This window comes from Platalea leucorodia (assembly GCF_965183815.1).
Source record: "Platalea leucorodia genome assembly, chromosome: W".
Classification (NCBI taxonomy): domain Eukaryota; kingdom Metazoa; phylum Chordata; class Aves; order Pelecaniformes; family Threskiornithidae; genus Platalea; species Platalea leucorodia.
This window is the reverse complement of record NC_138859.1, coordinates 19,760,825-20,049,182: the sequence shown is the minus strand read 5'-3', so window position 1 is coordinate 20,049,182 and position 288,358 is coordinate 19,760,825. Positions and strand designations below refer to the sequence as shown.

General features: G+C 46.2%; 2 protein-coding genes across 2 annotated transcripts; one reads left to right on the top strand and one right to left on the bottom strand.

Moving 5' to 3' along the window:
- Positions 1 to 7,299: 7,299 nt before the first annotated feature.
- Positions 7,300 to 9,321, top strand: LOC309601601 (zinc finger and BTB domain-containing protein 5-like; the record flags this gene model as incomplete). Its single annotated transcript, XM_082334706.1, has 1 exon — positions 7,300 to 9,321. One exon carries the CDS (start codon positions 7,300 to 7,302, stop codon positions 9,319 to 9,321), a length of 2,022 nt encoding a protein of 673 aa, XP_082190832.1.
- A 105,604-nt stretch (positions 9,322 to 114,925) lies between these two features.
- LOC309601911 (E3 ubiquitin-protein ligase RNF38-like) lies at positions 114,926 to 276,198 on the bottom strand (the record flags this gene model as incomplete). Its single annotated transcript, XM_082335173.1, has 8 exons — positions 114,926 to 115,540; positions 245,025 to 245,124; positions 246,259 to 246,380; positions 247,865 to 247,949; positions 252,705 to 252,811; positions 253,964 to 254,125; positions 258,055 to 258,225; positions 276,106 to 276,198. The coding sequence occupies 8 exons, from the start codon at positions 276,196 to 276,198 to the stop codon at positions 114,926 to 114,928; spliced, it is 1,455 nt and encodes a 484-aa protein (XP_082191299.1).
- Between the last annotated feature and the right edge of the window lie 12,160 nt (positions 276,199 to 288,358).

The following is a 288,358-nucleotide window of genomic DNA, read 5'->3' as shown; positions in this document are numbered from 1 at the left end:
GTAAGTTAGAGCTGCCCCAGTGCGCCAGAGATTCCCGAGCCACTCCACCCAGCCTTCCCCTGTAGGGTTGGGAAGGGGGTCAGGGTCTGGTCTGTGGCCAAAAATGTCCCTGTCCCAATTATCATCCTTATCGTCCTGGTAGATAGTGGCCCTAACTTGGGTCATTGTACTGGGATGATTTCTCCAGGCCTCAAGGGCCTGCTGAGCCAAGGAGGCTAACTTTTGCTCATCCCTCTTGGCCCCTTGTTTAGCTTCTCCCGCCTGTTTGAGGGCACCATGCAGCCCAGTAACTTCAGCCCAGGCAATGTTGAGGGCACAACTCAGGAGGCCGATTAAGGCTCCCTTGCCCTTTCCTTGTTTGCAATGACTGGCCTTATGCCACAATTCAAATTCATCCCTCATAGCCTGGGGATCTGTTCAATTATCTTGCACCCAATCGTCCTCCCATTGGGGGGAGCTCCAAACTTGCTCCTTTCCTAAAGCCTCCAGTAGTTGTCAGAAAGACTCTTATCCTGTTTGTGATGCCAATAATGTGGTCCAAACACTGAGTCTGACAACATGTTCTAAAACAAAGCTTTATTGAGACAGTAGGAAAGATGAGCAACAACGTGCCCATACAGCAACTCACCAATAGCAAACACAGGATCATAAGCAATGCCATAGCTCTGGTGGACTGCCAGGGACACTTGGTGTACAGGTCATCTGGCAGCAACAGCCAACTGCGCAAATGCCTTTTGAATGCAGGTGAGAGTCGTGCTGCCCCTTGGCTCCACCAATGGCAGAGTGATTTGAGAGAATCATACCTTACATGGATAATATGGGCGGCAACCTGCCTATGCTGCTGCCGATGTCGGTTGGGGGAAGGGTGTTGGCAGTCTGTCTACCCTGCCGATATTGGTAACAGGGCAGGGTGTCAATCCATTATGTGGATCTAGTTTGGATCTTAAAACCCGTGTTGAAAACTGATGTAGTCTCTGTGCAGGTGGCACAACTGACATTTGTTATCATAATCTAAATTTTTCTGGGAAAAGACCCCTCCCCCCATATGGAGTTAAACTCTAGTTTCATCCAAGCGGTGTTTTAAAAGTGTAGGGAAAGGCATCTTCAGAATCAAGGAGGGCTGAGAGAGGAGTTAAGATTCTTGAGCTTTCAGTAAACAATTAAGTTTAACTGTTACATTTAGAAATTAATGCTGTATTGAGGCAGGCATCATGCTGAGATGTCTATGGTTGCTCTTTCCCTTTGGATGCTTACATGCAGACCTTTAGCTTCACACATCATTTGTGATTTCATTCATGAACAGAGGATTGTTCTGAGACAGGAAAAGCTGGCAATTGAGTTTTCTTTTTTAAAGTCGGATCCCCTCCTGTGGGGAAGATGGCTAATAGCAAAGACTACCAGAATACCATGAACCCCAAAGGACAGTTTCCTGGGCTGATAATGTGGAAACTGTAAATTCAGATTAATGCTCATTGGTAGCAGCTTATGCTTTTATGCCCTTCTTTGGCTTTATTGCCAGTTCTGTGTGGCAATCAATAGACAATACCCTGCTTTTTCTCCTTCTAAAATAAGTGTTACTACCTAACTGAATTTCTTCTTTTATGTCCCTCTGTCTTATCAAACAAGATATCCTGCTCTTGTGAATAGCTAGTTTCTTGTATCCAGGTATGTTTTGCTATCTTCCTAAATTCAAGAATGGAATCTAATGACTTCATTTCCAGTTTTCTATTGACACCTAACAAACATTGTGCTTTCATATAACAGACTAGAAAAGCTTATGTCGGGTCTTTCTAGAGACTGACTCATATAAAGGTTATAGTACTGACTTTGAAGCTCAAGTGATAAAGGCATTGGAAAAGAATTAGCAAGCACCAGTGTTCAGCATCACAGTCTGTGAGACTGTTTCATGTTCTAGTTATAATTATAACAGGAAACACCTTAACTGGCAAGGCACATCAAAATGCAGGAGTTGAAAGCAAGACATACGGTAAGAGACTGAAATATTCAAGTGTGATACTATGAACGAGGTGCATGATAGGGTTGGAGATAAGTGATCTAGAAGACAAAGAGCATAAGGAGATGGGCATGCACCTTGCCATCGCAGATGGCTTTGGTTGCCTCGGACAGCCAAGTGTGTCCTTTTTTTTTTTTTTTAAAAAAAAAAAAGCTTTTTGTGAATACCCTCTCAACATGCTTTCTGTGGCTAACAGACTGTACTGTTGTTTTTTACTAGCAAGTTGGTCTCACAGCAGGTTGGAGTATCTATTTGCAGTACTTTTCAGATGGTGATAAAACATTGGACACTTTCTGAGCCACATGGAAAACTCTTGTCCTTCATTGGAGGGTTGCTGCAACCCAGGAGCAGCTTCAGCAGCGCAGTTTATCTGTCTCCTCTGATTCTTAAGCAAGTGGTAATTCATCCTCTCCAATACAGGAGAAAACTTGTACATGTTGAACTATGCATAAAACCACACTAAGCAAACACTGCAAGTGTAGTGTGCAAACTTGAATGTCAGGCACTAAAGCCACTAGCTGTTGCTTTGCTATATTTCTCAGACATGAAATAAAAGTCCTGTAATGCCTGTCACTTAGTATTGTAGGCAAAATGAAGTTGTCACATTCATGCACTGAGGTTTTGGTTGGATGGAGCAAATCAGTTAAATGGTGGTTAAAATTATCTCTAGAAGTTCTGGTTCATGTTCAGTCTGAGTACACCCTTAGAGCCGTTGATATATCTAGCTCCTTATTTTGAAGTGATGTAACTTACTGAAAATGCCAAAAAAAACCCCAGCAAACCCAAACCACAAACCTTAAGGTTCACTCTCCTCTCCCACCTGCTTGCTTATTAAAAAAAAAAAAAATCCCCAAAACAATTGGAAGGATATTTTTAAATAGTGCTTTTATCACTGACTATTATCTGGATTTAACCATCTGCTTCAGACTTGACGGGAACTTTCTTTTGAGCTGTGTTATTTCTAGCATAAACTTTAAGCACAGTAGAAGAGTGTTCTAATAATTTTGTAAAATGTAACTTAAGCTGAGAAGCCAAAAGTTAATATTGACATGTATCCAAGTATTGGCTATTTGCCAGGGATGTCTGTGGTGGGTTGACCTTGGCTGGCTGCAAGGTGCCCACCAAGCTGTTCTATCACTCTCTCTCTATCAACAGGATGGGGAGAAAATACAATTAAAAGCTCATGGGTCGAGATAAAGGCAGGGAGATTGCTTACCAATTACCGTCACGTACAAAACAGACTTGACTTGGGGAAATTAATTTAATGTCAATTGTAACAGAGCAGGACAATGAGAAATAAGAACAAATCTAAAACCACCTTCCCCCTGCCCCTTCTTCCCAGGCTCAGATTCATTCCTGGCTCTTCTACCTCCTCCTCTCCCCGAGCGGCCCAGGGTGATAGGGAACAGGGGTTGCGGTCAGTTCATAACATTTTGTCTCTGGCTCTTTCCTCCTCACACTCTCACATCGAGATTGGTTCCCTTTCAGAGGGGGAAGTTTCCATTGCCAGACATAATTATTCCAAACATACTAGTAATGCATTTGCCCTGGGAACTGTTCATCCAATTCGAGCTGCAAAAAATGCAGCCTATCATAATCAAAACTGCTCACCTCAGGCCACCGTTGGTTTGCAATTCCAGGGGTGGTCAATGTGGGCCAGGTATCCTGATGCAATTCCAGTGCCCTTTTCTTAGATAACCCCTGGCTTCCATCTATTTTCCACCAATTGGTTAGCAATTCACCTAAAGGTGTTCCTTTCACTATACTGTGTCTGGTCCCCATTATTATTAACTCTCACCTCACTGCAAATAAATGATTCGTCCAACTGCTACCCCTTGCACTCAAGTTCCCCGGGTGAACTCGCCTTTTGCCATCAGTGGGTTGTTGACTTGCAGGGGATCATAGCGGCTGGTGGATTCAAGCGAGTCGGCAAAGTCCCTTCTGGGGTGCCAAAACTGTAGCAGGATTCTTTATTGCCGACCAAGGAAGGAGATGCAGACACCCTTAAGTATAGAATTCCAAAGGGAAATTCTTTACTGCAATGCGCATGTGGTGCCCCAGCCTAGTTCTGAGGGACCCTAATTGTAAGTAACACACAGGTTATATAGAATATACAGGTGGGCTATCTCCCAATTACAGTCCTAAGCTTATATATAGTTGGCCGATCCTTCACATGGCTGTGTGATCAGAGACAGTGGTCTGGGCTGGTTTTCATCCTTTGTCTGCTACATGCTCAGAACCAGTTTTCACGGGTTTGTTATCGGGCAAGGTTGTCGTAACTAGCTGAGCTTTCATGCTTCAGTGTCTTCCCTCCTTGAGTTCTTGGAAAGCTCACTGAAACTAGGGTAAGGTTAATCCTATTAAGTGATCTAAGTTTGTATTTTTCTTCACAGTGGGCCCATTGCTCAGTGGGGCAGGGGACCTAGTGATCAAGGACATCATAAAAGTCAAGTTACTCAATGCTTTTTTTGCTTCACTTTTTACTGGTAAGGTCTGCTCTTGGGTCCCTGAACCAGCTAGCACGGTTTGGGGGAGTGAAACAGTAGCACAGTACAGGAAGAAAGAGTTAGGGAGCACTTAAGCCAATTGGACATATATGAGTCCATGAGACCAGATGGGATGCATCCAAGCGTGCTGAAGGAGCTGGCCAATATCATTGGGAGGCCGCTGTCTATCATCTTTGAACAGTTATGATGGCAATTGGGGAAGGTTCCTGATGGCTGGAACAGGGAAAACATCACTCCCATTTTCAAGAAGGACAAGAAGGAGTATCCAGGGAACTACAGGCTGGTCAGCCTTACCCTCTTTTCCCAGGAAGATTATGGAGCAAATCCTCTTAGAAGCCATTTCTAAAGAGATGATTGAAAGACAAGAAGGTGATTGGGAGCAGCCAACATGGCTTTAGCAAGGGCAAATCATGCCTGACCAATCTCATTGCTTTCTGTAATGAGGTGACTGGTGCTGTGGAAGAGCAGAAGGCAGTGGATGTTGTATACCTTGACTTTAGCAAGGCCTTTGACATAGTCTCCTATAGTCTTTTTATCTCCAAATTGTTAGGATATGGGCTTGATAAGTGGATAATAAGGTGGATGGAAAATTAACTGGACTGCTGAGCTCAAAAAGAGTTGTGATCAGTGGTACAAAGCCCAGCTGGGGGCCAGTAACTAGTGGGGTCCCTCAGGGATTGGTACTGGGACCAATACTGGTATTTAATGACTTCATTAATGATCTGGACGATGGGATGGAGTGCACTCTCAGCAAGTTTGTGGATGACACCAAATTGGGGGGAGTGGTCAGTATGCTGGAGGTCAGGGCTGCCATTCAGAGGGGACCTGGACAGGTTGGAGAAATGGGATGACCAGAACTTCATGAAGGTCAACACGAGCAGATCCGAAGTCCTGCATCTGGAATGAAATAACACTATGCAACAATACAAGCCAGAGGCCAACTGTGTGGGAAGCAGCTCCACAGAAAAGGATCTGGGGGTCCTGGTGGACAACAAGTTGATGATGAGTCAGCAGTGTGCCCTTGCAGCAAAGACGACCAACTGCATCTTGAGCTGTATTAGCAAAAGCACAGCCAGCAGGTCCAGGGAAGCGATCCTTCCCCTTTATTCGGCACTTTTGAGACTGCATCTGCAGTATTGTGTCCAGTTTTGGGCTCCCCAGTACAAGAAGGATAGTGACACACTGGAACAAGTCTAGCAGAGGGCCACCAAGCTGGTTGGGGGCTGGAGAACATGACATCCAAGGAGAGGCTGAGAGAACTGGGCCTGTTCAGCCTGGAGAAGAGAGAGAACTAAGGACAGGGAGATTATTTGCCAATTACCATCACAGGCAAAACAGACTCAACTTGGGAAAATTAAGTAAATTAAAAATTAAGTAAATAAAAATTAAGTAGCTGGGCTTAGACACTCGATCTACCCAGTAGCTGGCCCCTGGATCCCCCCAGTTGCCTCCCACAGAAACACATACACACACATAAATGAGTCTTTATTCCACCCCCCAGACCCCATGGTCTCTTCTGCAGTTGGCTTGGACCCTCTGGTCCCTCCGGTAGCCAATTCCTCCAGGTGCCTCACCCTTAGAGACACATGCATACCTGGCTCCCAAGCCACGACCTTCTCCAATGTGGGTCCTTCTCATGGGCTACAGTTCTTCACAAATTGCTCCGTGTGGGTCCTTTCCATGGGGTGCAATCCTTCAGGATCAGACTGCTCCAGCGTGGATCCCCCACGGGGTCACAAGTCCTGCCAGCAAACCTGCTCCTGCATGGGCTCCTCTCCATGGGGCCGCAGTTCCTGCTAGGAGCCTGCTCCTGCGTTGGCCCTCCACGGGCTGCATCTTCCTTCAGGGCACATCCACCTGCTCCAGCGTGGAGTCCTCCCCGGGCTGCAGGGCAGATATCTGCTCCACCGTGGACCTCCATGGGCTGCAGGGGGACAGCCTGCCTCACCATGCTCTTCACCATGGGCTGCAGGGGAATCTCTGCTCTGGTGCCTGGAGCACCTCCTCCCCCTCCTTCTTCGCTGCCCTTGGTGTCTGCAGAGTTGTTCCTCTCACATATTCTTACTCCTCTCTCCTGGCTGCTGTTGCGCAGTGGTTTTTTTTACCCGTTCTTAAATGTGTTATCACAGAGGAGCTACCAAAGTCACTGATTGGCTCAGCTTTGGCCATCAGCGGGTCCATCTTGGAGCCAGCTGAAACTGGCTCTGTCCGACATGGGGGCAGCTTCTGGCATCTTCTCACAGAAGCCACCCCTGTAGCCCCCCCGCTACCAAAATCTTCCACATAAACCCAATACAAGGTTATATGTCTATCTGGAGTTCTGTATGCAAATTATGTTTGTAGTTCATGGCTGTAAACATATGGAAATAATTGCTCTATTTTTAAAGTTCCTATGCAGAAGGCAGATACTTGAATGAAGTTTTTTTGTGGTGTCACAGACAAATAGCAATTGGCTCCTTGTATACTCCTGAAGATGAAGGTAGACCAATTCAGACTAGAGTTAAAGCTCAAATTTTTCAATATGAGGAACAATTTATCAAAGACTGTGTTGGCTTCTTCATAAGTAGAAATTTTTACATCAGGATTGGATGGTTTACTGAAGAGGTGTTTTAGTTTGAACAGGAATTAACAGGAACCACTTACCAAAGGTAAGTTTTTGGTCATCTGTCTCAGCCATCATCTTTTTTTTTTTTTTTTTTAAACTGTTCTCACTGTGATCTATGTCAAACTTCATCCATTTTTAACATTATAGCTTCTTCTGCTTTATTTTATAGAATCATGGATTTTCCAGGACACTTTGAGCAAGTCTTTCAGCAACTAAACTACCAGAGGCTTCATGGCCAACTTTGTGATTGTGTCATTGTGGTGGGAAACAGACATTTCAAAGCCCATCGCTCTGTTCTAGCAGCGTGTAGCACACACTTCCGAGCTCTCTTTACTGTAGCAGAGGGTGATCAAACTATGAACATGATTCAGCTGGACAGTGAAGTGGTGACAGCAGAAGCTTTTGCTGCCCTGATTGATATGATGTACACTTCTACACTAATGCTTGGGGAGAGCAATGTAATGGATGTCTTGCTGGCTGCTTCTCACCTACATTTGAACTCTGTTGTTAAAGCCTGTAAACACTACCTTACTACCAGGACACTACCAATGTCTCCACCTAGTGACAGAGTTCAGGAGCAAAATGCACACATCCAAAGATCTTTCATGCTTCAGCAGCTTGGGCTGAGCATTGTGAGCTCTGCATTAAATTCCACTCAGAGCACAGAGGAACAACTAAATACCATGAGCTCATCGATGAGAAGTAACATAGAACAACGTACTACCTTTCCTATCCGGCGTCTCCACAAGCGTAAACAGTCTTCTGATGATCGGGCCAGACAGCGAATCAGACCTACCATAGATGAGTCCATTTCAGATGTTACTCCAGAGAGTGGGCAGTCAGTAGTTCATTCACGAGAAGATTTTTTTTCACCAAATTCACTGAAGAATGTGGACAATTCTAAGGCTGATGCTGTTATTGATAAACAAGAGGATAATACTATTATGTTTGATCAGTCTTTTGGTGCTCAAGAAGATGCTCAAGTGCCCAGCCAGTCAGACAACAGTGGAGGAAACATTTCACAGATATCCATCTCATCTCAGATAATACAAGTGGAAACCAGTTTTGATCAGGAAGCTACTTCTGAAAAAAAAAACTTCCCATGCGAAAATCCAGAGGTCAGTCTAAATGAAAAAGAACACACGGGGGTGGTGGTTAAATCTGAGCCTTTGAGTTCCCCAGAGCCTCAAGATGAAGTGAGCGATGTCACTTCTCAAGCAGAAGGCAGTGAGTCTGTTGAAGTGGAAGGAGGAGTGGTGAGCACAGAGAAGATAGAACTGAGTCCTGAAAGCAGTGATCGTAGCTTTTCTGACCCACAGTCTAGTACTGATAGGGTGGGAGACATCCATATTATGGAAGTGTCAAATAACCTGGAACACAAGTCCACCTTCAGTATCTCAAATTTTCTGAATAAAAGCAGAGGTGGTAACTTTGGTGCAAGTCAAAATAGCAATGATAACATTCCGAATACAACAAGGGACTGCAGAATGGATGGTGATGCCTCTTACTTATTGAGTCCAGAGTCTGGGCCTGCTAGGAGTCATTCCTCTGTTACAGTTTGTCATGTAGAGAATCCATTCAGTGAGTCTGCAGACTCTCATTTTGTTAGACCAATGCAGGATGCAATGGCTCTTCCATGTATACAGACTTCCGGGTACAGGGCTGCAGAACAATTTGGTATGGATTTTCCAAGGTCAGGCTTGGGCCTGCATTCTTCATCAAGGACGGTGATGGGATCTGTAAGAGGTGGAGCTGGTAGCTTTCCTGGCTATCGTCGCATAGCCCCCAAAATGCCTGTTGTGACCTCTGTCAGGAGCTCCCAGCTACAAGATAACACTTCCAGTTCCCAGCTGTTAATCAATGGGACCACTTTTGAAAATGGACATCCTACACAACCTGGTCCACCACAGTTGACAAGGGCATCTGCAGATGTTCTTTCAAAATGTAAGAAGGCCTTATCTGAACATAATGTCTTGGTTGTTGAAGGTGCTCGTAAATATGCCTGTAAAATCTGCTGCAAGACTTTTTTGACCCTAACAGACTGTAAGAAGCACATTCGTGTGCATACAGGAGAAAAGCCTTATGCCTGTTTAAAGTGTGGCAAACGGTTCAGCCAGTCCAGCCATCTATATAAACATTCCAAAACAACCTGTCTGAGGTGGCAGAGCAGCAATCTACCTAGCACTTTGCTTTAATCTCCCCCCCCTCCAGCCCCATGGGAATGCTAATACAAACTTTTAAGACTGGAGTATTTCAGGAACACTAATGTTCTTTTGTTCAAGGCTGAAGGTAAAGAAGCTGCCCTTGTAGATTAGTGAATGCTTGCATGTGATTGTGCTGCATTCACAAAAGTCTTGGTTCTGTAAATTGGTGATGTATTTACCTCACAGGGGTGTTGTGAGACTTACTTAAACAACTGTTAATGGCCTGCTTTGAGATCTGCAGAAGGAGGCACTGTAGACAGGTTAAGAGTTATTGTTAAATACGTGCAGGTCTTGGGTCCACAGGGATGTAATCCCTAAAACCAAGTAGTTCCACTGTAGGGCAGACAGGTGGGGGTTGAGTGAGAATGTAGTTAACTCCTAATTATGTTGGAGTAGCATGTTTCAAGAATGAAAAACTGAAGGGCAAATAATTGGGGGGGGGGAATTTTGTAAAATTCTGAAAGCATTAAAATAAATGACCCATAACATAAGTTGGTAAGTTGTGTATGAACAGTAATGCAAAGAGATCTTTACAGTAACTAATACAGATTGCATATTCTTAAAAGAAAACCAACTTTGGATGCACTTGTCTGCCATAAAATGCTTTAAAGTGTTAATTATGAAAGTAGTTTTAGGGTTCTGAATGCATTTTTGGCTGTTTTGCAGTAAAGGACAGTGTTTAATGAAGGTACTTAAAATAAGTCCACAAGTAACTTCTGGACTGTTAGATGTGTATATAAATACTTTGAATACAGCAAGATCTGGTTGTTTCACCATTTTTTCTGTAAAAACTTGTATTGAGTAATAAGTGAAATACTGTTTCTTGTTTGTGCTGTTCTTAGCAATAGTTTAACCAACTTGTATTTCATATGTTTAAATTTCATAGACATGGAAGCCTGAAACAAGCTTGTCTATATCTATCTATCTACTTTGTTTTTTTAAAATGAGAGATGATTTGTGGTGGCTCTTTTTACTGGGTAAAGTAGTTTCTTATTCCAGATGCAGATAGTCAATCTGATTCACATTATTGTGTAAGCATATTATTGTTTCCTCATTTTATCTTCAGGCTTTGATTTCTTCCTCCATATACTTACTGTCCTTCCTAACTATAGATTGTTCCTCAGTTCAATGTCAGGAATGAGCCTCACTTGCCATATTTATGGATGTCTCTGTATAAAACGTAGCTATCAACACCAATCCGTCAGTTTAGAGTAGTATCATAAATGTACTTTTTCAAGTAAGTAAAAATCTAGCATTAATTTCATTACAACTATAGCATTATGCACTTTGTAAAGCAGAAGTTCAGTGATCTTTATTCTTCAGGTGAATCTCATAGATTGTGTTTTAATTTCCTCTTCTTAGAAACCACTGTAACTAATAATGTTTGCAGGGGTTTTTTGGTTTGGTTTTTGGGTTTTGTTTTTTGTTACAGATGCCCATAAACTAACTACTGCCTTTCAATATATTAGGTTTCTAAATAAATTTTGGAGTACTTATACTGATAAATGTTACTCTGCTACATGGAAGCTGGGTCAGTGCTTCAGCATGTCAGTTCTACCTAGAACAGACAGATATTTAACATTTTCTATATCTAAGTCACACAGCAGATGCTGCTTTTAATATGAAAACGTATTTGCGAACTTCCCCTCTTTGTTCTGTATAGCAAATATATCCTGTGTGATGTTATTGACCAATTTTGAGGAACTTGTGCTATCCAATAGACAGGTTAACCTTCTGAATGATCTTGGTTTTATAGTTAGGTAAACAGAAAAGAAAATTCTAATTCACAGTGCTCTAACTAATTTTAACTGGATGAAAAATCCAAAGTATTGAAGCACCAAAACAAAATGTGCATTGTCGGACCAAAGGAAATATGGAACTCTCTCTACATGTGTTTATATGAAACAGTAGTTCACTAATAAAGAAATACAGCTTCATCTCCTCTAACCACACTTCTCCACATTGGAAAAACTGCCTAATGTCTGTCAATACTTTATTTGCAGCTTGAGCATCCAAAGTAAATAAGAATGTGGAACTATGGTGAACGGCATGATTAAATCCTTTAGTATGTTAAAATCTCACTATAGGTTTTATTTAATGGTCACATTTCTGGATCTTTATTTTTAAAGCATTAAAGAAATTTGTCATACTTACAGAAAGCAGTAGGAAAGAGCACTTTTTGTTTGATAATCATATTGATATCAGGGTCTAATGACACTGAGCCTCACTCACTCTCACTGGATCAACAATAAGATACAGTATTTTCTACTTAATTATCTTGCTTGTGTGTTGCCATATTAGTGACATTCTGCCTATTTTTTCCATCTTCCTTGCCTTTCTAGTGTTTCCCTTAAAATTAGTTTTATCTATATTTTCTATCTGCTTTCATATGCTACGTTGCACCTGAAACCCTACCATGTTTAACTGTACTTTTTGACTAGCCAGAGGTTGTAAGGGAGGACTTAGTTTAAAAAAAAAATAATTTTTTTTTTTGCAAATAGCAGTTTTTAATTTTCATCATTCATTGATTCTAGTGTTCCTGGAGGGGCATACTGAAAATCCAGGAACTTGTGTCTGACTGCTCTTGCTTTCTTGGTCTTTCACTGTCATAGATTCACAGAACATTTGGGTTGGAAGGGACCTCAGGAGGTCTCTAGTCCAACATCCTGCTCAAAACAGGGTCAGCTATGAGAGCAGATCAGGTTGCTCAGGCTTTGTGCAGTCAGGGCTTGAAAACTTCCAAGAACAGAACTCCCACAACCTCTCTTGGCTGTTGTTCACTGCTTGACTGTCCTCATAGTGAAAAAGTTTTTCCTCATATCCAGTCTGAACTTCTCTTGTTTCAACTTTATGCCTGTTGTTTCTCAGCCTCCCACTATGCACCACTGTGAAGAGCCTGGCTCCATCTTCTTGTTGATCTTCTTGTATGTATTGGAAGGCTGCTACTAGGTCCCCCAAAGCCTTTTTTTCTCCAAGCTGAACAAGCCCATTTCTCTCAGCCTCTCCTTATAGGGCATTTGCTCTAGCTCCCTGCACCACTTAGTGGCTGTACTGGGTCTGGCTGGGATGGAGTTAGCTTTCTTCATAGCAGCCCATATGGTGTTGTGCTTTGCATTTGTGGCTGAAACAATATTGATAACACACCAATGTTTTGGCTATTGCTGAACAAGTGCTTGCAGGGTGGATGTTTGGCTGCTGGCCAGGGTCAACCCACCCCAGTGGCCTTCCACTGAATTTGCTCCATTTTTTTGATCTCTTTCCTATACTGGGGACCCAAAACTGGATGCAATATTCTAGATGTGGTCTAATGAGTGCCAAGTAAAGGGAGATGACCACTTCCCTGGATCTATTGGCTATGTTCCTGTTAATACAGCCCAGGATGCTGTTAGTTGCCTTTGCTGCCTGGGCATACTGCTGGCTCATGTTCAGCTTGCTTTCTACCACAGTCCCCAGTCCTTTACAACAGAGCTGCTTCCCAGCCAGTCTGTCCCCAGCCTGTATAGTTGCAAGGGATTTTTCCCTCGTGAGGGCAGAGTTTGGCATTTGTCCTTGTTGAGTTTTATAAGGTTCTTCCTTTTGGCCCATTCCTCCAACCTGTCTTGGCCTCTCTGAATGGCAGCCCTGCCCTAGCATATCAACTGATGCCCTAATTTGGTGTCATTTATAAACTTGATGAGAGTGCACTCTATCACCTCCTCCAGGTCATCGAAGAAGATGTTAAACAGGAAAGTTCCCAGGATACACCCTTGCAGTACCTGACTTGTAACCAGCCTCCAGGTAAAGTAAGACCCATTAACCACTACCCTCTGAGCCCAATCATCCAAACAGGTTTTTACTCATCTAGTTGTCTACCCATCCAGAGTGTAATTTCCCAACTTGGATACAAGCATATTGTGGGAGACAGTATTGAAAGGCTTGCTGGAGTCAAGCTAAATGGCATCCAGTGCTCTCCCCTCGTCCACAAATCCAGCCATTTTATCATAGAAGACAATCAGGTTGATCAGGTGTAATTTACTCTTGGTAAATCCATGATGACTGTTATTAATCACTGTAATGATCCTGACCAGGAGACCATTGTACATTGAGGAATTAGTGATCCACATAACAGTTAACCTGAGGAGGCCAGGCCTGTGCTGTGCTGCACATACAGTGTGGCCTTCAGGCCTGTGTTTGTGCTGCACAACTTCCTTGACTGCAGGATAAACTCAGACAGCTCATTGTAACAGAGCGCCCACTTGGTACCAGCAATTATGCCAGCTGTGTGGTCTTGCCTTTATCTAACAGTACAGCAAGATGGTATCATGTGAACATCCTTTGTGAATAGAGTTGTTTTCTTGTAAGGAAATTATATAATAGCTCAAATGACCAAAAAGGAGGAACCTCTCTCCATGGACATAATCTGCACAGCATGCCATGGGAAAATCCATCTGGGGTCCTGTCTGATGCTGCACAAATGCAGGGTTCCCAGCATCTGAAGGGACGTAAGATTTATTCGCTATCTATATTCCTCCTCTTATTCTGTCTTATTAAAACAGATATTTTATTAAGCCATTTGTTGTTGGGCCTTTCTTATTGAGATCCAGAAAGAACCCTGCACTGTCGTCTCGCTCGCTTACTTTTCTCCACACCCCCCTGTCCCCTCCAGTGCAGAACAGTCACCTTTTTCTCCTTCATGTGCCCAGAAACATGTTCTAAGAAGAGTCAGTTCATGATTTTCCCAGGGACTAAAGTTAGACTGACTGGCCTGTAATTCCCTGGATCATCTTTTTGGCCTTTTTTGAAGATGGATGCAACATTTGTCCTTTTCCAGTCATCAAGGACCTCCCCTGATCTCCACAACCTTTCCAAGACAATAGAGAGCAGCCTCCCAGTGACATCAGCCAGCTCTCTCAGCACCCTTGGATGCATCCCAGCTGGTCCCATGGACTTGTATGGGTTGAGATTTCTCAAGAGATTCCTGATTTGACCCTCATCCACCACTGGCAGAGTTCTCCTTGAACCCTGTCTCTACGTACAGAGTCCTGGAAGACCTTGTTGATGAAGACCAAGACAAAGAAGGCAGTGAGTACCTCAGCCTTGTCTGTGTCTGCTATCACTAAATTACCTACCCCATTCATCAACAGATGCTCATTTTCCTTGCTCAGCCTTTTGCTATTAATGTATCAATAGAAGCTGCTCTTGTTGCCCCTGAATCCATTGCAGGTGTCAACTCTATGAAGCATTATTTCAGAAAGATATCACCATGTAAATAACCCATACTGCAAAATAAATACTGCATCTTCAAGCCTGATAATTGTCACAAAGCTATCACTGTTGGGTTTTTTTGTTTGGAAGACTTACTTTCTGAGCATTACAGTGAGATCTCACATGAAGATGTCAGTATGTTTAGTATTACAAAATACATCCAAAAATAAATACTACAGTTTTGTGCTCTTATGTCTGATTTGATTTACTTGCTTACATTGTCCTGGTTTTTTTGTTGATAGCTTGCAGTGGATGATTGACTGAACAAGTTCTGGTTGTGTGTTCAGTAAGGAGGTTGCATGTGTTATGCAGTCACTTGTCAGTGGAAGTTAATCTTGTTCAACTGTGAACACACAATTGTGTTTTTTGTTTTGTTTTTTTTTAAACCAAATTAAACAAAGTACACAGTACTGCTCATGCAAGCCTCCTGCCTTACACTGATTTTTTTTTTTTTGCCAACTACAAGGACACAGAGTACTTGATCAACATACAAATGGACAGTAGTTGAGCCATTATAAAGTCTTACAGGGTTGTGTTATGCCATCAATATTTTGTGTGCCAATTTGAACCATCAGAGTGAGATTGCAGCAGTTGTATATTGGGAAAATTTGCATAAAGTTAGAACGTATTTTCTGTTCTCTGCCAATTATGTCTGCAGATGACCACTGCATGTCACTCAGACTTAATTGGTTGTATAGATTTATGGCTAACAGGCAATGTGGGCCACTTTAAAAGTAATCTTGAAAGTGGTCACCTACTATTTATGCTAGCCTTTAAAAGAATATTGTTTTTTATCTAAAACTAATTGTAAAGGGCTCTTTTGTAGTAACAGTGCTGTTCCTTTAGGGTGTATTCTTTATATGAGCTGATTATTATGGTCATTATTGAAATAATAGTAATATCACCAGTGAGAGAGGGAGACCCATCAGCTTTTTTGGTAAGTGTTCTTGCACCTATCTTCTTTCCTGTGAGAGAAATGGAAAGGACTATATGTAGACTTTTGCTAATGCTATATCAGTTAGTCTTGTTTATCTTTACACAGCTGGAGTGCTGAGGACACTTGTGTTTTAATAAATTGTTTGGTAGGCCAGTTACTCTTATGTAAACATGCTACTAGCCATGGTCTTGAATAGCTAGCTGTCTTTGATGGCATTGTCTGAAAGGACTATAGCAGGAGAGATATGTCATAATATATAATTTGATCTCTGTGCTGTAGGAATCCAGAAGGGGGGGGGGGGAGCGTGTGGAAGAGAAAACATAAGAAATCAACTTTGCTGTAGATGGCCATGTTTGTCAGCTTAAAAAAAAATTGCCTTCTGTTTTTAAACAATGCATTTGATTGAGAAATTGAGATGCAGCAGCTGTGAAATTCATAATCCATTGTCATTTGTTGCCCTCAGAATACATTATATGTCTAAATTCTTCCCTACACACATGCAGAGAAGAATCCTGTGAGGACAGTAGCATCACTTATGCAGCCAGTCTGCTTACATCTAGAGGGAGACTGAAGCAGTGATGTAGAAGTACAATTGTTCTGCAGTGGTAGCTTTTGCAAGCTATTACACTATTTAATGATGACTAAAGCTCCTGATGATTAATAATTTTATGTAGAGGACACTCAGCATTTTTTCAGCACAAAATCCTATTGGGAGGAAGACCATCAGACCAGACCAATCACATTATTTGTGCTAGGTTCAGCTCAGAACAGTCATGCCCAACCTTTCATAAAAAGTTGTAGGCTCCTTTAAGCGAAGAGAGAGAAAGAAGGTTAATATTCTTTAGTATTTTAATAATAGATTAAAAAAAAAATCTTAGGAAACAAGTCTTGCTAGTGAGGGTGTACTCAAACCCTCCTTTGCTGAGGGAGCAGGTTGATCAAAGCTGTAGAAGGTATCATCTTGAAGAAATTCCAAAAACATATACCCTTGTCAGGACTGGCTGCTCCCTAAAGGATAGAGAACCATGAGCCAAGTGTAATAACACAGCCAACAGGGTAGGGGTCTCACCAGGCAAGATGAGCAGGGCAGACCCCGAGAGAGTAGCCAGGTTCAACCAAGGGTCCAGATCTTTAGGCAAGTTTGTGGTGATGAGGCAGGTCCAAAGTCAAGTCAAGAAAACAATCTACAGGTCAGGATGAGGTCTGGTGAGGGTAAACCAGGGTCAGACAACCCAATGATTGCCAGGCAGGTCTATACTTATAAGACAGGCCTGAGATTAAACCAGGAAATCAATCTACAGGTCAGAGTCTACAACTAAGCAGAGGTATGGCTGTAGCTGAGCTGGAGACCAATACTACTACAATATAACATAAATAGACTGAATGCCCAGGCCTTAAATGGGGATCCTAGGCCCATGAGCAGAGGGTGTGGGTGGAGGTCCCAGGTGAGGCTGATCAGGGCCATTAAGACCTATTAGTGCACTCAGGTCCTGACAGCCCTTAATAAGGGCTAAATAAGACAACCAAGGCAGTGTTATTTACAAGTTCATATGTATTTCATAATAAATTTGGGGTATCTAAATACAAGTGCTTAGACATCAATTTATTTACATTTACACTTCTGCACTTTTAATATCATTAGGGGTCACAATGACCTTACAAATATTTAATAGAAACCTTTAGCATTACAGTAATTTTATGAATATCAAAATCCTTAGTGCCAAAACCAGCCAGTCTCACAAATGCTTCATACAACCCGACAAACTAAGTTCACCCAGTTAACAAGGCAAAGGCCTTCAGTATCAAAAGCAAATCATTCTCATTTCTGTTATGCCAATCTAAAAGTTTCCAACCAGCTTGTATGCCTGGGAGCTTGCTTCCTTTCTATTTATACCGCCACAGATACTGAAAACCTATGCTTGGTCAGCAGAGGTCTCATTAGAAACTTTCCAAATACTGGCTGTTTCTGATAGCCATGTAATAATAAGCAATGCTAGTGTATCAGTAGCTATTGATTTACACGTCAGGTGTTCTGTGAGGCATGAGGCAAAGATCTGCCTTTAACTAGATAGTCTAGGTATCAATAACAGACTAATGACCATCCTCCAATAGCTATTATTGCTATCAGAGTATGGTTCATTTAACACCAACAGAAATAAAAGTACAGAGTTTTCTTCAGGGCTTCTTTTCAGTATGAAAAATAATTTCTGTGGGATGGCAAGAGAAGTATAGAACATATTAGTTAAATATAACCCCCCCACACCCACACATTTTAAAGTTCTTTACAGTGCAGGGTCCTTTTCTCTGTACATACCCTGCTCACTGCCACCCCTTTCATCTCACTCTTACAAGATATTTTGGATTATTACGCAGCACTGTTCAGTATTTATGTGAGATGAAACTTGGAGATAATAGTACACCGCAGTACTTAGACATGCACTGACACACGCAGTTAAGCTCTTTTCTTTTATCTTTGCAAGAAACCTTCCTATGTATGTTGTACAACTATGAGCAGCAAATCGAACAACTTCGGTACATTATGGTTTATTGGTACCATTACTGTCCTGGGCCTTCTTCCGAACTTTGTTTCGCTGCTCAGATGCACTGAATCTGAGCTGAATACTGCCTGCTCATTCTCTGTTATTTTTGCATAGTTCAGCCTACCTTGTGAAAGGATGGCCCTTGTTTGTCCCCAAATGCTCTCTGTGTTCTAGCACTATGGCCTCCTCATGCATTTTGCCTGAACTTGTTTACTTCAGAAGGAGGCTTGTGAAGCTGAGCCTAAAGTTCTTCACAGTCCAGAAGGGTATCCTGCAGTGCTTCAACCTTCTTGCTGAAAAAAACATTTGAGACTAATTCCCAAGGAAGTGTCAAGAGTAGCACCTAACCCCAGCAACCAGTCACTTAGTGGAGAGGAGACACTGTGAAAACTACCAAGAGCAGAGACAGTGCAAATAAATTATGGAGCTGTGAGTAAAAAACTTTCCTCCTGCATATTGAAGCCCTCTCTCTCTCCCTCCCCTTTGCACTGTGATTTTAAAAAAAATAATAATTATTATACATCCTTTCTCTCAGCAGAGAAGGCTTTATGTTGCTTTTGCTGTCTCCTTCAGCAGGATTTTGAAGGGCATGAGCTGTTTACTCACCAAGACCTGAAGTACAACTAAACTCCTTGGCATGTATGAGGAAGGCTTAATTTTCTTTCCTTGATGAGAAGGTCCTTACAAGAGAACACAGTGTATTCTGGTAGAGGCACAGCAGAAAAGTAGGAAGTGCAGCTGTGAGAGGCAAAGATGGTGAGGTGGCTAGGGAAAAAGTTTGTTACTGGTGTAACATCCCATTTGCAGCATCTTAAAAAGTTGCTTAAATCACTGTAAGAAACAGATGGTTGGCAGGTGGGGAAGGAAGGGCTCATTTTGCTTTTCAGTCCTCATCCATACTACATCCCTTTGGTTTGTATACAAAGAGATGTCTCTGGGAGGTTGCAGCTGGACCCATCGGGGAGACTATTTCTGGTATCACAGTTAATGTTAATGCTGTTTAAACTACATTCCCTCACTTCCCCCTCCCACCCCACCCCCATCCCACCTCTGGTGTGTGGTTGCATTGGGTTAGGGTATTGAGCTTGCTGGAAAATGCCCCAAGGAAAAAATAGGGGGCAAGTTTATCCCATAGAAGGGATAACACAATGACACAGGAGCAAGAACTATCATCAGCTGAGTGTGTGTGTGAGGAGTTGAGGGGCTGCTTCATCTAGTACTGCTGCCAAAAAATTGCACACAGGACCATTAAAACCCTAATGTCGAGCAAGGCCTGTCCCACAATTAACCCCAGGGGTATTTGCTAAGTTGTGAAAGTTCAGTAGTGGGGTTTTGAGCTGGGAGCCATGCTGGGCCCACTCTTAACCTCACACAACGCTGATGAGGTCTGCACTTGCATAAAAGTGTTGGCTTAGAGCTATGGGTTGGAGGAAGGAGGTGAATGAGGGCCCTGACTGGCTGTTGGCTGTCAGGAGAGGGTGCTTGCTCCCACCCATCCCCACATAATGGACAGAAATATAGGCACTTCACCTTAGGATGTAGCTTTGCCAACTCACTTTCAGGCACCTGCCTGTATTTTTAAAAAGTTTAACCCAATGCTGAAGGTGCCTAATCTGGGGCCTCAGTCCCCTGGGTTAGGCCTAAATTAAGGTATTCTGATGCTGAGCCTAAATATCTCATGTGCTGAGCCCATGGCAGCCATCTGTGTCAATGAGGCCAACAGAGCTGCTCAGATGGTAGCTTGCAGGGGCGAGGGGGAAGTGGAAGTGACCACATAAAAGCCAGATTTATTTTAATACAGACAGAGCTCTTTATGCTCAGTGACTTTGGTGTCAAACCTCATTGAAAATATATGAAATGCTTTGTGTTGCTTGATAGTGAGGATGGATTTATATGGTGTCAGACAAGCTGGAAGAATCACTTGCATCTCTCTCCTCTCCATATACCTTCCTCTGCCTTAGAAATCAAGGTGTATTCTGTTTAATATGACATTGTATTGGGTATATGTGTGATGGTGGGTTAACCTTGGCTGGCTGCCAGGTGCCTACCAAGCTGCTCTCTCACTCTCCCTCCTCAGCAGGACAGAGAGAGAAAATAAGGTGAAAAAGCTCATGGGTCAAGATAAGGACAGTGAGATCACTCATGAATTACCATCATGGGCAAAACAGACTTGACTTTGGGAAGATTAATTTAATTTCTTGCCAATTAAAAATAGAATAGGATAGTGAGAAACAAAAACAAAACTAAAAACACCTTCGCCCTACTCCCACTTCTTTCCAGGCTCAACTTAAATCCTTCATTCTGAACTCTTCTACCTCCTCCTCCCCTCCCCAAGCAGCGCAGGGCAGATGGGGAGTGGGGGTTACAGTCAGTTCATAACACTTTGTCTCTGCCGCTTCTTCCTCCTCACACTGTTCCACTGCTCCAGCGTGGAGTCCCTCCCACGGGATACAGTCCTTCATGAACTGCTCCATCATGGGTCCTTTCCACGAGGTACAGTCCATCAGGAACAGACCGCTCCAGAATGGGTCACCCATGGGGTCACAGGTCCTGCTAGAAAACCTGCTCCTGTGTGAGCTCCTATCCATGGGCTGCAGTACCTGCCAGGAGCCTGCTCCTGCGTGGGTTCTCCACAGGCTGCAGCTTCCTTCAGGGCATATCCACCTGCTCTGGCTTGGGGTCCTCCACAGGCTGCAGGTGGATATCTGCTCCACCATTAACCTCCATGGGCTGCAGGGGGACAACCTGTGTCGTCACCATGGTCTTCACAATGGGCTGCAGGGGAATCTCTGCTCTGGCGCCTGGAGCACCTCCTCCCCCTCCTTCTTCACTGACATTGGTGTCTGCATAGTTGCTTCTCTCACATTTTTCTCACTCTTCTCTCTCAGCTGCTGCACAGCAGGTTTTAGCCCTTCTTAAATATGTTATCACAGAGGTGCCACCAGCATCACGGATTGGCTCAGCTTTGGCTAGTGGCAGGTCCATCTTGGAACTGGCTGGAACTGGCTGTTTCTGACATAGGAGCAGCCCCGGTTTCTTCTCTCAGAGGCCACCCCTGCAGCTCCCCCCTCCCTGCCCCTGCTACCAAAACCTTGTCACATAAACCCAATACATGCAATAATCTGTTTTAGGTTATGTGATAAAACTCATCTGCACACCCACAAAGGAGTTGAGAGAAACAATGGAAGGAAGGGGAGCCCAAATAATTCTCTGTCCTGCTGTCGTGGTTTAACCCCTGTAGGCAGCTAAGCACCACATAGCCGTACCCCACCCCAGTGGGATGGGGGAGAGAATCAGAAGGGTAAAAGTGAGAAAAATCGTGGGTTGAGATAAAGACAGTTTAATAGGTAAAGCAAAAGCTGCATGTGCAAGCAAAGCAAGGAATTAATTTGCTACTTCCCATCGGCAGGCAGATGTTCAGCCATTTCCAAGAAAAGCAGGCTCCATCATGCGTAACGGTTACTTGGGAAGACAAATGCCATAACTCCAATTGTCCCCCCCATCCTTCTTCTTCCCCCAGCTTTTATTGCTGAGCATGACATCATATGCTACGGAATATCCCTTTGGACAGTTGGGGTCAGCTGTCCTGGCTATGCTCCCTCCCAACTTCTTGCGTACCCCCAGCCTACTTACTGACGGGGGCAGTGTGAGAAGCAGAAAAGGCCTTGACTCTGTGTAAGCACTGTTCAGCAGTAACTAAAACATTGGTGTGTTATCAACACTGTTTTCATCACAAATCCAAAACATAGCACCATACAAACTACTATGAAGAAAATTATCTCTATCCCAGCCAAAACCAATACACCCGGCTACTCCCAGGCCCATCACGCGGGCCATCAACCCATCAAAGGCCCATCTCCACAAGCCCAGAGGAGCACAGGGGCGCACTATGGCAGGCAGGAACCCAAATCAAGGACTCATGAGGAAGGGAACAGCTTGTCCCAGCCCCTCACAGGGCTGTCTCAGCAGAGCCATCAGCCCCATGGTTCAGGCATGAAACCCATTGCATGAATCATGATGAATCATCGGGAGCAGTTCTCCAGATCACTTTTCGGACTTAAGGGGGTTGCTGCCTGAGGGTGGGACATATTATGGGATGCAGGGGTAAAGCAGTATGGGATCACACAGGACTTATTACGGGATGTTTAGGGGAGGTACCAAAGGCAGGACAAGGGAGGGGTTTTGGTGGTTTGGGGAAGAACAAGAATAGAAAAATAAAGGGGTAAGGGGATAAAAAGGGCCAGTCTCATGTAAACAGTTTATGGTCAGTATGCTTGTCTGGCTATTCCCTGTGTCTAATCAGCACAGTCTGTCCTATCTGTTCTTTGCCAAGATAATACTGCGTTGAATTCACTAGTTTGATTTGTGTTTCTTCCCTTAGATAGGGTCTCATTATATTTAAATTCTAATGTTAGATTGTTTGGGGTCTGCTTATAAATACTCATAAAGTTGGTGGTCCAATTAAGTCTAGTCATCATAGTGGTGAGAAATCCTTTATGTCCACTAATATATCCTGCATATGCGGCTCTGTTATTACCTGCTCTGCTCTGGGTGCTATTCCAAGCTAAACTTAACTGGGTTGATTTATCTTTTAGGACTATTACCCAGCACATGCTTGCCCCATATATGGTAACATGTTGTCCTCATTTTGTCTGGGATAGAGTTAATTTTCTTCCTAGTAGCTGGTATAGTGCTGTGTTTTGGATTTAGGATGAGAATAATGTTGATAACACACTGATGTTTTGGTTGTTGCTAAGTAGGGCTTACACCAGTCAAGGACTTTTCAGCTTCCCATGCTCTGCCAGGTGCACAAGAAGCTGGGAGAGGACACAGCCAGGACAGCTGACCCAGACTGGCCAAAGGGCTATTCCATACCATATGACATCATGCTCAGTATATAAACTGGGGGGAGTTGGCCGGGGGGCAGGGACCACTGCTCAAGAACTGGCTGGGCATCGGTCAGCAGGTGGTGAGCAATTGCATTGTGCATCACTTATTTTGTATATTCTTTTATCATGTTAAGGGAGCAGCAGCCACCCAAGCATTCACACACCATTCAGGGAGTCGCACACACACCACCTGAGACTTTAACTGCTAGGACACACCACCCGAGACTTTAACTGCTAGGACTGGAGTCCCTTCGCAGTGGGCAGCTCCATTGAGCTGACGGGCGCCCCTTTTCGACTCCTCACTCACACACACACTCACCCTTGGGCCCTTCCTCTCCCCTCAGGCTCGACCCTAGGTTTCCCCCAAGCAGAGTCTCCGACATGACGTACGCCAGGTGAATTTATTGAGTGGTACAGCAGTGAAGAGCAGCTCAAGCCGGGTGCCTCTGGAGAGGGACCCCAAACAAAGAAATCCCATGGCAATTATAACCTTACAGTCCAAGTTCCCCTCCCTTCATGTGATGGTTCGGTCCAATAGTAAAATTTGGGTCTGGGGTCTTCTTGTTCCTCATTGGATCCTTTCCCTGTCTCCAGGCAGGACATTATTTTTCTTATCTTGAATAGTTGCAGCTTCTGCCGATGGTTTCGGCTACCTTATATTCCTGGTTTGCACCGGTTTCAGGGCCTTCCTTCATGTAGCTAGGTAGGAGTTCAGCATACGGTCAGCGTATCTAGGTGAAAGTTCACAGATTGCAGTCTAAGGCTTCAACAGGCCTTTGGATCCTTATTTGAGCTAAAAATGACTTCGACAACAATTTATTATTATTATTATTATTATTATTACTACTACTATTATTCTTGCCAAGCCACTTTCCATCATTTACCAGCAGTCCTGGTCAACCGGGGAGGTCCCAGATGACTGGAAGTTAGCAAATGTGATGCCCCTCTACAAGAAGGGTCAGAAGGAGGATCCGGGGAACTACAGGCCTGTCAGCCTGACCTCGGTGCCAGGGAAGGTCATGGAGCAGATCATCTCGAGTGCCATTATGTGGCTGTAGGAGACTGGCCACATAGGAGTGGCTGGAGAGCTGCCTGGCAGAAAAGGACCTGGGGGTGTTGGTCGACAGCCACCTGAACATGAGCCAGCAGTGTGCTCAGGTGGCCAAGAGGGCCAATGGCATCCTGGCTTGTATCAGGAATAGTGTGGCCAGCAGGACCAGGGAAGTGATAGTGCCCCTGTACTCAGCACTGGTGAGGCCGCACCTTGAATACTGTGTTTAGTTTTGGGCCCCTCACTACAAGAAGGACATCGAGGTGCTGGAGTGTGTCCAAAGAAGGGCAACAAAGTTGGTGAAGGGTCTAGAGCACAAGTCTTATGAGGAGCGGCTGAGGGAGCTGGGGTTGTTTAGCCTGGAGAAGAGGAGGCTGAGGGGAGACCTTATTGCTCTCTACAACTACCTGAAAGGAGGTTGTAGTGAGGTGGGGGTCGGTCTCTTCTCCCAAGTAACAAGCGATAGGATGAGAGGAAAGGGCCTCAAGCTGCGCCAGGGGAGGTTTAGGTTGGATATTAGGAAAAACTTCTTCACCAGGGAAGTGGTTGAGTCTCCATCCCTGGAGGTATTTAAAAGACGGGTAGACATGGTGCTCGAGGACATGGTTTAGTAGTGGACTTGGCAGTGACAGGTTAACAGTTGGACTTGATGATCTTAAGGGTCTTTTCCAACCTTAACGATTCTATGATTCTATGATTCTATGATTATTATTTCCCTTCCTTTTCTGTCCTGTTAAACTGTCTTTATCTCAATCCATGAATTCTCCTTTTTTTTCTTTTTTTTTTTCCAGTTCTCACCCCCATCCCACTGAGGAGTGGGGGGAGTGAGGGAATGGCTGTGTGGTGTTTAGCTGCCTGCCAGGCTGAACCACAACACATGTTTCCCTTCAATTTCCCAGCATATAGCTACGTCAGTTTTGACAGCCTTGTCTACCTGTTCATTGTTTCGATGTTCTTCAGTGGCGCAGCTTTTGGGCATGTGAGCATCTACATGACGTACCTTTAGAGCAGTTTTCTACCCAGGCAGCGATGTCCTGCCACAATGCAGTAGCCCAGATGGGTTTACCCCTGCGCTGCCAATTAGTCATCTTCCACTGCTGTAGCCACCCCCATAGGGCATTATCCACCATCAAGGAGTCAGTATAGAAATCGAGCACTGGCCACTTTTTTCGTTCAGCAATCTCTAGGGCTAGTTGGATGGCTTTCACTTCTGCAAACTGACTTGACTCACCTTCTCCTTCAGTGGTGTCAATGACTTGTTGTATGGGACTCCACACAGCAGCTTTTCACTTCCAATGGTTTCCTACAGCACAACAGGATCCCTTGCTAAACAAAGCATAACGCTTTTCATATTCTGATAACTTATTATGTGGTGGTGCCTCTTGGGCACGAGCCACTTCCTCAGGCAATGCTCCAAAATCTCTGCCTTCTGGCCAGTCCATGATCTCTTCCAGGATTCCTGGGCAGTTGGGTTTCCCCAACTGAGTTCATTGCATGATCAATGCTACCCATTTACACCATGTAGCGCTGGTTGCATTACGCATAGAGGGGATGTTTCCTTTGAACATCCAGTGTAGCACAGGCAATCGCGGTGCCAAGAGGAGCTGTGCTTCTGTACCAAAAACTTCTGAAGCGACTCGAACCCCTTCATATGCTGCTAGTATCTCTCTTTCAGTTGGAGTATAGTGGGCCTCAGATCCTTGATACCCCCAGCTCCAAAACCCTAATGGTCAACCTTGGGTTTCTCCTGATGTTTTCTGCCAGAGGCTCCAGGTGAGACCGTGCTCCCCGGCTGCAGTGTAGAGTATATTTTGCACAGCTGGTCCTGTATGGACAGGCCCAAGGGCTACCGCCATGAGCTATCTCCTGTATGATCCTCTCAAAGGCTTGCTGTTGCTCAGGGCCCCACTCAAAATAGTTCTTTTTTTGGCTTACTCGACAGAGAGGGCTCACAAGCTGACTGTCACCTGGAATATGCATTCTCCAGAATCACACAAGGCCTAGAATTATAGAATCATAGAATCACAGAATGTCCTGAGTTGGAAGGGATCCACAAGGATCATCGAGTCCAACTCCTGTCCCTGCATAGGACAACCCCAAAATTCACACCATATGTCTGAGGGTGTTGTCCAAATGCTTCTTGAATATTGTCAGGCTTGGCGCCATGACTACCTCCCGGGGGAGCTTGTTCCAGTGCTCCACCACCCTCTGGGTGAAGAACCTTTTCCTAATGTCCAACCTAAACCTCCCCTGGCATATCTTCCTGCTGTTCCCTCGGGTCCTATCCTTGGTCGCCAGGGAGAAGAGATCAGCACCTGCCCCTCCTCCTTCCCCTTGTGAGGAAGCTGTAGACCTCGATGAGGTCTCCCCTCAGTCTCCTCTTCTCCAGGCTGAACAGACCAAGTGACTTCAGCCGCTCCTCGTACGGCTTCCCCTCTAAACTCTTCACCATCTTCGTGGCTCTCCTCTGGACACTCTCTAGTAGCTTAGTATCCTTTTTGTACTGTGGCACCCAAAACTGCACACAGTACTCAAGAAGAGGCCGCACCAGCGCAGAGTAGAGCGGGACAATCACCTCCCTCGATCAGCTAGCAACACAGTGCTTGATGCACCCCAGGACATGGTTGGCCCTCCTGGCTGCCAGGGCACACTGTTGGTTCATGTTCAGCTTGCCGTCGACCAGAACCCCCAGATCCCTCTCCACGGGGCTGCTCTCCAGCCTCTTGTTCCCCAGTCTGTATGTACATCCAGGGTTGCCATGTCCCAGGTGCAAAATCCGGCACTTGCCCTTGTTAAACTTCATACGGTTGGTGATTGCCCAGCTCTCTAATTTGTCCAGATCTCTCTGCAGGGCCTCTCTGCCCTCGAGAGTGTCAACGGCTCCTCCCAGTTTTGTGTCATCGGCAAACTTAGATAGCAAACCTTCAAGTCCTGCATCCAAGTCATTTATGAAGATATTGAAGACCACTGGCCCCAAGACGGATCCCTGCAGAACCCTGCTAGTGACTGGTCGCCAGCCTGATGTAACCCCATTTACTATAACCCTTTGAGCCCGACCCATCAGCCAATTGCTCACCCATTGCATTCTGAGTTCATCCAGCTGTATGCTGGACATTTTGTCCAGGAGGATACTGTGAGAGACAGTCTCGAAGGCTTTACTGAAGTCCAAAAAGATTACATCGACTGGCTTGCCTTGGTCAACTAGGTGGGTAACCTTGTCGTAGAAGGAAATCAAGTTAGTCAAGCAGGACTTTCCCCTTATGAACCTGTGCTGGCTGGGACCAATGACTGCGTTGTCTTTCAGGTGTTTTTCAATAACTCTCAGAATAATCTTCTCCGTGATTTTGCCAGGCACAGAGGTGAGACTGACAGGCCTGTAGTTACCGGGGTCATCCCTGTTGCCCTTCTTGAAGATTGGGACAACGTTTGCCAGCTTCCAGTCAACTGGGACCTCCCCAGATTCCCAAGAGCATTGAAAAATCATTGAGAGAGGTCTCGCTATGACATCAGCCAGCTCTTTAAGTACCCTCGGAAAGCCTAGGAAAGCTTGGGTTTCCTTCTTGTTAGCAGGTGGGGACATAGTTGCTATCTTGTTGATCACATCCATAGGGACATGACAGCATCCATCCTGCCATTCTGTTCCCAAGAACTGGATCTTCTGTACAGGTCCCTTGACTTTGCTTCTTTTTATGGCGAAACCAGCTTTCAGAAGAATCTGAATTGCTCTTTTTCCCTTCTCAAACACTTGTGCCATGTTGCCCCACACGATGATGTCATCGATGTATTGCAGGTGTTCCAGAGCCCCACCCTGTTCCAATGCAGTTTGGATTAGTCCATGACAAATGGTGGGGCTGTGCTTCCACCCCTGGGGCAGTCGATTCCAGGTGTACTGCATGCCCCTCCACGTAAAAGCAAACTGTGGCCTGCATTCTGCTGCCAAAGGAATTGAGAAAAACACATTGGCACTGTCAATTGTAGCATACCACTTGGCTGCCTTTGACTCCAGTTCATATTGGAGCTCTAACATCTGGTACAGCAGCACTCAGTGGTGGTGTCACTTTGTTCAGGCCACGATAGTCTACTGTCAACCTCCACCCTCCATCAGACTTCCACACTGGCTATATGGGACTATTAAAAGGTGAGCAAGTCTTACTGATCACTCCTTGGCTCTCCAATTGATGAATCAGCTCATGGATGGGGGCCAGGGAGTCTGAGTTGGTGTGACATTGCTGCCAGTGCACCATCCTGGTAGCAATCGGCACCTGCTGTTCTTTGATTCGCAGCAGCCTCACAACAGAGGGATCTTCCAAGAAGCCAGACAAGGTAGACAGCTGTTTAATCTTCTCTGTGTTCATGGTGGCTACACCAAAAGCCCACCGGTACCCTTTTGGGTCTTTGAAATACCCTCTCCTAAGGTAGCCTATGCCAAGGATACAAGGGGCCTCTGGGCTGGTCAGAATGGGGTGCTTTTGCCACTTGTCCTCTGTTAAGCTCACCTCAGCCTCCAGCACAGACAATTCTTGGCATCCCCCTATCACTCCAGAGACCCAGAGGGGTTCCATGCCCCTATGCCCTGATGGCACCAGTATACACTGTGCACCGCTGTCCACTAGAGCCTTATACTCCTGCGGGTCTGATGTGCCAGGCCATCAAATCCACACAGTCCAGCATACCCGGTCATCCCTTTCCTCCTCCTGGCTGAAGGCAGGGACCCTCTATTCCTGTTGCTGGTCAGAGTATTCGCTGTCTGACCCTTTCAGTGCCAGACCACAAGTCCCCTCACCAGGATCAGGGGAGGTGATCTCAATCTTTCTATGTCTGGGAGATCGCTGATTGCCTTCTTGTGTCTCTACAGCAACTAAGCTGACAGTCTATTTGGATGGCCCCTTCTTAACAGCTGTCTTCCCCCTCAGTTCGTGTACACGGGCTTCCAGCTTAAAGGTGGGTTCACCATCCCACTTCCTCATGTCCTCCCCCTGGTCACGCAGGAAGAACCAGAGTGCGCCACGCAGCATGCGCCTGGGGCTCCCTTTCCCTCTGACCGGGGCAGGAGGGGACTGACTTCCTAGGGTGCCACTGACAGCCAAGGCGCTGGCCTGTAGGGATGAGGAGGGAGAGATTTTCTTCAAAGTTTTGGAGCCAAGAAGACACTCTCCCCACAATTGGTGTGTCCATATCCGGGCAATACATCACTGCCAAGCTGTTAGAATATGACGCTGGGGCACTTTGAATCACCTTCCTCCACACGGCCCATGAGCATAGGACATCTTCTGGATCTTTGGAGACCTTGTCATCATCTAGATCACTGTAGATGACTTCCAGCACCGCTAATTCTCTCAGGTACTGGATGCCTTCGTCTGCGGTAGTCTACTTTCCCAGGGAGTTCACAAGATCTTCCTTGAATGGATATCTTGCCCTCACACTTGAGAGGAGCCATCTCCGGAGACTTCAAATTGCTGCCTTTTTTCCAATTCCTCTCCCAATTCCCTGGTTTCTAGCAAGGGATCCCAGCTGTTGGGCTTCCCTACCTTCCAATTGCTGACTGTCAGCCCTGTTATCCCAGCATTGGAGCAGCCAGGCAGCAATCCACTCACCTGGCTGGCGGCTGTAATCTTTCTGCATGTCTCGAAGTTCTGATGAGGACAGGGACTGGGTAGTTTCTGTTTCCTGTTTGAATTCTCTCTCCTTCCTCCAGTTTCTGTGTCAAAGGACCAGCTTCTTAATCAAACCCTTCCTCCAGTTCTGTTTAATATCTTTATCAACGATCTTGATGAGGGAATCGAGTGCACCCTCAGGAAGTTTGCAGATGACACCAAGTTGGGCGGGAGTGTTGATCTGCTGGAGGGTAGGAAGGTTCTACAAAGGGACCTGGACAGGCTGGATCGATGGGCTGAGGCCAACTGTATGAGATTCAACAAGGCTAAGTGCCGGGTCCTGCACTTGGGTCACAACAACCCCATGCAACGCTACAGGCTAGGGGAGGAGTGGCTGGAGAGCTGCCTGGCAGAAAAGGACCTGGGGGTGTTGGTTGACAGCTGCCTGAACATGAGCCAGCAATGTGCTCAGGTGGCCAAGAGGGCCAATGGCATCCTGGCTTGTATCAGGAATAGTGTGGCCAGCAGGACCAGGGAGGTGATAGTGCCCCTGTACTCGGCACTGGTGAGGCCGCACCTCGAGTACTGTGTTCAGTTTTGGGCCCCTCACTACAAGAAGGACATCGAGGTGCTGGAGTGTGTCCAAAGAAGGGCAACAAAGTTGGTGAAGGGTCTAGAGAACAAGTCTTATGAGGAGCGGCTGAGGGAACTGGGGTTGTTTAGCCTGGAGAAGAGGAGGCTGAGGGGAGACCTTATTGCTCTCTACAACTACCTGAAAGGAGGTTGTAGTGAGGTGGGGGTCAGTCTCTTCTCCCTAGTAACAAGCGATAGGACGAGAGGAAATGCACCAGGAGAGGTTTAGACTGGATATTAGGAAAAGCTTCTTCACCGAAAGAGTAGTCAAGCATTGGAACAGGCTGCCCAGGGAAGCGGTTGAGTCCCCATCCCTGGAGGTATTTAAAAGATGGGTAGACGTGGTGCTTGAGGACATGGTTTAGTGGTGGACTTGGCAGTGCTAGGTTAATGGTTGGACTCGATGATTTTAAGGGTCTTTTCCAACCTAAACAATTCTTTGTTTCTATGATTCTCTTTTTCCTCCTCCCTTTCTAATCGATGATATGGACCTGTTGACCTCCTTGTCCACTGTTTCGTTTTCAGTACTGAGGCAATTACTATAGTTGTTGTTTGGGTCCCTATCTCAACCATGGTGTCTTCAGATGCAGTTTGGGTCCCTATCTATCTCTACTGTCATGTCCTCAGATGTATTTTGCACCCTGGTCTCAGTCAAGGTATTCTTAGAGGTGGTTTGGGTCCCTGTCTTAACCACAGTCCTCTTCTTATATTACTGAACTGTGGCTCGGTAGGCACAGGCCAAGGCCCAGTACAGTGCTAGAATCTGCTGTTTTTCACTGGGGTAGGCAAGGCACCCTTCTATCAGGTGGCACGTCAGTTTGCTGGGGTTACTTGCCTGTTCAGGTGTAAATTCGCAGGTTATGGAAGGTGATAATTGCCCTAGGCACCTGCCCAAATCCTTCCACACACTGGCCGCCTCAGGACACATTTCAATATCGCCTCACCCCAAAGTTGTCTTCTCTTACACCAGGTTCCACAAAACCCATAATATGCCAACAGTGCTAATTAGTAGTATTAAACAGCTCACGTAAGGGTGAAAAAGGACCTCGGGAGCTTGCGTAATAAAACCACCCACATCAGTCCTGGGTGGGAAGAGACAGGTGTATTCCCTCATCCTCTCCACAAGACAGCTCCCCCAGCACAGCAAGGCCATCAGTGTCAGGGAAAAGCGCATAGCCATTGTTTGTATTAACATGTTCCCAAGCTCAGCAAAATAAAGAGATAAGCAGTGCAGCCAACAAACTCCGTGACCCGCACAGAAGCTTGCCACTTAATAACTACTATAGCTATAGCACGCTTAATACAAAACTGTCATTGTCTTGTGCCCCATGTTGGGCACCAAACAAGGACTGTAGTGGGTCCAAACTGCTCTGTCACTCCCTCTCCTCAGCAGGATAGGGAGGGGAGAAAATAAGATGGAAAAGAACTCGCGGGTCAAGATAAAAGCAGTTTAATAAAAGCAAAAGCAAAGGCCGCGCATGGAAGCAAAGGAAAACAAAAGATTTATTCTCTACTTCCCATCAGCAGGCGATGTCCAGCCACTTCCTAGGAAGTAGGGCTTCAGTACATGTATCAGTTGCTCCAGAAGACAAATGTAATAACACATGTCCCCCCCCTTCCTCCTCCTTTCTCTTAGCTTTTATTGCTGAGCGGACATCATATGGTATACAATATCCCTTTGGTCAATTTGGGTCAGATGTCCTGGCTATGTCCCCTCCCAAGATCTTACCCACCCCCAGCCTACTGGCCTTTGGAGGTGTGTGGGGGGGAATGTTGGAGAGACAGCCTTCATGCTGTGTGAGCACTGCTCAGCAGTAGCCAAAACACTGGTGTGTTATCAATACCTTTCTAGCTACCAATATAAAGCACAGCACTATGAGGGAAAATTAACTCCATCCAGTCAGACCCAATACAACCTGTCACAACAGGAACCTTTTAACCTTTTCTCCATCTAGTATTCTAAAAGATCTAGCCTGGGTCAGGCCTTGTCAGGATGATGCCTCTCAAGTGTTCACAAGCCATATGGCTTCTGCCAAATTAACATCCCATTTTCTCACATCCGCTTTTCCCAGGGCTCATAGCATGTTTTTCAGGAGTCCATTATATAGTTCTACCTTTCCTGAGGCCAGGGAATAATAGGGGATATTGTATATCCTGTCAATTCCATGTTCATCTCTCTGTAACTTTATCATTTCCTTTCTGAAATAAGAGACACTGTCAGACTCAATTCTTTCAGGTTTTACTGGGTCTGGCTGTTAATTTTCTTCATAGCAGCCTGTATGGTTCTGTGTTTTGGATCTGTGACTAAAACAGTGTTGATAACACATCAATGGTTTTGCAATTGGTGAACAGTGCTTGCGATGCATCAAGACTTTCTCTGTTTCTCACTCTGCCCCCCCCAGCTAGCAGGCTGGGGGTGGGCAAGAGGTTGAAGAGACACAGCCAGATCAGCTGACTCAAATTGACCAAAGGGATATTCCATACTGTATAATGTCATCCTCAGCAATAAAACTGGGGAGGGGTTTTTCCAAGGTAGCTGTTTCTCGGAGACTGGCTGGGCTGGTGGGAGGTGGTGAGTGATAGCTTTTGCATCATTTGTCTTTTTTCCTTTTTTTTTCCCCCTTCACTTATTAAACTGTCTTTATCTTGACCCATGAGTTTTTCTTGCTTTTGCCCTTCTTATTCTCTGCCCCATCACACTGTAGGGGAATGAGTGAGCCACTGGGTGGGGTCTTAGCTGCCTGCCAGGGTCAACCCACCACACACGTGTATCAAGTCTCCACAAAACATGTTTTTAGAGAGATACTATCATGTTTTTAGCAGTGGCATGGGCTATTAGATAAGTCTCCAGCCAGCCTGTAGTCATTTCTGCCATTGTTAGGACATATCAATGCCCCCTACTAGTCCTGCACAAAGCTCTAATGTAGTTTACTTGCTATGTATCTCCAGATTGGTAGTTTAAATGTTGTCTTTCATGCTTCAATATTTTTCATTGTTCAGCTTTTTTCACTAATGCACAAATTTCACAGTCCTTTTTGTTATTTGTATAATGAGATCTTGAAACAAGTCCACCCCTCAGTCTCTCACCCAGTGATAGGTGGCATCTCATCCTGACGTTCCATAAGACCATCAAGCTACAAATAGTTCCCCTCTATGTTCCCAGTACAGTTTTTTGTTGATTGTGGCAATCTGAGCAGCTTGATCTGCTTAATGGTTGTTGGTTTGTTCTTCGGAGGCCCTTCCCTTTGGGATATGGGCATTGACATGTCATACTCGCAAACTGAGTTTTTCCAAATCCTGTATGATGTTTTTCCACGTGTTACCATTCAAATAGGCTTTTGTCATCTCTGCCAATTCCTGTTTCCACTGTGTGAGCCAGCCCCAGAGGGCACTGGCCACCATCCAAGAATCAGTATGCAGGTATAACCTGGGCCATTTCCTCTATAATTGCTACATCGATGGCCAGTCTTATGGCTTGGACCTGCGCAAATTGACTTAATTGTCCTTCGCCTTCATCTGTTTTTATCATCTGTTGGACAGGGTTCGAAATGGCAGCCTTCCATTTTCCCTGATTGCCAATAATTCAACAAGAACTGTCAGTGAACAGGGCATGTTGTCGCTCTTTTTCATAGTTTGTCTTATTCTGGGGCTTCTTGAGCACATGGTAATGTGAGGTCCCTAAATCACAATTTTCAGGCCATTCCATCAGCTCTTCTAACAGACCTGGATGTCCCTGTTTCCCCATCTGAGCCTGCTGGGTAATCAATCAGGACTATCCATTTACTCCAGGTAGCACTTGTCATGTGATTAGTCAAGGGCATTTCTTCTTTCAGCATCCAGTGAAATACCGGCAGCCGAGGGGCCAGCAGCAGTTGTGATTCCATCCTCATCACTTCAGATGCTGCCCGGATTCCCTCATAGGCAGCTAATATTTCTTTTTCTGTTGGGATATAGTTTTCCTCACATCCTCAGTAGCCTCAGCTCCAGAATCCAATGGGTCTTCCTCTGGTCTCTCCTGGTGCTTTCTACCATAAACTCCACTGGATTGCTTGGTCCCTTGCTGATGTGTATAGTACGTTTCAGACATTTGGACTGGTTCTGATGGGGTCTAGGGCAACTGCATGTACTACTACTTGTTTTACCTAGTCAAAGGCTTGTTGTTGCTTGGGTCCCCACTCGAAGGAATTTTCCTCTTGTCACAGGCAAAACAGTCTCACCTTGGGTAATTTAACTTAATTTATTGCAAATTAACATAAATTTTTAATTTCTAATAGGGGTATTGAGAAAAAAAAAGACAATTAAACAAACACTTAGGGAAACACCTTTTCTCCCTCTTCTCCAGGCTCAGCTTCAGTGAAAAACCTTGTATTGGCAGCCTTGGGGAAGACATTGTATTCGAGGAGTTTGTGATCTTGAACAGGACATGTCTTGTATTAAGGCTTGAGAAGCGCGTAGGTAAGCTTGAGTAGCTGCTGCATGGGAACCTGCTGGAATGCCCCGTGCTGGCCTATGCTGTGTGCTGGTGGATGTTATGACAGAGATAACATTCCAACCTGTCAGGAAACTTTCTACTAGCTGAACATCTTACTAATGTAATCTTTAACTTATAATGTCTTTAAGAAAGTTAAAACGTATGTGGATCAAGGGGTGCAATGTAGTGATCCTGACCGGAACACCATTGTACATCAAGGAGTGATCCACATAACAGTTAACCTGAGTAGGCCCAAGCCTGTCTTGTGCTGCACAAATTCCTTGGCCTCAGGATAAACGTAACCAGCTCATTGTAACAGAGGAGCCTGCAGGAAGCTCCTACTTGGTACCTGTGATTACACCACCTGCGTGGCCTTGCTTTATATCAAAAGGTGCAGGAAGGTGTTCTTATGCGAACATCCTTTCTGTTTGACAGTAGAAAAGAAGAATAGAGTTGTTTTCTTGTAAGGAAATCATATAATACATCAAATAATAACCAAAAAGGAGGAACCTCTCTCCACAGACAGAATCTGTGCAGCATGCCATGGGAAAATCCATTCGGGCTCTGTCCGATGCTTCATAAACACAGGGTTTGATCTGAAAGGACATAAGATTTACTCACTGTCTATATTTGTCTTTGTATGCTATCCTATTAAAACAGCTGTTTTATTAAGCTATTTGTTGTCAGGTCTTTCTTACTGAGATCTAGAAAGAGCCCTGCACCATCTCTTCCTCTCTTAATCTCTCATACTGCCCCTCCCCCAGTGCAGAACACACCTCTCTTCCCCTCTTTCTAGTGTCACCTTCCGTGTTTTTGCTGTGCATTATACTCAGTCCCTCCCAATTCCTTTGGTGAGGTGATGGGAGATGCGGGAGGTTGGGATCAGCACATAATGGTTTCTTTCTGTCACTCTTTGCTTCTTAGTTGTTTTCCTCCACTGATCCTTGCTTCTTACTGCTCCTCTGTGCCAGGATAGTTTCCTGCACAGGCTGCAGTCCCTTCAGGGCTGTACCTGCTCTGGCATGGATCCTTGTGTGAGCCAGCACAGGCAGGATGCAGGAACAACCACAAAACCACATATGAAATGCAAAGAGTAAATTTATTTCCGCTACTTCGCCAACCGGGGGATCCCCAAAGCAGCACCCTGGCAGAGGCACACAAGCAGGGACGCAGGCACCGCGGAGCTCGGTCCATGCTAGAGGATCACCGAACCTGCTGTTTTTGCCTGTTTTTCAGGGATTTGCACAGGTGTAGTTTACCACTGTGCTTTGATCTTTCTCGTAGCAGGGCAGGAATCTCAAGCATGTTTGATAGGGTGCCTCTAAGTCTATCACAGGCCTATGTTATCTGAACACAGATGTTCTACTTATCAAACACACAAGGCTAAACAATAATTAGTATGATATATGTGTTTTTCTACACCTCGGCTGCAGGTCACTTCAGCGTGTTTATAATCCTCCTCGCCAATCTTCCGTTATTTTCCCACAAACCTCCATGGGCTACATTCTCCTCAGAGTTGTACCTCCTCTGGCATGGAGTTCCTCCTTCCAAAAGTGCATCTCCAGCTGTGTCCCTGACAATGTCTTCTTCTACATGTATCCTGTGCTTCGTCCTCTGTTTTCTCCTCACCTGTTTCTTCACATATCTCCTTTCTGTGTGTCATCTCACATATCTCCTTTTGTGTGTCCTGCCCCTGGTGGCTACTACTCTTTCTTAAAAACGTTTGAGCAGAGGCACCATATGCTCCTCTGACTAGTTCAAGTTTTGTTTTGCAGTGGATTGTTTCCATCAGTTTCAGAGCCATCTGGAACCAGTTGTGACTGGTACAGGGCAGTTCGTAGCCTCCTCCCACAAGAGGTCACCTGTGCAACCTTCTGCTACCAAAACACTGCAATTTATGCCCAATGCACCTGTTGACTTGGTACAGTGGGTTCATGAGCTGACTGTACCTGGGCATGTGCATTTGCCAAAATCCCACCATTAAAAAAAAACCTTATGTTTCCTTTTTATTGGTTAGTGGTGCCATTGCCACGATCTTGTCAGTCATGTGAGTAGGAATGTGATGGCGCCCATCTTGCCATTTGACACCCAGAAACTGTATTTCTTATGCAGATTCCTTCACTTTATCCCTCTTGATTGCAAATCCTGCATTTAGTAAAATTCCAGTTTGCCTTTGTCGTACTTGCACACTTGCAAACTGTTTCCAATTTGCCTTTGTTATGCACCACTTGGGTGATGTTTCCCCATACTACGTCATCAATGTACTGTAAGTGATCTGGGGCACTGGCCTCCTCCAAAACCTTTTGTATAAGTCTGTGACAGATGGTGGGGCTGTGCTTCCATCCTTGTGGCAGATGGTTCCAGGAGTACTGTACTCCTCTCCAGGTAAAGGCAAACTGTGGTTTACACTCAGGTATCAGGGGAATTGAGAAAAACGGAACTGGCTATGTCACTGGTTGTATACCAGGCAGCATTCTTTGCTTGAATTCAATACTGTAGCTCTAGCCTATATGGTACTGCTGTGCTCAAAGGTGGTGTTACCTCATTCACACCTCGATAGTTTGCGGTTAATCTCCAGTTCCCCATTGGGTTTTTGCACTGGCCAGATGGAGCTGTTGAAGTGTTCAAGTAACCACCCCTTGACTTTCCAGCTCTTTGATATGACTGTGTATGGAACCAAGGGAATCTCTGCTGGTTCAAAGCTGTCATTGGTGTGCTGTTCCAGGTGCAACTGGCACCGACTGAGGTGACATCTGTAGTAGTCCTACTACTGACTCTCCTTTTAAGATACTAGGTAATTGAGATATCAAAGGGGTGTCCTCATTCCCCCAGTAGTGATGCCAAATGCCCATTTATTTCCTCGTGGGTCCTTAAAATGTTCATTCCTTAAAAAGTCAATGCCCAAGATGCAAGGAGCACCCCGTCCCACTACCACTTCATGGGGTTTCCAGTGTCCTTTAGTAAGAGTGAGTTTTACTTCTACTACATGCAGTTTCCACTGGCTTCTGGTGACTCCTTTGATGATGACTGGCATCTTTCTACTGAGGGTTGAAGGGAGGAGGGTACATTGGGCTCCTGTGTCCACCAAGGCTTGATCATAGAATCATAGAATCATAGAATCATAGAATCATAGAATCATAGAATCATAGAATGGTTTGGGTTGGAAGGGACCTTAAAGATCATCTAGTTCCAATCCCCCTGCCATGGGCAGGGACACCTTCCACTAGACCAGGTTGCTCAAAGCCCCATCCAGCCTGGCCTTGAACACTTCCAGGGATGGGGCATCCACAACTTCTCTGGGCAACCTGTTCCAGTGCCTCACCATCCTCATAGTGAATAATTTCTTCCTAATATCTAATCTAAATCTACCCTCTTTCAGTTTAAAACCATTCCCCCTTGTCCTATCGCTACATGCCCTTGTAAAAAGTCCATCTCCAGCTTTCTTGTAGGCCCCCTTTAAGTACTGGAAGGCTGCTATTAGGTCTCCCCACAGCCTTCTCTTCTCCAGGCTGAACAACCCCAGCTCTCTCAGCCTTTCCTCACAGGAGAGGTGTTCCATCCCTCTGATCATCTTTGTGGCCCTCCTCTGGAACCACTCCAACAGGTCCATGTCTTTCTTGCACTGGGGGCCCCAGAGCTGAATGCAGTAATCCAGGTGGGGTCTCACCAGAGCAGAGTAGAGGGGCAGAATCACCTCCCTCGACCTGCTGGCCATGCTTCTTTTGATGCAGCCCAGGATACGGTTGGCTTTCTAGGCTGCAAGCGCACATTGCCAGGTCATGTTGAGCTTCTCATCAACCAACATCCCCAAGTCCTTCTCAGGGCTACTCTCAATCCATTCTCCACCCAGCCTGTATTTGTGCTTGGGATTTTAGAAGGAGAGACAACCTGGGTTTTAATTTTCAAATGGGAGGTATAGGGGTCTCAGTGTCTCTTTTGTCAGCCTCATTTCCTACAAGGATGTGACTCATGATGTCCTGGTGTTGTTTGCCCACTTCTGTCAGACAAATAAAACTGAAACTCCTTGTCCAGTTTTGCCCAGTCTGGCAGAAGTCCAGGTATGTCAAGTGTGGACACAGGAGAGCAACCTGAGTCAGGGCCCCTGTGAGGGAAAGGCTGGTGCCTGCGTACAGCAGTTATCCATCCCACTGGTGCTGACATTTGGCCATTCAGCAAAGCAGAGGTCAAAGCCAAATGGAGTATGAGCTGGCCCTTTCCCTGCCAGCAGTTGTGGATATAGGAGGAATCTGGGGGGAGGGGGGAGGAGTGACTAAGATTCACAAATCTTCTCAGTGTGGATTAAGGTGGGCCAACACTCAAGGTCCATACACAAACACCAGCTTTAATAGAAAGTTTCTATAGAGACAAATATTGAGTACAAATATTCATACCCGCCAACCCTCTCACGGTTATATCTACCCAAGCTATGCAGTTTTATGGAAAGTCAAGGTAGGCCATGCAGTACTTGACTTCAATTTAACAACTTTAACAACTTAATCACCTTAGGAAAAGTGAAAGAGAGAGAGAGAAGGAAAAGAGAATCACCAGTCCTGGATCCAGCGTTGGTCCTGCCAACAGGGGTATTCGGTGAGGAAGAAGGAGAAGAGCAAGGAGGAGAAATGAAGGTTCTTACAGAGATGTTGATTCTGTGCAGGGTGCTTGGTGATAATTCCACAAATCAAGCACGCACAAGCACAAGCACCCCATCATACAAACTACAGCACATTTATCAGGCTACATGATTAGTATAAACCCGTCTAAATTTACACTTATTGGTTAGTGATTAACATTTCATCCTGAATTGAGTCAGTGGTTGCGATCTCCCCTTGTCGCATTTACCTTTCACCTGGTTTCTGCAGTTTTATCTTCTCTGGCCACAGTCCAGTCTGTGGTTTAACCCCAGCCAGCAACTATGCACCACACAGCTGCTAGCTCACTCCCCCCCCAGTGGGGTAGGGGAGAAAACTGGTAGGGTGAAAGTCAGAAAAACTCGTGGGTTGAGATAAGAACAGTTTAATAATTGAAGTAAAATGAAATAGAATAGTAGTAATAATAATACTATAATACAATAATAATAATATAAAGCAAGTGATACATGACACAATTGCTCACCACCCACCGACGATGCCCAGCCCGTTCCTGAACAGCGATCGCCTTCCCCTCCGGCCAGCTCTCCTCAGTTTATATACTGAGCATGATGTCATATGGTATGGAATAGCCCTTTGGCCAGTCTGGGTCAGCTGTCCTGGCTGTGCCCCCTCCCAGCTTCTTGTGCACCGGGCAGAGCATGGGAAGCTGAAAAGTCCTTGACTGGTGTAAGCACTACTTATCAACAACCAAAACATCAGTGTGTTATCAACATTATTCTCATCCTAAATCCAAAACACAGCACTATACCAGCTACTAAGAAGAAAATTAACTCTATCCCAGCTGAAACCAGGACAGTATCCACCCCTTATTCCATACCATATACGTCATGCCCAGGTCTTACACTTTCAAATACATTCCAATTAATCACTACCACTTTTCCAGTCTTTTGATATATTTTTATATATATATATACACACACACACACATATAGATATAGTTTTCCTAGTCTATAGGCTATCCCTCCACAAATGTTTGTTGAGTTCATTTAGTCCATGACTTTGGGCTTCATCTGTCATAACAGTCTTTCAGGGCAGGAGAGATGGTGTGTGGTGTTAGATTGTTGCATGCTGAAGCCAGTTCTGGTTCCATCACCGCTGTACTTTGCTCGGTTTCCTCAGAGATCATTCTTCATTAATTTGGGTGATTCTTACTGTATACTATTGATATGGCATATAGCAACCATAGTAGTGATGACATCCAGTATTATATAGCAACTAACATTATACAATTCAGTTCATTGGCTATTCTCACCCAAAATCAAATCCCCTTGAGGTACACATAGGACTTCCCCATCCTCCCGCATCACCCACCAAGTACATCCAGGTCCTTGAGCAAAAGCAATTCCACGAATGGGCTTACCTCTGCCTGAAGCAGGAGTAACCCAGACCGTCTTCCCTGTCATATTTTTTAGGTGGATTACAGGGACTTTATCCTCCTCTACAGTATGTAAAAGTCTTGACTGGGCAGGGCCAGCTCGATTGGCAGATCCCCTAGTGTTGAACTAACCAGGTGGCCTTTGCTAAATGTGTATCCCAATGTTTGAATGTCCCACCGCCCATTGCTTTTAGTGTAGTCTTTAACAGTCCATTGTATCGTTCGATTTTCCCGGAGGCTGGTGCATGATAGGGGATGTGATATACCCACTCAATGCCATGCTCTTTGGCCCAGGTGTCTATGAGGTTGTTTCGGAAATGAGTCCCGTTATCTGACTCAATTCTTTCTGGGGTGCCATGTTGCCATAGGACTTGCTTTTCAAGGCCCAGGATAGTGTTCCGGGCAGTGGCATGGGGCACGGGATATGTTTCCAGCCATCCAGTGGTTGCTTCCACCATTGTAAGCACATGGCGCTTGCCTTGGCGGGTTTGTGGGAGTGTGATATAATCAATCTGCCAGGCCTCCCCATATTTATATTTCAGCCATCGTCCTCCATGCCAGAGGTGCTTGAACCGCTTGGCTCGCTTGATTGCAGCGCATGTTTCGCATTCATGGATAACCTGTGCAATAGCGTCCATGGTCAGGTCCACCCCTCGATCACGAGCCCATCTATATGTTGCATCTCTTCCTTGATGGCCTGAGGTGTCATGGGCCCACCAAGCTAGAAATAATTCACCCTTCTGTTGCCAGTCCAGGTCCACTTGAGCCACTTCAATCTTAGCAGCCTGATCCACCTGCTGGTTGTCTTGATGTTCTTCAGTGGCCCGACTCTTGGGTACGTGAGCATCTATGTGACGTACTTGTACAACCAGGTTCTCTACCTGGGCAGCAATATCTTGCCACAATGCAGCAGCCCAGATGGGTTTGCCTCTGCGCTGCCAGTTGCTCTGCTTCCATTTCTGTGACCACCCCCACAGGGCATTTGCCACCCTCCATGAGTCAGTATAGAGATAGAGCATTGGCCACTTTTCTCAGTCAGCAATATCTAAAGCCAGCTGGATGGCTTTCACCTCTGCAAACTGACTTGATTCACCTTCTCCTTCAGCAGTTTCTGCAACTTGTCATACAGGACTCCATATAGCAGCTTTCCACCTGCGATGCTTCCCCACAAGACGACAGGACCCATCAGTGAACAGGGCATATTGCTTCTCATTTTCTGATAGTTTATTATATGGTGGGGCCTCCTCAGCAGGCATCACCTCCTCCTCTGGTGATATTCCAAAATCTTTGCTTTTTGGCCAGTCCATGATCACTTCCAAGATTCCTGGGCGACTGGGGTTTCCTATTCGAGCCCATTGTGTAATCAGTGCGACCCACTTACTCCACGTAGCATCAGTTGCATGATGTGTACAGGGGACCCTCCCTTTGAACATCCAGCCCAGCACTGGCAGTCGGGGTGCCAAGAGGAGCTGTGCTTCAGTACCAACCACTCCTGAAGCGGCTCGAACCCCTTCATAGGCTGCCAATATCTCTTTTTCAGTTGGAGTATAGCCAGCCTCGGATCCTCTGTATCCCCAACTCCAAAACCCCAGGGGTCGACCTCGAGTCTCCCCTGGTGCTTTCTGCCAGAGGCTCCAGGTAGGACCATTCTCCCCGGCTGCAGTGTAGAGCACGTTTTTAATATCTTGTCCTGCCTGGACTGGCCCAAGGGCTACTGCATGGACTATCTCCTGTTTAATTTGTTCAAAGGCTTGTCGTTGCTCAGGGCCCCATTTGAAATCGTTCTTCTTCCGGGTCACTTGATAGAGAGGGCTTATGATGAGACTGTAATTTGGAATATGCATTCTCCAAAAACCCACAACGCCCAAGAAAGCTTGTGCTTCCTTTTTGCTGGTTGGTGGGGACATGGCTGTGATTTTGTTGATCACATCCATTGGGATCTGACGACACCCATCTTGCCATTTTATTCCTAAAAACTGGATCTCCTGTGCAGGTCCCTTGACCTTACTTTGTTTTATGGCAAAGCCGGCCTCCAGAAGGATTTGGACTATTTTCTTCCCTTTCTCAAAAACTTCTTCTGCTGTGTTGCCCCACACGATAATGTCATCAATGTATTGCAGGTGTTCCAGAGCCCCACTCTGTTCCAGTGCAGTCTGGATCAGTCCATGGCAAATGGTGGGGCTGTGTTTCCACCCCTGGGGCAGTCGATTCCAGGTGTACTGGATGCCCCTCCAAGTGAAAGCAAACTGTGGCCTGCACTCTGCTGCCAAAGGGATTCAGAAAAATGCATTAGCGATGTCAATTGTGGCATACCACTTGGCTGCCTTTGACTCCAGTTCATATTGAAGTTCTAGCATGTCCGGCACGGCAGCACTCAGCGGTGGCGTGACTTTAATCAGGCCCCGATAGTCTACTGTTAGTCTCCACTCTCCATTAGACTTTAGCACTGGCCATATGGGACTGTTAAAGGGTGAGCGAGTCTTGCTGATCACTCCTTGGCTCTCCAGTCGACGAATCAGCTTATGGATGGGAATCAGGGATTCTCGGTTGGTGCGATATTGCCGCCGGTGCACTGTTGTGGTAGCGATTGGCACTTGTTGTTCTTTGACCCTCAGCAACCCCACAACAGAAGGGTCCTTTGAGAGACCAGGCAGGGTAGACAGCTGTTAAATTTCCTCCATCTCCAAGGCAGCTATACCAAAAGCCCACCGGTACCCTTTTGGGTCTTTGAAATACCCTCTCCTGAGGTAGTCTATGCCAAGGATGCACGGGGCCTCTGGGCCAGTCACAATGGGGTGCTCCTGCCACTCCTTCCTGGTTAAGCTCACTTCAGCCTCCAATACAGTCAGCTGTTGGGATCCCCCTGTCACTCCAGAAATACAGATGGGTTCTGTCCCTTCATAGCTTGATGGCATTAGGGTACCCTGTGCACCGGTGTCCACTAGAGCCTTATACTCCTGTGGGTCTGATGTGCCAGGCCATCGAATCCACACAGTCTGGTACACCCGGTTGTCCCTTTCCTCCACCTGGCTGGAGGCAGGGCCCCTCTAGTCCTGGTCATAGCGTTCGTTACTCACTTCTTGTAAATGCGAATCAAAAACCCCTTTATTGAGATCGGAAGCAAAATCAGCCCTTCTACCCTGTCTGGGGAACTGCTCACTGGAAACTGGAGCAGCAATTTTCCTGGAAGAACCACCTTTTGTAATTGTTTTTCCTTGCAACTCACGTACTCGTGCCTCTAGGGTCGAGGTAGATTTTCCATCCCACTTCCTCATGTCCTCTCCATGGTCACGCAGAATAAACCACAGGGTGGCCCATGGTGTGTATTCACTATATCTTCTCTCTTGAAGAGAGGGATGCTTACTCCTGATGGCTGAGATACTGGTCCGTACAGGTGAGGAGTAGGACATGTCCTCTTTGAATTGCTGGAACTCCCGGGATAATTTCTCAGCTATCACATCAGGCAGTTACTCCACAGCTGAGACGCAGGCCCGCAGGGAGGAAGAGAGACTTTCTTTGTATTGTCGGAGTTGGCCAGCCAATTCTTCCACTGTTGGTCCCTCTTCATCTTTCCAGGTCATTACTGCCAAAGAGTTTGCATATGATGATGATGCGCCCCGTACAAACTTCCGCCACATGGGTCGTGTGCACTGGACTTCATCTGGATCTTTGGATAGCTGCTCATTGTTTAAGTCATTATGCATCACCTCTAGCATGGCTAATTCTCTCAGGTATTGGATACCTCTCTCCATGGTGGTCCACTTGCCTGGCTGACATATAACATCTTCCTTGAAGGGATACCTTTCCTTCACAGCTGCCAGAAGTCGCCTCCAGAGGCTGAGGACTTTTGCCCCTTTTCCAATCGCTTTGTCAATGCCCCCTTCCCTAGAAAGGCATCCCAGCTGCTTGGCTTCCCTACCCTCTAATTCCAGGCTACTGGCCCCATTATCCCAGCATCGGAGCAGCCAGATGATGATGTGCTCGCCTGGATGACGACTAAAATCTTTTCGCATATCTCGCAGCTCACTCAGGGACAGAGATCGGGTTGTTACCATCTCATTTGTGGGTTCTGCCTCTTCCTCCTCCTCTTCTCTTTATGGCCCTGGTTCATCATCAGCCCTTACTAAACGAGTTGATTTTCTTGTGTATTTTTTCTTCTGTATAGGGGTGACTGATACTGGCACAGGTTGGTTCTCTGGTGTAGCCACAGTGCCTGTTACTGGGACTGGCATAGCCACGAAGCCTGTCATGGGGTCTGGTATAGCCGCAGTGCCTGTTACCGGGACCGGTATAGCTGCAGTGCCTGTTGCCGGGGCTGGCATAGTCACAGCGCCTGTCACCGGGACTGGCATAGCCACAGCGCCCATCACGGGGGCTGGCATATCGGCAGTGCTCGTCGCTGGGGCTGGCATAACCACAGCACCCGTCGTTTTGTTGTCAGATCCAGAGACCTTCTCTTCCCCTTGAGGGTTCTGAATAGTGTTTAATATGGCTCGGTAGGCATGGGCCAGGCCCCAGCACATTGCAGTGATTTGTGTCTCCCTAGAACTGTCAGGGTGACAGCATACTTTCTCTAAATGTTCTACTAATTTTTCAGGATTCTGCACTTGTTCAGGGGTGAAATTCCAAAATACTGGAGGGGCCCACCGTCCTAGGCATTTGCCCATACTCTCCCACACCCCCTGCCACTCATAACTATCCAGCCTTGGGGCAGATCTCTGGATGATATTCTTAAAATGCTTATTAACCTTAGACAAAACCGAAACAATATTCCCAAGAACTATCAATAGATGTATCTTAACTACCCAAGGATGTTCAAGATAGATACAAAAAAGTTGTTGTAATGAAGGAGGAAACATCATAGAAGGCGGCAGCGAAGGTGCCATTCTGTATTTCCTCCATAAAAAACTTCTCAGAGGAAGAGGTATAATTGCTAATTGTCTCCATGAGGTGGTACCCGCAGTACAGTAATGGCTTCAGTACAGAACCCAAATACCAGATAGCGCTCAAGGTCAGTGTTTTAATAACAAATCTCCCAGGCAAAACACCACTAATCATGGCAGAGCACAGCAAACTGCAACACCCAGCACCAAACTTTAACACGTACTGCAAAAACAAGAGCATGGTGCAGATGATTCAATATTATGACCAGCAACTGTTAACAGATACAAATTCCTTAATACACTCTGATTAATCTGTTATTATCTCAAACCCTTCGAGCCCCTGTTCAGGCGCCAAAAAGGACTGTCATGGTTTAACCCCAGCCAGCAACTATGCACTACACAGCTGCTCGCTCACTCCCTCCCCCCGGTGGGGTAGGGGAGAAAATTGGTAGGGTGAAAGTCAGAAAAACTCGTGGGTTGAGATAAGAACAGTTTAATAATTGAAGTAAAATGAAATAGAATAGTAGTAATAATAATATTATAATACAATAATAATAATATAAAGCAAGTGATACACAACACAATTGCTCACCACCCACCGACGATGCCCAGCCCGTTCCTGAACAGCGATCGCCTTCCCCTCCGGCCAGCTCTCCTCAGTTTATATACTGAGCATGATGTCATATGGTATGGAATAGCCCTTTGGCCAGTCTGGGTCAGCTGTCCTGGCTGTGCCCCCTCCCAGCTTCTTGTGCACTGGGCAGAGCATGGGAAGCTGAAAAGTCCTTGACTAGTGTAAGCACTACTTAGCAACAACTAAAACATCAGTGTGTTATCAACATTATTCTCATACTAAATCCAAAGCACAGCACTATACCAGCTACTAAGAAGAAAATCCCAGCTGAAACCAGGACAGGTGCCAAGATGTTCCCTTTTATCGGCTTGTTAGCTCTTCTTCAAGGTTAGAGCTGTTAGTTTTTGCACAGTTTATTATCTTTTAGCTCCCTCCCAAATTCCTTTCCTAAGGCACAAGTGGTTAGTAGTTTTGCTAATTGGAAAATTACATCAGCAACCAGTCAAACCAAGAGAAGTAATACCAGGACGGTCCCCCAGGCAGTAGGTGTGTGGGGGGGGAATAAGACGCTTCACAGACCACGGGGGGAATGGGGCCGAGGCAAGGCCGTCCTGTCTGTCCTGTCTCCACAGGGCTCCCTCCCTCACCCTCACTCCAGGGTACTGTCCGGTCCTGGGTCCTAGCGACCATCGCTCTGCATTGTGGTTTTAGCACCCGGGCTGTTTGTGACATCTCGTTGTTTTGCACTAGCAGTTCTCTACAACCTGCTGCGGCGTAGACTTATCCACAGCCACAGTCACTTAGAGGTGCACCTGTTCCAGCATGGCCTTCTCCATGGGCCACAATGCCTTCAGAGATATACCTGCTCCAGTGTGGCCTTACCCACAGCCACAGTCTCTTCAGAAGTAAACTTGCTCCACCATGGCCTTACCCATGGCCACATGCTTTGAGGTGCTCCAGCATGACCTCATGCACAGCCACTGATGCTTCAAAGTGTACCTGCTGCAGCACGGACTTATCCACAGCCACAGATGCTTCGAGGTGTACCTTCTCCAGCGTGGACTTATCCTTGGGCCACAATCCCTTCAGAGGTATACCTGCTATGGCACAGACATAACCATGGCCACAGACGCTTTGAGACATACCTGCTTTGGCATGGGCTTATCCACGTCCACAGAAGCTTCGGGGTGTCCTGCTCCCGCATGGACACATCCACAGGTCACAGTCCCTTTGACTCGAGTTCACACTGGAGCTCCAGCCTGTCCAATACAGCAGCACAGAAAACAGCAGAGATGCCCTGGCCATCTGCCAGCCCAGACACATGGCCATTGCTGTTATCAAAATGTTCCCAGGCACAGCAGAGTAAGATGAGAAGCAGCACAGCAAGCAGCAAAAGCAAAAAGCAGCCACAAACGAGCACTAGACTCTAATATACAGTAAGGCAAGCAAGCCCCGTGGCAAGCACAGGAGCCTGCCGATTAATAGCTAAACAGCAATAACAGCTATAAATTCCATCTAGCACATTCCAATTAAATCTGTTGTTATCTTGGACCCTTTGTGCCCCATGTTGGGCGCCAAAAAGGACTGTCGTGGTTTAACCCCAGCCAGCAACTAAGCACTACACAGCTGCTCACTCACTCCCCCCCTCACCAGTGGGATGGGGGGGAGAATCAGAAGAGTAAAAGTGAGAAAACTCATGGGTTGAGATAAAGACAGTTTAATAGGTAAAGCAAAAGCCGCACGCGCAAGCAAAGCAAAGCAAAGCAAGGAATTCATTCACTACTTCCCATTGGCAGGCAGGTGTTCAGCCATCCCCAGGAAAGCAGGGCTCCATCACACGTAACAGTTACTTGGGAAGACAAACGCCATCACACCGAACGTCCCCCCTTTCCTTCTTCTTCCCCCAGCTTATATACTGAGCATGATGTCATATGGTATGGAATAGCCCTTTGGCCAGTCTGGGTCAGCTGTCCTGGCTGTGCCCCCTCCCAGCTTCTTGTGCACCGGGCAGAGCATGGGAAGCTGAAAAGTCCTTGACTGGTGTAAGCACTACTTATCAACAACCAAAACATCAGTGTGTTATCCACATTATTCTCATACTAAATCCAAAGCACAGCACTATACCAGCTACTAGGAAGAAAATTAACTCTATCCCAGTTGAAACCAGGACAGGTGTGCTGTCTGGTGCTGTGGAAGTATGGATGACATTGGATGTTGTATACTTTGAATTTAGTAAGGCCTTTGATGCAGTCTCCCATAGTCTTCCTTTCACCAAATGGGTGAGATATGGGCTGGACAAATGGAAGATAAGTTGAGTGGAAAATTGCTTGGATCAAGTGCAGGATTGCCTGGCAGGTACCCCCACACATCCCTGATCCCATCATTTGCATACCTTATTGTCCCTTTTCCCATTTTTTGACTCTCCTTTTCGCTGCCCTTGTACCTCCCTTTTCCATCTGGGAGCCAGGGGTGTGTGTGCATCTCTAAGGGTGATACCACAATGGGGCTGGCTCCTGGGAGGCCAGGGGAGTCCTGGCCAGTTTTGTGTATGTGTGTGCACACACATATGTGTGTGTGAGTGAGACAGTCTGTATCAGCAACTAGAGTGGGGGCTGCAGCCTTAGGGGCTCGTATGTCCAGGTGCCAGCAAATGGGGAGACTGGGATCCAGGGGCCAGCTACTGGGCAGACTGTGTCCGAGTTCAGCTGCTGGAGGGATCTCCGTTGTACATATGTATATATATATTCTCACTAGCAAACCAGAGAGGGGAGCAGGATGAGGCTATTGATGCTGTATGTGTTCACGTGAGTGCTCTGTGTGTTTGTGTGTAATCTCTGTGGCTGGGCCATATATATGTATATATATGTGGTATATATGTGTGTGATCTATGTGCATTTGCCTACTGGGAGTAAATTTTCTGCCTCGCTACTTGTTGCACCTGGCACACGGAACTGCGTCAGCCTTGCCTCTGTTGGGCTGTCAGATCCAGCCAGAAATTTTCCCCTGACATTGTGCTTGACTTTTTTTTGCTGCTCTGTGTTTAACAGTTTCTTTCTGCTATTCTATGCTTAATAGTTTTCCTGTCTCTCTCTTCCTCAGTTTACCTGCTCTGGCATGGGTTGCCCACAAGCCTCAGTCTCCTCAGGGGTGTACATTCCCCCTTTTGACACGGAGTGCCTCCCCCCAAGAGTGTGTCTGCAGCCCCTGGCAGCTGCTGGTTTCCCTAAATATGTTTCAGCAGGGGTGCCATGTGCTTCTCCTATTGGACACGGTTTTGGCACAAGATGATAGGTTTTTCCCACTGATGTTTCCATTGATTTCAGAGCTGACTGGAATGGTCTGTGACTGGCACAGGGCAGTTCATGGCCTTCTCCCATACAGATCACCCCTGCAGCCCCTTGCTGCTTGAACTTTGTCACTTATGCCTTTTACAATTGTTTAGGATGGTAACTTGTGTAAGGGTATGTGGAAGGAGACAGTATCTGCTCCTTTAATGGTGTCTGATCAAGGACATTTTCAATGCAAAAAGGGGTAATAAGAAAAGGAGGAAGCCATAAACAAGAACATAGAGACACAAACCTGACTGACAAACGGTAAGGGAGGCAGTAACGAGAACTGGTCAGTCACTCTGATAAGGATATGTGGAATGTGGGAATGTTTATTTCAGTAAGATTATGTGATCGAGGACCTTGTCAAGTGGGATACTAAGGGAAAGGGGGAAGCAATAAACAAAATAAATATACAGAGACACAAACCTGACAGGCAAACATAACAGAAACAAAGTACAAGAAACTTACCTTGTCAGTCTCACCACTTGATGGGCTAGCAAGAAACTGCAGGCAAACCAGTACTTTGCAACTGATAAGGCTTCAACCCTGAAGGGGTTCAGTGGGAATCAGGGAGGAACAAAGGAGGAATAGACAGAAAGAGGTATAAAAGGGCCTGGTTGCATGAAAAACCATGTCCATCAGTATGCTTGACTGACTGAGCCCTGCACCTGATCACTGCAGTCTGTCCTATCTTCTTGATACCAAAGACTTAAACAATTTAGTAAAAGATCAGGCCCCTTTTTGTCCTTTTGTGTTAAGTTTGTAAGGTGTAAAATTTGTAAGATAAAGGAGTCTGCATGTCAAAGGTCTCAACAGTAGTATCTCCTGGGTTGTAAAGCCTGACAGACTGAAAGCAGGATGTGATAAGGAGGAACTGAAACAATGAGATGAGGAGGGAGGAATGATTACATGTCTGAAGGAATAGTTACATGTCTGCCTAAAACCAGTTTCTGGACAGTTGAGGCTTTAGAAACCTGTCCATAATCTCATCATGCAAATTACTAACCAATCATTGTAAAGAGAATGAGCTTTGCAGTTTTTGTGTATAAATATATCGTGGAAGTCCTGTTCAGTGTGCATGTTAGGAGGAGAGATCCCCCATGCACCCAGCGCTGCAATAAACCAATGTTGGCTTTCTAAACTATCATTTGGTTTGGAGAGTTTTCTTGGTTACTATTTTCGGTAACATTCTTTTATTAAATCTTTTCTTAACTCTCTCTCTGCATAATCTCGCTCTCTATCCTGTGTCTGTGTATGCTGCAAGAACTAAGGGCCAGCTACTGGGGGGGGGGAGCAGCGTCAGTAGACTTGGTGCCAGCAACGGGACTCAGACCAGGGGTGTATGTTCCCCTGGCCTGTGGTGTCAGCTACTGGAGCGAGTGGAGGTCTTGGCTACCAGCCACTGGGGTGGAAATGTTGTGTGTCCTCACAACCAGCTACTGGGAGGGGCCGATGTGAGTGAGGCGAGTGAGGGGCTCAGCGCTGGAGGCTGGAGCAGGACCGCAGGTCACAGCCTGTGTGCCTGGTGCTAGCTGCTGGGGGGGGGGGGGGGGGGCTGAGAAATGTCTGTATCTTCCCCAAACCTGGTGTGCAGGGGGACGATGCATGTGTAAGTCTAGCAAACTTCAAGCTGGACTTTCCAGCAAGTAGGAGGACCTGGATCTGAGCAGGGATATCAGGCGGGCAGAGGGTCTGTGCTGGTATGCCCAGGAGGACTTGCGAATGTGCAGTGTGTGTGTTTGCTAGTGAGCATCAGGCTGGACTAGCTAGCGAGTAGGGGACCTGTGAAGTGGGTAAGAGGGCCTGGGATCTGGGCAGTGGCATTGGATGGACAGAGGGGCTGTGCTGGTACTCGAGGAATCCATGAATGTGTGTGTGCTTGTGAATCTGGAGAGTGTTGTGTATGTATGTGTGCCTTCACTAGTGACCTTCTACCTCTACCAGTTGAAGAGGAGGAAGGGGACTTGGCTGTCTATGTTTATGTTTTATATGGGTCCTATATGTAGGTGCTGTTGAAGGCAGTGCCATGTCTGTGGCAGTCTGTGTAGCTGGCCGTGTCGGTGTCCTGTGTGTGTATGTGTGCGCGAGACTCTGGGATACATGCTCAGCTTTGCTACTGGTTGAACCTGCAAATGGGAAAGCAGCAGCCACATCCCTCAGCCTGGGGCAGAGATCCCCAGGCCATGAGCGCACTGGGCTGTGCTCCAGCAGCTGGGCAGAAGGAATTCCTGGGCCTGGAGCTGCTGGAGGTGGTGGCTACTCCTAACATCCCTTAACAACTTGTGAATTGCAGGATGTGAGATGGCTTCTTGGACTTGTGATTTGGGGAAAATACTATGAGGTAAATTAAAGATAATTAATTTTCAAAGTTGCACTAGAGCTAAGAGGACTGGGTGCTGTGGAACTGAATATGTCATATTATTTCATAACAGTGAGGCTGAAACTTTAGGCACAAATGTCAAATGCATGCAGTTGCCAAATGCCAACTTTTTCTTGAAAGGGTCAGCTGGAAAAAAGGAGTAAACACTGTGGTGGGTTGACCTTGGCTGGTTGCCAGGTGCTCACCAAGCCGCTCTATCACTCCCTCTCCTCGGAAGAACAGGAGGGGGAGAAAATAAGTTGAAAAAGAAGTCGTGGGTCAAGATAAAGACAGCTTAATAAAGAAAAAGCAAAGGCCACACACGGAAGCAAAGGAAAGCAAAAAGATTTATTCTCTACTTCCCATCAGCAGGCGATATCCAGCCACTTCCTGGGAAGTAGGACCTCAGTACGCATAGCGGTTTCTCTGGAAGACAAATGACTTAATAATGAATGCCCCCTCTCCTCCTCCTTTCTCTTAGCTTTTTATTGCTGAGCATGATGTCATATGGTATGGAATATCTCTTTGGTCAGTTTGGGTCAGCTGTCCTGGCTACGTCCCCTCCCAACCTCTTGCCCACCCCCAGCCTACTGGCCTTTGAGTGGGGTGGGGTTTGGAGAGACAGCCTTGATGCTTTATGAGCACTGCTCAGCAGTAGCCAAAACACTGGTGTGTTATCAACACCTTTCTAGCTACAAATACAAAGCACAGCACTATGAGGGCTGCTATGGGGAAAGTTAACTCCACAGATACAGGTGGCTTAGTGCTGGGCTGGAGCATGCAGGGGTTGACAGCAACTTTTTTGACTGTGGAAAACTCCCATTTGGGTCAATTGATTGCTCAGATCTGTGTTAATTCACTGAGTTACTATGGTCAAAAACCAAAAGTCTTTAAAAAAAATCTAAACAAACCCCAAAAATTCTTGCAGAACAAAGAGAATTTTTTGGAGGGATGGGGGTGTAGGGCGTGAGAAAACTTTGTTACGGTAACCCAGGATAGTTTGCCTCTCCCATCCGAGTATGTAGAGTCCTAAGCACGTTTTATCTCGTTGTCACGGTAACCCAGGATAGTTCGTTTATCCCTGCATCTGCATATACCCCTGCACGGGCGCCACCTGCGGGTAGAGAATTCGGACAACAGCACCTGCATCACATCAGCGAGTTCGCTAATGAGCAAAACAGGACATTGCATATGTATGATATGTTAATCAGTACAAGTTTTATTATCCACCTCTGCAGTGCTTTCATTTGAGCTTCACTCCTGAGCAGGGCTCCACTGCATCAGGTCCCCATTTTGACTAGTGTTGGTGTCCCAGGGCTCCCACCATGGTAATGCTATGCTTTCATTAAAGCCAAAGCTTTCACTTGCTGAGTGTCATGCCTCGTCCCTGAGGGATCCGCACCTGCTTTTTGCTCGTAACAGGGGGGAATCGACCAAGATATTCCAGGTTTTAGCTTTGAAAAGACTTTTCAGATGTAAATTCATATTCATCTACTTGAAGCAGTGTTTTAAAAGCCAGTAGGCAGGACACTTTGCTCAGCCCAAAATGCTTTGCTGAGAATGTCCCACAAACACTCAAGTGGTAATTTTCAAAAAGTAGTGTATATTGACTCAGAAATAGTGTATTCATTATTTTTTCCAGAATGGTCAGTACCTGGAGAGGAGCTCTTCCCTCACCTTTGCTCAGAGGGAGTCCAAATTTGCAAATTTATTTGAAGTTTCAGGTTTTCATATGTTTTTTCCTCCTACACTTCTTCGTTCTGCGTGTGTCCCCACTGCGTCTCCCTGATGCTCTTCTTGGGCATCTCCTCCTCTACCTTCAGAACAATGGGAACTAGCCAAGGGCACCAGCCACAACAAATCCTTCCCCATCTTTGGATGGGTTGGTAAGTGGCAGGAACTTGTAACTTCCTCTCCTGTTCTGGCCACTGATACTCTATTACAAACGTATTAGCAAAGCAGCCTTGAGATTTACATAAGCAGTGACATGGGCTTGGCTTGAATGATGATCCACCTTGAGTTTGTGGAGGCTTATAGTTCTCATGAAGATTTTCAAACGTTCCCTTGGATCTAGCCATTCCTTTTCCTCAAGCACTTGATGAAAGTTGGGCCATCCAAAAATGTGCTGATAGGTTTTTTTTTCAAATAAAGTTACTAACCAGCAAACTCTCCTAGAAAGTTTCTGTTTTCCTCCAGCAGTTCAGAATTGTTTTTAAATCAGAGATGTGATTGATTTCTGCAGTGAGAAGCTAAAATATTCCAGACATAAAACCCCACTTCTAAACAAAGTCTAGACTTGTCTTCCTTATGAAGAAAGTTTGGGTTCTTAATGAATGTTAGGCATCCTTGAGAACCAAACTAACATTTTCATCACCTTGACTTTTTGATGTAGACTGGAAATGCCTTCTCCTTTATATCTCTTTATATATCTCACTCAGCACTGTCCACTGATGTGCCAAATTTGGCTAATTTGAGTCTCACACAAGTTCAATGACAGATCCTTGTTCTGTCCCCCTCTCCATTCTTTTTTCCACTGCTTCCAATTGCTTTGGTCAAAGCTTTTCCTGAACAAATTAACATGAATCTAAAATATTGATTTTTATATTTATATACATAGATATATTTGTAGACCTTTTTTTAATTTTCTCAACATTTTTGAGCAGTATAGAAAAAATTATATATATTTGAACTTTTGTCCCCAGATTTTGTTCACTCCAAGTCCAATCTCTCTGGCTTTCTAGTGCCCCCTTTTTCCTCTGCAGAGCTTCCAAGCTCTGTTTCTGTGCTTATGCTGTGGATTGGGCAAAGTCCCTGTGCAAAGGTGGAGTTTAGACACAATGTGTATTGGGTTTACATGGCAAGATTTTGGCAACGGGGCGGGGGGTGGGATGGGAGAGTGTTGCAGGTGTTGGAGGGATCCCACACTGGAGCAGGGGAAGAGTGTGAGGAGTCCTCCCCCTGAGGAGGAAGGAGTGGCAGAGACAATGTGTGATGAACTGACCACAACCCCCATTCCCCATTGCCCTGTGCCGCTCGCGGGGACAAGGTAGAGAATTCGGGAGTAAAGTTAAGCCCGGGAAGAAGGAAGGGGTGGGGGGAAGGTGTTTTAAGATTTGGTTTTATTTCTCATTATCCTTTTGTCCTATTTTCTCCCCCTGTCCTGTTGAGGAGGGGGAGTGATAGAGTGGCTTGGTGGGCATCTGGCAGCTAGCTAAGGTCAACCCATGACACCATGAAAACCAATGGTCTTGGACCTAGTGAGCTAGTCATTCAGCTGTTCAGCAGTTAATTCCCCTTTGGATACAGGTCTAATTAAGACTGACCACTTTCTCTACCCTCACTGCAGATGGCATCTCAAAGCCAAATATATTCTTTTAGAAAAAGCATGTTGTTCATTTCCCACTCTTGTCTCCTCAGGGATGTTTCAGGTTAAACAGGGGGGCTGCTGGACCTGTGTGTTAAACATGTATCTGGGCAGCTTATTTTACTGATGGGCCTTGTGGATAGGAACACTCTGATTTTTGTGTTAGAAAGGGTTGTTGCTGAGGAAAGCTTTGGAAATGTCTCGTCTACTTGCTGTGTTACAGGTAAAGTATTTGTATTGGGTTTGCATGGCAAGGTTTTGGTAGCGGGGGGGCTGCGGGGATGGCTTCTGTGAGAAGACACCAGAAGCTGCCCCCATGTCCAACAGAGCCAGTGCCAGCCAGCTCCAAGATGGACCCACCACTGGCCAAAGCTGAGCCAATCAATCAGCAATGTTGGTAACGCCTATGTGATAACATATTTAAGAAGGAGAAAAAAAAAGTGCTGCGCAACAGCAGCCGGAAGAGAGGACTGAGAATACGTGGGAGAGAACTCTGCAGACACCAAGGTCAGTGAAGAAGGAGGGGGAGGAGGTGCTCCAGGTGTCAGAGGAGAGATTCCCCTGCAGCCCATGGTGAAGACCATGGTGATGCAGGCTGTCCTCTTTCAGCCCATGGAGTTTAATGGTGGAGCAGATATCCACCTGCAGCCTGTGAAGGACCCCATGCTGGAGCAGGTGGATGTGCCTGAAGGAGGCTGTGACCCTGTGGAGAGCCTGCACTGGAGCAGACTCCTGGCAGGACCTGTGGCCCTGTGGAAAGGAGCCCATGCAGGAGCGGGTTTGCTGGCAGGACTTGTGACCCGTGGGGGACCCACGCTGGAGCAGTTAGTGAAGAACTGTAGCCTGTGGGAAGGACTCACATTGGAGAAGTTCGTGGAGGACCCCACGCTGGAGCAGGGGAAGACAGTGAGGAGGAAGGAGCAGCAGACACAATGTGTGATGAACTGACCGCAACCCCCATTCTCCATCCCCCTGTGCAACCCCCATTCTCCATCCCCCTGTGCTGCTCGGGGGGGGAGGAGGTAGAGAATTCTGAAGTGAAGTTGAGCCCAAGAAGAAGGGAGGGGTGGGGGGAAGGTGTTTTAAGATTTAGTTTTTATTTCTCATTATCCTACTCTGATTTTAGTGGTAATAAATTAAATTCATTTTCCCCAAGTCGAGTCTGTTTTGCCCATGATGGTAATTGCTGAGTGATCTCCCTGTCCTTATCTTGATCCATGAGCCTTTCGTTATATTTTCTCTCCCCTGTCCAGCTGAGGAGGGGAAGTGATAGAGTGGCTTTGGTGGGCACCTGGTGTCCAGCCAAGGTTAACCCACCACAGCACTGTAGTGAAAAAAAATGTGTTTTCACACTGGGTTTCTGCAAATATAACATGTCAGACATCTGAAAGATGCAGCAGGAAACCTGTTATCATAGTCTAGGGTGAGACTCCCTGGCTTTCACTGGGACCACTGGTACTAGCTTGTACCATTGCACAGGGTTTTACAGTATCTGTGAGGCTAAAGCCCCATTTTCTCTGAATGTCATGAGTCTATGTGCACTGAGCATATGCAGCAGATCACTGGAGAGACACCCAAGTGGGTGCATGATCCTTGAGCAACACAGATGCTTTATGGATGCTGAACTACCTCCCACTGGTTTCCCAGGAGCTAGGATTTCAGCCTCCACTTTGGTGAGCAGCCAGGAAGGGGATGTTACAGTCACTGCTGCCCTGAAGAGGAACAGGAAATCCAGCATATTATACTTTCCTGTAAGTTAATGATTCCCTCAATGCCACAGTCAGCATTAAACCCCGCTGGAGACTCAGTGAACATTCACATTCAATCACAGCCAGCTCTCCTCTGCTTTTTCCTTTTGCAGGAATACCCAAAGTTTCACCTGCCTCAGGATCTTGCTCTATCAGGACTCTGGGTAGCTGCTGTCCAGCTGCCTTGGATGCCTGTAAATTACAGCAGATGTGAAACGCTGACACCAGGGTCTTCTTCAACCACCTTGAACACCCAAGAGGTCCCATTGCAAAGAGGCGGCCCCCAAATGCACTGACAGGAGGACTTAAGACAGGAAGCTTCTGTGTCAGCTCAGAAATCCAATGGTTGCTTTCCTGCCAGGACAGAGGGTGGCCAATGAGGGCTGAGACAGGGCTCATTCACCTGGGCTGACCCCTCATGCAATAATACCTGTCCATCCTTCCTAATCCAACAGTCCCAGTGCAGCAAAGTTTGCTGCACAGAGCAGAGCCCAGAGCCAGTCAATGGGAAACTGCATTCATGCTAACCTTCATGTCTAGGAGGAAAACATCCACAAATGATTTTCTGCAGAGTAACTGTTTAATTAATTACAAATTTAATTAATTACAATTAACAATTGTTGAATTTCATTCTGTAGTGAGAAGCATTTCTGAGCCTCTCTCACACATTTGGAGCTGGAATCCCATATTCCTCAATGAATGATTAACTTTGGTGAACTAACAAAAAGATTCGAACTCTTGGGTTACAAATATTTAGGAGACTGTGTAAAACAAAAAAATGTCCTACCTATTCCGAAATATATTGACTTGGATTCACTCCTTCAGTTTCTAGATAGGAGTTAATGTGGAAGTGGAAAACTGGATCCTGTGCTATGGCTTGTGGGGGAAAGAAGGTATTACAGCTTTGGATGTGCATCTGGGAAGTGTCTCACTGGACTTGACAGTGGTGGGTACATAGCTGTTTGGAAGCCTTGTTCAGTGGAAATTGCTGGCACACTCCTGGAGGTTGCCTGAGTGAGGAAGTGTGGGGTGTGGCCTTCTCTCCAGAGCTTGTTCCTGCTTTGCTGTGCTTTGCTGTTTGGTTTGGATTTTTTTTTTGTCTGGTCAAACATTTCCTTTGTAAGCAGAGAAAGAGCTGTTTCAGTTCAGTAGATTTCTTGGGGGGGGGGGCAGTTACTAACATATTGTTTATTGTTTTCAGAATCAAAATCAAAAAACTTTAATCCAAATCCTGCAAGAAACAAAGACTGATTTCCCAGCTGATATTTTTAGACTCCAAAAACATAATATGCAGTGTTATCTGACTATAATGCACTGTCTACAGCAGAGTGCTAGCCAGGCATAATTTGTACTGCAGTCAGTGGAGCTATGCTGCTTTATGCCAGATATGGTGGAAACCCAACAAGCCACCTGCCCCAGTTCATTGCTAACACCAGGGTGGGCTGCTCCCATTGATGCCAGGGGCTAGTATAAAGATTAAGGGATATTATAAGCAGCTACTGCCTCCAGCAGCTTTGAGGCCTGGGAATTCCTCCTTCCCAGATGCTGGAGCGCAGCCCAGTGTGCCCAGACACCTGGGGGGGTCTCCTTCCCAGGACGATGGACGTAGCTGCTGCTTTCCCATTTGCAGGTTCAATCAGTAGCAAGGCTGAGTGTTTATCCCAGAGGTACACATAGAGAGGACACTGATGCAGCTGGCTACACAGACTGCTACAGAGAAGGCCCTGCCTTCAACAGCACCCATATATAACACTACTAGGACTCACATAAACATTAGTATAGATAGTCAAGTCCCCTTCTTCCTGTTCAGCTGGTAAGGACTGAAGTTCACTAGTGAAAGCACACATGCCCTTACTGTAAGTTCCCAAGCACGCGCACATTCGCAGATCCCTCAAGTATCAGAAAAGCCCCTCTGTCTTGATACCTCTGCCCAGATTCTGAGCCCTCTTACTCACTCCACAGGTGTTGTGGTTTATCCCCAGCCAGCAACTAAGCACCACACAGCTGCTTGCTCACTCCCCCCAGCGGGATGGGGGAAGAGAATTGGAAGGGTAAAAGTGAGAAAACTTGTGGGTTGAGATAAAAACAGTTTAATAATTGAAGTAAAATATAATAATAATAATAATAATAATAAATTGTAATGAAAAGGAAAAAAACAAAGATAAATAAGCCCCAAGAAAGACAAGTGATGCAAATGAAAACAATTGCTTACCACCAACCGACCGATGCCCAGCCAGTCCTCACACAGTGGCCCCCCTGCCAACCTCCCCCTAGTTTTATTGCTGAGCATGATGTCATATGGCATGGAATATGCCTTTGGTCAGTTGGGGTCAGCTGTCCTGGCTGTGTCCCCTCCCAACTTCTTGTGCACCCTCAGCCTACTCGTTGATGGGGCACTGTGAGGAGCAGAAAAGGCCTTGACTCTGTGTAAGCACTACTCAGCAATAATGAAAGCATCCCTGTATTATCAACACTGTTTCCAGCACAAATCCAAAACATAGCCCCATACTAGCTACTATGAAGAAAATTAACTCTATCCCAGCCAAAACCAGCTCATTCTCCACCCCTTATTCCATACCATTTACGTCATGCTCAGGTCTCACACTATCCGATACATCCTCATTAACTACCACCCCCCTTCCCATCCTTTGATTGGGGATGCCCAGTGTTGTGACGGTGAGCATATTACAGAAACCAGTAATGAAAGTCACATTTGTATTTTAACACAGAGCTTCCAGCTTGTGCCCAAGGAATCCACTGACCTACAGCCATGCTGGCTGAAGCAGGAGGTCAGATCTGAAACTGCAAGGATTAAACAGTAAGGTTTGCCCAGCCATACCTAAGCATGAGACAGGCAGGATCTGTTAGCAATGAAGAGGAGTAAATGAGCTTGATTGGCAGTCAATATCAAAGGCTTCTGAATCAAGTGGACCCTCTCTTGAGCCAGCTCAGGGTTAGCAATACCTATGATGGACATGGAATGGGAATGCATGATCATGCAATTCTTCTTACAGGCATGATAGTACAGTCTCCTTTGGACAACTCCTAGTACCTAGAGAGAGCTAGGAAGGGCTGGCAGCTCTTGATGCTGCTGCTCTGGGTAGGATTTCCAAGGTAATGGCTCTCTGTAATCTCTCTTTTCTTCCCAGGAAAAGAAACCATCTACCACTTGAAGGGAAAATTCAGATTGTAACTGCTCAGCAATGTTGATTCATGACCAAGTGTCGTGGTTTAACCCCAGCCAGCAACTAAGCCCCACACAGCCGCTCGCTCACTCCCCCCACAACAGGATGGGGGAGAGAATTGGAAGAGTAAAAGTGAGAAAACTCATGGGTTGAGATAAAGACAGTTTAATGGGTAAAGCAAAAGCCGCGCATGCAAGCAAAGCAAAGCAAAGCAAGGAATTCATTCACTACTTCCCATTGGCAGGCAGGTGTTCAGCCATCTCCAGGAAAGCAGGGCTCCATCACACGTAATGGTTACTTGGGAAGACAAACGCCATCACTCCAAACGTCCCCCCCTTCCTTCTTCTTCCCCCAGCTTATATACTGAGCATGATGTCATATGGTATGGAATAGCCCTTTGGCCAGTCTGGGTCAGCTGTCCTAGCTATGCTCCCTCCCAGCTTCTTGTGCACCTGGCAGAGCATGGGAAGCTGAAAAGTCCTTGACTGGTGTAAGCACTACTTATCAAAAACCAAAACATCAGTGTGTTATCCACATTATTCTCATACTAAATCCAAAGCACAGCACTATACCATCTACTAGGAAGAAAATTAACTCTATCCCAGCCGAAACCAGGACACCAAGGAATGATCTGGCATGGAGGGCAAGAAGGCCTAACCGCAGAAGAGGTTAAACTGACTAGAAGCAGGAATGCCAGAGACAAAGGGCTCCCCATAAGGGAGTGAGGTTTCCCTTGGTGATGAGATAGGAAAGGCCGCAGCACTGTCTTGTAGCCATCTTGGAATGCGTGTGCTCAGGGGGCCATCTTTGGTCAGCAGACTTGGCACTGGGCAGTTCGCGCAGGCAGAGCGAGCAGGCAGCTGGCGAGCTCTCCTTGTGGACTACGCCCCCCGGAAGAGACTTAGCCATGGTTTCCACTCGGACAAGAGCCAGCGCCAGAAGGGATGTGGCAACGCAGATGGAGCTCCCACTAAAACATGCAGCCACCCAGGTCTCTGGCTGCAGGGAGTGCCAGAGCCTTGCTCTGGTGATGGAGGGCAGCTGAGACAACACCTGCGTGAGATGTGACCAGGTGGAGGATCTGCTCAGCATGGTGGCAGAGCTGAAAGAAGAAGTAGCAAGACTGAGGAGTATCAGGGAGTGTGAGAGTGAGATAGACTGGTGGAGCCACTCCCTACCATCCCTGAGACGAGCACGCCAGATGGAAGCATCAAGAGAAGGAGAGGCTCCCTCACCCTCTTGCCACCAGGCAGAAGGAGGGGACCTAAGAGATGGAGGGGGATGGAAACAGATCCCTGCTTGATACAGCAGGCAAATCCTCTCCCGGCCTACCTCACCCTCCCAGGTGCCCTTACACAATAGGTATGAGGCTCTGGAACTCGAGGGCCAGGAGGATGAAGATACGGACAGTGATCCATCCAAGGGGTTGACTAGGGGGAACCAGTCAGCCCCACGCATTACAACGGCCACTGGTAAGAAAAAAAGAAGGATAATTGTCATAGGCGACTCCCTTCTGAGGGGAACGGAGGGCCCGATATGCCAACCGGACCCATTCCATAGGGAAGTCTGCTGCCTCCCTGGGTCAGAGACATTACTAGGAAGCTCCCTAGGCTGGTAAAATCGTCTGATTATTATCCACTATTGGTTATTCAGGTTGGCAGTGATGAGGTAGCTGATAGAGGCACAAAGACAATCAAAAGGGATTTTAGAGAACTAGGGCGATTACTTGAAGGATCAGGAGTGCAGGCAGTGTTTTCCTCCATCCCTTCAGTAGCTGGGAGGCATATGGAAAGGAACAGGATGACCCATCTCATTAACACATGGCTCAGAGGCTGGTGCCAGCTGTGGAATTTTGGGCTTTTCAGTCATGGGGCAGTTTACATGGCACCAGGCCTGCTGGAGACAGATGGGGTTCACCTGTCGCAAAGGGGGAAAAGGATTCTGGCTCAGGAGTTAGCAGGCCTCATTGAGAGAGCTTTAAACTGGAAAAGTTTAGGGGATAAGGCGAAGGGGGGAGGGGATAAAACCAGGCTTGCTAGGGATGAGCCTAGGGGTAGCATGCCTGTGTTGGAGACGAGATCAATAGCCCAACTGAAGTGCATTTACACCAATGCACGCAGCATGGGCAATAAACAGGAGGAGCTGGAAGCCATTGCGTGGCAGGAAAACTATGATGTGGTCGCCATCACGGAAACATGGTGGGATGACTCACACAACTGGAGTGCTGCAATGGACAGCTACAAGCTCTTTAGAAGGGACAGGCTAGGAAGGAGAGGTGGCGGGGTAGCCTTGTACGTTAGAAAGTGTTTTGACTGTCTAGAGCTCAACGAAGGTAATGATAAGATTGAGTGCTTATGGGTAAAGATCAGGGGGAAGGCCAGCAAGGCAGACATCCTGGTGGGAGTCTGTTACAGACCACCCAACCAGGACGAGGAAACAGATGAAGTATTCTACAAGCGGCTGGCTGAAGTCTCACAATCCCTAGCCCTTGTTCTCGTGGGGGACTTCAACTTACCAGATATCTGCTGGAAATACAACACAGCAGAGAGAAAGCAGCCTAGGAGGTTCCTGGAGTGTGTGGAAGGTAATTTCCTGACGCAGCTGGTAAGCGAGCCAACCAGGGGAGGTGCCCCGCTGAACCTGCTGTTTACGAACAGAGAAGGCCTGGTGGGTGATGTGGTGGTTGGAGGCTGTCTTGGGCTCAGTGACCGTGAAATGATAGAGTTTTCAATTCTAGGAGAAGTAAGGAAGGGGGTCAGCAAAACCGCTACCCTGAACTTCAGAAGGGCAGACTTTGGATTGTTTAGGAGTCTGGTTAACAGAGTTCCTTGGGAGGCAGTCCTGAAGGGCAAAGGAGTCCAGGAAGGCTGGATGTTATTCAAGAAGGAAATCTTAAAGGCACAGGAGCAGGCCGTCCCCATGTGCCGCAAGTTGAGCAGGCGGGGGAGAAGACCGTCTAGCTTAACAGAGAGCTTTGGCTGGAACGCAGGAAAAAAAGGAGAGTTTACCACCTTTGCAAGAAGGGGCAGGTGACTCAGGAGGACTACAAGGATGTTGTGAGGTTATGCAGGGTGAAAATTAGAAAGGCAAAGGCCCAGATAGAACTTAAACTGGCCACTGCAGTTAAAGATAAATCGTGGAGCAAGTCCTCTTGGAACACATTTCTGGGAACATGAAGGAAGAGGTGACTGGGAAGAGCCAGCACAGATTTATCAGGAGTAAAACACGCTTGAACAACCTGATGCCTTCTATGATGAGATGACTGGCTCTGGGGACAAGGGGAGAGCAGTGGATGTTGCCTACCTTGACTTTAGCAAGGCTTTTGACACTGTCTCCCACAGCATCCTCATATCCGAGTTGGGATGTTGTGGTCTAGATGAGTGGGCTACTAGATGGGTGAGAAAGTGGCTGGATCATTGGGCTCAAAGGTTAAGGGTTCGTGCTCTACCTGGAGGTTGGTTACAAGTGGAGTCTATTCTGGAACAGCTCCTGCTTAATATCTTTATCAATGTCCTGGAGGAGGAGACGTAATGCACCTCATCAACTTTGTGGACAACACCAAACTGCGGGGCACAGTTTCAAGACCTGACCGGATAAAGCCCTGAGCAACCTGGTCTGAATTCAGTGCTGACCCTGCTTTGAGACGGGGGTTGGACTAGGGACCTCCCAAGGTCCCTTCCAACCTGAATGGTTCTAGGAGTCTGCGAATCAAATCTTCACAGGAACAGGCCTGAGCAGAGAGTAAATGCAACAATTCTATGATTCTAATTGAGACACCTGTCAACATCCAGACAAGAACTGGCCATCCTGTTTGAGCGATTCCCCAAATGAGCATTACCATATGCAGAAGACCACAATAAATCAATTTCTTTAAGTAACACTCAGGGTGTGAGTATGCAGCAGCACACAGTGACTGTACAACTGAATCCTGATCACAGAATCTTCAACTCTAATACTTTTCTCTCTTCCACATTTCCACCATCTGTTCCACACTTCTGATGTATCACCCAGAAGTGACCTTCAACCCTGTCATGTTTCCAAGACTGGCAGCAAAGGCTTCCTATTGAAGAAGCCCATTACATAAGGCAAAGCTACAACATAATCCCTAACTTTCCTTGAAAATAGATCCGACACTTGTGGGATATCTGAAAAGCCAAGGACATGTAGTGAGCATCCCAGACTCAGACTATGTGGACTTAATCTGCATTTAACGCAAGAGGAATTCAAGGATGCTGCGAAGGTCGACTGCGGTTTGGAAGACATGAAACAAGCAGATTAAGAGGAAGTAACTATTGGCTTGCAATGTTGAAAACAAGATATGGGAGAAGCGGGCGGTGCGTGTGAACTATTGTTATGAACGAATCAGAATATTGCTAGTAGCACATGAACAGTATATTGCCAAACATAGTTAACCAATTAGCGATAAGTTTATGCATGATTAGGAAGGCAAGAAACTATATTAACTAAGCTGTGTATGTAATAAACCGACATTTTGCTTGATCATATTGATCGTGTGCTGTGTCCGTGACTTCCGCGTCAGCAGGTGGCGCCCGAACAGGGACCCTCAGATCGGAGTTGGATTTTCTGACGAAACCGAGAACGGAGGGGGCGGAAGCCGGCCGAAGGTGAGTGCTGCCCCGGCACTCGGGAAACGCTAGCACGAAAGGTAGAATCTCACCCTGATCAGGTGAGCGGCCGGGGAGGAGGTGGGGGCTACCATGACAAAAGAAGAGTCAGCGGTGGTTAAGCTCCTCCAACATATCCTCTCAACGAGAGGTATAAGTTATGACTCGTCTACTCTGAAAGCATTATTGCTCTGGGCAAAAGGAAAGGATTTGATCCCCACGGTTGGAGCCGCCTTTGATGCTATGACATGGGAGAAAATAGGGGCAGAACTGTGGGAAGAAATAAGTAAAGGATCCAAAGAGGCGAGCAAATTCCCCACTGTGTGGAGACTGATTCATGAAACTTTAAAAAGCATGGGGGAGGAGCGGCAAGTCGCTGCATCGGCATTCGCGGCTTTGACTCCAGGTGACGGGCCCACCTCTGCAACCAGTATGTTGTTTTCGGGTCCGACAATCCCTGCAGCGACCCTGGCCCGCGTTGCAGGAGGGGTCCAGATCCTAGCAGGGACTGCAACTGCAGCTCCCACCACCACCGAAGTGCAGTCACCAGAAAAAAACGCTGCGGAGGCTACTCCACCATCGCCCGATGTACCACAGTCGGATCGCCCTCCGAGTTATGATGAGGCCGATCCACCAAATCGACCTCCCTCACCGGTGGCGACCACCTCACTTTACCCTCCTTTGCCACCAGGTGGCGAAGAGGAGGAGGAAAACAATGGTGTTCTAGAGGAGAAAGCTGAATTACAGGAATTGATAAAAAGACTAGAGACTTTAGAAGCGCGATTGGCGGCCCCGCCAGAAAACCCACCAACGTCACTGTCTGCGTTATACCCAGGACGGTCAGCACCCAACGTTTTTGCTCCAACTAGGACACCAGTGGAAACTGGTGCTTTTCTGTCTTTGCCACCACAACAACCATCGGGGGGGGGGGGGGGTGTATTCGGGCAAGGGATGTTGGTGGGAGGAGTTGGGGATCCGTCAATGCGATGGAAAGGTGTTATCCGAGATGCCATGAGAGAGGGACAGTTTTTACCCATGGCTTTTCCTGTTGTAGTTGGTAATAACGGGAGAGGTGTATGGGAAGCACTGGACTGGAAAACATTGAAAGAACCGAAAAGCGCTGTTACTCAATATGGTTTAAAATCACCATATACTCAATCTATATTACAGCACATTTTTTCAGCACAGTTATTAACTTCTTATGATTCTAGAATGATTGTCCAGATGCTATTACCACCATCGCAACAATTACAATTTTTCCAACATTGGCAAACTGCCTGTGATAGGGCAGCTTCAATACCTCGACAAGGCAATCCGTTATTCGGAATCCAGGCTCAAATGTTAATGGGCGCAGGGCCTTTTACGCGACCTGATTGGCAAGCGCAGTTTGCTACCGAGGCATTGCAGTTGAGTCAGGAGTTAGCTTATAAAGCTCTTATTAACGTGCATGATGAGAAAATTAGACCTGCTTTTACCGCTGTAAGGCAGGGACCCACTGAATCGTACGGCAAGTTTATTGATCGTTTGCACGCTGCAATTATGGCTCATCCAGATATGGATGAGGGAATGAAAGTAAAGTTCTTAGATATGCTTGCTTTTGATAACGCTAATGAAAAAACAAAAAGAGCACTCAGTGTGTTGCCAAGAGGATCCAGCACAGGACAGTTGCTAGAGGCTGCTGAGCGAATGTTAGAACAAGAAAAGGCTACGGTAATGGCCGCAGCTGTAGGTGCAGCAGTGAAGCCGTTGGTATCAAAAAAGCAAGGGGGAAAAAAGGACAAGAAGTGCTTTAATTGTGGAAAACTAGGCCATTTTAAAAAAGAATGTAGGAGTCCAATTAATACTGAGGGTTGGAAAGAAAAATGGTGTACGAATTGTAAAAAAGATAATCACAACACCCAAGAGTGTCGAAAATCGGGAAACACGGCGCGGAGCGCGCCACACCCACGCGTGAAGACACAAGTGCAGGGTGCTTGGACCGCTGCGCAGCCGCCACAGCCGGTAGCGCCGGAGTGGACCTGGCAACAGCAGTAGACATAACCTTAACAACGTCTGAGGTTAAATTAATTGATTCAGATCAACAAGGACCTCTAGGGCATGGGTTGAGTGCATTGCTCATAGGCCGTTCTTCAAGATCACGAAAAGGTATATTTATAGTACCAGGACTCATCGACAACTTTGTGGACAACACCAAACTGCGGGGCGCAGTTTCAAGACCTGACTGGATAAAGCCCTGAGCAACCTGGTCTGAATTCAGTGCTGACCCTGCTTTGAGACGGGGGTTGGACTAGGGACCTCCCAAGGTCCCTTCCAACCTGAATGGTTCTAGGAGTCTGCGAATCAAATCTTCACAGGAACAGGCCTGAGCAGAGAGTAAATGCAAACCTCAGAAGTTTCCCTTTGCAACCTAAATAATATCCCAGGTACATAGTGCAGAAACATTAAGAGGGATAAGTTCTACCTATGCTTATAACACGCAGCAAACATTTTCAAATTCTGCATTGCAACTTCTTGGTGCAGGTACATCATACAGCATTCATGTGGCGTTCCTTGTTTTCTCCAACACAGACTCAACACTTTCATCTTTTCAGTGAATGTTACTAGCCAGACTTAGTTGCATAATCATTCCCCAGCTTCTCACACAAATACATAACATGCAAACAGATACTCTCTATGGCATTTACCATTTTCTAGAATATTGTAGGGTACTCCTTTAAGAGGAAACTTTCAAATTATGCAGATTATGAAGTTATATTTTAATAATATCTACAGAATTCAGATTTAAACTTTTCTTCTACATATGTATTGGCAGGGAATGATCTTATATATCTTGTAAGAAACATTTCACACTCATGCAAACTCTGTTACCAGTTTGGAGCACTTGGAGCACTAACTGACCTGTTAAAAATCCCTTATGCTGCTCACAATTTTGAATGTATTCATTTAATTTTAAATGCATTTTAAATTAAAAATAATCATTTATGTCATGTCATTAAATAAGAAAAAATTCGAATTCTCTGTGAGAATCTCACATGCAATATAGTTATTAGGGTTCTTAATGTGATCTAGCTTTTTAATTCGTGTTATTAGAAACATCATTTTATTAAGAATTAAACTCGACCAAGCCTGCTCAATGCCCAAGGAATCTCTTAAATCCCATGATAACAGCTGACGTACTGCTTAAGGTCTCGTGTAAGCTAGACTGCAACGGGATAAATTTCACCCTGAATACTTTGTTGTCTCTGTTTTATCCTCCTTGGTGCTGTTGAAAGGCTTCTCATTGCCTGGCTGAGAGCGGGACATGTAGGAAAGGTTCAGTCCAAATAAGACTGAAGTGATGCTGGCAAATTAAAGGAAATGATTAACCAGAAGGTCGTATTGTTTACAAAAAAACCTCACAAAAAAGCAAGAAAAAGTGTTCATTAGCCATCCCCTCTCAACAGAAACCTGAAATACATGCTTTAACTTCACAGGCAAATAAATATGCTCATCTGCAAATTCCTTGTAGGGTAAATGCGCATCCAGCTTCCTGTCCCCGTTAATTTCACATTTAAATAGTTAAGACATATGAAATGAGAAAGAGTTAAAAACAGCAGCTCTGATTTATATTGTTAAATGCAAGGCATACAGCTGTCACCTCCCCTACAAGATACTTACAGTGGAGCTAACCCCGTGTTCCATTCCTGCAGACATCTCTTGCTTTCTGCAGGGGCAGCCTGAGCTGTCATTGATCAGTTAGACTCCGGTCCCACTGGGTGCTGTCTTTGAGAATCACATTCAACTCTAGGTCAAAGAGCAATGAATTTACTAAGCAAGCAGCAGTATTAGACCTACAGGGGGTGTGTGTGGATGTGTCCTCTAGGCCTCCACTGGAGTATTGCTAGCCTCGGTGCAGAACAAGAAATGCAAAAGGCAGAAGACGAGACCTCTCCCAGGAAAGAAATATCAATATCTGTAATGCACGCAAGCATATTCAGATTTTGGATTCCTCCAATTAGATGGCATTTCCCTAATGTGGCTTAACACTGTCCTGGTTTCGGCTGGGATAGAGTTAATTTTCTTCCTAGTAGCGGGTATAGTGCTGTGTTTTGGATTTAGTATGAGAATAATGTGGATAACACACTGATGCTTTAGTTGTTGCTAAGTAGTGCTTACACCAGTCAAGGACTTTTCAGCTTCCCATGCTCTGCCAGGTGCACAAGAAGCTGGGAGGGGGCACAGCCAGGACAGCTGACCCAGACTGGCCAAAGGGCTATTCCATACCATATGACGTCATGCTCAGTCATGCTCAACTGGGGGAGTCGGCCGGGGGGCAGCGGTCGCTGCTCAGGGACGTGCTGGGCATCAGTCGGCAGGTGGTGAGCAATTGTATCATGTATCACTTGCTTTGTATATTATTATTGTATTATATTATTATTATTACTATCACTATTACTACTATTCTATTTTATTTTATTTTATTTTATTTCAATTATTAAACTGTTCTTATCTCAACCCACGAGTTTTCTCACTTTCGCCCTTCCAATTCTCTCCCCCATCCCACTGGGGGTGGGAGGGGAGTGAGCGAGCGGCTGTGTGGTGCTTGGTTATTGGCTGGGGTTAAACCACAACACAGGCTCAACCCACCACACCTACACTGTTGGCAGTGATGGCTTCTGTCCTTCAAAACAGTTCCTAAAACATCTGATTTTTTTATTTTTCCATGAAGCCTCAGCCTGCAAAAGGAACAATTACTTCATTATGCATCTGATGTAAATGCACACACCTCAAATGTGAAGGATAAAGACAGACAATAAACTCTATTACTTGGAGAAAATATAGCAATAACATCCTGCCAATGCTATAGATGAAAATGTATTAATCTAGCTTGCTCTCTTCTCTCACTGTAACTATCTTTCAGTCACTGTGATTGATGGTCCCTCTGTTCCTAATCAAACAACCATTTTTTTACTAGCCTCCATCCTTTCCCTGTTAATTCCCTGTCCTTTTGGGAACATATATCAGTATGTTCACCCAGATGAACATAAGTAAATGGTAGGAGGATTCAATTGCTGTGGTGAAACCTGTTGCAGGGAAAAAGTGCTCAGTTCACATAGTTTAAATCAAATCAGTACAGAAGCAGTTTACTTATTTATTAACAGCACATAATTAACCGGCAATCAGTGAACTGTACATTCAGGATCAATATCAGTAACACAACAGATAAAGCATAATACTATGCGCAAAATGTTGATATACACCTACAAAGTTCTAAACACCTTTCTAAAACTAGCCCCAAGAAGTTCTAATCCCCCAACACCCACACACATTCACACTGTTACACGCACAGACCCCTCTCATGGGATGTGGTTTATAAGCACCCTGCCTTCTGGGAGTGGGAGTTCTCCTACTTGCATACACCTGCTGTGGGAGATGTGGTGCTCCAACTTTATGGTAACCCATGTGATTCCCTACAATTTTGTAATGCACACACCAGTGAGAAAGCACCCTACAAGGTCACATAGGCACATGCAAGGTTTGGGTCCCTACTTGCTGCACCATATACTGTCAGCACAGGTGTGGGGGAACTGTTTGCAGGGCAACATAGGTTGCGCACTCTCCATCCTTGGAGGTTTTAAAGACTAGACTGGATAAACCCCGAATAACCTGGTTTAAACTCATAGCTAACCCTGTTATGAGAAGGAGGGGTTTGACTAGAGATCTCCTGAGGTCCCTTCTAAATTATCCTATGATCCTGTGATTTCTGGCAGTATCAAACCAGGTTTTGACTATTGCTGTTTCCTCTCCAAGTTCCCTCCCCAGTGCTACAAATTTTCATGCTTCTTTTATACTTATTTTCAGGCTGACTCCTTCTTTGTTTCAAAAGTCTCCTGTTAATTGTCCAGTTACTTTTTAATCTAGCTGATGGTTGTCTTCCTCTTTAACACGATCAGTTTTGGGCAAACACCTGTCACAACCTATAAAAGTTACCCGGCCTGCGAGTGTGCAAAGATCACAATGGTGGGCTTGTAGGATTCCATAATACACAAGGACACAGAGGGTTTTGTTTCTTTTGAGATAATATCTATTGCAAGTTTTTACAAATTACTACTAGTAAACCAAGTATACACCTATGATTATTTACTTATATGCACACCTATAATATATATATAAACTTTCTAAGTATTACCGGTACAGAACTTACAAAACTGCTCCCAGGAGTGGGGCTAATCGACAACAGAAGGTCTCTCTTCATAGATGAACCACTTAACAGAGTTCGGAGTCAGTCAGGCATCTCCAGCGAGGGTCCAGTCTGTCCAGGAGATATTGCATAGAGCAGTTCTCGCAGGAGGAGATCTCAGAGAGAAGCTCCATTTTGGGTAGATAGAGAGTTATTTTTATATCGTTAGAGACATAAGGGGGTGTAAGTGTTGTGGTTTAACCCTGGCCGGTAACTAAGCACCACACAGCCGCTCACTCACTCCCTCCACAGTGTGATGGGGGAGAGAATCAGAAGGGTAAAAGTGAGAAAACTCGTGGGTTGAGATAAAGACAGTTTAATAGGTAAAGCAAAAGCTGCGCATGCAAGCAAAGCAAAATCAGGAATTCATTTACTACTTCCCATCAGCAGGCAGGTGTTTAACTGTCTCCAGGAAAGCAGGGCTCCATCACACATAACGGTTACTTGGGAAGATAAATGCCATAACTCCGAACGTGTCACCCCCCTTTCTTCTTCTTCCCCCAGCTTTTATTGCTGAGCATGACATCATATGCTACGGAATACCCACTTGGTCCGTTGGGGTCAGCTGTCCCAGCTGTGTCCCCTCCCAACTTCTTGTGTGCCCCCAACCTACTCGCTGGCAGGGCAGTATGAGAAGCAGAAAAGGCCTTGACGCTGTTCAGCAATAACGAAAACATTAGTGTATTATCACCACTATTTTCAGCACAAATCCAAATCCAAAACATAGCCCCATACCAGCTACTACAAAGAAAATTAACTCTGTCCCAGTCAAAACCAGTACAGTAGGACACCAGCACTTGGAGTAGCCAATAGCTGTTGCTGACTTCCATTTTTCCACCTGGAACAGCCAATAGATGTTGTTGTTTTCTATTTTCTCAGACCATTTTTTGCTTTCCCAGACTGATTTTTACTTTTCCCAGACGAATTTCCATTTTTCCAGATGATAATTTGTTATTGCAGTTTCTTTGTTTTGTGCTTATCAAGGATATCTCAGGATGTCTCAGGTACCCAGATACTCTTCAAGGATGCCAGTTGCGCTTCTCAAGGATACTCTGGGTTCCCAGGCTAGCAGACATCTTCCTTTGTCAGTACTTTAGCAGACATCTTTCTCTGTCAGTATTTTTCCCAATATAACCGGGTCACTTTTATGGCTGCTCTGACAACACCCTCCAGATAGTATTATATATTCAGTACACACACACACACACACACACACAAAATTTGTACTCACATTCTTAGCTTAATAGGTGTTGTTATCCAGGCCATTTGCCAAGGGTAGACCAGGCAAGCATTCCCATAAAATGGAAACTCTTGCTTAGCGGGCTGTGCATCACTGAGCACATTCAGGGAATCTCACTGGAGACCTTAAGAGAAATGAAAGCCCCTTTTTATTAGGGGTGATGACCTAGTTGCATGGATTTACCAAGGGCAAATTGTGCCTGACCAACCCGATTGCCTTCTACAATGAAAAGACTGGCTTTGCGGGTGAGGGCACAGCAGTGGATGTGGTTTACCTCGACTTCAGCAAGGCCTTTGTCATGGTCTCCCATAGAATACTTATAGTCAAAAACTGGTGAAATATGGACTGGATAAGTGGACTACAAGATGGTGCAGCTGATTTTCTGTCTGCTAGGCTCAAAGGGTTGCATTGCACAATACAAAATCCAACCGTCAGCTGGTTACTACTGGCATTCCTTGGGGTCAACACTGTCAGGTAGCAGCAAGGGCCAGCTGCTCCCTAAGGGACAGGGAGCCAGGAGCCAAGCACAATAACACATCTGGCAAGGCAGGACCCTGGCCAGTCAGGGCCCAGTCCCACGGTACTGGGGCAAGGCAAGCAGGGGTACAATAGCCAGGTTCAACCAAGAGTTCAAACCATCAGGCAAGTTCATGGTGACAAGTCCAAGGTTAAGCCAGGAAGTCAGTCCTCAGGTCAGATCCAGCAACAGTAACCAGGGGCAGAAATAGCCCGGGCAAATCCACAGTGACAAGACAGGTCCAAGATCAAACCAGGAAAACAGACTGCAGATCAGGGTCCAGATCAACAAGGTCCATGACCAAACACAGGCATAGTTGTGACAGCACCACAGACAAATGCACCTACAACATAGCTTAGAAACTAGAAGCCCAGGCCTGAGCTTAAACGGAGCCCCTGGGCCCCTGGGCAGAAAGCGGGGGTGGAGGCTCCAGGGGAGGCTGGTCAGAGCAATTCAGGCCTATTAATGCCCTCAGGGCACTGACAGCAGCCTCCCCTCCCAGCAAGGCGTGTCCTCACACCTTACAGAGATCTGGGTTCAGAAGGGACTTGATGTAGAGTGATTTAATTGCTATGGGTTGTCATGGGACTATTTCAGGGGACACAGAGCTAGGGCAGGGATAGGAAACTGGAAAAGGACATGGCATGGGAGATGCCCCTTGGGAGCCCTGGAGGCCAGGCAGGCTTGGGGGCCAGGAGTGGTGAGGGGCTTCACCTTGGATTTAGCTTGTTCCCTTTATCTGATGCTCGCTGGGCTGCTAGCAGGACTGGTTGCTATCACCACCTTGCTCTGCTCATCTGCCTCTGGTGCTATGGGACTGCACCCTGTTGGTGAGGTGGTTGCCTGGCTGGTATTGTGGCCACCCTTAACTTCCTGCTCACCTTCCCTTAGGAAACAGCCCCATTCTTGCTGCTCCCTTGCAATTAGCTCAGGCCATCTCAAGCCCTGAACTAAGTACTGGTAGAGCCTGGCCCTCAGGCTGTGCTGGAACTTACCTTCACAGCCCCCATTTGACCTCCAAACCCTGCAGGAGGCTGTGGTCACTATGCAGAGGCAGATTACAGCCCTTGCAGACTGCTTTAGCATCCTCTGCACCCAGCGCACCCCCTGCTCCCCAGCTCCCTAAACCCTTCCGTGAGATTTGAGCAAGGGTATGGGAGTTTGTTAGTCAGATGTGGCCAATGCTGCTTATCCAGGGGCCTACCAAACAGGTATTAGCTGCTCAGCAGTTATTATCTCCCAGCTTTCAGGAATGGCCCTAGACTGGGTCACCCCCTATACGGAGCACAGTGACCCCCATGCTCCAGAACCCTGATGACCTAGTTGCTCTTCTGGAGTGGTTTTTTTTTCAGAGATAGCAATTGTGCAGCTGTGACTGAGGCTGCCTTACTGGAGCTCTGGCAGGGGAGCCAGCCGACTACACAATTTGTGAAGTTGGCCGTGGAAATCGTGTGGGAAGAGTGAGCCCTTACGGCTCGCTGTAGGTTAGGGCTGACTGAGGCCCTCAAAGATGAGATGGCCAGGGTGGACCCACCCCAGAGGCTGGGGCAGCTCTCAGACCTGGCTATCACCCTGGAGAGGTGCCAGATGGTGTGCCAGAGAGAGGATGCCCAGATCCTTGGGGGAGCTCAGCCATGCTTTTCTCTACCTCCCTTACCACCCTGTCATAGCTTAAGTTGTGAATGCTAACAGGCGGCAGATAATTGGGTGTATGTGTTGGTGAATGTCTGAAATCGAACTTTTGAACTCTCAAGTGGAAGCCTGCTACTTGCTAGCTGCAACTGGTATAGGCTGGTTGGAAACTTTGATAACACCTGGACTGAACAAAAGTGGCATATCCTGCATCCTCCAATTAATAAAGAGACACGAGACAGAGCCACCGATTAGGAGGCTGATCACACATTGTGCTTCTGCACATAGACTATTTAGATTGGGAAGAACAGGGCCTTGGGGTTCAGGAAAGACAAGCCGGTGCCAAAAAGAAGAGTTCTCGAAAAGAAGAAGTAGTCTCGAGGGGGAGGGAGGGGTGTGTGTGGGGGGAGGTGAGTGAAGATCCTGGAAGTGGGGAAAGATCCTGGAGGTCAGGGTGATGTGTGGAGACAAATGCTGGGGGGATCACAGAATGGTTGAGGTTGGAAGGGACCTCTGGAGGTCTTCTGGTCCAACCCCCCTGCTCAAGCAGGGCCACCAAGAGCCAGTTGCCCAGGACTATGTCCAGATGACTTTTGCATTGTCTCCAAGGAGGGAGACTCCACAACCTCTCTGGGCAACCTGTCCCAGTGCTCGGTCACCCTCACAGTAAAGAAGTGTTTCCTGATGTTCAGGCTGAACCTCCTGTGTTTCACTTTGTGCCCATTGCCTCTTGTCCTGTCACTGGGCACCACTGAAAAGAGCCTGGCTCTGTCTTCTTTGCACCCTCCCTTCAGATATTTGTATACATTGATGAGATCCCCCCGAGCTTTCTCTTCTCTAGGCTGAACAGCCCCAGCTCTCTCGGCCTTTCCTCATATGTGAGATGCTCCAGTCCTTAAATGCCCAGGGACCTTGGCCAGTAATGCCTGAGACCGGTAACTGCGAGTAGCGGCACAGCAAGAATTGATCCAACTTTTCGCTCAGTCTTCCTGGACCAATCTCCCTGATGGGAAGGGAAGTTAAGACCTGACCTAGTGAATGTAACACTGCGGGGAGGAAGCGAGCGAATGAGTGAGTGTGTGAGATAATCAAGTAGGGTAAAAGCTCTAATCTTGTTGGTTCTTAAACCCCAGTATCCAGATCCACTATGGGTTGTCGTTTACTCTGTCTCACCCGTGACACCCTGCCAGAGGATGAGCCCATGGAAGTAGGTGCCATCCAGCCACGCCCCTCATCCCAAGAGCAAGAACACAGATGGAGGGAAGGGGTATGCTTTTACTGTGTTGAAAAAGGCCACCATGTTGTCATTTACCCCAACAAACCTCCTACCCTGACCACCGCAAAGGCCTTTTATCTTCTTAGTTTTATTAGAATTGGTCAAAACGTTAGAGGTAAAGACAACCCCTGTAAAAAAATATTCCATGTTTTCTTCTTTCCCCTCATACCCCACTGCTGTCTGGCATCCAGGTTGCCACGAAACACAGCAGAACAGGCAATCTTTGGGGAGGTTTCTTTTTTTCTCCCCTCTCTCTCGCTTTTTTCTTTTTTCGGGGGGGAGGGGGGAGGGAGACAGACAACGACAAAAGTTTCTCAAGTTATATTTTTTCCTTTTTCCAATGTGGCACTCTTAAAAGTCTTCCTCAGTTTTGGAACCATCACTGAGTGACAAAAGAAGAATGGAAAATAAACCCAGATCTCGCAAATGGTCAGAGGCTGAGAGAGCCCTTGAGAAAGTGTCACATACGCTTGCTCTGTTCTTATCCCCTTCTTTCAACATCCACTTCTGGTCACTGTCAGTGAAAGGATACTAGGTGGACCTTAGGTCTGACCCAGTATGGCTGTTATTATGTTTTCAATCAGTGGAATAAATGGGGAAAGGGAAAAAGGGAGACCGGAAGAGGGGAAAAATGTAAAAAGCATTTTTTGTAATTAATTTTGTAATCACTTTTATTTATAAAACAAAAAACCCTTCCATTTCAAAACCCATGGAACTCAAAAGCTTTGAGCATTTTCAAGGATTTTCTTTTTAATTCTGACTTGTTCTATCCTAATTCTACTCGATTTATATAGTCATCAAAAATATGCTTAGCAGTCTGAAAATTTTCCTCTGTGGAAAAATAATTGACTTTGCATCAAAAAAGACAGGAAAAAAAGCTTTTCCGATGAAAATGTGCTTGGTTGTTTCTTCTGTTTTGTTGTGCTTGGTGCTGCGCACGGAAAGAGTGAGCATGTCAATATCCTACGGTTCGTTATCTCCACATTACAGTTGGAGACCCGTTGAAATTCAGTGGGTGTACAGGGTAGGAATCACCTGTCCTATTTACACAATAAAATGTGGGATATCTAGTCACCCCAAGCTCCTTTTCCAAGTCAATAGCACCCCCAGAGGGTGATGCATGACACAAGATGATTATCTAAGGTAGATTAGATGGCTCACCCTGTGGAGCAGCCCATTTCTCTCCAAGATGGCTAGCTCAGTGTTAGGGCTGCAGGCGAATGACTACACCACCGACTAGTCCCTGGCCTGAGGTTAATCTAACTGAACAAGACGTGGAAAACTACTGGCCATGACATGAGAAATTGCTGGACATGACAGATAACTGTCAAAGCGCTGAGTGCAATAACAGGCCTTCATTGCCTTGACCAACCTTACCTGAGACTCCCACTCACATGCCCTCTGCTCACTGGTCCAGAAGCTCCATTTAAGCTCAGGCCCAGACTACGTGTCCTTGCCTGAGCTATGCTGTTGGTATATTTGTCTCCAGTCCTGTCCCTTGTCATTCCTGACATGTTGCTCGGACTTCCCAGATTGACCCCAGACCTGACTTGTTACCTCACCTGTGTCTGATGATTGTTGGACTGTTGATGGAACCTGCTGCTATCACCACCCCTGCTCTGCTCACCCTGCTCAGATACTGTGGTGTTGTGTCCTTTTTGGTTAGGTCACTGCCCCTGCCTGTGCTGTGGTTGCCCTTGTGTCAGAGTCCAGTACTCTCTGACCAGGTTCTTTTAGTTATTCCACATGAGGAGGGTTTAATGTTTAATATCAGATTTACTTATTTGTAGGTATTTGACGTTACATGGGATTTTTGATTTAGCAGAGTGATACAGCAACATACTGAAATCACAACACAAACACACTATAGCAATTGCAACATATAGTTGGATCACAATACAAACATGATTCCCATTACCGATATCTATATGTTCACCATCACGACACTGAGCATCCCCAGTTGCCAGGAGGGAATACGTGGGTTGAAGCCAGCTCAAGCCTGTTGCTCTCTTCAAAGTTCACCTTGCTGGTTGTCCAGTTTTTATGTTCTATGTTGAGCTGAGCCACATATACACTTCCCCCATGTTGGTCTGTCTGGCTTAGGAAGATAATACTCTCTAGTGATTATTTTAGGGAAGGCCATTTACATAACCAGTTGACCCACTCAACTGATACAGCTGTTTAGCTAAAACAGTCCCCTTTGTGTTAAGTTCAGCTTCCTTTACGATAGGCATGGTCACTTCCTACATTCTTTTCTGAGCTTCACCAGCACATCACCCTTGCCTATCTTCTCTGAGCCTTCTTCCGTTGTAGGGGTTCGTTGATCGGTCACACCTTGGTTCTCAGCTCACCTTCCTTCATGGAGCAGTTCTCCTCTTGCTGCTCCTTGACAGTTAGCTCAGGCCTTGTTGAGCCCTGAGCTGAGTGCCACGGAGTCTGGCTCTCAGGCTGGACAGGGACTTGCCCCCATGGCTCCCCCACAGCTCCAGGCTGACCTCCAAACCCTGCAGGAAGCTGTAATCAGCATGCAGAGGCAGGTCACAGCCTGCCCCTGCCCCCCACCTCCCCAAACCCTTCAATGGGCATCAGGTGAGGGTATGGGGATTTATTAGTGAGATACAGCTAATCTGTGCTGCTTATCCAACAGAAATTAGCCACACAGCATTAATAATATCCTGGCTCTCAGGGATGGCCCTAGACTGCGTCACCCCCTATACGGAGTGCAACGACACAGTGCTCCAGGACCCTGATTATTTATTCATTGCTCTGGAACAGTTTGGGGGGAGACTGCAATCGTGCAGCTGAGGCTGCCTTGCTGGAGCTCTGGCAAGGGAGTCAGTCAGGCACTAACTACACAATTGGCCCCTGAGCTGGGAGATGGAGATAGGATGCAGAATGAAGCCCCAGTTGTCGAAGAGGTGGCAGTCACCGACCTGCTCCTCCACCTGGATGCTCACAAGTCTATGGGGCCAGACGGGATCCACCCGAGGATACTGAGGGAGCTGGCAGAGGAGCTTGCCAAGCCACTTTCCATCATTTATCAGCAGTCCTGGTCAACCGGGGAGGTCCCAGATGACTGGAAGTTAGCAAATGTGATGCCCCTCTACAAGAAGGGTCAGAAGGAGGATCCGGGGAACTACAGGCCTGTCAGCCTGACCTCGGTGCCGGGAAAGGTCATGGAGCAGATCATCTTGAGTGCCGTTATGCGGCATGTGCGGGACAACCCGGGGATCAGGCTCAGCCAGCATGGGTTTATGAAAGGGAGGTCCTGCTTCACTAACCTGATCTCAGCTAAATACAGCTAAATAGTGCTGTATGAGAACTCCAGTGAAACTTGCAGAATTTAACTGACTGGAGCACCAAATTCAGGGAGACCATTTTCCCCTCCTTAGAAAAACCTAAATTTAGAGAAAGAAAGATTCTTTTTCACCTTTCACTGGTCTTCTTTCAACTGTATACGTCATCGGGAAGAGCAGTATTTCTCTTTGAATATTTCAGTAATTTCATTTGAAGAAATGAGTTGCTTGCCAAAAAATGACAGTACAAACAATATTTTCTAGTGCATGTGCTTGTAATCAGCCTGTATTTCATACTGTGAACTTCTCCCAATCCTTTTCCCAATCCTATACTTGAATTTCTAAACATCACCACCTTGTTTGAAACAAAACTAGGGAGTCACCAAAGATTTTCTTGCTTAGCCTAAGGAACAATCAATTGCCATGTTATTGTTACAAGTCTTACTTGATAAGCAGGGACAATATCTGAACATCAGAATCAGTTTATGTAAATCAGTTGGGATAACTGTTCTGATAACTTTAAGCTCTATTTTGCAAGGAAAAACAATTGCAATTTTGAAAAACAGGAAACAAAACCCACCCCCAGAATACCATACATGAATATCAACAGCTCTCAGGAGGAAAAAAAAAATGCTAAAATATAATTATCTAGCTTTTTACCATTACTACCACATCCCAAACCCTCACCTTAACCATACTAGCCAAATATCTCACAATCATAAGAGTGTTAATCATCGCAACAGCCTTTGTTATGGAATGGCAAGACTGAGTCCAGCATACAGAACGAGAACCAAGATGCACGCTGGTCATGTGATTTGCCCAACATCCACAGTGGAACATGAGACTTGAAACTGATAGGGAAGCTATCTACTTGATCTTCCTTCCTTCCATAGCAAGACCTATCTTTAGCTAAAAATGGAACACACACACACACACACACATATATAAAAAATCTAGGTTAGTGGACTGGAATCCATTGTCTCATGCTACATAACAGCTCTTCATTACAATCAGACTTAATCCTATTCCAATCATTCTGATACAGAACAACCATAGTATTTTGAAGTGTTGAGGCAGAATCACCAGGCAGTTTCCCCAGTACTGGGGATAGCTTGATCCTCAACTTAGGGATAGAACAGGTTATTTAAGGAACAGGCAAAGGAATTAAGAACAACCGTTTTATCGTTCATGCAAATAAGGATTTTTACTCTGCTGTGTATTCTAGCTTTATCTTCAGATAAGATGTTCAGTGTTCTTTTTAGCTCTATGAACAGAAGACACAAAAGCTATATATATTTAAAAAGATCATAATTTTTTGTGATTCACTGATGTTCAAAGAGAAACTTATTTTCCAAAATGTGCTTCTACTTCATTGATATTATTTAGAATTACTGAACGTGTTAGACAAAAAATAGCTTAAATTGTGAATGCTGACAGGTATGCTGCAAATAATTGTGCGTACGTGTGCAGGGGTGAACGTGTAAAACCGAACTTCTGAACTCTCAAGCAGAAGCCTGCTAATTGCTAGCTACAGGCTGGTTGTAAATTTTCATAACACCAGTGCTAAACAAAAGTGACATGTCCTGAATCCTTCGATTAACAGAGACATGAGACAAAATCACCAATTAGGAGAGAGATCAGGCGTTGTGCTTCTGCACATAGACTGTTTAGAATGGGAAAATCGGAAAGAAGGTGGTGAATGTCCTGGCTGGAGGAAACATCGGAAACATCCTGGAAGTGGGGGAAGATCCTGGAGATGGGAGAGATGTGGGAAGACAAATGCCAGGGGATGCCCAGGGACCTTGGCTGGTAATGCCCCAAACTGGTAACTGTGAGCAGCTGCATGGCACAGAACCAACATGACTCTCTGCTTGACCTTCCTGAACCAGCAGCGACCTCCTCGATGGAAAGGGAAGTCAAGACCAAATGAACATGACACTTTGGGGGGAGTAAATGAGTAAGTATGTGAAATGATCAAGTAGGGTAAAAGCTCTAATCTCATTGGTTCTTAAATAAACCCCAGTATCCAGATCCATTACAGGTTATTGCTTACTCTGTCTTCCCATGACACTGAAGCAGCTTTTATTTGTAATAAGACTTACTTTAGCTATTTGGAATAGTACAGACATCAAGTGGATCAAGACACCTGCCTAATGCTTTCAGTAGTACATATGAACAGACAATGAGCAGGTATTCCTTCAGTAGCAGGCCAGATTCCTAACTACGGCTGTTATTCAAGAGGCCTTTCTCTGGCCATGGCAAATGAGGCATCAATATCAACTTGGGTTCACGCAGGTGCTCTACCAACACAGCTGCTCCAAGAACAAAAAGACACTGCCTGGGAGAAGGCTGCTCATTGAACCAAGAACAGGGTAGAAACCTTGAGTCATAGAATGTCTGTATTACATTTTCATCTGAGAACAAGAGGTAGTTTCTACTCAGAAAAGAGATATAACTAGTTGACTCAACATTTTTATACTTCACCAGCTTACATACCAATAGGACTCCAGCATGCTTACAATGTTTTGTGTTAGAGGAAAATATATCATACTACACTACACTTCCTGGAGAAGAGGAGACTGAGGGGAGACCTCATAGCAGTCTACAGCTTCCTCACAAGGGGAAGGAGGAGGGGCAGGTGCTGATCTCTTCTCCCTGACGACCAAGGATAGGACCCGAGGGAACAGCAGGAAGATATGCCAGGGGAGGTTTAGGTTGGACATTAGGAAAAGGTTCTTCACCCAAAGGGTAGTGGAGTATTGGAACAAGCTCCCCCGGGAGGCAGTCATGGCACCAAGCCTGACAACATTCAAGAAGCAATTGGACAATGCCCTCAGACATATGGTGTGAATTTTGGGGTTGTCCTATGCAGGGACAGGAGTTGGACTCGATGATCCTTGTGGGTCACCTCCAACTCAGGATATTCTATGATTCCATGAAATATAGATCTGCTTGGTCATGGAGCAGATCATCTTGAGTGCCATCACAAGCACATACAGGACAACAGGCGATCAGGCCCCATCAGCATGGGTTTATGAAAGGGAGGTCCTGCTTCACTAACCTGATCTCCTTCTATGACAAGGTGGCCCGCTTTGTGGATGAGGGGAAGGCTGTGGATGTTGTCTACCTGGACTTTAGTAAGGCCTTTGACACTGTCTCCCAGAGCATTCTCCAGCCCTGACCCACCCCAAGCACAGTCATTGCTATAAGATGGGAGGAGAACCCGAGACGGGGGGGGGGGGGATCACTCATGAGACTTTTCCCCTTTGGGTAACCATGGCACCTGGACACTGAGATTTTTGCCCTTCCTCATCCTGCACACACCCCTCTTTCTAGTCATCCTCAGGCTGCCCTGGTTATGGAAGCAGAACCTATTGTTAACTGACAAATGGTCTTCTTGGGCTTTCCTGTGGAAAGGGGATATTCAGAGTCTGAGGACAAGATCTGGCCCTGGGATCCTCTTGGGGCTGTCTCCCCCACCACAGCACCCTCTGTGACTTGACCAAGAGACTCCCATGTTTCTGGCTCTACATCATGTGAGCAGTTGTCCAGGTTGAACATACCTCTGCCTCAGTCACTGGATCCCTCACTCCCAACAATGTTCCTAGATGAGTACAGTGACTTTGCAGATGTCTTTGAGAAGAAGGGGGTGGAAACACTACTGCCCTATTGCCCGTATGACTGTCCCATTGACCTGATCCTAGGAAAGGAGGAGCCTTTCAGATGCATCTATGCCTGGAATTAGCAGCTCTTGACGACAATCTGGCATGCGGGTTCATCTGTCCCCTCCATCTCCCCCACCGGGGCCCCCATATTTTTCAGCAAAAAGAATGATGGAGGTTTCTGCCCCTGCATAGAATACAGGAGGTTGAATGATACAATGGTTAAAAACCGTCACCCTCTTCCTCTCATCCTGAAGCTCTTGGTACGTCTGCAGGAGGCTCGTTGGTTCACAAAGCTGGACCTGAGAGGGTCCTACAACTTCCTCGAAATCCAGCAGGGGGACAAGTGGAAACCTGCTTTCCACACCAGGTACAGCCACTACGAGTATCTTGTGATGCCATTTGGTCGCTGCAATGTTCCAACCACCTTCCAACATTTTATAAATGATGTCCTGAGGGACTTGCTTGATAATTCTGTCGTGGCATACCTGGATGACATCTTGACTTTTTCAGCCACTCAAGAGGCTCACGTAGACTACATGCAGGAAGTCTCAAGTGACTTGCGACAGAAGCATCTCTATGCCAAACTCAAGAAATGCTCCTTTAAGAAATTGAAACGGGCATTCACTACAGCTGCATTCTTAGATGTGGATGCCTTAGACGGAGCCGTAGGGGTCATCCTCTCTCAGAAGGTCAGCCCTAAGTGGGAGCTCCACCCCTGTGCCTTTTTCTCTCAGCAGCTCGCTCCCACTGACTCAAATTACATCTGGGACAAGTTGCTCCTGGCAATCAACGCTGCCTTTCACCTCCTCAAGGGGGCAAAAGACCCAACAGTGTTGCTGACCGACCACCATAGCCTGGAATACTACTGAGGGATGACGTGTCTCTCTCCCAGCCTTGCCCTCTAGGCCTCTTTCTTTTTGCACTTCCACTTCATTTTCACCTAGTGTCCAGGGCAGCAGAATGGCAAGGCCAATGCCTTGCCATGGAAGGGGGACTCAGACGCTTTGTCACCATCACAGCAGAGGATGAGCTCACTGCAGTGGTTAGAGAAACCACTGCAAACGGCGCACTTCTAGCAAAGCATCACGCTGGCACAGCCTAACTTAGCCTGCAAAAACAGGACAGCTGCCTGTATCGGGGGAAGAAGCTGTACATCCTGCAGAGACTGCACAAAGCACAGGTCCTCCATCAATGCTACCATGTACCTGCAGCCAGATGCATGGGCTGATGGAAGATACAACACCTGATTACCTGGACCTACTGGTGGCCCACAGTACAGGCCACAGTCCATGGACTTCACAGTAGACCTGCCCGCCCCCCCCCCCCCCCCCCCCGGGCAACACAGCCATCCTAGTGAACACCTGTATTCATACCAAAAGGCCTCTGCAAAGACCACAGGGTTTCTTGCAGACCCTCAGTCCTGATCAGCCTTGGCAGTTGGTGTCCATGGACTTCATAGTAGACCTTGCCCCCCACACAGCTGTCCTAGCAACCATGGACCTCTTCACTAAGATGGCTCACTTTGTCTCCCTCAGGAAATTGCCCACAGACTGCCCAACTTCCTACAGCACATTTTCTGATGCCATAGCCTTTCCCAGACAGCATCATTACCGACTTGGGGAAGGGGGTGTGGGGGGCAGCAGTTTACAGCCAGATTTTGGAAGGAGCTTGTGGGGCTCTTCCCCATACAAACTTGCCTCTCGCCCTCTCACCACCCCCAGACCAATGAGCAGACAGAGAGAGCGAATCCGATCCTGGAACAATCTCTCTGGCATATTTTCTCCAAGATGACTGGGTCACCATCCTTCCATTGGCAGAGTTTGCTTACAACAATAACATCCTTGCATCTGCAGAGCAGACCCCATTCTTTGCTAACTTTGATTTCCACCCCCAGAGTCATCCAACCACAGCCAAAAGTGCCTACAAGAGGCAAGCAGGCAGATGGTGTTGCCTGGCCACAGCCTTCTCCATTGGTCACTGGGTTTGGCTTTCCAGCAAGCACATCCAGACTGCCTGACCATCTGCCAAGCTGGACCATCGTTATTTGGGGCCTTTCACTGTGGCTGACCAAATCAACCCAGTTACCTACTGCCTGGAGCTCCCATGATCCCGGAAGATTCACCCAGTTGTTCACGTCTCCCTCCTGAAGCCTCATCACACAGACCCTTTCCGCTGCCAGCCCGTGATAGAACCTGTTGTTATCGCCACTCCTGCTGTGCTCACCCTCCTCATATACTGTGGGGATGTATCCTGCTTGGTTAGGTCATTTCCCCTGCCTTTTCTGTAATTGCCCTTTGTTTTTAACTCTTTTTTTCCCTCATAGAGCAGTTCTGCTCTTGCTTCTCCTCGTCAATAATAGTGTGAGAAGTTACAGGCAGTGCCGTGAGGGATGGCTGGATTTCATATGGGGTTAAGGAGGAGACACCTAAGGGGAGCATCGGGGGCCTTTTGGGGAGCGGAATCTTGCAAGGCCAGCAGTGCTTGGGTAACTGTATCAGTAATAACAATATGGCCATGAATGCCTTGGAACTGGTATCAGAAATACCAAATTTGGGTACAGATGTAGTAAAAGTTGGGCCAACGGGGAAAACATGATTAGGGGTGATTGTTTATATGGGAGGAGAGGGGCATTAAGTGGGGGAATCCGCATGGCCATCTCTTGGAAAAATGGCTTGGATGCCAACAGCTGATAAGAGAGGAATGTGAGTGCAAATAGTGCGCATGAATATAATACCCAAAACTGTTTGAGAGAGTGTTTGCCCAAAAGCTGATGAGGCTGAAGAGGAAGTTTGCTTTAGATGACCATGAGCCAATTTAACAGTCATTGCTATAAGATGGGAAGAGAACCCGAGACTGGGGTGGGCCATCTCTCATGAGACTTTTCCCCTTTGGGTAACCATAGCACCTGGACATTGAGATTTTGCCCTTCCTCATCCTGCACACACCCCTCTTTCTTGTCATCCCCAATGCCCTCCTGAATTGCGTCTGTTCCAACCATCCATCTTAACTATCTCTCTGGGTAATCTCACTCTCTATCCTGTGTGTATGCATGCTGCAAGGGCTAGGTGCCAGCTACTGGGGAGACCTGTGTGAGTGGAATTGCTGTAGCTAGTGGAGTCAGACCGGGGGTGTAGGTGCCCCAGGCCTGTGGTGTCAGCTATTCGAGCAAGTGGGGGTCTCAGCATCAGTAGTTGGAGGGGCCACAGCTCTCTGGATCTAGGGAGGGTCCTACAGACTTTGTTCTTGGAGTGCCAGCTACTGGGGAGACTGGCATGAGCAGATACTGGGCCAGCATACATTCATGCATACATGTTCGCTTGCTACAAACATACCTATAGAAGCCTTTCTTGTCATTCTTGATATCTCTTGCCACTTTGAGCTCCAACTGAGCTTTTGTCTTCCTAACTGCATCTCTGCATGCCCAAGCAATATTTATATATTCTTTGGGAGTTTGTCCCCTTTTCCATCTCTCATATGCTTCCTTTTTTGCATTTGAGCTCTCTCAGTAGCTCACTGTTTAACAAGGCTGGTCTCTTGTTACGTCTACTCCTTTTCCTGCTTAGGAGGATGGCCTGCTCTTGTGCTTTGAGGAGGCTGTCTCTGAAAATCTCCCAAGACTCCTGAGCTCCTTTGCCCTCCAAAGCAGACTTCCATGGGATCCCTCATAACAGTTCCCTAAACAAGTTGGAATCAGGTCTTCTGAAGTCCGAGGTCTTTATTCTGCTACTTGTCTTCCTCATGCCCCTTAGGATCTCAAACTCTGTGATCTTATGGTCACTGCAGACAAGGCTGCCATTGACAGTCACATCTCCAAACATATCTTCCTTATTTGTAAGCAGTAGGTCCAGAAGAGCACCACTCCTAGTTGGCACGTCTAGCAATTGCATTAGGAAGTTGTCCTCAATGCACTCAAGAAATCTCTTAGAATGCCTGTTCACCACTGTGTTGCTTTCCCAACAAATATCAGGGTAGTTGAAGTCCTCCATAACCAGGGCCTGCAGACCTGAGGCTTCTTTAAGTTGCCTGAAGTTGTTATTCTGTTTGCGTGTATCTCCCTGTATGCACATACATCTCCTGTGTTCATGTGCAACTCTCCCTGTGTTTGTGTGCACAAGTGTCTCCCTGGGTGAGCACATGAGCATTTCCCTCCATGTGTCCAATTTCTAAACAGCAGAATTGAAATGTACTTTCGTCAAATAAAACCTCCCTTCCTGAGATCACTTATATCTGGAGAAGAGGTTTTTTTCTGTTAAATATCATTTTTTGTGAAAGGCCCACATAACTGGGGAGGAGAGACAGCTATGTAAGAAGTGATCTCCAATATACATACACAGATATTTCTGCAATATATAAACCAATTCAAATGCAAAAACTAAAATTCTTTCTGAATTTTTAACATGATATTCCTTTAAAACATTTCCAATCACAAATTCCAAGAGAAAGTGGTGAACCCTGTTGTGTATAAAATATATCTAATTTTAGAGTAAGATTTCTAACGGTGTAAACATCCATACTACAGACTTCCATAAGTCATCTAAGTAACTCCCCAAGACATAAGCACAGTTACAAATATACTCTAGGAAAGGACTAATTAGTCTATTTCTCCACACTCCAATCCCAAAGAATGATCTCTCATTGTTTGCTGTGCTCCTTGCACCAATGCATAATTACTGACTTCATATATATAAAACCTATGTTATAGATATGGTTATTATATGTAGTTATATAGTTATAGATATAGTTTTTTAATATATTACATATATAATAGTTCTTATTGCCATATGCAAACAATGGTAAAAAAACATCTAAGACCCCAATCCTGAAAGCACAGTTGTGTTTAAAATTTAATCATGTGGGAAATCCCAATGCAGTCTAGAAGTTAACTCCCATGTTTAAAAATAAACATATAAACTTAAGTGTTAGGGTCTCAGTCTTGAAAACATCATAGCTCCAAAATAAAAGTGAATTGAGTGGTCAAAAGCTGTTCCTCAGAGGGATATCGTCATGTAACCATTTTTAACAGGAAATGGACCTGACACTTAAAAAGTCAGGTGTCAAATGGCCAATATAAAGAGATTATTAGGAAGAAAGATAGGGTTTCCATAAAATGATGTTTTCCTAGCACTTTGGAGTTACCAACATATACAAGAATTTAAGAAGCCATATCAGTCTTAATAGTTTCAAAAGACACTGACAGTAAAGGAAAAAAGTAGTCAACCAGCTAGGGGCTGTTTTGGATTTATATACGCATGTAATTTTGGAACTGAATGCCACTCCTGAAGGACTGCAAGCTTCCCCACAAAATAAATATTCTAAAAATCAAACACTTGATGCTTACAAAAGTGTGTCAGTTCACTTTCCAATACCAATAAAGCCAAAGGACAGTAAGAAGGCAAGCAGCCAGCTACTCATTAAGGAAATTAAGTAAGAGTACATCACCCATACACTTATGCTATCTACTACATTTATCAACAGTTTAGCTGTATTAGGGGGCTGTTTCTTTACCAAAGAGATCAGAGCTAACCATAGACAATCACTGAATCTCACATAATATTTTGGAGGATCAGCTAAACAGAGTAACTACAATCAAAGTTACACAGCCCTGGTATTATTCAGAATACAACAAAATTTTATATGATAGTACAGACATATTTAAAGGCATGGTAAAAAAAACCAGTAATCTCAAATTAGAAAAAAACCAACATTATACCAACAGGCTAGGAAATACGAAGACAGCATAGATACTATATTAACAATGATTATACTAAGAACAAATGTGCCCTCTCGAATTTAATTAAAGCATTTCTTCTCCAACAGCATAATTTATAATGCCACATCCGATGCTAAGAAAAAATATATCTGAAAGGTCTCAAAGGATGGAATAACTTTAAATGCTTCTATCCTAACACCCCTTTGAGCCACATGGAACAAGAGAGTTCAGAAACTTTCTCCAGCAGTCCAGTCCACTCAACGATTCCAACACCAGAAATACAAGGAGAAAATACGCAGAGAAGGAAATGGCTTCTCAACACAGTCCTGAAGACTCCACAAACCCCCGGTCTTGGTGAGTCTGTTTCTCTTCCCCCCCGATACACTCCAGTTTCAGCTGTTTGCCAGGAGGTACAAAACTTGATCAAGAACCCCAACAAGTTTATTTGTTTTGGTATAATCCTAGCAGAGTTTTTGCTCAGTCCCTTTTCCGGGAGCCCCGACGTCTCCCCCGTGTGCGCTGCTGCTCTCATGTCACCCTCGGGTACTCAGCACCCTCCGGGCCGCGAGGCGACCACTCAAGAAGGTCACAAGCTCTGAGGGCAGAGACACCCCAAAGGAGATGGAGGGCGATACCACGACTCTGGTCTCTCCCCCATCCCCGCGTGTTTTACCGCCTGACGTCCAGACACCCGTCGTGTCTCCCGTGGGGACACATACCCAGTGGGGCGGGCATAACTCCACTGAAGTGTTGAGGAGGGTGTCAACTTCTGGGACCTTTGGGGGAGAAGATGAACAAAGGGGTAGTCCGGGGGGGGGGGGAAGCCTTCCCCGCCCCAAAATACTTCCCCGCCTCACACGCACCGCTTACCTGACACAGGGGCTCTGGTGCCCGGGGCGGCGATGTGTCTGCCTCTGCTTTGGCTCTGAGTTCCTTGCTCCGGGAGGCTCGGCCTGTGTAGGGGTGGCGGCAGCTGCTGGCAGAGGGTGGGGGGAGGCGGCTGCTGGAAATGAGCGGCGCCCCTGTTCATGGCGAAGCTGAGGAAGCTGGAGTGGATTCGGGGGGGCTCCAGGAGGAGGAAGGGAGCTGGCGGGGAGGCGACGGCTGCGGCAGCGATGGGGGAGGGGGAGGAGGAGAAGAAGGCGGGGGGCGACAGCGCAGAAGGAGGGGGGAGGGAGACGGCGGAAGAAGCCACCAATCTTCTGGTGAGCCCAACTCCCCTACCCGCTTCTCCCACCTGGCGATCCGATCGATCTTCAACGCCGTCCTCCCCGGACTTTGCGGATTCCCGGTCGTGGTTCCGCAGGCAGGCGGAAGGAAAGAGGCGGGAGTCGAGCTGTACAGCGCAAGGTTGCGAGTTGGCGGCGATCGGCATCACTTCCCCCCGCCCGCCCCCAAGCAGTTGGCAGCAGACGGGGTCCCAACTGCCCAGACAGCGCACGAGGGGTGGTGGGCACGGCAACAAACTTCCTTTCGGTCTCCCCTCTCCTGCGAAGTAGCAGCGGTGGGGCAAGGGGGCTGCCACCGCTCGTTGTCCCCCGGTACGGGCTCAGGGGCACTGGGCGGGGGCTGAGCCTTGCTAGCTCGGCAGGGGAGGCGATTAGCTGTGCCTCACGACTCAAAGGGCTAGGGCTCAGTGCAAGAGAGAAAACAAAGGCAGCATGGAAGGCTATTATACCTCTCCCTCCCCCGCCTCCGCCCTGGAAACAATAACAGCACTACGCCAGGGGAGCGAAAGAAAAGGGTATCCGAATCAGTGAAGTCCGTCCCCCCTCGCCCTTCCGTCTCGGGGACTTCCTCTGCCGTCTTGGCCCCCCTCGTACAAGACGGCAAGGTCCACTTCTCAATCCCGGCCCTGACCGGAAGAGGGGGATGATTCCCCGCGGGTGCCTGTTCATGTATTAGATCCGCCTTTGTGTGTGTGTGCGCTTTCCCCTTTCCCTATGTAGGGAAGGGGCAAGTCCTCTATTACCTAACGCTGGTCTGGCTGCTCTCAGGGAAAAAGTTACTTCCTTCCTCCTCTGCCATCGGCCTCACCAGCCCAGCATAAATTATGCACGGTGAGAAAGAAGAGTGCTCAGCTCACAGCCAGCCCTGCATCTTCCCGCTTCCATACCAACTCTGTCCACTCGGATCCCAAGGCAGCAGAAGGGGCCAGTGCCTTTCTGGAACACCAGCTCCCGCACAGGACAGAACGTGACAGCCAGGGGAGGGCCTCATCCCCACCAGACACACAAACTTTTCTCCCCTTGTTTTGTTCTCCCCTCTCCTTCCTTTCTCCACTTCTTTTCCTTCCATCCCACTCCCATTGCCAGCATTCAGCTGCACCAGCAGGTCTCAGCCCAACCACCTTGGGTAACCCTTGGCCATGCTGGAAGGGGAAAGCTGTCCTGCATCATACAGCACTTGAGATGCTAGGGCACATCCCTCTCCCAGGCCTTACTCCCTTCTTTCCCCAGACTCTACTTGCCCCCACTCCCAGCAGTGGCAGTGATAGATGTCTCAGCAGTCAAGAGCCTGGTGCTGAGCTCAGGCAGAGCTCCGCTCATCTTTATCTTTTTTTCCCTTCTCCTTTAAAAAACTTATGACCAAAGCATACAAGCAACAGAGGGAGAGCAGCCGCACATGAATTGCCACACGTGCACACAGAAAACAGAAAGCCACTGGCTAGCAGTACTGCCTGTACTGCTCGGCATATACTGGAGCATCTCAATAAGAGGAAAGGCCGAGAGAGCTGGGGCTGTTCAGCCTAGAGAAGAGAAAGCTCGGGGGGATCTCATCAATGTATACAAATATCTGAAGGGAGGGTGCAAAGAAGACAGAGCCAGGCTCTTTTCAGTGGTGCCCAGTGACAGGACAAGAGGCAATGGGCACAAAGTGAAACACAGGAGGTTCAGCCTGAACATCAGGAAACACTTCTTTACTGTGAGGGTGACCGAGCACTGGGACAGGTTGCCCAGAGAGGTTGTGGAGTCTCCCTCCTTGGAGACAATGCAAAAGTCATCTGGACATAGTCCTGGGCAACTGGCTCTTGGTGGCCCTGCTTGAGCAGGGGGGTTGGACCAGAAGACCTCCAGAGGTCCCTTCCAACCTCAACCATTCTGTGATTCTGTGTGTGTGTGTGCGCGTACATGGCTATAAACTCAACAGGGAAGGCTTGAAAGGGTTTGGTAGACTTTTCCAGCCCTGGCTCCTTGCCATCCATGCACTTTCGATTAAATGAGCCTTTGCCTTACCAGGGTGGCCCTGGTTCCTGGGAGATCTGCACAAAGCCAGGGAGTCTCTGCCTGCAATAAATATGCAGCAATCAATTGTGTTGGAAAGCCCTGAACAGACCAGACACACCGAACCTGCAATTGTCATTTTCCCCTTTGCGCTGCTTTAATGATTAGGACTCAAGCATGTCCTTTATGCTCCAGCTACCCCTAGCTTCTCCCATTGCTCCAATTCAGAAGCACCTACAAGCTTCTCCCCACACCTTCCCCCCCCCCCCCCCGCATGCAGTGAGTTAGCAGGGAGCTGCAGGGAATGTCTGTAATTGCAAAGGCCTCTCCAGCAACAGGGCTGCCTTTGCAGTGACGTATTTCTCTCCCTTTCAGCCAAATGCTTTGCGGGCGGGGCAAATCCTGGAGAAGAGGTTTTTTTCTGTTAAATATCTGTGGGATATCTGAAAAACCAAGGACATGTAGTGAGCAACCCAGACTCAGACTATGTAGACTTAATCTGCATTTAACGCAAGAGGAATTCAAGGATGCTGCGAAGGTCGACTGCGGTTTGGAAGACATGAAACAAGCAGAGTAAGAGGAAGAAACTATTGGCTTGCAATGTTGAAAACAAGATATGGGAGAAGCGGGCGGTGCGTGTGAACTATTGTTATGAACGAATCAGAATATTGCTAGTAGCACATGAACAGTATATTGCCAAACATAGTTAACCAATTAGCGATAAGTTTATGCATGATTAGGAAGGCAAGAAACTATATTAACTAATCTGTGTATGTAATAAACCGACATTTTGCTTGATCATATTGATCGTGTGCTGTGTCCGTGACTTCCGCGTCAGCAGGTGGCGCCCGAACAGGGACCCTCAGATCGGAGTTGGATTTTCTGACGAAACCGAGAACGGAGGGGGCGGAAGCCGGCCGAAGGTGAGTGCTGCCCCGGCACTCGGGAAACGCTAGCGCGAAAGGTGGAATCTCACCCTGATCAGGTGAGCGGCCGGGGAGGAGGTGGGGGCTACCATGACAAAAGAAGAGTCAGCGGTGGTTAAGCTCCTCCAACATATCCTCTCAACGAGAGGTATAAGTTATGACTCGTCTACTCTGAAAGCATTATTGCTCTGGGCAAAAGGAAAGGATTTGATCCCCACGGTTGGAGCCGCCTTTGATGCTATGACATGGGAGAAAATAGGGGCAGAACTGTGGGAAGAAATAAGTAAAGGATCCAAAGAGGCGAGCAAATTCCCCACTGTGTGGAGACTGATTCATGAAACTTTAAAAAGCATGGGGGAGGAGCGGCAAGTCGCTGCATCGGCATTCGCGGCTTTGACTCCAGGTGACGGGCCCACCTCTGCAACCAGTATGTTGTTTTCGGGTCCGACAATCCCTGCAGCGACCCTGGCCCGCGTTGCAGGAGGGGTCCAGATCCTAGCAGGGACTGCAACTGCAGCTCCCACCACCACCGAAGTGCAGTCACCAGAAAAAAACGCTGCGGAGGCTACTCCACCATCGCCCGATGTACCACAGTCGGATCGCCCTCCGAGTTATGATGAGGCCGATCCACCAAATCGACCTCCCTCACCGGTGGCGACCACCTCACTTTACCCTCCTTTGCCACCAGGTGGCGAAGAGGAGGAGGAAAACAATGGTGTTCTAGAGGAGAAAGCTGAATTACAGGAATTGATAAAAAGACTAGAGACTTTAGAAGCGCGATTGGCGGCCCCGCCAGAAAACCCACCAACGTCACTGTCCGCGTTATACCCAGGACGGTCAGCACCCAACGTTTTTGCTCCAACTAGGACACCAGTGGAAACTGGTGCTTTTCCGTCTTTGCCACAACAACAACCATCGGGGGGGGTGGGGGGGGGGTGGTGTATTCGGGCAAGGGATGTTGGTGGGAGGAGTTGGGGATCCGTCAATGCGATGAAAAGGTGTTATCCGAGATGCCATGATAGAGGGACAGTTTTTACCCATGGCTTTTCCTGTTGTAGTTGGTAATAACGGGAGATGTGTATGGGAAGCACTGGACTGGAAAACATTGAAAGAAGCGAAAAGCGCTGTTACTCAATATGGTTTAAAATCACCATATACTCAATCTATATTACAGCACATTTTTTCAGCACAGTTATTAACTTCTTATGATTCTAGAATGATTGTCCAGATGCTATTACCACCATCGCAACAATTACAATTTTTCCAGCATTGGCAAACTGCCTGTGATAGGGCAGCTTCAATACCTCGACAACAAGGCGATCCATTATTCGGAATCCAGGCTCAAATGTTAATGGGCGCAGGGCCTTTTACGCGACCTGATTGGCAAGCGCAGTTTGCTACCGAGGCATTGCAGTTGAGTCAGGAGTTAGCTTATAAAGCTCTTATTAACGTGCATGATGAGAAAATTAGACCTGCTTTTACCGCTGTAAGGCAGGGACCCACTGAATCGTACGGCAAGTTTATTGATCGTTTGCACGCTGCAATTATGGCTCATCCAGATATGGATGAGGGAATGAAAGTAAAGTTCTTAGATATGCTTGCTTTTGATAACGCTAATGAAAAAACAAAAAGAGCACTCAGTGTGTTGCCAAGAGGATCCAGCACAGGACAGTTGCTAGAGGCTGCTGAGCGAATGTTAGAACAAGAAAAGGCTACGGTAATGGCCGCAGCTGTAGGTGCAGCAGTGAAGCCGTTGGTATCAAAAAAGCAAGGGGGAAAAAAGGACAAGAAGTGCTTTAATTGTGGAAAACTAGGCCATTTTAAAAAAGAATGTAGGAGTCCAATTAATACTGAGGGTTGGAAAGAAAAATGGTGTACGAATTGTAAAAAAGATAATCACAACACCCAAGAGTGTCGAAAATCGGGAAACACGGCGCGGAGCGCGCCACACCCACGCGTGAAGACACAAGTGCAGGGTGCTTGGACCGCTGCGCAGCCGCCACAGCCGGTAGCGCCGGAGTGGACCTGGCAACAGCAGTAGACATAACCTTAACAACGTCTGAGGTTAAATTAATTGATTCAGATCAACAAGGACCTCTAGGGCATGGGTTGAGTGCATTGCTCATAGGCCGTTCTTCAATATCACGAAAAGGTATATTTATAGTACCAGGACTCATCGATGCGGATTTCTGTGGAACCATAAAGATTATGGTATATACCTTAACGCCACCACTTACAATACCAGCACAGTCTAAAATAGCTCAATTAATACCATTTCATGCGTGTGTCCCTAAAGCGCATTCAATTGTACGTGGGCACGGAGGTTTTGGATCCACAGGAGTACCAAATGTGTTATTAGCACTAGATATTGCCAAGGGAAAACCTGAAGAAAGGGTAACATTAAGACATCCTAATGGACAATCTTTAGTACTGTCAATGTTAATTGAAACGGGGGCAGATGTAACTATTGTCCCTATCACAAAATGGCCTCGTCATTGGCCACTGGTACCTGCAGCTACCAGTGTTGTGGGAGTCGGGGGGGCACAATGCATGATGATTAGCAAATTACTGACAGCATTCAATTTTGAAGACGGTGCCACTGTTACCACAAGGCCATATGTAATGCACTTGCCTGTAGCTCTTATAGGTCGGGATATATTATCCCAAATGCGAGCCAAACTTGTAACCCAGCATTTTTAGGAGCGGCCATGGTTGAGCAGCCCATCTTAAAACTCACCTGGACTACGACAACGCCAGTGTGGGTAGACCAGTGGCCGCTGAAACAGGAGAGGCTGCATATTTTACAAAATTTAGTTAAAGAACAACTAGAAGCAGGTCACATTGTGCCTTCCACAAGCCCTTGGAACACACCCGTTTTTACCATCCCGAAAAAATCTGGAAAATGGCGATTGTTGCATGATTTACGAGCGGTGAATGCTGTAATGCAAAATATGGGGGCATTACAGCCAGGATTACCCTCCCCTGTGATGATCCCAGAAAATTGGGACTTACTCATCATTGATTTGAAGGATTGTTTTTTTACTATTCCTTTGCATCCTGAAGATGCAGAAAAATTTGCATTTACAGTACCATCAATCAATAAACAGGAACCAGCAAAAAGATACCATTGGGTGGTACTACCTCAAGGAATGAAAAACTCACCTACTCTGTGTCAAAATTTTGTAGCATGGGCCTTACAACCATTCCGAATGAAACATCCATTTTTACTAGTTTTTCACTATATGGATGATATCTTAATTGCTGGAGAAAAAATGGATGTGGAAGGAACTTTACAAAGGTTAATAGAAACCTTAGAACCAAAAGGTCTTAAAATTGCTCCAGAAAAGGTACAACGACAAAATCCATGGCAATATTTAGGATGGACAATTACTGGGAGCGCAGTCAGACCACAAAAGATCATACTCAAAACAGACATTAAGACGCTCTCAGATGTTCAAAAACTAATGGGAGATTTACAGTGGGTAAGGTCAGTTAGTGGAATAACTAATGATGATCTAGCTCCCTTGATGCCTCTGTTGGGAACCTCAACCAGAGCTGATGAACGACGAAGCCTGACGAAGGAACAAGAGCAGGCATTGGATCACATTATAAAAAAGGTTTTGACAACAGTTGTACAAAGAAAAATTAGTGATTTGCCTTTGCAATTTTTAATTGTTAACTCATCACCCAACCGAAAACACTTAATAGGACTGATAATCCAAATAGATAGCCCACGCATCAACATTTTAGAGTGGGTATTTTTATCCTATCAGCCAAAAAATACCATCTGTACACGGACTGAACTATTAGCTAATATGATCATCAAAGGTAGAAGAAGGATTTGTGATCTGACAGGACAAGAACCTGAAACCCTGTTTGTACCTATAGCACAGAATTATTTAGATTGGCTTTTAGCAACATCAGAAATGTTTCAAATCGCTTTAGCCGAATATCCAGGTACTGTAACCAATAACTATCCTTCCACGAAAATTTTGCCGCTTTTACAAAATCAGGACTTTGAAGACATCCCTTATAGATCAGAAGTACCAGTTGAAGGGCTTACAGTATTTACTGATGCTGGTAGAAAATCGAAACGAGCTGCTATTGCTTGGTATGACAATAATCAATGGAATCATCAACTTCTTACAGGTCATACCGCCGACTCTTTACAAACCCTCGAGCTGAGAGCGGTATTATGGGCCTTTCAACGCTGGCCCGACAAACCTCTAAATGTAATTTCAGATTCGCTCTACGTAGTAGGAACGGTACAGCGCCTGGAACGCGCTATGATCAAATCACTGAAGAATAACACCTTATATATGTTATTAATGCAACTTTTATTTTTATTGAATCAACGCACTAAACACTATTTTGTGACACATATTCGTAGCCATCAATTTGATCAAGGCTTGTCGATTGGAAACAACATAGCCGACAAGTTGGTTGCTACCATCTGGAAAAATCAAAATATTAACCTGTTTGAGCAGGCCCGTTTATCTCATGAATTTTTACATCAATCTGCAAAAGTATTGGCGAAACAATTTGATTTAAAACTGTCAGATGCCCGAGGCATCGTCCAATCCTGTCCTGCCTGCCAAAAATCAGGATTCGGTTTAGGTCTTGGGGTCAACCCTCGAGGTCTGGGAGCCCTACAGTTATGGCAAATGGATGTCACCCACATCACAGAGTTTGGACGGCAAAAATATGTACACGTTAGCATTGATACTTATTCGCATGCAATCTGGGCCACTGCTCAAACAGGGGAAACAGCCAAACATGTTGTAAAACATCTGTGTGCAGCCATCGCTGCTTTGGGGATTCCTCAAGAGATAAAAACAGATAATGGTCCTGCATATATCTCTAAAACATTCGAACATTTCTGCCGCTTGTGGGGCATTCGCAGAATCACAGGCATACCACACTCTCCTACAGGACAGGCGATCGTAGAACGCGCACATGCTACGTTAAAATCGCTGTTGCAAAAACAAAAGGGGGGAGAAATAGCCCCTGCTGAACGTCTTGCAAAAGCGATTTACGTTTTAAATTATTTACGGTTAACAGGGGACCGTGAATCTCCTCCAATTGTTATACACCATATGTCTTTTCAATCGGGAATACCGAAGATCGATTCAGTATCGGTAAAAGTACGATATCGTGACTTAAAAACTGGAGAATGGAAGGGTCCTGCAGAAATTAAGATGACAGGTCGAGGATATGTTTGTGTTTTGACAGACGAAGGTCCGAGGTGGGTGCCTAGCCGCTGGGTGAAACCACGGAGAGAAGAGTCGGGACCACAACAGGAGTTACCATGATATGTTTTCTCATGTCATTCCTCTCCATCATTGGTAGTGGTCACTCATGGATTTCAGTACAACCATGTACAAATGTTTGGGTAACTCTAGCTAATAAAACAGGGCAAGATTCAATCTGTTTAGCGGCAGCAAATGCAGGCAACCCATTTATGACATGTTTAGTGGGGACTCCGATTGGCGGTAAAGAGTGGGAGTATGTTTGTAACTCCTACACCATCAGGCATGCATGCAGCGATATAGCTAACGACGTCAATGATTTTGAATATTAAAAAACAAACCCACAGATCTTGAAGAAGTATTGAAAAATATTCAAAGGATTGTAAGTCAGATTTAGATTTCTGGACAGCAGATAAAACAATTGTAGAAAGACTAGCTCTTTAGGTTTCAATTCATGGTTAGCTGGGTTAGGCACTTCAGGTTGGGGAAAAGATCTAATTATCCATGGGTTTATATTATTATTGGGATTATTATTATTAACTATACTTATATTAAGATGTGTTTTTAAATATTGCATGAAAGCCGTGGAGCGTATGATGAATGGAGTCTGGATTGCTCAAAAACAAAAAGGGGGATTTGTGGGATATCTGAAAAGCCAAGGACATGTAGTGAGCAACCCAGACTCAGACTATGTGGACTTAATCTGCATTTAACGCAAGAGGAATTCAAGGATGCTGCGAAGGTCGACTGCGGTTTGGAAGACATGAAACAAGCAGAGTAAGAGGAAGAAACTATTGGCTTGCAATGTTGAAAACAAGATATGGGAGAAGCGGGCGGTGCGTGTGAACTATTGTTATGAACGAATCAGAATATCGCTAGTAGCGCATGAACAGCATATTGCCAAACATAGTTAACCAATTAGCGATAAGTTTATGCATGATTAGGAAGGCAAGAAACTATATTAACTAAGCTGTGTATGTAATAAACTGACATTCTGCTTGATCATATTGATCGTGTGCTGTGTCCGTGACTTCCGCGTCAGCAAATATCATGTTTTGTGAAAGGCCCACATAACTGGGGAGGAGAGACAGCTATGTAAGAAGTGATCTCCAATATACATACACAGATATTTCTGCAATATATAAACCAATTCAAATGCAAAAACTAAAATTCTTTCTGAATTTTTAACATGATATTCCTTTAAAACATTTCCAATCACAAATTCCAAGAGAAAGTGGTGAACCCTGTTGTGTATAAAATATATCTAATTTTAGAGTAAGATTTCTAACGGTGTAAACATCCATACTACAGACTTCCATAAGTCATCTAAGTAACTCCCCAAGACATAAGCACAGTTACAAATATATTCTAGGAAAGGACTAATTAGTCTATTTCTCCACACTCCAATCCCAAAGAATGATCTCTCATTGTTTGCTGTGCTCCTTGCACCAATGCATAATTACTGACTTCATATATATAAAACCTATGTTATAGATATGGTTATTATATGTAGTTATATAGTTATAGATATAGTTTTTTAATATATTACATATATAATAGTTCTTATTGCCATATGCAAACAATGGTAAAAAAACATCTAAGACCCCAATCCTGAAAGCACAGTTGTGTTTAAAATTTAATCATGTGGGAAATCCCAATGCAGTCTAGAAGTTAACTCCCATGTTTAAAAATAAACATATAAACTTAAGTGTTAGGGTCTCAGTCTTGAAAACATCATAGCTCCAAAATAAAAGTGAATTGAGTGGTCAAAAGCTGTTCCTCAGAGGGATTTTCTTACAAGAAAACAACTCTATTAATCATTTCTACTGTCAAGCAAAGAAGATGTTCACATGAGAACATGCTGCTTTACTTTAAGATAAAGACAAGGACATGCAGGTGCTGTTATGTCTGGTGCCAAGCGGGAGCTGCCTACAAGCTCCTCCATTACAATTAGCTGGCTAAGTTTACCCTGTGGCCAAGGAATATGTACAGCACAACACAGGCTACACTAAGCTATAAGTGCACACTTATAGTACAGCACATTAAGCTATAAGTGCAGCACAGCACAGGCCTGGGCCTGGGTCTATTCGGGTTAACTGTTATGTAGATTGCCAACTCTTCAATGTACAGTAGTCTCCCGGTTAGGATCACTACAAGCGATCCCAGAGTTAATCCCAGTATAGTGGTTTTGTATTTCATATTACTCTGATTATACTATAGTTGATGCATGACATGTGTGGACATTGCAGATGTTTCACCCCTTATCTATACATATGAGAAAAATTGCACATACATTTTTCCACAAGGGTTTCAGTTTTCTGAAACCCTACCAAACTGGATACAGGGAAACAACACATATACATCAATTTCCAGTAGCATATATGTGAGAATCATTAACTGGTGCCATGTGCAAGTAATTATTGCCTCATTATCCTATTCCATTTCCATGACTGGAATTTAAACCAATCTGGACATTGATTTTCACACTCTATGTGTTCAGGTGATTGCTATTTTTATAACAAGAAACCATTACTTTGGTTGTTTGCTATCTTGTTAGTCTCAACTCCTAACAGTTGCATTTGGATACGAGCTCTATCAGTGCTAGTAACATTTCTCCAGTCTTAATACTTTTCCTTTACTTATGTTAAATATTTTCATTGCTTTTGTTCATATTTTGCTCCCAATATGATATGATTAAAGCTTGATTTGAAAGAATCTCACAATTTGATATTTCCTCTCAATTACTCTCTTGGTTACATTGACTTTCAATCAGCTGTTCATTTCAGGCTAGTATCATTTTCAATCCACAAATAATATATTCCCTTGAAATCAGAAACTTGTTAGCAAGACAGCATTATTCTTAGCATCTTAAAACACAAACAGTATTACTGGTTTATTGTAATAATTTCTTATATACCTCAATGGTGGAAGCAGAGACACTTCTTATTTTCATGATCAGGGTTTCTCTTGTTTGGAAAAGGAGATGCCTTGAAATTTGATCCATTTTTCTTCCCTCAGTTTGTCCCTAATTTTCTCATGTTTTTGTGAGACGTGAGAAAATTTTTTTTGTGAGACTTTTTTTTAAGTTCAGCCCTTAGCCATGGCGATTAATCTCTAAAGAAAGGTACCTATACCTTCTTTTTCATACATGCACATATAATGATAAAATCAAAACAACTGTACTGAAGCCAAGCAACAATTAACAATAGCCATAGGGTTGAAATGGATGACTTACTCCTCTGTCAAAAATAGCAAAAAGTTTGTTATTAAGAGTCATTTAAGTTACCCAAGCTAGCACATCTCCCTCTGTAGGTGTTTCTGGTGATACTAAGTGTCTAATTAGCTGCATTTCTTTGTTTCCTTAATTTATCAACTTTATTAGCTAATATTTTTAAACAGCTGTTCACTACTCTTACTTCCACACCTGTTATCCACTGCTTCCATTTCTTCTTTATAACAAATAAACTTTATTTTTAAAGTTAAATTAACAGTCATTGCATTTATGCATTAATTTTTACTATTATATTTTTCCCCCCTACTCGTGAAAGAAATGCTGGTTTTAACACATCAATTACAGTCAAGCATTACAGGGTTAACTTTTGTTTGTTTTTCCAAGTTTATCCCAATTCAATAACAGTATTTTATTATTCATTATCCCCTCAAACCTTCACATACACATGCTTAACCCACCATTCAACTTTTAAGTACTGGTTCTTCTGTTTCAAACCTCTTCTTTCCTTCCTTGTTTGATACCCTTCCTAGGTTTCTTTTATGAATATGCTCACATACACTTACTTGGAAACATTTCTGAATTGTATCTTTCTCTGTTGATAGCCCTTGGAGGATCACTCTGCAAAATAAAATGTAAATATTTACCCAATCATTAGGTTATATGATGTTTGTGATTCACTTTTATAGAGCCTGAAGTCGGATTGGTGAATAAAACTTCTTCAAAGGCTGATCTGATCTTTATATGCACTTGCTAAACTATTGGGCTGGGGGGTGTTCATGAACAAACAAAATTATTATGGGCAAATAATTTGATTGTTGTTAGTGCCAATAACTTAAATCAGTAAAAGGAATGGCATATGCGATATGCTGCAAGCTTGTTGTCATTCTCCTGTTGGAGGAAAATGGAGCACGTGAACTCCAGAAGTAAATAATTCATAATACAATGGAACCTTCAAGGTATCTGTCTGAAAAGCTACAGACCCACATTTTACAGACACAACCTCCCTGAACTCTCAGAGGGCCTGTAGTCTGGAATGCACATTAGATTAATGGCCCAAGTAGCTTCATAATGCAGAACTATCCTTCCTTTGCTTATTTGTGGAAAAGATCTGTGGAGCAAAGTTAGAAATCTTATTTTAGTTGAATGAATGATCTTGCTTTCAGACCTTGTCCTTCAACCAGAAATTCTCTAAAATTGAACTGTACAAAGGACTCAGGAAAAGGTGAATCTGTGCCATGACTCAATGTTAAGCAATATCATAGAATCATAGAATAGTTTGGGTTGAAGGGACCTTTAAAGGTCATCTAGTCCACGTCCACCCCCTGCAATGAGCAGGGACATCTTCAGCTAGATCAGGTTGCTCAGAGCCCCATCCAACCTGACCTTGAATGTTTCCAAGGATGGGGCATCTACCACCTCTCTGAGCAACCCATTCCAGTGTTTCACCACCCTCATCGTGAAAAATTTCTTCCTTATATCCAATCTAAATCTACCTTCTTTTAGTTTAAAACCATTACACCTTTTCCTATCACTACAGGCTCTGCTTAAAAGTCTGTCCCCATCTTTCTTGTAGGCCCCCTTTAAGTACTGAAAGGCTGCAATAAGGTCTCCCCACAGCCTTCTCTTCTCCAGGCTGAACAACCCCAGCTCTTTCAGCCTTTCCTCATAGCAGAGGTGTTCCATCCCTCTGATCATCTTTGTGGCCCTCCTCTGGACCCTCTCCAACAGGTTCATGTCTTTCCTGTACTGAGGACAATATTGTCAGTACAGGAAGAGTTTTAAAGAAACTTACACACAGGAACTGAATGAAGGTTGAATCACCATAAAGCAATGGTGGTTTTCTATATCCTCCTGTTTCTGTCATTTCTGTATGAAATTTCTTTATGAAAAGAGCTGTGTGGTTACCATATAGTGGTGATAGGGACTATGAAAAGTTGTGAGTACCTCACAAAGGCAAAGCACAGGATGGCAAGAAAAAGTGCTTTTGACCCTTATATTCTACAAGGTGGCTAGCTAGAAGTTGTTACTTGCAATCATCTGTGGGGTGTTTAGGTTTGTGAAATTTAGCAAACTAACCTAGAAAGACCTCAAATGGCCTTAGATAATCGCTGGAAGACATTCCATGATTTTCAGCACAAGGCTGCAAGGCCCAGTGGTATCACCTCTCTGGAGGTGGCGTGGTGACCTCTTCTTACATTAGATGAAAACCCAAACCAATCCACATGTAGGAATGAGGAAAAGGGGTGATGCAGGTAGGTGACATTGAAAGTCTCATGAAGTCTGGAAAGCTTTCTGTAGTGAAGGACTGTCTTTGGGGATGGGCATTAACTATTACAGTTGTAAAAGAATAAACAGAAGAAACCTTTCCTGTCAATTAAGTTGTATTTGGGGTTGTGCGGAGAACATGGCACTGCTGTAATATTTAGAAGTAAATGAATTTTCCATCTATACATTAAAGCTGACATAATTCTTCTTCAACAAGTGACACTACATGTCACCTTTTAGGTAGTAAATTTTGTTGAGTAAAGACTTTTTCTTTGCTTATGTACATGTCAATTTTCACATTATCTACTCTTCCTGAAAACTAAAACTCAATTTATTTTAACAAATGTAGGTATTTAAATACACAAACATTTTTAATTCTTGTGAGAAAATGTCCTAGCTGCATTCTTAGTATCTTTTAATGTAAAATGGTTGAAATTAAAAATGCTTACGAGATATGTTACCAAAGTAATATGCTGTAGCCATTGTGTCAAATTTAAGTTTACTTATATATCAAACTCTATATAAAATGGTAAGGTCAGTGTAATTGCTTGCACCAAGAAACTGCAAGCTACAGGTCTAGAAAATGTTACCCCTTCAAATACTAACTGAAGTATTTTTGAAGCAAATCGAAGTAACTGAAAAGTCTGTCACCCTGCCACACCTGTCCATTTCTTGTTCCTAATTAAAATTAACTGTTTATCTTTCCAGACACCTCTTCTGATTGATCTTGACAGTAGAGCTGGGCATCACTACAATAATCAAATATCTGGAATTTTTAAATGATAATTAATCTTCATGCAAGGGGCCATCATTGGTTGCATGTAACCCTGGGAGGCCATGAAGGTCCCAGTGGATTCTCCAAGGATTAGAGCTTGCCCCTTTCTTTGAAGGGAAGTAATTTGTCTGTCAGGCAATATGGACACATATTACTAACCAATTATGCCCATAGCATCCCTGCTTCACTGTCTCAGGAGGGGAAATAAAGCCCAGGGAAAAGTTTCTAAAGGTGCCAGGCTGAGGAATGCACACATCTGCCTTGCACCATGGCCACTGTAATGCCTAATTCCCAACCCTATGCCATCAATATGACTGACTTTTCAGCACGTGCTATGCTATGGGGAAGCTGAAGATACAGATTTCAGCGTTTACTCCCTGTGATGGGTCTGATATCCCACAGAACGCAAAATTTTCCACTGAGCAAAACTATGAACCACCTGTGCTCTGCAAAGAGAATCTGGCAATAAGGAGAAGGAGCTAAAAGATAAGAAAGTATTTGTTTTATTAATGAACCGTGAGAAACTAACTACTATACCCTTGAAGAGGAGCTAACAGACTGATAAAAGGGAATATCCTGGCACCAAAGGCTGGGTGATTGCCAAAAAAACCACGAAGTCAGATAAAACTGCAGCAACTAGGTGAAAGGTAAAAGTGATGAGGGGAGATCACGACCACTCAATTCAGGACTGGAAAGACCTGCCCCCCCCCCCCCCCCAAGGAGCATGCGTGCTAATTTGCATAGCAAGTGAGGCTAATTTAAATATAGTAAACCAATAGTGCATGAAATGTTAATCACTAAACAATAAGTGTAAATTTGGGCGGGTTTATACTAATCATGTAGCAGGATAAATATGCTGTAGTTTCGTACGAAAGTTTGCTAGATTTGTGGAACTGCCACCTAGCACCCATCTTTGCACAAATATGAAGGAAATAAAATACCTCTGCTCTGTGTGTTAATTGGCATCCGCACACTGGGCTAATGACCCCGCTCTTGGGACAACAGGCCTGTGAAATACAGGGAGAACTGGGGAAAATGGCTGGAAGGAAAGTGAAGGGGGGATTGAGCACTGGGGAAAGAAACCTGTGCACACAAGGGGTGTATGAGAGGGAGGCTGATGGAGCTGCAGGAGGTGAAAAAGCACATGCTTGACAAAAGGTGATGTGGTGGGTTGATCTTGGCTGGCCACCAGCTGCCCACCAAGCCACTATATCACTCCTCCTCAATCAACAAGAGAGGGGGAGAAAATGTGATGAAAAGCTTGTGAGTCGAGATAAGGACAAGGAGATTACTTACCAATTACTGTCACGGGCAAAACAGACTCGACTTGGGAAAATTATTTTAATTTACTGTCAATTAATTGTAACAGAGTAGGATAGTGAGAAATAAAACAAAACTTAAAACACCTTCTCCCACCCCTCCCTTCTTCTCTAGACTCAACTTCACTCCCAACTCTTCTACCTCCTCCTGCCAAGCGGTGCAGGGGGATGGGGAATGGGGTTGCAAACAGTTCATAATGCTTAGTCTCTGCCATTCCTTCTTTCTCACACTCTTCCCCTGCTCCAATGTGGGGTCCCACCCATGAGAGACAGTCCTTCCTGAACTTCTCCAACGTGGGTCCTTCCCATGGGCTGCAGTTCTTCACGAACTTCTCCAGCGTGGGTCCTTTCCACGGGGTACAGTCCTTCAGGAATGGACTGCTCCAGCGTGGGTCCCCCAAGTGCCACAGGTCCTGCCAGAAAACTTGCTCCTGCATGGGCTCCTCTCCACGGGCTGCAGCTTCCTTCAGGGTATATCCACCTGCTCTGGCTTGGGGTCCTCCACAGGCTGCAGGTGGATATCTCCACCATTAACCTCCATGGGCTGCAGGGGGACAGCCTGCCTCACCATGGTCTTGAACCACGGGCTGCAGGGGAATCTCTGCTCCTGCGCCTAGAGCACCTCCTCCCCCTCCTTCTTCATTGACCTTGGTGTTTGCAGAGTTGTTTCTCTCACATAGTCTCACTCCTCTCTCCCAGCTGCTGTTGCGCAGCGTTTTTTACCCTTTCTTAAATGTATTATCACAGAGGCGCTCCCAACATCACTTATTGTCTCATCTTTGGCCAGCGGTGTGTCCATCTTGGAGCCGGCTGAAACTGGCTCCATCCGACATGGGGGCAGCTTCTGATGTCTTCTCATAGGAGCCACCTCTGCAGCGCTCTCTCCCCCCCTCCCCCCCCGCTACAAAAACCTTTCCACGAGCCCAAGGTACCTTTGTTTTTTGTAAATAATTGATTCCTGTCCCCGCCACCGTGCCCTGCTCTTTCCGATTGCTCAACTCTTCTCCCCAAACAGCAGCAAGCGCTTGCATGTAATGGATGAAGAGTCAGCCCTGCATCCGGCGCGCAGCCTCGTGCAATAGCCCGGCCGCCCAATCGAACGATCGTAGCAGTTCCCTCTTCTCCCACCCCGCTCCTCGCCCCGCCCGCAAAGCATTTGGCTGAAAGGGAGAGAAATACGTCACTGCAAAGGCAGCCCTGTTGCTGGAGAGGCCTTTGCAATTACAGACATTCCCTGCAGCTCCCTGCTAACTCACTGCATGCGGGGGGGGGGGGGGGAAGGTGTGGGGAGAAGCTTGTAGGTGCTTCTGAATTGGAGCAATGGGAGAAGCTAGGGGTAGCTGGAGCATAAAGGACATGCTTGAGTCCTAATCATTAAAGCAGCGCAAAGGGGAAAATGACAATTGCAGGTTCGGTGTGTCTGGTCTGTTCAGGGCTTTCCAACACAATTGATTGCTGCATATTTATTGCAGGCAGAGACTCCCTGGCTTTGTGCAGATCTCCCAGGAACCAGGGCCACCCTGGTAAGGCAAAGGCTCATTTAATCGAAAGTGCATGGATGGCAAGGAGCCAGGGCTGGAAAAGTCTACCAAACCCTTTCAAGCCTTCCCTGTTGAGTTTATAGCCATGTACGCGCACACACACACACAGAATCACAGAATGGTTGAGGTTGGAAGGGACCTCTGGAGGTCTTCTGGTCCAACCCCCCTGCTCAAGCAGGGCCACCAAGAGCCAGTTGCCCAGGACTATGTCCAGATGACTTTTGCATTGTCTCCAAGGAGGGAGACTCCACAACCTCTCTGGGCAACCTGTCCCAGTGCTCGGTCACCCTCACAGTAAAGAAGTGTTTCCTGATGTTCAGGCTGAACCTCCTGTGTTTCACTTTGTGCCCATTGCCTCTTGTCCTGTCACTGGGCACCACTGAAAAGAGCCTGGCTCTGTCTTCTTTGCACCCTCCCTTCAGATATTTGTATACATTGATGAGATCCCCCCGAGCTTTCTCTTCTCTAGGCTGAACAGCCCCAGCTCTCTCGGCCTTTCCTCTTATTGAGATGCTCCAGTATATGCCGAGCAGTACAGGCAGTACTGCTAGCCAGTGGCTTTCTGTTTTCTGTGTGCACGTGTGGCAATTCATGTGCGGCTGCTCTCCCTCTGTTGCTTGTATGCTTTGGTCATAAGTTTTTTAAAGGAGAAGGGAAAAAAAGATAAAGATGAGCGGAGCTCTGCCTGAGCTCAGCACCAGGCTCTTGACTGCTGAGACATCTATCACTGCCACTGCTGGGAGTGGGGGCAAGTAGAGTCTGGGGAAAGAAGGGAGTAAGGCCTGGGAGAGGGATGTGCCCTAGCATCTCAAGTGCTGTATGATGCAGGACAGCTTTCCCCTTCCAGCATGGCCAAGGGTTACCCAAGGTGGTTGGGCTGAGACCTGCTGGTGCAGCTGAATGCTGGCAATGGGAGTGGGATGGAAGGAAAAGAAGTGGAGAAAGGAAGGAGAGGGGAGAACAAAACAAGGGGAGAAAAGTTTGTGTGTCTGGTGGGGATGAGGCCCTCCCCTGGCTGTCACGTTCTGTCCTGTGCGGGAGCTGGTGTTCCAGAAAGGCACTGGCCCCTTCTGCTGCCTTGGGATCCGAGTGGACAGAGTTGGTATGGAAGCGGGAAGATGCAGGGCTGGCTGTGAGCTGAGCACTCTTCTTTCTCACCGTGCATAATTTATGCTGGGCTGGTGAGGCCGATGGCAGAGGAGGAAGGAAGTAACTTTTTCCCTGAGAGCAGCCAGACCAGCGTTAGGTAATAGAGGACTTGCCCCTTCCCTACATAGGGAAAGGGGAAAGCGCACACACACACAAAGGCGGATCTAATACATGAACAGGCACCCGCGGGGAATCATCCCCCTCTTCCGGTCAGGGCCGGGATTGAGAAGTGGACCTTGCCGTCTTGTACGAGGGGGGCCAAGACGGCAGAGGAAGTCCCCGAGACGGAAGGGCGAGGGGGGACGGACTTCACTGATTCGGATACCCTTTTCTTTCGCTCCCCTGGCGTAGTGCTGTTATTGTTTCCAGGGCGGAGGCGGGGGAGGGAGAGGTATAATAGCCTTCCATGCTGCCTTTGTTTTCTCTCTTGCACTGAGCCCTAGCCCTTTGAGTCGTGAGGCACAGCTAATCGCCTCCCCTGCCGAGCTAGCAAGGCTCAGCCCCCGCCCAGTGCCCCTGAGCCCGTACCGGGGGACAACGAGCGGTGGCAGCCCCCTTGCCCCACCGCTGCTACTTCGCAGGAGAGGGGAGACCGAAAGGAAGTTTGTTGCCGTGCCCACCACCCCTCGTGCGCTGTCTGGGCAGTTGGGACCCCGTCTGCTGCCAACTGCTTGGGGGCGGGCGGGGGGAAGTGATGCCGATCGCCGCCAACTCGCAACCTTGCGCTGTACAGCTCGACTCCCGCCTCTTTCCTTCCGCCTGCCTGCGGAACCACGACCGGGAATCCGCAAAGTCCGGGGAGGACGGCGTTGAAGATCGATCGGATCGCCAGGTGGGAGAAGCGGGTAGGGGAGTTGGGCTCACCAGAAGATTGGTGGCTTCTTCCGCCGTCTCCCTCCCCCCTCCTTCTGCGCTGTCGCCCCCCGCCTTCTTCTCCTCCTCCCCCTCCCCCATCGCTGCCGCAGCCGTCGCCTCCCCGCCAGCTCCCTTCCTCCTCCTGGAGCCCCCCCGAATCCACTCCAGCTTCCTCAGCTTCGCCATGAACAGGGGCGCCGCTCATTTCCAGCAGCCGCCTCCCCCCACCCTCTGCCAGCAGCTGCCGCCACCCCTACACAGGCCGAGCCTCCCGGAGCAAGGAACTCAGAGCCAAAGCAGAGGCAGACACATCGCCGCCCCGGGCACCAGAGCCCCTGTGTCAGGTAAGCGGTGCGTGTGAGGCGGGGAAGTATTTTGGGGCGGGGAAGGCTTCCCCCCCCCCCCGGACTACCCCTTTGTTCATCTTCTCCCCCAAAGGTCCCAGAAGTTGACACCCTCCTCAACACTTCAGTGGAGTTATGCCCGCCCCACTGGGTATGTGTCCCCACGGGAGACACGACGGGTGTCTGGACGTCAGGCGGTAAAACACGCGGGGATGGGGGAGAGACCAGAGTCGTGGTATCGCCCTCCATCTCCTTTGGGGTGTCTCTGCCCTCAGAGCTTGTGACCTTCTTGAGTGGTCGCCTCGCGGCCCGGAGGGTGCTGAGTACCCGAGGGTGACATGAGAGCAGCAGCGCACACGGGGGAGACGTCGGGGCTCCCGGAAAAGGGACTGAGCAAAAACTCTGCTAGGATTATACCAAAACAAATAAACTTGTTGGGGTTCTTGATCAAGTTTTGTACCTCCTGGCAAACAGCTGAAACTGGAGTGTATCGGGGGGGAAGAGAAACAGACTCACCAAGACCGGGGGTTTGTGGAGTCTTCAGGACTGTGTTGAGAAGCCATTTCCTTCTCTGCGTATTTTCTCCTTGTATTTCTGGTGTTGGAATCGTTGAGTGGACTGGACTGCTGGAGAAAGTTTCTGAACTCTCTTGTTCCATGTGGCTCAAAGGGGTGTTAGGATAGAAGCATTTAAAGTTATTCCATCCTTTGAGACCTTTCAGATATATTTTTTCTTAGCATCGGATGTGGCATTATAAATTATGCTGTTGGAGAAGAAATGCTTTAATTAAATTCGAGAGGGCACATTTGTTCTTAGTATAATCATTGTTAATATAGTATCTATGCTGTCTTCGTATTTCCTAGCCTGTTGGTATAATGTTGGTTTTTTTCTAATTTGAGATTACTGGTTTTTTTTACCATGCCTTTAAATATGTCTGTACTATCATATAAAATTTTGTTGTATTCTGAATAATACCAGGGCTGTGTAACTTTGATTGTAGTTACTCTGTTTAGCTGATCCTCCAAAATATTATGTGAGATTCAGTGATTGTCTATGGTTAGCTCTGATCTCTTTGGTAAAGAAACAGCCCCCTAATACAGCTAAACTGTTGATAAATGTAGTAGATAGCATAAGTGTATGGGTGATGTACTCTTACTTAATTTCCTTAATGAGTAGCTGGCTGCTTGCCTTCTTACTGTCCTTTGGCTTTATTGGTATTGGAAAGTGAACTGACACACTTTTGTAAGCATCAAGTGTTTGATTTTTAGAATATTTATTTTGTGGGGAAGCTTGCAGTCCTTCAGGAGTGGCATTCAGTTCCAAAATTACATGCGTATATAAATCCAAAACAGCCCCTAGCTGGTTGACTACTTTTTTCCTTTACTGTCAGTGTCTTTTGAAACTATTAAGACTGATATGGCTTCTTAAATTCTTGTATATGTTGGTAACTCCAAAGTGCTAGGAAAACATCATTTTATGGAAACCCTATCTTTCTTCCTAATAATCTCTTTATATTGGCCATTTGACACCTGACTTTTTAAGTGTCAGGTCCATTTCCTGTTAAAAATGGTTACATGACGATATCCCTCTGAGGAACAGCTTTTGACCACTCAATTCACTTTTATTTTGGAGCTATGATGTTTTCAAGACTGAGACCCTAACACTTAAGTTTATATGTTTATTTTTAAACATGGGAGTTAACTTCTAGACTGCATTGGGATTTCCCACATGATTAAATTTTAAACACAACTGTGCTTTCAGGATTGGGGTCTTAGATGTTTTTTTACCATTGTTTGCATATGGCAATAAGAACTATTATATATGTAATATATTAAAAAACTATATCTATAACTATATAACTACATATAATAACCATATCTATAACATAGGTTTTATATATATGAAGTCAGTAATTATGCATTGGTGCAAGGAGCACAGCAAACAATGAGAGATCATTCTTTGGGATTGGAGTGTGGAGAAATAGACTAATTAGTCCTTTCCTAGAGTATATTTGTAACTGTGCTTATGTCTTGGGGAGTTACTTAGATGACTTATGGAAGTCTGTAGTATGGATGTTTACACCGTTAGAAATCTTACTCTAAAATTAGATATATTTTATACACAACAGGGTTCACCACTTTCTCTTGGAATTTGTGATTGGAAATGTTTTAAAGGAATATCATGTTAAAAATTCAGAAAGAATTTTAGTTTTTGCATTTGAATTGGTTTATATATTGCAGAAATATCTGTGTATGTATATTGGAGATCACTTCTTACATAGCTGTCTCTCCTCCCCAGTTATGTGGGCCTTTCACAAAAAATGATATTTAACAGAAAAAAACCTCTTCTCCAGATATAAGTGATCTCAGGAAGGGAGGTTTTATTTGACGAAAGTACATTTCAATTCTGCTGTTTAGAAATTGGACACATGGAGGGAAATGCTCATGTGCTCACCCAGGGAGACACTTGTGCACACAAACACAGGGAGAGTTGCACATGAACACAGGAGATGTATGTGCATACAGGGAGATACACGCAAACAGAATAACAACTTCAGGCAACTTAAAGAAGCCTCAGGTCTGCAGGCCCTGGTTATGGAGGACTTCAACTACCCTGATATTTGTTGGGAAAGCAACACAGTGGTGAACAGGCATTCTAAGAGATTTCTTGAGTGCATTGAGGACAACTTCCTAATGCAATTGCTAGACGTGCCAACTAGGAGTGGTGCTCTTCTGGACCTACTGCTTACAAATAAGGAAGATATGTTTGGAGATGTGACTGTCAATGGCAGCCTTGTCTGCAGTGACCATAAGATCACAGAGTTTGAGATCCTAAGGGGCATGAGGAAGACAAGTAGCAGAATAAAGACCTCGGACTTCAGAAGACCTGATTCCAACTTGTTTAGGGAACTGTTATGAGGGATCCCATGGAAGTCTGCTTTGGAGGGCAAAGGAGCTCAGGAGTCTTGGGAGATTTTCAGAGACAGCCTCCTCAAAGCACAAGAGCAGTCCATCCTCCTAAGCAGGAAAAGGAGTAGACGTAACAAGAGACCAGCCTTGTTAAACAGTGAGCTACTGAGAGAGCTCAAATGCAAAAAAGGAAGCATATGAGAGATGGAAAAGGGGACAAACTCCCAAAGAATATATAAATATTGCTTGGGCATGCAGAGATGCAGTTAGGAAGACAAAAGCTCAGTTGGAGCTCAAAGTGGCAAGAGATATCAAGAATGACAAGAAAGGCTTCTATAGGTATGTTTGTAGCAAGCGAACATGTATGCATGAATGTATGCTGGCCCAGTATCTGCTCATGCCAGTCTCCCCAGTAGCTGGCACTCCAAGAACAAAGTCTGTAGGACCCTCCCTAGATCCAGAGAGCTGTGGCCCCTCCAACTACTGATGCTGAGACCCCCACTTGCTCGAATAGCTGACACCACAGGCCTGGGGCACCTACACCCCCGGTCTGACTCCACTAGCTACAGCAATTCCACTCACACAGGTCTCCCCAGTAGCTGGCACCTAGCCCTTGCAGCATGCATACACACAGGATAGAGAGTGAGATTACCCAGAGAGATAGTTAAGATGGATGGTTGGAACAGACGCAATTCAGGAGGGCATTGGGGATGACAAGAAAGAGGGGTGTGTGCAGGATGAGGAAGGGCAAAATCTCAATGTCCAGGTGCTATGGTTACCCAAAGGGGAAAAGTCTCATGAGAGATGGCCCACCCCAGTCTCGGGTTCTCTTCCCATCTTATAGCAATGACTGTTAAATTGGCTCATGGTCATCTAAAGCAAACTTCCTCTTCAGCCTCATCAGCTTTTGGGCAAACACTCTCTCAAACAGTTTTGGGTATTATATTCATGCGCACTATTTGCACTCACATTCCTCTCTTATCAGCTGTTGGCATCCAAGCCATTTTTCCAAGAGATGGCCATGCGGATTCCCCCACTTAATGCCCCTCTCCTCCCATATAAACAATCACCCCTAATCATGTTTTCCCCGTTGGCCCAACTTTTACTACATCTGTACCCAAATTTGGTATTTCTGATACCAGTTCCAAGGCATTCATGGCCATATTGTTATTACTGATACAGTTACCCAAGCACTGCTGGCCTTGCAAGATTCCGCTCCCCAAAAGGCCCCCGATGCTCCCCTTAGGTGTCTCCTCCTTAACCCCATATGAAATCCAGCCATCCCTCACGGCACTGCCTGTAACTTCTCACACTATTATTGACGAGGAGAAGCAAGAGCAGAACTGCTCTATGAGGGAAAAAAAGAGTTAAAAACAAAGGGCAATTACAGAAAAGGCAGGGGAAATGACCTAACCAAGCAGGATACATCCCCACAGTATATGAGGAGGGTGAGCACAGCAGGAGTGGCGATAACAACAGGTTCTATCACGGGCTGGCAGCGGAAAGGGTCTGTGTGATGAGGCTTCAGGAGGGAGACGTGAACAACTGGGTGAATCTTCCGGGATCATGGGAGCTCCAGGCAGTAGGTAACTGGGTTGATTTGGTCAGCCACAGTGAAAGGCCCCAAATAACGATGGTCCAGCTTGGCAGATGGTCAGGCAGTCTGGATGTGCTTGCTGGAAAGCCAAACCCAGTGACCAATGGAGAAGGCTGTGGCCAGGCAACACCATCTGCCTGCTTGCCTCTTGTAGGCACTTTTGGCTGTGGTTGGATGACTCTGGGGGTGGAAATCAAAGTTAGCAAAGAATGGGGTCTGCTCTGCAGATGCAAGGATGTTATTGTTGTAAGCAAACTCTGCCAATGGAAGGATGGTGACCCAGTCATCTTGGAGAAAATATGCCAGAGAGATTGTTCCAGGATCGGATTCGCTCTCTCTGTCTGCTCATTGGTCTGGGGGTGGTGAGAGGGCGAGAGGCAAGTTTGTATGGGGAAGAGCCCCACAAGCTCCTTCCAAAATCTGGCTGTAAACTGCTGCCCCCCACACCCCCTTCCCCAAGTCGGTAATGATGCTGTCTGGGAAAGGCTATGGCATCAGAAAATGTGCTGTAGGAAGTTGGGCAGTCTGTGGGCAATTTCCTGAGGGAGACAAAGTGAGCCATCTTAGTGAAGAGGTCCATGGTTGCTAGGACAGCTGTGTGGGGGGCAAGGTCTACTATGAAGTCCATGGACACCAACTGCCAAGGCTGATCAGGACTGAGGGTCTGCAAGAAACCCTGTGGTCTTTGCAGAGGCCTTTTGGTATGAATACAGGTGTTCACTAGGATGGCTGTGTTGCCCGGGGGGGGGGGGGGGGGGGCGGGCAGGTCTACTGTGAAGTCCATGGACTGTGGCCTGTACTGTGGGCCACCAGTAGGTCCAGGTAATCAGGTGTTGTATCTTCCATCAGCCCATGCATCTGGCTGCAGGTACATGGTAGCATTGATGGAGGACCTGTGCTTTGTGCAGTCTCTGCAGGATGTACAGCTTCTTCCCCCGATACAGGCAGCTGTCCTGTTTTTGCAGGCTAAGTTAGGCTGTGCCAGCGTGATGCTTTGCTAGAAGTGCGCCGTTTGCAGTGGTTTCTCTAACCACTGCAGTGAGCTCATCCTCTGCTGTGATGGTGACGAAGCGTCTGAGTCCCCCTTCCATGGCAAGGCATTGGCCTTGCCATTCTGCTGCCCTGGACACTAGGTGAAAATGAAGTGGAAGTGCAAAAAGAAAGAGGCCTAGAGGGCAAGGCTGGGAGAGAGACACGTCATCCCTCAGTAGTATTCCAGGCTATGGTGGTCGGTCAGCAACACTGTTGGGTCTTTTGCCCCCTTGAGGAGGTGAAAGGCAGCGTTGATTGCCAGGAGCAACTTGTCCCAGATGTAATTTGAGTCAGTGGGAGCGAGCTGCTGAGAGAAAAAGGCACAGGGGTGGAGCTCCCACTTAGGGCTGACCTTCTGAGAGAGGATGACCCCTACGGCTCCGTCTAAGGCATCCACATCTAAGAATGCAGCTGTAGTGAATGCCCGTTTCAATTTCTTAAAGGAGCATTTCTTGAGTTTGGCATAGAGATGCTTCTGTCGCAAGTCACTTGAGACTTCCTGCATGTAGTCTACGTGAGCCTCTTGAGTGGCTGAAAAAGTCAAGATGTCATCCAGGTATGCCACGACAGAATTATCAAGCAAGTCCCTCAGGACATCATTTATAAAATGTTGGAAGGTGGTTGGAACATTGCAGCGACCAAATGGCATCACAAGATACTCGTAGTGGCTGTACCTGGTGTGGAAAGCAGGTTTCCACTTGTCCCCCTGCTGGATTTCGAGGAAGTTGTAGGACCCTCTCAGGTCCAGCTTTGTGAACCAACGAGCCTCCTGCAGACGTACCAAGAGCTTCAGGATGAGAGGAAGAGGGTGACGGTTTTTAACCATTGTATCATTCAACCTCCTGTATTCTATGCAGGGGCAGAAACCTCCATCATTCTTTTTGCTGAAAAATATGGGGGCCCCGGTGGGGGAGATGGAGGGGACAGATGAACCCGCATGCCAGATTGTCGTCAAGAGCTGCTAATTCCAGGCATAGATGCATCTGAAAGGCTCCTCCTTTCCTAGGATCAGGTCAATGGGACAGTCATACGGGCAATAGGGCAGTAGTGTTTCCACCCCCTTCTTCTCAAAGACATCTGCAAAGTCACTGTACTCATCTAGGAACATTGTTGGGAGTGAGGGATCCAGTGACTGAGGCAGAGGTATGTTCAACCTGGACAACTGCTCACATGATGTAGAGCCAGAAACATGGGAGTCTCTTGGTCAAGTCACAGAGGGTGCTGTGGTGGGGGAGACAGCCCCAAGAGGATCCCAGGGCCAGATCTTGTCCTCAGACTCTGAATATCCCCTTTCCACAGGAAAGCCCAAGAAGACCATTTGTCAGTTAACAATAGGTTCTGCTTCCATAACCAGGGCAGCCTGAGGATGACTAGAAAGAGGGGTGTGTGCAGGATGAGGAAGGGCAAAAATCTCAGTGTCCAGGTGCCATGGTTACCCAAAGGGGAAAAGTCTCATGAGTGATCCCCCCCCCCCCCCCGTCTCGGGTTCTCCTCCCATCTTATAGCAATGACTGTGCTTGGGGTGGGTCAGGGCTGGAGAATGCTCTGGGAGACAGTGTCAAAGGCCTTACTAAAGTCCAGGTAGACAACATCCACAGCCTTCCCCTCATCCACAAAGCGGGCCACCTTGTCATAGAAGGAGATCAGGTTAGTGAAGCAGGACCTCCCTTTCATAAACCCATGCTGATGGGGCCTGATCGCCTGTTGTCCTGTATGTGCTTGTGATGGCACTCAAGATGATCTGCTCCATGACCAAGCAGATCTATATTTCATGGAATCATAGAATATCCTGAGTTGGAGGTGACCCACAAGGATCATCGAGTCCAACTCCTGTCCCTGCATAGGACAACCCCAAAATTCACACCATATGTCTGAGGGCATTGTCCAATTGCTTCTTGAATGTTGTCAGGCTTGGTGCCATGACTGCCTCCCGGGGGAGCTTGTTCCAATACTCCACTACCCTTTGGGTGAAGAACCTTTTCCTAATGTCCAACCTAAACCTCCCCTGGCATATCTTCCTGCTGTTCCCTCGGGTCCTATCCTTGGTCGTCAGGGAGAAGAGATCAGCACCTGCCCCTCCTCCTTCCCCTTGTGAGGAAGCTGTAGACTGCTATGAGGTCTCCCCTCAGTCTCCTCTTCTCCAGGAAGTGTAGTGTAGTATGATATATTTTCCTCTAACACAAAACATTGTAAGCATGCTGGAGTCCTATTGGTATGTAAGCTGGTGAAGTATAAAAATGTTGAGTCAACTAGTTATATCTCTTTTCTGAGTAGAAACTACCTCTTGTTCTCAGATGAAAATGTAATACAGACATTCTATGACTCAAGGTTTCTACCCTGTTCTTGGTTCAATGAGCAGCCTTCTCCCAGGCAGTGTCTTTTTGTTCTTGGAGCAGCTGTGTTGGTAGAGCACCTGCGTGAACCCAAGTTGATATTGATGCCTCATTTGCCATGGCCAGAGAAAGGCCTCTTGAATAACAGCCGTAGTTAGGAATCTGGCCTGCTACTGAAGGAATACCTGCTCATTGTCTGTTCATATGTACTACTGAAAGCATTAGGCAGGTGTCTTGATCCACTTGATGTCTGTACTATTCCAAATAGCTAAAGTAAGTCTTATTACAAATAAAAGCTGCTTCAGTGTCATGGGAAGACAGAGTAAGCAATAACCTGTAATGGATCTGGATACTGGGGTTTATTTAAGAACCAATGAGATTAGAGCTTTTACCCTACTTGATCATTTCACATACTTACTCATTTACTCCCCCCAAAGTGTCATGTTCATTTGGTCTTGACTTCCCTTTCCATCGAGGAGGTCGCTGCTGGTTCAGGAAGGTCAAGCAGAGAGTCATGTTGGTTCTGTGCCATGCAGCTGCTCACAGTTACCAGTTTGGGGCATTACCAGCCAAGGTCCCTGGGCATCCCCTGGCATTTGTCTTCCCACATCTCTCCCATCTCCAGGATCTTCCCCCACTTCCAGGATGTTTCCGATGTTTCCTCCAGCCAGGACATTCACCACCTTCTTTCCGATTTTCCCATTCTAAACAGTCTATGTGCAGAAGCACAACGCCTGATCTCTCTCCTAATTGGTGATTTTGTCTCATGTCTCTGTTAATCGAAGGATTCAGGACATGTCACTTTTGTTTAGCACTGGTGTTATGAAAATTTACAACCAGCCTGTAGCTAGCAATTAGCAGGCTTCTGCTTGAGAGTTCAGAAGTTCGGTTTTACACGTTCACCCCTGCACACGTACGCACAATTATTTGCAGCATACCTGTCAGCATTCACAATTTAAGCTATTTTTTGTCTAACACGTTCAGTAATTCTAAATAATATCAATGAAGTAGAAGCACATTTTGGAAAATAAGTTTCTCTTTGAACATCAGTGAATCACAAAAAATTATGATCTTTTTAAATATATATAGCTTTTGTGTCTTCTGTTCATAGAGCTAAAAAGAACACTGAACATCTTATCTGAAGATAAAGCTAGAATACACAGCAGAGTAAAAATCCTTATTTGCATGAACGATAAAACGGTTGTTCTTAATTCCTTTGAGTTCCTGTTCCTTAAATAACCTGTTCTATCCCTAAGTTGAGGATCAAGCTATCCCCAGTACTGGGGAAACTGCCTGGTGATTCTGCCTCAACACTTCAAAATACTATGGTTGTTCTGTATCAGAATGATTGGAATAGGATTAAGTCTGATTGTAATGAAGAGCTGTTATGTAGCATGAGACAATGGATTCCAGTCCACTAACCTAGATTTTTTATATATGTGTGTGTGTGTGTGTGTGTTCCATTTTTAGCTAAAGATAGGTCTTGCTATGGAAGGAAGGAAGATCAAGTAGATAGCTTCCCTATCAGTTTCAAGTCTCATGTTCCACTGTGGATGTTGGGCAAATCACATGACCAGCGTGCATCTTGGTTCTCGTTCTGTATGCTGGACTCAGTCTTGCCATTCCATAACAAAGGCTGTTGCGATGATTAACACTCTTATGATTGTGAGATATTTGGCTAGTATGGTTAAGGTGAGGGTTTGGGATGTGGTAGTAATGGTAAAAAGCTAGATAATTATATTTTAGCATTTTTTTTTTCCTCCTGAGAGCTGTTGATATTCATGTATGGTATTCTGGGGGTGGGTTTTGTTTCCTGTTTTTCAAAATTGCAATTGTTTTTCCTTGCAAAATAGAGCTTAAAGTTATCAGAACAGTTATCCCAACTGATTTACATAAACTGATTCTGATGTTCAGATATTGTCCCTGCTTATCAAGTAAGACTTGTAACAATAACATGGCAATTGATTGTTCCTTAGGCTAAGCAAGAAAATCTTTGGTGACTCCCTAGTTTTGTTTCAAACAAGGTGGTGATGTTTAGAAATTCAAGTATAGGATTGGGAAAAGGATTGGGAGAAGTTCACAGTATGAAATACAGGCTGATTACAAGCACATGCACTAGAAAATATTGTTTGTACTGTCATTTTTTGGCAAGCAACTCATTTCTTCAAATGAAATTACTGAAATATTCAAAGAGAAATACTGCTCTTCCCGATGACGTATACAGTTGAAAGAAGACCAGTGAAAGGTGAAAAAGAATCTTTCTTTCTCTAAATTTAGGTTTTTCTAAGGAGGGGAAAATGGTCTCCCTGAATTTGGTGCTCCAGTCAGTTAAATTCTGCAAGTTTCACTGGAGTTCTCATACAGCACTATTTAGCTGTATTTAGCTGAGATCAGGTTAGTGAAGCAGGACCTCCCTTTCATAAACCCATGCTGGCTGAGCCTGATCCCCGGGTTGTCCCGCACATGCCGCATAACGGCACTCAAGATGATCTGCTCCATGACCTTTCCCGGCACCGAGGTCAGGCTGACAGGCCTGTAGTTCCCCGGATCCTCCTTCTGACCCTTCTTGTAGAGGGGCATCACATTTGCTAACTTCCAGTCATCTGGGACCTCCCCGGTTGACCAGGACTGCTGATAAATGATGGAAAGTGGCTTGGCAAGCTCCTCTGCCAGCTCCCTCAGTATCCTCGGGTGGATCCCGTCTGGCCCCATAGACTTGTGAGCATCCAGGTGGAGGAGCAGGTCGGTGACTGCCACCTCTTCGACAACTGGGGCTTCATTCTGCATCCTATCTCCATCTCCCAGCTCAGGGGCCAATTGTGTAGTTAGTGCCTGACTGACTCCCTTGCCAGAGCTCCAGCAAGGCAGCCTCAGCTGCACGATTGCAGTCTCCCCCCAAACTGTTCCAGAGCAATGAATAAATAATCAGGGTCCTGGAGCACTGTGTCGTTGCACTCCGTATAGGGGGTGACGCAGTCTAGGGCCATCCCTGAGAGCCAGGATATTATTAATGCTGTGTGGCTAATTTCTGTTGGATAAGCAGCACAGATTAGCTGTATCTCACTAATAAATCCCCATACCCTCACCTGATGCCCATTGAAGGGTTTGGGGAGGTGGGGGGCAGGGGCAGGCTGTGACCTGCCTCTGCATGCTGATTACAGCTTCCTGCAGGGTTTGGAGGTCAGCCTGGAGCTGTGGGGGAGCCATGGGGGCAAGTCCCTGTCCAGCCTGAGAGCCAGACTCCGTGGCACTCAGCTCAGGGCTCAACAAGGCCTGAGCTAACTGTCAAGGAGCAGCAAGAGGAGAACTGCTCCATGAAGGAAGGTGAGCTGAGAACCAAGGTGTGACCGATCAACGAACCCCTACAACGGAAGAAGGCTCAGAGAAGATAGGCAAGGGTGATGTGCTGGTGAAGCTCAGAAAAGAATGTAGGAAGTGACCATGCCTATCGTAAAGGAAGCTGAACTTAACACAAAGGGGACTGTTTTAGCTAAACAGCTGTATCAGTTGAGTGGGTCAACTGGTTATGTAAATGGCCTTCCCTAAAATAATCACTAGAGAGTATTATCTTCCTAAGCCAGACAGACCAACATGGGGGAAGTGTATATGTGGCTCAGCTCAACATAGAACATAAAAACTGGACAACCAGCAAGGTGAACTTTGAAGAGAGCAACAGGCTTGAGCTGGCTTCAACCCACGTATTCCCTCCTGGCAACTGGGGATGCTCAGTGTCGTGATGGTGAACATATAGATATCGGTAATGGGAATCATGTTTGTATTGTGATCCAACTATATGTTGCAATTGCTATAGTGTGTTTGTGTTGTGATTTCAGTATGTTGCTGTATCACTCTGCTAAATCAAAAATCCCATGTAACGTCAAATACCTACAAATAAGTAAATCTGATATTAAACATTAAACCCTCCTCATGTGGAATAACTAAAAGAACCTGGTCAGAGAGTACTGGACTCTGACACAAGGGCAACCACAGCACAGGCAGGGGCAGTGACCTAACCAAAAAGGACACAACACCACAGTATCTGAGCAGGGTGAGCAGAGCAGGGGTGGTGATAGCAGCAGGTTCCATCAACAGTCCAACAATCATCAGACACAGGTGAGGTAACAAGTCAGGTCTGGGGTCAATCTGGGAAGTCCGAGCAACATGTCAGGAATGACAAGGGACAGGACTGGAGACAAATATACCAACAGCATAGCTCAGGCAAGGACACGTAGTCTGGGCCTGAGCTTAAATGGAGCTTCTGGACCAGTGAGCAGAGGGCATGTGAGTGGGAGTCTCAGGTAAGGTTGGTCAAGGCAATGAAGGCCTGTTATTGCACTCAGCGCTTTGACAGTTATCTGTCATGTCCAGCAATTTCTCATGTCATGGCCAGTAGTTTTCCACGTCTTGTTCAGTTAGATTAACCTCAGGCCAGGGACTAGTCGGTGGTGTAGTCATTCGCCTGCAGCCCTAACACTGAGCTAGCCATCTTGGAGAGAAATGGGCTGCTCCACAGGGTGAGCCATCTAATCTACCTTAGATAATCATCTTGTGTCATGCATCACCCTCTGGGGGTGCTATTGACTTGGAAAAGGAGCTTGGGGTGACTAGATATCCCACATTTTATTGTGTAAATAGGACAGGTGATTCCTACCCTGTACACCCACTGAATTTCAACGGGTCTCCAACTGTAATGTGGAGATAACGAACCGTAGGATATTGACATGCTCACTCTTTCCGTGCGCAGCACCAAGCACAACAAAACAGAAGAAACAACCAAGCACATTTTCATCGGAAAAGCTTTTTTTCCTGTCTTTTTTGATGCAAAGTCAATTATTTTTCCACAGAGGAAAATTTTCAGACTGCTAAGCATATTTTTGATGACTATATAAATCGAGTAGAATTAGGATAGAACAAGTCAGAATTAAAAAGAAAATCCTTGAAAATGCTCAAAGCTTTTGAGTTCCATGGGTTTTGAAATGGAAGGGTTTTTTGTTTTATAAATAAAAGTGATTACAAAATTAATTACAAAAAATGCTTTTTACATTTTTCCCCTCTTCCGGTCTCCCTTTTTCCCTTTCCCCATTTATTCCACTGATTGAAAACATAATAACAGCCATACTGGGTCAGACCTAAGGTCCACCTAGTATCCTTTCACTGACAGTGACCAGAAGTGGATGTTGAAAGAAGGGGATAAGAACAGAGCAAGCGTATGTGACACTTTCTCAAGGGCTCTCTCAGCCTCTGACCATTTGCGAGATCTGGGTTTATTTTCCATTCTTCTTTTGTCACTCAGTGATGGTTCCAAAACTGAGGAAGACTTTTAAGAGTGCCACATTGGAAAAAGGAAAAAATATAACTTGAGAAACTTTTGTCGTTGTCTGTCTCCCTCCCCCCTCCCCCCCGAAAAAAGAAAAAAGCGAGAGAGAGGGGAGAAAAAAAGAAACCTCCCCAAAGATTGCCTGTTCTGCTGTGTTTCGTGGCAACCTGGATGCCAGACAGCAGTGGGGTATGAGGGGAAAGAAGAAAACATGGAATATTTTTTTACAGGGGTTGTCTTTACCTCTAACGTTTTGACCAATTCTAATAAAACTAAGAAGATAAAAGGCCTTTGCGGTGGTCAGGGTAGGAGGTTTGTTGGGGTAAATGACAACATGGTGGCCTTTTTCAACACAGTAAAAGCATACCCCTTCCCTCCATCTGTGTTCTTGCTCTTGGGATGAGGGGCGTGGCTGGATGGCACCTACTTCCATGGGCTCATCCTCTGGCAGGGTGTCACGGGTGAGACAGAGTAAACGACAACCCATAGTGGATCTGGATACTGGGGTTTAAGAACCAACAAGATTAGAGCTTTTACCCTACTTGATTATCTCACACACTCACTCATTCGCTCGCTTCCTCCCCGCAGTGTTACATTCACTAGGTCAGGTCTTAACTTCCCTTCCCATCAGGGAGATTGGTCCAGGAAGACTGAGCGAAAAGTTGGATCAATTCTTGCTGTGCCGCTACTCGCAGTTACCGGTCTCAGGCATTACTGGCCAAGGTCCCTGGGCATTTAAGGACTGGAGCATCTCACATATGAGGAAAGGCCGAGAGAGCTGGGGCTGTTCAGCCTAGAGAAGAGAAAGCTCGGGGGGATCTCATCAATGTATACAAATATCTGAAGGGAGGGTGCAAAGAAGACAGAGCCAGGCTCTTTTCAGTGGTGCCCAGTGACAGGACAAGAGGCAATGGGCACAAAGTGAAACACAGGAGGTTCAGCCTGAACATCAGGAAACACTTCTTTACTGTGAGGGTGACCGAGCACTGGGACAGGTTGCCCAGAGAGGTTGTGGAGTCTCCCTCCTTGGAGACAATGCAAAAGTCATCTGGACATAGTCCTGGGCAACTGGCTCTTGGTGGCCCTGCTTGAGCAGGGGGGTTGGACCAGAAGACCTCCAGAGGTCCCTTCCAACCTCAACCATTCTGTGATCCCCCCAGCATTTGTCTCCACACATCACCCTGACCTCCAGGATCTTTCCCCACTTCCAGGATCTTCACTCACCTCCCCCCACACACACCCCTCCCTCCCCCTCGAGACTACTTCTTCTTTTCGAGAACTCTTCTTTTTGGCACCGGCTTGTCTTTCCTGAACCCCAAGGCCCTGTTCTTCCCAATCTAAATAGTCTATGTGCAGAAGCACAATGTGTGATCAGCCTCCTAATCGGTGGCTCTGTCTCGTGTCTCTTTATTAATTGGAGGATGCAGGATATGCCACTTTTGTTCAGTCCAGGTGTTATCAAAGTTTCCAACCAGCCTATACCAGTTGCAGCTAGCAAGTAGCAGGCTTCCACTTGAGAGTTCAAAAGTTCGATTTCAGACATTCACCAACACATACACCCAATTATCTGCCGCCTGTTAGCATTCACAACTTAAGCTATGACAGGGTGGTAAGGGAGGTAGAGAAAAGCATGGCTGAGCTCCCCCAAGGATCTGGGCATCCTCTCTCTGGCACACCATCTGGCACCTCTCCAGGGTGATAGCCAGGTCTGAGAGCTGCCCCAGCCTCTGGGGTGGGTCCACCCTGGCCATCTCATCTTTGAGGGCCTCAGTCAGCCCTAACCTACAGCGAGCCGTAAGGGCTCACTCTTCCCACACGATTTCCACGGCCAACTTCACAAATTGTGTAGTCGGCTGGCTCCCCTGCCAGAGCTCCAGTAAGGCAGCCTCAGTCACAGCTGCACAATTGCTATCTCTGAAAAAAAAACCACTCCAGAAGAGCAACTAGGTCATCAGGGTTCTGGAGCATGGGGGTCACTGTGCTCCGTATAGGGGGTGACCCAGTCTAGGGCCATTCCTGAAAGCTGGGAGATAATAACTGCTGAGCAGCTAATACCTGTTTGGTAGGCCCCTGGATAAGCAGCATTGGCCACATCTGACTAACAAACTCCCATACCCTTGCTCAAATCTCACGGAAGGGTTTAGGGAGCTGGGGAGCAGGGGGTGCGCTGGGTGCAGAGGATGCTAAAGCAGTCTGCAAGGGCTGTAATCTGCCTCTGCATAGTGACCACAGCCTCCTGCAGGGTTTGGAGGTCAAATGGGGGCTGTGAAGGTAAGTTCCAGCACAGCCTGAGGGCCAGGCTCTACCAGTACTTAGTTCAGGGCTTGAGATGGCCTGAGCTAATTGCAAGGGAGCAGCAAGAATGGGGCTGTTTCCTAAGGGAAGGTGAGCAGGAAGTTAAGGGTGGCCACAATACCAGCCAGGCAACCACCTCACCAACAGGGTGCAGTCCCATAGCACCAGAGGCAGATGAGCAGAGCAAGGTGGTGATAGCAACCAGTCCTGCTAGCAGCCCAGCGAGCATCAGATAAAGGGAACAAGCTAAATCCAAGGTGAAGCCCCTCACCACTCCTGGCCCCCAAGCCTGCCTGGCCTCCAGGGCTCCCAAGGGGCATCTCCCATGCCATGTCCTTTTCCAGTTTCCTATCCCTGCCCTAGCTCTGTGTCCCCTGAAATAGTCCCATGACAACCCATAGCAATTAAATCACTCTACATCAAGTCCCTTCTGAACCCAGATCTCTGTAAGGTGTGAGGACACGCCTTGCTGGGAGGGGAGGCTGCTGTCAGTGCCCTGAGGGCATTAATAGGCCTGAATTGCTCTGACCAGCCTCCCCTGGAGCCTCCACCCCCGCTTTCTGCCCAGGGGCCCAGGGGCTCCGTTTAAGCTCAGGCCTGGGCTTCTAGTTTCTAAGCTATGTTGTAGGTGCATTTGTCTGTGGTGCTGTCACAACTATGCCTGTGTTTGGTCATGGACCTTGTTGATCTGGACCCTGATCTGCAGTCTGTTTTCCTGGTTTGATCTTGGACCTGTCTTGTCACTGTGGATTTGCCCGGGCTATTTCTGCCCCTGGTTACTGTTGCTGGATCTGACCTGAGGACTGACTTCCTGGCTTAACCTTGGACTTGTCACCATGAACTTGCCTGATGGTTTGAACTCTTGGTTGAACCTGGCTATTGTACCCCTGCTTGCCTTGCCCCAGTACCGTGGGACTGGGCCCTGACTGGCCAGGGTCCTGCCTTGCCAGATGTGTTATTGTGCTTGGCTCCTGGCTCCCTGTCCCTTAGGGAGCAGCTGGCCCTTGCTGCTACCTGACAGTGTTGACCCCAAGGAATGCCAGTAGTAACCAGCTGACGGTTGGATTTTGTATTGTGCAATGCAACCCTTTGAGCCTAGCAGACAGAAAATCGGCTGCACCATCTTGTAGTCCACTTATCCAGTCCATATTTCACCAGTTTTTGACTATAAGTATTCTATGGGAGACCATGACAAAGGCCTTGCTGAAGTCGAGGTAAACCACATCCACTGCTGTGCCCTCACCCGCAAAGCCAGTCTTTTCATTGTAGAAGGCAATCGGGTTGGTCAGGCACAATTTGCCCTTGGTAAATCCATGCAACTAGGTCATCACCCCTAATAAAAAGGGGCTTTCATTTCTCTTAAGGTCTCCAGTGAGATTCCCTGAATGTGCTCAGTGATGCACAGCCCGCTAAGCAAGAGTTTCCATTTTATGGGAATGCTTGCCTGGTCTACCCTTGGCAAATGGCCTGGATAACAACACCTATTAAGCTAAGAATGTGAGTACAAATTTTGTGTGTGTGTGTGTGTGTGTGTGTACTGAATATATAATACTATCTGGAGGGTGTTGTCAGAGCAGCCATAAAAGTGACCCGGTTATATTGGGAAAAATACTGACAGAGAAAGATGTCTGCTAAAGTACTGACAAAGGAAGATGTCTGCTAGCCTGGGAACCCAGAGTATCCTTGAGAAGCGCAACTGGCATCCTTGAAGAGTATCTGGGTACCTGAGACATCCTGAGATATCCTTGATAAGCACAAAACAAAGAAACTGCAATAACAAATTATCATCTGGAAAAATGGAAATTCGTCTGGGAAAAGTAAAAATCAGTCTGGGAAAGCAAAAAATGGTCTGAGAAAATAGAAAACAACAACATCTATTGGCTGTTCCAGGTGGAAAAATGGAAGTCAGCAACAGCTATTGGCTACTCCAAGTGCTGGTGTCCTACTGTACTGGTTTTGACTGGGACAGAGTTAATTTTCTTTGTAGTAGCTGGTATGGGGCTATGTTTTGGATTTGGATTTGTGCTGAAAATAGTGGTGATAATACACTAATGTTTTCGTTATTGCTGAACAGCGTCAAGGCCTTTTCTGCTTCTCATACTGCCCTGCCAGCGAGTAGGTTGGGGGCACACAAGAAGTTGGGAGGGGACACAGCTGGGACAGCTGACCCCAACGGACCAAGTGGGTATTCCGTAGCATATGATGTCATGCTCAGCAATAAAAGCTGGGGGAAGAAGAAGAAAGGGGGGTGACACGTTCGGAGTTATGGCATTTATCTTCCCAAGTAACCGTTATGTGTGATGGAGCCCTGCTTTCCTGGAGACAGTTAAACACCTGCCTGCTGATGGGAAGTAGTAAATGAATTCCTGATTTTGCTTTGCTTGCATGCGCAGCTTTTGCTTTACCTATTAAACTGTCTTTATCTCAACCCACGAGTTTTCTCACTTTTACCCTTCTGATTCTCTCCCCCATCACACTGTGGAGGGAGTGAGTGAGCGGCTGTGTGGTGCTTAGTTACCGGCCAGGGTTAAACCACAACACTTACACCCCCTTATGTCTCTAACGATATAAAAATAACTCTCTATCTACCCAAAATGGAGCTTCTCTCTGAGATCTCCTCCTGCGAGAACTGCTCTATGCAATATCTCCTGGACAGACTGGACCCTCGCTGGAGATGCCTGACTGACTCCGAACTCTGTTAAGTGGTTCATCTATGAAGAGAGACCTTCTGTTGTCGATTAGCCCCACTCCTGGGAGCAGTTTTGTAAGTTCTGTACCGGTAATACTTAGAAAGTTTATATATATATTATAGGTGTGCATATAAGTAAATAATCATAGGTGTATACTTGGTTTACTAGTAGTAATTTGTAAAAACTTGCAATAGATATTATCTCAAAAGAAACAAAACCCTCTGTGTCCTTGTGTATTATGGAATCCTACAAGCCCACCATTGTGATCTTTGCACACTCGCAGGCCGGGTAACTTTTATAGGTTGTGACAGGTGTTTGCCCAAAACTGATCGTGTTAAAGAGGAAGACAACCATCAGCTAGATTAAAAAGTAACTGGACAATTAACAGGAGACTTTTGAAACAAAGAAGGAGTCAGCCTGAAAATAAGTATAAAAGAAGCATGAAAATTTGTAGCACTGGGGAGGGAACTTGGAGAGGAAACAGCAATAGTCAAAACCTGGTTTGATACTGCCAGAAATCACAGGATCATAGGATAATTTAGAAGGGACCTCAGGAGATCTCTAGTCAAACCCCTCCTTCTCATAACAGGGTTAGCTATGAGTTTAAACCAGGTTATTCGGGGTTTATCCAGTCTAGTCTTTAAAACCTCCAAGGATGGAGAGTGCGCAACCTATGTTGCCCTGCAAACAGTTCCCCCACACCTGTGCTGACAGTATATGGTGCAGCAAGTAGGGACCCAAACCTTGCATGTGCCTATGTGACCTTGTAGGGTGCTTTCTCACTGGTGTGTGCATTACAAAATTGTAGGGAATCACATGGGTTACCATAAAGTTGGAGCACCACATCTCCCACAGCAGGTGTATGCAAGTAGGAGAACTCCCACTCCCAGAAGGCAGGGTGCTTATAAACCACATCCCATGAGAGGGGTCTGTGCGTGTAACAGTGTGAATGTGTGTGGGTGTTGGGGGATTAGAACTTCTTGGGGCTAGTTTTAGAAAGGTGTTTAGAACTTTGTAGGTGTATATCAACATTTTGCGCATAGTATTATGCTTTATCTGTTGTGTTACTGATATTGATCCTGAATGTACAGTTCACTGATTGCCGGTTAATTATGTGCTGTTAATAAATAAGTAAACTGCTTCTGTACTGATTTGATTTAAACTATGTGAACTGAGCACTTTTTCCCTGCAACAGGTTTCACCACAGCAATTGAATCCTCCTACCATTTACTTATGTTCATCTGGGTGAACATACTGATATATGTTCCCAAAAGGACAGGGAATTAACAGGGAAAGGATGGAGGCTAGTAAAAAAATGGTTGTTTGATTAGGAACAGAGGGACCATCAATCACAGTGACTGAAAGATAGTTACAGTGAGAGAAGAGAGCAAGCTAGATTAATACATTTTCATCTATAGCATTGGCAGGATGTTATTGCTATATTTTCTCCAAGTAATAGAGTTTATTGTCTGTCTTTATCCTTCACATTTGAGGTGTGTGCATTTACATTAGATGCATAATGAAGTAATTGTTCCTTTTGCAGGCTGAGGCTTCATGGAAAAATAAAAAAATCAGATGTTTTAGGAACTGTTTTGAAGGACAGAAGCCATCACTGCCAACAGTGTAGGTGTGGTGGGTTGAGCCTGTGTTGTGGTTTAACCCCAGCCAATAACCAAGCACCACACAGCCGCTCGCTCACTCCCCTCCCACCCCCAGTGGGATGGGGGAGAGAATTGGAAGGGCGAAAGTGAGAAAACTCGTGGGTTGAGATAAGAACAGTTTAATAATTGAAATAAAATAAAATAAAATAAAATAGAATAGTAGTAATAGTGATAGTAATAATAATAATATAATACAATAATAATATACAAAGCAAGTGATACATGATACAATTGCTCACCACCTGCCGACTGATGCCCAGCACGTCCCTGAGCAGCGACCGCTGCCCCCCGGCCGACTCCCCCAGTTGAGCATGACTGAGCATGACGTCATATGGTATGGAATAGCCCTTTGGCCAGTCTGGGTCAGCTGTCCTGGCTGTGCCCCCTCCCAGCTTCTTGTGCACCTGGCAGAGCATGGGAAGCTGAAAAGTCCTTGACTGGTGTAAGCACTACTTAGCAACAACTAAAGCATCAGTGTGTTATCCACATTATTCTCATACTAAATCCAAAACACAGCACTATACCCGCTACTAGGAAGAAAATTAACTCTATCCCAGCCGAAACCAGGACAGTGTTAAGCCACATTAGGGAAATGCCATCTAATTGGAGGAATCCAAAATCTGAATATGCTTGCGTGCATTACAGATATTGATATTTCTTTCCTGGGAGAGGTCTCGTCTTCTGCCTTTTGCATTTCTTGTTCTGCACCGAGGCTAGCAATACTCCAGTGGAGGCCTAGAGGACACATCCACACACACCCCCTGTAGGTCTAATACTGCTGCTTGCTTAGTAAATTCATTGCTCTTTGACCTAGAGTTGAATGTGATTCTCAAAGACAGCACCCAGTGGGACCGGAGTCTAACTGATCAATGACAGCTCAGGCTGCCCCTGCAGAAAGCAAGAGATGTCTGCAGGAATGGAACACGGGGTTAGCTCCACTGTAAGTATCTTGTAGGGGAGGTGACAGCTGTATGCCTTGCATTTAACAATATAAATCAGAGCTGCTGTTTTTAACTCTTTCTCATTTCATATGTCTTAACTATTTAAATGTGAAATTAACGGGGACAGGAAGCTGGATGCGCATTTACCCTACAAGGAATTTGCAGATGAGCATATTTATTTGCCTGTGAAGTTAAAGCATGTATTTCAGGTTTCTGTTGAGAGGGGATGGCTAATGAACACTTTTTCTTGCTTTTTTGTGAGGTTTTTTTGTAAACAATACGACCTTCTGGTTAATCATTTCCTTTAATTTGCCAGCATCACTTCAGTCTTATTTGGACTGAACCTTTCCTACATGTCCCGCTCTCAGCCAGGCAATGAGAAGCCTTTCAACAGCACCAAGGAGGATAAAACAGAGACAACAAAGTATTCAGGGTGAAATTTATCCCGTTGCAGTCTAGCTTACACGAGACCTTAAGCAGTACGTCAGCTGTTATCATGGGATTTAAGAGATTCCTTGGGCATTGAGCAGGCTTGGTCGAGTTTAATTCTTAATAAAATGATGTTTCTAATAACACGAATTAAAAAGCTAGATCACATTAAGAACCCTAATAACTATATTGCATGTGAGATTCTCACAGAGAATTCGAATTTTTTCTTATTTAATGACATGACATAAATGATTATTTTTAATTTAAAATGCATTTAAAATTAAATGAATACATTCAAAATTGTGAGCAGCATAAGGGATTTTTAACAGGTCAGTTAGTGCTCCAAGTGCTCCAAACTGGTAACAGAGTTTGCATGAGTGTGAAATGTTTCTTACAAGATATATAAGATCATTCCCTGCCAATACATATGTAGAAGAAAAGTTTAAATCTGAATTCTGTAGATATTATTAAAATATAACTTCATAATCTGCATAATTTGAAAGTTTCCTCTTAAAGGAGTACCCTACAATATTCTAGAAAATGGTAAATGCCATAGAGAGTATCTGTTTGCATGTTATGTATTTGTGTGAGAAGCTGGGGAATGATTATGCAACTAAGTCTGGCTAGTAACATTCACTGAAAAGATGAAAGTGTTGAGTCTGTGTTGGAGAAAACAAGGAACGCCACATGAATGCTGTATGATGTACCTGCACCAAGAAGTTGCAATGCAGAATTTGAAAATGTTTGCTGCGTGTTATAAGCATAGGTAGAACTTATCCCTCTTAATGTTTCTGCACTATGTACCTGGGATATTATTTAGGTTGCAAAGGGAAACTTCTGAGGTTTGCATTTACTCTCTGCTCAGGCCTGTTCCTGTGAAGATTTGATTCGCAGACTCCTAGAACCATTCAGGTTGGAAGGGACCTTGGGAGGTCCCTAGTCCAACCCCCGTCTCAAAGCAGGGTCAGCACTGAATTCAGACCAGGTTGCTCAGGGCTTTATCCAGTCAGGTCTTGAAACTGCGCCCCGCAGTTTGGTGTTGTCCACAAAGTTGTCGATGAGTCCTGGTACTATAAATATACCTTTTCGTGATCTTGAAGAACGGCCTATGAGCAATGCACTCAACCCATGCCCTAGAGGTCCTTGTTGATCTGAATCAATTAATTTAACCTCAGACGTTGTTAAGGTTATGTCTACTGCTGTTGCCAGGTCCACTCCGGCACTACCGGCTGTGGCGGCTGCGCAGCGGTCCAAGCACCCTGCACTTGTGTCTTCACGCGTGGGTGTGGCGCGCTCCGCGCCGTGTTTCCCGATTTTCGACACTCTTGGGTGTTGTGATTATCTTTTTTACAATTCGTACACCATTTTTCTTTCCAACCCTCAGTATTAATTGGACTCCTACATTCTTTTTTAAAATGGCCTAGTTTTCCACAATTAAAGCACTTCTTGTCCTTTTTTCCCCCTTGCTTTTTTGATACCAACGGCTTCACTGCTGCACCTACAGCTGCGGCCATTACCGTAGCCTTTTCTTGTTCTAACATTCGCTCAGCAGCCTCTAGCAACTGTCCTGTGCTGGATCCTCTTGGCAACACACTGAGTGCTCTTTTTGTTTTTTCATTAGCGTTATCAAAAGCAAGCATATCTAAGAACTTTACTTTCATTCCCTCATCCATATCTGGATGAGCCATAATTGCAGCGTGCAAACGATCAATAAACTTGCCGTACGATTCAGTGGGACCCTGCCTTACAGCGGTAAAAGCAGGTCTAATTTTCTCATCATGCACGTTAATAAGAGCTTTATAAGCTAACTCCTGACTCAACTGCAATGCCTCGGTAGCAAACTGCGCTTGCCAATCAGGTCGCGTAAAAGGCCCTGCGCCCATTAACATTTGAGCCTGGATTCCGAATAACGGATTGCCTTGTCGAGGTATTGAAGCTGCCCTATCACAGGCAGTTTGCCAATGTTGGAAAAATTGTAATTGTTGCGATGGTGGTAATAGCATCTGGACAATCATTCTAGAATCATAAGAAGTTAATAACTGTGCTGAAAAAATGTGCTGTAATATAGATTGAGTATATGGTGATTTTAAACCATATTGAGTAACAGCGCTTTTCGGTTCTTTCAATGTTTTCCAGTCCAGTGCTTCCCATACACCTCTCCCGTTATTACCAACTACAACAGGAAAAGCCATGGGTAAAAACTGTCCCTCTCTCATGGCATCTCGGATAACACCTTTCCATCGCATTGACGGATCCCCAACTCCTCCCACCAACATCCCTTGCCCGAATACACCCCCCCCCCCCCCCGATGGTTGTTGTGGTGGCAAAGACAGAAAAGCACCAGTTTCCACTGGTGTCCTAGTTGGAGCAAAAACGTTGGGTGCTGACCGTCCTGGGTATAACGCAGACAGTGACGTTGGTGGGTTTTCTGGCGGGGCCGCCAATCGCGCTTCTAAAGTCTCTAGTCTTTTTATCAATTCCTGTAATTCAGCTTTCTCCTCTAGAACACCATTGTTTTCCTCCTCCTCTTCGCCACCTGGTGGCAAAGGAGGGTAAAGTGCGGTGGTCGCCACCGGTGAGGGAGGTCGATTTGGTGGATCGGCCTCATCATAACTCGGAGGGCGATCCGACTGTGGTACATCGGGCGATGGTGGAGTAGCCTCCGCAGCGTTTTTTTCTGGTGACTGCACTTCGGTGGTGGTGGGAGCTGCAGTTGCAGTCCCTGCTAGGATCCGGACCCCTCCTGCAACGCGGGCCAGGGTCGCTGCAGGGATTGTCGGACCCGAAAACAACATACTGGTTGCAGAGGTGGGCCCGTCACCTGGAGTCAAAGCCGCGAATGCCGATGCAGCGACTTGCCGCTCCTCCCCCATGCTTTTTAAAGTTTCATGAATCAGTCTCCACACAGTGGGGAATTTGCTCGTCTCTTTGGATCCTTTACTTATTTCTTCCCACAGTTCTGCCCCTATTTTCTCCCATGTCATAGCATCAAAGGCGGCTCCAACCGTGGGGATCAAATCCTTTCCTTTTGCCCAGAGCAATAATGCTTTCAGAGTAGACGAGTCGCAACTTATACCTCTCGTTGAGAGGATATGTTGGAGGAGCTTAACCACCGCTGACTCTTCTTTTGTCATGGTAGCCCCCACCTCCTCCCCGGCCGCTCACCTGATCAGGGTGAGATTCCACCTTTCGCGCTAGCGTTTCCCGAGTGCCGGGGCAGCACTCACCTTCGGCCGGCTTCCGCCCCCTCCGTTCTCGGTTTCCTCAGAAAATCCAACTCCGATCTGAGGGTCCCTGTTCGGGCGCCACCTGCTGACGCGGAAGTCACGGACACAGCACACGATCAATATGATCAAGCAAAATGTCGGTTTATTACATACACAGCTTAGTTAATATAGTTTCTTGCCTTCCTAATCATGCATAAACTTATCGCTAATTGGTTAACTATGTTTGGCAATATACTGTTCATGCGCTACTAGCGATATTCTGATTCGTTCATAACAATAGTTCACACGCACCGCCCGCTTCTCCCATATCTTGTTTTCAACATTGCAAGCCAATAGTTACTTCCTCTTAATCTGCTTGTTTCATGTCTTCCAAACCGCAGTCGACCTTCGCAGCATCCTTGAATTCCTCTTGCGTTAAATGCAGATTAAGTCCACATAGTCTGAGTCTGGGATGCTCACTACATGTCCTTGGCTTTTCAGATATCCCACAAGTGTCGGATCTATTTTCAAGGAAAGTTAGGGATTATGTTGTAGCTTTGCCTTATGTAATGGGCTTCTTCAATAGGAAGCCTTTGCTGCCAGTCTTGGAAACATGACAGGGTTGAAGGTCACTTCTGGGTGATACATCAGAAGTGTGGAACAGATGGTGGAAATGTGGAAGAGAGAAAAGTATTAGAGTTGAAGATTCTGTGATCAGGATTCAGTTGTACAGTCACTGTGTGCTGCTGCATACTCACACCCTGAGTGTTACTTAAAGAAATTGATTTATTGTGGTCTTCTGCATATGGTAATGCTCATTTGGGGAATCGCTCAAACAGGATGGCCAGTTCTTGTCTGGATGTTGACAGGTGTCTCAATTAGAATCATAGAATTGTTTAGACCCTTAAGATCATCGAGTCCAACCGTTAACCTAGCACTGCCAAGTCCACCACTAAACCATGTCCCTAAGCACCACGTCTACACATCTTTTAATGCCTCCAGGGATGGTGACTCAACCACTTCCCTGGGCAGCCTGTTCCAATGCCTGACTACCCTTTCGGTGAAGAGAGTTTTCCTAGTATCCAACCTAAACCTCTCCTGGCGCAGCTTGAGGCCGTTTCCTCTCGTCCTATCCCTTGTTACTTGGGAGAAGAGACCGACCCCCCACCTCGCTACAACCTCCTTTCAGGTAGTTGTAGAGGGCGATAAGGTCTCCCCTCAGCCTCCTCTTCTCCAGACTAAACAACCTCAGTTCCCTCAGCCGCTCCTCATAAGACTTGTTCTCTAGACCCTTCACCAACTTTGTTGCCCTTCTTGTAGTGAGGGGCCCAAAACTGAACACAGTACTCGAGGTGCGGCCTCACCAGTGCCGAGTACAGGGGCACTATCACCTCCCTGGTCCTGCTGGCCACACTATTCCTGATACAAGCCAGGATGCCATTGGCCCTCTTGGCCACCTGGGCACACTGCCGACTCATATTCAGCCGGCTGTCGACCAACACCCCCAGGTCCTTTTCCGCCAGGCAGCTTTCCAGCCACTCCTCCCCTAGCCTGTAGCGTTGCATGGGGTTGTTGTGACCCAAGCGCAGGACCCGGCACTTAGCCTTGTTGAACCTCATATAGTTGGCCCCGGCCCATCGATCCAGCCTGTCCAGGTCCCTTTGTAGAACCTTCCTACCCTCAAGCAGATCAACACTCCTGCCCAACTTGGTGTCGTCTACAAACTTCCTGAGGGTGCACTCGATCCCCTCATCCAGATCATCGATAAAGATATTGAACAGAACTGGCCCCAGTACTGAGCCCTGGGGAACACCCCTTGTGACCGGCCGCCACCTGGATTTGACTCCATTCACCACCTCTCTCTGGGCTCGGCCGTAGAATAGACTTCACTTGTAACCAACCTCCAAATGTTTGCTGCGTGTTATAAGCATAGGTAGAACTTATCCGTCTTAATGTTTCTGCACTATGTACCTGGGATATTATTTATGTTGCAAAGGGAAACTTTTGAGGTTTGCATTTACTCTCTGCTCAGGCCTGTTCCTGTGAAGATTTGATTCGCAGACTCCTAGAACCATTCAGGTTGGAAGGGACCTTGGGAGGTCCCTAGTCCAACCCCCGTCTCAAAGCAGGGTCAGCACTGAATTCAGACCAGGTTGCTCAGGGCTTTATCCAGTCAGGTCTTGAAACTGTGCCCCGCAGTTTGGTGTTGTCCACAAAGTTGATGAGGTGCATTACGTCTCTTCCTCCAGGACATTGATAAAGATATTAAGCAGGAGCTGTTCCAGAATAGACTCCACTTGTAACCAACATCCAGGTAGAGCACGAACCATTAACCTTTGAGCCCAATGATCCAGCCACTTTCTCACCCATCTAGTAGCCCACTCATCTAGACCACAACATCCCAACTCGGATATGAGGATGCTGTGGGTGACAGTGTCAAAAGCCTTGCTAAAGTCAAGGTAGGCAACATCCACTGCTCTCCCCTTGTCCCCAGAGCCAGTCATCTCATCATAGAAGGCATCAGGTTGTTCAAGCGTGTTTTACTCCTGATAAATCTGTGCTGGCTCTTCCCAATCACCTCTTCCTTCATGTTCCCAGAAATGTGTTCCAAGAGGACTTGCTCCACGATTTCCCAGGGACTGAAGTGAGGTTGACCAGCCTGTAGTTCCCTGGATCATCCTTCTTGTCCTTTCTGAAGACAGGTGCAACGTTTGCCTTTCTCCCGTCACTGGGGATCTTCCCTGATCTCCAAGCCCTTTCAAAGATGATTGAGAGCAGCCTCATAATGAAATCAGCCAGCTCTCTCAGCCCCCTTGGCTGCATCACATCTGGTCCCATGGACTTGTGTGGGTTGAGATTTCTCAAGCGATCCCTGATGCCTGACTTGATCTTCCACTATTGGCAGTTCCTTTCATCCTTGAACTCTCTCTCTAGGCACAAAGGCCTGGGAGACCTTGTCTTAGTGGTTATTCTTACTTAAAGCAGTGAGCTTTGAACTCACCTGAAGTGAAAGGAAATCTGCAATACTGAATGCAGCAGCTTTCTGATCACTGCAATATTTTGAGTTTGTAAACTCTAAAACAAAACAAAGCCCATAACAGTGGAAAAGTCCTCACTGGATATAACTTTTCCTTAGATCTGTTTGGTGTAAGTTATCAAGGAGTTTAACACTGGACATCAGTCAGCACTGTTCTGTTCAGGAGAATGAGGTAGGGTAACAGTTACTTCTGTAAGGGCCCTGAGAGCATCCCCCCCCTCCTAGAGGTTTGGCTGCCTGGGCTCATGGCCAACTTAGAGACAGTGCAGCTGAGGGCTGCCCCCCTTCCCTTCCCTTCCCTTCCCTTCCCTTCCCTTCCCTTCCCTTCCCTTCCCTTCCCTTCCCTTCCCTTCCCTTCCCTTCCCTTCCCTTCCCTTCCCTTCCCTTCCCTTCCCTTCCCTTCCCTTCCCTTCCCTTCCCTCTGGTGACCTTGGGGAGAGCACTCCCAGACAGCTCTGCGGGGAGGCCTCAGCAAGGGCTGATCCCCCTTCCCGTGGGAGTTGCTTTTAAACTGAGCCTCCACCGTTTGGCCCCTGCCTGAGCTACAGCTCCCACTGTGTTGCAGCCAAGCCTGTGCCTGGCCATGGGACCCGTTGATCAGGACCCAGACCCTGACTCACAAACTGACTTCTTGGCCTGACTTCGGACCTGCCTTGTCACCATGGACTTGCCTGGAGATCACTGGACTGTCTGACCCTGGTTACCGTCACCGGACCTACCCTGCTTGTCTTGCTTGGGTACTGTGGGACTGGGGCCTTACTGGTGAGGCCACTGCCTCTGCTGGCCTTGTTATCACGCTTGGCTCCTGGCTCACCTTCCCTTGCAGAGCAGCCAGCCCTTGCTGCCTGACAGCTTTTATCTTTGAAGAAGGAAAACTAGGTCTTTAAATACCCTGTAGACCTCAGCCTCTCCTCACAGGGCATGTGCTCCAGCCTCCTGACCATCTTGGTGGCCTCTGTTGGACTTGCTCAAGTTTATCAACACCTTTCTTGTACTGGGGGGGGTGGGGTGGGGGTGTGTGCGCGTGCATGCACGTGTGTGCGTGCACGCGCGCGCATGCTAGAGCACACTGCTGGCTCCTGTTTAGCCTTCTGTCCCCCAGGACCCCCAGTACCGCTGCAAGGGGTTAGTCCATCCCAGGTACAAGATTTGGCATTTGTCCTTGTCGAGTTTCATAAGGTTCCTGCCAGTCCATTCCTCCAGTCTTTCTAGATCCCTCTGAATGGCAGCTCCATTCTTGAGTATATCAACTATATTCCCCGAGTTTGGTGTTGTCCACAAACTCAGTGAGGTGGATTCCGTCTCCTCCTCCAGGTCACTGGTGAAGATATCAAACAGGATAGGTTCCAGGACAGACTCCTGAGGAACGTCACTTCTTACTGGTCTTCTAAGCATGTGTGTAATTCTGCTTTCATAAAAAACATGTTTAAGTATTTGCAGGATCAGAACTGTGGTGCGTGAAACCTATCACATTGAGTCATTGGGAGCAGCTCTCCAGATCACCTTTTGGACCAAGGGTGAGACACATTATGGGATGCAGGAGAAAATCAGTTTGGGATTGCACAGGACTTATTATGGGATGTTTAGGGGAGGAACCAAAGGCAGGACAAGGGAGGGGTTTAGGTGATTTGGGGAGGAACAAGAGTGGGAAAATAGAGGGATAAGGGGATAAAAAGGGCCAGTCGCGTGTAGTTGGCTGGTCAGGATGCTTGTCTGGCTATGCTCTGTGCCTGATCAGCGCAATCTGTCCTATCTTCTTATTCAATTCCTTTCTAACTCCTGTGTGAGGGACTCCCTGTTCTGTGTGCATGTGTGTGTATGGGGGTGTGAATGCAGCAACTGGAGTCAGACCACGGGTCGGAGGGCCCATGTGTCCGTGGTGCCAGTGACTGGAGTGAGTGCGGGCGTGTGAGTGAGCGTGCGATCACTAGCGAAGATCAAGCCGGACTAGCCGGTGAATAGCTGAAGTGGCCTGGGAGCAAGAGGGTGAGTGGGTCTCTAAGGGCCATCTCTGGGTGTGAGAGTGCTTGTGTATCTCTAAGGGCAAGAGCACAGGAGGGTGACCTGGCCAGCTGTGTGCATGTGACCGTCTGTACCAGCAGCTAGAGTAGGGGTGCGGCCTCAGGTGCTTGTATGTCCAGATGCCAGCAACTAGGGAGACTGGAGTCCAAGGGGCCAGCTACTGGGCAGACTGAGTGCCTGAGCCCAACTGCTGGAGGGATCCACCTTGTACATAAGTATATATATATATTCTCACTAGTGGACTTCCATCCTGTCCAGCCAGAGAGGGGAACAGGATGAGGCCATTGGTGCTGTCTATGTTCGTGTGAGTGCTCTTAGTGTCTGTCTGTGATCTGTGTGGCCGGCCATGTATATATGTGTATAGATATACATGGATATGAGTATAGACGTGTATATGTAGTATATATGTGTGCTTTTGTGTGTGTGCCTGCTGGGAATATATCTTCAGCCTCAGTACTGGTTGGACCTGGGGACATGGAGTGGCAGCAGCCTCGCCTCTCTTGGGCTGTTGGATCGGGCATGATATAGAATCACAGAATCATAGAATCGTTAAGGTTGGAAAAGACCCTTAAGATCATCGAGTCCAACCGTTAACCTAGCACTGCCAAGTCCACCACTAAACCATGTCCCTAAGCACCACGTCTACACATCTTTTAAATGCCTCCAGGGATGGAGACTCAACCACTTCCCTGGGCAGCCTGTTCCAATGCCTGACTACCCTTTCGGTGAAGAGAGTTTTCCTAGTATCCAACCTAAACCTCCCCTGGCGCAGCTTGAGGCCGTTTCCTCTCGTCCTATCCCTTGTTACTTGGGAGAAGAGACCGACCCCCCACCTCGCTACAACCTCCTTTCAGGTAGTTGTAGAGAGCGATAAGGTCTCCCCTCAGCCTCCTCTTCTCCAGACTAAACAACCCCAGCTCCTCATAAGACTTGTTCTCTAGACCCTTCACCAACTTTGTTGCCCTTCTTTGGACACGCTCCAGCACCTCGATGTCCTTCTTGTAGTGAGGGGCCCAAAACTGAACACAGTACTCGAGGTGCGGCCTCACCAGTGCCGAGTACAGGGGCACTATCACCTCCCTGGTCCTGCTGGCCACACTATTCCTGATACAAGCCAGGATGCCATTGGCCCTCTTGGCCACCTGAGCACACTGCTGGCTCATGTTCAGCCGGCTGTCGACCAACACCCCCAGGTCCTTTTCCGCCAGGCAGCTCTCCAGCCACTCTTCCCCTAGCCTGTAGCGTTGCATGGGGTTGTTGTGACCCAAGTGCAGGACCCGGCACTTAGCCTTGTTGAACCTCATACAGTTGGCCCCGGCCCAACGATCCAGCCTGTCCAGGTCCCTCTGTAGGGCCTTCCTACCCTCCAGCAGATCAACGCTTCCGCCCAGCTTGGTGTCGTCTGCAAACTTCCTGAGGGTGCACTCGATCCCCTCATCCAGATCATCGATAAAGATATTGAACAGGACCGGCCCCAACACTGAGCCCTGGGGAACACCACTCGTGACCGGCCGCCACCTGGATTTGACTCCATTCACCACCACCCTCTGGGCTTGGCCGTCCAGCCAGTTTTTAACCCAGCGCAGAGTGCCCTTATCCAAGCCGTGAGCAGCCAGCTTCTCCAGGAGAATGCTGTGGGAGACAGTGTCAAAGGCCTTACTAAAGTCCAGGTAGACAACATCCACAGCCTTCCCCTCATCCACTAAGCGGGCCACCTTGTCATAGAAGGAGACCAGGTTAGTGAAGCAGGACCTCCCTTTCATAAACCCATGCTGGCTGGGCCTGATGCCCCGGTTGTCCCGCACGTGCCGCATAACGGCGCTCAAGATGATCTGCTCCGTGATCTTTCCCAGCACTGAGGTCAGGCTGACAGGCCTATCAATTGGTCAGATACTTTATCCGTGCAAAGCAGGAATTGCCTCTGGGTTCCTGTCAATCTATTGATTATCTTATCAACATGAAGCCAGGACTGCCTGGGATGGGGGGGTCCTTTATCAAATGGTCAATTATCTCATCTAGGCAGAAACTGCCTGGGGGGTTCCTGGGGGAGTGTTCTATTGATGACTAAGTGGGCTGAGTATGTACATAGGCACAGGCTTTATACCCAGCTGCATTAATTATAATTGCAGTTGTCCTGGTTTTGGCTGGGACAGAGTGAATTTTCTTCCTAGTAGCTGGTATAGTGCTGTGTTTTGGATTTAGTATGAGAATAAATGTTGATAACACACTGATGTTTTAGTTGTTGCTGAGTAGTGTTTATACTAGTCAAGAACTTTTTAGCTTCCCCTGCTCTGCCCGGTGCACAAGAATCTGGGAGGGAGCACAGCCAGGACAGCTGACCCAAACTGGCCAAAGGGCTACTCCATACCATATGACGTCATGCTCAGTATATAAACTGGAGGGAGTTGGCTGGGGGGCAATGATTGCTGCTCGGGGATGGGATGGGCATTGGTCAGTGGGTGGTGAGCAATTGCATCGTGCATCACTTGATTTGTATATTCTTATTATTACTAGTAGTACTACTATTTTACTTTATTTCAATTATTAAACTGTCTTTATCTCAACCCACGAGTTTTCTCACTTTTACTCTTCCAGTTCTCTCCCCATCCCACCCGGGGGGAGTGAGTGAGCGGCTGTGTGGTGCTTAGTTGCTGGCTGGGGTTAAACCACAATAGTAGCGTAAGTTTAAATTCCACAGGTTTTGCCACATTGCCACTGCATCTGTTGGTAGTAGTGTTTGTAGAAAGCAGCAAAATGAAGATTCTTTAGATCCTTTTGCATGTTGCATATTCATAAATTTCTTTTCTTCCTTGTGAGCTATATTCCAAGTGGATTCTTGAGGGAGAGGAGCAAGCAGTGGTAAATTCCTTTCAGAGATACACTAATGTAGCAACTTCCATATTGGAACTTCCTTCCTTTTTAACACTCCTCCCTTTCTGCCGTTGTGATGAACATCATCTTTTTATTAGTGGTTGGGCGAAGAGAAAATTCAGGGAAGATAATAATGTATGTTCAATTAAAAAACTGTTTTAATTTCAATTGAGAATTCCATTTTTGGCACGTCACAAAATTTTGGGAGGGTGGGGGAAAACACAGCAGGTTTAAATTCCAGAAGACTACATAACTTTTTTTGAGTTGCACGGCATATGATCTATTTCCATATTGATAGAACAAAGGCACTAGAACTTTTTTGGTTTTCATGTTTGTTGGAAGGCAGGAGGGGGGAATCCACCTTTCTTATTGGTATTGATTCTGTATCAAATTAGAACACCAAGTTGTAAAAGCTGATAAAAGTAAAACTAGTCCAAAACACGGGAAGAATGCATTTTGGTGGCATTGCAGAGATATATGTGCTTTTGTCCCCAGATGTCAGCTTTATCTTTGATTTTTCTATGAGAAAATGTGAAACCGTCTTGCACTTTATAGGAGAATCTGGTGATTCCCCCAGTAAAATGATTGCTCCTTCTCAAGGCTGTTCACAATTCTACCAAACCTGAGCTATAATACTGCTTTCTAAAAGCAGTAGGTTGCAATAGTAGGGTATAATAGCAATCACCTACCCCTTTCTCCCAATACTCCATGTGTGTCTATGTGAATAAGGATTTCCACACCAATTACTTCATTTTGTTGACTCAGCACACAAGAATCTTGAATTCATGTTCAGTGAGATCAGCAAGAAACTGAAGACTAGGATTTCTCCATGTGTGGCCTCATGGCATTAAAAAAAGAGAGTCACTGTTTGGTAATACAAAGAACCTGCTTAACCTCACAGCATCAAAAAGCAACATTTTGCAACTTATCCCTTAAAAACATGTAGTATTTCATACATATACAATACGGTTTTCCATTGCACATGGTAGTGTAAAATGATTATAAGCAAGTCTTAAATTTCTGTTTTGGAGGTGGAAACTTTCAAGTATCAATGCATGAATCAGATGGACCCTTTTTTACACCTGTAATTTCTTTGATTTTTTTTCTTTGAAGTGTAACATGCCATCTATATTTAATACCAATGGTTTTTAAATGAATAGAATAATAATATAAAGTGAGGCTGGAATTGTTATTCTTAAAGAAATGACAAAAATGGAGAAAATGCTATTGCTTAAAATATTACTTTGCTTTAAACTCCAACAGTGGCTTCCCATTAAAGGTAAATAGAGAGATATATTATTTTTCAGTGCCTTTCAACCATATTCAGTTTATTTTCTTTAAACATTTTTCCTCCATTAGTTTTTTATTTCAACACTGGTATAATTCCACAAAAAGATGTTTCCACTAGTTGAAAAGAAACATGTAGTCTACAATACGTCTCTGATTGCCAGCTGTCTTTAGATTAGTGCAAAAACAATCTGATTGGAGGTTACTTTTTTTTTCTAAGACTTTGTGTTTCACAGTGAAAAGTACTGCATAATGCAGCTTGTCATGCTATGTTTACTTACAGAAAATGCAAATTTGAAACTTCTGAAATCACTGGGTCCTTATGGTCTAAGTATTTCTACATCGTACTTGGTTAGACCTTTTCCCAGTCTTGGGCAAGACTGGGCAATCAGTTAACTGATTGCCTGCTCATGTAATTTCTCACTATTCTTATTTGTAAATAAACCTACAAAGATGCAACTTGTAACTACTTTTGGAATGTGTCTTTCAGAGACCTCATCCAGCTATCTATTTCCTTAGTTCCTATGCTAATAAAACCAAACTGACCACTCAATAGTAAAAAATAAAGCACCATAGGAGCAGTGCTGGCACTAAGACCTGCCAGATAAGGAACTAAATAAGGGACAGATTCTTCCCTTAAATTAAACCTTAAATCATTTATGTGATACAGAGTAGTGAAGTAAAATACTTAGTATGAAATATACTGAATGTGTAAAATGCCCAGATTTGCCTCTTCCTCACCTATTCAGGTTCTAGAATCAAAGCTATGTTGTTTTAGCTGCAGTGATTCAATGTTGCGTGTGCTTACACTAACACATCTTAATATTTTCTAGTGTTTTGTTTGATGATGATGTTATAAGTCCTTCATGCTTTGTCACTTTCCTTGGAAATTTTCCCTATAACTTTGTACATCTTACTGTTTGGAAGGATTATCTCTTAGAGACCACAGCTACTGCAGAAGGAGCAAGAGGAGCAGTAAGAGCCAATGGGGTGTTGCAGAGGTGAAAGACTGTGATTATTATCGGGTACAGAGGAGTGGCAGGCAAGAAGGAGGGCATAAAAGGGCTGCTGGTGCTGATAATTCTAGGGCCTTGGTTCACAGGCTAGCAAAACTGAAAACACTGTTACAAAGAAGACTACTAATTAGGAAAACTAAATTCATTTTGCATCACTTCAAGTGCCTTGTTGGCAAGGGGTTTACAGGGACTTCAGGGGCCATAAAATGTAAACTGCTTTCCTGAACCTGATGGGCCAGTGAATGTGTCCTACTAGGGCAGAAGATGACCTCCTGGAAGTGACTTCCTGGTTACTGCAGCCCCCTGCAAAGCAAGAGTTCACAATGAGGATGTCTCCCTGGAGAGACCACCAGCAACACTCCCAAGCCCCTCAGGGGGCATTTGAAAGCCCAGCTTTACCCCTGCCCTCAAATGTAGCAGGGGAGGTGGAGGCAGTCCAACTTGTGGCTTCCATAGAGCATGTGCGGCAGTGGAAATGGCTGATCCAGAGGTTTGGGGCTAGGTAATATGTGTAGAAGAATACAGTATTGTTAATTTATATCAGGTATCACTACATGAAGGTTATGAAACATTTGTTCAGGGTGTAGAGCATATTTTTGTTCATCTACTCCAGCTGTTTGAAACTGGCAATTATGCTCAGCTCTGTCTTGAAGCTGTCAGTATGCACGACTTTATATTCTCCCACTATTAATTTAAGCAATATGAATGCAGAAAATTTTTAAAGATTGGGTCAGCACTCTCCTACAAAGTAAGAGAGCTGTGTTTTGATCAGACTGTCTGCCTGGCTATCATTGTTGTAAAAGGCGTTGGGGATGGGATGCACAGAACCCTACCGTCTATCCTCCATTCTAAAACAGATAAAAAGCGCTGCTATTTAATTGATCTAAATAACAACGCCAATAATCTCTGTTTTGCTGGGAATCTTGCAGTGCTTACAGCACTGAGGGATCTAACAGATTCAGAACTGTTAATAGGTGCAAAAGAGCTACAGGACAAACTGAGTGTAAAGGTATGTGGAAGAAGAGTCCATCTGCTTCATTAAAGTTATCTGATCAAGGGCCTTTTCAATGCAAAAGGAGATAATAAGTAAAGGGGGAAGCGATTAACAAGAACACACAGAGACACAAATCTGGTAGACAAGGGATAACAGAGACAATGCCAAGGACCAAAAGTCTCTGGTCACTAATTGATGGGCCATCAAGAAACTACAGGCATAGCTTTGGAGAGGGCCACCTGGACTTTGTAACTGAAAAGAAGAGGGAAACAAGAGGCACGTGAGGATTTGGGATATTCAGGGGGGCCCTGTTCCAAAATCTATTAGGGAACATTTAGGGGAAGGGGATTGGGGAGGAACAAAGTGGGGAATAGACAGAAATGGGTATAAAAGGGGCCAGTCATATAAAATGGGGCTGTTCAGTATGCTTGTCTGACTAAGCCCTGCACCTGATTGCTGCAGTCTGTCCTATCTTCTTAGTAAGTCCTTTCTTAACTAGCTCTCTGTGTAATCTCACTCTCTACCCTGTGTGCGCGAGTGCTGTAAGGACTAGGTGCCAGCTACTGGCGAGACCGACATGAGTGGATTTGGTGCCAGCAACTGGAGTCAGACCGGGGGTGTAGGTGCCCCCTGGCCTGTGGTGTCAGCAACTGAAGTAAGTAGGGGTGTCTCAGTGCCAGTCACTGGAGCGAGGGTCTCGGCTACACTTGGATGGGACTGGTATGTGTCCTGGGCACAGCTCCTGGGGGGGGCCGGGGTGAGTGAGGGTCGCAGCACCAGTGACTGGAGTAAGACCGTGGGTCACAGGCCCATGTGCTTGGGTGTCAGCTGCTGGGGCAGTGCCCACAGTATTTGTATCTTCCCCAAACCTGGTGTGCGGGGGGGGACTGTGTGTGTAATTCGCTTGCAAACTTCAAGCTGGACTAGCCGGCGAGTAGGAGGCCCAGGGTCTGTGCAGGGATATCAGATGGGCAGAGGGTCCGTGCTGGTATTCGGGATGACCTGCGAGTGTGGAGTGCCTGTGAGACAGGTGTGGGAGTCTGTGAGCACGTACATCTGCTAGCAAGCATCAAGCTGTACTAGGCGGCAAGTAGGAGACCTGTGGAGTGGGTAAGAGGGCTCAGGATCCAGGCAGGGGTATCGAATGAACAGAAGGTCTGTGCCAGTGTGCAAGGGATCTGCAAAAGTGCATGTGCTTGTGAATCTAGAGTGAGGGAGTGTGTGCTCTCACTTGTGAACTTCAGTCTTTACCAGCCAGAGAAGAGGAAGGGGACTTGGCTGTCTATACTTATGTTTTATGTGATTCCTGGTAGTGTTATATGTAGGTGCTATTAAAGGCAGATTTTTGTCTGTAGCAGTAGTGCGTAGCCAGCTGTGTCAGTGTCCTGTGTGTGTGTGTGTCTCTGGGATACACTCTCAGCCTCACTGCTTGAACCTGCAGATGTGAAAGCAGCAGCTGCGTCCATCAGCCTGGGACGGAGACCCTCAAGTCTCCTGGCTGGGCTCCATCAGCCAGTTAGGAGGAATCACCAGGCCCTGTAGCTGCTGGATGCAGCGGCTACTTATAACGTCTCTTAACACTGGGGTGATCCGTGTACAGGAAGGTCATGCTGTGTGACATCTTGTTGGAGACTCTGCTACATGTTAATATATGTGTCAGCCTCCTATTTGAGGGAAAAAAAGGTTGGGGGATTTTTAAGCCAAACAATAGTCTTACGTATCCCAAGATCTGTTTCCTGCTTTTGCACAATGAACTTTTTAATGATGTTAAGGATGTCAGGAAGGTATTTGGGGCAAGAAACTTCTTTAAGCTTTGTCATACATTATATAATCATGGCCATAGCTGTAAATATTATTGTCAGCTCTGCCTGTTGTGCAACCGTGCACTTAACACTAGCGTGAGAATACATTGCCCTAGCTGCAAACTGCTGTGCAGGTCTGGGGAATGTTTGCAGAGGCACAAGGCCCTGACTTTTAAAAAAACAAACTGATTGTTTGGCTATGATTTTCTGTGAGAAGTGGAAGGCCTATGTGGAAAAGGCCTCACAAATGTAAAGGCTGGAAGTGCAGAATGTGCTATGAACAGGTCTATCATGTAGACCAGCACCGGTGCTTTATGCCCATGAACCCAGAAGTAGGGCAGGGCTATATTTTCTATGAAATCAAATGTATGCAGGAAACAAGGATGTCCCAAACTACATTTTTGCCATGAAGTTAGCACTGGAAGCCCCTTGGGATGAAGAAGAAGGGGTATGTATTGGGTTTATGTGGCAGGGTTTTGGTAGCGGGGGGGGCTGCAAAAGTGGCTTCTGTGAGAAGAGATCAGGAGCTGCCCCATGTTGGACAGAGCCAGTTCCAGCCAGCTCCAAGACGTACCAAAGCTGAGCCAATGAGTGATGCTGGTGACGCCTCTGTGATAACATATTTAAGAAAGGGTAAAAAATGTTGCGCAACAGCTGTGAGAGAGAGGAGTGAGAAAAATGTGAGAGAAACAACCCTGCAGACACCAAGGTCAGTGAAGAAGGAGGGGGAGGAGGTGCTCCAAGTGCCGGAGCAGAGATTCCCCTGCAGCCTGTGGTGAAGACCATGGTGAAGCATATTGTGCCCCTGCAGCCCATGGAGGACCATGGTGGAGCAGATATCCACCCTGCAGCCCGTGGAGAGGAGCCCACGCAGGAGCAGGCTCCTGGCAGGACTTGTGACCCCGTGGGGGACCCACGCTGGAGCAGTCTGCTCCTGAAGGACTGCACCCCATGAAAAGGACCCACGCTGGAGCAGTTTGTGAAGAACTGCAGCCCGTGGGAAGGGCCCACATTGGAGAAGTTTGTGAAGGACTGTATCCTGTGGGAGGGACCCCATGCTGGAGCAGAGGAACAGTGTGAGGAGGAAGGAGCAGCAGAGATGAAGCGTTATGAACAGACCGCAACCCCCATTCCCCATCCCCCTGCACCGCTCTGGGGGAAGGAGGTAGAAGAGTCGGCAGTGAAGTTGAGCCCAGGAAGAAGGGAGAGGTGGGGGGAAGGTGTTTTTATTTTTGTTTTATTTCTCATTATCCTACTCTGTTATCAGTTGGCAATAAATTAAATTAATCTTCTGTTTTGGCCATGATGGTAATTGCTGAGTGGCCTCCCTGCCCTTATCTCAGCCCACGAGCTTTTTCATCGTGTTTTCTCTCCCGTCCTGTTGAGGAGGTGGAGTGAGAGAGCAGCTTGGTGGGCACCTGGTGGCCAGCCAAGGTCAACCCACCACAGGGCAGAAAGGAAAAGTGAACGAGAATGGGAGTTTAAAGGGGACACATGCCTTGTGGACTTTGGTTGTTTATGGACACAAGGTTTCGGGCCTACACTTTCCTGGCATATAATGCCAAAGGCTTTGAAGCATACTTTGTTGTTATCCAGCTTCTGAAGGAAAGAATGGATGTGCAGTGGAGGTGGTAAACTCATGTGCATAGATGTTCCCCTGCTGAGTATATGTTTCATAGACTCTTCACATTTTTTACTCATGTAACTAAACAGCCTTCCCCATGTGTTGGGTATTGAGGGCTGCAAAGGTTATTTCTCCCATTTTTTCAATACTGCTGAAAATCAAAGTTATGTGGGCCCTCTTCCACAACTGGAATATTATGGGGCGCACAGCATGACGCTTGAGGAGAAAACGCAATTCTTGGCATGGCATAGAGCTAATCGGGAAAAGATTTCTGACTTTCAAAAAGAACTGTGTTACTATTGCCAGCAAGATGTGAAAATTTTGAGGGAGGCCTGCAAATCATACAGGAATGAGATTATGGTGATAACTTGGGCTGTCAGAGCCAAGCATTCTCTAAACCCCTGACTGCCGACACTATCCAGTGTGGCTGCTTCTTGCTGCCTGGCTGTGTCTTTGTAGAAAAGCCTCATGGAGAAAAGCGTGGACAAGGTGTCATGTCTGTAATGGAGAAGCAAGTCAATGAAGGCGCGATAGGGATAGCAGTTCCTTCTATGATCTCGGATGTACCTTCGAGAGGAGGGGCATGTTGACAACAGATGGGATGCATCTGACCAGGTGGGGTAAGAATGTTCTGGGGAGTAAGCTGGCTGGACTTATCAGCAGGGCTTTAAACTAGATTCAGCGGGGGGAGGGGATGTACTTCAGAGGAACAGGGAAGAACGAGGGAACACCTCGGAGCCAGCAGGGAAACGCCTGTAAATCATCCCAAAGGAGCTAGTGAAGGCCTCTCCCAAAAGGTGACAAGGCCGGCAGCCCAGCTGAAGTGCCTCTACGCTAATGCACGCAGCATGGGTAACAAGCAAGAAGAGTTGGAGACCATGGTGCAATCAGATAACTATGACCTGATTGCTATCACAGAAACATGGTGGGATGATTCACACAACTGGAACACGGCAATCGAAGGCTACAAGCCATTCAGAAGAGACAGACTGGGAAGGAGGGGAGGGGGTGTTGCCCTGTACGTTAAGAAATGGATAGACTCCGAAGAGCTGCCTCTGAGAACCAACCATGAGCTAGTTGAGAGCTTGTGGGTAAAAGTTAAGGATCAGACCAATAAAGGTCACCTTGTGGTTGGGGTCTACTATAGACCGCCTGATCAAGAGGAGCCTGTTGATGAGGCCTTCTTGCTTCAGATGCAGGAAGCATCGCGCTCGCCGGCCCTCATCCTGATGGGTGATTTCAACCACCCCGATATCTGCTGGGAAAGCAATACAGCAGGCTGCAAGCAATCCAGGAGACTCCTGGAGCCTGCTGAAGATAACTTTCTGGTCCAGGTATTAGACAAACCAACCAGAGAAGAAGCATTGCTGGACCTGGTGCTCGCCAACGCAGAGGAACTCATTAAAGAGGTGAAGATTGGAGGCAGTTTAGGCTGTAGCGACCACGCCCTGGTTCAGTTCGTGATCTCAAGAAACATGGGCCTGGCAAAGAGCAAAGTCAGGACCCTGAACTTTAGAAAAGCACACTTTCAACTGTTTAAAGATTTAATGGAGGAGATCCCCTGGGAAACTGTCCTTAAGGACAAAGGAACGGAACAGAGCTGGCAACTCTTTAAGGACACTTTTCTTAGAGCGCAAGAGCTCTCCATCCCCCTGTGTAAGAAATCAGGCAGGGCAAGAAGGAAACCGGTGTGGCTGAGCAAGGACCTCCTCCTCAATCTAAGGCGTAAGAAGGAAATGCACAGCCAGTAGAAGCAGGGACACGTAGCCTGGGGAGAGTACAGGGAAATGGCTAGGACATGTAGGGTTGGGATCAGGAAGGCCAAGGCACAGATGGAACAGAAATTGGCAAGGGATGTGAAGAATAAGAAGAAGGGGTTCTATAAGTACCTGAGTCGGAAAAGAAAGGCCAAGGAGAGTGTCCCCCCTCTGATAAACATGAATGGGGAACTGGTGACAACGGATATAGAGAAGGCTGAGGTGCTCAACAAGTTCTTCGTCTCGGTCTTCACTGGCAGCCAGGCTTCCTGCACCTACCAAGGACCGGAGCCTCTAGGAGAGGGCTGGGGGAGCGAAGGCCCTCCCACTGTAAGCGAAGAGCAAGTTTGAGACCACCTGATAAAACTAAACAAACAGAAGTCTATGGGACCTGATGACATACATCCCAGGGTCCTAAGGGAACTGGCTGGTGTAGTTGCAAGACCACTCGCCATCATATTTGAAAAGTCATGGTGGTCAGGTGAGGTCCCCAGTGACTGGAAAAAGGGTAACATCACCCCGATTTTTAAAAAGGGTAGGAAGGAGGACCCGGGGAATTACAGACCGGTGAGCCTCACCTCTGTGCCTGGGAAGATCATGGAACGGATCCTCATGGAAGCAATGTTAAGGCACATGCAAGACAAGGAGGTGATCCGAGTAAGCCAGCACGGATTCACCAAGGGCAAATTGTGCCTGACCAATCTGGTGGCCTTCTATGATGGAGTTACTGCAACAGTCGATAAGGGAAGACCGATTGATGTCATCTACCTAGACTTCTGTAAAGCCTTTGACACAGTCCCACACGACATCCTTATTTCTAAATTAGAGAGATATGGATTTGAAGGGTGGACTATTCGAGGATAAGAAATTGGCTGGATGGACGCATCCAGAGAGTTGCGGTCAATGGCTCTATGTCCAGGTGGAGACTGGTGACGAGTGGTGTCCCTCAGGGCTCTGTCTTGGGACCGGTGCTTTTCAATATCTTTATCAATGACATAGACAGTGGGATAGAGTGCACCCTCAGCAAGTTTGTGGATGACACGAAGCTGAGTGGTGCAGTTGACACACCTGAAGGACGGGATGCCATCCAGGGGCACCTGGACAAGCTTGAGAAGTGGGCCCATATGAAGCGAATGAGGTTCAACAAGGCCAAGTGTAAGGTCCCGCACCTGGGTCGAGGCAATCCCAGACATGAGTACAGACTGGGAGAAGAACTCATTGAGAGCAGCCACACAGAGAAGGACTTCATAGAATGCTTTGGGATGGAAGGGACCTTTAAAGGTCATCTAGTCCATTCCCCTGCAATTGGCAGGGATATCTACAACTAGATCAGGTTGCTCAGAGCCCCATCCAGCCTGTCCTTGAATGTTTCCAAGGATGGGGCATCTACCACCTCTCTGGGCAACCCGTTCCAGTGTTTCACTACCCTCATTGTAAAAAATTTCTTCCTTATATCTAGATTCTGAATCTACCCTCTTTTAGTTTAAAACCATTACCCCTTGTCCTATCGCTATTGGCCCTGCTAAAAAGTCTTTCCCCATCTTTCTTGTAGGCCCCCTTTAAGTACTGAAAGGCTGCAATAAGGTCTCCCCACAGCCTTCTCTTCTCCAGGCTGAACAACCCCAGCTCTTTCAGCCTTTCCTCATAGCAGAGGTGTTCCATCCCTCTGATCATCTTCGTGGCCCTCCTCCGGACCCTCTCCAAAAGGTCCATGTCTTTCTTGTACTGAGGACCCCAGAGCTGGACACGGTACTCCAGGTGGGGTCTCACCAGAGCAGAGTAGAGGGGCAGAATCACCTCCCTCGACCTGCTGGCCACGCTTCTTTTGATGCAGCCCAGGATACGGTTGGCACTCTGGGCCGCGAGAGCACATAGCCGGCTCATGTCCAGCTTTTCGTCTATCAGTACCCCCAAATCCTTCTCGGCAGGGCTGCACTCAATCCCTTCATCCCTCAGCCTGTATTGATACTGGGGATTGCCCCGACCCAGGTGCAGGACCCTGCACTTGTCCTTGTTGAACCTCATGAGGTTCACACAGGCCCACCTCTCCAGCCTGTCCGGGTCCCTCTCGATGGCATCCCGTCCCTCAGGCGTGTTGACTGCACCGCTCAGCTTGGTGTCATCTGCAAACTTGCTGAGGGTGCACTCGATCCCGCTGTCAATGATGTCATTGATGAAGATATTGAACAGCACTGGCCCCAGAACGGACCCCTGAGGGACACCACTCGTCACTGGTCTCCATCTGGACATCGAGCCATTGACCACTACCCTCTGGATGCGACCATCCAGCCAATTCCTTATCCACCGAAGAGTCCGCCCATCAAATCCATATCCTTCCAATTTAGAGAGGAGGATATTGCGGGGGACCGCGTCAAAAGCCTTACAGAAGTCCAGATAGATGACATCTGTAGCTCTTCTCTTGTCCACTGATGTAGTTACTCCATCATAGAAGGCCACTAGGTTGGTCAGGCAGGACTTGCCCTTGGTGAAGCCGTGCTGGCTGTCTCGAATCACCTCCCTGTCCTCCATGTGCCTTAGCATAGCTTCTAGGAGGTTCTGTTCCATGATCTTCCCAGGCACAGAGGTGAGGCTGACAGGTCGGTAGTTCCCAGGGTCCTCCTTTCTACCCTTTTTAAAAATGGGTGCAATGTTTCCCTTTTTCCAGTCCCCAGGGACTTCACCTGAGTGCCATGACTTTTCGAATATCATGGCGAGTGGCTTGGCAGCTACATCAGCCAGTTCCCTCAGCACTCTGGGATGCATCTCATCGGGACCCACAGACTTATGTACATTCAGGTTCCTCAGGTGGTCACGAACCTGATCTTCTCTTACAGTGGGAGGACCTCTGCCCCCCTGATCCCTGTCAAATGGCCCATTGACTCAGGAAGTGTGAGGAGAGAGGTTGCCAGTGAAGACTGAGGCCAAGAAGTTGTTGAGTACCTCAGCCTTCTCCTCGTCTGTTGTTAACTGCTCGCCACTGCTGCTCATCAGAGGGGGTATGCTTTCTTTAACCTTCCTTTTCTGGTTAATGTACCTATAGAAGCCCTTCTTATTATTCTTCGCATCCCTCGCCAGGTTCAGCTCCAGCCGAGCCTTGGCCTTCCTGATCCCATCCTTACACAACCGGGCAGCGTCCCTGTACTCTTCCCAAGACACCAGTCCCTTCTTCCACTGCCTGTGCATTCTCTTCTTGCCCTTTAGTTTGACCAGCAGGTCACGGCTCAGCCATGCCGGCCTCTTCCCTTCCTTGCCCGATTTCTTGTACCTGGGGATCGAGAGCTCTTGTGCCCTATGGAAAGCATCCGTGAAGACCTGCCAGCTCTGTTCTGCTCCCTTGTCCCTGAGGGCCATTTCCCAGGGGGTCCTGTTGATTAACTCCTTGAAGAGCTGGAAGTTTGCTTTCCTAAAATTCAGGGTCCTGACTATACTCTTCACCTGACCCTTACCTCTCCGGACTGTGAACTCTACTAGTGTGTGATCAGTACAGCCGAGGCTGCCTCCAATCCTGACATCACCAATGAGCTCGCTCACATTGGTGACCACCAGGTCCAGTACTGCATCCCCTCTGGTAGGGCTATCTATTACCTGGCTTAGGAAGTTGTCCTCCATGCACTCCAGGAGTCTCCTAGATTGCCTACAGCTTGCTGTGCTACTTTCCCAGCAGATGTCAGATGACTTGGGGGTCCTGGTGGACGAAAAGCTGGATATGAGCCGGCAATGTGCACTAGCAGCCCAGAAAGCCAACTGTATCCTGGCTGCATCAGAAGAGGTGTGGCCAGCAGGTCGAGGGAGGTGATTCTCCCCCTCTACTCTGCCCTCGTGGGACCCCACCTAGAGTACTGCATCCAGCTCTGGAGCCCTCAGCAGAAGAAAGATGTGGACCTTTTAGAACGGATCCAGAGGAGGGCCACAAAGATGATCAGAGGGCTGGAGCACCTCTGCTATGAAGACAGGCTGAGAGAGTTGGGGTTGTTCAGCCTGGAGAAGAGAAGGTTCTGGGGAGACCTTATTGCGGCCTTTCAGTACTTAAAGGGGGCTTACATAAAAGAGGGGGAGAGACTCTTTATAAGGGCAGATAGCGATAGGACAAGGGGGAATGGTTTCAAACTGAAAGAGGGGAGATTTAAATTGGGTGTTAGGAAAAGATTCTTTCCTCAGAGGGTGGTGAGGCACTGGAACAGGTTGCCCAGAGAGGTTGTGGACGCCCTGTTCCTGGCAGTGTTCAAGGCCAGGTTGGACGGGACCCTGAGCAACCTGGTCTAGTGGGTGGCGTCCCTGCCCATGGCAGGGGGGCTGGAGTTAGATGATCTTTAAGGTCCCTTCCAGCCCAAGCCATTCTATGATTCTATGATTCTATGATTCTGTAGCAGTTGTTGCTCTGGCTTATTAGTTGGTCCTGTGGCATAACGTCCAGCTGGCTGAAAATAGAGGCCAATGGGTAATTTGCCAATCCCATGGCCTCACCTCACCAGCACCAAAGTTGGACCCAACATCTTTTAAGAACTTGCAGCAAAGGTAGAGCAGAGTATTGTTCATATCTGTGTTCTCTTTTCCATTCCCAGGTATGAAAAAGTCCAGAGGTGTAGGCTCTATGATAGCTAGAAGTGGGGACACTTCAAACAAATCCAACTCAGATCTGATAAATTCTTCTGAGGAGCTGTGAACAAAAGGTATCCCTGTCAAAATATAGCTCCTTTTCTAGCAGTAGAATGGGCCCCCATTCTTTGGGTTTTCTATTTCTTTTGCACCGTTCAGCCTGTCTTGTTCTTTTTCTTCTTCCTGTCCTAGTCAGACTGCTGCCTGGCACCACACATCCTTTTTCTTTTAAGGGACTGGGGTCAGCCTTCCCTCTGGGGGCATGAAGCAGCTCTCTTTCTTTTAAAGCTCTTTCTTTGAATATAATCAAGCCTCAAGACCTCCTGCTTTGCCGGTGTTTCTGGCTTGTCCAGGAGGTTCTTGGAAATGCATCCAAACACATTTGTTGCAATGTCTTGAATGATGCTTTTAACATGTGGCTTAACAATTTCCAAACTCCATTTCAAAAGCAGAACAGCCTTTCTAAACAGGCTATGGAATATACCTCCAGTGTCCACCCCATACATCACAGGAACGCCTTGAAAACCAGGGAGACCATTGTTGGCCTGTGCTCTGTATTAATTCATGTACAAGGCCCGTTCCTCATAGTTCTTTACCACTGCCTATTTGGCATTGTTTCTAAAATTTCAGAGACTTCTGGGTCCACAAATGCAGCTTCACAATCACCTTCACAAAGCAAAATGAGACATACTTGTTCTGCTCACTCTTTATTTCAATGCTGATTGTGTCGATGTGCTGGCGGTTTACTGGCACAGTGCGGCTTATCATATGTCACCGTAACAGTCTCATTGTCATTACTGCTGGTTAGAACACAGAACGATAATGGAAACAAGAAGTCCCTGTGGTGAGTTGACCCTGGCTGGACACCAGGTGCCCACCAAAGCCGCTCTATCACTCCCCCTCCTCAGCTGGACAAGGGAGAGAAAATATAATGAAAGGCTCGTGGGTCAAGATAAGGGCAGGGAGAGATCACTCGCCAATAACCATCATGGGCAAAACAAACTTGACTTGGGGAAATTAGTTTAATTTATTACCACTAAAATCAGAGTAGGGTAATGAGAAATAAAAACTAAATCTTAAAACACCTTCCCCCCACCCCTCCCTTCTTCCCGGGCTTAACTTTACTCCCAATTGCTCTACCTCCTCCCCCTGAGCGGCACAGGGGTTGCGGTCAGTTCATCACATGTTTCTGCTGCTCCTTCCTCCTCAGCGGGAGGACTGCTCACACTCTTCCCCTGCTCCAGCGTGGGGTCCCTCCCACAGGAGACAGTCCTCCATGAACTTCTCCAATGTGGGTCCTTCCCACGGGCTGCAGTTCTTCACGAACTGCTCCAGCGTGGGTCCTTTCCATGGGGTGCAGTCCTTCAGGAGCACACTGCTCCAGCGTGGGTCCCCCACAGGGTCACAAGTGCTGCCAGCAAACCTGCTCCAGCGTGTGCTCCTCTCTCCACGGGTCCACAGGTCCTGCCAGGAGCCTGCTCCAGCGCGGGCTTCCCACAGGGTCACAGCCTCCTCTGGCATGGGGTCCTCCACGGGCTGCAGGTGGATATCTGCTCCACCGTTAACCTCCATGGGCTGCAGGGGGACAGCCTGCCTCACCATCGTCTTCACCACGGGCTGCAGGGGAATCTTCGCTGCGGTGCCTGGAGTACCTCCTCCCCCTCCTTCTTCACTGACCTTGGTGTCTGCATAGTTGTTCCTCTCACACATTCTCATTCCTTTCTCTGGCTGCAGTTGTGCAGGTTTTTTTTTTTTTTTTTCTGGCTGTGTCCCCTCCCAACTTCTTGCACACCCCCAGCCTACTCGCTGGCAGGGCAGCGTGTAAAGCAGAAAATGCCTTGATGCTATGTAAGCACTGTTCAGCAACAGCTGAAACACGGGTGTGTTATCAACACTCTTTTCATCACAATAGATATCTGTCATATAAGAATGTAGAAGGGCACAAGTAGAAAGGCTTATTGATGCTTTAATGCACTTTTCGCTAATGAAAATCACTAGCAATGGAAGTGGTATCTCAGCTATGTAAGAACAGAATCATCATACGATAAATTCCTTATATTTACTATTCCTATTATTAAGCTCAATATTTTGCAGTTTTTTACAATGTGAGTATTTCAGTACTAGTGTTGAACATTCCCTTAATGCCACTCAAAAATAATATCAATACTAACGCAATTTAACAAGTAAAGACAAATAGGGAAGACTGATGCTAATAAATTTGCACATTTCCATAGCAAAACTAAATTTTGCAATGCATGTGTTTGTGTATCCAACAGTAGGAAATTACAATAAACTTCCTTTTTTGTCACATATGTGCATATCAGTCTTTTAAAAAGTGGTTTGATTGCTGAAGAAAGGGCAACTTGCAGCTTTGGCATCGCTGTTTGTTTGAAAAATTCTAATCCACAACAGATCAGAAGATTTTTACAATGGCACATTCCTCTGGGCTCCCTAACATCATTACGCAGTAACAGTGAAGAGGTACTCTCACAGCCAGTCTGTCACAAGTATAGTATTGATCCCTCCCCCTCCACCCTTTTTCCTCTAGGGAGACCAGTTTTGAGGGTGTTACTCGATGTTCTCAGCAGGAAACCTGACATTTAGCACTGACAATCCTGCTTACTGGAAACAAATTAAAATTCAGTATGAAGAAAGCTATATCCCTTTCTTCTTCTTTGCTACATGAAGGAGTTTTTGCTGTTTAATTTACAGATATATGTTTGCTAGTGGATAGATCAGTCATAATGTAAAAGTGAAATTAAAGTGTTACTAAGGCTACTTACAGATACTAAAGGAATGGATCTATGTGGTTTAGGGAGGAACAAACGTAGGAAAATAGAGGGATAAAGGGAATTAAAAGGGCCAGTTGTGTGCAAACAGCTCCTGATCAGTACACTTGCCTGGCCATGCCCTGAACCTGATCAGCACTGTCTGTCTTGTCTTCTCATTAAACTCCATTTCTAGCTCTTTTCCTGAGTGAGGGACTCTCTGTCCTGTGTGCAAGTGTGTTTATGGAGATATAAGTGCCAGCAACTGGAGTGGGACCATCAGTCAGAGGGCCTGTGTGTCTGTGGTGCAAGCAACTGGAGTGAGTGTGGGTGTGTTAGTGTGTGATTGCTAGTGAAAATCAATCCAGAGTAGCTGGCGAGTAGGTGAAGTGTCCTGGGAGCCAGGGGAGTGTGTGTGTGTGTGTCTGTAAGAGCAAGTCCACGGGGGGAGTTGGCTACCAGAGGGATCAGGGGAGTTCTGGCCAACTGCTGGAGAGCTCTCTCTTCATGTGTCTTTAAGTGAGGAGGTCTGCACCAGCAACTGGAGTGGGGCTGCAGCCTAGGGGGCTCTTATGTCCAGGTGCCAGCAACTGGGGAGACTGGGATCCAGGGACCAGCTACTGGGTGGACCGAGTGAGCCCAGCTCCTGGAAGAATCCACATTGTACATATGTATATATACATTTCCCACTAATGGACCTTCATCCTGATTAGCCAGAGAGGGGAACAGGATGAAGTTGCTGCTGTTTGTGTTTGTGTGAGTACTGAGTGTTTCTGTCTGTGTTGAGCTGTGTGGCCAGCAATGTGTGTGTATATATATGTACATACATGTTGTATACGTGTGTGTGCGTGCGCGTGCGCCTCCTGGGAATACATTCTCAGTGTTGCTATTGATTGGACCTGGTGACACACAGCTGTAGCAGCCTCACCTCTGTCGGGCTATTGTATTCAGCTCTCCCTAATGTTGCTGGAAGGTAATTATGGCCTTCATTTAAGGAACAGACAGCAGGAGTAGATGAACTACTGAGAAACAGTCTGCTTTCAAACAAGTGTCCTTAGTTATAAAAGAATCCTGAAAATTAGGAGACTTGACTGAGACTTGACATTAGGAAGCATTTCTTTACTGAGAGGGTGGTCAAACACTGGAACAGGCTTCCTAGAGAGGAGGTCGATGCCCCATGCCTGTCAGTGTTTAAGAGGCATTTGGACAATGCCCTTAATACTATGCTTTAACTTTTGGTCAGCCCTGAAGTGGTCAGGCAGTTGGACTAGATGATCCTTGTAGGTTCCTTCCAACTGAACTATTCTATTCTATTCTATTCTATTCTATTCTATTCTATTCTATTCTATTCTATTCTATTCTATTCCAGAAAATGTGATATGCAAGAAGAATTTTCTCCAGAGTTCCATTACTTATGACTTACAGATCTGCCCAGATATAGCACACTCTGACAGAAGTCTCCGCTCAAAATAGTTTATAGTTTGTGTTAAAACGTGAGACTTGCAAAAAACCTTAGGTGAAGAGAATAGCATAAGACAACAATACTTTAGTTAACTAGTTTTTTAATTTTAGTCTCATTCTAAGTATATGAAACTGCTGTTCATAAATAATATGAATAATAATATGAATAAGCAAGTTTTGAAAAATGTGGCTCAGCAGCACTGGAAGGCTTGCAATTAAATTTTTAAACATCCCAAGCTCACACTCACAGGTTTTTCTTTTATACTTGTGGTGGATCCTCCGCAGCCAGCAGTCAAGCACCCAACACAGCCACTTGCTCACTTCCCCCCCTCCCCACCCAGTACATTACTAAAAATTTAAGATGTGATTGCCTTGTTTCTCTTATCTCTATGAACTACTGCAGAACTTTCAGGATGACTGAGATTCTGTGAGTGAAATATGACTGAGATGGGAATTGATTTTTATTCAAAATTCTTCGGTTTAAAAAACATATTGTAGATGAGCACACATGCATCCCTACCTCAATCCCCTAGCAAGTCCAAGTGAAACCCAAAATAACACCTGACAGCTACACAGTCATTAAAAATACCACACATTGAGCCTTTTGTGTTTTTAAAATTTATCTGTAGGTCACAAAGCAGCAAAACCAAGAATGCATTTTGAGAAGGCACAGGTCACCCTAAGGTTGCAAAGAAAATTTAAGAAATAATGCATAGCTGAGAGAAAGAGACCATGAACTGTCTCTGGAGAAGAAAAAAATCAACAACACATAGCCAGAGGAATTTCTATGACTGTAATACAACCCACTAGATGCAAGAAACTCATAATTAAGACAAACATGACAATTCCCTTTGTTCTCTTCAGTAAAAGAAAAAAATCTTGATCCTGACACCAAAAGTTTTTCTTAAGAAAAGGGTCATATTTTTCAGATTTCTTCATCAGCTTGCAGTCCAAAATGCAACCAAGGTTTTTGTCTTTAAGTTACACAACCAGTGCCTTTAAGATCTGCTGTTTATGTTTGTATCCGTGTTCACATAAACAGAATCACAGAATAACTGAGATTGGAAGGGACCTCTGGAAGTCTCTGGCCCAACCCCTTATTCAAAGCAGGGCCAACTTAAAGCAAGTTGTCAGGGCCTTGTCCAGTCACAGTTTAAACATCTCTAAGAATGATCCCACAGCCTCTCCGTGCCGCTGCTCTACTGTTTGACCACACTCATGGTAATATATAAATAAATAAATAAATCCTAAAATCTAATCAGTATTTCCCTTGTTGCAACTTGAGTCCATTGCCTCTCATCCAAAGACTGCACCTGCAACAGTAGTCTTGCTCCATCTTCTCTGTATCCTCTGATCAGGTAGTTGTAGACAGCGATAAGGTCTCCCCTTAGCCTTCTCTTCTTAAGGCCGAACAAGCTCAATTCTCTCAGCCCCCTAATCATCTTGGTGGCCTCTGATGGACTCAGTCCAGCATGTCAATATCTTTCTTGTACTGGAGAGCCCAGAACCGGACACAGTACTGCAGATGTGATCTCACAAGTGCCAACTACAGGGGAGTAGTTACTTCCCTCATTCTGCAAGCTAATACAGCCTAGTATGTGGATGGCCTTCTTTGCTGCAAGGACACGCTGCTGACTCATGGTCAACTTGACTACCAGTTCTGCAAAAATACTTTCTAGCCAGTCAGACCCCAGCCTGTCCTGCTGCATGGGGTTTTTCCAGCCCAGGGACAGGACTTCGAATTTTCCTTTGCTGAGCTTCACAAAGTTCCTCTCAACCCGTTTCTCCAGTCTGTAGAGATCCCTCTGAATAGCAGCCCTGCCCTCCAGCATATCAACCACGAGCTTTCTGAGAGCACATTCTGTCCCATTGTCCAGGTTGTTAATAAAGACATTAAATAGTATTGGCTCCACTATTGGCACCCCTGTAACACCACTAGTAACTGGCTGCCAGTTGGACATGGTACCACTGGTCACAAGCCTCTGAGCCTGACAGTCCAGCCAGATTTCCATCCACCATATAGTCCACTTATCCAGTTCATATCTCACCGACTTGAGTATAAGGGTACTATGAGAGACTGTGTCAAAGGCCTTTTCTAAAGTCAAGGTAAACTACGCCAACTGCATTCTCTCATCCACACTGCCAGTCATCTAACTGTAGATGGCAATCAGGTTGAACAAGCATAATTTGGTAATGCCATGCTGGCTGTTCCCAGTCACCTCCCTGTCTGGCACATGTTTGAAAACGGTTTCCAGGGAGATTTTTATAACCATGAAAGTCTTTGAAACACAAGGTATGCTGGGGCCTAATGGGATCCACCTGTCCCAATGGGGGAAACACATCTTTGCTCGTAAGCTCACAGGACTGATTGAGAGGCCTATAAACTAGAATCGAAGGGGGGAGGGGATACCATCAAGAGAGCTGAAGGTAAACCAAGGGTTGGCATGGCATCGCCTGAGGGTGGCAATGCTGGTGGGAACATTTACACTGCTTTCCTGCAGTTGTAGGAAAAGTGTCAAGGATTTTCATTCATTTTAAGCTTTGTTTTCCTTAGGACAGGATGGTAGACCAGTGTCCTGGGTCTGGCTGGGATGGAGTTAATTATTTTCATAGTAGCTCGTATGGTGCTATGTTTTGGATTTGTGATGAAGAGTGTTGATAACGCACCCGTGTTTCAGCTATTGCTGAACAGTGCTTACACAGCATCAAGGCATTTTCTGCTTTACACGCTGCCCTGCCAGCGAGTAAGCTGGGGGCGTGCAAGAAGTTGGGAGGGGACACAGCCAGGCTGGTGGTGAGCAATTGTTGGTTTTTTTGCATCACTTGTTTTTCTTGGGTTTGTTTTTCTTTGTTGTATTCCTTTTTGGGTTTTGGTTTTTTACTTATTAAATGGTCTTTATCTCAACTCATGAGTTTTTGCACTTTTACCCTTCCAATTCTTACCCCATCCCACTGTGGGGGGGGGGGGGAGTGAGCGAGTGGCTGTGTGGTGCTTAGCTGCCTACCGGGGTTAAACCACAACAACCAGGCCTATGGCTGGAGAGTCAATGGCTGAAGCTTTGTTGTGGAGGTTAAGAAGATTGTTCATAATAAGACTGATCTCCATCAACATGGAGAGGGCTGGATAATAGCCTTTCTGCAAAGTATACAGCCATGTCTTGCCCTGTGGTGCTATTTTAAAGATGGTGTCTTTGTCAATGCTATTCCAGATGTGTGGGTACTGTATTTCCGCAAGCCCCACCTCCCACTTGCCTGAGAGCTCCAGGGGTCTTACCAGCTGTGAGGTGAAGTTCGAGCTGGTGTTTTGTGGGAAATTTCTGTCACGGGCATTGCTGGGCAGCGTGATGTAAAAACAATTGTCTGCAATCCTTCTTTTTCCCCCACTTCTATCCCAGTCACTAGACATCCTGGACTTGGGAGGCTTCTATCCAGCTGTTAAATTTCTGGGGCAAGCCATGCCTCTTCACGAGCAGCTGTTTCTTTCTTCCTTTCCCTTTTGCAGCGATGATCTCAATTTTGTAGATTCTGTCCTCATCAGGATTCACTTTTTGAAGGTTTTCAGGGTAAAATATCCCCTTGATTGCTTCATGATGTTGTTATGCATTTAACTCATTGTTAACATTCCCTCCTTTTGTTTTAGCTGCATTTTTGCAGCTAACTATATTTAAATGTAGCGCATGTAATTTTGCTTATGATTTTAGTGCATAGGCTTATGATACATTGTAAAATCACAAACAAGCAAACAAAAATTATAATAATTGCAAAGATAATAAGTAAAGCTTTTTTCAGCCAAGTTGCTAGATTTGGAAACCATGAGGTTAACCATGAGAAAGTATCTGAAAAGCTCCAGGAGGTATCATCCTTCTGAACTTGTTGTAATAATGAGCTAACTTCCCAAATTTTATGTACATCAGTTATTAATTTGCCTGATCTGTCTGTATACATACAGCAGCTGACATTTAGAACAGTACAAACTCCTCCTTGGGAAGCCTAAATCATATCTAATGCCATTCGGTTTTGAATAGTTAATTTTGACAATTCTGTGACTTCTTTTTGTAAGGTGAGCAACCCATGGGCTGTAGAATTGGCTAATTTTTCAATTTCTCCTGATATATTTAGAATGGCTTTTTCTAATTCACTAACTCCTAATGAAGGAATAAACCATCGTAGAAAAGAATGAAATCCAGTTGGTCTTTCTATTAATGGGTTCAATCCTCTTGTATTCCGTACCAAGTATGTGCAATGCCAAGTTTGTTGAGGGGGAATCTTAGGATGCATTTCTAAATCCCAGGATAAAACCCCGAGGGTGCATCTTCCTCCCCAAGTAGGTGGTAGTGCTTTATAGGCTTTTCTTCCACAGAGCCAAAATATCCCCTAAATTTTCTGGTGCTTTCCAGCTCAATTTTAACCCTGAATTAATAGTAGTAATATTTTTGCACTTGGTCCAATTTCCAACAAAAGTATGATTTCGGCATAAGAAACGGTGATTTCTCCCTGGAGGGAAACATCGTTGTACACCGTGCACCTGTGAGAAATTTCCTTGTTTTGGCAAAATAATGTCCCATTTCTGTTCGTCATATTATTCAGAAAAAGTGCTATTGTACCAATATTTTCTCCAATTAATGGTTTTTGGCAAGGGAATGCCACCAAGTTGAAATCCTTGAGTCACTGTTTTTGGAAGTGCCACACAAATCCAACATTCACTTAAATTTAAATTTCTTGCTAAAGACTTAAGCAAGGATACGTGTACATTATTTTGCCAATCATCATTTTCATCAACCATTGCAACAGTATTTATACTGCGTGGTTTTCTGTTTAACAAAGGTTTCATGTTATTATAAGGTCAGGGACCAGCAAGAGTGGCTGCTCCACAAGAGCAGGTGAGCTGGGAGCTGTGAGTGACAGGAAGGCAGACAGAGACAGTGGCTTCAACAACAAGGGGTGCAGTCTCGTAGCACCTGAATAAGGAGAGCGGAGCAGGTCTGGTGACAGTGACCAGGGTCAGTTATGTTCCAGTGATAAGCAAGGCCATAGTGATAAGGCAGGTCCAAGGTCAAGCCAGGAAATCAAGTCAGCAAGGCAAGGACAGGATCAACAAGGTACATGGCCAGGTACAAGCGTGCATAGCATACCTACAGTGTAGCTCAGGCAAGGACCAAGGTCCTGAGTGAAAGGGATAGCCCCTGCACTGAGGCTTTTCCCAGCAGTCTGATCCCAGATTACACAACTGTGCTATGTCAGAGCTGGCCTTGAGTGCAGGCAGACAAACCCTTGGTGGGGAGGGGGGAAGAGGTTGCAGAGTCTGTTGGTGCAATCTGGGCCCTGGCAGTCATACATCATGGTAGAGTAAGACCATTACTTTCCCTTATGGTGTTTCCAAGGTCTGAAAAGCTTCTTTCTAAATATAAAAGGAGGAAAAAAATAGTCCAATTACTCTAAACTATTTTCTTTTTCTACAGTGTCGGATCTATTTTCAAGGAAAGTTAGGGATTATGTTGCAGCTTTGCCTTATGTAATGGGCTTCTTCAATAGGAAGCCTTTGCTGCCAGTCTTGGAAACATGACAGGGTTGAAGGTCACTTCTGGGTGATACATCAGAAGTGTGGAACAGATGGTGGAAATGTGGAAGAGAGAAAAGTATTAGAGTTGAAGATTCTGTGATCAGGATTCAGTTGTACAGTCACTGTGTGCTGCTGCATACTCACACCCTGAGTGTTACTTAAAGAAATTGATTTATTGTGGTCTTCTGCATATGGTAATGCTCATTTGGGGAATCGCTCAAACAGGATGGCCAGTTCTTGTCTGGATGTTGACAGGTGTCTCAATTAGAATCATAGAATTGTTTAGACCCTTAAGATCATCGAGTCCAACCGTTAACCTAGCACTGCCAAGTCCACCACTAAACCATGTCCCTAAGCACCACGTCTACACATCTTTTAAATGCCTCCAGGGATGGTGACTCAACCGCTTCCCTGGGCAGCCTGTTCCAATGCCTGACTACCCTTTCGGTGAAGAGAGTTTTCCTAGTATCCAACCTAAACCTCTCCTGGCGCAGCTTGAGGCCGTTTCCTCTTGTCCTATCGCTTGCTACTTGGGAGAAGAGACCAACCCCCACCTCGCTACAACCTCCTTTCAGGTAGTTGTAGAGGGCGATAAGGTCTCCCCTCAGCCTCCTCTTCTCCAGGCTAAACAACCTCAGTTCCCTCAGCCGCTCCTCATAAGACTTGTGCTCTAGACCCTTCACCAGCTTCGTTGCTCTTCTTTGGACGCGCTCCAGCACCTCAATGTCCTTCTTGTAGTGAGGGGCCCAAAACTGAACAAAGCATTCAAGGTGCAGCCTCCACAGCGCTGAGTACAAAGGGACGATCACTTCCCTAGTCCTGCCGGCCACACTGTTCCTGATACAACCCAGGATGCTATTGGCCTTCTTGGCCACCTGGGCACACTGCCGACTCATATTCAGCCGGCTGTCGACCAACACCCCCAGGTCCTTTTCCGCCAGGCAGCTTTCCAGCCACTCCTCCCCTAGCCTGTAGCGTTGCATGGGGTTGTTGTGACCCAAGCGCAGGACCCGGCACTTAGCCTTGTTGAACCTCATATAGTTGGCCCCGGCCCATCGATCCAGCCTGTCCAGATCCCTCTGCAGAGCCTTCCTACCCTCAAGCAGATCAACACTCCTGCCCAACTTGGTGTCGTCTACAAACTTCCTGAGGGTGCACTCGATCCCCTCGTCCAGATCATCGATAAAGATATTGAACAGAACTGGCCCCAATACTGGGCCCTGGGGAACACCCCTTGTGACCGGCTGCCAACCGGATTTAACTCCATTCACCACAACTCTTTGGGCCCGGCCATCCAGCCAGTTGTTTTACCCAGCAAAGAGTATGCCTGTCCAAGCCATGAGCAGCCAGTTTCTCCAGGAGGATGCTGTGGGAAACGGTGTGAAAGGCCTTACTAAAGTCCAGATAGACAGCATCCACAGCCTCTCCCTCATCCACTAAGCGGGTCACCTTGTCATAGAAGGAGATCAGGTTAGTCAAGCAGGACCTGCCTTTCCTAAACCCATGCTGACTGGGCCTGATCGCCAGTTGTCCTGTATGTGCTGTGTGATGGCACTCAAGATGATCTGCTCTGTAACCTTCCCCGGCACCGAGGTCAGGCTGACAGGCCTGTAGGTCCCCAGATTCTCCTTCCGGCCCTTCTTGTAGGTGGGCGTCACATTTGCTAACCTCCAGTCGACTGGGACCTCCCCGGTTAGCCAGGACTGCTGATAAATGATGGAAAGTGGCTCGGTGAGCACTTCCGCCAGCTCCCTCAGTACCCTTGGGTGGATCCCATCCAGCCCCATAGACTTGTGTATGTCTAAGTGGTGTAGCAGGTCGCTAACCATTTCCCCTTGGATTATGGGGGCTTCATTCTGCTTCCCGTCCCTGTCTTCCAGTTCAGGGGGCTGGGTACCCCAAGAACAACTGGTCTGGCTATTAAAGTCTGAGGCAAAGAAGGCATTAAGTACCTCAGCTTTTTCCTCGTCCTTTGTCTCTATGTTTCCCCCCACATCCAATAATGGATGGAGATTCTCCTTAGCCCTCTGTTGTGGTTTAACCCCAGTTGGCAACTAAGCACCACACAGGCGCTCGCTCACCCTCCCCCACTCCCCGGTGGGATGGGGGAGAGAATCGGGAAAAAAAAGCAATACCCCTGGGTTGAGATAAAGACAGTTTAATAGGACAGCAGAGGGAGAGAAAATAATAGTAATAATGATAATGAGAAAAGAATATACAAAACAAGTGATGCACAATGCAATTGCTCACCACCCGCTGACTGATGCCCAGCCCGTCCCCGAGCAGCGATCGCTGCCCCCCGGCCAAGTCCCCCCAGTTTATATACTGAGTATGATGTCATATGGTATGGAATAGCCCTTTGGCCAGTCTGGGTCAGCTGTCCTGGCTGTGCCCCCTCCCAGCTTCTTGTGCACCGGGCAGAGCATGGGAAGCTGAAAAGTCCTTGACTGGTGTGAGCACTACTCAGCAACAACTAAAACATCAGTGTGTTATCAACATTATTCTCATACTACATCCAAAACACAGCACTATACCCGCTACTAGGAAGAAAATTAACTCTATCCCAGCTGAAACCAGGACACCCTCCTTTTGTTGTGAATATATTTATAGAAACATTTTTATTGTCTTTTACGGCAGTAGCCAGATTAAGTTCTAGTTGGGCTTTGGCCCTTCTAATCTTCTCCCTGCATAACCTCACGACATCTTTGTAGTCCTCCTGAGTTGCCTGCCCCTTCTTCCAAAGGTCATAAACTCTCCTTTTGTTCCGGAGTTCCAGCAAAAGCTCTCTGTTCAGACAGGCCGGTCTTCTTCCCCACCAGCTTGTCTTTCGGCACATGGGGACAGCCTGCTCCTGCGCCTTTAAGATTTCCTTCTTGAAGAATGTCCAGCCTTCCTGGACTCCTTTGCCCTTTCAGGACTGCCTCCCAAGGGACTCTGCTAAACAGGCCAAAGTCTGCCCTCCGGAAGTCCAAGGTGGCAGTTCTGCTAACCCCCCTCCTTACTTCTCTGAGTATCAAAAACTCTATCATTTCATGATCGCTATGCCCAAGATGGCCTCCAACCATCACATCACCCACAAGTCCTTCTCTGTTCGCAAACAACAGGTCCAGCAGGGCGCCTTCCCAGGTTGGCTCCCTCACCAGCTGTGTCAGGAAGTTACCTTCCACACACTCCAGGAACCTCCTAGGCTGTTTCCTCTCCACTGTATTGTATTTCCAGCAGGCATCTGGTAAGTTGAAGTCCCCCATGAGAACAAGGGCTAGCGATCGTGAGACTTCTCCCAGCTGCTTACAGAATATTTCTTCTGCCTCTTCATCCCGGTTGGGTGGTCTATAACAGACTCCCACCATGATATCTGCCTTGTTGGCCTTCCCCCTGATTCTTACCCATAAACCCTCGACCCTTTCATCACCATCGTCAAGCTCTAGACAGTCAAAACACTCCCTAACATACAGGGCTACCCCACCGCCTCTCTTTCCTTGCCTATCCCTTCTGAAGAGCTTATAGCCATCCATTGCAGCACTCCAGTTGTGTGAGTCATCCCACCGTGTTTCCGTGATTGCAACTATGTCATAGCTTTCCAGCTGCACAACGTCTTCCAACTCCACCTGTTTGTTGTCCATGCTGCGTGCATTGGTGTAGATGCACTTCAGTTGGGCTATTGATCCCACCACCTTTTTGGGGGGAGAAGCCCTAATTCCTACGTGACCGTTCTCAGGCGCTTCTGTGGTTTCTGACACATCAATAAGCCTTGTGTCTTTGCTGCCACATGGCTCTCCATCCCCTGCCTCCACTGAGATTGAAGACCGAAGGACCTCGCTAGCACACCGTCCCTCAAACATTGGTGTGCCGCCTGCAGGCTTATCTCTAGCGAGCCTGGTTTTATCCCTTTCCCCCTTCCAATCTAGTTTAAAGCTCTTTCAATGATCCCTGCTAACTCCTGTGCTAGGATCCTTTTCCCCCTTTGAGACAGGTGTACCCCATCTGTCGCCAGCAGGCCTGGTGTTGTGTAGACCGACCCATGGTCAAAAATCCCGAAATCTTGCTGGTGACACCAGGCTCGGAGCCAGGTATTGATCTGCTGGCTCTTCCTGTGTCTTCCCTCATCATTCCCTGTGACTGGAGGAGAACACTACTTGTGCTCCTGATCCCTTAACCAGTCGTCCCAAGGCCCTGAAGTCTCGCTTGATTGCCCTCGGACTTCTTGTTGCAACTTCATCGCTGCCTACCTGAAAAAGCAATAATGGATAATAATCTGAGGGCCGTACCAGGGTGGGAAGCTTTATCTTTAACCCGGGCCCCAGGGAGGCAGCAGACTTCCCTAAGAAGTGGGTCCCATCTGCATATTGGGCCTTCTGTTCCACTCAGGAGAGAGTCTCCTATGACAATGACCTGTCTTTTTTTCTTTATGGAAGTGGTTTTGACGCAGGGCGTAGGCCGACTTAACCTTGGCAACACCTCCAAGCTAGATGAACCATCGTCCGCGTCATTGTTCGGTTCCACTTGCAGAGCCTCGTACCTATTATGCAAGGGCACCAGGGAAGGTGGGGTAGTCATGGAGGAGACGTGCCTGCTGCGCCGGGCAGGAACTTGTCGCCATTGCCCCCTATCCCTTAAGTCACCATGTTCAGCCAGACGGAGAGAGGATAGGGAATCCTCCGTATCATGCGTCCTGTTTCTGTATGATGCTGTATGATGGAAGCTTTTACTTTATTATTAGTAACAAAGTGGTGCACGTTATACTGCTTTAGCAGTTTGTTTAAAGGCTGGTTTAAAAATCCTTTTCCCCAGTCAGTCTGCAATTTACAAGGCATGTGCCCCCTGGTAAAAATGCTTTTAAAAGCCTAAGCTATTTCATAATCTGTTTTGCCTTTTAGACCAAAAGCCCGGGCGTATTTTGGTAATATGTCTATCAGTGTTAGATGTACTTAACACCATCCTTGTGCTTAGAAAACTGTTGCATATCCACCAAATCTGCCTGCCATTGTGCATCCACCTCTGCCACAATCACCTTCTTTTAAAATGCTTTCTTGCCACCTTGTGTAAGCTGTAAGCCGGGTTACTACTTGGCTTTTGTTCTGATCAACAGTTCACCTTTTAGTGGCTTCAAAAAGGGGATTTATACCCCCAAAGCTTCCCATCTCCCCAACAGCATAGTAAATGCTCCCTGTCCCGATGGGGAAAACACGTCTTTGGATGTAAGCTGGAGGGACTGATCGGGAGGGCTTTAAACTAGAATCAGTGGGGGAAGGGGATACCATCAGGAGAGCTGAAGGTAAACCAAGGGTTGGCATGGCATCGCTGGAGGGTGGCAATGCTAGTGGGAACATTTACGCTGCTCCTGGGAGCACGGAGGGCTCAGGAGCATATCTGAAATGCTTGTACACCAATGCACGCAGTATGAGAAACAAACGGGATGAACTGGAAGCGTTGGTTAGTTCCCAGAACTATGATATCATTGGTATTAGTGAGACTTGGTGGAATGAGTCCCATGATTGGAGTGCTGGGATGGAGGGCTACAGGCTGTTCAGGAGGGATAGGCAGGGCAGGCGAGGTGGAAGTGTCGCACTCTGTATGTAAGGGAGAGGTTTGATTGTACAGCCCTTACAGTTAGCGGTGATGTGGTTGAGAGCCTCTGGGTGAGGATTAGGGGGATGGAAAACAAAGGAGATGTCGTAGTGGGTGTCTACTACCGATCGCCCAGCCAGGATGATAGCACTGATGAGTTATTCTATAGGCAATTAGGAGAAATCTCTGGATCGGTAGCCCTTGTCCTTATGGGAGATTTCAACTTCCCAGACATCAACTGGGAATATCATACTGCTGTGACGAGCAAGTCTGGGAAATTCCTGAAGTTTGTGGAAGATATAGATAATTTCTTGTCACAAGTACTCAGTGAGCCAACTAGGAAAGATGACCTCCTAGACTTGTTGTTTGTGACTAGAGAAGGACTCGTGGGAGATGTGATGGTAGGTGGCTGTCTTGGCCACGGTGATCATGAAACGGTTGCATTTAAAATTTTCAGTGTAATGAGAAAAAAGGACTGCAGAGTTGCTACCCTGGACTTCAAGAGAGCAAACTTTAAGCTACTCAGGGAGCTACGTAGCAGTGTCCCCTGGGAATCTGCTTTTGAGGGCTTAGGAGTCCATGAGTGCTGGTCAGTTTTCAAGAACCACCTTTCAGAAGCACAGGAGCAGGCAATTCCAGTGTGTCGAAAGTCAAGCAAGCGGGGCAGAAGACGAGCTTGGCTGAACAAGGAACTCCTCGTGGAGCTCAAGAGGAAAAAGAAACTGTATGATCTCTGGAAGATCAGGCTTTGCAGGAAGATTACAGAGCCGTGGTTCGCACATGCAAGGAGAAGACACAAAAGGCCAAAGCTCAATTAGAGTTGAAACTGGCCAGTGTTGTGTCAGACAACAGAAAAAGGCTTTTTTAAGTATGTTAATAGCAAGAGGAGGTCTAAAGAAAACATTGGACCGATACTTGTTGAAGATGGTCACCTGACTAATAGAGATGAAGAAAAAGCAGAGGCATTCAATGCTTTTTTTGCCTCGGTCTTTAATAATACTGATGGACCTTGGGCTGCCTGGTCCCCTGAGTCGGAGGACAGCGAGTGCAGGAACAGTGACTTTCCGTTTGTGGACGCTGAAATTGTAAGGGGCCAGCTGTATCAGCTGAATGTTCACAAGTCCATGGGGCCTGAAGGGATTCATCCCAGAGTACTGAAGGAGCTAGCGGATGTTATGGCAGGACTCTCTCAATCATCTACCCAAGGTCTTGGGAGTCTGGGGAGGTCCCTGCTGACTGGAAGCTAGCCAACGTTATTCCAATTTACAAGAAGGGCATGAGGGAAGACCCAGGAAACTACAGACCTGTTAGTCTAACCTCAGTACCTGGAAAAATTATGGAGAAGATCATGCTGGGTGCTATTGAAAGGCATTTAAAGGACAATGCAATCATCAGGCACAGCCAACATGGGTTCACAAAGGGAAAGTCCTGTCTAGCTAATTTGATGTCCTTCTACGATAAGGTCACCCGCCTGGTGGATGAAGGGAAGGCAGTGGATGTAGTTTTTCTGGATTTTAGTAAGGCTTTTGATACTGTCCCTCACAGCATCCTTCTGGACAGGTTGTCCAACTGTGGGATGAGAAGGTACACAGTGTGCTGGGTGAAGAACTGGCTGATCGACAGGGCTCAGAGGGTTGTAGTGAATGGGGCTACATCTGGCTGGGGACCGGTCACCAGCGGTGTTCCTCAGGGTTCAAGGCCATTTCCGTTCGATATTTTTATCAGTGATCTGGATGCAGGAGTTGAATGCACCCTTAGCAAGTTTGCTGATGATACCAAACTGGGAGGTGCTGTTGACTCTCTCAAGGGACAAGAGGCCTTGCAGAGGGATCTAGATAGATTGACGTGAAATTTAACAAGAACAAATGCCAGATTCTGCACCTGGGACGGAGTAACGCTGGACACAAGTATAAACTGAGAGAGGAGTGGCTGGAGAGCAGCCCTGCAGAAAGGGATCTGGGGGTGCTGGTCGACAGCAGGCTCAATAGGAGTCAGCAGTGTGCCCTGGCAGCCATGAGGGCAGTCAGCATTCTGGGGTGCATTAAACACAGTATAACCAGCCGGTCAAAAGTGGTGATTATCCCTCTGTATCTAGCGTTAGTGAGGCCTCACCTTGAGTACTGTGTGCAGTTCTGGGTGCCACAATTTAAGAAGGATGTTAAGGTCCTTGAATGCGTCCAGAAGAGGGCAGCAAAGCTGGTGACAGGGCTGGAAGGCATGTCCTATGAGGAGCGGCTGAGGACTCTGGGTTTGTCTACTTTGGAGAGAAGGAGGCTGAGGGGCGACCTCATTGCTCTCTACAGCTTCCTGAGGAGGGGAAGTGGAGAGGGAGCTGCTGATCTCTTCTCCCTGGTATCCAGTGACAGGACGCGTGGGAATGGTTCAAAGCTGCGTCAGAGAAGGTTTAGACTTGACATTAGGAAACATTTCTTTACTGAGAGGGTGGTCAAACACTGGAACAGGCTTCCTAGAGAGGAGGTTGATGCCCCATGCCTGTCAGCGTTTAAGAGGCATTTGGACAATGCCCTTAATACTATGCTTTAAGTTTTGGTCAGCCCTGAAGTGGTCAGGCAGTTGGACTAGGTCGCTTCCAGCTGAAATATTCTTTTCTGTTCTGTTCTGTTCTGTTCTGTCATCAGCAACTTTCCCTGATTGCCATGACTTTTTGAAGATGATAGAGACCAGCCTTGCAGTGACAGCAGCCAGCTACCTCAGCACCCTTAGATGCATCCCATCTGGTCCCATGGACTTGAGTATGCCTGTCCTGGCCTACAGAGCTGACATCACTCGAGTAATTAGGTCACGTTCCTCTCCTGTGTGACCCCAGCAAGCCAACGGAATTTATCAAGGATTTCATTTTGCCTCTGATCACACCTCAGTTCTGTTCCTGTCTAAACATCTGAGGAAAATTTCTTCCCAATGAGAGACTTCAAGAGCTTGATCTGTTCAGCTTTAGAAAAAAAGAAGGTTGAGAAGTGACTTCATAAATGTACAAAGACTTTCACTGCACTGGAGAAAATACTGGGTACTAGGGAGCTCTTTACTTTGGTAGAAAAAAGCTGAAAAAGACCCAGAAAATGTAAAAACCAAATGACACAAACAAGAGTGAGGCACCACATTTTTTAACAGACAGAGCATGTTCACTTTTGGAACAAGCTTTCAAAGGATATGGTGGGATTTTTCGATGTCTTCCACATCACATCAGATGACTTTCTCTGAAATAACTGTTAAACAAAAGCCAGTCTAAGGGTCTATTACTGAGGTATCTGATAGTCAAACAGGAGGTGAGACTTGTGGTCCAGAGGGGCTTGTGAAGCTGCAAAATGGCTTAGCTCCATGGTGAGGCAAGGGGCAAGTGTCCTGGCCTACAGAGCTGGCATCACTCCAGAAATTAGGGTGATATCAGAGGCCCACAGTTTGACCTTCAGTATGTTGCTATGTAGTTGTTAGGGATGTAACTTTTGTTAGATAAAGCACAATTAGACAGGTGTTATGAAAAAAAAAAGTGTAATTGGCAGAAATAGCAGAACCAAACTTATACAAGAATGTTCGCCCGGCGACTCGCTACATCAATCAGCAAGCAACGGCTCAGAGTGGTCCACCAACCAGTAAAGATAAAACAACCTGGAAGAGTCTCTCCACCTCATAAAACTCATCCACCTCAGCCCAAAGGGGAGTGGCACAACTCTACCTTTAGGGATGCCCGACCCTGGAGAACCTCCAGGGATGCCTGAGACCAAGCTTGTGTGGACGGAACCATCATGCTCAGCACCCTGACTACTGGCAACTGCCATTCCTGTCAGCAAGGAACGGAGAAGTAGAGATATAACCAGTTTTCTGTAACTTTGTAGTGTTCTTTGCATTGTTAATCATTCTTTCACAGAGTCAATATCTAAACTCCGTCACACAGATCCAATTATTGCATAGTAATTAATACGTACATTTAGTCTGTGCTGACCTAAACCACGACATTAATAAAAATGGTGTCATAAGTGGGATCCGAAGGAGGTTTTGGACAGAGAAAAGAGGATTGTACAGCTGTAGTACCGTCCAACGAACATCCGCAAGGCTGAGACTACCTACAGCCGCCAAGCTAGTTTGCCCAGGTGTAATTTTGCAGAACCTGAGAGTGGGCGCTCGGGGTAGGAGTCTGGTGGGAAACGCACTTAGTACTCCTTCTCGAGGTAGTGTTTTAATGGTGCATATAGGATAACACTAAGTTATATATGAGATAACACTAACTTCTACTTGATATAATGTGTCAATACTGTATATAAGATACCACTACCTCCTACTCTATATAGCATGTTAATAGCGTATATAAGATAGCACTAACATTTTGAAACATGTTCAAGCATAAAACAGTAACAAATGTAATGTAGCTCTTTCCCCTTCCTGGTATGTCTTCTGTAATCACTCAGCAACTCCCAGCATATATAGTCCAGCAAATCCTTTCTGTGCTGTTCGAAACATCCTTGGTATGAAACTGTACTTGTTGGAAGGTGGAGGGGCCGAGACACTGTGTACTCCTTGAAGAGCAGTGGGAGGAAACGGGAGTCAAGGTTGTGTAGCTGTGCTCTGAGCAGCGTATCTTAACACTTCCTCTCCTGGCATGCATGTGAAGAGGTGGTTTCTTGCAATGGTTTCTGCCAGGCTGGAAGAGGGGCTGAGAACAGTCACACAAAACACTGATGATGTAAGAAACTGAAACCACACAACCCTTAAATAGGGACCTAAAAACTGATTTTAAATGAGTAGAGGAAAACCTACTAGCCTATTACGATGCTGGGGTGTGTTAGCCACCTGGGTACATGAACTCAAGGAACAAGAAGGACATTTCTGCCTTTGTCAGGCCCCTGAGTGCACTAATAGGCCTTACTGGCCCTGACCAGCCTCACCTGGGGCCTCCACCCACACCCTCTGCCCATGGGCCCAGGGGATCCATTTCAATTGAAGGGGAAATTCAAATTGTAACTGCTCAGCAATGGTAATTTGTGACAGAGGCATGATATGGTATGGAGGGCAAGAAGGCCTAACTGCAGAACTGGTTAAACTGCCTAGAAGCAGGAGTGCCACAGACTGAAGGACTCCTTGCAAGGAAGCATAGATTCCCTTGCTGATAAGATAAGAAATGCTGTCTTGTAAGGATCCTGGAAATCAAGTGCTCAGGGGGACACTTCTGGTCAGCAGAACTGGCGCTGGGGGATTGCCCTGGTTTCAGCTGGGATAGAGTTAATTTTCTTCTTGGTAGCTGGTATGGGGCTGTGTTTTGGGTTTAGGATGAGAACAATGTCGAGGATACACTGAGGTTTTGTTCTTGCTAAGTAGTTGCTAAGTGGCGCTCACAGTGGTAAAGGACTTTTCAACTGCCCATGCTCTGCCCGGTGCACAAGAAGCTGGGAGGGGGCACAGCCAGGACAGCTGACCCAGACTGGCCAAGGGGCTATTCCGTACCATGTAACTTCATGCTCAGTATATATAAACTGGGGGAGTTCGCCGGGGGAGGGGGCAACGATTGCTGCTTGGGGGACGGGCTGGCCATCGGTCGGAGGGTGGCGAGCAATTGTAGAGTGTATCGTTTGCTTTGTATTACTATTGTACTATTATTACTTGTTATTATTATTATTGTTATTATTACTACTATTCTATTTTTATTTTACTTCAGTTATTAAACTGTTCTTATCTCAACCCACGAGTTTTCTCCCTTTTACCCTTCTGATTCTCTCCCCCATCCCACTGGTGGGGAGTGAGCGAGCGGCTGCGTGGTGCTTAATTGCTGGCTGGGGTTAAACCACGACAGTCCTTTTTGGCGCCCAACGTGGGGCTCGAAGGGTTTGAGATAATAACAGATTAACTAGAGTGTATTAAGGAATTTCATTTTGTTAACAGTTATCGGTTGTAATATTGATTCATCCGTTCTCGGTACTAGTCTACCTGATGTGCACCATGCTCTTGTTTTTGCTGTGCTTTGCCATAATGAGTGATGTGTTGCCTGGAAGACTGGTTATTAAAACACTGGCCTTGAGTGCTATCTGGTATTTGGGTTCTGTAGTGAAGCCATTACTGTACTTCGGGTACCACCTCATGGAGAGAATTAGCAATTATACCTTCTCTTCTGAGAGTTTTTTTATGGAGGAAATACAGGATGGCACCTTTGCTACTTTCTTCTATGATGTTTTCTCCTTCATTACAACAATTTTTCATTATCTTGAGCATCCTTGGGTAGTTAAGATATATCCGTTGATAGTTCTTGGGAATTTTGTTTCAGTTTTATCTAAGGTTAATAAGCAGCTTAAGAATATCATCCAGAGATCTCCTCGAAGGCTGGATAGTTATGAGTGGCAGGGTGTGTGGGAGAGTATGGGCAAGTACCTAGGACAATGGGCACCTCCAGTGTTTTGGAACTTCACCCCCGAACAAGTGCAGAATCCTGAAAAACTAGTAAAGTATTTGGAAAATGTATGTTGTCACCCTGGCAACTCCAGAGAGACACAGATCACTGCAACGTGCTGGGGCCTGGCCCATGCCTACCGAGCCCTATTCAACACTATTCAGTACCCTCAAGGGAAAGAGAAGGTCTCTGGATCGGAGGACAAAATGACGGCCCCCATGGCTGTGCCGGCCCCTGCCACAGGCACTGCGGCTGTGCCAGCCCCTGCGCCGGCCCCCGTGGCTGTGCCAGCCCCCACGATAGGCACTGCGGCTGGACCAGAGAACCAATCCGTGCCAGTATCACTTGCCCCTATACAGAAGAAAAAATACACAAGGAAATCAGCTCGTTTAGTAAGGGCTGATGATGAGCCAGGGCCATCAAGAGAACAGGAGGAGGAAGAGGTGGAACCCATAAATGAGATGGTAACCACCCAATCCCTCTCCCTGAGTGAGCTGCGAGATATGCGAAAAGATTTCGGTCGTCGTCCAGGTGAGCACATCATCACCTGGCTGCTCCGATGCTGGGATAATGGGGCCAGTAGCCTGGAATTAGAGGGTAGGGAAGCCAAGCAGCTGGGATCCCTTTCTAGGGAAGGGGGCATTGACAAAGCAATTGGAAAAGGGGCAAAAGCCCTCAGCCTCTGGAGGCGACTCCTGTCAGGTGTGAAGGAAAGATATCCCTTCAAGGAAGATGTTATATGTCACCCAGGCAAGTGGACCACCATGGAGAGAGGTATCCAGTACCTGAGGGAATTAGCTGTGCTGGAAGTGATTTATAATGACCTGGACAATGAGCAGTTATCCAAAGATCAAGACGAAGTCCAGTGCACACGACCCATGTGGCGGAAGTTTGTATGGAGCGCACCATCATCACATGCAAACTCATTGGCAATAATGACCTGGAAAGATGAAGAGGGACCAACAGTGGACGAAATGGCTGGCCAGCTCCGACAATAAGAAGAAAGTCTCTCTTCCTCCCTACAGGCCTGCGTATCGGGTGTGGAGAAAGTGTCCCAGAAGGTCCAGCAACTCGAAGAGGATATATCCTACTCCTCACCTGTACGGAGCAGTATCTCAGCCATCAGGAGTAAGCGTCCCTCTGTTCAAGAGAGAAGATATAGTGGATACACACCACGGGGCACCCTGTGGTTTTATCTGCGTGACCACGGAGAGGACATGAGGAAGTGGGATGGAGAATCTACCTCGACCCTAGAGGCACGGGTACGTGAGTTGCAAGGAAAAACAACTACAAAAGGTGGTTCTCCCAGGAGAGTTGCGGCTCCAGTTTCCAGCGAGCAGTTCCTCAGACAGGGTAGAAGGGCTGATTCTGTTTCCGATCCTAATAAAGGGATTTTTGACTCGCATTTACAAGAAGTGAGTAACGAGTGCTATGACCAGGACTAGAGGGGCCCTGCCTCCAGCCAGGTGGAGGAAAGGGACAATCGGGTGTACTGGACTGTGTGGATTCGATGGTCTGGCACATCAGACCCACAGGAGTATAAGGCTTTAGTAGACACCGGTGCACAGTGTACCCTCATGCCATCAAGCTGTAAAGGGGCAGAACCCATCTGTATTTCTGGAGTGACAGGGGGATCCCAACAGCTGACTGTATTGGAGGCCGAAGTGAGCTTAACCAGGAAGGAGTGGCAGAAGCACCCCATTGTGACTGGCCCAGAGGCTCCGTGCATCCTTGGTATAGACTACCTCAGGAGAGGGTATTTCAAGGACCCAAAAGTGTACCGGTGGGCTTTTGGCATAGCCGCATTGGAGACAGAGGAAATTAAACAGCTGTCTACCCTGCCCGGTCTTTCGGAGGACCCCTCTGTTGTGGGGTTGCTGAGGGTCAAAGAACAACAGGTACCAACTGCTACCACAACAGTGCACCGGCGGCAATATCGCACCAACAGAGACTCCCTGATTCCCATCCATAAGCTGATTCGTCAGCTGGAGAGCCAAGGAGTGATCAGCAAGACTCGCTCACCCTTTAACAGTCCCATATGGCCCATATGCAAAAGTCTAATGGAGAGTGGAGACTAACAGTAGACTATCGGGGCCTGAATGAATTCACGCCACCGCTGAGCGCTGCCGTGCCAGACATGTTAGAACTTCAATATGAATTGGAGTCAAAGGCAGCCAAGTGGTATGCCACCATTGACATCGCTAATGCATTTTTCTGAATCCCTTTGGCAGCAGAGTGCAGGCCATAGTTTGCTTTCACTTGGAGGGGGGTCCAGTACACCTGGAATCGACTGCCCCAGGGGCAGAAACACAGCCCCACCATTTGCCATGGACTGATCCAGACTGCGTTGGAACAGGGTGGGGCTCCGGAACACCTGCAATACATTGATGACATCATCATATAGGGCAACACAGCAGAAGTTTTTGAGAAAGGGAAGCAAATAGTCCAAATTCTTCTGGAGGCTGGCTTTGCTATAAAACAAAGTAAGGTCAAGGGACCTGCACAGGAGATCCAGTTTTTAGGAATAAAATGGCAAGATGGGCGTCGTCAGATCCCAATGGATGTAATCAACAAAATAACAGCTATGTCCCCACCAACCAGCAAAAAGAAGCACAAGCTTTCTTGGGCGTTGTGGGTTTTTGGAGAATGCATATTCCACATTACAGTCTCATAGTAAGCCCTCTCTATCAAGTGACCCGCAAGAAGAACGATTTCAAATGGGGCCCTGAGCAACGACAAGCCTTTGAACAAATTAAACAGGAGATAGTCCATGCAGTAGCCCTTGGGCCTGTCTGGGCAGGACAAGATGTAAAAAATGTGCTCTACACTGCAGCTGGGGAGAACGGCCCTACCTGGAGCCTCTGGCAGAAAGCACCAGGGGAGACTCGAGGTCGACCCCTGGGGTTTTGGAGTCGGGGATACAGAGGATCTGAGGCCCGCTATACTCCAACTGAAAAAGAGATATTGGCAGCATATGAAGGAGTTCGAGCTGCTTCAGAAGTGGTTGGTACCGAAGCACAGCTCCTCCTGGCACCCCGACTGCCGGTGCTGGGCTGGATGTTCAAAGGGAGGGTCCCTTCTACCCATCATGCAACTGATGCTCCATGGAGTAAGTGGGTCGCACTAAACACACAACGGGCTCAAATAGGAAACCCCAGTCGCCCAGGAATCTTGGAAGTGATCATGGACTGGCCAGAAGGCAAAGATTTCGGAATATCGCCAGAGGAGGAGGTGACGCGTGCTGAGGAGGCCCCACTGTATAATAAACTGCCAGAAAATGAGAAGCAATATGCCCTGTTCACTGATGGATCCTGTCGTCCTGTGGGGAAGCATCGGAGGTGGAAGGCTGCTGTATGGAGTCCTGTATGAGAAGTTGCAGAAACTGCTGAAGGAGAAGGTGAATCGAGTCAGTTTGCAGAGGTGAAAGCCATCCAGCTGGCTTTAGATATTGCTGACTGAGAAAAGTGGCCAATGCTCTATCTCTATACTGACTCATGGATGGTGGCAAATGCTCTATGGGGGTGGCTGCGGCAATGGAAACAGAGCAACTGGCAGCGCAGAGGCAAACCCATCTGGGCTGCCACATTGTGGCAAGATATTGCCGGTCGGGTAGAGAACCTGGTTGTAAAAGTACGCCACGTAGATGCTCATGTACCCAAGAGTTGGGACACTGAAGAACATCAAAATAATCAGCAGGTGGATCAGGCTGCTAAGATTGAAGTGGCTCAGGTGGACCTGGACTGGCAACAGAAGGGTGAATTATTTCTAGCTTGGTGGGCCTATGACACCTCAGGCCATCAAGGAAGAGATGCAACATCTAGATGGGCTCGCGATCGAGGGGTGGACTTAACCATGGACACTATTGCACAGGTTATCCATGAATGCGAAACATGCGCTGCAATCAAGCGAGCCAAGCGGTTCAAGCCCCTCTGGCATGGAGGACGATGGCTGAAATATAAATACGGGGAGGCCTGGCAGATTGATTAGATCACACTCCCACAAACTCGCCAAGGCAAGCGCCATGTGCTTACAATGGTGGAAGCAACCACCGGATGGCTGGAAACATATCCCGTGCCCCATGCCACCGCCCGGAACACTATCCTGGGCCTTGAAAAGCAAGTCCTATGGCGACATGGCACCCCAGAAAGAATTGAGTCAGATAACGGGACTCATTTCCGAAACAGCCTCATAGACACCTGGGCCAAAGAGCATGGAATTGAGTGGGTATATCACATCCCCTATCACGCACCAGCCTCTGGGAAAATAGAACGATACAATGGACTGTTAAAGACTACACTAAAAGCAATGGGTGGTGGAACATTTAAACATTGGGATACACATTTAGCAAAGGCCACCTGGTTAGTCAACACTAGGGGATCTGCCAATCGAGCTGGCCCTGCCCAATCAAAACTTATACGTACTGTGGAAGGGGATAAAGTCCCTGTAGTGCACATAAAAAATATGATGGGGAAGAGAGTCTGGGTTAATCCCACCTTAGGCAAAGGTAAACGCATTTGTGGGATTGCTTTTGCTCAAGGACCTGGGTGCACTTGGTGGGTGATGCGGAAAGATGGGGCGGTCTGATGTGTACCTCAAGGAGATTTGATTTTGGGTGAAAATAGCCAGTGAACTGAATTGTATAATGTTAGTTGCTATATAATACTGGATGTCATCACTTCTGTGATTACTATATGACATATCAACAGTATATAGCAAGAATCGCCCAAACTAATGAAGAATGAGCTCTGAGGAAACCAAGCAAAGCGCAGAGATGGTAGAACTAGACCTGGCTTCAGCATGCTGCAATCCAACACCATGCGCTAACTCTCCTGCCCAGAAAGACTGTTATGACAGATGAATCCCAGAGTCATAAACTAAATGAACTCAACAAATGTTCTAGAGGGAATGATACTCGTGTATTGTATCAAAGGAAAGGAAGGGGGTGGTCGTTAATGAGGATATGTTGGATAATGTGGGACCTGGGCATGGTGTAAATGGTATGGAATAAGGGGTGGATACTGTCCTGGTTTCAGCTGGGATAGAGTTAATTTTCTTCTTGGTAGCTGGTATGGGGCTGTGTTTTGGGTTTAGGATGAGAACAACGTCGAGGATACACTGACGTTTTGTTCTTGCTAAGTAGTTGCTAAGTGGCGCTCACAGTGGTAAAGGACTTTTCAACTGCCCATGCTCTGCCGGGTGCACAAGAAGCTGGGGGGGGCACAGCCAGGACAGCTGACCCAGACTGGCCAAGGGGCTATTCCGTACCATGTGACGTCATGCTCAGTATATATAAACTGGGGGAGTTCGCCGGGGGAGGGGGCAACGATTGCTGCTTGGGGGACGGGCTGGCCATCGGTCGGAGGGTGGTGAGCAATTGTAGAGTGTATCGTTTGCTTTGTATTACTATTGTACTATTATTACTTGTTATTATTATTATTGTTATTATTACTACTATTCTATTTTTATTTTACTTCAGTTATTAAACTGTTCTTATCTCAACCCACGAGTTTTCTCCCTTTTACCCTTCTGATTCTCTCCCCCATCCCACTGGTGGGGAGTGAGCGAGCGGCTGTGTGGTGCTTAGTTGCTGGCTGGGGTTAAACCACGACAGGGATGAACCAAACGCCAGGTTAAGGCTCCCGATGCCGACGCTCCTATGATTGGTGCTGGCGCAAGTGTATATAAGGAATCGGCTTGTGCTGCATCTTTGCAGACTCTTTGTAGAACCCCTTATGGCAGTAGGACTCTGTCCAATGCATTGTCCATTAAATCTCTTTATATGGAAGATGGAGATTTCTGGTGGTATATGGCACCCATTTCTATTGCAGATAGGTCCCCAAAAAATTGAGCATAGATTTGTCATCTGCTCTGAGACACCATGGTTTTTGCTTATATTTAAGTGCTCATAAGAAATGGATTTGACACCGTGTGGGGTTTGAAACAGGACACCTCTGGCAAATTTATATTTATATGTTAGTACGGATGACAGTCTTGAAGCTGCAGAAGAGTTTAGCCTTGAGTTAGTTGCCTGGGAAGGTAGCTTTTGAAGGCCTCTGCTAGAGAGAGATTATGTATTCATGGTGTTGTGGTTTAACTCCAGCCAGCAACTAAGCACCACACAGCCACTCGCTCACTCCCCTCACAGTGGGATGGGTGAGAGAATCAGAAAAGTAAAAGTGAGAAAACTCATGGGTTGAGATAAAGACAGTTTAATAAGTAAAGCAAAAACCACGTGCACAAGCAAAGCAAAACAAGAAATTCATTCATTACTTCCCATCAGCAGGCAGGTGTTCAGCCATCTCCAGGGAAGCAGGGCTCCATCATGCATAACGGTTATTTGGGAAGACAAATGCCATCACGCCAAATGTCCCTCCCCTTCCTTCTTCTTCCCCCAGCTTTATATGCTGAGCATGATGTCATATGGTATGGGATATCCCTTTGGTCAGTTGAGGTCAGCTGTCCTGGCTGTGTCCCCTCCCAACTTCTTGTGCACCCCCGGCCTCTTCACTGGTGGTCTGGCGTGAGAGGCAGAAAAAGCCTTGACTCTGTGTAAGCACTGCTCAGCAATAACGAAAACATCCCTGTATTATCTGCACTGTTTCCAGCAGAAATCCCAAACATAGCCCCATACTAGCTACTGTGAAGAAAATTAACTCTATCCCAGCCAAAACCAGGACACATGGTAAAATGAATAAATAGTTATGATTTTCAAATAAATTCTAAAAAGCAACCTGAAGAGTGTTTTTTCTACTGTTCATAATTTTGTGCTTAGATGGCAATATTATATTCTTGCTGGGATGAGGAGAACTACTGGTTTAGGCTACATTACATCTGATATTTCTCAATTTCTTAGTTAGTTATTGTTTTCTCCTCTTCTAAGAATTGCTGTCTCCTAATAATATATGCTTTGGACTGTTTCTGAGCTAGTTGTGAGTTTTTAGGTGCCATGCTATGCAAACTGCCACACTGGGTTGCTGTCTTTCTTCACTACAGTCTGGGAGCTGTGATTTGGCTGTTATATAGGCCTCTCCCTAGCACCAGCTAAAAGGGTTCTTGACCTTCCCAAATCAGGGGTCATCTAGAACAAAGGCTGTAGGCACCCTTTGATGAGGACAGCTGACTGACTTTGTTAGAAGCTGCTAGAGCTGTCCTTACCTTATCCTTAGCCTTAAGGGACAGCAGCAGGCACCCTCAAATTTCTCTGAGGGTTCCCAGGAGTTTCCAGATCCCAGACAAAGTGCCCAGAAATTCAAGATCTCAAGAAGACCTCAGAGAAGCAGAGCCCAGAAACTGCTGCACAAACTGCTGCATCTGTTGGCTGCCTCTTTCTGCTGTGATCCACACTAAGCATTCTTGACAATAAAGATGTGTTGCACAGACACTCATGGACAGAGTGTTTGTTTAAAAAAACCAGCTAATTTATTGGGATATTTTGCATAGGAAAATGTTCTCATGATGAATTTTATTGGGTGTACGTGGCAAGGTTTTGGCAGGGGGGTGCTGCAGGGGTGGCCTCTGTGAGAACAGGTCAAAGGCTGCCCTGTGCCAGACACAGCCAGTTCCAGCCAGCTCCACAGTGGACCCACTGCAGGCCAAAGCTGAGACAATCAGCAAAGTTGGTGGCACCTCTGTGAAAACATATTTAAGAAAGGGCAAAAACACCAGACAGGCAGAGGGGGAGAGAAAAAAGAGTGAGAAACAGCAGAGAGAACACCAAGGTCAAAGAAGGAGGGGGAGGAGGTGTTCCAGGCGCTAGAGCAGAAATCCCCTGCAGGCCATGGAAGAGACCATGCTGGAGCAGATGTGCACACTGCAGCCAATGGAGGACCCCCTACACTGGAGCAGTTGGATATTTCCTGAAGGAGCTGCAGCCTGTGGAAAAGCCCACACTGGAACAGATTCTCCTGATAGGAATTGTGGCCCGTGGAGAACCCATGCTGGAGCAATTTTTTTCCTGAAGGACTGCAGCCCATGGAGAGGACCCAGACTGGAACAGGGGAAAAGTGTGAGAAGGAAGGAGCAGCAGAGAGGAACTGTTATGTACTGACTGTAACCCCCCCATCCCCCCAGTGCTGCTGGTGAGGGGTGGAGGTGGGCAGGTAGAAGAGCCTGGAATGAAGGAATGAATGAGGTGTTATTTTAATTTTTGTCTTTGTTTCTCAGTGCCCAAATCTCTTTTAATTGGCAATAAACTAAATTAATTTTCCCCAAGTCAAGTCTTTTTTGCCCATGACAGTAATTGGTAAGCAATCTCCCTGTATTTACGTCGACCCATGAGGTTTTTCATCCCCTGTCTTGCTGTGGAGGAGGAGTGAGAGAGTGGCTGGGTGGGCACCTGGCTGCTGGCCAAGGTTAACCCACCACATGAATCAAATCTCTCTAACAGGCGGATCAGTTGCTGTCTGGATGGCAACAGGATCCTCCATTGTAAGGCTCCTTGTAATGATGTCTTCAGTTGGATCAGTTGAGACTTCCTGAACTATTTTTCTAGTGAATTCTTATAATCCAGATGGTTCCTCCTACGTGAACACTCCAATGCATGCATGAGCTGTTGCTATTGATTATCTCCTCTTAACTATGTACAAAAGACTGTCCTACATGACCATTTCTGCATCTGCAGGAACAGTTTCTACTGACTATTTACAAGTATCTTATCTATGTACAGTCAGGTCAATTCTACAGCAGGAACTGCTTGAGGGAGTCACTCGGACTGCCAGATTCTCCACCGAGGATCTTAATCACCATACTGAAGCATATAAGTAGTGCCTATCAATTGGCCTATGCACAGCAGGGGCTGCCTGTGGGAATCTCCTGGACTGTCTGAACTTGCCACTGGGAGAGGTCCTGTAACAATTAGTCAAATGCTTTGCTGTGAAGGGGCCAGGAGTTGTCAATCACCTTGTCTCAAGTCAGTCCATTGTCTCATGTAGCAGAGACTAGCTGGGGAGCTCCTGGACTACCCAGGGAACTGATGGCTAGGCCCACTGGGTATACATACAAGCACAGCCCTGATACCCAGCTACACCACAATTATAACTATAATTTCATCCTTATATAACAATTATAAATTAAATTCCATAGAATTTACCATAGATGGCAATGGGCTGTTTTAGTGGATTTATTATGAAGCTAAATAATGACTGATGTTTGAATTAACAGTGAAGCTTTCAAAATTTAAAGCCACATTTACATGAAAAAATGTGTTCTCCTAAATAAAACTATTCTTATTTTATCCTTACCACATAGACCAAAATTGTATTGGGTTTATGTGGCAAGGTCTTGATAGGGGAAGGGGGGGGCTGCAGGGGGGGCTTCTGTGAGAAGAGATCAGGAGCTGCCCCCCATGTTGGACAGAGCCAGTTCCAGCCAGCTCCAAGACAGACCTGCCACTGGCTAAAGCTGAACCAGTGAATGAGGCTGGTGACATAAAAAATGTTGCACAGCAGCAGCTGGGAGAGAGGAGTGAGAATATGTGAGAGAAACAACCCTGCAGACACCAAGGTCAGTGAAGAAGGAGGGGGAGGAGGCGTTCCAAGTGCCAGAGCAAAGATTCCCCTGCAGCCCATGGTGAAGACCATGGTGACGCAGGCTGCCCCCCTGCAGCCCATGGAGGTCCATGGTGGAGCAGATATCCACCCTGCAGCCCATGGAGGACCCCATGCCACAGCAGGTGGGTATGTCCTGAAGGAAACTGCAGCCCGTGGAGAGCTCACGCCAAAGCAGGTTTTCTGGCAGGACCTGTGACCCTGCGGGGGACCCAAGCTGAAGCAGTTCTTGAAGAACTGCAGGCTGAGGGAAGGACCGACACTGGAGAAGGTTGTGAAGAACTGTCTCCCGTGGGAGGGACCCCACGGTGGAGCACAGAATGTGTGAGGAGGAAGGAGTGGCAGAGACGAATTGTAATGAACTGATCACAACCCCCATTCCCCATCCCCCTGTGCCACTCAGGGTGGGGGGAGGAGGTAGAAGAGTCAGGAGTGAAGTTGAGCCTGGGAAGAAGAGGGGTGGGGGGAAGGTGCTTTTAGGTTTTGGCTTTTTTCTTTTCACTATCCTACTCTATTTTTATTTGGCAATAAATTAAATTAATTTCCCCAAGTTGAGTCTGTTTTGCCCATGGCGGTAATTGGTGAGCAATGTCCCTGTTCTCATCTCGACCCACGAGCTTCCCCTGTCTTGCTGAGGAGAGGGAGTGAGACAGCTGCTTGGTGGACACCTGGCAGCCAGACAATGTTAACTCAGCACAGAAATCTAGATTCACTTCAAAGCCTGCTTGTGAGCACATATTCTAACAGTTTTAAATAAGCTGTGACAGCTGGATCAATTTTTGTAGTTTGCAACCGGTATAAATTTTTTAGGTTCAAGCCAAAAATCTATCTAGGTTTAATGGCTATTTATTACATTTATGTACTGCTTAAGTAGTCTCTAACAATTTAACAATTTCAGTGTAGTGAAATCATGTGTGAGGTGTGTTCAGACTAACAGGGAGATTCTACCAATTTTTTTGACTATTTTTTTCTTTCCTAAAATACAATTATGGGATTACTTGTGGAGGGAGTGCATAACCAAAAGACATGCTCTTAAGCATTCTTTCCATTTGAAAATGGAGGGATTAAAACTTTTCTAAAAGATAAACTTTGAAGATCATGTCCTTGAACAAAATAAGTTTACAGCAAAGTGAATGTACTCACCAATTAACTGAAGCTCACATATGATTCTTGACTTTTTACTTTAAAAGCAAGAAAAAAATATTGAAAGCAATTTCAATGTCTGATAAATTTTTGTTTAACTAAAGTAGTCATGGCAATAAGCAATGACACATTACAATTTTTTTTTCCAAATAACTGTGTTGAGAAAGGTGTCTAAGGAGACCTTGCACTGGCAATGATTTCTGCCTGTGCCTGGTCTATATTTTGTCAAGCATTCTTACAAGATCTTTCGTCCTCTTATGGTCCAAATGTGGACCACAAAGATGTATAAAAATGCTGTATGTGAAATTACAAAATAAAACTATCCACATTTCAAAACTTCAAAAACAGTGAAAAATTGTTAGGGAAAAGCTTTAGGTACATCTTCTGCAAGGAAAGCATGTAATAATGCAGCTTTACAAATGAGACTGTTTTTTCTACTTTTTTTTTTAAGTGTCTTTGCTCAATGGGAAGAGGGAAACTTTTTTCCCACAGCGTACAGGCTCTGTACATGTATTCATTTGCACGTTAGCCAAAAGCTGTTCCCAGCTTCTAATTATTTTGGTTCAGTACAGCTTAGTCCTTACTTAAGTTTGTGCATATGTATTTTACTGCATATGTTTGGTTTGGATTGATGAACCAGTGCTAATTTTGTTATCTGTAAGCATTTAAAAAAATAATCTGGGTGAAGTTATTGCTGGCACACTGAAAAATGTCTCTCTGCTGCTTATTGTCTTGAATATAAGAGCTGTCTTATACAGATGTTTGGCAAGTAAATATATCTGCTGTGTAAAAATAGTTTCTGGCTGGTACAGTTGTCTATTTTTAGTGTTCATAGGAATTGGGCTTTCATTTTAATTAATTTTTTTCCTTCCCCTCCCCGACTTCTCTTGTAGGTAGCATTGGCACTTCATTTCAATGCCAGTCAATCCATCAAGATCACATTTGCAGCAATGAAAGTGACAAGGTGAGGTTTGCATAAATGTTCCATTTACAAGGTGCATTTTTTTTATGAATCACATCATTGATTTTACTGTACTAATCGTGTTTGTTTTCCAGGCCCAGTAGCTTACTTTCAGTGTTACACTTTGAAATCTCTTTGACTTTTAAGAAGTATATGTACTTACTTCACTCAAGACAATCTTTTTAGTTTATTAGAGAGGTATTTGTCTTGTAGCATATTTTTCTTCTTGCTTGCATTCCCTTGCTATTCTAAATATTTGTGGTTTACCATACTGACCCTCACAGGTAATAAAGAGTGGTAATGTCATAGAATCATAGAATCATAGAATAGTTTGGGTTAGAAGGGACCTTTAAAGGTCATCTTGTCCAACCCCCCCTGCAGTGAGCAGGGAATGTCATTGTTAATACGTTAGGCACAGTAACATGTCTTACTCCTATCAGTTGTGTCTTCTGAGGTTTGATCTAGTTAACAGTGCTGAGAGTTTTTTTTTCAATGGCTTTCTTTTCTATATTTGGAGATGGCAAATCCAGGTTTTACAAACAGGAACCTATTGTTCATTACTGTAGCTTTAAAATATCATCCTATCTAGCACCATCCAAGTGTTTTCCTAATCTTTTAGCAAGGGATCATGCTTGTACACTGGATTGCTTTCAGTCTGTAGAGATGTGCATTGAAATTGTTGTGTTCAGTGAGATATCAGTAATGTATATGTGGGCTATATAATATAACAGTAATATATGATATATCAGTAATATATATGTGGAATACAGAAGGGAAAAGTTTTCAGGTTGAATTACTGTCAAGACTTGCTTTCATATTTCTGTTCTTGTTTGTGTTTTTTCCTTAACAGTTCCTCTCCTTAATAAGACAAATTGATTAACATTAGTCCAATATGTAACATGTTGCATTAATTTCAAGTTTGACACTGTATAATAAGCTTCCTTGCTGCCTTGAGAAGCCTGGGAAAGGGCATGTATTAGTCAAATGTAATTAATCTTTCTTGGAAGTTGGAATGCTAGCTGCCTATCAGTGCTCTGATAACCGCACGAATCCTTGTGTTTTGAACTGGTGGAATAACTTAAGACTCAGTTTGTTTATAGCATTTTCAGCTCATTCGAAAATCAAGTTCCTTTTCAGAATGACTCTGCGTTTTTTCATAATTTGGAAGTATGTCCAGATTTGGAGTCTAGTTATCTTTCAAATATTGGACAAACATACTAGTTACAACTTCGTAAAAAAAATATTTCAAGTTTCCAGTTGATTTGGTGATCATTGTCAGGGACCAGCAAGAGTGGCTGCTCCACAAGAGCAGGTGAGCTGGGAGCTGTGAGTGACAGGAAGGCAGACAGAGACAGTGGCTTCAACAACAAGGGGTGCAGTCTCGTAGCACCTGAATAAGGAGAGCGGAGCAGGTCTGGTGACAGTGACCAGGGTCAGTTATGTTCCAGTGATAAGCAAGGCCATAGTGATAAGGCAGGTCCAAGGTCAAGCCAGGAAATCAAGTCAGCAAGGCAAGGACAGGATCAACAAGGTACATGGCCAGGTACAAGCGTGCATAGCATACCTACAGTGTAGCTCAGGCAAGGACCAAGGTCCTGAGTGAAAGGGATAGCCCCTGCACTGAGGCTTTTCCCAGCAGTCTGATCCCAGATTACACAACTGTGCTATGTCAGAGCTGGCCTTGAGTGCAGGCAGACAAACCCTTGGTGGGGAGGGGGGAAGAGGTTGCAGAGTCTGTTGGTGCAATCTGGGCCCTGGCAGTCATACATCATGGTAGAGTAAGACCATTACTTTCCCTTATGGTGTTTCCAAGGTCTGAAAAGCTTCTTTCTAAATATAAAAGGAGGAAAAAAATAGTCCAATTACTCTAAACTATTTTCTTTTTCTACAGTGTCGGATCTATTTTCAAGGAAAGTTAGGGATTATGTTGCAGCTTTGCCTTATGTAATGGGCTTCTTCAATAGGAAGCCTTTGCTGCCAGTCTTGGAAACATGACAGGGTTGAAGGTCACTTCTGGGTGATACATCAGAAGTGTGGAACAGATGGTGGAAATGTGGAAGAGAGAAAAGTATTAGAGTTGAAGATTCTGTGATCAGGATTCAGTTGTACAGTCACTGTGTGCTGCTGCATACTCACACCCTGAGTGTTACTTAAAGAAATTGATTTATTGTGGTCTTCTGCATATGGTAATGCTCATTTGGGGAATCGCTCAAACAGGATGGCCAGTTCTTGTCTGGATGTTGACAGGTGTCTCAATTAGAATCATAGAATTGTTGCATTTACTCTCTGCTCAGGCCTGTTCCTGTGAAGATTTGATTCGCAGACTCCTAGAACCATTCAGGTTGGAAGGGACCTTGGGAGGTCCCTAGTCCAACCCCCGTCTCAAAGCAGGGTCAGCACTGAATTCAGACCAGGTTGCTCAGGGCTTTATCCAGTCAGGTCTTGAAACTGTGCCCCGCAGTTTGGTGTTGTCCACAAAGTTGATGAGGTGCATTACGTCTCCTCCTCCAGGACATTGATAAAGATATTAAGCAGGAGCTGTTCCAGAATAGACTCCACTTGTAACCAACATCCAGGTAGAGCACGAACCATTAACCTTTGAGCCCAATGATCCAGCCACTTTCTCACCCATCTAGTAGCCCACTCATCTAGACCACAACATCCCAACTCGGATATGAGGATGCTGTGGGTGACAGTGTCAAAAGCCTTGCTAAAGTCAAGGTAGGCAACATCCACTGCTCTCCCCTTGTCCCCAGAGCCAGTCATCTCATCATAGAAGGCATCAGGTTGTTCAAGCGTGTTTTACTCCTGATAAATCTGTGCTGGCTCTTCCCAATCACCTCTTCCTTCATGTTCCCAGAAATGTGTTCCAAGAGGACTTGCTCCACGATTTCCCAGGGACTGAAGTGAGGTTGACCAGCCTGTAGTTCCCTGGATCATCCTTCTTGTCCTTTCTGAAGACAGGTGCAACGTTTGCCTTTCTCCCGTCACTGGGGATCTTCCCTGATCTCCAAGCCCTTTCAAAGATGATTGAGAGCAGCCTCATAATGAAATCAGCCAGCTCTCTCAGCCCCCTTGGCTGCATCACATCTGGTCCCATGGACTTGTGTGGGTTGAGATTTCTCAAGCGATCCCTGATGCCTGACTTGATCTTCCACTATTGGCAGTTCCTTTCATCCTTGAACTCTCTCTCTAGGCACAAAGGCCTGGGAGACCTTGTCTTAGTGGTTATTCTTACTTAAAGCAGTGAGCTTTGAACTCACCTGAAGTGAAAGGAAATCTGCAATACTGAATGCAGCAGCTTTCTGATCACTGCAATATTTTGAGTTTGTAAACTCTAAAACAAAACAAAGCCCATAACAGTGGAAAAGTCCTCACTGGATATAACTTTTCCTTAGATCTGTTTGGTGTAAGTTATCAAGGAGTTTAACACTGGACATCAGTCAGCACTGTTCTGTTCAGGAGAATGAGGTAGGGTAACAGTTACTTCTGTAAGGGCCCTGAGAGCATCCCCCCCCTCCTAGAGGTTTGGCTGCCTGGGCTCATGGCCAACTTAGAGACAGTGCAGCTGAGGGCTGCCCCCCTTCCCTTCCCTTCCCTTCCCTTCCCTTCCCTTCCCTTCCCTTCCCTTCCCTTCCCTTCCCTTCCCTTCCCTTCCCTTCCCTTCCCTTCCCTTCCCTTCCCTTCCCTCTGGTGACCTTGGGGAGAGCACTCCCAGACAGCTCTGCGGGGAGGCCTCAGCAAGGGCTGATCCCCCTTCCCGTGGGAGTTGCTTTTAAACTGAGCCTCCACCGTTTGGCCCCTGCCTGAGCTACAGCTCCCACTGTGTTGCAGCCAAGCCTGTGCCTGGCCATGGGACCCGTTGATCAGGACCCAGACCCTGACTCACAAACTGACTTCTTGGCCTGACTTCGGACCTGCCTTGTCACCATGGACTTGCCTGGAGATCACTGGACTGTCTGACCCTGGTTACCGTCACCGGACCTACCCTGCTTGTCTTGCTTGGGTACTGTGGGACTGGGGCCTTACTGGTGAGGCCACTGCCTCTGCTGGCCTTGTTATCACGCTTGGCTCCTGGCTCACCTTCCCTTGCAGAGCAGCCAGCCCTTGCTGCCTGACAGCTTTTATCTTTGAAGAAGGAAAACTAGGTCTTTAAATACCCTGTAGACCTCAGCCTCTCCTCACAGGGCATGTGCTCCAGCCTCCTGACCATCTTGGTGGCCTCTGTTGGACTTGCTCAAGTTTATCAACACCTTTCTTGTACTGGGGGGGGTGGGGGTGTGTGCGCGTGCATGCACGTGTGTGCGTGCACGCGCGCGCATGCTAGAGCACACTGCTGGCTCCTGTTTAGCCTTCTGTCCCCCAGGACCCCCAGTACCGCTGCAAGGGGTTAGTCCATCCCAGGTACAAGATTTGGCATTTGTCCTTGTCGAGTTTCATAAGGTTCCTGCCAGTCCATTCCTCCAGTCTTTCTAGATCCCTCTGAATGGCAGCTCCATTCTTGAGTATATCAACTATATTCCCCGAGTTTGGTGTTGTCCACAAACTCAGTGAGGTGGATTCCGTCTCCTCCTCCAGGTCACTGGTGAAGATATCAAACAGGATAGGTTCCAGGACAGACTCCTGAGGAACGTCACTTCTTACTGGTCTTCTAAGCATGTGTGTAATTCTGCTTTCATAAAAAACATGTTTAAGTATTTGCAGGATCAGAACTGTGGTGCGTGAAACCTATCACATTGAGTCATTGGGAGCAGCTCTCCAGATCACCTTTTGGACCAAGGGTGAGACACATTATGGGATGCAGGAGAAAATCAGTTTGGGATTGCACAGGACTTATTATGGGATGTTTAGGGGAGGAACCAAAGGCAGGACAAGGGAGGGGTTTAGGTGATTTGGGGAGGAACAAGAGTGGGAAAATAGAGGGATAAGGGGATAAAAAGGGCCAGTCGCGTGTAGTTGGCTGGTCAGGATGCTTGTCTGGCTATGCTCTGTGCCTGATCAGCGCAATCTGTCCTATCTTCTTATTCAATTCCTTTCTAACTCCTGTGTGAGGGACTCCCTGTTCTGTGTGCATGTGTGTGTATGGGGGTGTGAATGCAGCAACTGGAGTCAGACCACGGGTCGGAGGGCCCATGTGTCCGTGGTGCCAGTGACTGGAGTGAGTGCGGGCGTGTGAGTGAGCGTGCGATCACTAGCGAAGATCAAGCCGGACTAGCCGGTGAATAGCTGAAGTGGCCTGGGAGCAAGAGGGTGAGTGGGTCTCTAAGGGCCATCTCTGGGTGTGAGAGTGCTTGTGTATCTCTAAGGGCAAGAGCACAGGAGGGTGACCTGGCCAGCTGTGTGCATGTGACCGTCTGTACCAGCAGCTAGAGTAGGGGTGCGGCCTCAGGTGCTTGTATGTCCAGATGCCAGCAACTAGGGAGACTGGAGTCCAAGGGGCCAGCTACTGGGCAGACTGAGTGCCTGAGCCCAACTGCTGGAGGGATCCACCTTGTACATAAGTATATATATATATTCTCACTAGTGGACTTCCATCCTGTCCAGCCAGAGAGGGGAACAGGATGAGGCCATTGGTGCTGTCTATGTTCGTGTGAGTGCTCTTAGTGTCTGTCTGTGATCTGTGTGGCCGGCCATGTATATATGTGTATAGATATACATGGATATGCGTATACACGTGTATATGTAGTATATATGTGTGCTTTTGTGTGTGTGCCTGCTGGGAATATATCTTCAGCCTCAGTACTGGTTGGACCTGGGGACATGGAGTGGCAGCAGCCTCGCCTCTCTTGGGCTGTTGGATCGGGCATGATATAGAATCACAGAATCATAGAATCGTTAAGGTTGGAAAAGACCCTTAAGATCATCGAGTCCAACCGTTAACCTAGCACTGCCAAGTCCACCACTAAACCATGTCCCTAAGCACCACGTCTACACATCTTTTAAATGCCTCCAGGGATGGTGACTCAACCACTTCCCTGGGCAGCCTGTTCCAATGCCTGACTACCCTTTCGGTGAAGAGAGTTTTCCTAGTATCCAACCTAAACCTCCCCTGGCGCAGCTTGAGGCCGTTTCCTCTCGTCCTATCCCTTGTTACTTGGGAGAAGAGACCGACCCCCCACCTCGCTACAACCTCCTTTCAGGTAGTTGTAGAGAGCGATAAGGTCTCCCCTCAGCCTCCTCTTCTCCAGACTAAACAACCCCAGCTCCTCATAAGACTTGTTCTCTAGACCCTTCACCAACTTTGTTGCCCTTCTTTGGACACGCTCCAGCACCTCGATGTCCTTCTTGTAGTGAGGGGCCCAAAACTGAACACAGTACTCGAGGTGCGGCCTCACCAGTGCCGAGTACAGGGGCACTATCACCTCCCTGGTCCTGCTGGCCACACTATTCCTGATACAAGCCAGGATGCCATTGGCCCTCTTGGCCACCTGAGCACACTGCTGGCTCATGTTCAGCCGGCTGTCGACCAACACCCCCAGGTCCTTTTCCGCCAGGCAGCTCTCCAGCCACTCTTCCCCTAGCCTGTAGCGTTGCATGGGGTTGTTGTGACCCAAGTGCAGGACCCGGCACTTAGCCTTGTTGAACCTCATACAGTTGGCCCCGGCCCAACGATCCAGCCTGTCCAGGTCCCTCTGTAGGGCCTTCCTACCCTCCAGCAGATCAACGCTTCCGCCCAGCTTGGTGTCGTCTGCAAACTTCCTGAGGGTGCACTCGATCCCCTCATCCAGATCATCGATAAAGATATTGAACAGGACCGGCCCCAACACTGAGCCCTGGGGAACACCACTCGTGACCGGCCGCCACCTGGATTTGACTCCATTCACCACCACCCTCTGGGCTTGGCCGTCCAGCCAGTTTTTAACCCAGCGCAGAGTGCCCTTATCCAAGCCGTGAGCAGCCAGCTTCTCCAGGAGAATGCTGTGGGAGACAGTGTCAAAGGCCTTACTAAAGTCCAGGTAGACAACATCCACAGCCTTCCCCTCATCCACTAAGCGGGCCACCTTGTCATAGAAGGAGACCAGGTTAGTGAAGCAGGACCTCCCTTTCATAAACCCATGCTGGCTGGGCCTGATGCCCCGGTTGTCCCGCACGTGCCGCATAACGGCGCTCAAGATGATCTGCTCCGTGATCTTTCCCGGCACTGAGGTCAGGCTGACAGGCCTATCAATTGGTCAGATACTTTATCCGTGCAAAGCAGGAATTGCCTCTGGGTTCCTGTCAATCTATTGATTATCTTATCAACATGAAGCCAGGACTGCCTGGGATGGGGGGGTCCTTTATCAAATGGTCAATTATCTCATCTAGGCAGAAACTGCCTGGGGGGTTCCTGGGGGAGTGTTCTATTGATGACTAAGTGGGCTGAGTATGTACATAGGCACAGGCTTTATACCCAGCTGCATTAATTATAATTGCAGTTGTCCTGGTTTTGGCTGGGACAGAGTGAATTTTCTTCCTAGTAGCTGGTATAGTGCTGTGTTTTGGATTTAGTATGAGAATAAATGTTGATAACACACTGATGTTTTAGTTGTTGCTGAGTAGTGTTTATACTAGTCAAGAACTTTTTAGCTTCCCCTGCTCTGCCCGGTGCACAAGAATCTGGGAGGGAGCACAGCCAGGACAGCTGACCCAAACTGGCCAAAGGGCTACTCCATACCATATGACGTCATGCTCAGTATATAAACTGGAGGGAGTTGGCTGGGGGGCAATGATTGCTGCTCGGGGATGGGATGGGCATTGGTCAGTGGGTGGTGAGCAATTGCATCGTGCATCACTTGATTTGTATATTCTTATTATTACTAGTAGTACTACTATTTTACTTTATTTCAATTATTAAACTGTCTTTATCTCAACCCACGAGTTTTCTCACTTTTACTCTTCCAGTTCTCTCCCCATCCCACCCGGGGGGAGTGAGTGAGCGGCTGTGTGGTGCTTAGTTGCTGGCTGGGGTTAAACCACAATAGTAGCGTAAGTTTAAATTCCACAGGTTTTGCCACATTGCCACTGCATCTGTTGGTAGTAGTGTTTGTAGAAAGCAGCAAAATGAAGATTCTTTAGATCCTTTTGCATGTTGCATATTCATAAATTTCTTTTCTTCCTTGTGAGCTATATTCCAAGTGGATTCTTGAGGGAGAGGAGCAAGCAGTGGTAAATTCCTTTCAGAGATACACTAATGTAGCAACTTCCATATTGGAACTTCCTTCCTTTTTAACACTCCTCCCTTTCTGCCGTTGTGATGAACATCATCTTTTTATTAGTGGTTGGGCGAAGAGAAAATTCAGGGAAGATAATAATGTATGTTCAATTAAAAAACTGTTTTAATTTCAATTGAGAATTCCATTTTTGGCACGTCACAAAATTTTGGGAGGGTGGGGGAAAACACAGCAGGTTTAAATTCCAGAAGACTACATAACTTTTTTTGAGTTGCACGGCATATGATCTATTTCCATATTGATAGAACAAAGGCACTAGAACTTTTTTGGTTTTCATGTTTGTTGGAAGGCAGGAGGGGGGAATCCACCTTTCTTATTGGTATTGATTCTGTATCAAATTAGAACACCAAGTTGTAAAAGCTGATAAAAGTAAAACTAGTCCAAAACACGGGAAGAATGCATTTTGGTGGCATTGCAGAGATATATGTGCTTTTGTCCCCAGATGTCAGCTTTATCTTTGATTTTTCTATGAGAAAATGTGAAACCGTCTTGCACTTTATAGGAGAATCTGGTGATTCCCCCAGTAAAATGATTGCTCCTTCTCAAGGCTGTTCACAATTCTACCAAACCTGAGCTATAATACTGCTTTCTAAAAGCAGTAGGTTGCAATAGTAGGGTATAATAGCAATCACCTACCCCTTTCTCCCAATACTCCATGTGTGTCTATGTGAATAAGGATTTCCACACCAATTACTTCATTTTGTTGACTCAGCACACAAGAATCTTGAATTCATGTTCAGTGAGATCAGCAAGAAACTGAAGACTAGGATTTCTCCATGTGTGGCCTCATGGCATTAAAAAAAGAGAGTCACTGTTTGGTAATACAAAGAACCTGCTTAACCTCACAGCATCAAAAAGCAACATTTTGCAACTTATCCCTTAAAAACATGTAGTATTTCATACATATACAATACGGTTTTCCATTGCACATGGTAGTGTAAAATGATTATAAGCAAGTCTTAAATTTCTGTTTTGGAGGTGGAAACTTTCAAGTATCAATGCATGAATCAGATGGACCCTTTTTTACACCTGTAATTTCTTTGATTTTTTTTCTTTGAAGTGTAACATGCCATCTATATTTAATACCAATGGTTTTTAAATGAATAGAATAATAATATAAAGTGAGGCTGGAATTGTTATTCTTAAAGAAATGACAAAAATGGAGAAAATGCTATTGCTTAAAATATTACTTTGCTTTAAACTCCAACAGTGGCTTCCCATTAAAGGTAAATAGAGAGATATATTATTTTTCAGTGCCTTTCAACCATATTCAGTTTATTTTCTTTAAACATTTTTCCTCCATTAGTTTTTTATTTCAACACTGGTATAATTCCACAAAAAGATGTTTCCACTAGTTGAAAAGAAACATGTAGTCTACAATACGTCTCTGATTGCCAGCTGTCTTTAGATTAGTGCAAAAACAATCTGATTGGAGGTTACTTTTTTTTTCTAAGACTTTGTGTTTCACAGTGAAAAGTACTGCATAATGCAGCTTGTCATGCTATGTTTACTTACAGAAAATGCAAATTTGAAACTTCTGAAATCACTGGGTCCTTATGGTCTAAGTATTTCTACATCGTACTTGGTTAGACCTTTTCCCAGTCTTGGGCAAGACTGGGCAATCAGTTAACTGATTGCCTGCTCATGTAATTTCTCACTATTCTTATTTGTAAATAAACCTACAAAGATGCAACTTGTAACTACTTTTGGAATGTGTCTTTCAGAGACCTCATCCAGCTATCTATTTCCTTAGTTCCTATGCTAATAAAACCAAACTGACCACTCAATAGTAAAAAATAAAGCACCATAGGAGCAGTGCTGGCACTAAGACCTGCCAGATAAGGAACTAAATAAGGGACAGATTCTTCCCTTAAATTAAACCTTAAATCATTTATGTGATACAGAGTAGTGAAGTAAAATACTTAGTATGAAATATACTGAATGTGTAAAATGCCCAGATTTGCCTCTTCCTCACCTATTCAGGTTCTAGAATCAAAGCTATGTTGTTTTAGCTGCAGTGATTCAATGTTGCGTGTGCTTACACTAACACATCTTAATATTTTCTAGTGTTTTGTTTGATGATGATGTTATAAGTCCTTCATGCTTTGTCACTTTCCTTGGAAATTTTCCCTATAACTTTGTACATCTTACTGTTTGGAAGGATTATCTCTTAGAGACCACAGCTACTGCAGAAGGAGCAAGAGGAGCAGTAAGAGCCAATGGGGTGTTGCAGAGGTGAAAGACTGTGATTATTATCGGGTACAGAGGAGTGGCAGGCAAGAAGGAGGGCATAAAAGGGCTGCTGGTGCTGATAATTCTAGGGCCTTGGTTCACAGGCTAGCAAAACTGAAAACACTGTTACAAAGAAGACTACTAATTAGGAAAACTAAATTCATTTTGCATCACTTCAAGTGCCTTGTTGGCAAGGGGTTTACAGGGACTTCAGGGGCCATAAAATGTAAACTGCTTTCCTGAACCTGATGGGCCAGTGAATGTGTCCTACTAGGGCAGAAGATGACCTCCTGGAAGTGACTTCCTGGTTACTGCAGCCCCCTGCAAAGCAAGAGTTCACAATGAGGATGTCTCCCTGGAGAGACCACCAGCAACACTCCCAAGCCCCTCAGGGGGCATTTGAAAGCCCAGCTTTACCCCTGCCCTCAAATGTAGCAGGGGAGGTGGAGGCAGTCCAACTTGTGGCTTCCATAGAGCATGTGCGGCAGTGGAAATGGCTGATCCAGAGGTTTGGGGCTAGGTAATATGTGTAGAAGAATACAGTATTGTTAATTTATATCAGGTATCACTACATGAAGGTTATGAAACATTTGTTCAGGGTGTAGAGCATATTTTTGTTCATCTACTCCAGCTGTTTGAAACTGGCAATTATGCTCAGCTCTGTCTTGAAGCTGTCAGTATGCACGACTTTATATTCTCCCACTATTAATTTAAGCAATATGAATGCAGAAAATTTTTAAAGATTGGGTCAGCACTCTCCTACAAAGTAAGAGAGCTGTGTTTTGATCAGACTGTCTGCCTGGCTATCATTGTTGTAAAAGGCGTTGGGGATGGGATGCACAGAACCCTACCGTCTATCCTCCATTCTAAAACAGATAAAAAGCGCTGCTATTTAATTGATCTAAATAACAACGCCAATAATCTCTGTTTTGCTGGGAATCTTGCAGTGCTTACAGCACTGAGGGATCTAACAGATTCAGAACTGTTAATAGGTGCAAAAGAGCTACAGGACAAACTGAGTGTAAAGGTATGTGGAAGAAGAGTCCATCTGCTTCATTAAAGTTATCTGATCAAGGGCCTTTTCAATGCAAAAGGAGATAATAAGTAAAGGGGGAAGCGATTAACAAGAACACACAGAGACACAAATCTGGTAGACAAGGGATAACAGAGACAATGCCAAGGACCAAAAGTCTCTGGTCACTAATTGATGGGCCATCAAGAAACTACAGGCATAGCTTTGGAGAGGGCCACCTGGACTTTGTAACTGAAAAGAAGAGGGAAACAAGAGGCACGTGAGGATTTGGGATATTCAGGGGGGCCCTGTTCCAAAATCTATTAGGGAACATTTAGGGGAAGGGGATTGGGGAGGAACAAAGTGGGGAATAGACAGAAATGGGTATAAAAGGGGCCAGTCATATAAAATGGGGCTGTTCAGTATGCTTGTCTGACTAAGCCCTGCACCTGATTGCTGCAGTCTGTCCTATCTTCTTAGTAAGTCCTTTCTTAACTAGCTCTCTGTGTAATCTCACTCTCTACCCTGTGTGCGCGAGTGCTGTAAGGACTAGGTGCCAGCTACTGGCGAGACCGACATGAGTGGATTTGGTGCCAGCAACTGGAGTCAGACCGGGGGTGTAGGTGCCCCCTGGCCTGTGGTGTCAGCAACTGAAGTAAGTAGGGGTGTCTCAGTGCCAGTCACTGGAGCGAGGGTCTCGGCTACACTTGGATGGGACTGGTATGTGTCCTGGGCACAGCTCCTGGGGGGGGCCGGGGTGAGTGAGGGTCGCAGCACCAGTGACTGGAGTAAGACCGTGGGTCACAGGCCCATGTGCTTGGGTGTCAGCTGCTGGGGCAGTGCCCACAGTATTTGTATCTTCCCCAAACCTGGTGTGCGGGGGGGGACTGTGTGTGTAATTCGCTTGCAAACTTCAAGCTGGACTAGCCGGCGAGTAGGAGGCCCAGGGTCTGTGCAGGGATATCAGATGGGCAGAGGGTCCGTGCTGGTATTCGGGATGACCTGCGAGTGTGGAGTGCCTGTGAGACAGGTGTGGGAGTCTGTGAGCACGTACATCTGCTAGCAAGCATCAAGCTGTACTAGGCGGCAAGTAGGAGACCTGTGGAGTGGGTAAGAGGGCTCAGGATCCAGGCAGGGGTATCGAATGAACAGAAGGTCTGTGCCAGTGTGCAAGGGATCTGCAAAAGTGCGTGTGCTTGTGAATCTAGAGTGAGGGAGTGTGTGCTCTCACTTGTGAACTTCAGTCTTTACCAGCCAGAGAAGAGGAAGGGGACTTGGCTGTCTATACTTATGTTTTATGTGATTCCTGGTAGTGTTATATGTAGGTGCTATTAAAGGCAGATTTTTGTCTGTAGCAGTAGTGCGTAGCCAGCTGTGTCAGTGTCCTGTGTGTGTGTGTGTCTCTGGGATACACTCTCAGCCTCACTGCTTGAACCTGCAGATGTGAAAGCAGCAGCTGCGTCCATCAGCCTGGGACGGAGACCCTCAAGTCTCCTGGCTGGGCTCCATCAGCCAGTTAGGAGGAATCACCAGGCCCTGTAGCTGCTGGATGCAGCGGCTACTTATAACGTCTCTTAACACTGGGGTGATCCGTGTACAGGAAGGTCATGCTGTGTGACATCTTGTTGGAGACTCTGCTACATGTTAATATATGTGTCAGCCTCCTATTTGAGGGAAAAAAAGGTTGGGGGATTTTTAAGCCAAACAATAGTCTTACGTATCCCAAGATCTGTTTCCTGCTTTTGCACAATGAACTTTTTAATGATGTTAAGGATGTCAGGAAGGTATTTGGGGCAAGAAACTTCTTTAAGCTTTGTCATACATTATATAATCATGGCCATAGCTGTAAATATTATTGTCAGCTCTGCCTGTTGTGCAACCGTGCACTTAACACTAGCGTGAGAATACATTGCCCTAGCTGCAAACTGCTGTGCAGGTCTGGGGAATGTTTGCAGAGGCACAAGGCCCTGACTTTTAAAAAAACAAACTGATTGTTTGGCTATGATTTTCTGTGAGAAGTGGAAGGCCTATGTGGAAAAGGCCTCACAAATGTAAAGGCTGGAAGTGCAGAATGTGCTATGAACAGGTCTATCATGTAGACCAGCACCGGTGCTTTATGCCCATGAACCCAGAAGTAGGGCAGGGCTATATTTTCTATGAAATCAAATGTATGCAGGAAACAAGGATGTCCCAAACTACATTTTTGCCATGAAGTTAGCACTGGAAGCCCCTTGGGATGAAGAAGAAGGGGTATGTATTGGGTTTATGTGGCAGGGTTTTGGTAGCGGGGGGGGCTGCAAAAGTGGCTTCTGTGAGAAGAGATCAGGAGCTGCCCCATGTTGGACAGAGCCAGTTCCAGCCAGCTCCAAGACGTACCAAAGCTGAGCCAATGAGTGATGCTGGTGACGCCTCTGTGATAACATATTTAAGAAAGGGTAAAAAATGTTGCGCAACAGCTGTGAGAGAGAGGAGTGAGAAAAATGTGAGAGAAACAACCCTGCAGACACCAAGGTCAGTGAAGAAGGAGGGGGAGGAGGTGCTCCAAGTGCCGGAGCAGAGATTCCCCTGCAGCCTGTGGTGAAGACCATGGTGAAGCATATTGTGCCCCTGCAGCCCATGGAGGACCATGGTGGAGCAGATATCCACCCTGCAGCCCGTGGAGAGGAGCCCACGCAGGAGCAGGCTCCTGGCAGGACTTGTGACCCCGTGGGGGACCCACGCTGGAGCAGTCTGCTCCTGAAGGACTGCACCCCATGAAAAGGACCCACGCTGGAGCAGTTTGTGAAGAACTGCAGCCCGTGGGAAGGGCCCACATTGGAGAAGTTTGTGAAGGACTGTATCCTGTGGGAGGGACCCCATGCTGGAGCAGAGGAACAGTGTGAGGAGGAAGGAGCAGCAGAGATGAAGCGTTATGAACAGACCGCAACCCCCATTCCCCATCCCCCTGCACCGCTCTGGGGGAAGGAGGTAGAAGAGTCGGCAGTGAAGTTGAGCCCAGGAAGAAGGGAGAGGTGGGGGGAAGGTGTTTTTATTTTTGTTTTATTTCTCATTATCCTACTCTGTTATCAGTTGGCAATAAATTAAATTAATCTTCTGTTTTGGCCATGATGGTAATTGCTGAGTGGCCTCCCTGCCCTTATCTCAGCCCACGAGCTTTTTCATCGTGTTTTCTCTCCCGTCCTGTTGAGGAGGTGGAGTGAGAGAGCAGCTTGGTGGGCACCTGGTGGCCAGCCAAGGTCAACCCACCACAGGGCAGAAAGGAAAAGTGAACGAGAATGGGAGTTTAAAGGGGACACATGCCTTGTGGACTTTGGTTGTTTATGGACACAAGGTTTCGGGCCTACACTTTCCTGGCATATAATGCCAAAGGCTTTGAAGCATACTTTGTTGTTATCCAGCTTCTGAAGGAAAGAATGGATGTGCAGTGGAGGTGGTAAACTCATGTGCATAGATGTTCCCCTGCTGAGTATATGTTTCATAGACTCTTCACATTTTTTACTCATGTAACTAAACAGCCTTCCCCATGTGTTGGGTATTGAGGGCTGCAAAGGTTATTTCTCCCATTTTTTCAATACTGCTGAAAATCAAAGTTATGTGGGCCCTCTTCCACAACTGGAATATTATGGGGCGCACAGCATGACGCTTGAGGAGAAAACGCAATTCTTGGCATGGCATAGAGCTAATCGGGAAAAGATTTCTGACTTTCAAAAAGAACTGTGTTACTATTGCCAGCAAGATGTGAAAATTTTGAGGGAGGCCTGCAAATCATACAGGAATGAGATTATGGTGATAACTTGGGCTGTCAGAGCCAAGCATTCTCTAAACCCCTGACTGCCGACACTATCCAGTGTGGCTGCTTCTTGCTGCCTGGCTGTGTCTTTGTAGAAAAGCCTCATGGAGAAAAGCGTGGACAAGGTGTCATGTCTGTAATGGAGAAGCAAGTCAATGAAGGCGCGATAGGGATAGCAGTTCCTTCTATGATCTCGGATGTACCTTCGAGAGGAGGGGCATGTTGACAACAGATGGGATGCATCTGACCAGGTGGGGTAAGAATGTTCTGGGGAGTAAGCTGGCTGGACTTATCAGCAGGGCTTTAAACTAGATTCAGCGGGGGGAGGGGATGTACTTCAGAGGAACAGGGAAGAACGAGGGAACACCTCGGAGCCAGCAGGGAAACGCCTGTAAATCATCCCAAAGGAGCTAGTGAAGGCCTCTCCCAAAAGGTGACAAGGCCGGCAGCCCAGCTGAAGTGCCTCTACGCTAATGCACGCAGCATGGGTAACAAGCAAGAAGAGTTGGAGACCATGGTGCAATCAGATAACTATGACCTGATTGCTATCACAGAAACATGGTGGGATGATTCACACAACTGGAACACGGCAATCGAAGGCTACAAGCCATTCAGAAGAGACAGACTGGGAAGGAGGGGAGGGGGTGTTGCCCTGTACGTTAAGAAATGGATAGACTCCGAAGAGCTGCCTCTGAGAACCAACCATGAGCTAGTTGAGAGCTTGTGGGTAAAAGTTAAGGATCAGACCAATAAAGGTCACCTTGTGGTTGGGGTCTACTATAGACCGCCTGATCAAGAGGAGCCTGTTGATGAGGCCTTCTTGCTTCAGATGCAGGAAGCATCGCGCTCGCCGGCCCTCATCCTGATGGGTGATTTCAACCACCCCGATATCTGCTGGGAAAGCAATACAGCAGGCTGCAAGCAATCCAGGAGACTCCTGGAGCCTGCTGAAGATAACTTTCTGGTCCAGGTATTAGACAAACCAACCAGAGAAGAAGCATTGCTGGACCTGGTGCTCGCCAACGCAGAGGAACTCATTAAAGAGGTGAAGATTGGAGGCAGTTTAGGCTGTAGCGACCACGCCCTGGTTCAGTTCGTGATCTCAAGAAACATGGGCCTGGCAAAGAGCAAAGTCAGGACCCTGAACTTTAGAAAAGCACACTTTCAACTGTTTAAAGATTTAATGGAGGAGATCCCCTGGGAAACTGTCCTTAAGGACAAAGGAACGGAACAGAGCTGGCAACTCTTTAAGGACACTTTTCTTAGAGCGCAAGAGCTCTCCATCCCCCTGTGTAAGAAATCAGGCAGGGCAAGAAGGAAACCGGTGTGGCTGAGCAAGGACCTCCTCCTCAATCTAAGGCGTAAGAAGGAAATGCACAGCCAGTAGAAGCAGGGACACGTAGCCTGGGGAGAGTACAGGGAAATGGCTAGGACATGTAGGGTTGGGATCAGGAAGGCCAAGGCACAGATGGAACAGAAATTGGCAAGGGATGTGAAGAATAAGAAGAAGGGGTTCTATAAGTACCTGAGTCGGAAAAGAAAGGCCAAGGAGAGTGTCCCCCCTCTGATAAACATGAATGGGGAACTGGTGACAACGGATATAGAGAAGGCTGAGGTGCTCAACAAGTTCTTCGTCTCGGTCTTCACTGGCAGCCAGGCTTCCTGCACCTACCAAGGACCGGAGCCTCTAGGAGAGGGCTGGGGGAGCGAAGGCCCTCCCACTGTAAGCGAAGAGCAAGTTTGAGACCACCTGATAAAACTAAACAAACAGAAGTCTATGGGACCTGATGACATACATCCCAGGGTCCTAAGGGAACTGGCTGGTGTAGTTGCAAGACCACTCGCCATCATATTTGAAAAGTCATGGTGGTCAGGTGAGGTCCCCAGTGACTGGAAAAAGGGTAACATCACCCCGATTTTTAAAAAGGGTAGGAAGGAGGACCCGGGGAATTACAGACCGGTGAGCCTCACCTCTGTGCCTGGGAAGATCATGGAACGGATCCTCATGGAAGCAATGTTAAGGCACATGCAAGACAAGGAGGTGATCCGAGTAAGCCAGCACGGATTCACCAAGGGCAAATTGTGCCTGACCAATCTGGTGGCCTTCTATGATGGAGTTACTGCAACAGTCGATAAGGGAAGACCGATTGATGTCATCTACCTAGACTTCTGTAAAGCCTTTGACACAGTCCCACACGACATCCTTATTTCTAAATTAGAGAGATATGGATTTGAAGGGTGGACTATTCGAGGATAAGAAATTGGCTGGATGGACGCATCCAGAGAGTTGCGGTCAATGGCTCTATGTCCAGGTGGAGACTGGTGACGAGTGGTGTCCCTCAGGGCTCTGTCTTGGGACCGGTGCTTTTCAATATCTTTATCAATGACATAGACAGTGGGATAGAGTGCACCCTCAGCAAGTTTGTGGATGACACGAAGCTGAGTGGTGCAGTTGACACACCTGAAGGACGGGATGCCATCCAGGGGCACCTGGACAAGCTTGAGAAGTGGGCCCATATGAAGCGAATGAGGTTCAACAAGGCCAAGTGTAAGGTCCCGCACCTGGGTCGAGGCAATCCCAGACATGAGTACAGACTGGGAGAAGAACTCATTGAGAGCAGCCACACAGAGAAGGACTTCATAGAATGCTTTGGGATGGAAGGGACCTTTAAAGGTCATCTAGTCCATTCCCCTGCAATTGGCAGGGATATCTACAACTAGATCAGGTTGCTCAGAGCCCCATCCAGCCTGTCCTTGAATGTTTCCAAGGATGGGGCATCTACCACCTCTCTGGGCAACCCGTTCCAGTGTTTCACTACCCTCATTGTAAAAAATTTCTTCCTTATATCTAGATTCTGAATCTACCCTCTTTTAGTTTAAAACCATTACCCCTTGTCCTATCGCTATTGGCCCTGCTAAAAAGTCTTTCCCCATCTTTCTTGTAGGCCCCCTTTAAGTACTGAAAGGCTGCAATAAGGTCTCCCCACAGCCTTCTCTTCTCCAGGCTGAACAACCCCAGCTCTTTCAGCCTTTCCTCATAGCAGAGGTGTTCCATCCCTCTGATCATCTTCGTGGCCCTCCTCCGGACCCTCTCCAAAAGGTCCATGTCTTTCTTGTACTGAGGACCCCAGAGCTGGACACGGTACTCCAGGTGGGGTCTCACCAGAGCAGAGTAGAGGGGCAGAATCACCTCCCTCGACCTGCTGGCCACGCTTCTTTTGATGCAGCCCAGGATACGGTTGGCACTCTGGGCCGCGAGAGCACATAGCCGGCTCATGTCCAGCTTTTCGTCTATCAGTACCCCCAAATCCTTCTCGGCAGGGCTGCACTCAATCCCTTCATCCCTCAGCCTGTATTGATACTGGGGATTGCCCCGACCCAGGTGCAGGACCCTGCACTTGTCCTTGTTGAACCTCATGAGGTTCACACAGGCCCACCTCTCCAGCCTGTCCGGGTCCCTCTCGATGGCATCCCGTCCCTCAGGCGTGTTGACTGCACCGCTCAGCTTGGTGTCATCTGCAAACTTGCTGAGGGTGCACTCGATCCCGCTGTCAATGATGTCATTGATGAAGATATTGAACAGCACTGGCCCCAGAACGGACCCCTGAGGGACACCACTCGTCACTGGTCTCCATCTGGACATCGAGCCATTGACCACTACCCTCTGGATGCGACCATCCAGCCAATTCCTTATCCACCGAAGAGTCCGCCCATCAAATCCATATCCTTCCAATTTAGAGAGGAGGATATTGCGGGGGACCGCGTCAAAAGCCTTACAGAAGTCCAGATAGATGACATCTGTAGCTCTTCTCTTGTCCACTGATGTAGTTACTCCATCATAGAAGGCCACTAGGTTGGTCAGGCAGGACTTGCCCTTGGTGAAGCCGTGCTGGCTGTCTCGAATCACCTCCCTGTCCTCCATGTGCCTTAGCATAGCTTCTAGGAGGTTCTGTTCCATGATCTTCCCAGGCACAGAGGTGAGGCTGACAGGTCGGTAGTTCCCAGGGTCCTCCTTTCTACCCTTTTTAAAAATGGGTGCAATGTTTCCCTTTTTCCAGTCCCCAGGGACTTCACCTGAGTGCCATGACTTTTCGAATATCATGGCGAGTGGCTTGGCAGCTACATCAGCCAGTTCCCTCAGCACTCTGGGATGCATCTCATCGGGACCCACAGACTTATGTACATTCAGGTTCCTCAGGTGGTCACGAACCTGATCTTCTCTTACAGTGGGAGGACCTCTGCCCCCCTGATCCCTGTCAAATGGCCCATTGACTCAGGAAGTGTGAGGAGAGAGGTTGCCAGTGAAGACTGAGGCCAAGAAGTTGTTGAGTACCTCAGCCTTCTCCTCGTCTGTTGTTAACTGCTCGCCACTGCTGCTCATCAGAGGGGGTATGCTTTCTTTAACCTTCCTTTTCTGGTTAATGTACCTATAGAAGCCCTTCTTATTATTCTTCGCATCCCTCGCCAGGTTCAGCTCCAGCCGAGCCTTGGCCTTCCTGATCCCATCCTTACACAACCGGGCAGCGTCCCTGTACTCTTCCCAAGACACCAGTCCCTTCTTCCACTGCCTGTGCATTCTCTTCTTGCCCTTTAGTTTGACCAGCAGGTCACGGCTCAGCCATGCCGGCCTCTTCCCTTCCTTGCCCGATTTCTTGTACCTGGGGATCGAGAGCTCTTGTGCCCTATGGAAAGCATCCGTGAAGACCTGCCAGCTCTGTTCTGCTCCCTTGTCCCTGAGGGCCATTTCCCAGGGGGTCCTGTTGATTAACTCCTTGAAGAGCTGGAAGTTTGCTTTCCTAAAATTCAGGGTCCTGACTATACTCTTCACCTGACCCTTACCTCTCCGGACTGTGAACTCTACTAGTGTGTGATCAGTACAGCCGAGGCTGCCTCCAATCCTGACATCACCAATGAGCTCGCTCACATTGGTGACCACCAGGTCCAGTACTGCATCCCCTCTGGTAGGGCTATCTATTACCTGGCTTAGGAAGTTGTCCTCCATGCACTCCAGGAGTCTCCTAGATTGCCTACAGCTTGCTGTGCTACTTTCCCAGCAGATGTCAGATGACTTGGGGGTCCTGGTGGACGAAAAGCTGGATATGAGCCGGCAATGTGCACTAGCAGCCCAGAAAGCCAACTGTATCCTGGCTGCATCAGAAGAGGTGTGGCCAGCAGGTCGAGGGAGGTGATTCTCCCCCTCTACTCTGCCCTCGTGGGACCCCACCTAGAGTACTGCATCCAGCTCTGGAGCCCTCAGCAGAAGAAAGATGTGGACCTTTTAGAACGGATCCAGAGGAGGGCCACAAAGATGATCAGAGGGCTGGAGCACCTCTGCTATGAAGACAGGCTGAGAGAGTTGGGGTTGTTCAGCCTGGAGAAGAGAAGGTTCTGGGGAGACCTTATTGCGGCCTTTCAGTACTTAAAGGGGGCTTACATAAAAGAGGGGGAGAGACTCTTTATAAGGGCAGATAGCGATAGGACAAGGGGGAATGGTTTCAAACTGAAAGAGGGGAGATTTAAATTGGGTGTTAGGAAAAGATTCTTTCCTCAGAGGGTGGTGAGGCACTGGAACAGGTTGCCCAGAGAGGTTGTGGACGCCCTGTTCCTGGCAGTGTTCAAGGCCAGGTTGGACGGGACCCTGAGCAACCTGGTCTAGTGGGTGGCGTCCCTGCCCATGGCAGGGGGGCTGGAGTTAGATGATCTTTAAGGTCCCTTCCAGCCCAAGCCATTCTATGATTCTATGATTCTATGATTCTGTAGCAGTTGTTGCTCTGGCTTATTAGTTGGTCCTGTGGCATAACGTCCAGCTGGCTGAAAATAGAGGCCAATGGGTAATTTGCCAATCCCATGGCCTCACCTCACCAGCACCAAAGTTGGACCCAACATCTTTTAAGAACTTGCAGCAAAGGTAGAGCAGAGTATTGTTCATATCTGTGTTCTCTTTTCCATTCCCAGGTATGAAAAAGTCCAGAGGTGTAGGCTCTATGATAGCTAGAAGTGGGGACACTTCAAACAAATCCAACTCAGATCTGATAAATTCTTCTGAGGAGCTGTGAACAAAAGGTATCCCTGTCAAAATATAGCTCCTTTTCTAGCAGTAGAATGGGCCCCCATTCTTTGGGTTTTCTATTTCTTTTGCACCGTTCAGCCTGTCTTGTTCTTTTTCTTCTTCCTGTCCTAGTCAGACTGCTGCCTGGCACCACACATCCTTTTTCTTTTAAGGGACTGGGGTCAGCCTTCCCTCTGGGGGCATGAAGCAGCTCTCTTTCTTTTAAAGCTCTTTCTTTGAATATAATCAAGCCTCAAGACCTCCTGCTTTGCCGGTGTTTCTGGCTTGTCCAGGAGGTTCTTGGAAATGCATCCAAACACATTTGTTGCAATGTCTTGAATGATGCTTTTAACATGTGGCTTAACAATTTCCAAACTCCATTTCAAAAGCAGAACAGCCTTTCTAAACAGGCTATGGAATATACCTCCAGTGTCCACCCCATACATCACAGGAACGCCTTGAAAACCAGGGAGACCATTGTTGGCCTGTGCTCTGTATTAATTCATGTACAAGGCCCGTTCCTCATAGTTCTTTACCACTGCCTATTTGGCATTGTTTCTAAAATTTCAGAGACTTCTGGGTCCACAAATGCAGCTTCACAATCACCTTCACAAAGCAAAATGAGACATACTTGTTCTGCTCACTCTTTATTTCAATGCTGATTGTGTCGATGTGCTGGCGGTTTACTGGCACAGTGCGGCTTATCATATGTCACCGTAACAGTCTCATTGTCATTACTGCTGGTTAGAACACAGAACGATAATGGAAACAAGAAGTCCCTGTGGTGAGTTGACCCTGGCTGGACACCAGGTGCCCACCAAAGCCGCTCTATCACTCCCCCTCCTCAGCTGGACAAGGGAGAGAAAATATAATGAAAGGCTCGTGGGTCAAGATAAGGGCAGGGAGAGATCACTCGCCAATAACCATCATGGGCAAAACAAACTTGACTTGGGGAAATTAGTTTAATTTATTACCACTAAAATCAGAGTAGGGTAATGAGAAATAAAAACTAAATCTTAAAACACCTTCCCCCCACCCCTCCCTTCTTCCTGGGCTTAACTTTACTCCCAATTGCTCTACCTCCTCCCCCTGAGCGGCACAGGGGTTGCGGTCAGTTCATCACATGTTTCTGCTGCTCCTTCCTCCTCAGCGGGAGGACTGCTCACACTCTTCCCCTGCTCCAGCGTGGGGTCCCTCCCACAGGAGACAGTCCTCCATGAACTTCTCCAATGTGGGTCCTTCCCACGGGCTGCAGTTCTTCACGAACTGCTCCAGCGTGGGTCCTTTCCATGGGGTGCAGTCCTTCAGGAGCACACTGCTCCAGCGTGGGTCCCCCACAGGGTCACAAGTGCTGCCAGCAAACCTGCTCCAGCGTGTGCTCCTCTCTCCACGGGTCCACAGGTCCTGCCAGGAGCCTGCTCCAGCGCGGGCTTCCCACAGGGTCACAGCCTCCTCTGGCATGGGGTCCTCCACGGGCTGCAGGTGGATATCTGCTCCACCGTTAACCTCCATGGGCTGCAGGGGGACAGCCTGCCTCACCATCGTCTTCACCACGGGCTGCAGGGGGACAGCCTGCCTCACCATCGTCTTCACCACGGGCTGCAGGGGAATCTTCGCTGCGGTGCCTGGAGTACCTCCTCCCCCTCCTTCTTCACTGACCTTGGTGTCTGCATAGTTGTTCCTCTCACACATTCTCATTCCTTTCTCTGGCTGCAGTTGTGCAGGTTTTTTTTTTTTTTTTTCTGGCTGTGTCCCCTCCCAACTTCTTGCACACCCCCAGCCTACTCGCTGGCAGGGCAGCGTGTAAAGCAGAAAATGCCTTGATGCTATGTAAGCACTGTTCAGCAACAGCTGAAACACGGGTGTGTTATCAACACTCTTTTCATCACAATAGATATCTGTCATATAAGAATGTAGAAGGGCACAAGTAGAAAGGCTTATTGATGCTTTAATGCACTTTTCGCTAATGAAAATCACTAGCAATGGAAGTGGTATCTCAGCTATGTAAGAACAGAATCATCATACGATAAATTCCTTATATTTACTATTCCTATTATTAAGCTCAATATTTTGCAGTTTTTTACAATGTGAGTATTTCAGTACTAGTGTTGAACATTCCCTTAATGCCACTCAAAAATAATATCAATACTAACGCAATTTAACAAGTAAAGACAAATAGGGAAGACTGATGCTAATAAATTTGCACATTTCCATAGCAAAACTAAATTTTGCAATGCATGTGTTTGTGTATCCAACAGTAGGAAATTACAATAAACTTCCTTTTTTGTCACATATGTGCATATCAGTCTTTTAAAAAGTGGTTTGATTGCTGAAGAAAGGGCAACTTGCAGCTTTGGCATCGCTGTTTGTTTGAAAAATTCTAATCCACAACAGATCAGAAGATTTTTACAATGGCACATTCCTCTGGGCTCCCTAACATCATTACGCAGTAACAGTGAAGAGGTACTCTCACAGCCAGTCTGTCACAAGTATAGTATTGATCCCTCCCCCTCCACCCTTTTTCCTCTAGGGAGACCAGTTTTGAGGGTGTTACTCGATGTTCTCAGCAGGAAACCTGACATTTAGCACTGACAATCCTGCTTACTGGAAACAAATTAAAATTCAGTATGAAGAAAGCTATATCCCTTTCTTCTTCTTTGCTACATGAAGGAGTTTTTGCTGTTTAATTTACAGATATATGTTTGCTAGTGGATAGATCAGTCATAATGTAAAAGTGAAATTAAAGTGTTACTAAGGCTACTTACAGATACTAAAGGAATGGATCTATGTGGTTTAGGGAGGAACAAACGTAGGAAAATAGAGGGATAAAGGGAATTAAAAGGGCCAGTTGTGTGCAAACAGCTCCTGATCAGTACACTTGCCTGGCCATGCCCTGAACCTGATCAGCACTGTCTGTCTTGTCTTCTCATTAAACTCCATTTCTAGCTCTTTTCCTGAGTGAGGGACTCTCTGTCCTGTGTGCAAGTGTGTTTATGGAGATATAAGTGCCAGCAACTGGAGTGGGACCATCAGTCAGAGGGCCTGTGTGTCTGTGGTGCAAGCAACTGGAGTGAGTGTGGGTGTGTTAGTGTGTGATTGCTAGTGAAAATCAATCCAGAGTAGCTGGCGAGTAGGTGAAGTGTCCTGGGAGCCAGGGGAGTGTGTGTGTGTGTGTGTCTGTAAGAGCAAGTCCACGGGGGGAGTTGGCTACCAGAGGGATCAGGGGAGTTCTGGCCAACTGCTGGAGAGCTCTCTCTTCATGTGTCTTTAAGTGAGGAGGTCTGCACCAGCAACTGGAGTGGGGCTGCAGCCTAGGGGGCTCTTATGTCCAGGTGCCAGCAACTGGGGAGACTGGGATCCAGGGACCAGCTACTGGGTGGACCGAGTGAGCCCAGCTCCTGGAAGAATCCACATTGTACATATGTATATATACATTTCCCACTAATGGACCTTCATCCTGATTAGCCAGAGAGGGGAACAGGATGAAGTTGCTGCTGTTTGTGTTTGTGTGAGTACTGAGTGTTTCTGTCTGTGTTGAGCTGTGTGGCCAGCAATGTGTGTGTATATATATGTACATACATGTTGTATACGTGTGTGTGCGTGCGCGTGCGCCTCCTGGGAATACATTCTCAGTGTTGCTATTGATTGGACCTGGTGACACACAGCTGTAGCAGCCTCACCTCTGTCGGGCTATTGTATTCAGCTCTCCCTAATGTTGCTGGAAGGTAATTATGGCCTTCATTTAAGGAACAGACAGCAGGAGTAGATGAACTACTGAGAAACAGTCTGCTTTCAAACAAGTGTCCTTAGTTATAAAAGAATCCTGAAAATTAGGAGACTTGACTGAGACTTGACATTAGGAAGCATTTCTTTACTGAGAGGGTGGTCAAACACTGGAACAGGCTTCCTAGAGAGGAGGTCGATGCCCCATGCCTGTCAGTGTTTAAGAGGCATTTGGACAATGCCCTTAATACTATGCTTTAACTTTTGGTCAGCCCTGAAGTGGTCAGGCAGTTGGACTAGATGATCCTTGTAGGTTCCTTCCAACTGAACTATTCTATTCTATTCTATTCTATTCTATTCTATTCTATTCTATTCTATTCTATTCCAGAAAATGTGATATGCAAGAAGAATTTTCTCCAGAGTTCCATTACTTATGACTTACAGATCTGCCCAGATATAGCACACTCTGACAGAAGTCTCCGCTCAAAATAGTTTATAGTTTGTGTTAAAACGTGAGACTTGCAAAAAACCTTAGGTGAAGAGAATAGCATAAGACAACAATACTTTAGTTAACTAGTTTTTTAATTTTAGTCTCATTCTAAGTATATGAAACTGCTGTTCATAAATAATATGAATAATAATATGAATAAGCAAGTTTTGAAAAATGTGGCTCAGCAGCACTGGAAGGCTTGCAATTAAATTTTTAAACATCCCAAGCTCACACTCACAGGTTTTTCTTTTATACTTGTGGTGGATCCTCCGCAGCCAGCAGTCAAGCACCCAACACAGCCACTTGCTCACTTCCCCCCCTCCCCACCCAGTACATTACTAAAAATTTAAGATGTGATTGCCTTGTTTCTCTTATCTCTATGAACTACTGCAGAACTTTCAGGATGACTGAGATTCTGTGAGTGAAATATGACTGAGATGGGAATTGATTTTTATTCAAAATTCTTCGGTTTAAAAAACATATTGTAGATGAGCACACATGCATCCCTACCTCAATCCCCTAGCAAGTCCAAGTGAAACCCAAAATAACACCTGACAGCTACACAGTCATTAAAAATACCACACATTGAGCCTTTTGTGTTTTTAAAATTTATCTGTAGGTCACAAAGCAGCAAAACCAAGAATGCATTTTGAGAAGGCACAGGTCACCCTAAGGTTGCAAAGAAAATTTAAGAAATAATGCATAGCTGAGAGAAAGAGACCATGAACTGTCTCTGGAGAAGAAAAAAATCAACAACACATAGCCAGAGGAATTTCTATGACTGTAATACAACCCACTAGATGCAAGAAACTCATAATTAAGACAAACATGACAATTCCCTTTGTTCTCTTCAGTAAAAGAAAAAAATCTTGATCCTGACACCAAAAGTTTTTCTTAAGAAAAGGGTCATATTTTTCAGATTTCTTCATCAGCTTGCAGTCCAAAATGCAACCAAGGTTTTTGTCTTTAAGTTACACAACCAGTGCCTTTAAGATCTGCTGTTTATGTTTGTATCCGTGTTCACATAAACAGAATCACAGAATAACTGAGATTGGAAGGGACCTCTGGAAGTCTCTGGCCCAACCCCTTATTCAAAGCAGGGCCAACTTAAAGCAAGTTGTCAGGGCCTTGTCCAGTCACAGTTTAAACATCTCTAAGAATGATCCCACAGCCTCTCCGTGCCGCTGCTCTACTGTTTGACCACACTCATGGTAATATATAAATAAATAAATAAATCCTAAAATCTAATCAGTATTTCCCTTGTTGCAACTTGAGTCCATTGCCTCTCATCCAAAGACTGCACCTGCAACAGTAGTCTTGCTCCATCTTCTCTGTATCCTCTGATCAGGTAGTTGTAGACAGCGATAAGGTCTCCCCTTAGCCTTCTCTTCTTAAGGCCGAACAAGCTCAATTCTCTCAGCCCCCTAATCATCTTGGTGGCCTCTGATGGACTCAGTCCAGCATGTCAATATCTTTCTTGTACTGGAGAGCCCAGAACCGGACACAGTACTGCAGATGTGATCTCACAAGTGCCAACTACAGGGGAGTAGTTACTTCCCTCATTCTGCAAGCTAATACAGCCTAGTATGTGGATGGCCTTCTTTGCTGCAAGGACACGCTGCTGACTCATGGTCAACTTGACTACCAGTTCTGCAAAAATACTTTCTAGCCAGTCAGACCCCAGCCTGTCCTGCTGCATGGGGTTTTTCCAGCCCAGGGACAGGACTTCGAATTTTCCTTTGCTGAGCTTCACAAAGTTCCTCTCAACCCGTTTCTCCAGTCTGTAGAGATCCCTCTGAATAGCAGCCCTGCCCTCCAGCATATCAACCACGAGCTTTCTGAGAGCACATTCTGTCCCATTGTCCAGGTTGTTAATAAAGACATTAAATAGTATTGGCTCCACTATTGGCACCCCTGTAACACCACTAGTAACTGGCTGCCAGTTGGACATGGTACCACTGGTCACAAGCCTCTGAGCCTGACAGTCCAGCCAGATTTCCATCCACCATATAGTCCACTTATCCAGTTCATATCTCACCGACTTGAGTATAAGGGTACTATGAGAGACTGTGTCAAAGGCCTTTTCTAAAGTCAAGGTAAACTACGCCAACTGCATTCTCTCATCCACACTGCCAGTCATCTAACTGTAGATGGCAATCAGGTTGAACAAGCATAATTTGGTAATGCCATGCTGGCTGTTCCCAGTCACCTCCCTGTCTGGCACATGTTTGAAAACGGTTTCCAGGGAGATTTTTATAACCATGAAAGTCTTTGAAACACAAGGTATGCTGGGGCCTAATGGGATCCACCTGTCCCAATGGGGGAAACACATCTTTGCTCGTAAGCTCACAGGACTGATTGAGAGGCCTATAAACTAGAATCGAAGGGGGGAGGGGATACCATCAAGAGAGCTGAAGGTAAACCAAGGGTTGGCATGGCATCGCCTGAGGGTGGCAATGCTGGTGGGAACATTTACACTGCTTTCCTGCAGTTGTAGGAAAAGTGTCAAGGATTTTCATTCATTTTAAGCTTTGTTTTCCTTAGGACAGGATGGTAGACCAGTGTCCTGGGTCTGGCTGGGATGGAGTTAATTATTTTCATAGTAGCTCGTATGGTGCTATGTTTTGGATTTGTGATGAAGAGTGTTGATAACGCACCCGTGTTTCAGCTATTGCTGAACAGTGCTTACACAGCATCAAGGCATTTTCTGCTTTACACGCTGCCCTGCCAGCGAGTAAGCTGGGGGCGTGCAAGAAGTTGGGAGGGGACACAGCCAGGCTGGTGGTGAGCAATTGTTGGTTTTTTTGCATCACTTGTTTTTCTTGGGTTTGTTTTTCTTTGTTGTATTCCTTTTTGGGTTTTGGTTTTTTACTTATTAAATGGTCTTTATCTCAACTCATGAGTTTTTGCACTTTTACCCTTCCAATTCTTACCCCATCCCACTGTGGGGGGGGGGGGGAGTGAGCGAGTGGCTGTGTGGTGCTTAGCTGCCTACCGGGGTTAAACCACAACAACCAGGCCTATGGCTGGAGAGTCAATGGCTGAAGCTTTGTTGTGGAGGTTAAGAAGATTGTTCATAATAAGACTGATCTCCATCAACATGGAGAGGGCTGGATAATAGCCTTTCTGCAAAGTATACAGCCATGTCTTGCCCTGTGGTGCTATTTTAAAGATGGTGTCTTTGTCAATGCTATTCCAGATGTGTGGGTACTGTATTTCCGCAAGCCCCACCTCCCACTTGCCTGAGAGCTCCAGGGGTCTTACCAGCTGTGAGGTGAAGTTCGAGCTGGTGTTTTGTGGGAAATTTCTGTCACGGGCATTGCTGGGCAGCGTGATGTAAAAACAATTGTCTGCAATCCTTCTTTTTCCCCCACTTCTATCCCAGTCACTAGACATCCTGGACTTGGGAGGCTTCTATCCAGCTGTTAAATTTCTGGGGCAAGCCATGCCTCTTCACGAGCAGCTGTTTCTTTCTTCCTTTCCCTTTTGCAGCGATGATCTCAATTTTGTAGATTCTGTCCTCATCAGGATTCACTTTTTGAAGGTTTTCAGGGTAAAATATCCCCTTGATTGCTTCATGATGTTGTTATGCATTTAACTCATTGTTAACATTCCCTCCTTTTGTTTTAGCTGCATTTTTGCAGCTAACTATATTTAAATGTAGCGCATGTAATTTTGCTTATGATTTTAGTGCATAGGCTTATGATACATTGTAAAATCACAAACAAGCAAACAAAAATTATAATAATTGCAAAGATAATAAGTAAAGCTTTTTTCAGCCAAGTTGCTAGATTTGGAAACCATGAGGTTAACCATGAGAAAGTATCTGAAAAGCTCCAGGAGGTATCATCCTTCTGAACTTGTTGTAATAATGAGCTAACTTCCCAAATTTTATGTACATCAGTTATTAATTTGCCTGATCTGTCTGTATACATACAGCAGCTGACATTTAGAACAGTACAAACTCCTCCTTGGGAAGCCTAAATCATATCTAATGCCATTCGGTTTTGAATAGTTAATTTTGACAATTCTGTGACTTCTTTTTGTAAGGTGAGCAACCCATGGGCTGTAGAATTGGCTAATTTTTCAATTTCTCCTGATATATTTAGAATGGCTTTTTCTAATTCACTAACTCCTAATGAAGGAATAAACCATCGTAGAAAAGAATGAAATCCAGTTGGTCTTTCTATTAATGGGTTCAATCCTCTTGTATTCCGTACCAAGTATGTGCAATGCCAAGTTTGTTGAGGGGGAATCTTAGGATGCATTTCTAAATCCCAGGATAAAACCCCGAGGGTGCATCTTCCTCCCCAAGTAGGTGGTAGTGCTTTATAGGCTTTTCTTCCACAGAGCCAAAATATCCCCTAAATTTTCTGGTGCTTTCCAGCTCAATTTTAACCCTGAATTAATAGTAGTAATATTTTTGCACTTGGTCCAATTTCCAACAAAAGTATGATTTCGGCATAAGAAACGGTGATTTCTCCCTGGAGGGAAACATCGTTGTACACCGTGCACCTGTGAGAAATTTCCTTGTTTTGGCAAAATAATGTCCCATTTCTGTTCGTCATATTATTCAGAAAAAGTGCTATTGTACCAATATTTTCTCCAATTAATGGTTTTTGGCAAGGGAATGCCACCAAGTTGAAATCCTTGAGTCACTGTTTTTGGAAGTGCCACACAAATCCAACATTCACTTAAATTTAAATTTCTTGCTAAAGACTTAAGCAAGGATACGTGTACATTATTTTGCCAATCATCATTTTCATCAACCATTGCAACAGTATTTATACTGCGTGGTTTTCTGTTTAACAAAGGTTTCATGTTATTATAAGGTCAGGGACCAGCAAGAGTGGCTGCTCCACAAGAGCAGGTGAGCTGGGAGCTGTGAGTGACAGGAAGGCAGACAGAGACAGTGGCTTCAACAACAAGGGGTGCAGTCTCGTAGCACCTGAATAAGGAGAGCGGAGCAGGTCTGGTGACAGTGACCAGGGTCAGTTATGTTCCAGTGATAAGCAAGGCCATAGTGATAAGGCAGGTCCAAGGTCAAGCCAGGAAATCAAGTCAGCAAGGCAAGGACAGGATCAACAAGGTACATGGCCAGGTACAAGCGTGCATAGCATACCTACAGTGTAGCTCAGGCAAGGACCAAGGTCCTGAGTGAAAGGGATAGCCCCTGCACTGAGGCTTTTCCCAGCAGTCTGATCCCAGATTACACAACTGTGCTATGTCAGAGCTGGCCTTGAGTGCAGGCAGACAAACCCTTGGTGGGGAGGGGGGAAGAGGTTGCAGAGTCTGTTGGTGCAATCTGGGCCCTGGCAGTCATACATCATGGTAGAGTAAGACCATTACTTTCCCTTATGGTGTTTCCAAGGTCTGAAAAGCTTCTTTCTAAATATAAAAGGAGGAAAAAAATAGTCCAATTACTCTAAACTATTTTCTTTTTCTACAGTGTCGGATCTATTTTCAAGGAAAGTTAGGGATTATGTTGCAGCTTTGCCTTATGTAATGGGCTTCTTCAATAGGAAGCCTTTGCTGCCAGTCTTGGAAACATGACAGGGTTGAAGGTCACTTCTGGGTGATACATCAGAAGTGTGGAACAGATGGTGGAAATGTGGAAGAGAGAAAAGTATTAGAGTTGAAGATTCTGTGATCAGGATTCAGTTGTACAGTCACTGTGTGCTGCTGCATACTCACACCCTGAGTGTTACTTAAAGAAATTGATTTATTGTGGTCTTCTGCATATGGTAATGCTCATTTGGGGAATCGCTCAAACAGGATGGCCAGTTCTTGTCTGGATGTTGACAGGTGTCTCAATTAGAATCATAGAATTGTTTAGACCCTTAAGATCATCGAGTCCAACCGTTAACCTAGCACTGCCAAGTCCACCACTAAACCATGTCCCTAAGCACCACGTCTACACATCTTTTAAATGCCTCCAGGGATGGTGACTCAACCGCTTCCCTGGGCAGCCTGTTCCAATGCCTGACTACCCTTTCGGTGAAGAGAGTTTTCCTAGTATCCAACCTAAACCTCTCCTGGCGCAGCTTGAGGCCGTTTCCTCTTGTCCTATCGCTTGCTACTTGGGAGAAGAGACCAACCCCCACCTCGCTACAACCTCCTTTCAGGTAGTTGTAGAGGGCGATAAGGTCTCCCCTCAGCCTCCTCTTCTCCAGGCTAAACAACCTCAGTTCCCTCAGCCGCTCCTCATAAGACTTGTGCTCTAGACCCTTCACCAGCTTCGTTGCTCTTCTTTGGACGCGCTCCAGCACCTCAATGTCCTTCTTGTAGTGAGGGGCCCAAAACTGAACAAAGCATTCAAGGTGCAGCCTCCACAGCGCTGAGTACAAAGGGACGATCACTTCCCTAGTCCTGCCGGCCACACTGTTCCTGATACAACCCAGGATGCTATTGGCCTTCTTGGCCACCTGGGCACACTGCCGACTCATATTCAGCCGGCTGTCGACCAACACCCCCAGGTCCTTTTCCGCCAGGCAGCTTTCCAGCCACTCCTCCCCTAGCCTGTAGCGTTGCATGGGGTTGTTGTGACCCAAGCGCAGGACCCGGCACTTAGCCTTGTTGAACCTCATATAGTTGGCCCCGGCCCATCGATCCAGCCTGTCCAGATCCCTCTGCAGAGCCTTCCTACCCTCAAGCAGATCAACACTCCTGCCCAACTTGGTGTCGTCTACAAACTTCCTGAGGGTGCACTCGATCCCCTCGTCCAGATCATCGATAAAGATATTGAACAGAACTGGCCCCAATACTGGGCCCTGGGGAACACCCCTTGTGACCGGCTGCCAACCGGATTTAACTCCATTCACCACAACTCTTTGGGCCCGGCCATCCAGCCAGTTGTTTTACCCAGCAAAGAGTATGCCTGTCCAAGCCATGAGCAGCCAGTTTCTCCAGGAGGATGCTGTGGGAAACGGTGTGAAAGGCCTTACTAAAGTCCAGATAGACAGCATCCACAGCCTCTCCCTCATCCACTAAGCGGGTCACCTTGTCATAGAAGGAGATCAGGTTAGTCAAGCAGGACCTGCCTTTCCTAAACCCATGCTGACTGGGCCTGATCGCCAGTTGTCCTGTATGTGCTGTGTGATGGCACTCAAGATGATCTGCTCTGTAACCTTCCCCGGCACCGAGGTCAGGCTGACAGGCCTGTAGGTCCCCAGATTCTCCTTCCGGCCCTTCTTGTAGGTGGGCGTCACATTTGCTAACCTCCAGTCGACTGGGACCTCCCCGGTTAGCCAGGACTGCTGATAAATGATGGAAAGTGGCTCGGTGAGCACTTCCGCCAGCTCCCTCAGTACCCTTGGGTGGATCCCATCCAGCCCCATAGACTTGTGTATGTCTAAGTGGTGTAGCAGGTCGCTAACCATTTCCCCTTGGATTATGGGGGCTTCATTCTGCTTCCCGTCCCTGTCTTCCAGTTCAGGGGGCTGGGTACCCCAAGAACAACTGGTCTGGCTATTAAAGTCTGAGGCAAAGAAGGCATTAAGTACCTCAGCTTTTTCCTCGTCCTTTGTCTCTATGTTTCCCCCCACATCCAATAATGGATGGAGATTCTCCTTAGCCCTCTGTTGTGGTTTAACCCCAGTTGGCAACTAAGCACCACACAGGCGCTCGCTCACCCTCCCCCACTCCCCGGTGGGATGGGGGAGAGAATCGGGAAAAAAAAGCAATACCCCTGGGTTGAGATAAAGACAGTTTAATAGGACAGCAGAGGGAGAGAAAATAATAGTAATAATGATAATGAGAAAAGAATATACAAAACAAGTGATGCACAATGCAATTGCTCACCACCCGCTGACTGATGCCCAGCCCGTCCCCGAGCAGCGATCGCTGCCCCCCGGCCAAGTCCCCCCAGTTTATATACTGAGTATGATGTCATATGGTATGGAATAGCCCTTTGGCCAGTCTGGGTCAGCTGTCCTGGCTGTGCCCCCTCCCAGCTTCTTGTGCACCGGGCAGAGCATGGGAAGCTGAAAAGTCCTTGACTGGTGTGAGCACTACTCAGCAACAACTAAAACATCAGTGTGTTATCAACATTATTCTCATACTACATCCAAAACACAGCACTATACCCGCTACTAGGAAGAAAATTAACTCTATCCCAGCTGAAACCAGGACACCCTCCTTTTGTTGTGAATATATTTATAGAAACATTTTTATTGTCTTTTACGGCAGTAGCCAGATTAAGTTCTAGTTGGGCTTTGGCCCTTCTAATCTTCTCCCTGCATAACCTCACGACATCTTTGTAGTCCTCCTGAGTTGCCTGCCCCTTCTTCCAAAGGTCATAAACTCTCCTTTTGTTCCGGAGTTCCAGCAAAAGCTCTCTGTTCAGACAGGCCGGTCTTCTTCCCCACCAGCTTGTCTTTCGGCACATGGGGACAGCCTGCTCCTGCGCCTTTAAGATTTCCTTCTTGAAGAATGTCCAGCCTTCCTGGACTCCTTTGCCCTTTCAGGACTGCCTCCCAAGGGACTCTGCTAAACAGGCCAAAGTCTGCCCTCCGGAAGTCCAAGGTGGCAGTTCTGCTAACCCCCCTCCTTACTTCTCTGAGTATCAAAAACTCTATCATTTCATGATCGCTATGCCCAAGATGGCCTCCAACCATCACATCACCCACAAGTCCTTCTCTGTTCGCAAACAACAGGTCCAGCAGGGCGCCTTCCCAGGTTGGCTCCCTCACCAGCTGTGTCAGGAAGTTACCTTCCACACACTCCAGGAACCTCCTAGGCTGTTTCCTCTCCACTGTATTGTATTTCCAGCAGGCATCTGGTAAGTTGAAGTCCCCCATGAGAACAAGGGCTAGCGATCGTGAGACTTCTCCCAGCTGCTTACAGAATATTTCTTCTGCCTCTTCATCCCGGTTGGGTGGTCTATAACAGACTCCCACCATGATATCTGCCTTGTTGGCCTTCCCCCTGATTCTTACCCATAAACCCTCGACCCTTTCATCACCATCGTCAAGCTCTAGACAGTCAAAACACTCCCTAACATACAGGGCTACCCCACCGCCTCTCTTTCCTTGCCTATCCCTTCTGAAGAGCTTATAGCCATCCATTGCAGCACTCCAGTTGTGTGAGTCATCCCACCGTGTTTCCGTGATTGCAACTATGTCATAGCTTTCCAGCTGCACAACGTCTTCCAACTCCACCTGTTTGTTGTCCATGCTGCGTGCATTGGTGTAGATGCACTTCAGTTGGGCTATTGATCCCACCACCTTTTTGGGGGGAGAAGCCCTAATTCCTACGTGACCGTTCTCAGGCGCTTCTGTGGTTTCTGACACATCAATAAGCCTTGTGTCTTTGCTGCCACATGGCTCTCCATCCCCTGCCTCCACTGAGATTGAAGACCGAAGGACCTCGCTAGCACACCGTCCCTCAAACATTGGTGTGCCGCCTGCAGGCTTATCTCTAGCGAGCCTGGTTTTATCCCTTTCCCCCTTCCAATCTAGTTTAAAGCTCTTTCAATGATCCCTGCTAACTCCTGTGCTAGGATCCTTTTCCCCCTTTGAGACAGGTGTACCCCATCTGTCGCCAGCAGGCCTGGTGTTGTGTAGACCGACCCATGGTCAAAAATCCCGAAATCTTGCTGGTGACACCAGGCTCGGAGCCAGGTATTGATCTGCTGGCTCTTCCTGTGTCTTCCCTCATCATTCCCTGTGACTGGAGGAGAACACTACTTGTGCTCCTGATCCCTTAACCAGTCGTCCCAAGGCCCTGAAGTCTCGCTTGATTGCCCTCGGACTTCTTGTTGCAACTTCATCGCTGCCTACCTGAAAAAGCAATAATGGATAATAATCTGAGGGCCGTACCAGGGTGGGAAGCTTTATCTTTAACCCGGGCCCCAGGGAGGCAGCAGACTTCCCTAAGAAGTGGGTCCCATCTGCATATTGGGCCTTCTGTTCCACTCAGGAGAGAGTCTCCTATGACAATGACCTGTCTTTTTTTCTTTATGGAAGTGGTTTTGACGCAGGGCGTAGGCCGACTTAACCTTGGCAACACCTCCAAGCTAGATGAACCATCGTCCGCGTCATTGTTCGGTTCCACTTGCAGAGCCTCGTACCTATTATGCAAGGGCACCAGGGAAGGTGGGGTAGTCATGGAGGAGACGTGCCTGCTGCGCCGGGCAGGAACTTGTCGCCATTGCCCCCTATCCCTTAAGTCACCATGTTCAGCCAGACGGAGAGAGGATAGGGAATCCTCCGTATCATGCGTCCTGTTTCTGTATGATGCTGTATGATGGAAGCTTTTACTTTATTATTAGTAACAAAGTGGTGCACGTTATACTGCTTTAGCAGTTTGTTTAAAGGCTGGTTTAAAAATCCTTTTCCCCAGTCAGTCTGCAATTTACAAGGCATGTGCCCCCTGGTAAAAATGCTTTTAAAAGCCTAAGCTATTTCATAATCTGTTTTGCCTTTTAGACCAAAAGCCCGGGCGTATTTTGGTAATATGTCTATCAGTGTTAGATGTACTTAACACCATCCTTGTGCTTAGAAAACTGTTGCATATCCACCAAATCTGCCTGCCATTGTGCATCCACCTCTGCCACAATCACCTTCTTTTAAAATGCTTTCTTGCCACCTTGTGTAAGCTGTAAGCCGGGTTACTACTTGGCTTTTGTTCTGATCAACAGTTCACCTTTTAGTGGCTTCAAAAAGGGGATTTATACCCCCAAAGCTTCCCATCTCCCCAACAGCATAGTAAATGCTCCCTGTCCCGATGGGGAAAACACGTCTTTGGATGTAAGCTGGAGGGACTGATCGGGAGGGCTTTAAACTAGAATCAGTGGGGGAAGGGGATACCATCAGGAGAGCTGAAGGTAAACCAAGGGTTGGCATGGCATCGCTGGAGGGTGGCAATGCTAGTGGGAACATTTACGCTGCTCCTGGGAGCACGGAGGGCTCAGGAGCATATCTGAAATGCTTGTACACCAATGCACGCAGTATGAGAAACAAACGGGATGAACTGGAAGCGTTGGTTAGTTCCCAGAACTATGATATCATTGGTATTAGTGAGACTTGGTGGAATGAGTCCCATGATTGGAGTGCTGGGATGGAGGGCTACAGGCTGTTCAGGAGGGATAGGCAGGGCAGGCGAGGTGGAAGTGTCGCACTCTGTATGTAAGGGAGAGGTTTGATTGTACAGCCCTTACAGTTAGCGGTGATGTGGTTGAGAGCCTCTGGGTGAGGATTAGGGGGATGGAAAACAAAGGAGATGTCGTAGTGGGTGTCTACTACCGATCGCCCAGCCAGGATGATAGCACTGATGAGTTATTCTATAGGCAATTAGGAGAAATCTCTGGATCGGTAGCCCTTGTCCTTATGGGAGATTTCAACTTCCCAGACATCAACTGGGAATATCATACTGCTGTGACGAGCAAGTCTGGGAAATTCCTGAAGTTTGTGGAAGATATAGATAATTTCTTGTCACAAGTACTCAGTGAGCCAACTAGGAAAGATGACCTCCTAGACTTGTTGTTTGTGACTAGAGAAGGACTCGTGGGAGATGTGATGGTAGGTGGCTGTCTTGGCCACGGTGATCATGAAACGGTTGCATTTAAAATTTTCAGTGTAATGAGAAAAAAGGACTGCAGAGTTGCTACCCTGGACTTCAAGAGAGCAAACTTTAAGCTACTCAGGGAGCTACGTAGCAGTGTCCCCTGGGAATCTGCTTTTGAGGGCTTAGGAGTCCATGAGTGCTGGTCAGTTTTCAAGAACCACCTTTCAGAAGCACAGGAGCAGGCAATTCCAGTGTGTCGAAAGTCAAGCAAGCGGGGCAGAAGACGAGCTTGGCTGAACAAGGAACTCCTCGTGGAGCTCAAGAGGAAAAAGAAACTGTATGATCTCTGGAAGATCAGGCTTTGCAGGAAGATTACAGAGCCGTGGTTCGCACATGCAAGGAGAAGACACAAAAGGCCAAAGCTCAATTAGAGTTGAAACTGGCCAGTGTTGTGTCAGACAACAGAAAAAGGCTTTTTTAAGTATGTTAATAGCAAGAGGAGGTCTAAAGAAAACATTGGACCGATACTTGTTGAAGATGGTCACCTGACTAATAGAGATGAAGAAAAAGCAGAGGCATTCAATGCTTTTTTTGCCTCGGTCTTTAATAATACTGATGGACCTTGGGCTGCCTGGTCCCCTGAGTCGGAGGACAGCGAGTGCAGGAACAGTGACTTTCCGTTTGTGGACGCTGAAATTGTAAGGGGCCAGCTGTATCAGCTGAATGTTCACAAGTCCATGGGGCCTGAAGGGATTCATCCCAGAGTACTGAAGGAGCTAGCGGATGTTATGGCAGGACTCTCTCAATCATCTACCCAAGGTCTTGGGAGTCTGGGGAGGTCCCTGCTGACTGGAAGCTAGCCAACGTTATTCCAATTTACAAGAAGGGCATGAGGGAAGACCCAGGAAACTACAGACCTGTTAGTCTAACCTCAGTACCTGGAAAAATTATGGAGAAGATCATGCTGGGTGCTATTGAAAGGCATTTAAAGGACAATGCAATCATCAGGCACAGCCAACATGGGTTCACAAAGGGAAAGTCCTGTCTAGCTAATTTGATGTCCTTCTACGATAAGGTCACCCGCCTGGTGGATGAAGGGAAGGCAGTGGATGTAGTTTTTCTGGATTTTAGTAAGGCTTTTGATACTGTCCCTCACAGCATCCTTCTGGACAGGTTGTCCAACTGTGGGATGAGAAGGTACACAGTGTGCTGGGTGAAGAACTGGCTGATCGACAGGGCTCAGAGGGTTGTAGTGAATGGGGCTACATCTGGCTGGGGACCGGTCACCAGCGGTGTTCCTCAGGGTTCAAGGCCATTTCCGTTCGATATTTTTATCAGTGATCTGGATGCAGGAGTTGAATGCACCCTTAGCAAGTTTGCTGATGATACCAAACTGGGAGGTGCTGTTGACTCTCTCAAGGGACAAGAGGCCTTGCAGAGGGATCTAGATAGATTGACGTGAAATTTAACAAGAACAAATGCCAGATTCTGCACCTGGGACGGAGTAACGCTGGACACAAGTATAAACTGAGAGAGGAGTGGCTGGAGAGCAGCCCTGCAGAAAGGGATCTGGGGGTGCTGGTCGACAGCAGGCTCAATAGGAGTCAGCAGTGTGCCCTGGCAGCCATGAGGGCAGTCAGCATTCTGGGGTGCATTAAACACAGTATAACCAGCCGGTCAAAAGTGGTGATTATCCCTCTGTATCTAGCGTTAGTGAGGCCTCACCTTGAGTACTGTGTGCAGTTCTGGGTGCCACAATTTAAGAAGGATGTTAAGGTCCTTGAATGCGTCCAGAAGAGGGCAGCAAAGCTGGTGACAGGGCTGGAAGGCATGTCCTATGAGGAGCGGCTGAGGACTCTGGGTTTGTCTACTTTGGAGAGAAGGAGGCTGAGGGGCGACCTCATTGCTCTCTACAGCTTCCTGAGGAGGGGAAGTGGAGAGGGAGCTGCTGATCTCTTCTCCCTGGTATCCAGTGACAGGACGCGTGGGAATGGTTCAAAGCTGCGTCAGAGAAGGTTTAGACTTGACATTAGGAAACATTTCTTTACTGAGAGGATGGTCAAACACTGGAACAGGCTTCCTAGAGAGGAGGTTGATGCCCCATGCCTGTCAGTGTTTAAGAGGCATTTGGACAATGCCCTTAATACTATGCTTTAAGTTTTGGTCAGCCCTGAAGTGGTCAGGCAGTTGGACTAGGTCGCTTCCAGCTGAAATATTCTTTTCTGTTCTGTTCTGTTCTGTTCTGTCATCAGCAACTTTCCCTGATTGCCATGACTTTTTGAAGATGATAGAGACCAGCCTTGCAGTGACAGCAGCCAGCTACCTCAGCACCCTTAGATGCATCCCATCTGGTCCCATGGACTTGAGTATGCCTGTCCTGGCCTACAGAGCTGACATCACTCGAGTAATTAGGTCACGTTCCTCTCCTGTGTGACCCCAGCAAGCCAACGGAATTTATCAAGGATTTCATTTTGCCTCTGATCACACCTCAGTTCTGTTCCTGTCTAAACATCTGAGGAAAATTTCTTCCCAATGAGAGACTTCAAGAGCTTGATCTGTTCAGCTTTAGAAAAAAAGAAGGTTGAGAAGTGACTTCATAAATGTACAAAGACTTTCACTGCACTGGAGAAAATACTGGGTACTAGGGAGCTCTTTACTTTGGTAGAAAAAAGCTGAAAAAGACCCAGAAAATGTAAAAACCAAATGACACAAACAAGAGTGAGGCACCACATTTTTTAACAGACAGAGCATGTTCACTTTTGGAACAAGCTTTCAAAGGATATGGTGGGATTTTTCGATGTCTTCCACATCACATCAGATGACTTTCTCTGAAATAACTGTTAAACAAAAGCCAGTCTAAGGGTCTATTACTGAGGTATCTGATAGTCAAACAGGAGGTGAGACTTGTGGTCCAGAGGGGCTTGTGAAGCTGCAAAATGGCTTAGCTCCATGGTGAGGCAAGGGGCAAGTGTCCTGGCCTACAGAGCTGGCATCACTCCAGAAATTAGGGTGATATCAGAGGCCCACAGTTTGACCTTCAGTATGTTGCTATGTAGTTGTTAGGGATGTAACTTTTGTTAGATAAAGCACAATTAGACAGGTGTTATGAAAAAAAAAAGTGTAATTGGCAGAAATAGCAGAACCAAACTTATACAAGAATGTTCGCCCGGCGACTCGCTACATCAATCAGCAAGCAACGGCTCAGAGTGGTCCACCAACCAGTAAAGATAAAACAACCTGGAAGAGTCTCTCCACCTCATAAAACTCATCCACCTCAGCCCAAAGGGGAGTGGCACAACTCTACCTTTAGGGATGCCCGACCCTGGAGAACCTCCAGGGATGCCTGAGACCAAGCTTGTGTGGACGGAACCATCATGCTCAGCACCCTGACTACTGGCAACTGCCATTCCTGTCAGCAAGGAACGGAGAAGTAGAGATATAACCAGTTTTCTGTAACTTTGTAGTGTTCTTTGCATTGTTAATCATTCTTTCACAGAGTCAATATCTAAACTCCGTCACACAGATCCAATTATTGCATAGTAATTAATACATACATTTAGTCTGTGCTGACCTAAACCACGACATTAATAAAAATGGTGTCATAAGTGGGATCCGAAGGAGGTTTTGGACAGAGAAAAGAGGATTGTACAGCTGTAGTACCGTCCAACGAACATCCGCAAGGCTGAGACTACCTACAGCCGCCAAGCTAGTTTGCCCAGGTGTAATTTTGCAGAACCTGAGAGTGGGCGCTCGGGGTAGGAGTCTGGTGGGAAACGCACTTAGTACTCCTTCTCGAGGTAGTGTTTTAATGGTGCATATAGGATAACACTAAGTTATATATGAGATAACACTAACTTCTACTTGATATAATGTGTCAATACTGTATATAAGATACCACTACCTCCTACTCTATATAGCATGTTAATAGCGTATATAAGATAGCACTAACATTTTGAAACATGTTCAAGCATAAAACAGTAACAAATGTAATGTAGCTCTTTCCCCTTCCTGGTATGTCTTCTGTAATCACTCAGCAACTCCCAGCATATATAGTCCAGCAAATCCTTTCTGTGCTGTTCGAAACATCCTTGGTATGAAACTGTACTTGTTGGAAGGTGGAGGGGCCGAGACACTGTGTACTCCTTGAAGAGCAGTGGGAGGAAACGGGAGTCAAGGTTGTGTAGCTGTGCTCTGAGCAGCGTATCTTAACACTTCCTCTCCTGGCATGCATGTGAAGAGGTGGTTTCTTGCAATGGTTTCTGCCAGGCTGGAAGAGGGGCTGAGAACAGTCACACAAAACACTGATGATGTAAGAAACTGAAACCACACAACCCTTAAATAGGGACCTAAAAACTGATTTTAAATGAGTAGAGGAAAACCTACTAGCCTATTACGATGCTGGGGTGTGTTAGCCACCTGGGTACATGAACTCAAGGAACAAGAAGGACATTTCTGCCTTTGTCAGGCCCCTGAGTGCACTAATAGGCCTTACTGGCCCTGACCAGCCTCACCTGGGGCCTCCACCCACACCCTCTGCCCATGGGCCCAGGGGATCCATTTCAATTGAAGGGGAAATTCAAATTGTAACTGCTCAGCAATGGTAATTTGTGACAGAGGCATGATATGGTATGGAGGGCAAGAAGGCCTAACTGCAGAACTGGTTAAACTGCCTAGAAGCAGGAGTGCCACAGACTGAAGGACTCCTTGCAAGGAAGCATAGATTCCCTTGCTGATAAGATAAGAAATGCTGTCTTGTAAGGATCCTGGAAATCAAGTGCTCAGGGGGACACTTCTGGTCAGCAGAACTGGCGCTGGGGGATTGCCCTGGTTTCAGCTGGGATAGAGTTAATTTTCTTCTTGGTAGCTGGTATGGGGCTGTGTTTTGGGTTTAGGATGAGAACAATGTCGAGGATACACTGAGGTTTTGTTCTTGCTAAGTAGTTGCTAAGTGGCGCTCACAGTGGTAAAGGACTTTTCAACTGCCCATGCTCTGCCCGGTGCACAAGAAGCTGGGAGGGGGCACAGCCAGGACAGCTGACCCAGACTGGCCAAGGGGCTATTCCGTACCATGTAACTTCATGCTCAGTATATATAAACTGGGGGAGTTCGCCGGGGGAGGGGGCAACGATTGCTGCTTGGGGGACGGGCTGGCCATCGGTCGGAGGGTGGCGAGCAATTGTAGAGTGTATCGTTTGCTTTGTATTACTATTGTACTATTATTACTTGTTATTATTATTATTGTTATTATTACTACTATTCTATTTTTATTTTACTTCAGTTATTAAACTGTTCTTATCTCAACCCACGAGTTTTCTCCCTTTTACCCTTCTGATTCTCTCCCCCATCCCACTGGTGGGGAGTGAGCGAGCGGCTGCGTGGTGCTTAATTGCTGGCTGGGGTTAAACCACGACAGTCCTTTTTGGCGCCCAACGTGGGGCTCGAAGGGTTTGAGATAATAACAGATTAACTAGAGTGTATTAAGGAATTTCATTTTGTTAACAGTTATCGGTTGTAATATTGATTCATCCGTTCTCGGTACTAGTCTACCTGATGTGCACCATGCTCTTGTTTTTGCTGTGCTTTGCCATAATGAGTGATGTGTTGCCTGGAAGACTGGTTATTAAAACACTGGCCTTGAGTGCTATCTGGTATTTGGGTTCTGTAGTGAAGCCATTACTGTACTTCGGGTACCACCTCATGGAGAGAATTAGCAATTATACCTTCTCTTCTGAGAGTTTTTTTATGGAGGAAATACAGGATGGCACCTTTGCTACTTTCTTCTATGATGTTTTCTCCTTCATTACAACAATTTTTCATTATCTTGAGCATCCTTGGGTAGTTAAGATATATCCGTTGATAGTTCTTGGGAATTTTGTTTCAGTTTTATCTAAGGTTAATAAGCAGCTTAAGAATATCATCCAGAGATCTCCTCGAAGGCTGGATAGTTATGAGTGGCAGGGTGTGTGGGAGAGTATGGGCAAGTACCTAGGACAATGGGCACCTCCAGTGTTTTGGAACTTCACCCCCGAACAAGTGCAGAATCCTGAAAAACTAGTAAAGTATTTGGAAAATGTATGTTGTCACCCTGGCAACTCCAGAGAGACACAGATCACTGCAACGTGCTGGGGCCTGGCCCATGCCTACCGAGCCCTATTCAACAGTATTCAGTACCCTCAAGGGAAAGAGAAGGTCTCTGGATCGGAGGACAAAATGACGGCCCCCATGGCTGTGCCGGCCCCTGCCACAGGCACTGCGGCTGTGCCAGCCCCTGCGCCGGCCCCCGTGGCTGTGCCAGCCCCCACGATAGGCACTGCGGCTGGACCAGAGAACCAATCCGTGCCAGTATCACTTGCCCCTATACAGAAGAAAAAATACACAAGGAAATCAGCTCGTTTAGTAAGGGCTGATGATGAGCCAGGGCCATCAAGAGAACAGGAGGAGGAAGAGGTGGAACCCATAAATGAGATGGTAACCACCCAATCCCTCTCCCTGAGTGAGCCGCGAGATATGCGAAAAGATTTCGGTCGTCGTCCAGGTGAGCACATCATCACCTGGCTGCTCCGATGCTGGGATAATGGGGCCAGTAGCCTGGAATTAGAGGGTAGGGAAGCCAAGCAGCTGGGATCCCTTTCTAGGGAAGGGGGCATTGACAAAGCAATTGGAAAAGGGGCAAAAGCCCTCAGCCTCTGGAGGCGACTCCTGTCAGGTGTGAAGGAAAGATTTCCCTTCAAGGAAGATTTTTTATGTCACCCAGGCAAGTGGACCACCATGGAGAGAGGTATCCAGTACCTGAGGGAATTAGCTGTGCTGGAAGTGATTTATAATGACCTGGACAATGAGCAGTTATCCAAAGATCAAGACGAAGTCCAGTGCACACGACCCATGTGGCGGAAGTTTGTATGGAGCGCACCATCATCACATGCAAACTCATTGGCAATAATGACCTGGAAAGATGAAGAGGGACCAACAGTGGACGAAATGGCTGGCCAGCTCCGACAATAAGAAGAAAGTCTCTCTTCCTCCCTACAGGCCTGCGTATCGGGTGTGGAGAAAGTGTCCCAGGAGGTCCAGCAACTCGAAGAGGATATATCCTACTCCTCACCTGTACGGAGCAGTATCTCAGCCATTAGGAGTAAGCGTCCCTCTCTTCAAGAGAGAAGATATAGTGGATACACACCACGGGGCACCCTGTGGTTTTATCTGCGTGACCACGGAGAGGACATGAGGAAGTGGGATGGAGAATCTACCTCGACCCTAGAGGCACGGGTACGTGAGTTGCAAGGAAAAACAACTACAAAAGGTGGTTCTCCCAGGAGAGTTGCGGCTCCAGTTTCCAGCGAGCAGTTCCTCAGACAGGGTAGAAGGGCTGATTCTGTTTCCGATCCTAATAAAGGGATTTTTGACTCGCATTTACAAGAAGTGAGTAACGAGTGCTATGACCAGGACTAGAGGGGCCCTGCCTCCAGCCAGGTGGAGGAAAGGGACAATCGGGTGTACTGGACTGTGTGGATTCGATGGCCTGGCACATCAGACCCACAGGAGTATAAGGCTTTAGTAGACACCGGTGCACAGTGTACCCTAATGCTATCAAGCTATGAAGGGGCAGAACCCATCTGTATTTCTGGAGTGACAGGGGGATCCCAACAGCTGACTGTATTGGAGGCCGAAGTGAGCCTAACAGGGAATGAGTGGCAGAAGCACCCCATTGTGACTGGCCCAGAGGCTCCGTGCATCCTTGGTATAGACTACCTCAGGAGAGGGTATTTCAAGGACCCAAAAGTGTACCGGTGGGCTTTTGGCATAGCCGCATTGGAGACAGAGGAAATTAAACAGCTGTCTACCCTGCCCGGTCTTTTGGAGGACCCCTCTGTTGTGGGGTTGCTGAGGGTCAAAGAACAACAGGTACCAACTGCTACCACAACAGTGCACCGGCGGCAATATCACACCAACAGAGATGCCCTGATTCCCATCCATAAGCTGATTCGTCAGCTGGAGAGCCAAGGAGTGATCAGCAAGACTCGCTCACCCTTTAGCAGTCCCATATGGCCCATATGCAAAAGTCTAATGGAGAGTGGAGACTAACAGTAGACTATCGGGGCCTGAATGAATTCACGCCACCGCTGAGCGCTGCTGTGCCAGACATGTTAGAACTTCAATATGAATTGGAGTCAAAGGCAGCCAAGTGGTATGCCACCATTGACATCGCTAATGCATTTTTCTGAATCCCTTTGGCAGCAGAGTGCAGGCCACAGTTTGCTTTCACTTGGAGGGGGGTCCAGTACACCTGGAATCGACTGCCCCAGGGGCAGAAACACAGCCCCACCATTTGCCATGGACTGATCCAGACTGCACTGGAACAGGGTGGGGCTCCGGAACACCTGCAATACATTGATGACATCATCATATAGGGCAACACAGCAGAGGAAGTTTTTGAGAAAGGGAAGCAAATAGTCCAAATTCTTCTGGAGGCTGGCTTTGCTATAAAACAAAGTAAGGTCAAGGGACCTGCACAGGAGATCCAGTTTTTAGGAATAAAATGGCAAGATGGGCGTCGTCAGATCCCAATGGATGTAATCAACAAAATAACAGCTATGTCCCCACCAACCAGCAAAAAGAAGCACAAGCTTTCTTGGGCGTTGTGGGTTTTTGGAGAATGCATATTCCACATTACAGTCTCATAGTAAGCCCTCTCTATCAAGTGACCCGCAAGAAGAACGATTTCAAATGGGGCCCTGAGCAACGACAAGCCTTTGAACAAATTAAACAGGAGATAGTCCATGCAGTAGCCCTTGGACTAGTTCAAGCAGGACAAGATGTAAAAAATGTGCTCTACACTGCAGCTGGGGAGAACGGCCCTACCTGGAGCCTCTGGCAGAAAGCACCAGGGGAGACTCGAGGTCGACCCCTGGGGTTTTGGAGTCGGGGATACAGAGGATCTGAGGCCCGCTATACTCCAACTGAAAAAGAGATATTGGCAGCATATGAAGGAGTTCGAGCTGCTTCAGAAGTGGTTGGTACCGAAGCACAGCTCCTCCTGGCACCCCGACTGCCGGTGCTGGGCTGGATGTTCAAAGGGAGGGTCCCCTGTACACATCATGCAACTGATGCTCCATGGAGTAAGTGGGTCGCACTGATTACACAACGGGCTCGAATAGGAAACCCCAGTCGCCCAGGAATCTTGGAAGTGATCATGGACTGGCCAGAAGGCAAAGATTTCGGAATATCGCCAGAGGAGGAGGTGACGCGTGCTGAGGAGGCCCCACTGTATAATAAACTGCCAGAAAATGAGAAGCAATATGCCCTGTTCACTGATGGGTCCTGTCGTCCTGTGGGGAAGCATCGGAGGTGGAAGGCTGCTGTATGGAGTCCTGTATGAGAAGTTGCAGAAACTGCTGAAGGAGAAGGTGAATCGAGTCAGTTTGCAGAGGTGAAAGCCATCCAGCTGGCTTTAGATATTGCTGACTGAGAAAAGTGGCCAATGCTCTATCTCTATACTGACTCATGGATGGTGGCAAATGCTCTATGGGGGTGGCTGCGGCAATGGAAACAGAGCAACTGGCAGCGCAGAGGCAAACCCATCTGGGCTGCCACATTGTGGCAAGATATTGCCGGTCGGGTAGAGAACCTGGTTGTAAAAGTACGCCACGTAGATGCTCATGTACCCAAGAGTTGGGACACTGAATAAGATAAGAAATGCTGTCTTGTAAGGATCGTGGAAATCAACTGCTCAGGGGGACACTTTTGGTCAGCAGAACTGGCGCTGGGGGATGAACCAAACGCCAGGTTAAGGCTCCCGATGCCGACGCTCCTATGATTGGTGCTGGCGCAAGTGTATATAAGGAATCGGCTTGTGCTGCATCTTTGCAGACTCCTTGTAGAACCGCTTATGGCAGTAGGACTCTGTGCAATGCATTGTCCATTAAATCTCTTTATATTTATGCACAAATGTGTTTAATTTGCCTCGAGGGGTACAATAAATATTCCCCAACAGACGCTATAGTAGCTACTAGTCAAAAAGGAGAGACCCATTCTTGTTTCCTTTGTTCTGTAAGGAGGCTTGAATATTGTCTCCCATGAGGCTTTCTATCTCCCTGTCAGGCTTTGGCAAGGCTGTCTGTTTCTCTTGTCATGCCCCAGTGTTGGGAGCTTTTTTTCTTCTTTTGTTGAAGGTTATTAATTAAAGCTGTCTGGTTGCAGCTCAGCAAAGAAGAGATTACTGGAGAAAACCAGCTAGATTTAGGGATAAGGAAAGAGCTTATCCCTATGGGGTCATAGGAGATGATAACTTAGGAATAGTGCACCCACAATACTGAAATAACCAGACCTAAGAATTTGAGATCTAGAAATGTATTTTCTTAATCTGTGGCATAAATGAAATCCACATCACAGTACTTACTTATTTCCTGTGGAGGTTAACTCTTCTCTTGTTTATCAACTTCACTGTAACCTCTGGAAGATCCAGAATACAGAGCCTCCCTTATATGTGGTATTACTTATGGAGCTGGATTAAACCACCATCTAACAGGGTTCTGAGAGCAAGTGTGCAACGACAATGTTTGACTTGAAAGAGAATGGATGCGTCCCAGAAAGCTACCTCTTCACTATATACTGTTCACCCAGAGGTGAATGTTAGAGAAGGACAAATCCAGTAGCCTGACAGAGGTGAGGCTGCTGCAGCTCCATACTCCCATGTCCAAGCAGTAGCCAGGCTGAGCATTTCTTCCCAGTAGGCATATGCATGAGCACACGTATACACCACATATATACACAGCTGGCTACACAGATCAACACACTCGGAACTCACACAAGTGGAGAGGAAGGTGCTGATCTCTTCTCCCTGGTATCCTGTGACAGGACGCGTGGGAATGGTTAAAAGCTGGGTCAGAGGAGGTTTAGACTTGACTTTAGGAAACATTTCTTTACCGAGAGGGTGGTCAAACACTGGAACAGGCTTCCTAGAGAGGAGGTCGATGCCCCATGCCTGTCAGTGTTTAAGAGGCATTTGGACAATGCCCTTAATTCTATGCTTTAACTTTTAGTCAGCCCTGAAGTGGTCAGGCAGTTGGACTAGGTGATCATTGTAGGTCCCTTCCAGCTGAACTATTCTATTCTATTTTATTATGTTCTGTTCTGTTCTGTTCTAAATGCCTTTTAGCAGAAGCAGTGGTATAGACATGTCTTCTAACACAGTGCTAACACATGTAAGAAATGAACTAGGCAGACATTTTTTTGAAATGCTCTATGGGGTCATTGACCTAAGGATAAGGAAACACATATAGCAGAAGCCTGCAGAAAGGAAGCCATGTGTTCTTCTCAAGTTGGCTTTTTGTTGTTGTTTTTCCATTTTAGTGGGCAGTGTTGCTTGTATCTTGCAACACAGCTCAAAGCCCAAATAATACTGCATTATCATAGGGGCCCATGTGTCCATGGCACCAGCACCTGGAGAGAGTGAGGGTGTGTGAGAAAGTATGTGATTTTTGGCAAATAGCAAGTCAGATTACCCAGTGAGTAGGTGAAGTGATCTCCGAGCCAGGTGTGTGTATGTGTGTGTCTCTAAGGGCGAGACCACAGGGGATGGGATTGGCTACCAGAGAGACCGGTGAAGTCCCAGACTGCTGAGGGGGGGCGGGGGGGGTGGGGGGGGGTGAAGGGGGTGTTTGTGTGTGTGTGTGTGCACACACGCCTGTGAGTGAAGCAGTCTTTACCAGAAACTGGAGTGGTGCTGTGGGCCACATGTCCAGGTGCCAGCAACTGGGGAGACTGGGATCCAGGGGCTAGCTCCTGGGCAGACCAAGTGTCTGAGCCCAGCTACTAGAGGGATCCACGTTGTACATGTGTGTGTGTGTATTTACCATTAATGGACTTTCACCCTGATCAGCCAGAGAGGGGACCAGAATAAGGCCGTTGGTGCTGTTTGTGTTTTTGTGAGCGCTGAGTGTGTCCATCTGTGTTGATCTGCATGGCTGGCCATGCATATATGTATATATTTGTGGGTATATGTGTGTTTGTGTGTGTGCCTATTGGGAATACATTGTTACATTTGCTACTGGTTAGACCGGGGGGGGCATAGAGCTGCGGCAGCCTCGCCTCTTTCAATGTCAGCCAATCACAGGGGAGTCTGAGAACACATGGGGTATGGTGGAATCAAAAATGTTGGCTCCCTGCCATAAAATGGTGGCTGAAACAAAATGGCAGCCCTTCCGCATGTAGTGGGAGTTGCTGGTTCTGACATTTTTCCAGGTAAACTGGAAGGGGTGACTTGCTCTGCTGTCCAATCACAGGGCAGTCTGAGAACACATGGGTTATGACATTTTAAAAAATGCCAGCCTCCAGGGAAAAAAGAGATGGGGTAAACTGACCTTGTGACTGGAACAGAGAAGGAACAGAGAAGGGCAAGTGGGACATGTGACTGTAAGTAGGGGCAGGGCTTCTACAGGTATTGGCAGGTGTGGCACCTGTCACTTCTTGACTTTGATAAAAGTTGTACTTATATTACTGTCATGGAAATCTCTTGGCCTTGACCCAGCAACACCAATGGTGGAAGTCCGGGCACTCTTCAGGAAAACTGGGGCCATCTCCAGATATGACTACCATCTCTGCTCTACTGGGTAGCAGCTGGAGGTAGGAGACTGCCTGGAGAAGTTGAGTTCTGTGACTAGATTTGCTAGTTCAGTCATGAGCACTCAGTAATGCTGAGGTGGTACAAAGGAGCTGTAATCCAATTGTGACTTGGTAAGGAAGCAGGTTCTCCAATATCGGAGAACTCTTTCTTGGTCAATAAGGATGATTGCTGAACTAGTCAGCTCTGGCCTTCCCTCCCTATGTGTGAGGTATCCGGAGGGTCTAATCCTTTCATCAGAGGCACAGGGATCTGTAGGCTTGAGGTGGGGACTTAGGTTCAAGTCCTAGAGATACTGTCTGTAGAGTATGCACTTATGGATCCTTTGAGGTTGAAGCAATAATTACAGGATATCACTCCTTGAGTCCTACATTACTGTAGAATCATAAAATAATTTAGGTTGGAAGGGAGAACAGGAAGCCATCTAGTCTAAGTCTCCACTCAGAGAAAGATGATCACAGAATCATAGAATAATTTAGGATAGAAGGAACTTCTGTAAGTCATTTAGTCAAACACCCTGCTCAAAGCAGGACCAATTAGATCGGGTTCCTCAGGAACTTGTCCAGCTGAGTTTTGAATATCTCCAAGAATGGAGATTCCACCACCTGTCTGGGCAATCTCTTCCAATATTTGGCCAACCTCATGATAGAAAGAGTTTTTCCTTATATCTAATAGGAATTTCTCATATTCCAACTTGTGCCCATTACCTCTTGTCCTATCACTGTGCACCTTTGAGAAGAATCTGGCTCTGTCTTCTCTATACCCTCCCATGAGATAGCTGTAGACAGTAATAAGATAACCCATCCCCTTTGCCTTCTGTTTTTAAGAAAAAAAAAGTCTTAAGAAAAAAAAAATAGCTGAGAAAAAAAAATAGTTCTCAGTCCCTTTTTGTATGCCTTGGGCTCCAGTCCCCTGATCATCTTGGTGTTCCTCCACTGGATTCGTTTCAGTATTTTCAATGTCTTTCTTGTGACGAGGAGTCCCAAACTGCACACAGTACTCCAGATGCAGACTTAAAAGTACCAAATAGAGGAGAACAATCAATTCCCTCACCCTGCTGGCTACATTCTTGCTAATACAGCCCAGTATTTCGTTGGCCTTCTTTGCTGCAGGGGCATACTGATGACATGTTCAACTTGTTTTCTACTAGTACCCCTAGATGCTTTTATGCAAAATTTTTTGTAGCCAGTTGCTCCCTAGCCTGTTGTATTGAATGGGATTATTTCATGCCAGATGCAGCACCTTGCATTTCCCTTTGTTGGATTTCATGAGGTTCTTGTCAGGCCATTCCTCTAGCCTGTCAAGGTCCCTCCAAATAGCAACCCTGCCCTCCAGCACATCAACTGCTTCCCCTGTTGCACAAAGGATTATGATACAGACTTACATACACAAAGAATTGTTTGCAGGGTCTGTAGCTGATGATATACATTGCCTCTAGTGGTAAAAATAACTTTTGGGGGCAGGGGAGGAAGGGGAGAGAAAAGGGAAAGGGAAACTCTTCCCCAGTGGCCAGCTGGGAAAGAAATGATGGGTATCTCCCCAAATTAGCAACCTGTTCAGTCAGTCACACGGAGCTTTTGAAAACATGCTAGTGTCCTAGTTTCAGCTGGGATAGAGTTAATTTTCTTCCTAGTAGCTGGTATAGGGCTGTGTTTTGGATTTAGTATGAGAATAATGTGGATAACACACTGATGTTTTAGTTGTTGCTGAGTAGTGTTTACACCAGTCAAGGACTTTTCAGCTTCCCATGCTCTGCCAGGTGCACAAGAAGCTGGGAGGGGGCACAGCCAGGACAGCTGACCCAGACTGGCCAAAGGGCTATTCCATAGCATATGATGTCATGCTCACTATATAAACTGGGGGGAGTTGGCCGGGGGGCAGTGATTGCTGCCCGGGGACAGGCTGGACATCAGTCAGCGGGTGGTGAGCAATTGCATTGTGCATCACTTGTTTTGTATATTCTATTATTATTATTATTATTATTATTATTATTATTATTATTATTATTATTCCTCTGCTGTCCTATTAAACTGTCTTTATCTCAGCCCAGGGGTTTTAATTTTTCTTTCCTGATTCTCTTCCCCATCCTACCGGGGAGTGGGGGAGGGTGACCGAGCAGCTGTGTGGTGCTTAGTTGCCAACTGGGGTTAAACCACGACAGTCCTTTTTGGCGCCCAAGGTGGGGCTTGAAGGGTTGAGATAATGACAAATCTGACCAGAGCGTGTTAAAACAAATTTGTTATAAGCATTCATTCTGTTAGTTTAGTAATCGCTGGTCACAATGTTGATTTACTTGCTCTCAGAACTATGCTATTTGCTCCGAGAGTTGTGTTTTGTAACACCTTACTTGCCATATATACTGTTTGTCAGTACTGATGTGCTGTTTGTCACTTCTGGGAGATGGATTAAGGTTGTTGCTTTGCTGTACTGTGAAACACTGGCTTATGGTATGATAAAATTATTGGTCATGAGATCAATCTCATATTTCTACTCAGCTTTGCCATCACCTCTGTACTTTGGGAGCCATCTATCAGAAATTATTAGTAATTACACTTTTAACTTTTTCTCCTTGGAGAGCCAGCCTACGGGGGAGAAACCTTCCATCTTCCCCTTCTTCGCCAGGCTAATTACAATAACTCTTGAGAATTTTGAATATCCTTGGGATGTTCAAACCAGCATGTTCCTATTGCTATGTCTCCTGAATGTGTGTCAGGTCTTGCTTAGGGTTAAACAATTATTTAAGAATACTGTGGCTATTCCAACCCCAGCGACAGGCACTGTGCCTACTCAAACCCTGGTGACAGGTACTGCAGCTGAACCAGAGAACCAACCCGTGCTGGTATCAATTGCCTCTATACACAAGAAGAAATATTGGAAGCGAAAGTCATCTCGTTTAGAAAGGGATGATGAAAAAACAGGGCCATCACGAGGAGAGGAGGAGGAAGAGGAAGAACTTGTAAAGGAGACGGGAACCACCCAATCCCTGTCCCTGAGTGAGCTGCGAGATACGCGAAGATTTCAGACGTTGTCCAGGCGAGCACATTGTCACCTGGCTGCTCCAATGCTGGGATAGCGGGGCCAGTAGCCTGGAATTAGAGGGTAGGGAAGCCAAGCAGCTGGGATCCATTTCTAGGGAAGGGGGCATTGACAAAGCAATTGGAAAAGGGACAAAAGCCCTCAGCCTCTGGAGGCGACTCCTGTCAGGCATGAAGGAAAGGTATCCCTTCAAGGAAGATGTTATATGTCACCCAGGCAAGTGGACCACCATAGAGAGAGATATCCAGTACCTGAGGGAATTAGCCATGCTGGAGGTGATTTCTAATGACCTGGACATCGAGCAGTTATCCAAAGATCCAGATGAAGTCCGGTGCACACGACACATGTGGTGGAAGTTTGTACGGAGCACACCATCATCACACGCAAACTCATTGGCCATACTGACCTGCAAAGATGGAGAGGGACCAATAGTGGGTCAAGCAGCTAGCCAGCTCCGGGAAAACGAAGAAAGTCTCTTTTCCTCCCTTGTTTCGGCTGTGGAGAAACTGTCCTGGAAGGTCCAGCAACTCAAAGAGGATAGGTCCTACTCCTCACCTCTACAGACCAGCATCTCAGCTATTAGAGTCAGTGTTCTGCTCAAGAGAGAGGATATAGTGGATACACACCATGGGGCACACTATGGTTTTACCTGCCTGACCATGGAGAGGATATGAGGAAATGGGATGGAAAATCTACTTCGACCCTAGAGGCATGGGTACGTGAGTTGCAAGGAAAAATAATCATACAAGGGGGTTCTTCCAGGAAAACTGCTGCTCCAGTTTCCAGTGAGCAGTTCCCCAGACAGAGTAGAAGGGCTGATTTTGTTTCCAGTCTTAATAAAGGGACTTTTGATTCGCATTTATAAGAAGTGAGTAACAAATACTATGACCAGGACTAGAGGGGCCCTGCCTCCAGCCAGGTGGAGGAAAGGGACAACCAGGTGTACCAGACTGTGTGGATTCGATGGCCTGGCACATCAGACCCACAGGAGTATAAGGCTTTAGTAGACACCGGTGCACAGTGTACCCTAATGCCATCAAGCTATGAAGGGGCAGAACCCATCTGTATCTCTGGAGTGACAGGGGGATTCCAACAGCTGACTGTATTGGAGGCCGAAGTGAGCTTAACCGGGAAGGAGTGGCAGAAGCACCCCATTGTGACTGGCCCAGAGGCTCCGTGCATCCTTGGCATAGACTACCTCAGGAGAGGGTATTTCAAGGACCCAAAAGGGTACTGGTGGGCTTTTGGCATAGCTGCCTTGGAGATGGAGCAAATGAAACAGCTGTCTACCCTGCCCGGTTTCTCGAAGGACCTGTCTATCGTGGGGTTGCTGAGGTTCAAAGAACAACAGGTGCCAATCGCTACCACAACAGTGCACCGGCAGCAATATCGCACCAACAGAGATGCCCTGATTCCCATCCATAAGCTGATTCGTCAGCTGGAGAGCCAAGGAGTGATCAGCGAGACTCGCTCACCCTTTAACAGTCCCATATGGCCCATATGCAAAAGTCTAATGGAGAGTGGAGACTAACAGTAGACTATCGGGGCCTGAATGGAGTCACGCCACCACTGAGCACTGTCATGCCGGACATGCTAGAACTTCAGTATGAACTGGAGTCAAAGGCAGCCAAGTGGTATGCCACAACTGACATCGCTAATGCATTTTTCTGAATCCCTTTGGCAGCAGAGTGCAGGCCATAGTTTGCTTTCACTTGGAGGGGGGTCCAGTACACCTGGAATCGACTGCCCCAGGGGCAGAAACACAGCCCCACCATTTGCCATGGACTGATCCAGACTGCACTGGAACAGGGTGGGGCTCCGGAACACCTGCAATACATTGATGACATCATCATATAGGGCAACACAGCAGAAGAAGTTTTTGAGAAAGGGAAGCAAATAGTCCAAATCCTTCTGGAGGCCGGCTTTGCCATAAAACAAAGTAAGGTCAAGGGACTTGCACAGGAGATCCAGTTTTTAGGAATAAAATGGCAAGATGGGCGTCGTCAGATCCCAATGGATGTAATCAACAAAATAACAGCCATGTCTCCACCAACCAGCAAAAAGGAAACACAAGCTTTCTTGGGCGTTGTGGGTTTTTGGAGAATGCATATTCCAAATTACAGTCTGACTGTAAGCCCTCTCTATCAAGTGACCCGGAAGAAGAACGATTTCAAATGGGGCCCTGAGCAACGACAAGCCTTTGAACAAATTAAACAGGAGATAGTCCATGCAGTAGCCCTTGGACTAGTTCAAGCAGGGCAAGTTGTAAAAAATGTGCCCTACCCTGCAGCCGGGGAGAATGGCCCTACCTGGAGCCTCTGGCAGAAAGCACCAGGGGAGACTCGAGGTCGACCCCTAGGGTTTTGGAGTCGGGGATACAGAGGATCCGAGGCTGGCTATACTCCAACTGAAAAAGAGATATTAGCAGCATATGAAGGGGTTCGAGCCGCTTCGGAAGTGGTTGGTAATGAAGCACAGCTCCTCCTGGCACCCCGACTGCCGGTGCTGGGCTGGATGTTCAAAGGGAGGGTCCCCTGTACACTGCATGTAACTGATGCTACATGGAATAAGTGGGTCGCACTAAACACACAACGGGCTCGAATAGGAAACCCCAGTCGCCCAGGAATCTTGGAAGTGATCATGGACTGGCCAGAAGGCAAAGATTTCGGAATATCGCCAGAGGAGGAGGTGACGCGTGCTGAGGAGGCCCCACTGTATAATAAACTGCCAGAAAATGAGAAGCAATATGCCCTGTTCACTGATGGGTCCTGTCATCTGGTGGGGAAGCATCGGAGGTGGAAGGCTGCTGTATGGAGTCCTGTATGACAAGTGGCAGAAACTGCTGAAGGAGAAGGTGAATCGAGTCAGTTTGCAGAGGTGAAAGCCATCCAGCTGGCTTTAGATATTGCTGACTGAGAAAAGTGGCCAATGCTCTATCTCTATACTGACTCATGGAGGGTGGCAAATGCCCTGTGGGGGTGGTTGCAGCAATGGAAGCAGAGCAACTGGCAGCGCAGAGGCAAACCCATCTGGGCTGCTGCATTGTGGCAAGATATTGCTGCCCAGGTAGAGAACCTGGTTGTACAAGTACGTCACATAGATGCTCACGTACCCAAGAGTCGGGCCACTGAAGAACATCAAAACAACCAGCAGGTAGATCAGGCTGCTAAGATTGAAGTGGCTCAAGTGGATCTGGACTGGCAACAGAAGGGTGAATTATTTCTAGCTTGGTGGGCCCATGACACCTCAGGCCATCAAGGAAGAGGTGCAACCTACAGATGGGCTCATGATCGAGGGGTGCACTTCACCATGGACACTATTGCACAGGTTGTCCATGAATGTGAAACACGCACTGCAATCAAGCAAGCCAAGCGATTCAAGCCTCTCTGGTATGGAGGACGGTGACTGAAATATAAATATGGTGGAAGGAACCACCGGATGGCTGGAAACATATCCCGTGCCCCATGCCACCACCCGGAACACTATCCTGGACCTTGAAAAGCAAGTCCTGTGGCGACATGGCACCCCAGAAAGAATTGAGTCAGACAACGGGACTCATTTCCGAAACAACCTCATAGACACCTGGGCCAAAGAGCATGGCATTGAGTGGGTATATCACATCCTCTATCATGCACCAGCCTCTGGGAAAATCGAACGGTACAATAGACTGTTAAAGACTATGCTGAGAGCAGTGGGTGGTGGGACATTCAAACATTGGGATACACATTTAGCAAAGGCCACCTGGTTAGTCAACACTAGGAGATCTGCCAATTGAGGTGGACCTGCCCAGTCAAAACTTTTATGTACTGTAGAATGGGATAAAGTCCCTGTAGTGCACATAAAAATACGTTGGGGAAGACAGTCTGGGTTATTCCTGCCTTGGGAAAGGCAAACCCATTTGTGGGATTGCTTTTGCTCAAGGACCTGGGTGCACTTGGTGGGTGATGCAGGAGGATGGGGAAGTCCATTGTGTACCTCAAGGGGATTTGATTTTGGGTGAGAACAGCCGATGATTTTAACTGTATGATGTTAATTGCTATGTAATACTGTATGTCATCGCTACTATAGTTGTTATATGCCATATCAACATTATTACAGTAAGAATCACCCAAATTAACAAAGAATGAACTTTGATGAAACCGAGCAAAGTGCAGCAGTGATGGAACCAGAACTGCCTTAAAGATAAATTCAGCTTGTGCCCTTTTTTGTTACTTCAGAGCCTAAATATTAAAAATGAGAAACAAGAGATGAAATGCAGTAGAAAACTAAAGAAAAAATGAAACTACAAACTAGGACATTATAAATTGCATCCAACACAGATTTTATTTACCTTAAGCCATTTATCAACACACTTGGCATGAAACTCGTGGTTACAGGGTAAGACTCTAAGTAGCTGCCTTGCCTCAAAGTCACACATACACACTACACACCTGAAAAAAAAGACAGCAAATATCTATAAACTTTCCCATTTAATAACAATAATTTAGATTCTATAGGCAACTTATAAGGTGTGTCTGCAAAAGGTTTTTTTTAAAAACCACTGGAGTATCTACAGTGATCAAACTTTTGTGGGTATAGATCTCTAGTGGACCAGTGTAAAATGAGAATTGCTTTTGTTTTGTTCACCATGGTTTCAAATCCCAAAGCAGACAAGGGCTTAAACTCATACCCATGGGAATTCACTGGCCCAAGCAGCAAATAGATTGTATTGCCATAATACAAAATACTGGAGTTCATGCCTGCTGACATAAACAGGTAGTGCAAACCCTATAGCATATTTCTTTCAGTTTTAACTTTAATTTTAGCTATATTAAAATAAAAAGCAGAAAACTTGCTTTGAGTATTTCTCAAAGCCATAATTGATTAAAGATCACACACATTTTTATTATGAAAAATTTCTCCTTAAATTACATCTATATTCTCTTGTACATGTTTTATAAACACATTTCTTTCCCAGGGACATCATCAACTTAAGTTCTCTGATACTTTTATTTTTCTTATTCCCTACTATGTTAAAAATGACATTGAAGATTGCTCTAAGTGGAAGATCAGAGAAAAAAACTCTTCTGTTCAATTTCAAACATTTGACAGCACTGTATATATCACTTTCACTGCCTCCCACCTATAGCTCATTTCTCTGTTATGTAGATCTTTCAAACAGAATTAGTCTTAAAAATAAGAAAATATAACTGTAAACCTCAACGACTGTCAAAAGCTCTTCCAGGAGCACTTGAAATTTTAGTAATTGGAAAATATTTCAATATAGGCTGAATTCCAAGTTGATGATGACCATTTAATATCTAGTATGCCAAACAAAAATTTGGAAAAATTTTTAAAAATACTGAATAACTAAATTTCAACATCTAACTGAAGTGAGACTATGCAGAATTTTAAAGCCAAGGTAAATGATATCTGATCTGAAAAACGGTTTAAGAAAATTAATTTTTTTTATTTGAGTGCTTTTAGAGCAGTTGTGTTACAGTATTTGCCTAGTTGAGGCTGCAGCCTAAAGGAATGGAAAAACAGTCACATAAAGTATGTAAATTTGAGATAGATGTACTTACAATGTCTGTTCTGATTGATGATTGCTTGGATTGAACCTGTAAGATGGAAGCTGTTCAATGTCTGCCTTTGTCAGTCCTCGAGGTTTGGCTTCTCCTAGACGTTCTGCCAAATTCAGCAGTGCCTACGAAACAAGGAATTTGTACTTTTTATCATCCATTGCTCAAACAAGCTCCAGCTCTACCAGAAGTGATTTCTTCTGCCATGTCACTATCCCACCTGGCAGCGCAACCCACCTCTCCATCAACACACGTTTAGTCTTGCTTCTCTCTCTCTACAACTGCAAGCGCTATGGAAAGATGTCTTTCAAAGTTTGATCGTTGATGAATCCTTCTGAACTGCATAAGATAGTATCTTTAGGATTTCCAAATATCCATGACCTAACTGTTAATCACTCCTACAGCTGTATTCACAGCTTGATATATGTTTTGCTTTGGAAGTGAACCCCCTTCCCCCATCCCCCACACAGTAGTGTGAGTAACCAGAAGAAAATGTTGACAAACTTGTTTTCTAGCAATGTGCAATGAGCCTAGCTCTATGTGGCCAAGAGTTTAAAGGGACAACTTTTGACTCCCATTCCACTTCTTGGGCTAGCTGAATTGAGACATGGAGATTTTATGGTGAACCTTTGGAAACAAAGGCATGACATTAAACTGAATAGAGACACTTTTTGGTTAAATTTTGTACTTGTTTATACAGGTAGAACACTGTACCTAAGTGCTCCTTATGTAAATAATTTCTGCTCCCTCATGAGGGGCTCCAGAAAAGCATCAGTATCAACTTGATAGAGAACTGAATCACAGAAGTTAAGAGATTTGATGAAAGATGCAGAGAGTACAGATACACAAATAGCCCAAAACCTGGAGCCCAACATGTCAGCTACAATATGATGCTTCTTTTAACTAGCACAAGGAGCATTATAGGAGAGCTCGTCATTACACTGTAAATGCTGTGTAACTGCGTAAATACACAGCTCTGAGCAGAAGCAAGGAGAAATAGATACATGAGGAGGGGTAGGTGGCAGCTGAGGTTTTCTGAACAGAATCTGATGGGAATCCAACAGCCTGAGAAGCAGCAAGGACAAGAAATGGGATCAGTCCTCAATTATCTAAGACACCACTGACATTTTATTTCAAAATATGTGACTTGCTGTACTCCTTATTGTCAAGAGAAAATATACATTAAGAGATTCTTGCCATCGCATTTATCTGAAATAATCCTATAATGTTAACACTGATCTGTAAAGTTAGCAAGGCACATAAAAAGCACTAAGTTATAGCATATTTAAAAGAAAAGGATATTTATGCTCGATATTTAAAAACCAAGCAAAATGCAAAAAGAAGTCACATCTAGAATGGAAAGTTGAGGAATTTAACCATCACTAATCTGAAAAGATAGATTCTGGGGAAAGGCAATAGATGATACAAAATAAGAGTGTTTCTAACATCCAGTGTTAGAAACTAGTATGAAAAAACTGTTTCTAGATTCTGTCTTCATAAACATTACATTTATTTAATCCCATTTTTGTCTTTGAAAAGCAAAAGACCATTTAAGTTCATGTATTGAGTTAACCTCTGCTCTTCATGAATTTGTACTTCACACACCAACCTCGTAGTTTTCCACCTCTCCATCTTCCACGTCCAACTCAAAACTGAAAGCTGGTCCAATTGCAGGTGGCACTGGAAGCACTGATCTGCCAGAAGAAAAAGCAACAGTAAGATTCAACATCTTCCTGAAGGAAAGCATGCAAACATATGGCAGAGGTAGAGTTATGTTATTGATCCTTCTTAAATCAACAAATTCTAAGAATCAGTAAAAAGGTTAAATTTGAAATTAAGAATTAAAATTTAAAGTAAAGGAGTCAAAGGAAAGCTAATCGTGCCACTTTTTGATACTCGCCGTATTGCATTTTTAAATTGCATGCATATTGCTATGACAGCTCATACTTAGAGTAAGGCTCAGTGTTATTACAGAAATTAATCTCTTGATAGCCTGCATCACAGAGTTAATATTAATATTGAAGAGAGTTTGTGGTTTTAAATTTGACTTATTTAAATAGATAGAATATCAACAAAGGTAAATAACCCAAGTTCACTTAGCTCCCCAATAGAAAAGCATTCAAGCACTCGAATAGAATAGAATAGAATAGAATAGAATAGAATAGAATAGAACAGAACAGAAGAGAACAGAAGAGAACAGAAGAGAATAGTGTAGCGTAGCGTAGCATAGCATAGCATAGTTCAGCTGGAAGGGACCTACAATGATCATTTAGTCCAACTGCCTGACCACTTCAGGGCAGACCAAAATTTAAAGCATATTATTAAGGGCATTATCCAAATGCCTCTTAAACACTGACAGGCTTGGGGCATTGACCAGCTCTCTAGGAAGCCTGGGTGCACTTGGTGGGTGATGCGGGAGGATGGGGAAGTCCAATGTGTACCTCAAGGGGATTTGATTTTGGGTGAGAACAGCCGATGATTTTAACTGTATGATGTTAATTGCTATGTAATACTGTATGTCATCGCTACTATAGTTGTTATATGCCATATCAACATTATTACAGTAAGAATCACCCAAATTAACAAAGAATGAACTTTGATGAAACCGAGCAAAGTGCAGCAGTGATGGAACCAGAACTGCCTTCAGCATGCAACAATCCAACACCACACACCATCTCTCCTGCCCTGAAAGACTGTTATGACAGATGGAGCCCAAAGTCATGGACTAAATGAGCTCAACGGACATTTCTGAGGGATAACCTATAGACTAAGGAATGATATCTGTGTATATATATCAAAAGACAGGTGGTGATTAATTGGAATGTATTGGAAAGTGTAAGACCTGGGCATGACGTATATGGTGCGGAATAAGGGGTGGATACTGTCCTGGTTTCGGCTGGGATAGAGTTGATTTTTCTTCCTAGTGCCTGGTATAGTGCTGTGTTTTGGATTTAGGATGAGAATAATGTGGATAACACACTGATGTTTTAGTTGTTGCTGAGTAGTGCTTACACCAGTCAAGGACTTTTCAGCTTCCCATGCTCTGCCAGGTGCACAAGAAGCTGGGAGGGGGCGCTGCCAGGACAGCTGACCCAGACTGGCCAAAGGGCTATTCCATAGCATATGATGTCATGCTCACTATATAAACTGGGGGGAGTTGGCCGGGGGGCAGCGATCGCTGCCCGGGGACGGGCTGGGCATCGGTCAGCGCGTGGTGAGCAATTGCATTGTGCATCTTGGTTTGTATATTCTTTTCTCATTATCATTATTTCCTCTTCCTCTGCTGTCCTATTAAACTGTCTTTATCTCAACCCAGGGGTTTTACTTTTTTTTCCCAATTCTCTTCCCCATCCCACCGTTGGGGTGGGAAGGGTGAGCGAGCAGCTGTGTGGTGCTTAGTTGCCGACTAGGGTTAAACCACAACAGTCCTGTTCTGTACTAGAATCACTGTTCATTGAGTTTCTGACTGAATTATTGTGTCTTTATCTGAACCCAGGGGTTTTACTTTTTTTTTTTTGGATTCTCTCCCCCATCCCACCGTTGGGGTGGGAAGGGTGAGTGAGCGGCTGTGTGGTGCTTAGTTGCTGACTGGAGTTAAACCACGACAGCTAGAAAACCATAATTGACCTAAGGATAATAGTCTTGCAGGTAGCTGCAAGCTCCCCTGCCACTGTGGGACAGCTGACTCAAATTGACCAAAGGGATATTCCATGCCATATAACATCATGCTCAGCAATAAAAACGGAGAGGAGGGGGATTTTGGATAGGTAGCCATTGCTCAGAGGCTGGCTTTTCATTGGTCTACTTGTGGGAGGTGTTGAGTGTTTGCCTTTGCATCGCTTCTTTTTCCCTTTCTTCTTCCTCTTTCTTTTGCTTATTAAACTATCTTTATCACATCCCACGAGTTTTCTTGCTTTTGCTTTTCCTGTTCTCTCCCCCATCCTGCTGCAGGGGGGAGTGAGCAAGCAGCTGTGTGGTACTTAGCTACCGAATGGGGTCAACCCACCACAGGGGACTCTTGGTTGGACTCACAGGACTGGTCTCTTCTTCGCATAGGGTGGGGGTTGTGTGTGGGCCTCTTGGTTAGCCTCCCAGGTTTGGTCCCTAGTCCCACAGACATGTTCAAACTTATTTATGTTCCCCACCCATTCAGGAACATCCCACTCGCTTAAACTCCCCCCACCCCAAACATGGTAGGGCTTGTTCAGCAGTTTTATAAAGCAGAGTGTCCCGAGCCTGTATTTTATTTTTGTTTAATTTTCTTTATATTCCTATTTAAACTTTAATTATTAATTTTATTACATCTTATAAAATTGCAGGAAGCAGACGTCAGCAGCAGCAATTGCCGCATGCTGAGAGGAGTGCGAGGCTTGTAAGGTACCCGGGGGGTGTCTGAGGTGGTTTCTGGGCCCCCGACACCTTGGGCTGTGAGTGGGGGAGACCAGCCAGCAGACAGCAGGTCTTACAAGAGGGGCAGGGGAGAGTTGGGCAATGCCGGCTGTCCTCCTGGCCAGTTCAAATGGCGGGAAGCTGCATATAACTGGTCCCTAGGGAGCACCGTGAACAGGAGCACCAGGACCAGGGCACGTAAACAGGGTGCGGCGTCTGTTCGGAGCGGCATCGGCAGTTTGCGTGGAAGTTCACACGGGAAGGGAAGGAAACTCTGCTACTTATCAGGCTGCTGCCTGCTCTGCTGATCCGCAGGCTTAGACTGCAGCCTCAACAGTCACCCCAACTAACTGGTGGCTGTGCAAGCCTACCCAGAAGCTTGAGGTCTCCAGGGAATTAGAAGGGCTTATTAGGCAGTGCTCTGAGGTTGTTGGAAGCATGGTGGTAGACCATGCATTCAAGCACTCGAACAGAATGGAATAGAATAGAATAGAATAGAATTAGAATAATTCAGTTGGAAGGGACCTACAACGATCATCTAATCAAACTGCCTGACCACTTCAGGGCTGACCAAAACTTAAAGCATAGTATTAAGGGCATTATCCAAATGCCTCTTAAACGCTGACAGGCATGGGGCATCGACCTCCTCTCTAGGAAGCCTGTTCCAGTGTTTGACCACCCTCTCAGTAAAGAAATGTTTCCTAATGTCAAGTCTGAACCCTCCCTGGCGCAGCTTGAGCCATTCCCACGCGTCCTGTCACAGGATACCAGGGAGAAGAGATCAGCACCTCCCTCTCCACTTCCCCTCCTCAGGAAGCTGTAGAGAGCAACGAGGTTGCCCCTCAGCCTCCTTTTCGATAATACACATAACAAAGACAATTACAATATAGTACCGGGCCAACTTCCACATTGACAGCAGACCCAACTATACATTCCCATATAACATGGATTTGGCCAGAGAAGAACCTCTTCAGATATAAAGGCAAGAGCGTGCTATTTTTCTGGTTTTTTTTAAGTTAAAAAAGCATCTCCATCCCAAGATAGTAATATGGGTCAAAGTTTAATGCACAACCATAGAAATAAAAAATCCACAGCACTATAAATGTCACCTAATTAAATTAATCAGGAATGATTGTGACACACTGTCCCTGAGTAGACAGGCAAGCAGCTATAACATCAGAGCAGACTTTGTCGGAATGCACAATGAAAAGTTTAACAACTCCACTGAATCATATATCCTGGTGCTATTTTGATGCAAGTCAAACTGCAGTCAGAAACTATAGATGTTGTGGCAAAACAACAAATGACAAAGTTGGATTATCTCCCTGTCAATGACACCTTTAAAATAAATCCTCATTTTCTAAGCATTTTGTATTAATTTCAAAAACGGAACCTACAAAGAACAATAAATTCCATGTCACACATCTAAACTACAGCAGACAGGATCTACTTTAAAAGGTTACTGATAACCCCTTAATGTTACTTCTCCCATCCCTTCTCTTCCAGAAATGGTTAATCAGGTGCAGAAGTTCAAAAGCTGTAAGAGATTACCAGTTCAGAAGAAAAAAAAAAAGCCAAAGCAAAAAACACACCCACACCCAGAAGGCTCCCCTCATTATGTTTCAGTAATTAATTAAGAGTAAATTGATTTGCCTGGTTGTTTGGGGTTTTTTTTAAGGACTGTTAGATCTTTATCCTACGTAAGTAGACTTTAGGATGTAACCATGGGTATAACTCATAACTTTTATCCAAGAATCAAGTGTAACCATTCTACATTGAACATCTTTAAGGAGATTTCAACAGAAAGAAGAGGCATAGCAGATCCCAAAACTACATTATCATCAAACTGTTCACTTGTACTTGTTTTTTCCTTGCTCAGGTATGTATGCTGTTCAAATAGACTGGAAACTTTAAATATAACTACAAGTTTTCTTATTCCTTGGGATTGTCCGAACTGTCTGTACCCTGTGGTAGAGCCCAAACATTAAAAAACATTGAGGGGATCAACTAGCTTACAGAGTTATTTAGTAGTCTATGAGTACAATGTGCTTTAGACTTACAGCACATATGGTAATAGGTTGGGATGGTACGAGTGTGGTGGTATTGGTTGCTGTGATCGGTATCTACTGCGCCCTGTGAGTCTTCGAGGCATAAAAGGTGGGTAAGGCTGTAAAAAGGAAGAAAAACTTCAATATTTTCTTGTCTTATTTAATAATGAAATTAAATGAAAAGTGAATGTTGAAATACATTTTAAATAAGGCATTATCAAAAAAAATCCAGCCCTGTCCAAGCCAAAAAATACCAGCCTTTTCAAACAATTGTTTTGACCAACAGATCTCATCAGTAATATACAATTATACTATCCTGCAGGAAAAAAGTAACGATGCTAACCAGAAACCCTTGCAAGCTAGCTAATAAGCATTTTGTATGGCTTAGCCTATATACAGGCTGGTTTGGACAGGCAGGACTTGAATTGGTGAACATGCTGCAAACCAAAAGCTGAGGGCTTTTGACCTGGCGCAATGTGCTGGCTTGTGCAGTTGGTTGGGTACGAATGAGAGTTTTAAGCAACATATATACAGGAGTTCTTTCGCTGGTACAAGCCAAATATCCATTAGGGGGCACTGCCAGGATGCTCCACAGCAAAACCACTTTATTTAAAGAGCAAGGTTTAAAATTAATAAATAAAGAAATCCCATTCAGAGTTGGGCTCAATTACATTCACTTTTGGGAGGAGGGTCTGTAGCCTTTCAACTGCATACAGATATAGTGCCTAAAGAGACATTCAAGTTTACAGCTTCAACACATTCTTTCCATAGGAGAAAAAGACTATTTTCCTGTTTCAATTTGCATGCAAAGCTCTTTAGTTTACTTACGTAAGTCCTCAGTATGACTGCTTAAAACATCTTGCACTGTCTACTAAAATGGGAGCAGGTAAAGAATTGTAACTTAGACATAAATTGTATTTTTCTAAAAATACTCAATAGTGAAAAAAAAAAATGTTAGCAGATTTTTAGAACCAAAATTCACACACCACTACTGAAATGATATTCAGAGGCCTTGAGACATTTACTTCTATGAAAAAAGATCGCTCAAAGATTTTGCTAGCATGTTTTCATTCTTCCAAGTTTGAGCCCTCAGGCTATATGAAGTAAGTCTAACTGTAAAAACGAACCACCCTGACTTTCCACAGCTGCAGCCACTAATGAAATTCAATTGCAAAAATGGCATTTTTCAATAAAATGGTTATAACTTAGAGCAAAGATCAAGAACTTGAGCTCAGCATGCATGAGGATGTAGTACAAAAAGCAATACTTACAACTCCAAATGAAACCTCTTGGTGTAAAGGATCATGGGTTAAGAAGTGGATAGGAGCTGAGGAAGTCAGTGTTGGTGGATGAGTTGATGGAGGGTAAGTAAAGCTTCCTATAGGAAGATGTTCTCCAAGCAGTTCTACTTCATTCTCTATCCTTTGAAGTGGCTAAAAGAAACACAGGGCTTGTTGTATTAATAGAAAGCCATTTTTAAAGATTTATTTTTTAATACCTAAAAGCCACAACTCCAATTATATGTTCTGAGGAGTTGTGGAAATTTTATGGAGTTGTACTGGGTATATGTGGCAAGGTTTTGGTAGTGGGGAGGGCTGCAGGGGTGGCCTCTGTGGGAAGAGGTAAGGGGCTGCCTTGTGCCAGACACAGCTGGTTCCAGCTGGCTCGGCAACGGACCCACTGCAGGCCAACGCTGAGCCAATCAGCAGTTTTGGTGGTGCCTCTGTGAAAAACTATTTAAGAAAGGGCAAAAAAAAAAAAAAAAAAAAAAAAGCTGGATGGAGAGTAGGAGGGAGCAAAAAAGAGTGAGAAACAGCAGAGGGAACACCAAGGTCAGAGAAGGAGAAGGATGAGGAGGAGGTGCTCCATGGCACCAGAGCAGATATTCCCTGCAGCCCATGGAGGACCCACTCTGGAACAGACTGATATTTCCCAAAGGAACTGTGGCCCATTGAGAACCCATGCCAGAGCAGATTTTCCTGATAGGGATGCAGCCCATGGAAGAACCCACACTAGAGCAGATTTTCCTGATGGACTGCAGCCCATGAAGAACCCACGCCAGAGCAGAGGAAAGGTGTGAAAAGGAAGGTGCAGCAGAGAATGACTGCTATATACTGACCATAACCCCCCGCCCCTCCTCCCTCTTGTGCCACTTGGGCAGGGAGAGGAATCTGGAGGAGAAGAACTACTAGCAGTGGATGAGGATCGAGTCAGGGATTGATTACTTGAGAAACTTGACCCATACAAGTCCATGGGACCAGATGGACTACATCCAAGGGTGCTGAGAGAACTGGCCGATGTCCTTGCAAGGCTGCTCTCTATCATCTTTAAAAGGTTGTGGAGATCAGGGGGAGATCCCTGACAACTGGAGAAAGGCAAACATTGCATTCATCAACAAAAAAGGCCAAAAGGGCAATCTGGGAAACTACAGGCCAGTCGACCTTACTTCAGGAGTAAGTCCTCTTGGAACATATTTCTGGGCACGTGGAAGAGGGAACAGTCAGCATGGCTATACCAAGGGAAAATCATGCCGGATCAACCAGATTGTCTAGTATGATAAGGTGACTGGATTTGTGGATGAGGGGAGAGCAGTGGATGTCATTTACCTCAACTTTAGCAAGGCTTTTGACACTATCTCCCACAATATTCTTGTAACCAAGTTCGGATGTTACAGTCTGGATGGGTGGACAACCAGATGGATAAAAAAATGTTTGGATGATCAGGCTTAGATCATAGTGGTTAATGGCTCATACTCTACCAAGATGCTGGTAACAAGTGGTATAGCACAGGGGCCTATCCTATTTAACAACATTATTAATCACCTGGAAGAGACAGAGTACTTGCTCATGAAGTCTACAGGTGATATCAAATTGCAGAGAACAGTCCATACACTGGAAGGTAGGGCTGCCATACAGCAGGACGTGGACAGGCTGGAGAAATGGGCCAACAGGAACCTTATGATATTCAACAAGGACGACTGCCAAGTTCTGCACCTGGGAAGGAAGAACCCCTGGCAACAGTACAGGCTGGGGAATGACTGGCTGTGAAGCAGCTCTGCTGAAAAGGCCCTGGGGCCCTCAGTAGACAGCAAGCTGAACATGAGCCAAAAGTGTGCCCTGGCAGCAAAGAAGGCTAGCAGTATCTTGGGCTGTATTAACAAAGAGTAGCATAGCCAGTAGATTGAGCGAAGTGGTTATCCACCTTCTACTCAACACTTGTTAGACCTCATGTAGAATACTATATCCAGCTTTGGGCACCCAAATACAAAAAAAAGAGACATTGTTAAAATAGAACAAGCTCAAAGGAGGGCCACCAAGATGGTCAGGGGACTGGAGCATTTGTCCTATTAGAAGAGCTTGAGGGAACCGGGCTTTTTCTGCCAGGAGAAGAAAAGGCTTGGGGGAGGGGGGAAGGACGCCTAACAGCATCCTTCCAATACCTGCAGAGATTTGATCAAGAAGATGGAGCCAGGCTCTTTACAGTGGTGCATGGTGGAAGGACAAGAGACAATGGGCATAAGTCAAAACAAAAGAGGTTCCAGCTAAATACAAAGAGAAGCTTTTTCACCATGAGGACAGTCAAGCAATGGAACAGGAGCCTAGAGAGTTTGTGTAGTCTCCATCCTTGGAGGTTTTCAAGACCCAACTGAACAAAGCCCTGAGCACCCTCACCTGACCTCATAGCTGATCCTGTTTTGAACAGAACGTTGAACTAGAGACCTCCCGAGGTGTCTTCCAACCTGAATTATCCTCTGATCCTGTCATCCTATGATCCCGTCATCCTATGATCCCTTTCATCAGACTGCATATATAAGGCAGCAACTGACTTCCTTAATAGAGACATGTTCTCAAACTGAAAAAAATACTTCTACTTCACTACCATAAGGAATAATTGAAGGCACACTGATGTTATGAAGAATTAAGAAGTTTCTTACAAAAACAACTCAGCATTTCCCTGTGAAGCAAAAATCTTCATTATGAACATCATGATTTATACTTATACATAATCCATTGCCATGTTTAGGCTAGATACATTATCTTGAAGCTATACTTCTGCTATTAGGAAAGATCAATTAAAATCTCAGCTCATTTTGGTCTCATTTTTCAGGAAAACCTTAACTCTACTATTTCACTAATTCACCCTTCTTTTCCCAGTACTGAATTCCACATGCTTCAAAACAGTCAGATATGAAAGTCATCTTGTGGAAGCAAAAGAAAAGGAAAATTGTTTCCCCATTCTGCTGAACAAACTCTAAATAGTCAGCATTTTTAAGGCACTAATTCTTCTAGTAAGACTTGACAGCAAAAAATCAAGCTATCGAACAGAGCTAAAAGTTAACAAGGGAGCCTATTCCTGAAGCTAAATTAGCAATCTAAGTTAAGAAAGAAGCCCCGACATTTTCTGAGGGAAGACATCCTGATTACCAGAGAAAACTATGCAGAACCGTTCCCCCATGACTATAGTGAAATTATTACAATAGTGCCAACACCTGACATTTAACACAGCAGTATTTGTTACTGCTCAAAACAGTCTGAGCAGTATTTGTTAGTAATACTGAAATTATTTTGTATTTCTGTATTCATGAAATATTGGTAGAGCTCCAAAGAAACAGGCACAAAGGCGCCTGGCAGAAGATTAGTAAGTGGAAGTTACTAACCTCTGGCAGAAGATTAGTAAGTAGAAATTCCAAAATGTAATTTTTTCCCTCGTGTCCAAAATAGCATCTTCTCTCATGTTTGCATAAGCCCTATTATGAAGGCATTAACATTTCAGCCAAGTTTGTTTAAGTGAAGAGAGTCAATAATTTCCATAAGCAGGGGAGAAAAGAGGTTCCAGTAGGCCATAGAAGGTTTAAGTAATACTTTTCACACTAGTGTTCGGGGGGGGGGGGGGGGATACAGTGGTCACTTTAAATAAACTGTGAATTAATGTGGTAGAAGCATGCAATAGGAATAATGCTTTGTGCTTTCTGGTCTCTCTACAAAGTTTTTTCTCTGAGACCACTGCTGCACTACACTTAGGTCTCTATATTCTCTTTTATTTTCTGGAAGAACACCACCTGCAGAAGCAGTACATGAAGCAAACTTATGTCAGACTGACAGGAATACAGGCCTCCAGGGAAACGGAGTGGGCAACAGCTGAGGAAATCTTAAGAGAATCAAAATTAATTTCAAAACAATACTTTTTTTTTTTTTTTCTTCAGACTAAGTCTTGCTCAGGTAACACTACTACAAAACCCTAATACTTACTCTAAATCAGATCCATTTGTTCTCTCAACCAGAATGTTATTAGAAGGACAAGAGCATTATTTGCTGGTCAACCCCCAAATATTTTAGGAGAGGGGATAAGAAGCATTACTTACTGAACGTGACTGCTGTGCTTGGAAGGGAACAAATTGCCCTGGAGGTGGCAGGTGAGACGGGTGATGCGGAGAGAGGTGAGGAGGATGCAAAAGGAATGAGTCATTAGAAATCAGAGGTGGGAACGCTGCATATGGTACTGGTAGACGTTGGACCGAGCACGCCTGAAGCATCTGAAAGAAAATGAACATTTTTACATCTAGAGTGAAAGGAGATTATTAAAAGAAAGCAGTCCACTTACCCTTACCTTACAAACACAACCCACACAATAATTCAGTCAGAAACTCAATGAACAGTGATTCTAGTACAGAACAGGACTGTTGTGGTTTAACCCTAGTCGGCAACTAAGCACCACACAGCTGCTCGCTCACCCTTCCCACCCCAACGGTGGGATGGGGAAGAGAATTGGGGGAAAAAAAAGTAAAACCCCTGGGTTGAGATAAAGACAGTTTAATAGGACAGCAGAGGAAGAGGAAATAATAATGATAATGAGAAAAGAATATACAAAACAAGTGATGCACAATGCAATTGCTCACCACCTGCTGACCGATGCCCAGCCTGTCCCCGAGCAGCGATCGCTGCCCCCCGGCCAACTCCCCCCTCTGGTCACATCCAGAGGGTAGTGGTCAACGGCTCAATGTCCAGATGGAGATCAGTGGCGAGTGGTGTCCCTCAGGGGTCCGTATTGGGACCAGTACTGTTTAATATCTTCATCAATGACATCATTGACAGTGGGATCGAGTGCACCCTCAGCAAGTTTGCAGACGACACCAAGCTGAGTGGTACGGTTGACACGCCTGAGGGACGGGATGCCATCCAGAGGGACCTTGACAGGCTTGAGGAGTGGGCCCATGTGAACCTCATGAGGTTCAACAAGGCCCTGTGCAAGGTCCTGCACCTGGGTTGAAGCATTCCCCAATATCAATACAGACTGGGGGATGAGTGGATTGCGAGCAGCCCTGCAGAGAAGGACTTGGGGATATTGGTGGGTGAAAAACTGGACATGAGCTGGCAATGTGCGCTCACAGCCCAGAAAGCCAATTGTATCCTGGGCTGCATAAAAAAGAAGCATGTCCAGCAGGTCAAGCGAGGTCATTCTGCCCCTCTACTCTGCTCTGGTGAGACCCCACCTGGAGTACTGCATCCAGCTCTGGGGTCCTCAGTACAGGAAAGACATGGACCTGTTGGAGAGAGTCCAGAGGAGGGCCACGAAGATGATCAGAGGGGTGGAACACCTCTCCTATGAGGAAAGGCTGAGAGAGTTGGGGTTGTCCAGCCTGCAGAAGAGAAGGCTGCGGGGAGACCTTATTGCAGCCTTTCAGTACTTAAAGGGGGATTATAAGAAAGATGGGGACAGACTTATTAGTAGGGCCTGTAGCGATAGTACAAGGTGTAATGGTTTTAAACTAAAAGAGGGTAAGTTCAGACTAGATATAAGGAAGAAATTATTTACGATGAGGGTGGCAAGACACTGGAACAGGTTGCCCAGAGAGGTGGTAGATGCCCCATCCCTGGAAACATTCAAGGTCAGGTTGGAAGGGGTTCTGAGCAGTCTAATCTAGCTCAAGATGTCCCTGCTCATTGCGGGGGTGGGGGGGTTGGACTAGATGACCTTTAAAGGTCCTTTCCAACCCAAACCATTCTATGATCCTATGAAGGTAAGCCTGAATTCAACCTCGAGCTGACTGACACAAGTAACTCACAAGATGAAGGTGACTGGACATTTGTCTCTGCTCGGGGTAGAAGGAAGAACCTTCCCCGATCCCCTGAAGTGCCCCTGCGTAACAGACACAGTGCTCTGGGGTTGGAGATTGAAGAGCACGTGAGTAACGGATAGGGTCCAGGAGAAGCTGACCATGTGTCCTGGTTTCAGCTGGGATAGAGTTAATTTTCTTCTTAGTAGCTGGTAGAGTGCTGTGTTTTAGATTTAGGATGAGAATAATGTTGATAAGACACTGATGTTTTGGTTCTTGCTGAGTAGAGTTTACACTAGTCAAGGACTTTTCAGCTTCTTGTGCTCTGCCTGGTGCATAAGAAGCTGGGAGGGAGCATAGCTAGGACAGCTGACCCAGACTGGCCAAAGGGCTATTCCATACCATATGACATCATGCTCAGTATATAAGCTGGGGGAAGAAGAAGGAAGGGGGGGACGTTCGGAGTGATGGCGTTTGTCTTCCCAAGTAACCGTTACACGTGATGGAGCCCTGCTTTCCTGGGGATGGCTGAACACCTGCCTGCCGCTGGGAAGTAGTGAATGAATTCCTTGCTTTGCTTTGCTTATGCGTGCGGCTTTTGCTTTACCTATTAAACTGTCTTTATCTCAACCCATGAGTTTTCTCACTTTTACTCTTCCGATTCTCTCCCCCATCCTGTTGTGGGGGGAGTGAGCGAGCGGCTGTGTGGTGCTTAGTTGCTGGCTGGGGTTAAACCACGACACCATGCAAAGTTGATTCAACCACCCACCCAAATTAGAACCAGTGCCACCAGAAAAGCACGTAAGTATTAGTAATTGGAGATTCCTTACTAAGGCACTGAAGCACCCATTTGCCATCCAGACAACTTCTCTAGAGAAGTCTGCTGCCTACCAGGAGCTTGCATTCGTGATGTCCCTGAGAGGCTGCTGAGCCTGGTGAACCCTACAGATTATCATCCACTCCTACTGTTCCACGTAGGGTCTAATGATACTGCGACGAGGCAACTTAGAACCATCAAAAGAGACTATATGACCCTCGGAGCAATGTTAAAAGGATCTGGAGCACAAGTGCTGTTCTTCTCTATCCTCCCAGTCAGAGGAAGGGGTTCAGGAAGGGGGAGATGAATTGAAGAGGTGAATGCCTGGCTGTGTGGCTGGTGCCATACTCAAGGTTTTGGCTTCTATGATCATGGATCTACCTTTGAGAAGCCAGGTCTGCTGGGAGCTGATGGGATTCACCTGACCAAGTGGGGCAAGAGTGTCTTCACCAACAAGCTGACTAGACTTATAAGGAGAGCTTTAAACTAGATTTATCAGCGGAAGGGGATGGAGTTTTGAGTAACAGAGAAGAGCCAGGGGCTGCTGATGCATTAGGAATCAACAGGGAAACACCTGAGAAACGCCGCAAAGGAATTAGGGCTTGTTACTCTAAAAAGGCAACACTAAAAAGGCCCGACTGAAGTGTCTCTATACCAATGCATGCAGTATAGGTAACAAGCAGGAGGAGTTGGAAGCCACTGTGCAGCCAGAAAGCTATGATCTGATCGTTATCACTGAAACTTGGTGGGATGAATCACACAACTGGAGCACTGCAGTCAATGGCTATAAACTGTTCAGAAGGGACAGGCAAGGAAGGAGGGGCAGGGGGGTTGCCCTCTATGTAAAAAAATGGATTGACTGCACAGAGCTGTCTTTGAAAAAACAGCAATGAACAAGTTGAGAGCTTATGAGTAACAATTAGGGGCCAAGCCAACAAAGGAAACCTCGTGGCTGGTGTTTACTACAGGCCACCTGATCAAGGGGAGCCTGTTGAAGAAGCATTCTTACTTCAACTACAGGAAGCATCACGCTTGCAGGCTCTGATCCTGCTGGGGGACTTCAATCACCCTGACGTCTGCTGGAAAAGCAGCACAGCCAGCTGTAAGCAGTCCGGGATACTCTTGGAGTGCATCGAGGATAATTTCTTAATCCAGGTGATAGACAGCCCAACCAGAGGAGAAGTGTTACTGGACCTATTCCTCACCACCACAGATGAACTAATTGGAGAGGTCAAGATTGGTGGCAGCCTTTGCTGCAGTGATCATGCCCTGCTGGAATTCACAATCTTGAAGGATATGGGCCAGGTGAAGAGTAAAGTCAGGACCCTGAATTTTAGGAGAGCAAACTTTCAGTTGTTTAAGGAATTAGTGGATGGGACCCCCTAGGAAACTGCCCTCAGAGATAAAGGAGCTGAACAGAGCTGGCAGCTCTTTGAGAACATCTTCCTTAGAGCACAAGTTCTCAATTCCCACGTGTAAGAAATCAGGCAAGGAAGGCAGGAGACCAGCATGGCTGAGTAAGGACCACCTGGTCAAACTGAAGTGTAAGAAGGAAATGCACAGACAGTGGAACCAGGGACATGTATCCTGGGAAGAATATAGGGATGCTGCCAGGGTGTGTAGGGATGGGATCAGGAAAGCTAAGTCATAGCTGGATCTGAATTTGGCAAGGGATGTGAAGAATAATAAGAAGGGCTTCTACAGGTATGTTGGCCAGAAAAGGAAGAAAATGTACCCATTTTTAAAAAGGGCAATAAGGAAGACCCTGGGAACTACCAACCAGTCAGCCTCATCTCCGTGCCCAGTAAGATCACGGAACATATCCTCCTGGAAGATATGTCGAAACATGTGGAAGACAGGGAAGTGATTAGAGACAGCCAACATGGCTTCACCAAGGGCATGTCGTGCCTGACTAATCTAGTGGCTTTCTACGATGGAGTGACTGCATCAGTGGACAAGGGAAGAGCTACGGATGTCATCTACCTGGACTTCTGTAAGGCCTTTGACACGGTCCCCCACAACATTCTGGACTATAAATTGAAGAGAGACAGGTTTGACGGATGGGCTGCCAGATGGATAAGGGATTGGCTGGATGACTGCGTCCAAAGACTTCTAGTCAGTGGCTCGATGTCCAAGTGGAAACCAGTAATGAGTGGTGTTCCTCAAGGGTCCGTACTGGGACCAGTACTGTTTAATATCTTCATCAATGACATAGTGGGATCAAGTGCACTCTCAGCAAGTTTGCAGATGACACCAAGCTGAGTGGTGCAGTTGATTCACTTGAGGGAAGGGATGCCATCCAGAGGGACCTTGACAGGCTTAGATATGAGCTGGCAATGCGCGCTTGTTGCCCTGAAAGCCAGTCGTATCCTGGACTACTTAAAAAGAAGTGTGGCCAGCAGGTTGAGGGAGGTGATTCTGCCCCTCTACTCCGGTTGCGTAAGACCACACCTGGAGTACTGCATCCAGCTCTGGGGTCCTCAGTACAGGAAAGACATGGAACTGTTGGAGAGAGTCCAGAGGAGGGCCACGAAGATGATCAGAGGGGTGGAACACCTCTCCTATGAGGAAAGGCTGAGAGAGTTGGGGTTGTCCAGCCTGCAGAAGAGAAGGCTGCGGGGAGACCTTATTGCAGCCTTTCAGTACTTAAAGGGGGAATATAAGAAAGACAGAGAGACTTTTTGCCAGGGCCTGTAGTGACAGGACATGGGGCAATGGTTTTAAACTGAAAGAGGGTAGATTTCGATTGGATATAAGGAAGAAATTTTTTTACGATGAGGGTGGTGAAACACTGTAACGGGTTGCCCAGAGAAATTGTGGATGCCCCATCATTGGAAGTATTCAAGGTCAGGTTGGACGGGGCTTTGAGCAACCTGATCAAGTGAAAGATGTCCCTGCCCATGGCAGGGGGGGGTTGAACTAAATGATCTTTGAAGGATCTTTCCAACTCAAACCATTCTATGATTCTATAACAATGTTTTTTTAGGTTATTTATACATACACTTTTATGGATATATATTTTTTTATATACATATATAAAGTTTATCTATGTCTTAAACATATCTTTATACATATTAGTATACCCCTTTATACATAATTATTTCTCACCCTGTATTTAAATATACATATAATGTATATATATTTGTATACAAGATCTTCCTGGTTGAGTGGAAATGGGCAACCAATCAGGGAGCATACTGAGATCACATTGGGTATGATATTTTCAAAATGGTTCCCCCGTGCCACAACTAAAATTGCAACTGCAGCAAAATGTCAGCTGCCCCATGGGGGTAGCGGGAGGAGGGTTCCTGGACTTAATATCCTTCCAGCGTAAACAGGAAGGGGTTACTTGACTTGCTAGCCGATCATAGCGCAGTGTCCAAACATATAGGGTATAATGGTGTCAAAAATGGCAGTCAGCCAATCACAAGGCAGTATGTAAATATGCAGAGAGCGTCGAGATTTTAAGAAATGGCAGCTCTCAGCCATAAAATGGAGGCTGAAAGATAATGGTAACATCCCTGTATGTAATGGGAGGGCTTATTCCTGGATAAACAGGAAGGGGTGGCATGCCCTGCTGTCCAATCACATGGCACTCTGAGAATTAAAAAATATTTTTAATTTTTTTTAAAATAGTTTTAAAAAATATATTTTTAAAATATTTTAATATAATATAAATTGTATAATGTATAATATGTATATTGTATAATTCTTATTACAATTAATGTATAATAATATTGTATACAATCAATATAATAAATTTTTTAATATTTTTTTTTCTAAAATTTTTTAAAAATAGCAGCCCTCAGGGGCAAAAAGACATGGGGTAAATTGACTGTGTGACTGGTACTGGGGTGGGATTTCTGAGGCAAGTGTGACATGTGACTGTATGTAGGGGCAGGGTTTCCATGGAAGTGGGGTATGTCGCTTCTGCTGCTTCTTAGATAAAGGTTGTACTTATACTACTGGCAGTTGCCTGTGATGCTGACAGCAAAAGGCTAGCAATGTTTCTCTGATAACTGGTCATTAGCATGTGACTATGGAAAATGTAGTTTCGGGTTTTGTTGACTTTTTTTTATTTGCTCTTCTCACCACCTCTTACATATTAAGGGAGTGAATGGGATTCTAGAGAGACCAGAGGTATGAGCTGAACAGATATCAAAGGGAAGGTAATCATGGGGGATGGGGAGAAGAGTTTGTCTGGCTTTTGTGGTGGTTTGATTTTGAGCTTTTCCTTAGTGAAAACTAATCCCAAAATTTTGTAATGTTATGGTGGGCAGAGGGATAATGTTGTATGACTCTTCCTAACTTGTGCAGAAGTATTTATTAATGTCATGAAAATTGTTTCAGCGTGTGCGCTTCACATATAAAATGCTGTAGCAGCAAAAATGAATTGCTGTTGGAGATGGAGGTTCCCAGCTCTTACAGATTCAGTTGTCTGGGGCTTTCATTTTTGTTATTTTTACATTGGCTTGGGGCTTGGCAGTGAGTTTTTGAAGGTTTACCTCAGTTCACCTAGAGGTTTTTATCTTTTATTTAAAGAAAATAGAGCAATAACAGAAAATGTATTTTTAAGCTCAAATTCTATGCCTCAGTTCTACATATCTTAATACCACAAACTGATTAGATGAGTATGTAGAATGCAGGTTCAGTCCTTAGCTAGAACATCCAAATAGAGTATCTTACAGCTGTGTTTAAAAAAAAAAAAAAAAACACAAACCAGCTTGGGAATGATTTAGGAAAAACCCTGCAAAATGCCTTAGCTCCTAACTATGTAGGATATTTATTTTCCTCTCTACCATATCTAAACTGATTTTTCATGGAACTGCATGGATAAGAATGTGGTCATTGAGGAGTAACATTTACCAGTGTTTAAAGAATCTATAAAATAAATAAATAAATAAATGATGGAAGATTTGTAGGCTCTGTCTGTAATTGTGAAGACATAAGGTGCCAGAAGTAACTGTCTTCTTACATGTTCTGACACTTCAATACAATGTAGAGCTTAACTATTATTGTACCATAAAAAACCTAAGTAATTTACCTATGTCAAAGAGCCAGATTTCATTGACTTGTGCTTTGAAACTTGATGAAATTGTAAAAGTATTGTTTAGTAATGTTTTCCTAAAGTGAGAGGCTTAGGAAATTATTTTATAGAGCTAGTGAAAATTGCAGGCTTTTCCATCAGACGGAAATGTACTCAATATATTTGTTATCAGTAGGTGTCCTGGGTATCTCCATCAGCTCCTACTGAGATCCTACAGTTCCAAATTGGCTCCCAATGAAGTTCAAGTCTGTAATGACTGACACTTGGGCTAGAAAATAAGTGCTTACATTACAGATGTTCTGGTCCCTCCTGGAGTAGAACTCTTCTAGTTGATGTTAGACCAGTTCCTCTTGCAATACTTAGATGGTAGGCAATGGACAAAATATTCCCTAGGATGCAGAGGCAGATCTAGAAGGGAATTGCAACTCTTTCCTACACTCAAGCATCAGATCAACTTGGTTCATCACTTGAGACTGACTATTGCAGAAGCCTGAATCCTGACTTTTTTCATTTTCTCGCAGCACTCAAGGATATATGGAGATAAGGCATCCCTCCTATGGAGTAAGTGCCTGAGGTATAGTGTGGCTTTGCAATCAGCCCTTCTTGTTTAAGGGCAGTTGCTGGTACTGACTCAAAAACAAACAGGAAAACCTCACTTAAAGTGGCAGAGTAGGGCACCTTTCCCAAGAGCATAACCACCTTTGAAGTGGGTCTTCCTCCAACAAGCTGGCTTTTTCACCACGCAGAGCTACCTCAACATCAGGACAGGGTGCCCATGTGTTTCAAACTACAAGGGTGCTCACCTTTCTGCAAGTTGCATAGGGGCTGTTACCCCTACCCGTGTGCTGTGTCCTGGGACGAAGACACCATGTTGCTGGTGCTTTTTCCCCTTTGAAACAGTCCTGGTGGAGCCAGTCCCCACCATCCTGCAGCAGCAGTTACACTGTTCCTGTGGTTGGTGCTGGGTGTTGCAGTTTGCTGTGCTCTGCAGTGATTAGTGGTGTTTTGCCTGGGAGATTTGTTATTAAAACACTGACCTTGAGCACTATCTGGTATTTGGGTTCTGTACTGAAGCCATTACTGTACTTCGGGTACCACCTCATGGAGACAATTAGCAATTATGCCTCTTCCTCTGAGAAGTTTTTTGTGGAGAAAATACAGAATGGCACCTTCGCTGCCTTCTTCCATGATGTTTCCTCCTTCATTACAACAACTTTTCAGTATCTTGAACATCCTTGGGTAGTTAAGATATATCTATTGGTAGTTCTTGGGAATATTGTTTCGGTTTTGTCTAAGGTTAATAAGCATTTTAAGAATATCATCCAGAGATCTGCCCCAAGGCTGGATAGTTATGAGTGGCAGGGTGTGTGGGAGAGTATGGGCAAATGCCTAGGACGGTGGGCCCCTCCAGTGTTTTGGAACTTCACCCCTGAACAAGTGCAGAATCCTGAAAAATTAATAGAACATTTGGAAAAAGTATGCTGTCACCCTGGCAATTCTAGGGAGACACAAATCACTGCAATGTGCTGGGGCCTGGCCCATGCCTACTGAGCCCTATTCAACACTATTCAGAACCCTCAAGGGGAAGAGAAGGTCTCTAGATCTGACAAGAAAACGACTGGTGCTGCGGCTACGCCAGCCCCTGTGACGAGCGCTGCCGATACGCCAGCCCCTGTGATGGGCGCTGTGGTTATGCCAGCCCCAGTGACAGGCACTGTGGCTATGCCAGTCCCGGTGACAGGCGCTGTGGCTATGCCAGCCCCCGTGGCAGGCTCTGTGGCTATGCCAGACCCGGCAACAGGCACTGCAGTTATACCGGTCCCGGTAACAGGCACTGCGGCTATGCCAGACCCCGTGACAGCCTTTGTGGCTATGCCAGTCCCAGTAACAGGCGCTGTGGCTACACCATAGAACCAACCTGTGCCAGTATCAGTCGCCCCTATACACAAGAAAAAATACACAAGAAAATCAACTCGTTTAGTAAGGGCTGATGATGAACCAGGGCCATCACAAGAACAGGAGGAGGAAGAGGCAGAACCCACAAATGAGATGGTAACAACCCGATCTCTGTCCCTGAGTGAGCTGCGAGATATGCGAAAAGATTTCAGTTGTCATCCAGGCAAGCACATCATCATCTGGCTGCTCCGATGCTGGGATAATGGGGCCAGTAGCCTGGAATTAGAGGGTAAGGAAGCCAAGCAGCTGGGATGCCTTTCTAGGGAAGGGGGCATTGACAAAGCGATTGGAAAAGGGGCAAAAGCCCTCAGCCTCTGGAGGCGACTCCTGTCAGGTGTGAAGGAAAGGTATCCCTTCAAGGAAGATGTTATATGTCAGCCAGGCAAGTGGACCACCATGAAGAGAGGTATCCAGTACCTGAGAGAATTAGCCGTGCTGGAGGTGATTTATAATGACTTGAACAACGAGCAGTTACCCAAAGATCCAGATGAAGTCCAGTGCATACGACCCATGTGGCAGAAGTTTGTATGGAGCGCACCATCATCGTATGCAAACTCATTGGCAGTAATGACCTGGAAAGATGAAGAGGGACCAACGGTGGATGAAATGGCTGGCCACCTCCGACAATACGAAGAAAGTCTCTCTTCCTCCCTACGGGCCTGCATCTCGGCTGTGGAGAAACTGCCTGACGTGCTAGCTGAGAAATTATCCTGGGAGTTCCAGCGATTCAAAGAGGACATGTCCTACTCTACACCTGTACGGACCAGTATCTCAGCCATCAGGAGTAAGCATCCCTCTGTTCAAGAGAGAAGATATAGTGAATACACATCATGGGCCACCCTGTGGTTTTATCTGCGTGACCATGGAGAGGACATGAGAAAGTGGGATGGAAAATCTACCTCGACCCTAGAGGCACGAGTACGTGAGTTGCAAGGAAAAACAGCTACAAAAGGTGGTTCTTCAAGGAAAACTGCTGCTCCGGTTTCCAGTGAGCAGTTCCCCAGACAGAGTAGAAGGGCTGATTTTGTTTCCAGTCTTAATAAAGGGACTTTTGATTCGCATTTTGTCGTGGTTTAACCCCAGCCAGCAACTAAGCACCACACAGCCGCTCGCTCACTCCCCCCTGGTGGGATGGGGGAGAGAATCGGAAGAGTAAAAGTGAGAAAACTCATGGGTTGAGATAAAAACAGTTTAATAGGTAAAGCAAAAGCCGCGCGCACAAGCAAAGCAAAGGAAGGAATTCATTCACTACTTCCCAGCGGCAGGCAGGTGTTCAGCCATCCTCAGGAAAGCAGGGCTCCATCACGCGTAACGGTTACTTGGGAAGACAAACGCCATCACGCCCAATGTCCCCCCCTTCCTTCTTCTTCCCCCAGCTTATATACTGAGCATGATGTCATATGGTATGGAATAGCCCTTTGGCCAGTCTGGGTCAGCTGTCCTAGCTATGCTCCCTCCCAGCTTCTTGTGCACCCAGCAGACCAGGGGAAGCTGAAAAGTCCTTGACTAGTGTAACCTCTGCTCAGCAAGAACCAAAACATGAGTGCGTTATCAACATTATTCTCATCCTAAATCCAAAACACAGCCCTATACCAGCTACTAAGAAGAAAACTAACTCTATCCCAGCTGAAACCAGGACACATTTACAAGAAGTGAGTAACAAATACTATGACCAGGACTAGAGGGGCCCTGCCTCCAGCCAGGTGGAGGAAAGGGACAATCGGGTGTACTGGACTGTGTGGATTCGATGGCCTGGCACATCAGACCCACAGGAGTATAAGGCTTTAGTAGACACCGGTGCACAGTGTACCCTCATGCCATCAAGCTGTAAAGGGGCAGAACCCATCTGTATTTCTGGAGTGACAGGGGGATCCCAACAGCTGACTGTATTGGAGGCCGAAGTGAGCTTAACCGGGAAGGAGTGGCAGAAGCACCCCATTGTGACTGGCCCAGAGGCCCCGTGCATCCTTGGCATAGACTACCTCAGGAGAGGGTATTTCAAGGACCCAAAAGGGTACTGGTGGGCTTTTGGCATAGCTGCCTTGGAGATGGAGCAAATGAAACAGCTGTCTACCCTGCCCGGTTTCTCGAAGGACCTGTCTATTGTGGGGTTGCTGAGGGTCAAAGAACAACAGGTGCCAATCGCTACCACAACAGTGCACCGGCGGCAATATCGCACCAACCGAGACTCCCTGATTCCCATCTATAAGCTGATTCGTCGACTGGAGAGCCAAGGAGTGATCAGCAAGACTCGCTCACCCTTTAACAGTCCCATATGGCCCATATGCAAAAGTCTAATGGAGAGTGGAGACTAACAGTAGACTATCGCAGCCTGAATGGAGTCACGTCACCGCTGAGTGCTGCTGTGCCGGACATGCTAGAACTTCAGTATGAACTGGAGTCAAAGGCAGCCAAGTGGTATGCCACCATTGACATCGCTAATGCATTTTTCTCAATCCCTTTGGCAGCAGAGTGCAGGCCATAGTTTGCTTTCACTTGGAGGGGGGTCCAGTACACCTGGAATCGACTGCCCCAGGGGCAGAAACACAGCCCCACCATTTGCCATGGACTGATCCAGACTGCACTGGAACAGGGTGGGGCTCCGGAACACCTGCAATACATTGATGACATCATCATATAGGGCAACACAGCAGAGGAAGTTTTTGAGAAAGGGAAGCAAATAGTCCAAATCCTTCTGGAGGCTGGCTTTGCCATAAAACAAAGTAAGGTCAAGGGACCTGCACAGGAGATCCAGTTTTTAGGAATAAAATGGCAAGATGGGTGTCGTCAGATCCCAATGGATGTGATCAACAAAATAACAGCCATGTCTCCACCAACCAGCAAAAAGGAAACACAAGCTTTCATGGGTGTTGTGGGTTTTTGGAGAATGCATATTCCAAATTACAGTCTCATCGTAAGCCCTCTCTATCAAGTGACCCGGAAGAAGAACGATTTCAAATGGGGCCCTGAGCAACGACAAGCCTTTGAACAAATTAAACAGGAGATAGTCCATGCAGTAGCCCTTGGGCCAGTCCAGGCAGGACAAGATGTAAAAAATGTGCTCTACCCTGCAGCTGGGGAGAACGGCCCTACCTGGAGCCTCTGGCAGAAAGCACCAGGGGAGACTCGAGGTCGACCCCTAGGGTTTTGGAGCTGAGGATACAGAGGATCCGAGGCTGGCTATACTCCAACTGAAAAAGAGATATTGGCAGCATATGAAGGAGTTCGAGCTGCTTCGGGAGTGGTTGGTACTGAAGCACAGCTCCTCCTGGCACCCCGACTGCCGGTGCTGGGCTGGATGTTCAAAGGGAGGGTCCCCTGTACACTGCATGCAACTGATGCTCCATGGAGTAAGTGGGTCGCACTAAACACACAACGGGCTCGAATAGGAAACCCCAGTCGCCCAGGAATCTTGGAAGTGATCATGGACTGGCCAGAAGGCAAAGATTTCGGAATATCGCCAGAGGAGGAGGTGACGCGTGCTGAGGAGGCCCCACTGTATAATAAACTGCCAGAAAATGAGAAGCAATATGCCCTGTTCACTGATGGGTCCTGTCATCTTGTGGGGAAGCATCGGAGGTGGAAGGCTGCTGTATGGAGTCCTGTATGAGAAGTTGCAGAAACTGCTGAAGGAGAAGGTGAATCGAGTCAGTTTGCAGAGGTGAAAGCCATCCAGCTGGCTTTAGATATTGCTGACTGAGAAAAGTGGCCAATGCTCTATCTCTATACTGACTCATGGAGGGTGGCAAATGCCCTGTGGGGGTGGTTACAGCAATGGAAACAGAGCAACTGGCAGCGCAGAGGCAAACCCATCTGGGCTGCCACATTGTGGCAGAGAACCTGCTTGTAAAAGTACGCCACGTAGATGCTCATGTACCCAAGAGTCGGGCCACTGAAGAACATCAAAACAACCAGCAGGTGGACCAGGCTGCTAAGATTGAAGTGGCTCAAGTGGATCTGGACTGGCAACAGAAGGGTGAATTATTTCTAGCTTGGTGGGCCCATGACACCTCAGGCCATCAAGGAAGAGATGCAACCTACAGATGGGCTCGTGATCGAGGGGTGGACCTGACCATGGACGCTATTGCACAGGTTATCCATGAATGTGAAACATGCGCTGCAATCAAGCAAGCCAAGCAGTTCAAGCCTCTCTGGTATGGAGGACGATGGCTGAAATATAAATACGGGGAAGCCTGGCAGATTGATTATATCACACTCCCACAAACCCGCCAAGGCAAGCGCCATGTGCTTACAATGGTGGAAGCAACCACCGGATGGCTGGAAACATATCCATGTTTGTCAGCATATTTCATTTGATTGCAAACTCTAAAAATCCTCTTTAAGTTATATTAGAGAAATTAAGTATAGTTGTGTCCTAAACCTGATTTTTATCTTGAGATATTTTCAGGAAATGTTCATTTTTAACATGTTATCCCTTATGGCAATTACCTTAACTTGACCAGTAGTAATTCTGTTGGAAATCATGAGAGGGACGCTGAGCATATAGCATTTAATCTTTGAAACAACCTTTCAGTGGTGGTTTTTGGAGCAAACACTGGTTACCTGAGATTTCTCACAATAAATTCTTGGAAGGTATAATAAGATGTCTGACAGCAAAGGACTAAGCATGTTGACTAGAGTGGCCTGTCTTGGTCCTGTTACTTATTTAATTAGTTGTTGTCTGTGTACTTGTTCTAAAGTATTGTTTGTTATGAAAGCTACATTGGTTTCACTTACTAAATGTGTTCTATTTACATTCACCTAAGGGTTTTTGTTGTCTGCTAGCCCAACAGACTGCTTTAACTGCTTTTTAGCACTAACAAGAGTGCAAAATAGGAACTTTTTTTTCCCCTATTGGTGACATATTGGTGCCTTTATCCCCTATTTCACAGAAAAGGAAAAAAACGCTCTTTACTGTCCTCCCACTCACAGCTCAGGGCTCTATCTGGATGGGACAAGACCTTGGTACTAACAGAAAAAAGAGAGGAAGTAGGGGAAGGTCATTAGAGAAGTGTAATAGCAAGGGGGAAGAATAAGCCAAGTGGGAAATGAGGTGATTCTTGGAAGTTGATGTTGCTAATCTTGTCTGACACAAAACATCTATTTGCTTTGATTAAGAAAAAATTAAAATGTGTATGTGAAAAAATAGCATTGAGAAGACTTGAGCAGTTGCTGTCATCAAAATAGCATATGGTAAGCAATGGTGATTGTGGGAAGAGAGGTGGTATGTAAACAAAAGGGTTCATAAGTTTGGATTCTCAAGCTCTTACTTTATTAAACTTTTCTGTCTCTCTGACTTACAGAACAGGTTAAACTGGATCTGAGTCTACTTTGTTACTCATAGTTCCCAACAATTTTTTTTTGCTTTAATGAAAATATAATAAATAATGCATTAAAGTTGCAAGCTTAATGGTCCTTGTTCTTTACCTGTGGTAAGGTAGGAGCTGCTGTGTTTGTAGTTCTCTTCTTTGGAAGATATGGACATGAATGGGATAACTGGCATCAGTGCCAGTGCCTTTATGATTTATAAAGCTTGTGGATGAGCTCATCTAAATATTTTTGTTTAAATTATCTTGACTTATTTATATCATGTCAGAAGATGATTTATAAGATTTAAAGTGGCATTGTTGACAAAGTCAATTTAATTTTTCCTCTGCTGTAAGAAAGCCATTCAAGAATTAAATGTATTCTACACAAAATAGTATGACAATAATGTGAAAGTTGTATTATTAGGAAGATGAGTGCTTTTCACTTATAATGCTAAAAAAACCTCCTGAATTTAAACATGAAGTAACATAGTCAGTTATACTTCAGAATTGTTATACATGTTTGCTCACGGAAAGAGAGTGCATGATAGTACTTTCCCAAAGGATTTGTCACTTAATCATATTCTGCAAAGAACACTTTTCTCTTTCCAGATGTAGGGATTTGAAAAGTGGGAGTAAGGGTGAAAACATAATTTGAAGGAGGTTTTTTTCTTTTCTTTTTTTTTTCCTTTCTTTTTTTTTTCCCTCCTTCTCTTTTTCTCCTTACTTGTGCTAGTAGGAGGACGGGCCTTGAAGCCAAGGGAAGGGTGTAGGCTTGACAAAATACATTCTGAAGTACAACGATCTAATCTAAAACCTTACACAGACTAGGAGAGCACAAGTTAACTAGTCTAATAGGGAGTATTTAAATTCTACTCAGCTTAGGACTGAGCTTGGTCCATAAGTTACCATGATGGCCTACCCAACTCTCTGTTCAGCAGGATAAGTTTTCTACTTTATGCATTTTGCTCCACTTAAAGTCTAGAGATTTCTCCCTTCCTAAGTTTCTTGAAAAATAAAAGTAAAGGAAGGTAACTTTATTTGGTGCTCTCAGCTGATTGCTGCTCAACAGAATGTCTATAAAAATAGGATTTCTTTTCTTCTTTTTGCAGCAGTGAAATGCTAACAGCAGCATGTCTTTAAAAACATTTATGACTGACTGAAGACAGTGGATGGGAAAGAGGGGGGCAACACCTGTTTATCTCCAGCTTGATATCAATTACTGCAGGATCATGTTGTCTGGATTGAAATGGAACTGCCTCTCGCTTGGCAGAAGAGCAGTTAACCTGCAGCTGCCTTACCTGGACTCTCACAGACTTGAGGGTTTTTAGCTGCTGAAAGATTGCCTTGGCTATTTCTTTAATCTTGATTCCTTTGAACCATTAAAAAGCTATTCTTGAAGTGGAGGTTTTCTCTTGTTTCTCTGATGTCCCTCATCTTCTACAGTTGTTTTCATTTAGTGCTTTTCAAACTTTGTTTTCTAGTAGTTCAACCTCCTAGTTCACTTGCAGTAACTTTGTTGCTTCTGTTCCTCCCCACCACCTCAGCTCTTGTCAAAAAGTGCTGTGCTTTTTTTTTGCCTAAATACCACTACGCATGCATCCTTTAGTTTTGTTCCTTAGGGAGTCCTCTAATCTTCACAGTTGTAACTGAATTGCTTCCTGTCAATCTTCCAATTCTGTCTCCATTCCTGTAATCACTGGTTTTCCATTAGTAGTAGGCGAAGTTAATAATTATATGATTTCAGCCCCATCCTCTCTCCAGAGCCTTTCATCTTAACACAATGTCTGGCTTGGTCAGCTCCTTGAGTTTTTGATAGAACCCTCTCCATGTTCTTTCACAGTGCAGTAAGAATGAACTATTATATACAAGAAGGAATGAAAGCACAAATAACACGCTTTGTAATGCTGTTGAAAAGAGAGAATACCTAGGAGACTTCAGTAAAGCTTTGAGGTGGTTGTGTCTCTAGGCAAATAAAGAAAAATAACATTTTTTTTTTCTTTTCCTCACTGGTTATTTCTTCAGAGGCTTCAACTATGTTTGGATTGTTCTGAATGAAGGCTGCTGTGTGCGGAATGTTTTTGATGAGCTGGTGTTCTGCATCAGAGTGGGGGGAGAAAGGATCATGTAGGGTTCTCTGGATCCCTAAGGAAGGCCCAACAATAAATGGCATAATAAAATAGCTGTTTTAATATTGTATAATAAGAAGAGGAATATAGATAGCAAGTAAATCTTACATCCCTTCAGATGCTGGGAACCTCGCTTTTGTGCAGCATCGGATAGACCCCGGATGGATTTTCCCATGGCATGCTGCACAGATCCCATCCATGGAGAGGGTCTTCCTCCCTCCCATACCGTGGCGCCTTTTATTTTGTGTAACAAGCAGAATTATATCTTCTGACAGGTTGGAATGTTTTCTCTGTCATAACCATCAGTGTGCAGCACAGGCCAGCATGGGACATTCCAGCAGATTCCCTTACAGCAGCTACTCATGCCAACATACAGGCTTCTCAAACCCTAAGTACAAGGCCCAATAGAGCAGACATGGCCTGCTCAAGATCACTAGCTTCTTGATTACAGTATCTTCTTCAGGACTCCCAATACAGCTGGTTCCATTTCAGTGCTTCTTATTCCTTCAAAAATTGGTCAGTCTGTTGCAAGGACAGATTGACAGCTATTTGGACGTTAAGTACTCTAGTAGGTTTTTAGTTTGCTATGCTGCATGTGTAAAAACTTGTTGGTTAAAAAAATTGGATACGAAGCTTTAGTATATGATTGTTTTCAACTAGTGTGCCTAGTATAATGCATTGCACTCTGAAATTAAAATGTTCAGTTATTAATGAAGGGTATACATTATTTTTTTTTTTTCAAAAATGAAGTAAAAGTCTAATTGACATAAAATATGCTTGATGGATAGCCTTTGTGTAAAATAAGGATATGTTTTAGAGTTTGAGGTGTCTTTCTGTGGGTTGTTCCATACGTCCAGGGAAGTAGAGCAGTTGGAGTGGTAAAAGGGCAAAAGCAGCTATTTGATTTAAATGGTCCTGTGGAAGGAACTTGCCAAGACAAGTGGCAAAGTTTCAAGTGTTTGAGTGTGTGGATATGAGAGAAATCCATAGATATGGACATGGAGAACCTGGCAAGACTGCTATACATTTGTATGTGGAGTGTGGTTGGAGGAAGAGGAGGGGGTAGCATTCTCAACTGTCTACCAAGCCAAGGATGGAGCTTACCTGGGAAGCTTCTCCTTCTTTATCCTCTGCATCCTTATTGGGTCTAAGAACTACAAAAAAATGCTCTACTCGAGACCCAAACACAAGATTCATGTTGTTCTTTGTCTCTGTTTTCAATAACTAATGGTTCTGTGTGTGGTTAAAAACAAAAAATTGAACTGTAATAGCTGTAGTTAATGTAAACAACATTTTTTTTCTAGGATCTTCAGAAGAGGGTTAGTCTAATCAGGACAGAACAGTCTTGGGCACTATACAAAGCACAAATCTCTGATTATCTTGTGCACTTTAAATTGTTATGCGGGGGGGGGGTGTCGAGCAGTGGATGTTGTTTATTGACTTTAGCAAGGCTTTTGACTTTGGCTCTGATAACATCCTCATAGACAAACTGATGAAGTACAGGCTAGATATATGGACAGTGAGGTGGACTGAAATCTGGCTGAACTGCCAGGTTCAAAGGATTATGATCAATGGCACAAAATCCAGTTGGAAGCCAGTCACTAGTTGTATAACCTGGAGTTGATACAGGGGCCAATAGTGTTTAATATCTTAAAAAAAAAAAAAAAAACACCACTGGGAGGAGTGGTTGATGCACCAGATGGGCAGACAGGAACTTAATGAAATTCAGCAAAGGGAGATGCCAAGTCCTTCACCTGGGCAGGAATAAGCCTGTGCACTAGTAGAGGCTGGGGGCTGACTGGCTGGAAAGTGGCTTTGAAGCAAAGGACCTAGGGGTCCTGGTGGACAGCAAGTTGAACATGAGTCAGCAATGTGCCCTTGTGGCAAAGAAGACCAGCAGCATCCTTGGCTACATTAGGAAGAACATTGCCAGCAGTCTGAGGGGAAGTGATCCCCTCTACTCAACACTGGTGATGCCACACCTGGAGTGCTGTGTCCAGTTCTGGGCTTCCCAGTACAAGAGAGATATGGACATACTGGAGAGAGTCCAGCAAAGGACCACAAAGATTAGGGAACTGGAACATCTTTCATATGAGGAAAAGCTGAGAGAGCTGGGACTGTTTAGCCTAGAAAACAGGGGACTCAGGGAGGATCTTATCAATATGTATAAATACCTGATGGGAGGGAGTAAAAAAGATGGAGCCAGAATCTTCTTGGTGGCACCCAGTGATAGGACAAGAGGCAATGGGCACAAACATATACCACACTTCATAGGGTACATCTTATTTTACAACACAGGTTGTGTTTCTTTTAATAAGTATTCAAATATTCACTTTTGACTACTTAATTAATAGAAATGAATAAGTAATCCAACACATCTGAAACAATATGATGCATGTAAATTGGCTATGGAATGTCAAACAATTGAATATTGTTAAAATGAAGTAGTTGTTGTGGGTTAGCTTCCATTTTTTAAGTTGGTGTCATTCCCCTCCTCCCTTTTCTCCCATCTTTCCCAAATTCCATTGTTTTGGAAGCATTCTAACAGACTTGCCTGTTCTGCCTCTCATAGGATAGAAATGCAGAGTGTTCACATTGTGGGTTGTGTGGGTTTGTAGTTTGGTGTGTGTGTTTTGGTGTTTGAGTTTTTTGGTTTGTTTCGATTTGTTTGTTTGTTTGTTTTGTTTACACAAACAAGAGAGGCTAAGAGTGCAGGTGTATTGGGTTTACATAGCAAGGTTTTGGTAGCGGGGGGGGCTGCAGGGGTGGCTTCTGTGAGGCTAGAGTTGCCCCCATGTCAGACAGAGACAGTTCCAGTCATCTCCAAAATGGACCCGCCACTGGCCAAAGCTGAGCCAATCAGTGAAGCTGGTGGCGTCTCAGTGAAAACATATTTAATAAAGGGCAAAAAATGCTGCACAACAGCTGTGAGAGAGAGGAGTGAGGAAAAAATGTGAGACAAACACAGTAGTATGAACACCAAGGTCAGTGACGAAGGAGGGGGAAGAGGTGCTCCAGGTGCTGAAGCAGAGATTCCCCTGCAGCCCATGGAAGAGACCATGGTGAAGCAGATATCCCCACTGTAGCCCGTGGAGAGTCCATGCTGGAGCTGTTTGTGAAGGACTCTGTTCCCTGGGAGGGACCCGTGCTGGAGCAGGGGTGTGAGGAGGAAAGAGCAGCAGAGAGGAACTGTTATGAACTGACTGCAAGCTCCCATTCCCCATCCCTGCCCCATGCCACTCAGGATGCAGGGGAGGAGATAGAGCAGTCTGGAATGAAGGAGTGAAGTTGAGCCTGGGAAGGGGGCAGGGGGAAGATGTTGTTTTAATTTTGTCTTTGTTTCTCACTATCCAAATCTATTTTAATTGACAATAAATTAAATTAATCTTCCCCAAGTCGAGTCTGTTTTGCTTGTGACAGTAATTGGTAAGTGATCTCCCTGTCTTTATCTCGACCCGTGAGGTTTTTCATCTTAATTTCTTCCCATGTCCTGTCGAGGAGGAGGAGTGAGAGAGCGGCTGGGTGGGTGTCTGGAAGCCAGCCAAGGTTAACCCACCACATCAGGTTTTCCTCTAAAATAGTATTTTCACTATAGTAGAAATGGGCAGTGCCATTCTAGGATTTATTTGTCTGTATCCCTGAAATATACATCCTAGTTTGAAGGTACATGTTGCTTTCAGTAATACTTGGCAGTTTCAGGAGTGGTATCTGTTCTTCTGTACTGTGTCTTCTAAGACATACCTAGCATTCAGTGGGGAGAAACAACTGCTCAGGGAGATACCATCTTAAGAGTAACTGCTAGAATTCTACGCAAACATACTCCAAGTTGCTCTCTGCTCCAAACTTTTAAGTTCTTTCGCAGGCAAATGCTCCTAGAAACTTATTACTTTACATGCAGAGAAGACTTATTTACAAGCTTCCTCTGTGCTATCTCACAATCCTTTTTTACCTACACTAATGATTGGCTTGTTTTGGCCTTCCTTACAGGTATCCAGAGTTTAAGGCAGCTCTCAGAGTTGGAGAGGTTAATTTTTTTCTATGTCAAATTTTCAGTAGCCCAAGTTCAAACTATTCATGTTCCTTCATTGAGAAATCCTGTTTCTGTGCCCAGACAGCCAGATTTCCAAGACTTGTCTGTCAAATCTGAAATCAAGGCTTGACTCTGGGAGAAAGGGTAGGGTGTAATTCTGAATATCGATAGTGTTGTTCTTAACGACCTGCCAGTTCTCTAGAGTTCCTTTGTCCTTTGGAGCTGCCTTCCATGGGATTCCACCAGGCCAGGATCTGTACTTTGTGGCTTGGCTTCCCCTCAGGATCCTGAACTCTGCTATTTCATGGTCACTGCAGCCAAGGCTACCATTGATTATCATGTCCTCAACCAGTACTTCCTTGCTAGTGAACAGCAAATCCAGCTGTGCATCACTTCATTCATCATCTAGTTCATTCTCATTTGATGGTCTGTAGCAAGCTCCCAAACTCCTACCATAGTGTCACCCTTCCTGGTGTGTCCTCTGATCCTGACTCATAAGCTCTCACAGGGACTGTCATCAGTCCTATAGAAGAGCTCCATACATTCAAGCTGTTCATTCAGAAACAGGGCACCCCCCCTTGCCCCCAAACACACGTGTATGCACACACATGTGCATGTGTGCACACACACACACACTCATGCTTGTCTGCTCTGCCTGCAGTGTGTTTTTTGTTCTTTTTTGGTTTGTGGGGTTTTTTTAAGAGTTTATATCCACCACTGTGGCACTCCAGATATACAAGCTGTCCCACCATGTCTTCCATTCCAATGAGCTCCTGGCAAGCAATAAACCTCCATAGACAATAACTCAGTTTGGCAGATGGGAGCCTCCATCTCTTGAAGGAGGGAGTCTCCCACCACTATCACCTGTTGCTTCCTCTTGGCGCTGATTTGTGGTTCAGGCTTGGCTGGATCTGATGCCTCCTCAGACATGGCTTTCTCTCACTTGTCTTCTACCAGGGCACTGAACTTATTCCACTGTTGCAGATGTGCGGGTAGAGAAGGAGCGATCTTTCTGTTGCCAGAAGTCACAAGCCTGCAGCCTTCCCCATCATAGAATCATAGAATGGTTTGGATTGGAAGGGACCTTAAAGATCATCTAGTTCCAACCCCCCTGCCATGGGCAGGGATACCTTCCACTAGACCAGGTTGCTCAAAGCCCCATCCAACCTGACCTTGAATGTTTCCAGGGATGGGGCATCTACCACCTCTCTGGGCAACCTGTTCCAGTGTCTCGCCACCCTCATCGTAAATAATTTCTTCCTTATATCTAGTCTGAATCTACCCTCTTTCAGTTTAAAGCCATTACCCCTTGTTCTATCACTACATGCCTTTCTAAAAAGTCCCTCTCCAGCTTTCTTGTAGGCCCCCTTCAGGTACTGGAAGGCTGCTATAAGGTCTCCCCGCAGCCTTCTCTTCTCCAGGCTGGACAACCCCAACTCTCTCAGCCTTTCTTCATAGGACAGGTGTTCCAGCCCTCTGATCATCTTCGTGGCCCTCCTCTGGACTCTCTCCAATAGGTCCATGTCCTTCTTATGTTGGGGGCCCCAGAGCTGGATGCAGTACTCCAGGTGGGGTCTCACGAGAGCAGAGTAGAGGGGCAGAATCACCTCCCTCGACCTGCTGGCCACGCTTCTTTTGATGCAACCCAGGATACAGTTGGCTTTCTGGGCTGCTAGTGTACATTGCCATCTCATATTCAGTTTTTCATCCATCAGTACTCCCAAGTCCTTCTCCTCAGGGCTACTCTCAATCCATTCTCTGCCCAGCCTGTATTTGTGCTTGGGATTGCCCCGACCCATGTGCAAGACCTTGCACTTGGCCTTGTTGAACCTCATGAGGTTCACATGGGCCCACCTCTCCAGCCTGTCCATGTCCCTCTGGATGGCATCCCACCCCTCAGGCGTGTCAACTGCACCACTCAGCTTGTTGTCTTCGGCAAACTTGCTGAGGGTGCACTCAATATCACTGTCCATGTCCCCAACAAAGATGTTGAACAGTGCCGGTCCCAAAACGGACCCCTGAGGAATGCCACTTGTCACTGGTCTCTACTTGGACATCAAGCTGTTGACCTGAACTCTTTGAGTGCAACCATCCAGCCAATTCCTTATCCACCGAGTGGTCCACCCATCAAATCCATGTCTCTCAAACAAGGATGTTGTGTGGGACAGTGTCAAATGCTTTGCACAAGTCCAGGTAGATGACGTCAGTCATCATGGGAGTCTTCATATGCCCCACAACTGACTACAGTCTCTGGTTGCTCCTTCTGTGCAGTTGAGGATTCAGGCTCTCATCTCTGCAGGGTCTCTGTGAAAATTGCATCACTTCATCTTTCCTGGTGCTGAGAAGTCTGCTTACAAATAATGCTTAATAGTTAAATTTTTGTCATAAATATTTTCCTTTTGATCTTGATATCATGTTTTGTTGTGGGCTTCAATTCTGAAAGTTGGAAAACTTTGTCTAATGAGAAGTTTTAATTTTCAGAAAAGTAAATGTTTAACACGTAATATTTAGTATCAGTGTGTTAGTATTGCTCTTTCTCAGATTTATCCACATCATGATGTGCCTTTCCTCCAGGTTATTTTCACAAGTCTTGGCTACTTTGCATCCTCCAAATTGAGTTTTATTCTTGAAGCTTATCTTTAGAGAGTTGAATGGTGAGAAACAAAGACCAAAAATTAAAACAATGCCCCCCCCCTTTTTTTTTCCCAAGGCTCAACTTCACTCCTTCATTCCTGATTCTTCTACATCCCCTCTGCTTCCCCCCCTGCTCCCAAGCAGCACAGGGGGGGATGGGAAATGGGGGGGGTTATGGTCAGTATATAACAGTTCCTTTCTACTTCTCCTTCCTTCTCAAACTTTTCCTGCTGCAGCATAGTCTCTCCATGGGCGGCAGTTCCTTCAGGTAATATCCACCTGCTCCTCCATGGGGTCCTCCACAGGCTGCAGTTGTGGATATCTATCATCTGCTCCAATGTGGTCCTCTCCACAGGCACTAGGGAAATAGCTGCTCCACTGTGGTCTCTTCCACGGGCTGCAGGGGACCTTGGTGTTTGCACTATTGTTCCTCACACTTTTTTTCCTTGCTGCCCATCTGGTATTTTTGCCCTTTCTTAAATATGTTTTCACAGAGATGCCACCAGCTTTGCTGATTGGCTCAGCTTTGGTGGGTCCATTTTGTAGCTGTCTGGAACCAGCTCTGTCTGGCATGGGGGCAGCCCCTTACCTCTTCTCACAGAGGCCACCCCTGCAGCTCCTCCACTACCAAAACCTTGCCATGTACGCCCAATACAGTAACAAACCATCATTTCAGTAGTAAGTTTCAATTAAACTATAATACATATGAAATATACTTGAAAAAAGGTTGGGTGTACTTTTCTCTCCCCTTTGACATCCTGATGTGTTGAGATTTCATAGGACATAACATGAAGTGAGACTTTATGTCGTGATATAAGTTTCATTTCTTACTAGTAAAAATCTTATGCCTTAATTTTAAAGCTGTTGCCTTTAAGCTGGAAATATTTTGCTTCTGTTTAATCTTTGATTTTTCTTGAATTAATATTTCAACTGATCTTTTTTTTTTTTTCTCTTAAAAGCAAAAAAAGTCTAAAGAAGCTACAGAGCTGCAGAGAACACTTGGTTCTTCTTGCTTATTGGGCAGGAGAAAAGCATACCACAGAATGGTTGTTAGGAGTAGCACTAGTCCCAGAGAACTTGCTGAATGTTAGTATGATGTGGCTTAAGTGTTCTTTATATTTTGGGAGCAGTCACTGTTGTAACAGGTATCATATTCTATTGCACTTCTTACCTGATAAGAGCATAGGTCATAAAACTATACAGGCTGTTGTTTGATTATGTGATAAAACTCATCAGCACACCCACAAAGGAGCGCAGAGACACAGTGGCGGGTGGAAGAACCTGAATAATACCCTGCCAAGCCCATTACAGAAGATCCATTAGCCCATCAAAGGCCAACCTCTACAAGCCCAGAGGAGTGCAGGAGCACAATGGCAGGTGGGGAACCCAAATTCCACACTCAAAGAAATGGACACCCTGTCCAGGCGATTCTCAGGGCTGTCCCAGGTGAGCCATGAGCTCCGTTGTTCAGGTGTGAAACCCATCAAGATGGTCAACACCAGAGCACCCTTTGGACTAGTGTATGTGTGTGTGTTACTGCCTAGGGGTATTGGACACATTATGGGATGCAGGGGAAGAGCATTTTGGGATTGCACAGGATTTATTATGGGATGTTTAGGAGAAGAACCAAAGGCCAGGAAAAGAATGGATTTAGGAGATTTGGGGAGGAACAAGGATGGGAAAATAGTGGGATAAAGGGGATAAAAAGGGCCAGTTGCATATAAACAGCTCCTGTTCAGTATACTTTGCCAGGCCATGCCCTGCATCTGATCAGCCCCATCTGTCCTGTCTCTTTATTAAGCTCTGCCTTCAACTATTTTCTGGTAAGGGGTTCTTTATTTCATATGCATGTGTGTGTATGGGGGTCTGTGGTGCCAGCAAGTGTGGGTGTGCGAGTGTGTGATTGTTAGTGAAGATCAAGCTGGACTCGCTGTTGAGTAGATTAAGTGACCTGGGGGCTGGGGTGTGTGTAGGTCTCTAAGGGTCAGCTCTGGGTGTGAGAGCACCTGTGTGTTTCTAAGGCAGAGAGCATGGGGGTCGGCTATGGGGGACCAGGGGTTTCCTGGCAAATGCTGTGCATGTGTGTGTGTGCATGCGTGTGTGTGCATGCATGTGTGTGAGACAGTCTATACCGGCAGCTGGAGTGGGGTTGCGGCTTCAGGCGTTCGTATGTCCAGGTGCCAGCAACTGGGGAGACTGGGATCCAGGGGCCAGCTACTGGGCAGACTGAGTGTCTGAAGTCAACTGCTGGAGGGGCTCCACTTTGTACATATATATATTTTCTCTTGCTAGTGAACCTCTATCTTGCTCAGCCAGAGAGGGGAGCAGGATGAGGCCATTGGTGCTGTCTGTGTTCATGCTAGTGCTCTGAATGTCTGTCTGTGATTTGTGTAGCTGGCCATGTATATGTGGTGTATACATGTGCTCTGTGTGTGTGTGTGCCTACTGGGAGTAAATTTTCAGCCTCGCTACTGGCTGTACTTGGAGCATGGAACTGCAGCAACCTTGCCTCTCAGGCTGTCGGATCTGTCACAATATACTTTCCTGTTACAGGTACAGCTAGTTCTTCCAAAGGTTAGTTGAATCTGACACATTAAAAAAAAAATCTTAAAATACATAAAATAAATATATTTCTGTCAGTAATGCCTTGTTAGTTTCTGTGGTGGGTTAACCTTGGCTCGCAGTCAGATGCCCACCCAGCTGCACCTCACTCCACTTCCTCAACAGGAAAGGTGGGAGAAAATAAGATGAAAAAGCTAGTGGGTTGTGATAAAGACAGGGAGATCACTTAATGATTACCATCACCGGCAAAATGGATTTGACTTGAGGAAAATTAATTTATTGCCAATTAAAATAGATTTGGACAGTGAGAAACAAAGACCAAAAAAATTAAAACAACACCTTGCCTCCCCCTGCTGAGCAGCACTGAGGAATGGGGGGGTTACGATAAGTACATGACAGTTCCTCTCTGCTGATCCTTCCTCCTCGCACTTTTCTTCTGCTCCAGCGTGGATTCTTCCATGGACTGCAGTCCTTCAGGAAAAAACTTGCTCCAGTGTGGGTTCTCCACAGGCCTCAATTCCTTCAGAAAATATCCAACTACTTTGGCATGGGCTCCTCCACAGGCTGCAGTGTGAATATTTGCTCTGCTAGTCTCTTCCATGGGCTGCAGGGGAATATCTCTTCTGGCACCTGGAGCACCTCCTCCCCCTCCTCCTTCTCTGACCTTGGTGTTAGCACTGCTATTTCTTGCTCTATTTTCTCTCTTCCTCTGCCTGTCTGGTGGTTTTGCCCTTTAAATGTTTTCACAGAGATGCCACCAGCTTCGCTGACTGGCTCAGCTTCAGCCAGCAGTGGGTACATTTTAGAGACAACCAGAACCATCTGGGTCTGGCATGGGGGCAGCCCCTGACCTCTTCTCACAGAGGACACCCCTGAAGCCACCTCCCACTACCAAAACCTTGCCATGTTCACTTATTACAGTTTCCCAGAATGCTCTTATAACCTTGCTGTAATGATCACATGGGAATTTTTATTTATTAATTTATTTTTAGTTGAAACCAGAGAGCCACCATGTTTTTTGGGGTGATTTTATGACAACTTATAAAATAACCTGAAGCTCAGCTCCAACTTCTTTATTTTCAGTGGAAAAAAAAAAAACATTATAATATAATAATGCAAATATAATATAAATATAAATATAATTTTCAAACATAATTATATGTATTTGAGAAAACTTCTTTATTTTCTTTCTAATGGCAAAGAAATTAGAATGTCGATAGTATTGCTCAACATAAAAGGCAATTAGCACTTAGCATAGCTATTCAAAACTTCATAATAATTAGTAATATTTTAATTATAGAATCACAGAATACCAGGTTGGAAGGGACCTCAAGGATCATCTGGTCCAACCTTTCTAGGCAAGAGCACAGTCTAGATGAGATGGCCCAGCACCATGTCCAGCTGAGTCTTAAACGTGTTCAGCATAGCAGAGTCAACCACTTCCCTGGGAAGATTATTCCAACGGTTGACTGTTCTCATTGTGAAAAATTTTCCTCTCGTGTCCAATCGGAATCTCCCTGGGAGTAACTTGTACCCATTACCCCTTGTCCTCACCATGTGACTCCTTATAAAAAGGGAGTCTCCATCTTCTTTGTAGCGCCCCTTTAAGTACTGGTACATGGTGATGAGATCACCTCTAAGCCTCCTTTTCTCAAGGCTGAACAAACCCAGCTCTCTCAGCCTATCCTCATATGGCAGGCTTCCCAGACCCTTGATCATCTTGGTGGCCCTTCTCTGGACCCCCTCCAGCCTGTCCACATCTTTTTTGGATAACGGGGACCAGAACTGTACACAGTATTCCAGGTGTGGCCTGACAAGCGCCGAGTAGAGAGGGATAATGACTTCTTTATCTCTGCTGGTGATGCCCTTGTTGATGCAACCCAGCATCCTATTGGCCTTCTTGGCCGCAGCAGCACACTGTTCACTCATATTGAGCTTCCTGTCCACCAGGACCCCCGGGTCCCTTTCCACAGAGCTGCTCCCCAGCCAGGTGGATCCCAGTCTGTGCTGCACTCCTGGATTATGTTTTCCCAGGTGCAAGACCTTACACTTGTCCTTGTTAAACTTCATAAGGTTCCTGTTAGCCCACTCTTCCAGCCTATCCAGGTCTTCCTGCAGGGTGGCTCTCCCTTCCAGAGTGTCTACTTCCCCACTCAGTTTGGTGTCATCTGCAAACTTCATCAGGCTACACTTGATCCCGTTATCCAGATCACTTATGAAGATATTGAATAGCGCTGGGCCCAATATCGATCCCTGGGGGACCCCACTTGTGACAGGTTGTCAGTTTGAAAAGGAGCTATTTACCACCACCCTTTGGGTGCAGCAATTCAGCCAATTCCTCACCCACCACACAGACCACTTGTCTAGGCTGTAACACATCAATTTCTCCAGGAGAAGGCCATGGGGAACTGTGTCGAAAGCCTTGGAGAAGTCCAGACAGACAACGTCCACTGCTCGCCCCATGTCAACCGAGCAGGTCACTTTATCATAGAAGGCCACCAGATTTGTCAGGCAGGATCTGCCTTTTGTGAAGCCGTGTTGGCTTTTCCCAATCACGTGCTTCATTTGACTCGTGATGGCCCCCAGGAGGATTCGTTCCACGACTTTCCTGGGGATTGAAGTAAGACTGATGGGCCTATAATTACCCGGCTCCTCCCTTGAGCCCTTCTTGTAGATAGGGGTAACATTTGCCTTCCTCCAGTCCTCTGGGACATCCCCCGATCTCCACGACTTCTCGAAGATTATGGAGAGTGGCCCCGCAATGACATCAGCCAGCTCTCTCAACACCCTCAGGTGGATGGCATCAGGGCCCATTGATTTGTAGGGGTCAACCTCCTGTAATAATTCACATGCTAACTCCTCCTTCACTGATGGTGGGTCTATGTTTGGATCAACCTGGATTTTCATTCCCAACGCCTGGGATCCAACAATGTTGGTAAAGACAGAGGTGAAGAAGGTGTTGAGAACCTCTGCCTTTCCAGCATTGTTGGTGGTGACTAATTCACCTCTACTGTTTAACAGTGGGCCTATGTTTTCCTTCTGTTTCTGTTTGCAATTTACATACCTGAAGAACCCTTTCTTGTGATTTTTGACATTTCTGGTCAGTTCCAATTCAAGCTGAGCTTTCACTTTTCTAACTGCATCTCTGCACACTCTGGCAATGCCCTTGTAGTTCTCAAAGGATAATCTTCCACTTCTCCATCTCTGGTACGCTTCTCTTTTGGTTTTGAGGAGACCCAGGAGCTCGTGGTTGAGCCAAGGGGGCCTCTTGCTCCGCTTACTTCCCTTTCTTTTATAGGGAATAAACTGGTTTTGTGCTTCCAAGAGAGCATTCTTGAAGAATTCCTAGCACTCGCTAGCTCCTTTATCCTCCATGGAAGCATCCCATGGAATCCTTCCCAACTGAGCTCTGAGTGAGCTGAAGTTTGCTCTTCTAAAATCTAGAACCCTTGTCTTGGTGCTAACCTTCAGCATGATCAGCAGGATCCCAAACTCCACAATATTGTGATCACTGCAGCCAAGGTTGTTACTGACCGGGATATTACAAAGCAGGTTTTCTTGGTTTGTGAATAGCAAGTCCAGCAGTGCCTCATTCCTGGTTGGCACATCTAACATTTGTATGAGGAAGCAGTCCTCTACACATTCCAGGAACTTGATGGATGACATGTGAGCTGCTGTACTGTAATTTTGAATGGTGATGAAGGCTAACCACATAGCAATTTGCATTTCTGCTGTTTTTGAAGTGGTGTACTCCAAATACAAAAAATAAAACAACCATTTCCCCAAGATTAACACCTCCTGCCCTGTAGAAAGCATGGTCATTTTACTTCTGCCACATTTCTTGGGCACTAAATGATGATAGTGGCAACAGGAGATGTCTATCGAAAGGAAGTTACAAGACTGTACTGGTTTTGGCTGGGATAGAGTTAAATTTCTTCATAGTAGCAAGTATGGGGGTATGTTTTGGATTTGTGCTGAAAACAGTGTTGATACACTGATGTTTTAGCTATTGCTGAGCAGTGCTTACACAGAGTCAAGGCCTTTTCTGCTTCTCACACCAGCCCACCAGCGAGTAAGCTGGGGGTGCGCAAGAAGCTGGGAGGGGACACAGCTGGGACAGCTAACCCCAAC